The sequence below is a fragment of the Ranitomeya variabilis genome, chromosome 3 (genome assembly GCF_051348905.1).
Source record: "Ranitomeya variabilis isolate aRanVar5 chromosome 3, aRanVar5.hap1, whole genome shotgun sequence".
Classification (NCBI taxonomy): domain Eukaryota; kingdom Metazoa; phylum Chordata; class Amphibia; order Anura; family Dendrobatidae; genus Ranitomeya; species Ranitomeya variabilis.
Genome location: NC_135234.1, coordinates 782,983,972 through 783,272,329, shown reverse-complemented (window position 1 = coordinate 783,272,329; position 288,358 = coordinate 782,983,972). Strand labels below are relative to the sequence as shown.

General features: G+C 48.0%; 1 protein-coding gene across 1 annotated transcript; it reads right to left on the bottom strand.

The window, feature by feature from the left end:
* Positions 1 to 110,060: 110,060 nt before the first annotated feature.
* On the bottom strand, positions 110,061 to 269,368 carry DCHS1 (dachsous cadherin-related 1). The gene is made up of 21 exons (XM_077298984.1): positions 268,823 to 269,368; positions 250,283 to 252,034; positions 223,860 to 224,036; positions 218,208 to 218,439; positions 214,171 to 214,407; positions 213,076 to 214,056; positions 208,951 to 209,138; positions 208,718 to 208,814; positions 205,569 to 205,726; positions 204,647 to 205,487; positions 186,157 to 186,396; positions 185,941 to 186,066; positions 185,645 to 185,854; positions 164,387 to 165,256; positions 163,571 to 163,684; positions 163,166 to 163,377; positions 162,939 to 163,093; positions 153,410 to 153,540; positions 120,445 to 120,731; positions 120,041 to 120,182; positions 110,061 to 115,774 (listed from the first exon to the last, which is right to left on the bottom strand). The coding sequence occupies exons 2-21, from the start codon at positions 251,993 to 251,995 to the stop codon at positions 113,169 to 113,171; spliced, it is 9,717 nt and encodes a 3,238-aa protein (XP_077155099.1). The 5' UTR covers positions 251,996 to 252,034; positions 268,823 to 269,368; the 3' UTR covers positions 110,061 to 113,168.
* Positions 269,369 to 288,358: the final 18,990 nt, after the last annotated feature.

Genomic DNA, 288,358 nt, shown 5'->3' with positions numbered 1-288,358 from the left:
ATTCCAGGATGGCCTGCCAACACCGAAGAATGAACCTCGGAAATAACTCTGTTGGTCCATCTATCTGGGACAAACAGTCTCTCCGGTGGACAACGGTCAGGTCTATCCGCCTGAAACTCCTGCAGCACTCGTCGCAAATCTGGGGAGATGGCAGACAAAATCATCCCTTCTCTGAGGATACCAGCCGGCTCAGAATCTCCAGGAGAGTCAGGCACAAAACTCCTAGAAAGAGCATCAGCCTTCACATTCTTCGAACCAGGCAGGTACGAGACCACGAAATCAAAACGAGAGAAAAACAACGACCAACGAGCCTGTCTAGGATTCAGCCGCTTGGCCGACTCGAGATAAATCAGATTTTTGTGATCAGTCAAGACCACCACACGATGCTTAACTCCCTCGAGCCAATGTCGCCACTCCTCAAATGCCCACTTCATAGCCAACAACTCCCGATTACCGACATCATAATTCCGCTCGGCAGGCGAAAACTTTCTTGAAAAGAAAGCACATGGCTTCATCACAGAGCCATCAGAGCTTCTCTGCGACAAAACAGCCCCCGCTCCAATCTCAGAAGCATCAACCTCGACCTGGAAAGGAAGAGAGACATCTGGCTGACATAAGACCGGAGCCGAGGAAAACCAGCGCTTCAGCTCCCGAAAGGCCTCCACAGCCGCAGGAGACCAATTAGTAACATCAGAACCCTTCTTGGTCAAATCCGTCAAAGGCTTAACAACACCAGAAAAATTAGCGATGAAGCGACGGTAAAAATTAGCAAAACCCAAGAACTTCTGAAGACTCTTAACAGATGTAGGCTGAGTCCAGTCATGAATAGCCTGAACCTTGACTGGGTGCATCTCAATAGTAGAAGGGGAAAAAATGAAACCCAAAAAAGAAACCTTCTGGACTCCAAAAAGACATTTTGAGCCCTTCACAAATAAAGCATTGGCACGCAGGACCTGAAACACCATCCTGACCTGCTTAACATGGGACTCCCAATCATCAGAAAAAAACAGAATATCATCCAGATACACAATCATAAATTTATCCAGATACTCGCGGAAGATGTCGTGCATGAAGGACTGAAAGACAGAAGGAGCGTTAGAAAGTCCAAAAGGCATCACCAAGTACTCGAAATGGCCTTCGGGCGTATTAAATGCAGTTTTCCATTCATCACCCTGCTTAATACGCACAAGGTTATACGCACCACGAAGATCTATCTTGGTGAACCAACTAGACCCCCTAATGCGAGCAAACAGATCAGATAACAATGGCAAAGGATACTGAAATTTGACCGTGATTTTATTTAGAAGGCGATAATCAATACAAGGTCTCAGGGAACCATCCTTCTTAGCCACAAAAAAGAATCCTGCACCAAGAGGGGAGGAGGAGGGGCGAATAAGTCCTTTCTCCAAAGACTCCTTTATATAACTCCGCATAGCAGCATGCTCCGGCACTGACAAATTGAAAAGTCGTCCCTTAGGAAACTTACTACCAGGAATCAAATTTATAGCACAATCACAATCCCTATGAGGAGGTAGAGAACTGAGTTTGGGCTCATCAAATACATCCTGGTAGTCCGACAAAAACGCAGGGACTTCAGAAGGAGTGGATGAAGCAATTGACACCACAGGAGCGTCACCATGAATTCCCTGGCAACCCCAACTTGACACAGACATTGCTTTCCAATCCAGGACTGGATTATGAGTCTGCAACCATGGCAGACCCAACACGACAACATCATGCAAATTATGCAGAACAAGAAAGCGAATCACCTCCTGATGAACAGGAGTCATGCACATGGTCACTTGCGTCCAGTACTGAGGTTTATTCATAGCCAATGGTGTAGAATCAATACCCCTTAGTGGAATAGGGAATTTTAAAGGCTCCAAAACAAAACCACAGCGCTGGGCAACTGACAAATCCATCAGACTCAGGGCAGCACCTGAATCTACAAAAGCCATAACCGGGTAAGATGACAGGGAACAAATCAGGGTAACAGACAAAATGAACTTAGGCTGTAAAGTACCGATGGTGACAGATTTATCAATCTTTTTTGTGCGCTTAGAGCATGCTGAGATAACATGAGCTGAGTCACCACAATAAAAGCACAACCCATTTTGCCGTCTATAATTTTGCCGTTCACTTCTGGTCAGAATTCTATCACATTGCATAGACTCAGGTGTCTGTTCAGAAGACACCGCCAAATGGTGCGCAGGTTTGCGCTCCCGCAAACGCCGATCAATCTGAATGGCCAGAGTCATTGACTCATTCAGACCTGCAGGCGTAGGGAACCCCACCATGACATTCTTAATGGCTTCAGAAAGACCCTTTCTGAAATTTGCAGCCAGGGCACACTCATTCCATTGAGTAAGCACCGACCATTTCCGAAATTTCTGGCAATACACCTCTGCTTCATCTTGCCCCTGAGAGAGGGCCAACAAAGCTTTTTCAGCCTGGTTCTCAAGATTAGGTTCCTCATAGAGCAATCCAAGGGCCAGAAAAAACGCATCCACACTGAGCAATGCAGGATCCCCTGGCGCCAATGCGAAGGCCCAATCTTGAGGGTCGCCGCGCAAGAAAGAAATAATAATCTTAACTTGCTGAACGGAATCACCAGAGGAACGAGGTTTCAAAGAAAGAAACAATTTACAATTGTTCTTAAAATTCAGGAACCTAGATCTATCTCCAGAAAACAACTCCGGAATAGGTATTCTAGGCTCTGACATAGGACTGTGAACAACAAAATCCTGAATACTTTGTACCCTTGCAGCAAGATGATCTACACTGGAGGCCAAACTCTGGATATCCATGTCAGCAGCTGAACTCAGAGCCACACCAAGATTAAGAGGAGGAGAGAAGCTAGACACACAGCAGCTAGACACACGGCAGCAAAAAAAAAATTCCTCAAGGCTTCTCTTCTCCTGCTTCTGCCATGCAATTAACACTTTATGGGCCGGCTGTACTGTTATGATCCTAGTGGCAAGGATCGCAAGTTTGACTAGCTAAGTAACTAAACCGACGACCAGCTCTGGGGAAGTGGTGTCTGGATTGACCGCAACCTGATCCTATCCGCAAACAACTATAGGCAGCCGTGGAACGTTACCTGAAAATCCTAGACGTCTCTTCACGACCTGAGAAACTACCTATTCCTAGAGGCAAAGTAAAGTCCTTACTTGCCTCAGAGAAATGACCCCAAAGATATAGAAAAGCCCCCCACAAATATTAACGGTGAGTTAAGGGGAAAGCACAAACGCAGAGATGAAATAGATTTAGCAAATGAGGCCCGCTAACACTAGATAGCAGAAAATAGGAAGGGAGCTGTGCGGTCAATAGAAAACCCTAAGCAAAATATCCACGCAGAGATTGCTCGAGCCCCCGCACCAACTAACGGTGCGGGGGAAGCAACTCCGTACCCCAGAGCTTACCAGCAGCAAGAACTCACATATTAGCAAGCTGGACTAAACTCATCATACACTGAAATCAAATTGCAGACTGATGAGCAAAAAATAATCAAACAGAAACTTAGCTTCTCCAGAAGAGACTGAAAACGAAGATAATCAGGGGAGATCAGAATAGCACTGAATACATCGACAGCCGGCAACAAGTGGAGGTGAAGCAGAGCTAAATAGGAAACTCCCTAGTGAATAACGAGGCAGCTGATTCAGCCACAGATCCGCAGGATAAAAAACAAAGCCACCAGGGGGAGCCCAAAAACAAAACTCACAGAATACCACCTGTGACCACAAGAGGGAGCCCGAAAACAGAGTTCACAACATAGGACATGATGGAGGTGGGGTGGAGTGATGGTAGTGAGGGGACATGATGAAGGTGGGGTGGATTGATGGTGATAGTGAGGGGACATGATGGAGGTGGGGTGGAGTGATGGTGGTAGTGATAGGACATGATGGAGGTGGGGTGGAGTGATGGTGTTAGTGAGGGGACATGATGGAGGTAAGGAGGTGTGATGGTGGTAGTGAGGAGACATGATGGAGGTGGGGAGGAGTGATGGTGGTAGTGAGGGGACATGATGGAGGTGGGGTGGAGTGATGGTGATAGTGAGGGGACATGATGGAGGTGGGGTGGAGTAATGGTAGTGATAGGACATGATGGAGGTGGGGTGGAGTGATGGGGATAGTGAGGGGACATGATGGAGGTGGGGTGGTCATGGTAGTGATAGGACATGATGGTGGTGGGGTGGAGTGCTGGTGGTAGTGAGGGGACATGGAGGTGGGGAGGAGTGATGGTGGTAGTGAGGGGAAATGATGGAGGTGGGGTGGAGTGATGGTGATAGGGGACATGATGGAGGTGGGGTGGAGTGATGGTGGTAGTGAGGGAACATGATGAAGGTGGGGTAGATTGATGGTGATAGTGAGGGGACATGATGGAGGTGGGGTTGGGTGATGGTGGTAGTGATAGGACATGATGGAGGTGGGGTGGAGTGATGGTGTTAGTGAGGGGACATGATGGAGGTAAGGAGGAGTGATGGTGGTAGTGAGGGGACATGATGGAGGTGGGGAGGAGTGATGGTGGTAGTGAGGGGACATGATGGAGGTGGGGTGGAGTGATGGTGATAGTGAGGGGACATGATGGAGGTGGGGTGGAGTGATGGTGATAGTGAGGGGACATGATGGAGGTGGGGTGGAGTGATGGTGGTAGTGAGCGAACATGATGAAGGTGGGGTGGAGTGATGGTGGTAGTGATGGGACATGATGGAGGTGGGGTGGAGTGATGGTGGTAGTGAGGGGACAGGATGGAGGTGGGGTGGAGTGATGGTGATAGTGAGGGGACATGATGGAGGTGGGGTGAAGTGATGGTGGTAGTGATAGGACATAATGGAGGTGGGGAGGAGTGATGGTTCTAGTGAGGGGACATGATGGAGGTGGGGTGGAGTGATGGTGATAGTGAGGGGACATGATGGAGGTGGGGTGGAGTAATGGTAGTCATAGGACATGATGGTGGTGGGGTGGAGTGATGGTGATAGTGAGGGGACATGATGGAGGTGGGGTGGAGTGATGGTAGTGATAGGACATGATGGTGGTGGGGTGGAGTGCTGGTGGTAGTGAGGGGAAATGATGGAGGTGGGGTGGAGTGATGGTGATAGTGAGGGGACATGATGGAGGTGGGGTGGAGTGATGGTGGTAGTGAGGGGACATGATGGAGGTGGGGTGGAGTGATGGTGGTAGTGAGGGGACAGGATGGAGGTGGGGTGGAGTGATGGTGATAGTGAGGGGACATGATGGAGGTGGGGTGAAGTGATGGTGGTAGTGATAGGACATAATGGAAGTGGGGAGGAGTGATGGTTGTAGTGAGGGGACATGATGGAGGTGGGGTGGAGTGATGGTGATAGTGAGGGGACATGATGGAGGTGGGGTGGAGTGATGGTGGTAGTGATAGTACATGATGGCGGTGGGGTGGAGTGATGGTGGTAGTGAGGGGACATGATGGAGGTGGGGAGGAGTGATGGTGGTAGTGAGGGGACATGGAGGTGGGGAGGAGTGATGGTGGTAGTGAGGGGTAATGATGGAGGTGGGGTGGAGTGATGGTGATAGTGAGGGGACATGATGGAGGTGGGGTGGACTGATGGTGGTAGTGATGGGACAGAATGGAGGTGGGGTGGAGTGATGGTGGTAGTGAGGGGACATGGAGGTGGGGAGGAGTGATGGTGGTAGTGAGGGGAAATGATGGAGGTGGGGTGGAGTGATGGTGATAGTGAGGGGACATGATGGAGGTGGGGTGGACTGATGGTGGTAGTGATGGGATATGATGGAGTTGGGGTGGAGTGATGGTGATAGTGAGGGGACATGATGGAGGTGGGGTGGAGTGATGGTGGTAGTGATAGGACATGATGGAGGTGGGCTGGAGTGATGGTGGTAGTGAGGGGATATGATGGAGGTGGGGAGGAGTGATGGTGATAGTGAGGGGACATGATGGAGGTGGGGTGGAGTGATAGTGAGGGGACATGATGGAAGTGGGGTGGAGTGATGGTGATAGTGAGGGGACATGATGGAGGTGGGGTGGAGTGATGGTGGTAGTGATAGGACATGATGGAGGTGGGCTGGAGTGATGGTGGTAGTGAGGGGACATGATGGAGGTGGGGAGGAGTGATGGTGGTAGTGAGGGGACATGAGGGAGGTGGGGTGGAGTGATGGTTGTGAGGAAAATGTATGTCACGATAATGAAAAAACCATAGCTGATGGATTTTTGCACTTCTGACCATGGTCCCAAAAACACATGGCAGACACTGGGTAATTTGAAGCTAGTGTGTGAGCAGGGTGTGGCTTTAAACTGCAGGTGACCAATCCTGCAAAGCCACCTGTGGTCCCTCCTTCTCAGTCAGGAATGTCTTTGTCTCCAGAGTCTCAGAATGTAAAGATCTCTGACCTCAGTGCATATAATTAACCAGCCCTTAGTGATGCCCCGGGGCTAAAGTATATAAGTCTCTACTCTCAACCCAGCCCAAGAGTCAGCAGTTTTTTGCCTGAGGAGCTGTACTATTCACTGGGACATCTGGGGTCTGCCTGCCAGCATGGTTTTGCCTGAATAACTGAGAACATGTGAGTTTTACCTTTCTTATTTAATCCCTGTTATTTTTATAATTACCTTGTACATTTTCAATTGTCTCATATTGTAACATTTTTATATGCCTTTTTTGTAAACACTGCCTTAAACTTTCGGAAAAAAAATACAGGATAATCAGTCTATTTACCATCTCTTAACAACGATTGGGCATTGATTCTGGAATGCCATCATACATCAAAAGAAAAGGTGTTTGAGAGAAAATCTTCTAACAAAAAAAGAAGAAATATGAAATATGGCAAATACAAGAATGTGGACATTTTGGCAACTCTGAACCTTGACCCACTATATGTGGCGAAGTCTATCATGGACTAATCTAAAGGAAAATATGACAAGCAATTCTGTCTACAGGTCTATAAGACAGTTACTTACTTTTAGTCTAAATGACCCTTTAGAGGTCTCATATATGGACTATGGGAATTGTGCTAGGATGCTAAATTGGGGTGGTAAGGTGGGAATAATATAGAATGGTGCATAGGTCTCCATATAGGTGGGCCGTAAAGATTTTTGTAACATCAAGTAACATTGGTATAATATTTATGTTTACATTATTTATAATTTTTATCACATTTTTTAAATTTATATATTTGCACTAATTTATATTTTTGGGTTTTATATCATTATGTTACTGGTCAAGACGGACTAATATATGTGTAGTATTAGAACATCCTGCCAACTCAGGGTAATTTAACACCAACATTTGGTCTTACCTTAAATTTTACCATTATGAATCCCCCTTCTTCCTCCAATAGTGCCTAGTTCAATAACAATATATAGGTGTTATTTAGATCCTGACATTAATTATAATATATCAACACCTATATGACATTCACTCTAACGGAATTATATTTGGGGGTTTAAATTATTGAATTTGGGGCCTTTTTATCACCATAACATACACAGGGATTTTTATATGCGCACATTAGTAGTGCGTTTCACTTAGTTTTAAGCACTTTTATAGTCAATAAGTACTAAATTTAATGAATATTATTATTATAAATTTTATTAATATAACATCGCACTTTCCCAGCTATCCGTATTACCAACACCATTATGCACTTTAACACATGTAGGTATAGTGTTATATACACACACATAGGGAGATTCCCTTGTCATCCCTTTTCTTATTTTTTTCTCTTTTTAAGTATATCACTATTAAATAATTAGGAAGCTTTTATTGGGTCCACAAATAATATTAAATCTTTTTTTCCCCCTTTTTTCATGTTGTTCGTCAAGCAGTGCGCTTGCGGGGATTGCGAACCTGGGGAGATCGATGAACGGTCACCAGGGAGACGAGGTAGCAGAGTCGCACACTAGGACGACCTCCTGCTTCCAATCCCAGGACTGTGATTGGATCTCCCAATTGTGGCAGGCATCCCGCTAATCAGCGCAAGCGCCAGTATGCTTGTTTTCTAGTCCCTATATCAGAAGACATAGCCACTCTCACAACAGCATTTCCGGCTTCCGTACCGCGAATCAGCGCAAGCGCCAGTATTCTTGTTTCTTAGTCCGTACACCAGAAGACATAGCCACTCTCACAACAGCATTTCCGGTTTTCGTACACTCGAGTACCACATCACATTGCATTTCCGGCATTCGTACACCGCAGCGGTATAGGAGTTTCCTAAACGGGACTTCCGGTTTCCGTACACTGAGACGCGGCGACGTCAAAACTAGATACCGGCGCAGTGCATGACACATCAATCCACCGGATAGAAACAAATTAGTCATTGCCCAATCAATTGTTTGAATCTTGCTATTTAAACCGGCCAACTCCCTGCCCTGACACGCCTCCCGAAGAAGCAGTAATGTGAAACGCGCGTCGGGGCTATAGGACGCCGAGGTATTTCCCCCATTAGGCCATACCACAAGGTAATGTAGTAGCATTCCAGTATATGCATATAAGGTGATCTATTGTAGGAAAAACTCTGCAATTAGGGAAAAAGGGACTAGTATTTTACTAACCTTATAATTGAGAACATGATATAAAATTTGGAGTTCACAAAAAATACCTTGTATAGCCATTATGGTATAGCAACTGCTTAATATGTGGCCATTAATGTGGGATTTACCCCAAATACCTAGCGTCTCTTGTTGTGGTCTGGCACCTTTCATTCAATAGGCATATTGTGTGTATTCTTTTAAGGATTTTTCCAATAAAATGTTGTTTTAATCAGTACCATGGTCATGGTCATTTTATTGTTTTGATCTGACATTTGTGAGATTAATATTGGTTTGGTACAGAGTTCCCTGGAGGAGAGGGAAATTTATGATTTTGAATTGAGCATATATTGTGAATACTTAAACTTTCGGAGTAAAATATATAAATTACTAGTTCGTTCTTCCCATTCTAATACGTACCTTAAGCCTTCAGAAGGGAATTATGCTACTGTTTTGGGTTAGCTTCGGACCCGTTTAATCGAAGCTGGTGGCAGCATCCTGTGTGCGGGCCTTTGGGTGCCGTTGTAGCGACTGCGGCGTTGATAATTATTGTTCCTGCCTGAGTGGGAGTATTTATATCGCCTCGCTGCAGCGTGCCCAATAGCCAGTACATAGCAGGCTGCCTTTCTGGTGACTAATTACCCTAGGTGCAGTACCTAGTCTGACCTGAGAGTAAAAGGGGCGCCAGAGGGCTGCAAGTTTCAAGTGGAACTGTAAGCGGGACATACCTAAATCCCTGCAGTTCGTGGTATATTGAAGAGCAGTGGGATACCTAAAATAAGCCCCTGCTGTAAACTAAGAGGTCAATAACCTTGTGTGTGTTTTTTTCATCACATTGTAGCAGTGGAGGGATAACTAAGATAAGCCCCCTGCACATGTGATAGTCATCTGTTGGCCTAAAGACACCCCGATCCGTGACGTAGGGGTGACGGTCACGGTGTGAATCGTGACAAACTGGTGGCAGCGGTGTGGATTCGTGACAATGGTGATAGTGAGGGGAAATGATGGAGGTGGGGTGGAGTGATGGTGGTAGTGATGGGACATGATGGAGGTGGGGTGGAGTGATGGTGGTAGTGAGGGGACATGATGGAGGTGGGGTGAAGTGATGGTGATAGTGAGGGGACATGATGGAGGTGGGGAGGAGTGATGGTATTAAGGGGACATGATGGAGGTGGGGTGGAGTGATGGTGATAGTGAGGGGACATGATGAAGATGGGGTGGAGTGATGGTGGTAGTGATGGGACGTGATGGAGGTGGGGTGGAATGATGGTGGTAGGGAGGGGACATGATGGAGGTGGGGTGGAGTGATGGTGATAGTGAGGGGACATGATGGAGGTGGAGAGGAGTGATGGTATTGAGGGGACATGATGGAAGTGGGGAGGAGTGATGTGATAGTGAGGGGACATGATGGAGGTGGGGTGGAGTGATAGTGAGGGGACTGTTGTGAACTCTATTTCTGGGCTCCCTCTTGTGGTCACAAGTGGTACTGTGTGAGTGCTGTCTTTCTGCAGGTTTGTGACTGGCATCAGCTGTCTCGTTATCTGTGGGCTGGTTTTCTATTTAAGCTCTCGTGCCAGCGGTTTGCTTTTGCCTTTGCCTGTCCCGAAGAGGCCTTGGACGCACATTTCCATGGATTTTATTTCAGATCTTCCAGTATCTCAGAGAATGTCTGTCATCTGGGTGGTGTGTGATCGTTTTTCCAAAATGGTCCATTTGGTGCCCTTGCCTAAGTTGCCTTCCTCCTCCGATTTGGTTCCTTTATTTTTTCAGAATGTGGTTCGCTTGCACGGCATCCCTGAAAATATTGTGTCTGACAGAGGATCCCAGTTTGTGTCCAGATTTTGGCGGATTTTTTGTGCTAAGATGGGCACTGATTTGTCTTTTTCGTCGGCCTTCCATCCTCAGACGAATGGCCAAACTGAGCGAACTAATCAGACGTTGGAAACTTATTTAAGATGTTTTGTTTCTGCTGATCAGGATGATTGGGTGACTTTTTTGCCATTGGCCGAGTTTGCCCTTAATAATCGGGCTAGTTCTGCTACTTTGGTTTCGCCTTTTTTCTGCAATTCTGGTTTTCATCCTCGTTTTTCCTCGGGTCAGATTGAGCCTTCTGACTGTCCGGGGGTGGATTCTGTGGTGGATAGGTTGCAGCAGATTTGGAACCATGTGGTGGAAAATTTGAAGTTGTCACAGGAGAAGGCTCAACGCTTTGCCAACCGCCGTCGCGGTGTTGGTCCCCGACTTCGTGTTGGGGATTTGGTATGGCTGTCTTCTCGGTATGTTCCTATGAAGGTTTCCTCTCCTAAATTCAAGCCTCGCTTCATCGGTCCTTATAAGATTTTGGAAATCCTTAACCCGGTGTCTTTTCGTTTGGACCTCCCAGCATCGTTTGCCATTCATAATGTGTTCCATAGGTCTTTGTTGCGGAGGTATGTGGTGCCTGTGGTTCCTTCTGTTGAGCCTCCTGCTCCGGTGCTGGTTGAGGGCGAATTGGAGTACATGGTGGAGAAGATCTTGGATTCTCGTATTTCCAGATGGAGGCTTCAGTATTTAGTTAAGTGGAAGGGCTATGGTCAGGAGGATAATTCCTGGGTTGTCGCATCTGATGTCCATGCGGCCGATTTGGTTCGTGCCTTCCATGCGGCTCATCCTGATCGCCCTGGGGGTCTTGATGAGGGTTCGGTGACCCCTCCTCAAGGGGGGGTACTGTTGTGAACTCTATTTCTGGGCTCCCTCTTGTGGTCACAAGTGGTACTTTGTGAGTGCTGTCTTTCTGCAGGTTTGTGACTGGCATCAGCTGTCTCGTTATCTGTGGGCTGGTTTTCTATTTAAGCTCACTTGGACTCTCAGTCTATGCCTGCTGTCAATGTATTCAGTGCTATTCTGATTCCTTCTGACTACCTTGCTCCCAGTCTCTTCAAGAGAAGCTAAGTTTCCGTTTTGTTCATTTTTTGATCATCAGTGTTCTATATGTTTCTTGTCCAGCTTGCTAATATGTGATTTCCCAGCTTGCTGGTAGCTCTGGGGGGCTAAGTTTCTCCCCCCACACCGTTAGTTGGTGTGGGGGTTCTTGAATTCTCAGCGTGGATATTTTGGTAGGGTTTTTTACTGACCGCTCAGTTCGCTATCTGTCTTCTGCTATCTAGTATTAGCGGGCCTCATTTTGCTGAATCTGTTTTCATTCCTACGTGTGTCTTTTCTCCTTACCTCACCGTTATTATTTGTTGGGGGCTTCCTATATCTTTGGGGTTATTTCTCTTGAGGCAAGTGAGGTCTTGCTTTCTCTTTAGGGGTAGTCAGTTTCTCAGGCTGTGTCGAGACGTCCAGGATTTTAGGCACGTTCACCGGCTACCTTTAGTGTGTTTGGATAGGATCAGGTTTTGCGGTCAGTCCAGTTACCACCTCCCTAGAGCTCGTGACTATGTTTAAGTACTTAGCTAGTATTTCCTGTGATCCCCAGCCACTGGGATCATAACAGGGGACATGATGGAGGTGGAGTGGAGTGATGGTGATAGTGGGGGACTTGATGGAGGTGGGGTGGAGTGATGGTGGTAGTGAGGAGACATGATGGAGGTGTGGAGGAGTGATGGTGATAGTGATAGGAAATGATGGAGATGGAGTGATGGTGGTAGTGAGGGGACATGATGAAGGTGGGGAGGAGTTATGGTGGTAGTGAGGGGACATGATGGAGGTGGGGAGGAGTGATGGTGATAGTGAGGGGACATGATGGAGGTGGGGAGGAGTGATGGTGGTAGTGATAGGACATGATGGAGGTGGAGTGATGGTGATAGCGAGGGGACATGATGGAGGTGGGGAGGAGTGATGGTGATAGTGATGGGACATGATGGAGGTGGGGAGGAGTGATGGTGATAGTGAGGGGACATGATGGAGGTGGGGTTGAGTGATGGTGAGGGGTGATGATGGAGGTGGGGAGGAGTGATGGTGGTAGTGATGGGACATGATCGAGGTGGAGTGATGGTAGTGATAGGACATGATGGAGGTGGGGTGGAGTGATGGGACATGATGGAGGTGGGGTGGAGTGATGTGGTAGTGAGGGGACATGATGGAGGTGGGGTGGAGTGATGGTGGTAGTGCTGGGACATGATGGAGGTGGGGTTGAGTGTTGGTGAGGAAATGATGGAGGTGGGGAGGAGTGATGGTGGTAGTGATGGGACATGATGGAGGTGGGGTGGAGTGATAGTGAGGGGACATGATGGAGGTGGGGAGGAGTGATTGTAGTGAGGGGACATGATGGCAGGTGGGGTGGAGTGATGGTGGTAGTGAGGGGACATGATGGGGTGAGGTGGAGTGATGGTCGTAGTGATAGGACATGATGGAGGTGGGGTGGAGTGATGGTGATAGGGGACATGATGGAGGTGGGATGGAGTGATGGTGATAGTGAGAGGACATGATGGAGGTGGGGTGGAGTGATGGTGATAGTGATAGGACATGATGGAGGTGGTGTGGAGTGATGGTGATAGTGAGGGGACATGATGGAGGTGGGGAGGAGTGATGGTGATAGTGAGGGGACATGATGGAGGTGGGGTTGAGTGATGGTGACGGGAGATGATGGAGGTGGGGAGGAGTGATGGTGGTAGTGATGGGACATGATCGAGGTGGAGTGATGGTGGTAGTGATAGGACATGATGGAGGTGGGGTGGAGTGATGGTGGTAGTGATAGGACATGATGGAGGTGGGGTGGAGTGATGGTGGTAGTGATAGGACATGATGGAGGTGGGGTGGAGTGATGGGACATGATGAAGGTAGGGTGGAGTTATGGTGGTTGTTATGGGACATGATGGAGGTGGGGTGGAGTGATGGTGATAGTGAGGGGACATGATGGTGGTGGGGTGGAGTGATAGTGGTAGTGCTGGGACATGATGGAGGTGGGGTTGAGTGATGGTGAGTGGAAATGATGGAGGTGGGGAGGAGTGATGGTGGTAGTGATGGGACATGATGGAGGTGGGGTGGAGTGATAGTGAGCGGAGATGATGGAGGTGGGGAGGAGTGATTGTAGTGAGCGGACATGATGGAGGTGTGGTGGAGTGATGGTGGTAGTGAGGGGACATGATGGGGTGGAGTGATGGTGGTAGTGAGGGGACTTGATGGAGATGGGGTGAAGTGATGGTGGTAGTGAGGGCACATTATGGAGGTGGGGTGGAGTGATGGTGGTAGTGAGGGGACATGATGGAGGTGGGGTGGAGTGATGGTGATAGTGAGGGGACATGATGGAGGTGGGGTAGAGTGATAGTGATGGGACATGATGGAGGTGGGGTGGAGTGATAGTGGTAGTGAGAGGACATGATGGAGGTGAGGTGGAGAGGATGGTGGTAGTGATGGGGCACCTCAAGAAAGAACCTGGAAACCATCTGCAGTGACTTTGAAAACTTAAGGTACCTTCACATTAAGCGACGCTGCAGCGATAGCGACAACGATGCCGATCGCTGCAGCGTCGCTGTTTGATCGCTGGAGAGCTGTCACACAGACCGCTCTCCAGCGACCAACGATGCCGAGGCCCCCGGGTAACCAGGGTAAACATCGGGTTACTAAGCGCAGGGCCGTGCTTAATAACCCGATGTTTACCCTGGTTACCAGCGTAAAATGTAAAAAAACCAAACAGTACATACTTACATTCGTGTCCCCCGGCGTCCGCTTCCTGCACTGACTGAGCGCCGGCCCTAACAGCAGAGCGGTGACGTCACCGCTGTGCTGTACTTTCACTTTCACTTTACGGCGCTCAGTCAGTGTGGGAAGCGGACGCCGGGGGATGCGAAGGTGAGTATGTACTGTTTGTTTTTTTTACATTTTACACTGGTAACCAGGGTAAACATCGGGTTACTAAGCGCGGCCTGCGCTTAGTAACCCGATGTTTACCCTGATTACCAGTGTAAGACATCACTGGTATCGTTGCTTTTGGTGTCAAACACGACGATACACGCCGGTCTGACGACCAAATAAAGTTCTGAACTTAAATCAACGACCAGCGATATCACAGCAGGATCCTGATCGCTGCTGCGTGTCAAACTAAACGATATCGCTAGCCAGGACGCTGCAACGTCACGGATCGCTAGCGATATCGTTTAGTGTGAAGGTACCTTTAGGTAAGAAAGTGAAATAACTTGAGTACAGGTGGTCTTCTCTTCCATCCTGCCAGTGGATGTCCATGGAAAAAGTAGGTGGAATAAGATTCTGCAGGTGAACAACTGGCTACGTCTATGGTGCCGTCAGTAAGCATTTGGATTTCTGGATCACGGAGTGAATTAGCTATATGATGGTGTCACGATAATGTAAGAAATGTCATAATGTGAAATTAGTTCTAGAAAGTACCATGCCAGACACACACTGCAGCTTTGACCCCCCTTTTCTCCCCCCCACATTAGCTCATACCACAAACAAAGCCCTATGGCAGAGACACTGTGCAACTTGATACCAATGTGTAAGCAGGGTGTGGCTTTTAAACTGCAGGTGACTAATCCTGTAAAGCCACTCACCCTCCCTCTCCCCTGCTATATATAGTGTAATGGGAGACCAAGGTGCAGCAGCCCCTCCCTTCTCCCAGGAATGCCTTTGTCTGGGGACTTTACAAATGTAAATTCTGCGAAAAGAGTGCATACCATTACTCAGCCCACTTAGTGATGTCACGACGAGAGGGCATGCTGCTGAGTGGTGGTTTAGTCTTGGTCCAGGAAGCGAGCTAACAACAGCTTGACATAGCTGTGCTAATGCACCTGGATGTATCTCCTGAGCACACGGCCACCACGCTGATATGAAATGATCTGAACGACCTGTAAGTGTTCTCTATTTAATGTTAATCCTATTTTTTTGTAATCTGCAGTGTACACATGAATTTGTCTTTGTAATATCGTTTATACTTTGTACACATTGCCTAACTTTTTATGATGATACCATGAGATAAAGATCTGTACGTTTTCTCTTTTCAACGTTAATCCTATTTTATTTTGTAATCTGTAATGTACATACGAATTGTCTCCTTTATAATATCTTTTAAACACTGCCTTCCTTTTTATGGAGTAAAATACAAATTTACTAGCTGTCTCTTCCTGCTCTATGAACGAACTGTCGCTTCCTGTGAAGTGAATTACGCTACTGATTTGGATTGGCTCCGGACCCGTTAACCTTTGGTAGAATCAGAGCTGGTGGCAGCATACCTTGTTCTGAATCTTTGTAGCGACGGTTGCATTGATAATTATTGTTCCCGCCTATGTGGGAGTAGTTATATTGCCCTCGCTGCAGAGTGCCCAATAGCCAGTGCATAGCAGGCAGCCTTACTGGCGACTAATTACCCTAAGTGTAGTACCTAATATGACCTGAGGGTAAAGGGGGTGCCAGAGAGTTGCAGGATCCAAACCGGAACTCTGCTATTAGAAGTGGAAAGGAAGAACAAAGACACAAAAATCTAAATAATAAAATTATTGGAGGAAGAGAAACCAATACCAAACTAAAATGTTTCTATACAAATGTGTAACACCCCAGGTAACCGGTTAGTGGTATTGCCTTCCTCTCTGGGAGGGTGATGCCATACTTGGAAGTGAGGAAGGATCCCTTTAACAGATAACCAGCACATACAATACTTCTTACTCCAGGCCAGAAGTGGAAGCACTGAACCCAATTTTATGGGAGCTTCCCTAGATATATATTCTGACCTGGGGGATGAGTTCGGTCAGTCTGTCAGAGACAGGGAAGGAGTTCAGTCTGTGAGAGAAATCTGTCAGAGGGACAGAGGAGAGAGGAAGCAGACAGAGTCTGAGCAAAGCTGGGGCCTTGCAGACCCGTGGATCTGCAGCTCCTGGAAGCAGTGAGAACAGAGCACTCTGTAGGAGACTGAAAGGGGGAGAGAAGCACAGGAGAAGTAAAGAGCTGAAGGGAAGCAGCGACTGAGCTTCCTCCATGCTGAAGCGCAGAATTCCGGTAGCCGAAAGACTGAGGTTGTGGGGGTAACTCTATGCCCCACGGCAGAAACCTGCGGACAGGAGATTGCAGGTCACCTGTCCACCATTAACACGCAAAGGCACAGTAACAGATAGAGCCCGCAGTCATCTGAGAGACACCTGTAAAAAGGCTCGAGTTACCTGCCATGCGGGTAGTGTCCTACCAACAAGGGGGACAGAGAGAAAGTGAGGACCTTGTGTGAGGCCTAAGTCAGCAAGGGACTACAACACAGCGCAGAAGTGAAGGCTTCCAACCCCACCTGGCTAGGGGGATTCCTGAGTCACTTCCAAGCCGGCCGTACCATACCAGTACCTGTGATCCGGTACCCAGGACTTTAGCTGCCTTACACCAGTAAAAAGGTAAAGAGACTGCAACCTTGTGGCCTCTAGTTCTTTCTGGCACTACACCATCTTTACTACATACCGAGACCCCTGGGGATCCAGCTTCACCTGTGGGAAGCCATACCGTCCCTGCTGCCATAACATCACCCCAGTAGACCCCTTTAACCCCTTCATGACCTTGGGATTTTCCATTTTTCCGTGTTCGTTTTTCGCTCCCCTCCCTCCCAGAGCCATAACTTTTTTATTTTTCCGTCAATTTGGCCATGTGAGGGCTTATTTTTTGCGGGACGAGATGTACTTTTGAAAGACATCATTGGTATTACCATGTCATGTACTAGAAAACGGGAAAAAAAATTCCAAGTGAGGCGAAATTGCAAATAAAGTGCAATCTCACACTTGTTTTTTGTTTGGCTTTTTTGCTAGGTTCACTAAATGCTAAAACTGACCTGTCATTATGATTCTCCAGGTCAGTACGAGTTCACAGACACCTAACATGACTAGGTTATTTTTTATCTAAGTGGTGAAAAAAAAATCCAAACTTTGCTAAAAAAAAACAATTTGCGCCATTTTCCGATACTCGTAGCGTCTCCATTTTTCATGATCTGGGGTCGGTTGAGGGCTTATTTTTTGCGTGCCGAGCTGGCATTTTTAATGATACCATTTTGGTGCAGATACGTTCTTTTGATCGCCCATTATTGCATTTTAATGCAACGTCGCGTCGACCAAAAAAACGTAATTCTGGCGTTTTGAATTTTTATTCTCGCTACGTCATTTAGCGATCAGGTTAATGCTTTTTTTATTGATAGATCGGGCGATTCTGAACGCGGCGATACCAAATATGTGTAGGTTTGATTTTTTTATTGATTTATTTTGATTGGGGCCAAAGGGGGTGATTTAAACTTTTATATATTTTTTATTTTTTCACATTTTTTTTGTTACTTTTTTTTTTAACTTTTGCCATGCTTCAATAGCCTCCATGGGTGGCTAGAAGCAGGCACAGCACGATCGCCTCTGCTACATAGCAGCGATCTGCTGTTCGCTGCTATGCAGCAGAAAATCAGGTGTGCTGTGAGCGCCGACCACAGGGTGGCGCTCACAGCTGCCGGGGATCAGTAACCATAGAGGTCTCAAGGACCTCTATGGTTACAATGTACAAGCATTGCCGACCTCCGATAATGTGACGGGGGTCGGCGATGCGCTCATTTCCGGCCGCCCGGCCAGAAGAGCAGGTTAAATGCCGCTGTCTGCGTTTGACAGTGGCATTTAACTAGTTAATAGAATCGAATGAATAGATAGAATCGCGATCTGCCCGCGCCTATTACGGGCACATGTCAGCTATTCAAAACAGCTGACATGTCCCGGCTTTGATGCGGGCTCATCGCCGGACCCGCATCAAAGAGGGGCTTCTGACCTCGGACGTACTATCCCGTCCGAGGTCAGAAAGGGGTTAAACAGTGTCGATCATCCCTGACCAAATACCACAGGTGGCGTCATGAACATTCTTAATCCTACAAAAAGCTGTAAAGACCTTTCCTTCCACAATAAAAAAGAGCAAATAATCCGCACCACTGCAACAAGGGTTCACTACGCCTCACACTCACAAAGCCACGTGCCATAAACACCCCAAAAGGATTGTGTGCTCAATCGGAAAAAAGCATGCAGGAAAATTCCAATGAAAGAAGAAAACTGAGAGCACTCACCGTCCTAAAAATAGTCCTTTATTGCAACGGAAGAATCTTCAGCAGGGGAGAATGTGAATTGTGACAGACGATGGCCGTTTCGTGCTGCTGCTCTTCCACAGGTCCTACAGATGCCATCATCTGTCACAATTCACATTCTCCCCTGCTGAAGATTCTTCCGTTGCAATAAAGGACTATTTTTAGGACGGTGAGTGTCATGAATCCCCAATGGCTAGGGATAGCACAGGACAAGCAAAGTACAAATAAATAACGGACGAGCTCTAGGGTGATGGAACCTGGGCTGACCGCTGCCCTACGCCTGACAAACGCAACTAGAGATAGCCAGGGAGCGTGCCTACGTTGGTTCTAGACGCCACGCACCAGCCTAAGAGCTAACTAGTACTGCAGAGAAAATAAAGACCTCACTTGCCTCCAGAGGAATGAACCCCAAAAGATATAGTTGCCCCCTCACATGTATTGACGGTGAAATGAGAGGAAGGCACACACATAGAGATGATATATATAGATTTAGCAAATTGAGGCCCGCTGTAAACTAGAAAGCAGAACGATACAAAAGGGGACTGAGCGGTCAGCAAAAAACCCTAATCAAAAAACCATCCTGAGATTACAAGAACCCATGTGCCAACTCATGGCACATGGGGAGAACCTCAGTCCACTAGAGCTACCAGCTAGCATAGAGACATAATAAGCAAGCTGGACAAAAAACCAAACAACTGAAAATCAGCACTTAGCTTATCCTGAAAGATCTGGGAGCAGGTAGGCAGGAACCAAACAGAGCACATCTGAATACATTGATAGCCGGCAAGGGAATGACAGAAAGGCCAGGTAAAATAGGAAACACCCAGCCTCTGATGGACAGGTGGAAACCAAAGGCCGCAACCCACCAAAGTCACCCAGTACCAGCAGTAACCACCAGAGGGAGCCCACAAACAGAATCCACAACAGTACCCCCCCCTTGAGGAGGGGTCACCGAACCCTCACGAGAACCCCCAGGGCGATCAGGGTGAGCTCTATGGAAGGCGCGGACCAAATCAGTCGCATGAACATCGGAGGCGACCACCCAGGAATTATCCTCCTGACCATAACCCTTCCACTTAACCAAATACTGGAGTTTGCGTCTGGAAACACGAGAATCCAAGATCTTCTCAACAACATACTCCAATTCTCCCTCCACCAGCACCGGAGCAGGAGGCTCAACCGAAGGAACAACGGGCACCTCATACCTCCGCAACAACGACCGATGGAACACATTATGAATAGCAAACGATGCTGGGAGATCCAAACGAAAAGATACAGGGTTAAGAATCTCCGAGATCCTATAAGGACCGATGAACCGAGGCTTGAACTTAGGAGAAGAGACCTTCATAGGGACAAAACGAGAAGATAACCACACCAAATCCCCAACAAGAAGTCGGGGACCCACGCGGCGACGGCGATTAGCAAACTGCTGAGTCTTCTCCTGAGATAACTTCAAATTGTCCACCACCTGATTCCAAATCTGATGTAGCCTGTCCACCACCATGTCCACTCTAGGACAATCCGAAGACTCCACCTGACCAGAGGAAAAACGAGGATGAAACCCCGAATTACAAAAAAAAGGAGAGACCAACGTGGCAGAACTAGCCCGATTATTAAGAGCAAACTCGGCCAGTGGCAAAAAAGCAACCCAGTCATCCTGGTCAGCAGAAACAAAACACCTCAAATAAGTTTCCAAGGTCTGATTAGTTCGCTCCGTCTGGCCATTCGTCTGAGGATGGAATGCAGACGAGAAAGACAAATCAATGCCCATCTTGGCACAAAACGTCCGCCAAAATCTAGACACAAACTGGGATCCCCTGTCAGAAACGATATTCTCCGGAATCCCATGCAAACGAACCACGTTCTGAAAAAATAAAGGGACCAACTCAGAGGAGGAAGGCAACTTAGGCAAGGGCACCAAATGAACCATCTTAGAAAAGCGGTCACACACAACCCAGATAACGGACATTTTCTGTGAAACCGGGAGATCAGAAATAAAATCCATGGAAATGTGAGTCCAAGGCCTCTTTGGGATGGGCAAGGATAACAACAACCCACTGGCCCGAGAACAGCAAGGCTTAGCTCGAGCACACACTTCACAAGACTGCACAAAGGTACGCACATCCCTAGACAAGGAAGGCCACCAAAAAGACCTGGCCACCAAGTCTCTAGTACCAAATATTCCAGGATGACCAGCCAACACAGAAGAATGGACCTCGGAGATGACTCTACTGGTCCAATCATCCGGAACAAACAGTCTTTCTGGTGGACAACGATCCGGTTTATCCACCTGAAACTCCTGCAATGCACGTCGCAAGTCTGGGGATACGGCGGACAATATTACCCCATCCCTAAGGATACCAGTAGGCCCAGAGTCTCCAGGAGAGTCAGGCACAAAACTCCTGGAAAGAGCATCTGCCTTCACATTCTTTGAACCTGGCAGGTATGAAACCACGAAATTGAAACGAGAAAAAAAACAATGACCAACGAGCCTGTCTAGGATTCAAACGCCTGGCAGACTCAAGGTAAATGAGATTCTTGTGATCAGTCAAGACCACCACACGATGTTTAGCACCCTCAAGCCAATGACGCCACTCCTCAAATGCCCACTTCATGGCCAAAAGCTCCCGATTACCCACATCATAATTGCGCTCGGCGGGCGAGAATTTTCTAGAGAAGAATGCACATGGCTTCATCACCGAGCCATCAGAACTTCTCTGTGACAAAACCGCCCCCGCTCCAATCTCGGAAGCATCAACCTCAACCTGAAAAGGAAGTGAAACATCAGGTTGACACAACACAGGAGCAGAAGAAAACCGGCGCTTAAGTTCCTGAAAGGCCCCCACAGCCGCAGGAGACCAATTAGCAACATCAGCACCCTTTTTAGTTAAATCAGTCAAAGGTTTAACAATACTGGAAAAATTTGCAATGAACCGACGATAAAAATTAGCAAACCCCAAGAACTTCTGTAGGCTCTTAACAGATGTAGGTTGTGTCCAGTCACAAATTGCCTGAACCTTAACGGGATCCATCTCAATAGTAGAAGGAGAAAAAATGTACCCCAAAAAAGAAATCTTCTGGACTCCGAAGAGACACTTTGAGCCCTTCACAAACAGATAATTGGCCCGCAGAACCTGAAACACCTTCCTGACCTGTAGAACATGAGACTCCCAGTCATCAGAAAACACCAAAATATCATCCAAATACACAATCATAAACTTATCCAGATATTCACGGAAAATATTGTGCATAAAGGACTGAAAGACTGACGGAGCATTGGAGAGTCCAAAAGGCATTACCAAATACTCAAAATGGCCCTCAGGCGTATTAAATGCGGTTTTCCACTCATCACCTTGTTTTATCCGCACCAAATTATACGCACCGCGAAGATCTATCTTAGTGAACCACCTAGCCCCCTTAATGCGAGCAAACAAGTCAGTCAATAATGGCAATGGATACTGATATTTGACTGTAATCTTATTCAGAAGGCGATAATCTATACAAGGCCTCAGGGAACCATCTTTTTTTGCCACGAAAAAAAAACCTGCTCCCAGAGGGGATGAAGATGGACAAATATGTCCCTTTTCCAAGGACTCCTTAATATAATTCCGCATAGCAGTATGCTCTGGCAGTGACAGATTAAATAAACGACCTTTAGGAAACTTACTGCCAGGAATCAATTCTATAGCACAGTCACAATCTCTATGAGGAGGGAGCGAATTGAGCTTAGGCTCCTCAAAAACATCCCTATAGTCAGACAAAAACTCAGGGATCTCAGAAGGAGTAGATGAAGCGATAGAAATCGGAGGTGCATCATCATGAACCCCCTGACATCCCCAGCTTAACACAGACATTGTTTTCCAGTCCAGGACAGGATTATGAGTTTGTAACCATGGCAGACCAAGCACTAGTACATCATGTAAATTATACAGTACAAGGAAGCGAATCACCTCCTGATGAACGGGAGTCATGCGCATGGTCACTTGTGTCCAATACTGCGGTTTATTCATAGCCAATGGTGTAGAGTCAATTCCCTTCAGAGGAATAGGAACTTCCAGAGGCTCCAGACTAAAACCGCGGCGTTTGGCAAATGACCAATCCATAAGACTCAGGGCAGCGCCCGAATCCACATAGGCATCGACAGAAATGGATGACAGTGAAAAAATCAGAGTCACAGACAAAATGAACTTAGGCTGCAGAGTACCAATGGCAAAAGATTTATCAAGCTTTTTTGTGCGTTTAGAGCATGCTGATATAACATGAGCTGAATCACCACAATAAAAACACAATCCATTTTTCCGCCTATAACTTTGCCGTTCACTTCTGGACTGAATTCTATCACATTGCATAGTCTCAGGTGCCTGTTCAGAAGACACCGCCAACTGGTGCACGGGTTTGCGCTCCCGCAAACGCCGATCAATCTGAATGGCCATAGCCATAGACTCATTCAGACCTGCAGGCGTAGGGAACCCCACCATAATATCCTTAATGGCCTCAGAAAGACCATCTCTGAAGTTCGCAGCCAGGGCGCACTCATTCCACTGAGTAAGCACCGACCATTTCCGAAATTTTTGACAATATATTTCCGCTTCATCATGTCCCTGAGAGAGGGCTAATAAAGCCTTTTCAGCCTGAATCTCCAGGTTGGGTTCCTCATAGAGCAATCCCAATGCCAGAAAAAACGCATCCACACTGAGCAATGCAGGATCCCCTGGTGCCAATGCAAATGCCCAATTCTAAGGGTCGCCCCGCAGGAAAGATATTACAATCCTGACCTGTTGAGCAGGGTCTCCAGAGGAGCGAGATTTTAACCCCTTCACCCCCAAGGGTGGTTTGCACGTTAATGACCGGGCCAATTTTTACAATTCTGACCACTGTCCCTTTATGAGGCTATAACTCTGGAACGCTTTGACGGATCTTGGCGATTCTGACATTGTTTTCTCGTGACATATTGTACTTCATGTTAGTGGTAAAATTTATTCGATATAACTTGCATTTATTTGTGAAAAAAACGAATATTTGGCGAAAATTTTGAAAATTTCGCAATTTTCCAACTTTGAATTTTTATGCCCTTAAATCACAGACATATGTCACGCAAAATACTTAATAAGTAACATTTCCCACATGTCTACTTTACATCAGTACAATTTTGGAACCAAAATTTTTTTTTGTGACGGAGTTATAAGGGTTAAAAGTTGACCAGCAATTTCTCATTTTTACAACACCATTTTTTTTTAGGGACCACATCTCATTTGAAGTCATTTTGAGGGGTCTATATGATAGAAAATACTCAAGTGTGACACCATTCTAAAAACTGCACCCCTCAAGGTGCTCAAAACCACATTCAAGAAGTTTATTAACCCTTCAGGTGTTTCACAGGAATTTTTTGAATGTTTAAATAAAAATGAGCATTTAACTTTTTTTCACACACAATTTATTTCAGCTCCAATTTGTTTTATTTTACCAAGGGTAACAGGAGAAAATGGACCCCCAAAGTTGTTGTACAATTTGTCCTGAGTACGCTGATACCCCATATGTGAGGGTAAACCACTGTTTGGGCGTATGGCAGAGCTCGGAAGGAAAGGAGCGCCATTTGACTTTTCAATGCAAAATTGACTGGAATTGAGATGGGACGCCATGTTGCGTTTGGAGAGCCCCTGATGTGCCTAAACACTGAAACCCCCTACAAGTGACACCATTTTGGAAAGTAGACCCCCTAAGGAACTTATCTTGATGTGTGGTGAGCACTTTGACCCACCAAGTGCTTCACAGAAGTTTATAATGCAGAGCCGTAAAAATAAAAAATCATATTTTTTCACAAAAATGATCTTTTTGCCCCCAATTTTTTATTTTCCCAAGGGTAAGAGAAGAAATTGGACCCCAAAAAATGTTGTGCAATTTGTCCTGAGTACGATGATACCCCATATGTGGGTGTAAACCATTGTTTGGGCGCATGGCAGAGCTTGGAAGGGAAGGAGCGCCATTTGACTTTTCAATGCAAAATTGACTGGAATTGAGATGGGACGCCATGTTGCGTTTGGAGAGCCCCTGATGTGCCTAAACATTGAAACTCCCTACAAGTGACACCATTTTGGAAAGTAGACCCCCTAAGGAACTTATCTAGATGTGTGGTGAGCACTTTGACCCACCAAGTGCTTCACAGAAGTTTATAATGCAGAGCCGTAAAAATAAAAAATCATATTTTTTCACAAAAATGATCTTTTTGCCCCCAATTTTTTATTTTCCCAAGGGTAAGAGAAGAAATTGGACCCCAAAAAATGTTGTGCAATTTGTCCTGAGTACGCTGATACCCCATATGTGGGTGTAAACCATTGTTTGGGCGCATGGCAGAGCTTGGAAGGGAAGGAGCGCCATTTGACTTTTCAATGCAAAATTGACTGGAATTGAGATGGGACGCCATGTTGCGTTTGGAGAGCCCCTGATGTGCCTAAACACTGAAACCCCCTACAAGTGACACCATTTTGGAAAGTAGACCCCCTAAGGAACTTATCTTGATGTGTGGTGAGCACTTTGACCCACCAAGTGCTTCACAGAAGTTTATAATGCAGAGCCGTAAAAATAAAAAATCATATTTTTTCACAAAAATGATCTTTTCGCCCCCAATTTTTTATTTTCCCAAGGGTAAGAGAAGAAATTGGACCCCAAAAAATGTTGTGCAATTTGTCCTGAGTACGCTGATACCCCATATGTGGGTGTAAACCATTGTTTGGGCGCATGGCAGAGCTTGGAAGGGAAGGAGCGCCATTTGACTTTTCAATGCAAAATTGACTGGAATTGAGATGGGACGCCATGTTGCGTTTGGAGAGCCCCTGATGTGCCTAAACACTGAAACCCCCTACAAGTGACACCATTTTGGAAAGTAGACCCCCTAAGGAACTTATCTTGATGTGTGGTGAGCACTTTGACCCACCAAGTGCTTCACAGAAGTTTATAATGCAGAGCCGTAAAAATAAAAAATCATATTTTTTCACAAAAATGATCTTTTCGCCCCCAATTTTTTATTTTCCCAAGGGTAAGAGAAGAAATTGGACCCCAAAAAATGTTGTGCAATTTGTCCTGAGTACGCTGATACCCCATATGTGGGTGTAAACCATTGTTTGGGCGCATGGCAGAGCTTGGAAGGGAAGGAGCGCCATTTGACTTTTCAATGCAAAATTGACTGGAATTGAGATGGGACGCCATGTTGCGTTTGGAGAGCCCCTGATGTGCCTAAACACTGAAACCCCCTACAAGTGACACCATTTTGGAAAGTAGACCCCCTAAGGAACTTATCTTGATGTGTGGTGAGCACTTTGACCCACCAAGTGCTTCACAGAAGTTTATAATGCAGAGCCGTAAAAATAAAAAATCATATTTTTTCACAAAAATGATCTTTTCGCCCCCAATTTTTTATTTTCCCAAGGGTAAGAGAAGAAATTGGACCCCAAAAAATGTTGTGCAATTTTTCCTGAGTACGCTGATACCCCATATGTGGGTGTAAACCATTGTTTGGGCGCATGGCAGAGCTTGGAAGGGAAGGAGCGCCATTTGACTTTTCAATGCAAAATTGACTGGAATTGAGATGGGACGCCATGTTGCGTTTGGAGAGCCCCTGATGTGCCTAAACATTGAAACTCCCTACAAGTGACACCATTTTGGAAAGTAGACCCCCTAAGGAACTTATCTAGATGTGTTTTGAGAGCTTTGAACCCCCAAGTGTTTCACTACAGATTATAACGCAGAGCCGTGAAAATAATTTTTATTTTTTTTCTCAAAAATGATTTTTTAGCACCCAGCTTTGTATTTTTACAAGGGTAACAGAATAAATTGGACCCCAAAATTTGTTTTCCAATTTGTCCTGAGTACGCTGATACCCCATATGTGGGGGGGAACCACTGTTTGGGCGCATGACAGAGCTCGGAAGGGAAGGAGCGCCATTTGGAATGCAGACTTAAATGGATTGGTCAGCAGCCGTCACGTTGCATTTGCAGAGCCCCTGATGTACCCAAACAGTACAAACCCCCCACAAGTGACCCCATATTGGAAACTAGACCTCCCAAAGAACTTATCTAGATGTGTTTTGAGAACTTTGAACCCCCAAGTGTTTCACTAAAGTTTATAGCGCAAAGCCGTGAAAATAAAAATTCTTTTTTTTTTTCACAAAAATGATTTTTTAGCCCCCAGTTTTGTATTTTCACAAGGGTAACAGGATAAATTAGACCCCAAAAGTTGTTGTCCAATTTGTCCTGAGTACGCTGATACCCCATATGTGGGGGGGAACCACTGTTTGGGTGCATGACAGAGCTCGGAAGGGAAGGAGCGCCATTTGGAATGCAGCCTTAAATGGATTGGTCTGCAGGCGTCACGTTGCATTTGCAGAGCCCCTGATGTACCCAAACAGTACAAACCCCCCGCAAGTGACCCCATATTGGAAACTAGACCTCCCAAGGAACTTATCTAGATGTGTTGTGAGAACTTTGAACCCCCAAGTGTTTCACTACAGTTTATAACGCAGAGCCGTGAAAATAAAACATCTTTTTTTTCCCACAAAAATGATTTTTAGCCCCCCAAATTTTTATTTTCCTAAGGATAACAAGAGAACTTGGACCCCAGAAGTTGTTGTTCAATTTGTCCCGAGTACGCTGATAACACATATGTTGGGGTAAACCCCTTTTTGGGCGCACGGGAGAGCTCGGAAGGGAAGGAGCACTGTTTTACTTTTTCAACGCAGAATTGGCTGGAATTGAGATTGGACGCCATGTCGCGCTTGTAGAGCCCCTGATGTGCCTGGACAGTGGAAACTCCCCAATTCTACCTGAAACCCTAACCCAAACACACCCCTAACCCTAATCCCAACGGTAACCCTAACCACACCCCTAGCCCTGACACACCCATAATTCTAATCCCAACCCTAATCCAAACGTAAATGTAATCCAAACCCTAACCCTAACTTTAGCCCCAACCCTAACTTTACCTCCAACCCTAGCCCTAACCCTAACCCTAACCCTACCCCTAACCCTAACCCTAAACGTGACTGAAATACGTGGCACTGAAATACGTGGCACTGAAATACGTGGCACTGAAATACGTGGCACTGAAATACGTGGCACTGAAATACGTGGCACTGAAATACGTGGCACTGAAATACGTGGCACTGAAATACGTGGCACTGAAATACGTGGCACTGAAATACGTGGTACTGAAATATGTGGCACTGAAATACGTGATACGTGGCACTGAAATACGTGGCACTGAAACACGTGGCACTGAAATACGTGGCACTGAAATACGTGATACGTGGCACTTAAATACGTGGCACTGAAATACGTGATACGTGGCACTTAAATATGTGGCACTGAAACACGTGGCACTGAAATACGTGATACGTGGCACTGAAATACGTGGCACTGAAATACGTGGCACTGAAATACGTGGCACTGAAATACGTGGCACTGAAATACGTGGCACTGAAATACGTGGCACTGAAATATGTGATACGTGGCACTGAAATACGTGGCACTGAAATACGTGGCACTGAAATACGTGGCACTGAAATACGTGGCACTGAAATACGTGATACGTGGCACTGAAATACGTGGCACTGAAATACGTGGCACTGAAATACGTGGCACTGAAATACGTGGCACTGAAATACGTGGCACTGAAATACGTGGCACTGAAATACGTGGTACTGAAATATGTGGCACTGAAATACGTGATACGTGGCACTGAAATATGTGATACGTGGCACTGAAATACGTGGCACTGAAACACGTGGCACTGAAATACGTGGCACTGAAATACGTGGCACTGAAATACGTGGCACTATGACTGTCAGAAAATGTTCATTAAACGGTTAGGGGTGAGGTTAGGGGTAGAGTTAGGGTTAGGGTTTGGATCCCTTTATCACCTTGATGGTGGTGGGTGGCTTTTCAGTGTGTTTAAATGCATGCGTTTTTAACGCAAACAAACGCATGTGCTTAAAAACGCAAGAAAATACTGCAGGTTGTATTTCTGAAAATGAACGCATGCAGAAAAAAAACGCATGCGTTTGAAAACGCGACCAAATGCGTACAAAAAAACCGCATGCGTTTTCAATGTTAGGCTACGTTCACATTTGCGTTGTGCGCCGCAGCGTCGGCGCCGCAGCGCACAACGCAAACAAAAACGCAGCAAAACGCATGCACAACGCTGCGTTTTGCGCCGCATGCGTAGTTTTTTTCATTGAATTTGGACGCAGCAAAAATGCAACTTGCTGCGTCCTCTGCGCCCCGACGCGGGCGCCGCAGCGACGCATGCGGCGCAAAACGCAAGTGCGCCGCATGTCTATGCGCCCCCATGTTAAATATAGGGGCGCATGACGCATGCGGCGCCGCTGCGGCGCCCGACGCTGCGGCGCTGGCCGCAAATGTGAACGTAGCCTTAAATATAGGGAAAAAACGCATGCGTTTTTTTGTGCAAAAAACGCTGCAGACAAAAACGCAAGTGTGAAACCAGCAACGCTTTTTATAGCAAAAAAGTTTTTGCGTCTCCACATTTTGAGACCTATAATTTTTCCACATTTTGCTCCACAGAGTCATGTGAGGTCTTGTTTTTTGCGGGACGAGTTGACGTTTTTATTGGTAACATTTTCGGACACGTGACCGTTTTTGATCGCTTTTTATTCCGATTTTTGTGAGGCAGAATGACCAAAAACCAGCTATTCATGAATTTCTTTTGGGGGAGGCGTTTATACCGTTCCGCGTTTGGTAAAATTGATAAAGCAGTTTTATTCTTCGGGTCAGTACGATTACAGCGATATCTCATTTATATCATTTTTTTATGTTTTGGCGCTTTTATACGATAAAAACTAAAATATAGAAAAAATAATTATTTTCGTATCGCTTTATTCTCAGGACTATAACTTTTTTATTTTTTTGCTGATAATGTTGTATGGCGGCTTGTTTTTTGCGGGACAAGATGACGTTTTCAGCGGTACCATGGATATTTATATCAGTCTTTTTGATCGCGTGTTATTCCACTTTTTGTTCGGCGGTATGGTAATAAAGCGTTGTTTTTTGCCTCGTTTTTTTTTTTTTTTTCTTACGGTGTTTACTGAAGGGGTTAACTAGTGGGGCAGTTTTATAGGTTGGGTCGTTACGGACACGGCGATACTAAATATGTGTACTTTTATTGTTTTGTTTTTTTTATTTAGATAAAGAAATGTATTTATGGGAATAATATATTTTTTTTTTTTATTATTTATTTAGGATTTTTTTTTTTTTTTTTTACACATGTGGAAAATTTTTTTTTTAACTTTTTTACTTTGTCCCAGGGGGGGACATCACAGATCATTGATCTGGCAGTGTGCACAGCACTCTGCCAGATCGACGATCTGCTGTGCAGGGCTGCAGGCTTACCAAGTGTCTGCTCTGAGCAGACACTCGGTAAGCCACCTCCTTCCCTGCAGGACCCGGATGCCGCGGCCATCTTGGATCCGGGACCTGCAGCCAGGAAGGAGGTAGGAGACCCTCGCAGCAACGCGATCACATCGCGTTGCTCCGGGGGTCTCAGGGAAGCCCGCAGGGAGCCCCCTCCCTGCGCGATGCTTCCCTATACCGCCGGTACACTGCGATCATGTTTGATCGCGGTGTGCCGGGGGTTAATGTGCCGGGGGCGGTCCGTGACCGCTCCTGGCACATAGTGCCGGATGTCAGCTGCGATATGCAGCTGACACCCGGCCGCGATCGGCCGCGCTCCCCCCGTGAGCGCCGCTGATCGGTGATGACGTACTATCCCGTCGGCGGTCATACGGGCCCACCCCACCTCGACGGGATAGTACGTCAAATGTCGGGAAGGGGTTAAAGAAAGAAACAATTTACAATTGTTCCTGAAATTCAGGAAGGTAGATCTATCTCCAGAGAAGAACTCTGGAATAGGAATTCTAGGTTCAGACATGGGAGTGTGAACAACAAAATCCTGTATGTTTTGAACTTTTGCCGCGAGATTACTCAGGCTGGAAGCCAAACTCTGGACATCCATGTTAAACAGCTAAGATCAGAGCCATTCAAGGGTTAAGAGGAGGTAAGAAGCAGCTAGACAGCAATTAAGGGCTAGGCAGCAAAACTCTGAAGGGAAAAAAAAATTTTTTTTTCCCTTAAACACTTCTTTTTCTCCTGCTTCAGCCCAAACAATTAACAGTTTGTTAGCCGGCTATACTGTCATGAATCCCCAATGGCTAGGGATAGCACAGGACAAGCAAAGTACAAATAAATAACGGACGAGCTCTAGGGTGATGGAACCTGGGCTGACCGCTGCCCTACGCCTGACAAACGCAACTAGAGATAGCCAGGGAGCGTGCCTACGTTGGTTCTAGACGCCACGCACCAGCCTAAGAGCTAACTAGTACTGCAGAGAAAATAAAGACCTCACTTGCCTCCAGAGGAATGAACCCCAAAAGATATAGTTGCCCCCTCACATGTATTGACGGTGAAATGAGAGGAAGGCACACACATAGAGATGATATATATAGATTTAGCAAATTGAGGCCCGCTGTAAACTAGAAAGCAGAACGATACAAAAGGGGACTGAGCGGTCAGCAAAAAACCCTAATCAAAAAACCATCCTGAGATTACAAGAACCCATGTGCCAACTCATGGCACATGGGGAGAACCTCAGTCCACTAGAGCTACCAGCTAGCATAGAGACATGATAAGCAAGCTGGACAAAAAACCAAACAACTGAAAATCAGCACTTAGCTTATCCTGAAAGATCTGGGAGCAGGTAGGCAGGAACCAAACAGAGCACATCTGAATACATTGATAGCCGGCAAGGGAATGACAGAAAGGCCAGGTAAAATAGGAAACACCCAGCCTCTGATGGACAGGTGGAAACCAAAGGCCGCAACCCACCAAAGTCACCCAGTACCAGCAGTAACCACCAGAGGGAGCCCACAAACAGAATCCACAACAGGTGAGTGCTCTCAGTTTCTTTCATTGGAAAGACCTTTCCTTTTATTTGGATGCCCAGGGCCACAGACTGGGTCACTGCCACCGTGACCACCCCTTTAATGACAACCAGACCCGGTACCGAGTATCCCCTAGGCCCTGGCAGGCGCTTCAAAACTTGGCATCACGAACAGGATGGATCGACCCAGCAAACTGAGTCTCATTCGCCTCAGAGACTGTGCTTTATTGAGATACTATTGAACTGCTAATTGCCGCCCAAACTGCTGCCATTACAGCACCGTGTGGCGTGCAGGAGGAGAAGGGCGTGTTGTCGTGGGTGGAGCTTGGAGGAATGGCGTGAGACTATGGTCGCCCCTCACCAATACTACTATGTGACAGAAGTATGCCCATCAACGAGAGAAGTCTGCCTCCTCGTCTGGGATGGGGGGAAGAAGAAGAGGAACCGCCCATGAAGACAGGCGTGGTGGAGTGAAACTGCAGGAAACCAGACCGAGGAGGAAGTGCCAGAAAGCAGCATGGCGGAAGGAGGTGAGCGAGCAGCGGAGTGTGGGGTGGAGCAGGAGGACTCCCCCAGCCGAGGCTCACAGGAACTGTACCAGCCACCGACGTTAGATCCAGACCTCCTGCGGAAGGAAGTGGAGGGACTTACCTGGCAGCTCGTGCGGATGCAGCTGGAGGCTGTGGCAGGGTGGAAAGAGGCCTTCCTCGGAAATGTTACCGGGTGACTGCCAGCAACCTTGTCAAGCCCGGAGCGGGAAAGAAGATCTGGCACTCCGGAAGAAAACAAGGGGTGCGACCCTGACCCCAGCGGCGGAAGGCCCAACGGCTAAGCCCGAGTTACCCCCACCACTGTACACACCCGACCAGGGTTTTAGGCCCCTCGGCGAGATGTCACCGTACACTGAGGGTACCCCAGCCTCAAGTCCTTCTGCAACCCCTGCACCAGTTGACACCCTGGAGGGCCCCTTATCGACCCCGCTGACTCCAAGGCCCAGAGCAATAGGCCGTCAACTACACTGGGACCAGGGGGACAGCAGCCTAGACCAGATGACAGCTCCGCTAGTTCCAGCCAGTGGGACCCAGGTCAACTATACCGAACCTGTGGTGTTTGAAGAGGGACCCGCAGGGGAGGACATGTTAGAGCTCTAAGCAGAAATCCCAATTATAACCTGGCGGGAGCACTGTAGACGTCGGGAGGAGCAGGAGAGACAGCAATCTCTGGCCCAGCAGGAAGCATATGAGGAAAGAAACCTGCAGGCAAAGGCCAGAACATGCAAAATCCCTCGGGCAGAAAGGGGACCACTACGGCAGGGAGAAGTAGTAGTCTTCAACCAAAAGAGAGGCTGGGGCTTTATTAAAGCAGGGATGATAAATGAGATCTTAATTAACCAAAGAGACATTGAATCCCACTTAATGGAAGGACACCCTGACAGAGACCTTTTCCCCAGTGATGGAGTGACATATACCGGCCATATCAGCGACAAAGGGTGGTACGCTGTGTTAAAGTGCAGAAACAGTTAAAGCATGCAGACCAGGCTGCAGCATCAGTTCCCAGAGGAGCAGCAGCATGCCAGGCCAGTTACTAAATGCCACCAGTCCACCCAGACACCCGTAGTGGAACCAGCCAATGTGCCCTGGTATGCCATACCAGTTGAGAGATATGATCCTGAGCTTTCCCAGTCAGGGAGTAGCAGTCACCAGGAGCTACACTGGCAGAGGAAATAGCTTCTGAATGTTACGACAATTGCTGAAAGTTCAAAAAGACTGCTGTAGTTTAAAAGTTCATTTGTTTGAAAAAACACTGAGGCCATGGACAGTGAATGGTTCACAAACTTTCCATTGTAAATAGTTGGCACCTCTTAAGGTGCTTTCTACTGGTTTTGCATGAAACTAATGAAGAAACTTTATTGTTGTTTGCACTAAAAAGTTGTTTGTCTTAAAGGGACCAAGAAGAAAAACCGTTTGGCGTAGGCAAGAAGCAGTCCAGAGAGGAGACCACTTAAGCCTTGGGGCACGCCCAAGCCTACATTGGGGGTTTGGAACGGGATCCCCCGCTTCATTGCTGTTGTTGGTGAGAGAGATCTCACAATTTGCTAAATGAAACTTATTAATATAATGTGAAGTACTTGAATGTTTGCACTTTTAACCCCTTAATCCCATATGACGTACTATCCCGTCAAGGTGACCTGGGACTTAATACCCAGTGACGGGATAGTACGTCATATGCAATCGGCCGCGCTCACGGGGGGGAGCGCGGCCGATCGCGGCCGGGTATCAGCTGACTATCGCAGCTGACATCCGGCACTATGTGCCAGGAGCGGTCACGGACCGCCCCCGGCACATTAACCCCTGGCACACTGCGATCAAACAGGGAGGGGGCTGGATCCCTGCGTGCTTCCCTGAGACGATAGGTACAAGGTGATGTACTCACCTTGTACCGAGCGTCTCCTCCCTGCAGTCCCCGGATCCAAAATGGCCGAGTACTGCAGGGAGTACTTCCGGGTGCAGACTAGGCTCTGGTAAGCCTGCACGGCTGTATGTCAGATCGCCGATCTGACAGAGTGCTATGCAAACTGTCAGATCGGTGATCTGTGATGTCCCCCCCTGGGACAAAGTAAAAAAGTTAAAAAAAAACAATTCCACGTCTAAAAAGAAAAAAAAAAAAAAATTCTTAAAGAAAAAAAAAATATTATTCCCATAAATACATTTCTTTATCTAAAAAAAAAACAAAAAAACAATAAAAGTACACATATTTAGTATCGCCGCGTCCGTAACGACCCAACCTATAAAACTGTCCCACTAGTTAACCCCTTCAGTGAACACCGTAAGAAAAAAAAAAAAAACGAGCCAAAAAACAACGCTTTATTATCATACCGTCAAACAAAAAGTGGAATAACACGCGACCAAAAAGACGGATATAAATAACCATGGTACCGATGAAAACATCATCTTGTCCCGCAAAAAACGAGCTGCCATACAGCATCATAAACAAAAAAATAAAAAAGTTATAGTCCTCAGAATAAAGCGATGCCAAAATAATTATTTTTTCTATAAAATAGCTTTTATCGTATAAAAGCGCCAAAACATAAAAAAATCATATAAATGATGTATCGCTGTAATCGTACTGACCCGAAGAATAAAACTGCTTTATCAATTTTACCAAACGTGGAACGGTATAAACGCCTCCCCCAAAAGAAATTCATGAATAGCAGGTTTTTGGTAATTCTGCCTCACATAAATCGGAATAAAAAGTGATCAAAAATGTCACGTGTCCAAAAATGTTACCAATAAAAACGTCAACTCTTCCCGCAAAAAACAAGACCTCACATGAATCTGTGGACCAAAATATAGAAAAATTATAGGTCTCAAAATGTGGAGACGCAAAAACTTTTTTGCTATAAAAAGCGTCTTTTAGTGTGTGACAGCTGCCAATCATAAAAATCCGATATAAAAAATGTTATAAAAGTAAATCAAACCCCCCTTCATCACCCCCTTAGTTAGGGAAAAATAATAAAATTTAAAAAAATGTATTTATTTCCATTAGGGCTAGGGTTAGGGCTAGGGTTAGGGCTAGGGTTAGGGATAGGGTTAGGGTTAGGGCTAGGGTTAGGGTTAGGGTTGGAGCTAAAGTTAGGGTTAGGGTTGGGACTAAAGTTAGGGTTAGGGTTGGGGCTAAAGTTAGGGTTAGGGTTGCGGCTAAAGTTAGGGTTAGGGTTGGGGCTAAAGTTAGGGTTAGGGTTGGGGCTAAAGTTAGGGTTAGAGTTTGGATTACATTTACGGTTGGGATTAGGGTTGGGATTAGAATTAGGGGTGTGGTTAGGGTTACCATTGGGATTAGGGTTAGGGGTGTGTTTGGATTAGGGTTTCAGGTAGAATTGGGGAGTTTCCACTGTTCAGGCACATCAGGGGCTCTCCAAACGCGTCATGGCGTCCGATCTCAATTCCAGCCAATTCTGCATTGAAAAAGTAAAACAGTGCTCCTTCCCTTCCGAGCTCTCCCGTGCGCCCCAACAGGGGTTTACCCCAACATATGGGGTATCAGCCTACTCGGGACAAATTGGACAACAACTTTTGAGGTCCAAGTTCTCTTGTTATACTTGGTAAAATAAAAATTTGGGGGGCTAAAAACAATTTTTGTGGGGGAAAAAAAGATTTTTTATTTTCACGGCTCTGCGTTGTAAACTGTAGTGAAACACTTGGGGGTTCAAAGGTCTCACAACACATCTACATAAATTCCTTGGGAGGTCTAGTTACCAATATGGGGTCACTTGTGGGGGGGTTTCTACTGTTTGGGTACATCAGGGGCTCTGCAAATGCAATGTGACGCCAGCAGACCAATCCATCTAAGTCTGCTTTCCAAATGGCGCTCCTTGCCTTCCGAGCTCTGCCATGCGCCCAAACAGTGGCTCCCTCCCACATATGGGGTATCAGCGTACTCAGGACAAATTGGACAACAACTTTTGGGGTCGAATTTATCCTGTTACCCTTGTGAAAATACAAAACTGGGGGCTAAAAAATCATTTTTGTGAAAAAAAAATAATTTTTATTTTCACGGCTCTGCGTTATAAACTGTAGTGAAACACTTGGGGGTTCAAAGCTCTCAAAACACATCTAGATAAGTTCCTTAGGGGGTCTACTTTCCAAAATGGTGTCACTTGTGGGGGTTTTAATGTTTAGGCACATCAGGGGCTCTCCAAACGCAACATTGCGTCCCATCTTAATTCCAGTCAATTTTGCATTGAAAAGTAAAATGGCGCTCCTTCCCTTCCGAGCTCTGCCATGTGCCTAAACAGTCGTTTACCCCCACATATGGGGTATCGTCGTACTCAGGACAAATTGCACAACAACTTTTGGGGTCTAATTTCTTCTCTTACCCTTGGGAAAATAAAAAATTGGGGGCGAAAAGATCATTTATGTGAAAAAATATGATTTTTTATTTTTACGGCTCTGCATTATAAACTTCTGTGAAGCACTTGTTGGGTCAAAGTGCTCACCACACATCTAGATAAGTTCCTTAGGGGGTCTACTTTCCAAAATGGTGTCACTTGTGGGGGGTTTCAATGTTTAGGCACATCAGGGGCTCTCCAAACGCAACATGGTGTCCCATCTCAATTCCAGCCAATTCTGCATTGAAAAAGTAAAACAGTGCTCCTTCCCTTCCGAGCTCTCCCGTGCGCCCAAACAGTGGTTTACCCCCACATATGGGGTATCAGCGTACTCAGGACAAATTGCACAACAATTTTTAGAGTACTATTTCTTCTCTTACGCTTGGGAAAATAAAAAATTGGGGGCGAAAAGATAATTTTTGTGAAAAAATATGATTTTTTATTTTTACGGCTCTGCATCATAAACTCCTGTGAAGCACTTGGTGGGTCAAAGTGCTCACCACACATCTAGATAAGTTCCTTAGGGGGTCTACTTTCCAAAATGGTGTCACTTGTGGGGGGTTTCAATGTTTAGGCACATCAGGGGCTCTCCAAACGCAACATGGCGTCCCATCTCAATTCCAGTCAATTTTGCATTGAAAAGTCAAATGGCGCTCCTTTCTTTCCAAGCTCTGCCATGCGCCCAAACAGTGGTTTACCCCCACATATGGGGTATCAGCGTACTCAGGACAAATTGTACAACAACTTTTGTGGTCCATTTTCTCCTGTTACCCTTGGTAAAATAAAACAAATTGGAGCTGAAATAAATTTTGTGTGAAAAAAAGTTAAATGTTCATTTTTATTTAAACATTCCAAAAATTCCTATGAAACACCTGAAGGGTTAATAAACTTTTTGAATGTGGTTTTGAGCACCTTGAGGGGTGCAGTTTTTAGAATGGTGTCACACTTGGTTATTTTTTATCATATAGACCCCTCAAAATGACTTCAAATGAGATGTGGTCCCTAAAAAACAATGGTGTTGTAAAAATGAGAAATTTCTGGTCAATTTTAACCCTTATAACTCCCTAACAAAAAAAAATTTTGGTTCCAAAATTGTGCTGATGTAAAGTAGACATGTGGGAAATGTTACTTATTAAGTATTTTGCGTGACATATCTCTGTGATTTAAGGGCATAAAAATTCAAAGTTGGAAAATTGCGAAATTTTCAAAATTTTCGCCAAATTTCCATTTTTTTTCACAAATAAACGCAAGTTATATCGAATAAATTTTACAACTAACATGAAGTACAATATCTCACGAGAAAACAATGTCAGAATCACCGGGATTCGTTGAAGCATTCCAGAGTTATAACCTCATAAAGGGACAGTGGTCAGAATTGTAAAAATTGGCCCGGTCATTAACGTGCAAACCACCCTCGGGGCTTAAGGGGTTAAATGTTGTACTACCTCAGTATAGAAAATGTTGACTTGTTGCACTTTGTTTAAGAAAATGTTAGTCTTTAATATTGCTAGAGAAGTTAACCCGTAAGGGAATTGAATAGTAGTTTATATATCAGACAGTTAATATATGCACAGGTAATATTTTGTATTACAGAGAGTTCTATATTTTTAGTAAAGCTAATGTTTTGCACTTTATATATAGTTATTGTAACGTTCAAGAAAACAGCCTCCCATAAAGGCAAGAAAGTTTCTACCTGTATAACCTGTTACATGCATTTAAAAAATGTTTGCAAAATCTTTAACCTGTCATTGTTGTTTTCGTTTTCCCAGTCCAGGAGTACTGGATTTAACGGGGGGGAGTGTAACACCCCAGATAACCGGTTGTTACAGTGGTATTGCCTTCCTCTCGGGAAGGGTGATGCCGTGCTTGGAAGTGAGGAAGGATCCCCTTAACAGGTAACCAGCACATACAACACTGTTCTGACTCCAGGCCAGAAGGGGGAGCTCCAGAGGCGTAGCTAGGGTTTTGGTTCAGGGGTGGCGAAGCTTCTGAGTGGGCCCCTAACCAGGTAACCTTGATTACAACTCGGTGAAGCCCCCTAATAGTGAGGGAGAACCTCAGCAGATGACAACGATGTTACTGAAGATAATCTCTATATAAAGACCAATATTGGTATTACCTCCATATGGTCAGTGGTAGATACCAGTCCTACAGAACATATAAGAGATCACAGCACAGTTACAGATAATGTCTTACTGCTGAAGTTCTTTCTGATGGAATCGTTCATTTTTCCTGTCTTTTCCATCTGTGTTGTGAATTAGACTTTTTTGGCTCCCTCTTGTGGTCACTGGTGATGTGACTCTGGGATTGTCTTTCCTCAGTTTGGCACCCACCTGGGTCGTTGGTCCAGGGGTGTTGCTATATAAACTTCCTGGTTTCTCAGTCCAGTGCCTGGCATCGTTGTAATCAGTTCCTTTCTGTTTGCTCCTGTCTGCTGGTCTTGGATCTTGCAAAATTAAGCTAAGTCCTGCTTCCTTGTTTTTTGGTTATTTGCTTGCTCTTATTTTTTGCCCAGCTTGTACTAAATGTGATTCCTGATTTTGCTGGAAGCTCTAGGGGGCTGGTGTTCTCCCCCCGGGCCGTTAGACGGTTCGGGGGTTCTTGAATATCCAGCGTGGAAATTTTGATGGGTTTTTGCTGACCATATAAGTCATCTTACTATATTCTGCTATTAGTCAGTGGGCCTCTCTTTGCTAAATATGTAGTTCATTCTTACGTTTGTCTTTTCTCCTTACCTCACCGTTATTATTTGTTGGGGGCTTGTATCCAACTTTTGGGGTCTTTTCTCTGGAGGCAAGAAAGGTCTATCTTTTCCCTTCTAGGGTTAGTTAGTTCTCCGGCTGGCGCGAGACGTCTAGAACCAACGTAGGCACGTTCCCCGGCTGCTGCTATTTGTGGTGCTAGGATTAGATATATGGTCAGCCCAGTTACCACTGCCCTATGAGCTGTTTTTTTGTGTTTGCAGACTTGGTATGTACTTTTGAGACCCTCTGCCATTGGGGTCATAACACATCTGGCTCAGACCGACATGACAACTTCTTCCAGCCAGGACTCGTCTGCAGAGAATACAACAAAGACACATTTCACTTCTCACATTCCAGCCATCACCATCTATTCCCAACCTGAACAAACTCCTCATCCTGCTGATACCCCAATGCTGAGTCGCTGCTGCTATATGTGTCCCTACTACACCTATTGTGTGGTTCTCTGTGCCCTCTAAATTCTAAGGCAACCCTCTAGAACATAGTAATGCCGGGTGCCAGTGTCCTAGAAAATGTTGCCCACATTTTGCCCCCCAGAAAGTAATATTGCCCTGTGTGCCCCTTCGAAAGTCACAGTAACCTGAGTTCCCTATAATAAGTGCCCACTTTACATTTAATAATGTCCAGAGTCTCCCCCCATTCAGCTCCCCTATACACAATATGATGCTCTCTTATACACAGTATAATGCCCCCTCACTATATAGTACCACCCACACAGTATAATGACCCCTTAGTAGCCTCCAAACAGTTTGATGGCGCCAACAATGTATCATGACCCCCTCACTGTAATCGCCATACTGTATGATGTCCTAGATAGCCTCCATATAGTATAATGCAATCCCCATAGCCTACTCTATATTGTATAATGCACCCCCCATAGGCAGACTCTATAGCACAAGGTAGCACCCATAGGCAGGCTCTGTAGTATAAGAAAGCACCCACCCCTGTCACGACAATGTAAAAATGCCATATTGTGAATTTAGTTTAAGTAAGTTAAATGGCTTCCAGAACCATACTTGTCATGATCTCTGCAGGCAGAGATCATAGCAAGCCTATAGAGGGACAAGCTCTCGGAAGATGGAACTATACTGACCATGAACTAAGCCTGCCGCGCAACTAGAAATAGCCAGGTAGCATTTCCTATTTATCGCTAGATGCCCAGCTCTGGCCTAAGACCTAAATAGCTAGCAGAGGGAAATATAAGACCTGGCTCACCTCTAGAGAAATATTCCAAAGAAGACAGTAGCCCCCCACATATAATGACGGTGAGTTCAGATGAAACAACAAACGCAGCAGGAAAATAGTCTTAGCAAATTTGAGGTCCGCTTACTAGATAGCAGAAGACAGATAGTATACTTTCATGGTCAGCAGAAAAACACTAACAAAACACCATCCAGAGATTACCTTAAACTCTGGCATTAACTCATAACGCCAGAGTAGCAATCCCTGATCAACGAGAGCTTTCCAGACACAGTAACAAAACTTCAGCTGTGAACTGGAACAAATAGGCAAAACAAAACATGGACAAAAGTCCAACTTATCTAGTAGTAGTCTAGAAGCAGGAACAAGCACTGAGAGGCATCAGATAACATTGTTGACCGGCAAGAAACCACCAGAGAAATGAGCTTAAATAGCGACACCCACTACTGATGGAATCAGGTGAAACAGGAAAGAGGATGACAAGTCCCATTCCACAAGCGGCCACCGGGGGAGCCCAGAATCCAAATTCACAACAGTACCCCCCCCTCAAGGAGGGGGCACCGAACCCTCACCAGATCCACCAGGGCGACCAGGATGAGCCCTATGGAAGGCACGAACAAGATCAGAAGCATGAACATCAGATGCATTGACCCAAGAATTATCCTCCTGGCCGTAACCCTTCCAGTTGACCAGATACTGGAGTTTCCGTCTGGAAACACGAGAGTCCAAAATTTTCTCCACAACGTACTCCAACTCACCCTCAACCAACACCGGAGCAGGAGGCTCAACTGAAGGTACAACAGGTACCTCATACCTGCGCAATAACGACCGATGAAAAACGTTATGAATGGAAAAGGACGCAGGGAGGTCCAAACGGAAAGAAACAGGATTAAGAATCTCCAATATTCTATAAGGGCCGATGAACCGAGGTTTAAACTTAGGAGAAGAGACCCTCATAGGGACAAAACGAGAAGACAACCACACTAAATCATGTTATATCAGCATACTCAACTGTCATGATCTCTGCAGGCAGAGATCATAGCAAGCCTATAGAGGGACAAGCTCTCGGAAGATGGAACTATACTGACCATGAACTAAGCCTGCCGCGCAACTAGAAATAGCCAGGTAGCATTTCCTATTTATCGCTAGATGCCCAGCTCTGGCCTAAGACCTAAATAGCTAGCAGAGGGAAATATAAGACCTGGCTCACCTCTAGAGAAATATTCCAAAGAAGACAGTAGCCCCCCACATATAATGACGGTGAGTTCAGATGAAACAACAAACGCAGCAGGAAAATAGTCTTAGCAAATTTGAGGTCCGCTTACTAGATAGCAGAAGACAGATAGTATACTTTCATGGTCAGCAGAAAAACACTAACAAAACACCATCCAGAGATTACCTTAAACTCTGGCATTAACTCATAACGCCAGAGTAGCAATCCCTGATCAACGAGAGCTTTCCAGACACAGTAACAAAACTTCAGCTGTGAACTGGAACAAATAGGCAAAACAAAACATGGACAAAAGTCCAACTTATCTAGTAGTAGTCTAGAAGCAGGAACAAGCACTGAGAGGCATCAGATAACATTGTTGACCGGCAAGAAACCACCAGAGAAATGAGCTTAAATAGCGACACCCACTACTGATGGAATCAGGTGAAACAGGAAAGAGGATGACAAGTCCCATTCCACAAGCGGCCACCGGGGGAGCCCAGAATCCAAATTCACAACACATACTGCAGTTTTGACCCCCCTTTCTTCCCCTCTGCATTCGCTCATACAACAAAGCTTTATAGCAGATACTCTGTGCAACTTGATATCAATGTATGAGCAGTTTATGGCTTTTAACTGCAGAGGACCAATCCCCTAAACCTCTCGTTCCTCCTCCCCTTACGAACCCAAGGAATGTCTTAGTCTGGTGAAACCAAAGCGTAAATGTCACGATAATGTAAAAATGTCTTGCGTGAGATTAGTTCTAGAAAGTACCATGTCAGGCACACACTGCAGCTTTGACCCCCCTCTCTCTCCTCCCTCTTCACTAACTCATACCACAAACAAAGCCCTATGGCAGAGACACTGTGCAACTTGATACTAATGTGTGAGCAGGGTGTGGCTTTTAAACAGCAGGTGATCAATCCTGTAAAGCCACTCGTTCCCACTCCCCTTACTGACCCAGGAATGTCTTTGTCTGGGGCTCAAGAAACATAAATAGTTGGAAGAGCAGTGCATATGATTACTCAGCCCACTTATTGATGTCATGACCAGAGGGCATATCTTCACCCCTGCTGAATTGGGTATTAGTCTTGGCCCAGGAAGCGAGCTAACACCAGCTCGGCAAAGCTGTTTTATGCATCTGGATGTATTTAGCCTCCTAAGCCACAGACCAGCCAAGATGATACCATGACATAAAGACCTGTACGTGTTCTCTTTTCAATGTTAATCCTATTTTATTTTGCAATCTGTAATGTACATATGAATTTTCTCCTTTATAATATCTTTTTATATCTTGTAAACACTGCCTACCTTTTTATGGAGTAAAATATAAAATTACTAGCTTGTCTCTTCATGCTCTATAAATGAATTGTCGCTTCCTCTGAAGTGAGTTACGGTACTGATTTGGGTTGGCTCTGGACCCCCGGACCCATTAATCCTTGTGAAAATCGGAGCTGGTGGCAGCATACTTTGTTCTGTGCTTTTGGGAAGCTTTGTAGTGACAGCGGCTTTAATTATTGTTCCTGCCTGCGTGGGAGTAGTTATATTGCCCTCACTGTAGCGTGCCCAATCGCCAGTACATAGCAGGCAGCCTTTCTGGTGACTAATTACCCTAAGTGCAGTACCTAGTCTGACCTGAGGGTAAGGGGGCGCCAGAGAGCTGCAAGTTTTAAACCGGAACTGGGAAGTGGGATATAGATAAATCCTCTTTGAAAGGAACCAGGGACAACCAAACAACCCTGGTTCGTGACAAATTGGTGTGAGTGTTGGGGAGATGATAAATGTATCCTCCCTGGGATCCCTGACATATTGCTGGGATTCATGACATATTGTGGGCAGCACAGTGTGAACCATGACATATCGGTGGCAGAGTGGTGAGATAATAGAGCATTAGTGATCTGGTTTGAGCAATCATTCCTCTCACTAAAAACTTGCACAGTTCTTGCGAGGACTCTGCTCAAAAAAGTTTGGAGAACAAGGTCAGTGTTTACTAGTCGTGAAACGATACCATGTGTAGTTGCGATTACCCCCTCCCTTTCTCTTTGTTTTTCTATCCTATCTTTTATTTGGCAATGTTGGCCGCAAAAGAAGAAGTCTCGTATAAGTAGCATAACAAGGACACTCTTATTGCCCTTTGCGGGTTGATGCAGATTGACGCCACGGGCAAAACCAAGGCTGAAATGGTCACGGAACTGGTGCAATTTGAAGCAGACCAAGCCCAGTCTCAGAGCCCAGTGGCCGCCGAAGCCAGCACAAGCGAAAATGGTGCTGCAGCAGAGTTCCAACCACTGAATGCTGGCCCTACTAGCAACCAGGGCGGATTGGATCTCCAATCTGCAATCCAATCTGCAGGCTGCCTTGGAGCAACTCCCTGCCAATGACCGTGATAAACGTCTACAGCTGATCCAGCAATAACAGGAGAGAGCCGAGCGGCAAGCGGAGCGGGAGTACCAGCTGCAGTTAGCCCGACTCCAAGTGCAGGGTTCGTCCCAGTCCAGCGGCGAGCCCAACAGCGCTCAGACCCCTAAGCCCAGGCCAGAGCACTTTCCTGTGATGGAAAAGGACAGGAACTTGGATACTTTTCCGCGGGCCTTTGAGAAAGCCTGCAGACATGACAACGGGTATACGTGACTCCTGTGAGCTCTAAAATAAAACCCTTTACCTCACCTCATGTCACCCACGAGATAACCAGCCTCCTCCCCCTCCATCTGTAGTAAGAGAATAACCTCATTAAAACACACGACAAATAGGTTGGATTAATTGGCCACAGCAGCCGTTTATTAACATTTAAACATACAACAATAATGTAACAATAAACCCCGGAAGTGGATGACCCTCGAAGCCTGAAAACATATATTGAAAATGTTTTCCCGCCCAAAGTCCCACCTATTTTGGCCTTATATCCGCCTTACCCCCAGCCGCAATGCACCAGCTCGGAGGCAAACTCCACCCGCCAGGCCAAAACCCGCACACCTGTTTGTGGTTCCCCTAATAATCCCTTCCATGGGATTATCTGTACACCTTTGACCATTTTAAAATCACCCCGGGGAGTCCAGGACCTATTGAGATCCCCCCCCCCCCATCAATCCGCCATTTTCCACTTCCACCAACTTCGAGGATCACCACCCCCTGCCACGCTGCCGTGACAGATAAATTACTATACTTAGCCATAACGAAATACCTTCCTAAAACTAGGAACCTAGACCTAACCCATAATTAATAACCCCCAATTCAACTAACTTTAAACCATGGACAATAAAGGGAGGGTGGGTGGGAGCTTCCGTCTATGGCCGGTGAGTACCCAAAATGGTTGTCCCACTAACGTGGCCTCCCCCTTTTATAAAGTCTCCCCCCCTGCCCCTGACCCCTCCTTCTCCCTTAAAATTCAAAAAACTCCGTCACTCCCCTCACCTCTTATTAACCCTATACCCCCCAGCAGTCCTAATCCGCTCCCTATCGTCGCACGCCTCCCTGTCATGGCGGCCTCCCCTAATGGCCAGGGGCCCCAGTCCGGCCTTTCTGTACCGGCTTCCTGGGGACCAATGGGCAGATACCTGACCCCAGGGCTAAGAGGCAAAGCTCTGGAGGTGTTTGCTGCTCTCCCTCAAGAACATGATGGTGACTATGAGGCCATTAAGCAGGCCCTGATAACCAAGTACCAGCTTACACCTAAGGGTTACCGTAGAAAGTTCCAGAACCTCCAAATTGGCCCACACGACAGCTACGGCGATGTGCATGGAGTCAGGACTCACTTTAACCAGTGGATCCAAGGACTGTCAGTAACCACCTTTGAGCAGATGGGAGACCTGATGATCAAAGACCAATTTCTACATCTGTGCCCAGCTGTTGTGACAGTTCGTGATGGACAGAGAGCCCAAAGACGTGACTAAAGCAGCGCAGATTGCCGATGCCTATGAGGCATCTACGGTTGGTATATCGGAAGTGCGGAAGCCAGTCACCGCCAGCTGGAGAGGGGGTAAGCCTGCAACCAATGCCATTGCCCCTGCCAGCCAACTCATCAGAGGCTCTGTCCTTGTTGCTAACAGTATACAAAAAAGGTTGCACTCTATCGTGCCAAAGCATGTCTAATATGAAATATGAATAGCAAAATGGCTTTTGAACATTAAGAAAATATTTAAGAGACGCTTTGCACAGAATTTGATTTAATCAAATAGTGTGAGCCCATCAACCATCGTCAAGGTGGACTCATTAAACTGATGGGTCCCTGACCTCCCTGTCCAAATGTGAACACTTACCGAAGGCCAATGTCTGTATGCCTGGGTGAATGTGGACACCTCTGTTCAGCAAAGCCTACATATGGGTTGGCCGGAACCAAGTGTGATGAGATGTAATTAAAAACCAGATGGTGACCGGAGGAGTGCTCAGTCAGTAAGCTAACATAGAAATGACAGAAAAACGACTGGCACATCCAAACTAGTGTGAATAGGTGCATACCAGGAGCAGCTACCTCCATACACAAATATATAAAAAACTAGTTTGGATGTGCCAGGGGTATGCTGTTTGGGGGCATCCGCTGTCCCCTGCCCATGACCCGGGTGTATATAGACTGGGGTGCTGGGAGCGGTGTGAAGGAAGTGGGGCTGCCCGATAACATGCCCACTGATGTTTTATTGGGGACTGATTTGGGGAGGATGGTTGCATACTATGTCCTTGACTCCCCTCCCTGATCGAATGCTGATGATAGCAATGGGAAATTGCATGTGTTACCTGACAATGCTTTACCAGTTAATAATGTACTTGATAATGATTTTTCTAAAAATGCCGAGGGTAATACTGATGATGCGAATTGTGAAAATATGCATGTTTTACCTGATAACCATTTGTTTCCTAGGAATGATGTTTTCACAGGTGCAGGAGTGCTCATCCACGTCACTCTACAGGGTGGGAAGGTAACTGGCCCATAAGTAGCAATGCTCCTGGAATGTTGGGGGTGGATGGGGAGGTAGTACCCATATCAGCGCTGGCTGATGGGTCTGTGGAAATCCCCGGGGAGACAGCCTACATAGCTGCTGTCACCCACAGTCAGAGTCCCCAGAACGCAGATAACGTTCTGCCTTCTGGACCCTCCTCAGTCACCGGGGTGACTGAACCAGAGATGGACCCAGAGCAGGTCCCAGAGGGTTCCCATGGGGAAGGTTCCCTGACGTCGCTTCTGTCTGCCCCTAGCCAGGAGTTCCAGGCCGCTCTGCACTCAGATGCGAGCCTGGAGAATTTGAGACACCTCACCGAGACACCCACCTCTGTGACTGATAAGAAGAGGGCGTTCTGGGAACGAGGGAGGTTGTACCGGGAGACACTACCTGGAAAATCGCAAAAGAAGTGGTTGAGGGAAAGACAGCTGGTCGTCCTGCACCAATTTAGGGGTGAGTTGTTGCGGATTGCCCATGAGATCCCACTCGCTGGACACTTGGGGATCAGCAAAACTAAGGCCCGGCTGTCTCAACACTTCCATTGGCCCAAGATGGGGACAGATGTGACAAACTACTGCCACTCCTGTATCATCTGTCAGAGTGGAAAAGCCGGGGCGTGCTCTTAAGGCTCCCCTGATCCCTTTGCCAGTGATAGAGGAGCCTTTCCAGATGATCGCAGTGGACATTGTGGGCCCGCTGGCCGTCCCCAGCAGCTCTGGAAAGCAATACATCCTCACTGTGGTGGACTACGCTACCCGGTACCCATGGGCAGTGGCTCTGTCCTCAACTAGGGCAGATAAGGTGGCGGATGCACTGTTTTCACGGGTAGGGTTTCCCAGGGAGATGCTTACCGATCAACGGACCCAATTCATGTCTCGCCTAATGGAGGCTCTCTGTAAGAAAATGCAGGTGAAGGGTCTGGTATCGAGTGCGTATCACCCACAGACCAATGACTTGTGTGAGCGCTTCAAAGCTACCTTCAAACAGATGCTACGCATGCTGGTTGAGACCCAAGGACGCGACTGGAAGCAGTACCTCCCACACCTGCTATTCGCTTACCGAGTGTTGTGAGTTCCGCTCTTGGGCTCCCTCCAGTGGTTGTAAGTAGCACTTTTGTATATTCTGCTCTTGGGCTCCCTCCTGTGGTTTTGAGTGGTATAGCTGCTTCTTGGATTTAGCATCAGCAGCTGCTTCCACTGATTGTCTTTCTGGCTCGGCTAGTTTAGTCTGGCCTTATCTCTCAATCAATGCCAGTTGTCAATTGTTCCTGCTTGGAGCCACTGCTCTTTTGGATTTCCCTGACACTTGGTCCAGTTCAGCAAAGATAAGTCCTTGCTTGTCCTTTTGCAGTCCTCTTGTTGTGGACTTATTGTTCAGCACTTTCTATGTTTTGCTCATTTGTCCAGCTTATCAGTGTGGATCTATTCAGCTAAGCTGGAAGCTCTGGGCTGCAGATTTTGCCCTCCACGCCTTTAGTCAGGTGTGGAGATTTTTGCATATCTCTGCGGTGGACTTTTTCTAGTTTTTATTACTGACCGCACAGTGTTCTTTCCTGTACTGTCTATCTAGCTAGAAGTGGCCTCCTTTGCTAAATCTTGTTTCATACTACGTGTGTCATTTCCTTCTCCTCTCACAGTCAATATTTGTGGGGGGCTGTCCTATCCTTTGGGGATCTTCTCTGAGGCAAGATAGCTTTCCTATTTCTACCTTTGGGGGTAGCTAGTTCTCCGGCTGTGACGAGGTGTCCAGGGAGTGACAGGAACATCCCACGGCTACTGCTAGTGTTGTGTTAAGATCAGGAACTGCGGTCTGTATAGTTACCACCTGCTCAGAGCTAGTCGCATGTCGCTCCTAAATTACCAGTCCATAACAGTACAACTGGCCAAAAATGAGTTGAATGCATCTCAAAACAAGGAAAAGAAAAAGAGTTCTGAGCCATTTTTTTTTTCTTTAGTCTGTTTTGTCTTTTTCCTTCCTCTTAATCTCTGGGTAGATTTGGGCGCGGACATGGATGTTCAGGGGTTGTTTTCTCGTGTAGATCAGCTTGCTGCAAGAGTTCAGAGTATCCAAGATTATGTTGTTCAGACTCCAGCCTTAGAGCCTAGAATTCCTACTCCAGATTTGTTTTACGGGGATAGATCTAAGTTTTTGAACTTTAAAAATAACTGCAAATTGTTTTTTGCTCTGAAACCCCGTTCCTCTGGTGACCCCACTCAGCAAGTTAAAATAGTTATTTCTCTGCTGCGTGGTGACCCTCAGGACTGGGCATTCTCCCTTGAGTCAGGGGATCCGGCATTGCTTAATGTAGATGCATTTTTTCAATTGCTCGGATTATTGTATGACGAACCTAACTCTGTGGATCATGCGGAAAAAACCTTGTTGGCCCTGTGCCAGTGTCAGGAAGCGGCAGAATTATACTGCCAGAAATTTAGAAAATGGTCTGTGCTCACTAAATGGAATGAGGATGCTCTGGCAGCAATTTTCAGAAAGGGTCTTTCTGAAGCCCTGAAAGATGTTATGGTGGGGTTCCCCACGCCTGTTGGCCTGAGCGAATCTATGTTTCTAGCCATTCAGATTGATCGGCGCCTGCGCGAGCGCAAAGTGGTGCACCATATGGCAGCATCCTCTGAACAGAGTCCTGAGCCTATGCAATGTGATAGGATTCTGACCAGAGCGGAACAGAGGGGATACAGACGTCAGAATGGGCTTTGTTTTTACTGTGGTGATTCAGCTCATACTATCTCTGATTGCCCTAAGCGTATTAAGAGGGTCGCTAGATCTGTTACCATTAGTACTGTACAGCCTAAGTTTCTCCTGTCTGTGACTCTGATTTGCTCATTGTCATCTTTCTCTGTCATGGCATTTGTGGATTCAGGCGCTGCCCTGAACTTAATGGACTTAGAATTCGCCAGGCGCTGTGGTTTTTCTTTGCAGCCTTTGCAGAGCCCTATTCCTTTGAGGGGTATTGATGCTACACCGTTGGCCAAGAATAAACCTCAGTATTGGACTCAGCTGACTATGTGCATGGCTCCAGCACATCAGGAAGATTGTCGTTTTCTGGTGTTGCATAATTTGCATGATGTTGTTGTACTGGGTTTTCTATGGTTACAAGTACACAATCCAGTGTTGGATTGGAAATCGATGTCTGTGACTAGTTGGGGTTGTCAAGGGGTACATAGTGACGTTCCTTTAATGTCAATTTCCTCTTCCCCCTCTTCTGATGTTCCTGAATTTTTGTCAGATTTCCAGGATGTATTCAATGAGCCCAAGTCCAGTTCCCTTCCTCTACATAGGGACTATGATTGTGCTATTGACTTGATTCCAGGCTCTAAGTTCCCTAAGGGCCGACTTTTCAACCTGTCTGTGCCAGAACATACCGCTATGCGGAGCTATGTTAAAGGGCACCTGTCACCCCGTTTTTTCCGTATGAGATAAAAATACTGTTAAAAAGGGCCTGAGCTGTGCATTACAACAGTGTATTTTGTGGACCCCGATTCCTCGTGGAAGCCCCGAGGAAGCCCAACGCGAAACGCGCGTCGGGGCAGCAGGACTAACACTGGCACCAACGTAGATGGGTAAGACAGCTTTAAGTGTATCCGCTCCTTCATTTAGCCTATATAGGCGTAAGGAATTACTTGGTAGATTGTTATGATCCCAGTGGTAGAGGATCTCTGATATTCCGGCAAGATAGCAAAAACATAAATACTGCTCTAGGGAGGTGGAAACTGGGCTAACCGCATACCTGATCCTAACACACACAACTAGAAGCAGCCGGTGAACATGCCTACGTTGGTTCTAGACGTCTCGAGCCAGCCGGAGAACTGACTACCCCTAGAGGGAAAATAAGACCTCACTTGCCTCCAGAGAAATTGAACCCCAAAGATATAGAAAGCCCCCAACAAATAATAACGGTGAGGCAAGAGGAAAACACAAACGTAGAGATGAACTAGATTCAGCAAAGTGAGGCCCACTAGTCTAGATAGGCAGAAAATAGATAGTGGACTATGCGGTCAGCAGAAAACCCTACAAAAACATCCACGCTGAACATTCAAGAACCCCCACACCGACTGACGGTGCGGAGGGAGAATATCAGCCCCCTAGAGCTTCCAGCGAGCCAGAAAATCTAATATTAAGCAAGCTGGACTAAAACACTGAAAAATGCAAACGATCCAAATTATACAAAACAGACTTAGATTTTCTTGCATGAGACAGACTGAAAGGAATCCGGAGGAGACCATATAGGTCTGGATACAACGATGCCAGGCAAGAGACTGAGTCCAGAGGAGACTTAAATAGGGAACACCCGCTGCTTAACGACACAGCTGGAGCTCAGGCCTGCAACAAGACATGCCTAACACAATACCGTTAGTGACCACCAGAGGGAGCCCAGAAACACAGTTCACAACAGTACCCCCCCCTTCAGGAGGGGTCACCGAACCCTCACCAAGACCCCCAGGGCGATCAGGATGAGCAGCGTGAAAGGCATGAACCAAATCAGCCGCATGAACATCAGAGGCGACAACCCAGGAATTATCCTCCTGACCATAGCCTTTCCACTTAACTAAATACTGGAGTTTCCGTCTAGAGATACGAGAATCCAGAATCTTCTCCACCACGTACTCCAACTCGCCCTCAACCAAAACCGGGGCAGGAGGCTCAACAGCAGGAACCATAGGCACCACGTACCGCCGCAACAAGGACCTATGGAACACATTATGAATAGCAAATGACGCTGGAAGGTCCAAGCGAAAAGACACCGGGTTAAGGATTTCCAAAATCTTATAAGGACCGATAAAGCGAGGCTTGAACTTAGGAGAGGAGACTTTGAAAGGAACATGCCGAGAAGACAACCAAACCAAATCCCCAACACGAAGTCGGGGACCCACACCGCGGCGGCGGTTGGCAAAACGCTGGGCCTTGTCTTGTGACAATTTCAAATTGTCCACCACATGGTTCCAAATCCGCTGCAACCTATCCACCACAGAATCAACCCCAGGACAGTCAGAAGGTTCAACCTGGCCCGAGGAGAAACAAGCATGAAAACCAGAGTTGCAGAAAAAGGGTGAAACCAAAGTGGCAGAACTAGCCCGATTATTAAGGGCAAACTCGGCCAGTGGCAAAAAGGTAACCCAGTCGTCCTGATCAGCAGAAACAAAACATCTCAAATAAGTCTCCAACGTCTGATTAGTTCGCTCGGTCTGGCCATTAGTCTGAGGATGAAAAGCCGACGAAAAAGACAAATCAATACCCAACTTAGCACAAAAGGATCGCCAGAATCTGGACACAAACTGGGATCCTCTGTCAGACACAATATTCTCAGGGATGCCGTGCAAACGAACCACATTCTGAAAGAACAAAGGGACCAAATCAGAGGAGGAAGGCAACTTAGGCAAGGGCACCAAATGGACCATTTTAGAAAAACGATCGCACACCACCCAGATGACAGACATCTTCCGAGATACCGGAAGATCCGAAATGAAATCCATGGAAATGTGCGTCCAAGGCCTCTTCGGGATAGGCAAGGGCAAAAGCAACCCGCTGGCACGAGAACAGCAAGGCTTAGCCCGAGCACAAATCCCACAGGACTGCACAAAAGAACGCACATCCCGCGACAAGGAAGGCCACCAAAAGGACCTAGTCACCAAATCTCTGGTACCGAAAATCCCAGGATGTCCCGCCAACACTGAAGAATGAACTTCAGAAATAACTCTGCTGGTCCATCTGTCAGGGACAAACAGTCTCTCTGGTGGGCAACGATCAGGCCTATCAGCCTGAAATTTCTGCAGCACTCGTCGCAAATCTGGGGAAATGGCAGACAAAATCACTCCCTCTCTGAGAATACCAGCCGGCTCCGAGACTCCCGGAGAGTCAGGCACAAAACTCCTAGAAAGTGCATCAGCCTTCACGTTCTTCGAACCAGGCAGGTACGAGACCACAAAGTCAAAACGGGAGAAAAACAACGACTGTTATGGTTCTCAATGGCAAGAGAACATAGCCCAGCAAACATAAGAACTAGCTCTTGGAAGGATGGAAACTAAACTGACCATGAACTAAACCTGCCGCACAACTAACAGTAGCCGGGTAGCGTAGCCTGCGTTTTATCCCTAGACGCCCAGCGCCGGCCGGAGGACTAACTAATCCTGACAGAGGAAAATATAGTCCTGGCTCACCTCTAGAGAAATTTCCCCAAAAGGCAGACAGAGGTCCCCACAAATATTGGCGGTGATTTTAGATGAAATGACAAACGTAGTATGAAAATAGGTTTAGCACAATTGAGGTCCGCTTACTAGATAGCAGGAAGACAGAAAGGGCACTTTCATGGTCAGCTGAAAACCCTATCAAAATACCATCCTGAAATTACTTTAAGACTCTAGTATTAACTCATAACATCAGAGTGGCAATTTCAGATCACAAGAGCTTTCCAGACACAGAAACGAAACTACAGCTGTGAACTGGAACAAAATGCAAAAACAAACAAGGACTAAGTCCAACTTAGCTGGGAGTTGTCTAGCAGCAGGAACATGCACAGAAAGGCTTCTGATTACAATGTTGACCGGCATGGAAGTGACAGAGGAGCAAGGCTAAATAGCGACTCCCACATCCTGATGGAAACAGGTGAACAGAGAGGATGATGCACACCAGTTCAATTCCACCAGTGGCCACCGGGGGAGCCCAAAATCCAATTTCACAACAGTACCCCCCCCTCAAGGAGGGGGCACCGAACCCTCACCAGAACCACCAGGGCGATCAGGATGAGCCCTATGAAAGGCACGGACCAAATCGGAGGCATGAACATCAGAGGCAGTCACCCAAGAATTATCCTCCTGACCGTATCCCTTCCATTTGACCAGATACTGGAGTTTCCGTCTGGAAACACGGGAGTCCAAGATTTTTTCCACAACGTACTCCAACTCGCCCTCAACCAACACCGGAGCAGGAGGCTCAACGGAAGGCACAACCGGTACCTCATACCTGCGCAATAATGACCGATGAAAAACATTATGAATAGAAAAAGATGCAGGGAGGTCCAAACGGAAGGACACAGGGTTAAGAATCTCCAATATCTTGTACGGGCCGATGAACCGAGGCTTAAACTTGGGAGAAGAAACCCTCATAGGGACAAAACGAGAAGACAACCACACCAAGTCCCCAACACAAAGCCGAGGACCAACCCGACGCCGGCGGTTGGCAAAAAGCTGAGTCTTCTCCTGGGACAACTTCAAATTGTCCACTACCTGCCCCCAAATCTGATGCAACCTCTCCACCACAGCATCCACTCCAGGACAATCCGAAGATTCCACCTGACCAGAAGAAAATCGAGGATGAAACCCCGAATTACAGAAAAAGGGAGACACCAAGGTGGCAGAGCTGGCCCGATTATTGAGGGCAAACTCCGCTAAAGGCAAAAAAGCAACCCAATCATCCTGATCTGCAGACACAAAACACCTCAAATATGTCTCCAAGGTCTGATTCGTCCGCTCGGTCTGGCCATTAGTCTGAGGATGGAAAGCAGACGAGAAAGACAAATCTATGCCCATCCTAGCACAGAATGCTCGCCAAAATCTAGACACGAATTGGGTACCTCTGTCAGAAACGATATTCTCCGGAATACCATGCAAACGGACCACATTTTGAAAAAACAGAGGAACCAACTTGGAAGAAGAAGGCAACTTAGGCAGGGGAACCAAATGGACCATCTTAGAGAAACGATCACACACCACCCAGATGACAGACATCTTCTGAGAAACAGGAAGATCCGAAATAAAATCCATCGAGATGTGCGTCCAGGGCCTCTTCGGGATAGGCAAGGGCAACAACAATCCACTAGCCCGAGAACAACAAGGCTTGGCCCGAGCACAAACGTCACAAGACTGCACGAAGCCTCGCACATCTCGAGACAGGGAAGGCCACCAGAAGGACCTTGCCACCAAATCCCTGGTACCAAAGATTCCAGGATGACCTGCCAACGCAGAAGAATGAACCTCAGAAATGACTTTACTGGTCCAATCATCAGGAACAAACAGTCTACCAGGTGGGCAACGATCAGGTCTATCCGCCTGAAACTCCTGCAAGGCCCGCCGCAGGTCTGGAGAAACGGCAGACAATATCACTCCATCCTTAAGGATACCTGTAGGTTCAGAATTACCAGGGGAGTCAGGCTCAAAACTCCTAGAAAGGGCATCCGCCTTAACATTCTTAGAACCCGGCAGGTAGGACACCACAAAATTAAACCGAGAGAAAAACAACGACCAGCGCGCCTGTCTAGGATTCAGGCGTCTGGCGGACTCAAGATAAATTAGATTTTTGTGGTCAGTCAATACCACCACCTGATGTCTAGCCCCCTCAAGCCAATGACGCCACTCCTCAAAAGCCCACTTCATGGCCAAAAGCTCCCGATTCCCAACATCATAATTCCGCTCGGCGGGCGAAAATTTACGCGAGAAAAAAGCACAAGGTCTCATCACGGAGCAATCGGAACTTCTCTGCGACAAAACCGCCCCAGCTCCGATTTCAGAAGCGTCGACCTCAACCTGAAAAGGAAGAGCAACATCAGGCTGACGCAACACAGGGGCAGAAGAAAAGCGGCGCTTAAGCTCCCGAAAGGCCTCCACAGCAGCAGGGGACCAATCAGCAACATCAGCACCCTTCTTAGTCAAATCAGTCAATGGTTTAACAACATCAGAAAAACCAGCAATAAATCGACGATAAAAGTTAGCAAAGCCCAAAAATTTCTGAAGACTCTTAAGAGAAGAGGGTTGCGTCCAATCACAAATAGCCTGAACCTTGACAGGATCCATCTCGATGGAAGAGGGGGAAAAAATATATCCCAAAAAGGAAATCTTTTGAACCCCAAAAACGCACTTAGAACCCTTCACACACAAGGAATTAGACCGCAAAACCTGAAAAACCCTCCTGACCTGCTGGACATGAGAGTCCCAGTCATCCGAAAAAATCAAAATATCATCCAGATACACAATCATAAATTTATCCAAATAATCACGGAAAATGTCATGCATAAAGGACTGAAAGACTGAAGGGGCATTTGAAAGACCAAAAGGCATCACCAAATACTCAAAGTGGCCCTCGGGCGTATTAAATGCGGTTTTCCACTCATCCCCCTGCTTAATTCGCACCAAATTATACGCCCCACGAAGATCTATCTTAGAGAACCACTTGGCCCCCTTTATGCGAGCAAACAAATCAGTCAGCAGTGGCAACGGATATTGATATTTAACCGTGATTTTATTCAAAAGCCGATAATCAATGCACGGCCTCAAAGAGCCATCTTTCTTAGCCACAAAGAAAAAACCGGCTCCTAAGGGAGATGACGAAGGACGAATATGTCCCTCTTCCAAGGACTCCTTTATATATTCTCGCATAGCAGCATGTTCAGGCACAGACAGATTAAATAAACGACCCTTAGGGTATTTACTACCCGGAATCAAATCTATGGCACAATCGCACTCCCGGTGCGGAGGTAATGAACCAAGTTTAGGTTCTTCAAAAACGTCACGATATTCAGTCAAGAATTCAGGAATCTCAGAGGGAATAGATGATGAAATGGAAACCACAGGTACGTCCCCATGCGTCCCCTTACATCCCCAGCTTAACACAGACATAGCTTTCCAGTCAAGGACTGGGTTATGAGATTGCAGCCATGGCAATCCAAGCACCAACACATCATGTAGGTTATACAGCACAAGAAAGCGAATAATCTCCTGGTGATCCGGATTAATCTGCATAGTTACTTGTGTCCAGTATTGTGGTTTATTGCTAGCCAATGGGGTGGAGTCAATCCCCTTCAGGGGTATAGGAGTCTCAAGAGGCTCCAAATCATACCCACAGCGTTTGGCAAAGGACCAATCCATAAGACTCAAAGCGGCGCCAGAGTCGACATAGGCATCCGCGGTAATAGATGATAAAGAACAAATCAGGGTCACAGATAGAATAAACTTAGACTGTAAAGTGCCAATTGAAACAGACTTATCAAGCTTCTTAGTACGCTTAGAGCATGCTGATATAACATGAGTTGAATCACCGCAATAGAAGCACAACCCATTTTTTCGTCTAAAATTCTGCCGTTCACTTCTGGACAGAATTCTATCACATTGCATATTCTCTGGCGTCTTCTCAGTAGACACCGCCAAATGGTGCACAGGTTTGCGCTCCCGCAGACGCCTATCGATCTGGATAGCCATTGTCATGGACTCATTCAGACCCGCAGGCACAGGGAACCCCACCATAACATCCTTAATGGCATCAGAGAGACCCTCTCTGAAATTCGCCGCCAGGGCGCACTCATTCCACTGAGTAAGCACAGCCCATTTACGGAATTTCTGGCAGTATATTTCAGCTTCGTCTTGCCCCTGAGATAGGGACATCAAGGCCTTTTCCGCCTGAAGTTCTAACTGAGGTTCCTCATAAAGCAACCCCAAGGCCAGAAAAAACGCATCCACATTGAGCAACGCAGGATCCCCTGGAGCCAATGCAAAAGCCCAATCCTGAGGGTCGCCCCAGAGCAAAGAAATCACAATCCTGACCTGCTGAGCAGGATCTCCAGCAGAGCGAGATTTCAGGGACAAAAACAACTTGCAATTATTTTTGAAATTTTGAAAGCAAGATCTATTCCCCGAGAAAAATTCAGGCAAAGGAATTCTAGGTTCAGATATAGGAACATGAACAACAAAATCTTGTAAGTTTTGAACTTTCGTGGTGAGATTATTCAAACCTGCAGCTAAACTCTGAATATCCATTTTAAACAGGTGAACACAGAGCCATTCCAGGATTAGAAGGAGAGAGAGAGAGAAAGGCTGCAATATAGGCAGACTTGCAAGAGATTCAATTACAAGCACACTCAGAACTGAGAAAAAAAAAAAAAAAAAATCTTCAGCAGACTTCTCTTTTCTCTCCTTTCTCTGTCAATTAATTTAACCCTTTTAGGCCGGTCAAACTGTTATGGTTCTCAATGGCAAGAGAACATAGCCCAGCAAACATAAGAACTAGCTCTTGGAAGGATGGAAACTAAACTGACCATGAACTAAACCTGCCGCACAACTAACAGTAGCCGGGTAGCGTAGCCTGCGTTTTATCCCTAGACGCCCAGCGCCGGCCGGAGGACTAACTAATCCTGACAGAGGAAAATATAGTCCTGGCTCACCTCTAGAGAAATTTCCCCAAAAGGCAGACAGAGGCCCCCACAAATATTGGCGGTGATTTTAGATGAAATGACAAACGTAGTATGAAAATAGGTTTAGCACAATTGAGGTCCGCTTACTAGATAGCAGGAAGACAGAAAGGGCACTTTCATGGTCAGCTGAAAACCCTATCAAAATACCATCCTGAAATTACTTTAAGACTCTAGTATTAACTCATAACATCAGAGTGGCAATTTCAGATCACAAGAGCTTTCCAGACACAGAAACGAAACTACAGCTGTGAACTGGAACAAAATGCAAAAACAAACAAGGACTAAGTCCAACTTAGCTGGGAGTTGTCTAGCAGCAGGAACATGCACAGAAAGGCTTCTGATTACAATGTTGACCGGCATGGAAGTGACAGAGGAGCAAGGCTAAATAGCGACTCCCACATCCTGATGGAAACAGGTGAACAGAGAGGATGATGCACACCAGTTCAATTCCACCAGTGGCCACCGGGGGAGCCCAAAATCCAATTTCACAACAAACGACCAACGAGCCTGTCTAGGATTCAGGCGCTTGGCAGAGTCGAGTTAAATCAGATTTTTATGATCAGTCAAGACCACCACACGATGTCTAGCTCCCTCGAGCCAATGTCGCCACTCCTCAAATGCCCACTTCATAGCCAACAACTCCCGATTACCAACATCATAGTTCCGCTCAGCAGGCAAAAATTTTCTTGAAAAGAAGGCGCATGGCTTCATCACGGAGCCATCAGAACTTTTTTGCGACAAAACAGCCCCTGCACCAATCTCAGAAGCATCAACTTCAACCTGGAAGGGAAGAGAGACATCCGGCTGGCACAAGACTGGCACTGAAGTAAACCGACGCTTCAGCTCCCGAAAGGCCTCCACGGCCGCAGGAGACCAATTAGCAACATCAGAACCCTTCTTGGTCATATCCGTCAAAGGTTTAACCACGCTGGAAAAATTAGCGATAAAACGACGGTAAAAATTAGCAAAGCCCAAGAACTTCTGCAGGCTCTTAACAGACGTGGGCTGAGTCCAGTCATGAATGGCACGGACCTTGACTGGGTCCATCTCCACAGTAGAAGGGGAAAAAATAAAACCCAAAAAAGAAACCTTCTGTACCCCAAAGATACATTTTGAGCCCTTCACAAATAGAGCATTCTCCCGCAGAACCTGAAACACCATCCTGACCTGGTTCACATGGGACTCCCAATCATCCGAAAAAAACAAAATATCATCCAGATAAATAATCATAAATTTATCCAGATATTTCCGGAAGATGTCATGCATGAAGGACTGAAACACAGAAGGGGCATTCGATAATCCAAAAGGCATCACCAGGTACTCAAAATGACCCTCGGGCGTATTAAATGCCGTTTTCCATTCATCTCCCTGCTTTATGCACACAAGGTTATACGCACCACGAAGATCTATCTTGGTGAACCAACTGGATCCCTTTATCCGAGCAAATAAATCAGACAACAATGGCAAAGGATACTGAAATTTAACCGTGATCTTATTCAGAAGACGATAATCTATACAAGGTCTCAAAGACCCGTCTTTCTTGCCCACAAAAAAGAATCCTGCACCAAGAGGAGAAGAGGATGGGCGAATATGTCCCTTCTCCAAAGACTCCTTTATATAGCTCCGCATCGCGGCATGCTCTGGCACAGATAAATTAAAGAGTCGTCCCTTAGGAAACTTACTACCAGGAATCAAATCTATAGCACAATCACAGTCCCTATGAGGAGGAAGGGCACTGGACCTGGCCTCATTAAATACATCCTGAAAGTCTGACAAAAACTCAGGGATCTCAGAAGGAGTAGAAGAAGCAATAGACACCAATGGAGAATCGCAATGAATCCCCTGACACCCCCAACTAGACACAGTCATAGCTTTCCAATCTAAAACTGGATTATGGGCCTGTAACCATGGCAGACCCAAAACGACAACATCATGCATTTTATGCAGTACCAGAAAACTAATCACCTCCTGATGTACAGGAGTCATGCACATGGTCACTTGCGTCCAATACTGAGGTTTATTCTCTGCCAATGGCGTAGAATCAATTCCTCTAAGAGGAATAGGATTTTCCAAAGGCTCCAGGACAAAACCGCAGCACTTGGCAAACGACAAATCCATCAGACTTAAAGCAGCACCAGAATCCACAAAAGCCATAACTGAGTAAGAAGATAATGAACAAATTAAAGTCACAGACAAAATAAACTTAGGCTGAAAAGTACCCATGGCGACAGGATTAACAATTTTTTTTAAGCGTTTAGAGCATGCTGAGATAACATGTGTTGAATTACCACAGTAGAAACACAACCCATTTTGACGTCTATGATTTTGTCGCTCGACTCTGGTCAGAATTCTGTCACATTGCATAGAATCAGGTGACCGTTCAGACAGCACCGCCAAAGGATTAACAGATTTGCGCTCCCGCAAACGTCGATCAATTTGAATGGCCAGAGCCATTGAATCATTCAGACCTGTAGGGATAGGAAACCCCACCATCACATCTTTAATGGCTTCAGAAAGACCATTTCTGAAATTTGCGGCCAGTGCACACTCATTCCATTGAGTAAGCACGGACCATTTCCGAAATTTTTGACAATATACCTCAGCTTCGTCCTGACCCTGAGAGATAGCCAGCAACATCTTTTCAGCCTGATTTTCAAGATTAGGCTCCTCATAAAGCAAACCAAGTGCCAGGAAAAACGCATCAACATTCACCAATGCAGGATCTCCTGGCGCCAGAGAGAAGGCCCAATCTTGAGGGTCGCCGCGCAAGAAGGAAATAACAATCTTAACTTGCTGAGCGGAATCACCAGAGGAACGAGGTTTCAGAGACAGAAACAATTTGCAATTATTCCTAAAATTCAGGAACTTAGATCTATCTCCAAAAAACGGCTCAGGAATAGGTATTTTTGGTTCAGACATAGGGCTATGGATAACAAAATCCTGAATGCTTTGCACCCTAGCAGCAAGCTGATCCACACTAGAAGTCAGAGTCTGAACATTCATATCTGCAGCAGAGTTACAGCCACTCAGAGAAAAAAGGGGATGGAAGAAGCTAGGCAAACTGCAGCAACAAAAAAAAACAAAAAAAACCTCAGAACTTCTTTTTAATCCCGCTTCTGCGATGCAATAAACATTTTCTTTTGGCCTGGCATACTGTTATGATCCCAGTGGTAGAGGATCTCTGATATTTCGGCAAGATAGCAAAAACATAAATACTGCTCTAGGGAGGTGGAAACTGGGCTAACCGCATACCTGATCCTAACACACACAACTAGAAGCAGCCGGTGAACGTGCCTACGTTGGTTCTAGACGTCTCGAGCCAGCCGGAGAACTGACTACCCCTAGAGGGAAAATAAGACCTCACTTGCCTCCAGAGAAATTGAACCCCAAAGATATAGAAAGCCCCCAACAAATAATAACGGTGAGGCAAGAGGAAAACACAAACGTAGAGATGAACTAGATTCAGCAAAGTGAGGCCCACTAGTCTAGATAGGCAGAAAATAGATAGTGGACTATGCGGTCAGCAGAAAACCCTACAAAAACATCCACGCTGAACATTCAAGAACCCCCACACCGACTGACGGTGCGGAGGGAGAATATCAGCCCCCTAGAGCTTCCAGCGAGCCAGAAAATCTAATATTAAGCGCTGGACTAAAACACTGAAAAATGCAAACGATCCAAATTATACAAAACGGACTTAGCTTTTCTTGCATGAGACAGACTGAAAGGAATCCGGAGGAGACCATATAGGTCTGGATACAACGATGCCAGGCAAGAGACTGAGTCCAGAGGAGACTCAAATAGGAAACACCCGCTGCTTAACGACACAGCTGGAGCTCAGGCCTGCAACAAGACATACCTAACACAATACCGTTAGTGACCACCAGAGGGAGCCCAGAAACACAGTTCACAACAGTAGATGCATACACCTTAAGATGTGGTCATCTGAACCGGACTTAGTTTTATACTGAACGGTGTCCATGCCTGTTAGTATCCCCATGGTGTAACTTACAGCAGTCTTGGTCCTTTGTATGTGTATGCTATGAGCACCTTGTCTATGTACATTCTCTCAGTGTATGTTATATGTTTAATAAAAATTGTGTTTTAGTGAATCATGTGTTTGGGTTTAAATTTACTCCAGCTTCTTTGTAGGATTTAGATTTATGTGGAGTTGTACCCTGTGACTTATGTCCAGTAGAAGGGTGTTTCCCTGTGATATAGTATTCTGATATGTATCAGTGGTATCTGTATTTAGTCTATAGAAATGGATCCTGTTAAGGTCCAAGCCATTCATGACTGGATTCAACCCACATCTGTGAAGAGCCTTCAGAAATTTTTGGGCTTTGCTAATTTTTATCGCCGTTTCATTGCCAACTTCTCTAGTGTGGTTAAGCCCCTGACCGATTTGACGAAGAAAGGCGCTGATGTGACAAATTGGTCCTTTGAGGCTGTTGAGGCCTTTCAGGAGCTTAAGCGCTGATTTACTTCTGCCCCTGTCTTGCGTCAGCCGGATGTGTCTCTTCCTTTTCAGGTTGAGGTTGACACTTCTGCGATTGGGGCAGGGGCCGTTTTGTCACAGAGGAATTCTGATGGTTCCTTGATGAAACCATGTGCCTTCTTTTCCCGAAAGTTTTCGCCTGCGGAACGCAATTATGATGTCGGCAATCGGGAGTTGTTGGCTATGAAGTGGGCATTTGAGGAGTGGCGACATTGGCTTGAGGGAGCCAAGCACCGTGTTGTGGTCTTGACCGATCATAAGAATTTGATTTACCTCGAGTCGGCCAAGCGGCTGAACCCTAGACAGGCTCGATGGTCCCTGTTTTTCTCTCGTTTCGATTTTGTGGTTTCATATCTTCCGGGATCTAAGAATGTTAAAGCGGATGCCCTCTCTAGGAGTTTTTTGCCTGATTCTCCTGGAGTTCTTGAGCCGGTTGGCATTCTTAGGGAAGAGGTGGCTCTTTCTGCCATCGCCCCTGATTTACGGCGGGTGCTTCAGGAATTTCAGGCTGATAAACCTGACCGCTGTCCTGTGGGGAAGCTGTTTGTTCCTGATAGATGGACAAGTAAGGTAATTTCTGAGGTCCATTGTTCGGTGTTGGCCGTCATCCTGGGATTTTTGGTACCAGAGATTTGGTGGCTAGGTCCTTTTGGTGGCCTTCCTTGTCGCGGGATGTGCGTTCTTTTGTGCAGTCCTGTGGGACTTGTGCCCAGGCTAAGCCTTGCTGTTCCCACGCTAGTGGGTTGCTTTTGCCTTTGCCTGTCCCTGAGAGGCCCTTGACGCATATTTCCATGGATTTTATTTCGGATCTTCCTGTGTCCCAGAGGATGTCTGTTATCTGGGTGGTTTGTGACCGGTTCTCTAAAATGGTCCATTTGGTACCTTTGCCTAAATTGTCTTCCTCCTCTGATTTGGTTCCATTGTTTTTTCAGCATGTGGTTCGTTTGCATGGCATTCCGGAAAATATTGTGTCTGACAGAGGTTCCCAGTTTCCAGGTTTTGGCGGGCCTTTTGTGCTAGGATGGGCATTAATTTGTCTTTTTCTTCGGCGTTCCATCCTCAGACAAATGGCCAAACTGAGCGAACTAATCAAACCTTGGAAACCTATTTGAGATGCTTTGTGTCTGCTGATCAGGATGATTGGGTGGCTTTCTTGCCGTTGGCCGAGTTTGCCCTTAATAATCGGGCCAGTTCGGCTACTTTGGTTTCACCTTTTTTTTGTAATTTTGGTTTCCATCCTCGTTTTTCTTAGGGCAGGTTGAGCCTTCTGATTGCCCTGGTGTAGATTCTGTGATGGACAGGTTACAGCAGATTTGGACTCATGTGGTAGACAATTTGACGTTGTCTCAGGAAAGGGCTCAGCGTTTTGCTAACCGCTGTCGGTGTGTTGGTCCTCGGCTTCGTGTGGGGGATTTAGTCTGGTTATCTTCTCGTTATGTTCCTATGAAGGTTTCTTCCCCTAAGTTCAAGCCTCGGTTTATTGGTCCTTATAAGATTTCGGAGATTATCAATCCAGTATCTTTTCGTTTAGCCCTTCCAGCCTCTTTTGCCATCCACAATGTTTTCCATAGATCTTTGTTGCGGAGATATGTGGTACCCGTTGTTCCCTCTGTTGATCATCCTGCCCCGGTGTTGGTTGAGGGGGAGTTGGAATATGTGGTTGAGAAAATTTTGGATTCTCGTCTTTCGAGGCGGAGGCTTCAGTATCTTGTTAAGTGGAAGGGTTATGGCCAGGAGGATAATTCTTGGGTGGTTGCCTCCGATGTCCATGCTGCCGATTTGGTTTGTGCTTTTCACTTGGCTCATCCTGATCGGCCTGGGGGCTCTGGTGAGGGTTCGGTGACCCCTCCTCAAGGGGGGGGTACTGTTGTGAATTCCGCTCTTGGGCTCCCTCCGGTGGTTGTAAGTAGCACTTTTGTGAATTCTGCTCTTGGGCTCCCTCCTGTGGTTTTGAGTGGTATAGCTGCTTCTTGGATTTAGCATCAGCAGCTGCTTCCACTGATCGTCTTTCTGGCTCGGCTATTTTAGTCTGGCCTTATCTCTCAATGCCAGTTGTCAATTGTTCCTGCTTGGAGCCACTGCTCTTTTGGATTTCCCTGACACTTGGTCCAGTTCAGCAAAGATAAGTCCTTGCTTGTCCTTTTGCAGTCCACTTATTGTGGACTTATTTGTTCAGCACATTCTATGTTTTGCTCATTTGTCCAGCTTATCAGTGTGGATCTATTCAGCTAAGCTGGAAGCTCTGGGCTGCAGATTTTGCCCTCCACGCCTTTAGTCAGGTGTGGAGATTTTTGCATATCACTGTGGTGGACTTTTTCTAGTTTTTATTACTGACCGCACAGTGTTCTTTCCTGTACTGTCTATCTAACTAGAAGTGGCCTCCTTTGCTAAATCTTGTTTCATACTACGTGTGTCATTTCCTTCTCCTCTCACAGTCAATATTTGTGGGGGGCTGTCCTATCCTTTGGGGATCTTCTCTGAGGCAAGATAGCTTTCCTATTTCTACCTTTGGGGGTAGCTAGTTCTCCGGCTGTGACGAGGTGTCCAGGGAGTGACAGGAACATCGGCTACTGCTAGTGTTGTGTTAAGATCAGGAACTGCGGTCTGTATAGTTACCACCTGCTCAGAGCTAGTCGCATGTCGCTCCTAAATTACCAGTCCATAACACCGAGAGGTTCCGCAGGCCTCGACGGGGTTCTCCCCCTTCAAGCTCCTGTACGGCAGGTGAGTCCGGAAGCCCCTTGGGTTGGTAAGAGAATCCTGGGAAGAGGAGCCGAACCCTTCTGAAGTGTCCATAGTGGAGTATGTCATGCGCTTCCGTGACAAAATGCAGACCTTGACGCGGTTGGTACATGACAACATGCCGCAGGCTAAGGCTGATCAGAAGCACTGGTATGACCAGAACGCACGGGAGCGGACCTACCACGTGGGTAAAAAGGTGTGGGTGCTGGTCCCCATACCAAGGATAAGCTTCAGGCAGCCTGGGAAGGCCTGTACGTCACCCATCAACAGCTCAACCAGGTCACCTATGTGGTCACGCTTGACCACGCTCAGGGTAGGCGAAATGCCTTTCACGTCAACATGATGAAAGCTCATTGTCACGGTTCACACCGTGCTGCCAGTACTCTGTCACGGATCCCAGCAGTATGTCAGGGATCCTGGGGAGGATATCTTTATCGTCCCCACTACTCACACAAATTTGTCATGACCCGGGGTTCCTTCTGAAGGGGATTTATCTATATCCCACTTCCCAGTTCCGGTTTGGAATTTGCAGCTCTCTGGCGCCCCCTTACCCTCAGGTCAGATTAGGTACTGCACCTAGGGTAATTAGTCACCAGAAAGGCTGCCTGTTATGTACTGGCTATTGGGCTCACTGCATCGAGGGTGATTTAACTACTCCCACTCAGGCGGGAACAAGAATTATCAATGCTGCCTATCGCTGTACAGTTTCCCAATGGCCTAGAACAAAGTATAGAGACAAGCTAGCATTTTAATATTTAACTCCAGAAAAAGTTAGACAGTGTTTACAAAGTATAAAAAGATATTATAAAGGAGACAGAACATGCATACATTACAGATTACAAAATAAAATAGAATTAAGAATAAAACACACTTACAGGTCGTTCAGCTCATTTCAAATCAGCATGGCGGCCGTGTGCTCAGGAGATACATCCATGTGCATTAGCAGAGCTTTGCTGAGCTGATGTTAGCCCGCTTCCTGGACCAAGACTGAACCACTACCCAGCAGGCGTAAAAGATATGCTGTTGTGAAATTGGATTCTGGGCTCCCCCGGTGGCCACTTGTGGAATTGTACTTGTGTGCATCATCCCCTCTGTTCACCTGCTCCTATCAGGATGTGGGAGTCGCTATATAACCTTGCTCCTCTGTCAGTTTCATGCCGGTCAACAATGTAATCAGAAGCCTTTCTGTGCATGTTCCTGCTACTAGACAACTCCCAGCTAAGTTGGACTTTTGTCCTTGTGTTTTTGCATTTTGTTCCTGTTCACAGCTGCTGTTTCGTTACTGTGTCTGGAAAGCTCTGTGAGCGGAAATTGCCACTCTGGTGTTATGAGTTAATGCTAGAGTCTTAAAGTAATTTCTGGATGGTGTTTTGATAGGGTTTTCTGCTGACCATGAAAGTGCCCTTTCTGTCTTCTTGCTATCTAGTAAGCGGACCTCGATTTTTGCTAAACCTATTTTCATACTACGTTTGTCATTTCATCTAAAATCACCGCCAATATATGTGGGGGCCTCTGTCTGCCTTTTGGGAAAATTTCTCTAGAGGTGAGCCAGGACTGTCTTTTCCTCTGCTAGGATTAGGTAGTTCTCCGGCTGGCGCTGGGCATCTAGGGATAAAAAAACGTAGGCATGCTACCCGGCCACTTCTAGTTGTGCGGCAGGTTTAGTTCATGGTCAGTATAGTTTCCATCTTCCAAGAGCTAGTTCTCATATATGCTGGGCTATGTTCTCTCGCCATTGAGAATCATGACAGTTTGACCGGCCCAAAAAAAAGGGTTAAATTACTGGCTGAGAAAGGAGAGAAAAAAGAAGTCTGCTACAATTTTTTTTTTTTTTTTTTTCCCTCTAGTTCTGAGTGTGCTCTTAATTGAATCACTTGCTAGTCTGCCTATACTGCAGCCTTCCTCTCTTTCTCTCCTTCTTATCCTTGAATGGCTCTGTGTTCACCTGTTTCAAATGGATCTTCAGAGTGTAGCTACAGGTTTGAATAATCTCGCCACAAAGGTACAAAATTTGCAAGATTTTGTTGTTCATGCACCTATGTCTGAGCCTAGAATTCCTTTGCCTGAATTCTTCTCGGGGAATAGATCTCACTTTCAAAATTTTAAAAATAATTGCAAATTGTTTTTGTCCCTGAAGTCTCGCTCTGCCGGAGACCCTGCACAGCAGGTCAGGATTGTAATTTCCTTGCTCCGGGGCGACCCTCAAGACTGGGCTTTTGCATTGGCACCAGGGGATCCTGCGTTGCTCAATGTGGATGCGTTTTTTCTGGCCTTGGGGTTGCTTTATGAGGAACCTCATTTAGAGCTTCAGGCGGAAAAGGCCTTGATGTCCTTGTCTCAGGGGCAAGATGAAGCTGAAATATACTGCCAAAAATTCCGCAAATGGTCTGTGCTTACTCAGTGGAATGAGTGCGCCCTGGCGGCGATTTTCAGAGAAGGTCTCTCTGATGCCATTAAGGATGTTATGGTGGGGTTCCCTGTGCCTGCGAGTCTGAATGAGTCCATGACGATGGCTATTCAGATCGATAGGCGTCTGCGGGAGCGCAAACCTGTGCACCATTTGGCGGTGTCTACTGAGAAAACGCCAGAAAATATGCAATGTGATAGAATTCTGTCCAGAAGCGAGCGGCAGAATTTTAGACGAAAAAATGGGTTGTGCTTCTATTGTGGTGATTCAACTCATGTTATATCAGCATGCTTTAAGCGTACTAAGAAGCCTGACAAGTCTGTTTCAATTAGCACTTTACAGTCTAAGTTTATTCTATCTGTGACCCTGATTTGTTCTTTGTCATCTATTACCGCGGACGCCTATGTCGACTCTGGCGCTGCTTTGAGTCTTATGGATTGGTCCTTTGCCAAACGCTGTGGGTATGATTTGGAGCCATTGGAGGCTCCGATACCTCTGAAAGGGATTGACTCCACCCCATTGGCTAGTAATAAACCACAATACTGGACACAAGTGACTATGCGTGTTAATCCGGATCACCAGGAGGTTATTCGCTTTCTGGTGCTGTATAATCTACATGATGTTTTGGTGCTGGGATTGCCATGGCTGCAATCTCATAACCCAGTCCTCGACTGGAGAGCTATGTCTGTGTTAAGCTGGGGATGTAAAGGAACTCATGGGGACGTACCTTTGGTTTCCATTTCATCATCTATTCCCTCTGAGATTCCTGAATTCTTGTCTGACTTTCGTGACGTTTTTGAAGAACCCAAGGTTGGTTCACTACCTCCGCACCGGGAGTGCGATTGTGCCATAGACTTGATCCCGGGTAGTAAATACCCTAAGGGTCGTTTATTTAATCTGTCTGTGCCTGAACACGCGGCTATGCGAGAATATATAAAGGAGTCCTTGGAAAAGGGACATATTCGTCCTTCGTCATCTCCCTTAGGAGCCGGTTTTTTCTTTGTGTCTAAGAAAGACGGCTCTTTGAGGCCGTGTATTGATTATCGACTTTTGAATAAAATCACGGTTAAATATCAATATCCGTTACCACTGCTTACTGATTTGTTTGCTCGTATAAAGGGGGCCAAGTGGTTCTCTAAGATTGATCTCCGTGGGGCGTATAATTTGGTGCGAATCAAGCAGGGGGATGAGTGGAAAACCGCATTTAATACGCCCGAGGGCCATTTTGAGTATTTGGTGATGCCTTTTGGTCTTTCAAATGCCCCTTCAGTCTTCCAGTCCTTTATGCATGACATTTTCCGCGATTATTTGGACAAATTTATGATTGTGTATCTGGATGATATTCTGATTTTTTCGGATGACTGGGACTCTCATGTCCAGCAGGTCAGGAGGGTTTTTCAGGTTTTGCGGTCTAATTCCTTGTGTGTGAAGGGTTCTAAGTGTGTTTTTGGGGTTCAAAAGATTTCCTTCTTGGGATAAATTTTTTCCCCCTCTTCCATCGAGATGGATCCTGTCAAGGTTCAGGCTATTGGTGATTGGACGCAACCCTCTTCTCTTAAGAGTCTTCAGAAATTTTTGGGCTTTGCTAACTTTTATCGTCGATTTATTGCTGGTTTTTCTGATGTTGTAAAACCATTGACTGATTTGACTAAGAAGGGTGCTGATGTTGCTGATTGGTCCCCTGATGCTGTGGAGGCCTTTCGGGAGCTCAAGCGCCGCTTTTCTTCCGCCCCAGTGTTGCGTCAGCCTGATGTTGCTCTTCCTTTTCAGGTTGAGGTCGACGCTTCTGAAATCGGAGCTGGGGCGGTGTTGTCGCAGAGAAGTTCCGACTGCTCCGTGATGAGACCTTGTGCTTTTTTTTCCCGTAAATTTTCGCCCGCCGAGCGGAATTATGATATTGGGAATCGGGAGCTTTTGGCCATGAAGTGGGCTTTTGAGGAGTGGCGTCACTGGCTTGAGGGGGCCAGACATCAGGTGGTGGTATTTACTGACCACAAAAATTTAATTTACCTTGAGTCTGCCAGGCGCCTGAATCCTAGACAGGCGCGCTGGTCGTTGTTTTTCTCTCGGTTTAATTTTGTGGTGTCTTACCTACCGGGTTCTAAGAATGTTAAGGCGGATGCCCTTTCTAGGAGTTTTGAGCCTGACTCCCCTGGTAATTCTGAGCCCACAGGTATCCTTAAAGATGGAGTGATATTGTCTGCCGTTTCTCCAGACCTGCGGCGGGCCTTGCAGGAGTTTCAGGCGGATAGACCTGATCGTTGCCCACCTGGTAGACTGTTTGTTCCTGATGATTGGACCAGTAGAGTCATCTCTGAGGTTCATTCTTCTGCGTTGGCAGGTCATCCTGGAATCTTTGGTACCAGGGATTTGGTGGCAAGGTCCTTCTGGTGGCCTTCCCTGTCACGAGATGTGCGAGGCTTTGTGCAGTCTTGTGACGTTTGTGCTCGGGCCAAGCCTTGTTGTTCTCGGGCTAGTGGATTGTTGTTACCCTTGCCTATCCCGAAGAGGCCTTGGACGCACATCTCGATGGATTTTATTTCGGATCTGCCTGTTTCTCATAAGATGTCTGTCATCTGGGTGGTGTGTGACCGTTTCTCTAAGATGGTCCATCTGGTTCCCTTGCCTAAGTTGCCTTCTTCTTCCGAGTTGGTTCCTCTGTTTTTTCAAAATGTTGTTCGTTTGCATGGTATTCCGGAGAATATCGTTTCTGACAGAGGGACCCAATTCGTGTCTAGATTTTGGCGGGCATTCTGTGCTAGGATGGGCATAGATTTGTCTTTTTCGTCTGCTTTCCATCCTCAGACTAATGGCCAGACCGAGCGGACTAATCAGACCTTGGAGACATATTTGAGGTGTTTTGTGTCTGCGGATCAGGATGATTGGGTTGCTTTTTTGCCTTTGGCGGAGTTCGCCCTCAATAATCGGGCCAGCTCTGCCACCTTGGTGTCCCCGTTTTTCTGTAATTCGGGGTTTCATCCTCGATTTTCCTCCGGTCAAGTGGAATCTTCGGATTGTCCTGGAGTGGATGCTGTGGTGGAGAGGTTGCATCAGATTTGGGGGCAGGTGGTGGACAATTTGAAGTTGTCCCAGGAGAAGACTCAGCTTTTTGCCAACCGCCGTCGTCGTGTTGGTCCTCGGCTTTGTGTTGGGGACTTGGTGTGGTTGTCTTCTCGTTTTGTCCCTATGAGGGTTTCTTCTCCTAAGTTTAAGCCTCGGTTCATCGGCCCGTACAAGATATTGGAGATTCTTAACCCTGTGTCCTTCCGTTTGGACCTCCCTGCATCCTTTTCGATTCATAATGTTTTTCATCGGTCATTGTTGCGCAGGTATGAGGGACCGGCTGTGCCTTCCATTGAGCCTCCTGCTCCGGTGTTGGTTGAGGGTGAGTTGGAGTACGTTGTGGAAAAGATCTTGGACTCTCGTGTTTCCAGACGGAAACTCCAGTATCTGGTCAAATGGAAGGGATACGGTCAGGAGGATAATTCTTGGGTCACTGCCTCTGATGTTCATGCCTCCGATCTTGTCCGTGCCTTTCATAGGGCTCATCCTGATCGCCCTGGTGGTTCTGGTGAGGGTTCGGTGCCCCCTCCTTGAGGGGGGGGTACTGTTGTGAAATTGGATTCTGGGCTCCCCCGGTGGCCACTTGTGGAATTGTACTTGTGTGCATCATCCCCTCTGTTCACCTGCTCCTATCAGGATGTGGGAGTCGCTATATAACCTTGCTCCTCTGTCAGTTTCATGCCGGTCAACAATGTAATCAGAAGCCTTTCTGTGCATGTTCCTGCTACTAGACAACTCCCAGCTAAGTTGGACTTTTGTCCTTGTGTTTTTGCATTTTGTTCCTGTTCACAGCTGCTGTTTCGTTACTGTGTCTGGAAAGCTCTTGTGAGCGGAAATTGCCACTCTGGTGTTATGAGTTAATGCTAGAGTCTTAAAGTAATTTCTGGATGGTGTTTTGATAGGGTTTTCTGCTGACCATGAAAGTGCCCTTTCTGTCTTCTTGCTATCTAGTAAGCGGACCTCGATTTTTGCTAAACCTATTTTCATACTACGTTTGTCATTTCATCTAAAATCACCGCCAATATATGTGGGGGCCTCTGTCTGCCTTTTGGGAAAATTTCTCTAGAGGTGAGCCAGGACTGTCTTTTCCTCTGCTAGGATTAGGTAGTTCTCCGGCTGGCGCTGGGCATCTAGGGATAAAAAAACGTAGGCATGCTACCCGGCCACTTCTAGTTGTGCGGCAGGTTTAGTTCATGGTCAGTATAGTTTCCATCTTCCAAGAGCTAGTTCTCATATATGCTGGGCTATGTTCTCTCGCCATTGAGAATCATGACAATATGCCCACTGTTGTGACATCACTAAGTGGGCTGAGTAATGCTATGCACTGCTTTTCTAGTTATTTACGTTCTCTGAGCTTTCAGACAAAGGCATTCCAAGACCAAGGGGAGGAGGGAACAAATAGCTTTACAGGATTGGTCATCTGCAGTTTAAAAGCCACACCCTGCTCACACCTTAGTATCAAGTTGCCTGGTGTATAATCATAGGGCCTTGCGTCTATACCAGCGAATGCAGTGGGGAGAGAAAGAAGGGGGGGTCGACACTGCAGTGTATGTCTAGGACCATGGTCACATGTGCAAAAATCCCTCAGACAATGGTATTTTACATTATCGTAACGAACTCATCACGAACATGAAGCTTACGTACTAACGGTCTGCAGCCTGCCCGAAGACGGGGAGGAAGACCCCCTCCTGGACATGCTGGCCCAAGCCAAGGCCGGTGGGTCCATTGAGGACATGGAGGTAAGCGCCTTGTTAACCGAACCCCAGCGGTCACAGTTGCGATCCACAGTGGAACCCTTCTTGGCTGTGTTCTCCAACTGACCTGAAAGAACTGTGTTAGCAGTCCACGAGGTGGACACCGGGAATCATGCCCCACTACGGGGAACACCCTATTGGATCTCCAATGAGGTGCAGCATGCTATGTGCCAGGAGGTCGATGAGACGTTACAGATGGGCGTGATTCAGTGTTCAAAGAGTGCGTAGGCCTCACCTGTAGTTCTCAAGCCAAAGAAGGATTGGACCATCCGGTTCTGCATGGACTACAAGGGGCTCGACGCCATCACAGCCTATGACGCGCACCCAATGCCGCGCATCGAGGAACTGCTTGGGTGATTAGCTGGCGCAAAATATCTGACCATAACGGATCTGAGTTGAGGATACTGGCAGATTCTCCTGAGTCCCGAAGCACAGCAGAAGTCCACCTTTATCACACCCTTTGGACTGCACAAGTCCACGGTCATGCCCTTCGGCATGAACATTGCCCCTGCCACTTTCCAGCAGATGGTTAACCAACTGCTTTAGGGACTGGAGAAGTACGTGGTGGCGTACTTGGATGACATTACCATCTTAAGTTCCTCCTGGGACGAACACCTGCAGCATCATGAGGAGGTGCTCAGGTGAATTCACCAAGCCGTTCTAACCATCAAGCCGGGAAAGTGCCAGATGGGCATGAGAGAGGTCCACTACCTGGAGCACCGGGTACGTGGGAAGTCCATGAGGCCAGAGCCTGAGAAAGTGGATGCTATCACATCCTGGCCAACACAAAGACCAAGAAACAGGTGATGTCCTTCCTGGGCACTGCAGGTTGCTATAGGCGCTTCTTACCGAACTATAGTAGCCTGACAAAACCCTTGACGGACCTCACCAGGAAGAAGCTACCCAAAATTGTTGACTGGTCTGACGGCTGTGAGGGGGCCTTCCAGGCTTTGAAAATAGCCCTGTGCAACTCTCCCGTGTTACAAGCAAACAACAGCAGTTAACCGTCCCTGCTGCAGACTGACACCAGCAAGTTTGGCATCGGTGCTGTGCTCAGCCTGGTCAACTCGGGGAACCAGGACCTGAGTCGGAAGCTTCTGCCGAGGGAAGTGGCATATTCCACCATCGACAAGGAGTGCCTGGCCATAGTCTGGGCCATGCAACATTTGCAGCCCTACCTGTATGGTCGCACCTTCACTGTGGTGACAGACCACCACCCTCTGTGCTGGCTACAAGCCATGTGTGGAAGCAATGGAAAGTTGCTTCGCTGGAGCCTTGCCCTCTAGCAGTATGACTTTAAAATCACACAAAATGGGCAGGGAGCATGTCAATGTAGATTGGTTGTCCCATCAGGGCGAACCTGCTGAGGTGCGCATGGAGAAGTACCGTGAGGTTCTGCCTCTGTAGCGTGGTCCAAAATGTGGAGGTGTCACGATAATGAAAAAATGCCATATAGTGAGTTTAGTTCTAGAAAGTACCATGGCACATACACATGCTGACCCGCCTTTCTCCCCACTGCATTCGCTGATACAAAACAAAGCTCTATGGCAGACACACACTGTTGTTATGAACTGGTGGCCTAGGAGCAGCATGAGGAACACTCTGGAGAAGGTGGTACCTGTACTGACCGCAAACCCTGAACTTAACACCGCAACTAGAAGCAGCCGTGGGATGTTCCTAACACTCCCTAGACACCTCGTCACAGCCGGAGGTCTAAATACCCCTAGAGACAGAAAAGGGAAAACTATCTTGCCTCAGAGAAAATCCCCAAAGGATAGACAGCCCCCCACAAATATTGACTGTGAGAGGAGAGGGAAATAACACACGCAGACTGAAATCAGGATTTAGCAAAGGAGGCCACTTCTAGCTAAATAGAAAGGATAGGACAGAGTACTATGCGGTCAGTATTAAAAACACTAGAAAATATCCACCACAGAAAGTACAAAATCTCCACATCCAACTAAGGATATGGAGGGTATATCTGCATCTCCAGAGATACCAGCATGGCTGAACAAATCCTTGCACAGACCAAGCTGGACAAAACAAAACGTAGAAATGAACTGAACTATTAAGCCCACAGCATGTGGACTGCAAAAGCAAAGCCAAAACTTATCTTTGATGAAAGGAACAGCAAGCAGGAGAGACCAGGAAAGGATGTGAATCCTCCAGGAACAATGGACAACTGGCACTGACTAAAGGGTGAAGCAAGACTAAATAGCCCTGTCCAAATTGCAAAAAGTGAAAACACCTGATAAATACTGTGATTCAGAGACAGCAGCGCTACCACTTACAACCACCGGAGGGAGCCCAAGAGCAGAATTCACAACAGTACCCCCCCCTTGAGGAGGGGTCACCGAACACTCACCAGAGCCCCCAGGCCGATCCGGACGAGCCAAATGAAAGGCACGAACAACAACAACAAAGATCTATGAAAAACATTATGGATGGAAAAAGAGGCTGGAAGGGCCAAACGAAAAGACACTGGATTGATAATCTGAGAAATCCTATAAGGGCCAATAAACCGAGGCTTAAACTTAGGGACATGACGGGAAGACAACCAGACCAAATCCCCTACCCGAAGCCAGGAACCAACACACCGACGACGGTTAGCAAAACGCTGAGCCCCTGTCATGATCTCTGCAGGCAGAGATCATAGCAAGCCTATAGAGGGACAAGCTCTCGGAAGATGGAACTATACTGACCATGAACTAAGCCTGCCGCGCAACTAGAAATAGCCAGGTAGCATTTCCTATTTAACGCTAGATGCCCAGCTCTGGCCTAAGACCTAAATAGCTAGCAGAGGGAAATATAAGACCTGGCTCACCTCTAGAGAAATATTCCAAAGAAGACAGTAGCCCCCCACATATAATGACGGTGAGTTCAGATGAAACAACAAACGCAGCAGGAAAATAGTCTTAGCAAATTTGAGGTCCGCTTACTAGATAGCAGAAGACAGATAGTATACTTTCATGGTCAGCAGAAAAACACTAACAAAACAACATCCAGAGATTACCTTAAACTCTGGCATTAACTCATAACGCCAGAGTAGCAATCCCTGATCAACGAGAGCTTTCCAGACACAGTAACAAAACTTCAGCTGTGAACTGGAACAAATAGGCAAAACAAAACATGGACAAAAGTCCAACTTATCTAGTAGTAGTCTAGAAGCAGGAACAAGCACTGAGAGGCATCAGATAACATTGTTGACCGGCAAGAAACCACCAGAGAAATGAGCTTAAATAGCGACACCCACTACTGATGGAATCAGGTGAAACAGGAAAGAGGATGACAAGTCCAATTCCACAAGCGGCCACCGGGGGAGCCCAGAATCCAAATTCACAACAGTACCCCCCCCTCAAGGAGGGGGCACCGAACCCTCACCAGATCCACCAGGGCGACCAGGATGAGCCCTATGGAAGGCACGAACAAGATCAGAAGCATGAACATCAGATGCATTGACCCAAGAATTATCCTCCTGGCCGTAACCCTTCCAGTTGACCAGATACTGGAGTTTCCGTCTGGAAACACGAGAGTCCAAAATTTTCTCCACAACGTACTCCAACTCACCCTCAACCAACACCGGAGCAGGAGGCTCAACTGAAGGTACAACAGGTACCTCATACCTGCGCAATAACGACCGATGAAAAACGTTATGAATGGAAAAGGACGCAGGGAGGTCCAAACGGAAAGAAACAGGATTAAGAATCTCCAATATTCTATAAGGGCCGATGAACCGAGGTTTAAACTTAGGAGAAGAGACCCTCATAGGGACAAAACGAGAAGACAACCACACTAAATCTCCAACACAAAGCCGAGAACCAACACGACGATGACGGTTGGCAAAACGCTGAGTCTTCTCCTGGGACAACTTCAAATTGTCCATAACCTGCCCCCAAATGTGATGCAATCTCTCTACCACCGCATCCACTCCAGGACAATCCGAGGATTCCACCTGACCGGAGGAAAATCGAGGGTGAAACCCCGAATTACAGAAAAACGGGGACACCAAGGTGGAAGAACTGGCCCGATTATTGAGGGCGAACTCTGCCAATGGCAAAAAAGCAACCCAATCATCCTGGTCAGCAGAGACAAAACACCTCAGATATGTCTCAAGGGTCTGATTAGTCCGCTCGGTCTGGCCATTAGTCTGAGGGTGAAAAGCAGACGAAAAAGACAAATCTATGCCCATCCTAGCACAGAATGCCCGCCAAAATCTAGACACAAATTGGGTACCTCTGTCAGAAACAATATTCTCAGGAATACCGTGCAATCGGACAACATTCTGAAAAAACAGAGGAACCAACTCAGAAGAAGAAGGCAACTTGGGCAGAGGAACCAAATGGACCATTTTAGAGAAACGGTCACAGACCACCCAGATGACAGACATCTTCTGGGAAACAGGCAGATCTGAAATAAAATCCATCGAGATGTGTGTCCAAGGCCTCTTAGGAATAGGCAAGGGCAACAGCAGTCCGCTAGCCCGAGAACTACAAGACTTGGCCCGAGCACAAACGTCACATGACTGCACAAAGACTCGCACATCTCGTGACAGAGAAGGCCACCAGAAGGATCTTGCCACCAAATCCCTGGTACCAAAAATTCCGGGATGACCTGCCAATGCAGAAGAATGTACCTCAGAGATGACTCTGCTGGTCCAATCATCCGGAACAAACAGTCTATCAGGCGGACAACGATCCGGTCTATCCGCCTGAAACTCTTGCAAGGACCGCCGCAGATCAGGAGAAACGGCCGACAAAATTACTCCCTCCCTAAGGATACCTGTGGGTTCAGAATTACCAGGAGAGTCCGGGTCAAAACTCCTAGAAAGGGCATCTGCCTTAACATTCTTAGAACCCGGTAGGTATGACACCACAAAATTAAAGCGAGAAAAAAATAAAGACCAGCGCGCCTGTCTAGGATTCAGGCGTCTGGCAGTCTCAAGATAAATCAAATTTTTGTGGTCAGTCAATACCACCACCTGATGTCTAGCCCCCTCGAGCCAATGGCGCCACTCCTCAAACGCCCACTTCATGGCCAAAAGCTCCCGATTCCCAACATCATAATTCCGCTCTGCGGGCGAAAATTTGCGAGAAAAGAAGGCACAAGGCCTAATGACGGAGCAGTCGGAACCTTTCTGCGACAACACTGCCCCAGCTCCGATCTCCGAAGCGTCAACCTCAACCTGAAAAGGCAGATTCACATCAGGCTGACGCAACACAGGGGCAGAGGCAAAACGGCGCTTAAGCTCCTGAAAGGCCTCTACAGCATGAGGGGACCAATTAGCAACATCAGCGCCTTGTCTAGTCAAATCAGTCAGTGGTTTAACGACATCCGAAAAACCAGCAATAAATCGGCGGTAAAAGTTGGCAAAGCCCAAAAATCTCTGAAGACCCTTAAGAGAGGAGGGCTGAGTCCAGTCACAAATAGCTTGCACCTTGACGGGATCCATCTCAATGGAAGAGGGAGAAAAAATATACCCCAAAAAGGAAATTTTCTGGACCCCAAAAACGCACTTAGACCCCTTCACACATAAAGAATTAGACCGCAGAACCTGAAAAACTCTCCTGACCTGCTGGACATGAGAGTCCCAGTCATCAGAAAAAATCAGAATATCATCCAGATATATTATCATAAATTTATCCAGAAAATCGCGGAAAATATCATGCATAAAAGACTGGAAAACTGAAGGGGCATTAGAAAGACCAAAAGGCATGACCAAATACTCAAAGTGGCCCTCGGGCGTATTAAATGCGGTCTTCCACTCATCCCCCTGCCTGATCCGCACCAAATTATACGCCCCACGAAGATCAATTTTAGAGAACCACTTAGCACCCTCTATACGAGCAAACAAATCAGTAAGCAATGGCAATGGGTATTGATACTTAACAGTGATCTTATTCAGAAGCCGATAATCAATACATGGTCTCAAAGAGCCGTCTTTTTTTGAGACAAAGAAAAACCCAGCTCCCAAGGGAGAAGAAGATGGACGAATATGTCCCTTTTCCAAAGACTCCTTTATATATTCCCGCATAGCAGCATGTTCCGGCACAGACAAATTAAACAAACGACCCTTTGGATATTTACAACCCGGTATCAAATCTATGGCACAATCGCACTCACGGTGCGGAGGTAACGACCCAAGCTTGGGTTCGTCAAAGACGTCTTGATAATCAGAGAGGAACTCAGGGACTTCAGAGGGAATGGACGACGAAATAGAAACCAAAGGTACGTCCCCATGAATACCCTTACATCCCCAGCTCAACACAGACATTGCTCTCCAGTCCAAGACTGGGTTGTGAGACTGCAACCATGGCAATCCCAGTACCAAATCGTCATGTAAATTATACAGCACCAGGAAACGAATAATCTCCTGGTGATCCGGATTGATACGCATGGTTACTTGTGTCCAGTATTGTGGTTTATTATTAGCCAATGGGGTGGAGTCAATCCCCTTCAGAGGAATAAGAGTCTCCAAAGGCTCTAAATCAAAACCACAACGATTGGCAAAGGACCAATCCATAAGACTCAGAGCGGCGCCAGAGTCAACATAGGCGTCCGTGGCAATGGATGACAAAGAGCAAATCAGGGTTACAGACAAAATAAACTTAGACTGAATGGTGCTAATGGAAACAGACTTATCAAGCTTCTTTGTACGCCTAGAGCATGCTGATATAACATGAGTAGAATCCCCACAATAGAAACACAATCCATTCTTCCGTCTAAAATTCTGTCGCTCGCTCCTGGACAGAATTCTATCACACTGCATACTTTCTGGCGTCTTTTCCATAGACACCGCCAGATGGTGCACCGGTTTGCGCTCCCGCAGACGCCTATCAATCTGAATAGCCATTGTCATGGACTCATTCAGACCTGCAGGCAAAGGGAACCCCACCATAACATCCTTAACGGCATCAGAGAGACCTTCTCTGAAAGTTGCCGCCAAGGCGCACTCATTCCACTGAGTAAGCACAGACCATTTACGGAATTTTTGGCAGAAAACTTCAGCTTCGTCTTGCCCCTGAGATAGTGCCATCAAAGTTTTTTCTGCCTGAAGTTCCAAATGAGGTTCCTCATAAAGCAAGCCCAAGGCCAGAAAAAACGCATCCACATCGCGTAACGCAGGATCCCCTGCTGGCAATGAGAAGGCCCAATCTTGAGGGTCACCCCTGAGCAAGGAAATCACAATCCTAACCTGCTGAGCAGGGTCTCCAGCTGAACGAGACTTCAGGGACAAATAAAGCTTACAATTATTTCGGAAATTCTGGAAGCTAGCTCTATTCCCTGTGAAGAACTCCGGCAAAGGAATTCTCGGCTCAGATACCGGAGCATGTACCACAAAATCTTGTAAATTTTGTACTTTCGTGATGAGATTATTCAAACCCGCAGTTACACTCTGGAGATCCATTATTGTCAGGTGCACACAGAGCATACAGAGATTAGGAGGAGAGAGAGAGAAAAGACTGCAGCAAGGCAGACTGGAGGAAAAAAAAAAAAAAAATTTCAGCAGACTTCTTATAACTCTCCTTTCTCAACCTGGGTCTTTAACACTTTATGGTCCGGTCAAACTGTCATGATCTCTGCAGGCAGAGATCATAGCAAGCCTATAGAGGGACAAGCTCTCGGAAGATGGAACTATACTGACCATGAACTAAGCCTGCCGCGCAACTAGAAATAGCCAGGTAGCATTTCCTATTTAACGCTAGATGCCCAGCTCTGGCCTAAGACCTAAATAGCTAGCAGAGGGAAATATAAGACCTGGCTCACCTCTAGAGAAATATTCCAAAGAAGACAGTAGCCCCCCACATATAATGACGGTGAGTTCAGATGAAACAACAAACGCAGCAGGAAAATAGTCTTAGCAAATTTGAGGTCCGCTTACTAGATAGCAGAAGACAGATAGTATACTTTCATGGTCAGCAGAAAAACACTAACAAAACAACATCCAGAGATTACCTTAAACTCTGGCATTAACTCATAACGCCAGAGTAGCAATCCCTGATCAACGAGAGCTTTCCAGACACAGTAACAAAACTTCAGCTGTGAACTGGAACAAATAGGCAAAACAAAACATGGACAAAAGTCCAACTTATCTAGTAGTAGTCTAGAAGCAGGAACAAGCACTGAGAGGCATCAGATAACATTGTTGACCGGCAAGAAACCACCAGAGAAATGAGCTTAAATAGCGACACCCACTACTGATGGAATCAGGTGAAACAGGAAAGAGGATGACAAGTCCAATTCCACAAGCGGCCACCGGGGGAGCCCAGAATCCAAATTCACAACAAGCCCCCTCCTGAGACAACACCAAATTGTCAACAACATGAGCCCAAATTTGCTGCAACCTGTCAACCACAGATTCCACCCCAGGACAATCCGAAGGCTCAACCTGCCCTGAAGAAAAACGAGGATGAAAACCAGAGTTACAAAAGAAGGGTGAAACCAAGGTAGCAGAACTAGCCCGATTATTAAGGGCAAACTCGGCCAATGGCAAGAAAGCCACCCAATCATCCTGATCAGCAGACACAAAGCATCTCAAATAAGTTTCCAAAGTCTGATTAGTTCGCTCGGTTTGGCCATTTGTCTGAGGATGAAATGCGGAAGAAAAAGACAAATCAATGCCCAGCCTAGCACAAAAGGCCCGCCAAAACCTAGAAACAAACTGGGAACCTCTATCGGACACAATGTTCTCCGGAATGCCATGCAAACGAACCACATGCTGAAAAAACAACGGAACCAAATCAGAAGAGGAAGGCAACTTAGGCAAAGGTACCAAATGAACCATCTTAGAAAACCGGTCACAAACCCCCCAAATAACTGACATCCTCTGGGAAACCGGAAGATCCGAAATAAAATCCATAGAAATATGCGTCCAAGGCCTCTCAGGGACCGGCAAAGGCAAAAGCAACCCACTAGCGCAGGAACAGCAAGGCTTGGCCCGCGCACAAGTCCCACAGGACTGCACAAAAGAACGCACATCCCGTGACACAGAAGGCCACCAAAAGGACCTACCCACCAAATCTCTGGTACCAAAAATCCCAGGATGACCGGCCAACACAGAACAATGAACCTCCGAAATCACTTTACTAGTCCATCTGTCAGGAACAATTTCCCCACTGGACAGCGGTCAGGTTTATCAACCTGAAATTTCTGAAGAACCCGTCGTAAATCAGGGGAGATGGCAGAAAGAATCACCCCTTCCTTCAGAATACCGACCGGCTCAAGGACCCCAGGAGAATCAGGCAAAAAGCTCCTAGAGAGGGCATCAGCCTTAACATTCTTAGAACCCGGAAGATACGAGACCACAAAATCAAAACGGGAAAAAAACAGGGACCATCGGGCCTGTCTAGGATTCAGCCGTTTGGCAGACTCGAGATAAATCAAATTCTTATGATCGGTCAAGACCACAATACGGTGCTTGGCCCCCTCAAGCCAATGTCGCCACTCCTCAAATGCCCACTTCATAGCCAACAACTCACGATTGCCGACATCATAATTGCGTTCCGCAGGCGAAAACTTTCGAGAAAAGAAAGCACACGGTTTCATCAAGGAACCATCAGAATTCCTCTGAGACAAAACGGCCCCTGCCCCAATCGCAGAAGTGTCAACCTCAACCTGAAAAGGAAGAGAAACATCCGGCTGACGCAACACAGGGGCAGAAGTAAATCGGTGTTTAAGCTCCTGAAAGGCAGAAACAGCCGCAGAGGACCAATTCGTCACATCAGCACCTTTCTTCGTCAAATCGGTCAGAGGTTTAACCACACTAGAGAAGTTGGCAATGAAACGGCGATAAAAATTAGCAAAGCCCAAAAATTTCTGAAGGCTCTTCACGGATGTGGGCTGGATCCAATCATGAATGGCCTGAACCTTAACCGGATCCATTTCTATAGATGAGGGAGAAAAAATGAAGCCCAAAAAAGAAATCTTCTGTACTCCAAAGAGGCACTTAGACCCCTTCACAAACAAGGCATTATCACGAAGGATCTGAAATACCATCCTGACTTGTTTCACATGAGACTCCCAATCATCTGAAAAAATCAAAATATCATCCAAATATACAATCATGAATTTATCAAGATAATTCCGAAATATATCATGCATGAAGGACTGAAACACAGATGGAGCATTAGAGAGTCCGAATGGCATCACAAGGTATTCAAAATGGCCTTCGGGCGTATTAAACGCAGTTTTCCATTCATCACCCTGCTTAATACGAACAAGATTATATGCCCCTCGAAGGTCAATCTTAGTAAACCAACTAGCCCCCTTAATCCTAGCAAACAGATCAGAAAGCAAAGGCAAAGGGTATTGGAATTTGACCGTGATCTTATTCAAGAGGCGATAATCAATACAGGGTCTCAAGGAGCCATCTTTTTTGGCAACAAAGAAAAAACCTGCTCCCAATGGTGAAGAAGATGGCTGAATATGCCCCTTCTCCAAGGACTCCTTCACATAGCTCCGCATGGCGGTATGTTCTGGCACAGACAGGTTGAAAAGTCGGCCTTTAGGGAACTTACAGCCTGGAATCAAGTCAATAGCACAATCACAGTCCCTATGCGGTGGAAGGGAACTGGACTTGGGCTCATTGAATACATCCTGGAAATCTGACAAAAACTCAGGAATTTCAGAAGAGGGGGAGGAGGCAATTGACATCACAGGAACGTCACCATGAACCCCCTGACAACCCCAACTAGTCACAGACATAGATTTCCAATCTAATACCGGATTATGCACCTGTAACCATGGGAAACCCAGCACAATAGCATCATGCAAATTATGCAACACCAGAAAACGACAATCTTCCTGATGGGCTGGCGCCATGCACATGGTCAGCTGTGTCCAAAACTGAGGTTTATTTTTAGCCAACGGTGTAGCATCAATGCCCCTCAAAGGAATAGGACGCTGCAAGGGGAAACCACAATGTCTGACAAATTCTAAGTCCATTAAATTTAGAGCGGCGCCTGAATCCACAAATGCCATGACAGAAAATGACGATAATGAGCAGATCAGGGTCACAGATAACAGAAATTTAGGTTGTACAGTACTGATGGCAACAGAACCAGCGATTCTCCTGGTACGCTTAGGGCAATCAGAAATAACATGAGCAGAATCGCCGCAGTAAAAACACAACCTATTCTGACGTCTGAATCCTTGTCGTTCAGCTCTAGACACAATCCTATCACACTGCATAGGCTCAGGACTGTGCTCGGAAGACAATGCCATAGTGTGCACAACTCTGCGCTCGCGCAAGCGCCGATCAATCTGAATGGCCAGAGACATAGAATCACTCAGACCAACAGGCGTGGGGAACCCCACCATAACATCTTTAACGGATTCAGAAAGACCCTTTCTGAAGATTGCCGCCAAGGCATCCTCATTCCATTTAGTCAGTACAGACCATTTTCTAAACTTCTGGCAATATGATTCTGCCGCTTCTTGGCCCTGAGACAGGGCCAACAAGGTCTTCTCAGCATGATCCACTGAATTAGGTTCATCATACAATAACCCAAGCACCTGAAAAAAGGTGTCTACATTAAGCAACGCCGGATTCCCAGGTTCCAGGGCAAATGCCCAATCCTGGGGGTCACCACGCAGCAGAGATATAATAATTTTAACCTGCTGGATGGGATCACCAGAGGAACGGGGTTTCAGAGAAAAAAACAGTTTACAGTTATTTTTAAAGCTCAGAAATTTGGACCTATCCCCAAAAAACAAATCAGGAGTTGGAATTCTAGGCTCTAAAACTGGAGTCTGAACGATATAATCGGAAATACCCTGTACTCTAGCAGCAAGTTGATCCACACGAGAAGCCAAACCCTGAACATCCATACCAGCGCCGAACTCCTGAGCCACCCAGAGGTAAAGAGGGAAGAGAAAAAAAAAACACAACAGACTACAGAAAAAAAAATGGCTCAGCACTTCCCTTCCCTTCTTCTGAGATGCGGTTAACTCATTGTAGGCCAGTTGTACTGTTATGAACTGGTGGCCTAGGAGCAGCATGAGGAACACTCTGGAGAAGGTGGTACCTGTACTGACCGCAAACCCTGAACTTAACACCGCAACTAGAAGCAGCCGTGGGATGTTCCTAACACTCCCTAGACACCTCGTCACAGCCGGAGGTCTAAATACCCCTAGAGACAGAAAAGGGAAAACTATCTTGCCTCAGAGAAAATCCCCAAAGGATAGACAGCCCCCCACAAATATTGACTGTGAGAGGAGAGGGAAATAACACACGCAGACTGAAATCAGGATTTAGCAAAGGAGGCCACTTCTAGCTAAATAGAAAGGATAGGACAGAGTACTATGCGGTCAGTATTAAAAACACTAGAAAATATCCACCACAGAAAGTACAAAATCTCCACATCCAACTAAGGATATGGAGGGTATATCTGCATCTCCAGAGATACCAGCATGGCTGAACAAATCCTTGCACAGACCAAGCTGGACAAAACAAAATGTAGAAATGAACTGAACTATTAAGCCCACAGCATGTGGACTGCAAAAGCAAAGCCAGAACTTATCTTTGATGAAAGGAACAGCAAGCAGGAGAGACCAGGAAAGGATGTGAATCCTCCAGGAACAATGGACAACTGGCACTGACTAAAGGGTGACGCAAGACTAAATAGCCCTGTCCAAATTGCAAAAAGTGAAAACACCTGATAAATGCTGTGATTCGGAGACAGCAGCACTACCACTTACAACCGCCGGAGGGAGCCCAAGAGCAGAATTCACAACACTCTGTGCAGCTTGATACCAATGTGTAGCAGCCCCCCACTGAGCAGTTTATGGCTTTTAGCTGCAGCAGATAAATCTCCCTACCCTACTCATTCCCCCCTCCCACCTGGTACTGGTTGAAACTGGTATAGAAACCATGAGCTTCTATTGCTCTATTAACAAGATATATAGGGGCACTGATCCGGGCTAGAGATATAAGAATTATATATACCGGATGTCCATCGATAGATCTATAACTCACTGAAACCGCTAGCAGCTAAACGCAACAAGTGCAAAGAGAGACCTGGAAACAGGTAATGTAATTACTCCATGTTTACACTTAAAAGAATCCCCATGATGTGGGGCACATCCTGATCAAGTGTTTTTCAACTTTAATCCCATTTTATTTGTAATTGTATTGTACATACGCTACTTGTCTTCTTCATAATCTCTTTTTAGACTTTTTTGGAGTAAAATTTCTCTCCATGCTTTATAACGAACTGTAACGTCCTATGAAGTGAATTACGCTGCTGATTTGGGTTGGCTCTATACCCGTTAATAATTACAAAATCGGAGCTGGTGGCAGCAGATTTGTCCTGTGTGTTGGGAGGCTTTGTAGTGACGGCAGCATTGATAATTATTGTTTCTGCCTGAGTGGGAGTAGTTATATCGTCCTCGCTGCAGCATGCCCAATAGCCAGTACATAGCAGGTAGCCTTTCTGGTGACTAATTACCCTAGGTGCAGTACCCTGACTGACCTGAGGGTAAGGGGGGCACCAGAGAGCTGCAAGTTCCAAACCGGAACTGGGAAGTGGGATATAGATAAATGCCCTTCAGAAACAACCAGTGGCAACCAAACAACTCCGGTTCATGACAAATTGGTGTGAGTGGTGGGGATGATAAAGGTATCTCCCCCGTGAACTGTGACATATTGGTGGCAGCACGGTGGGATCCCTGACATATCCGGTGGGATTTGTGACTCACCTCTCTTCTTCCTGGTTCCTCCACTTCTCCGAGCTCCCACTCATCTCCTGACAGCGGGCGCCGGGTAGTGACGTCATAGTGCCCACTGTCAAAGTCAGTGACGGTGACATCAGACACTGACGGGGATGATGGGAGAGGAAGCGTAGTGCTCCTCCCATCAATGCGGTCAGCTGTATCGGCTAAATGCCGGTACAGCTGACCTTGGGATGACAGACGGGGGGCCCATTGCTGGCTCCGGGCCCTCCACCTGCTCAGGAGCCCCATAGCGGCCGGCGGCAGAGCAGGGAGATCGATTCTCCCTGCTTTGCCACAGAATTTAACTATCGGCGTGCTCCGGGTGGGCCCCCTCAGAGCACGGGGCCTTGGGCGACCGCCCCCCCGCTGCCCCCCAGGTAGCTACGCTACTGGGAAGCTCTGAACCCGGTTTCAGGGAAGCTTCCATAGATATATATTCTGACCTGGGGAGGAGTTAGGTCAGTCTGTCAGAGACAAGGAAGGAGTTCAGTCTGTGAGAGGAGTCTGTCAGAGGGACAGAGGAGAGAGGAAGCAGAGAGAGAGGAAAGCTGGGGCTGTGCAGACCCATGGATCTGCAGCTCCTGGAAGGAGAGAGAATAGAGCAGTCTGTAGGAGACTGAAAGGGGAAGAGAAGCACAGAAGAAGTAAAGAGCTGGAGGGAAGCTGCGTCTGAGCTTCCTCCACGCTGAAGCGCAGAATTCCGTTAGACGGAATACCGAGTTTGTGGGTGTAACTTTATGCCCCATGGCAGAAACCGGCAGACAGGAGATTGCAGGTCACCTGTCCACCATTAACACCCGAAGGCACAGTAACAGAGCCCAGAGTCATCTGAGAGACACCTGTAGAAAGACTCGAGTTACCTGCCATGCGGGTAGTGTCCTACCAACAAGGGGGACAGATAGAAAGTGAGGACCTTGTGTGAGGACTAAGGCAGCAAGGGACTACAACACAGCGCAGAAGGGAAGGCTTCCAACCCCACCTGGCTAGGGGGATTCCTGAGTCGCTTCCAAGCTGGCCGGATGTCACGGTTCACACCGTACTGCCAACACTATGTCACGGATCCCCCAATGTGTCAGGCATCTGGGGAGGATATCTTTATCATCCCCACTACTCGCACCAATTTGTCACGAAGCGGGGTTATTTGGTTGCCCCTGGTTCCTTCTGGAGGGGATTTATCTCTATCCCACTTCCTGTTTGGAACTTGCAGCTCTCTGGCGCCCCGTACCCTCAGGTCAGACTAAGTACTGCACCTACGGTAATTAGTCACCAGAAAAGATGCCTGCTATGTACTGGCTATTGGGCATGCTGCAGCAAGGGCAATATAACTACTCCCACACAGGCGGGAATAATAATTATCAATGCCGCCGTCACTGCAAAGATTCCCAATCGCACAGAACAAAGTATGCTGCCACCAGCTCCGATTAACGGGTCCGAAGCCAACCCAAATCAGTAGCGCAATTCACTTCAGAGGACTCAGTTCATTATTGAGCATAAGAGACAAGCTAGCAATTAAATATTTTACTCCGTGAAAAATTAGGCAGTGTTTACAAAGTATAAAAAATTATTAGAAAGAAGACAATTCGTATATACATTACAGATCACAAAATAAAATAGGATTAACGTTGAAAACAGAACACTTACAGGTTATGTCATGGTATCATCTTGGCTGGCCTGTGGCTTAGGAGGATAAATACATCCAGATGCATGGAACAGCTTTGCCAAGCTGGTGTTAGATCGCTTCCAGGGCCAAGACTGACTCGCTACTCAGCAGGCGTAAAAAATATGCCCTTTGTCGTGACATCACTAAGTGGGCTGAGCAATGATATGTACTGATCTGCTAGTTATTTACGTTTTCCAAAGTCTCAGACAAAGGAATTTCTGAGTGAGAGGGGATGGACAATGAGTGGCTTTACAGGATTGTTCCTCTGCAGTTTAAAGCCACACCCTGCTCACACACTAGTTTCAAGTTACCCAGTGTCCCTGCTCTAGGCTTTGCCTTTGGGTGGAGGAAAGCAGAGGGGGGAGAAATGTGGGTCGCAGCTGCAGTGTGTGTGTGTGTAGAAAGCCATGTCCTTCTGAAACTAAACTCACAATATAATATGGCATTTTTGGCATTATCGTGACACCGGACCATACCAGTACCTGTGATCCGGTACCCTGGACTGTGGCTGCCTTGCACCAGTAAAAAGGTAAAGAGATTGCAACCTTGTGTCCTCTAGTTCTTTCTGGCACTACAACATCTTTATTACACTGCAAGCCCTGGGGATCCAGGTTCACCTGTGGGAAGCCATACCATCCCTGCTGCCATAGCATCACCCCAGTGGACCCCTTTAAGTAGCATCGGTCATCCCTGACCGAATAACACAGGTGGCATCACGAACATTCTTATTCCTAAAAACCCCTTTAAAGACCTTTCCTTTTACTTGGACGCCCAGGGCTACGGACTGGGTCACTGCCACAATGACCACCCCTTTAACGACAACCGGACCCGGTACCAAGTATCCCCTAGGCCCTGGCGGACACTCCAAATGCACAAAAAATATGGGCAAAAAACAAGGAGAATTAGAACTACTAACACAGGAAAAGAAATATGATGTCACTGGAATCACTGAAACTTGGTGGGACGATACACATGATTGGAATACAAGGCTAGAAGGATGCAACTTATATGCAAGAAACAGATTTGATAAACGAGGAGGAGGTGTCGCATTGCATGTTACAAAAGCATATATCTGCACAGAGATCCAAGCTTCAGAGACTGGGAGTTCTGTGGTAAGCATACAAGAACAAAACTATGGAAAGGACACCATTGTAGGCATTTAGTACAGGCCGCCTGTGCAAGCTGAAGATATGGATAAACTCTTTATGCATCAAATTGCCAAGTTCTCCAAAAAATATGACATAGTTGTCATGGGAGATGTCAACTATCCAAACATTTGTTGGGAATCTCTCTCAGGCAAAACTAACAGGTCAAATTCTTATCCTCTCTTGCTGACAATTTTATCTTCCAAAAGGTAGGGGAGAAAACAAGGGGATCTGCTACCTTGGATCTAATCCTTATAAACAGGGAGGAAATGGTTGAGGAGGTAAGAGTGGCTGGGACCATAGGAGGTAGTGACCACGATAATTTAGAATTTTGGATAACTAGAGGAGGAAGACCTGTGAAGACTCAGTCGTTAGATAAGGTAACGTAAGGTTAGATTTCAGAAAGGCAGATTTTAAGGGACTCTGAAAGAGAATCGGTGGGATCCAATGGCTGGATATCCTTAAGGGCAAAAATGTCCAGGAAGGATGGGAAATCATGAAAATGAGATTCTCAAAGCACAATCGTTAACAATTTCAAAAAGAGGGAAGAATAGGAAGCATTTAAGGAAGCCAGGATGGATGAACACAGAACTTAAACACATGCTAAAAAGGAAGAAAGAAATTTTTAGCAAATGGAAAGAGGGAGGCATATCTAAAGAAGAATATAATGCTGTCTGCAGAAGCTGCAGGGCATGAATCAGATTACTAAAGTTGACAATGAATTAAGGCTTGCAAGAGATGTCAAAAGCAATAAAAAAGGATTTTGGGGATATGTCAAAAGTAAAAGAAAAGTCAAAGATGCTATAGGATTTTTACAGGATGAAAATGAGGAAATAGTAAGAAAGGATGTTGAGAAGGCCAAACTTTTAAATTCCTATTTTGCATCTGTTTTCTCTCAGAAAGGAAATGTAACATCAACTGATTTTCACTGTCCTATAAATGGAATAGGCAAATCCAGGATATCTATAGACAGAAAGTGAGGAAACACTTAGCTAACATAAATGAATTAAATTCTCCAGGTCCAGATGAATTACACCCCAGAGTACTGAAGGAGATAGCAGAAGAAATTTTTGAACCACTCTTCATAATCTTTGAAAATTCTTGGAGAACAGGAGAATTCTCAGAAGACTGGAGAAGAGCAAGTGTTGTTCCTATCTTCAAAAAGGGGAAGAAGGTGGACCCAGGGAACTATAGGACGGTGAGTCTGACGTCTATACCAGGTAAGATCTTTGAACAAATTATTAAACAACATGTATGTAAGTACCTGGATAAAAATGAAGTGATTAAACATAGCATGGGTTTGTAACTAATAAGTCATGTCAGACTAACCTAATTTCCTTCTATGACAGAATCACTGACTGTGTGGATCAGGGAAATGCTGTAGATATAGTATATTTTGACTTCAGCAAAGCATTTGACAAAGTATCTCACACAATCCTTATTGAAAAAATGACTAAGCATGGAATGGACAAGGAACTGTTAGGTGGATTTATAACTGGCTTAGTGATCGGACCCAAAGAGTGGTTGTAAATGGCTGCACATACAGTTGGAAGAATGTCACAAGTGGGGTACTATAGGGCTCTGTCCCGGGCCCTGTATTGTTCAACATCTTTATCAATGATTTAGATGAAGGAACTGAGGGTAAACTGATTAAATTTTCTGATGACACAAAGCTAAGAGGGATAGCTAATACTAGAGAAGAGAGAGAGGATTCAAAAAGATATAAATAAACTGGAGCAGTGGGCAGCAGCTAATAGAATGATTTTTAACAGGGAAAAATGCAAAGTACTACATCTGGGCAATAAAAATGAAAAAAAGCATACAGAATGGGAGGAATAGGGCTAAGCAACAGCACATGTGAAAAAGACAGGTATACTAATAGATCATAAACTGAACATGAGTCAACAGTGTGATGCAGCAGCAAAAAGGGCAAATACAATTTCTGGGATGCATTAACAAAAGCATACAGTCTAGAATCTAGATCATGTGAAGTCATTATTGCCCTCTACTCCTCTTTGGTCAGACCTCATCTGGAATACTGTGTCCAGTTTTGGGCACCACATTTTAAAAAAGACATAAAAAAATTGGAGCAAGTTCAAAGGGCGACAAGATGGTGACTAGTCTGCAAACCATGTGCTATGAGGAACGTTTACAGAATTTGGGAATGTTTAGCTTGCAAAAAAGAAGACTGAGAGGAGACTTAATAACTGTCTACATTATCTCAAGGGCTTTACACTCATTTGCACAAGGAAAGACTAGAAGCAATGGGATGAAACTGAATGGGAGACAGATTAGATATTAGAAAAAACATTTTGACAGGGTGATCAATGAGTGGAACAGGCTGCCACGAGAGGTGGTGAGTTCTCCTTCAAAGGAAGTCTTCAAACAGAGGCTGGACAGACATCTGTCTGGGATGATTTAGTGAATCCTGCTTTGAGCAGGGGATGTTGGACCAGATGACCCAGGGGATCCCTTCCAACTCTACCATTCTATGATTCTATCATGGGACATGATGGAGGTGGGGTGGAGTGATGGTGGTAGTGAAGGTACATGATGGAGGAGGGGTGGAGTGATGGTGGTAGTGAAGGTACATGATGGTGGTGGGGTGGAGTGATGGTGGTAGTTAAGGGACATAATGGAGGTGGGGTGGAGTGATGGTGGTAGTGAAGAGACAAGATGGAGGTTTGGTGGAGTGATGGTGATGGGACATGATGGAGGTGGGGTGGAGCAATGGTGGTAGTGAGGGAATGTCACGAATCACAGAGGGATAACTTTATCATACCCACCGCTGACACCAATATGTCATGAACCAAGGGTGTTTGGTTGGCCTGGTTCTTTTCTGAAGGGGTTTTATCTATATCCCACTTCCCAGTTCCGGTTTGGAACTTGCAGCTCTCTGGCGCCCCCTTACCCTCAGGTCAGACAGGGTACAGCACCTAGGATAATTAGTCACCAGAAAGGCTCCCTATGTACTGGCTAATGGGCACATTGCAGTGAGGGTGATATAACTACTCCCACTCAGGCGGGAACAATAATTATCAACGCCGTCCGTCACTGCCAGTTTCCCCAAAAGCGCAGGACAATTCCGCTGCCACCAGCTCCTATCTCTAAATCAATAATGGGTCAGGAGCCAACCCAATTAGTAGCGTAATTTTACTTCAGAGGATGTGACAGTATGTTACAGAGCAATGAGAAACAAAGCTAGTAATTCTATATATTTTACTCCAAAAGGTAGGTAGTGTTTACAAAAGGGTAAAAAGATACTATAAAAGAAGACAAGTATCGTAAGTAGACAATTACAAAAATAACAGGGATTAAAGGTGAAAATCAACTTACAGTTCTTCCATATCATTCAATGGTACGCCATGTGGTGGCGGGGGAGGGGATCTTCCCAAAATCATCAGGTCAGATTGCACATCCTGTCGTAGCTGAATCCCTAGGCAAAAGACCCCCCTTGTCTGGGCCTCTGAGTTTTATACCTTTGCCCAAAACTAAGGGTCTCCCCCCCCCCCAGATGACCTCATGAGGTGGGCAGAGCTAAGGAATGCACTCCCCTTTCTTAAGTATATGAAAAAACGTAATCCCACATATCTCGGTTTATGAACCTCGTAGAAAGATGACACCCGTGTCGTTATGCTCAGGGTGACATGGTGGTTCATTTAAGTTTAAACATGGGGTAGCTGGGTGACCCTGTTAAGTAGTAATCTATTTCCTAATTTTGCTGGTTCTGGAACCTAGAACACTCACTGGCTGCTGGTTCTACCGAGGCACATGCCAAAAATGTATTTCTCCCACTTCTATCATTAATCGGTGCTATGATATTTACGTTTGCAAGAGCAAAGAAACCTTGATTTTTCCATGTGCTTCTACTTGTACTTTCAGTTTAAGGCCATAAAACTCCTCAGTGAGGGCTGCTGGCATGCTGGTCTCACATTACAGCTGTATAGCAGGGGTAGAGAGGGGGAAGTGAAATAGCTCACAGGCACATGCAGGCAGAGGAAACTGCAGCTGAGAGCTCTGTATGTGTAATTGAAATAATTAGAAATTCTTCATATTTCCTGACACCTCCCCTTTTAGACTGTGCTATGGAGGCAGGACCTCTCACTACTCCTCCATGTGCCCCTCGGCAGCATCTCCCCGTCGGGCCAACCCGTCTGGATTACTATGCTCGCTGCCCTTTTTGTGTTTAACGATAAAGTCGTATTGCTGGAGGGCAAGGCTCCAGCGCAGCAACTTTCTGTTGGTACCAGACACAGATTGCAGCCAGCGTAGAGGGTTGTGGTCAGTCACCACAGTGAAGGTGCGACCGTACAAGTAGGGCTGCAAACATTGCAGGGCCCAGACCATGGGCAGGCACTCCTTCTTGATGGTGGAACAGGCCACTTACCTCTGTAGAAGCTTCTGGCTCAGGTACAACACAGGGTGCTCCTGGTTCCCCGAGTCAATCTGGCTCAGCACAGCACAGAGGCCAAAGTCGTTGGCGTCAGTCTGCACTAGGAACGGTTGACTGCTGTTGTCTGCCTTTAACATGGGAAAGTTGCACAGGGCTGTATTAAAAGCCCAGAAAGCCACCTCACAGCCGTCCATCCAGTCGACTGGGGTAGCTTCTTCCTGGTGAGCTCCGTCAAGGGTTTTGCCAGGCTACTATAGTTCTATACGAAGCGCCTATAGTACCCTGCAGTGCCCAGGAATGACATAACTGGCTTCTTATACTGGAGGTGGGCCTGGACACGATCACGTCCACTTTCCCAGGCTCTGGCCTCATGAAGCCCCTGCCAACCTGGTTCCCCAGGTAGTCGACCTCTCTCATGCCCATCCTGCACTTTACCGGCTTTATGGTCAGGCCTGCGTTGTGAATTCGCCTGAGCACCTCCTGTAGATGCTGCAGGTGTTCATCCCAGGAGGAACTGAAGACGGCAATGTCATCGAAGTACGCCACCGCTTACTTCTCCAGTCCCTGAAGCAAGTGGCTGACCATCCGCTGGAAAGTGGCAGGAGCATTTTTCAGGCCGAATGGCATGACTATAGACTCGTACAGTCCGAAGGGGGTGATAAAGGCAGACTACTCCTGCGTCTCGGGGCTCAGGGGAATCTGCCAGTATCCCCGACTCAAATCCACTATAGACAGATATTTTGAGCCAGCTAACCTCTCAAGCAGCTCCTTGATGCACGGCACTGTGTGCTCGCCAGAGGCTGTGATGACATTGAGCCCCCTGTAGTCGAAGCAGGAGGACTACAAGTGAGGCCACGCACTTTTGGACCATTGAATCACTCCCAGCTGTAACATCTCATCAATCTACTGGCACATAACCTGCTGCACCTTGTCGGAGATCCAATAGGGTGTTCGCTGTAGTGGGGCATGACTCCCGGTGTCCACCCCGTGGACGGTTAACTCAGTCCTTCTAGGTCGCTTGGAAAATACGGCCCGGAAGGTTTCCAGCCTGGTTCGCAGCTGCGACCGCTGGGGTTCGGTTAACAAGGCGCTTACCTCCACGTCCTCGATGGACCCACTGGCCTTGGCTATGGCCAGCATGTCCAGGAAGGGGTCTTCTTCCCTGTCTTCGGGCAGGTTGCAGACCTGTAGGATGTAGGTTTCATGTTCGTGATGAACCTTTATCATATTGATGAGCCTTCATCATATTGACGTAAAAGGACTTCCGCCTACCTCGAGCGTGGTCAAGCGTGACCATGTATCTTATTGGGTTGAGCTGTTGGTGGCAGACGTACGGGCCTTGCCAGGCTGCCTGAAGCTAATCCTTTGGTACGGGGACCAGTACCCACATCTTTTGACCCACGTGGTAGGTTCGCTCCCGGGCGTTCTGGTCGTACCAGTGCTTCTGGTCAGCCTGAGCCTGCGTCAGGTTGTCATGCACAAACTGCATCAAGGTCTGCATTTTGTCATGGAAGTGCATGACATACTCCACTATGGACACTTCAGAAGCGTTCGGCTCCTCTTCCCAGGATTCCCTTACCAACCCAAGGGGTCCCCGGACTCGCCTGCCATACAGGAGCTCAAAAATGGAGAACCCCGTCGAGGCCTGTGGAACCTCTCAGTAAGTGAACAGCAGGTGGGGGAGGTACCGCTCCCAGTCGCCTCCTTGGGTCTCAACCAGCATGCGTAGCATTTGTTTGAGGGTAACGTTGAAGCGCTCACACAAACCATTGGTCTGTGGGCGATACTCGATACCAGATGCTTCACCTGCATTTTATTACAAAGAGCCTCCATTAGGCGAGACTTGAATTGGGTCCCTTGATCGGAAAGCATCTCCTTGGGAAATCCTACCCGTGAAAAGATGGCCAACAGTGCATCTGCCACCTTATCTGCCCTAGTTGAGGACAGAGCCACTGCCTCTGGGTACCGGGTAGCGTAGTCTACCACAGTGAGGACGTATTGCTTCCCGGAACTGCTGGGGATGGCCAGCGGGCCTACAATGTCCACCGCGATCCTCTGGAAAGGCTCCTCTATCACTGGAAAAGGGATCAGGGGAGCCTTAAGAGCAGGCCCCACCTTTCCCACTCTTTGATAGGTGATACAGGTGCGGCAATAGTTAGTCACATCTTCCCCATCTTGGGCCAATAGAAGTGTTGAGACAGCAGGGCCTTGGTTTTGCTGATTCCCAAGTGTCCAGCGAGCGGGATCTCATGGGCAATCCGCAACTCACCCCTAAATTGGTGCGGGATGACCAGCTGTCTTTCCCTCAACCACTCCTTTTGGGATTTTCCGGGTACTGTCTCCTGGTACAACCTTCCTCGTTCCCATAACACCCTCTCCTTATCAGTCATGGAGATGGGCATCTCGGCTAGGTGTCTCAAATTCTCCATGCTCGCATCTGTGTGCAGAGCTGCCTGGAACTCCTGGCTAGGGGCAGCCAAAAGCAAGATCAGGGTCCCTTCCCCATGTGAACCCTCTGGGGCCTGCTCTGGGTTTATCTCTGGTTCAGTCATGCCTGTGACTGAGAAGGGTCCAGAAGGCAGAACGTTATCTGCGTTCCGGGCACTCTGACTGCGAGTGGCAGCAGCTACATAGGCTGTCTCCCTGGGGATTTCCACAGAGCCATCAGCTGGCGCTGCTATGGGTACTACCTCCCCATCCACCCCCAACATCCCAGGAGCAGTGCTACTTATGGGGAAGTTACCTTCCTCTGTGGCACTGGTCAGTTGCACGGCATCACCTTCCTCATGGTTTCCATGCATCTCCCCATTTCCCATAGCACCATCGCTTGCTCCTGTTAGGGGTTCCTCAGCCATCCCACCCCGCAGAGTGACGTGGCTGAGCACTCCTGCACCTGTGAACACATCATTCTCAGGACATACTGTAAATGGTTAGCAGGTAAAACATGCATATTTTCATCAGCAGCATCATCAGTAATACACTTGGCATTTTCAGAAAAATTATCGGGTACATCATTAACCGGTGAAGCATTGTCGGGTAACACATGCAATTTCCCATCGCTATCATCAGCATTTGATCGGGGAGGGGAGTCAGGGACATAGTATGCAACCATCCTCCCCAAATCAGTCCCCAATAAAACATCAGTGGGCAAGTTATCGGACAGCCCCTCTTCCTACACCCCGCTCCTGGCACCCCAATCTATATACACCCTGGTCATTGGCAGGGGACAGCTGATGTCCCCAATCTCGGTAACAGTCAGGGTTTTCCCCGGAATAATCTCTTCAAGGGCTGCCAGTTCGGGTCGGATGAGGGTTCTTTCAGCTCCGGTGTTTTTGAGGCCTGTAGCGACATGGCCCCCCACGGTGATGTGCTGCACGTTGTCATACACCCTCCTAACTGCCCCACCCACCAAAAGTACTGCAGCATTAGGCCCTAGGGCCTTGGCTGAGGGGTTTCTCTGCTTTTCCGAACAGTTGGCACTGATATGACCAGTCCGTTTGCAGGAAAAACACTGGCAAAGGTCGGTGGTAGGCCTAGAGTTGTTGGCAACGATGACAGGGCCTCTGGTGAGTTGGCTGGCAGGGGTACTGGCGTTGGTTGCAGGCTTACCCCCTCTCCAGCTGGCGGTGACTGGCTTCCGCACTTCTGATTTACGGTTGGCCTCATAGGCATCGGTAATCTATGCTGATTTAGTCACATCTTTGGGCTCTCTGTTCATCACGAACTGTCGCACCTTAGCTGGACAAAGATGTAAGAACTGGTCTTTGATCATCAGGTCTTCCAGCTGCTCAAAGGTGGTCACTGCCAGTCCTTGGATCCACTGGTTAAAGTGGGTCCTGAGTCCATGCGCCACATCGCCGTAGCTGTCGTGTGGGCTACATTAGAGGTTTCGGAACTTTCTATGGTAAAACTCAGGTGTAAGTTGGTACTTGGTTATCACGGCCTGCTTTATAGGCTCATAGTCATCATCTTGGTCTGGTGGGAGAGAAGCAAACGCCTCCAGAGCTTTGCCTTTTAGCCCTGGGGTCAGGTATCGAGCCCCTTGGTTCCCAGGCAGCTGGGACTGTCTGCAGGCTTTCTTAAATGCCTGCAGAAAAGTATCCAAATCCCCGTCCTTTTCCATCACAGGAAAGTGCTGTGGCTGAGGTTTAGGGGTCTGAGTGCTGTTGGTCTCGCTGCTGGACTGGGACGACCGCCATACCTCCCAACTTTTGAAGATGGGAAAGAGGGACAAAGTTTGCGGCGCGCGAAGCGCGCCGCGGCAAATTTTAGGCCACGCCTCTGACCACACCCATTCATAATTAGTCACACCCATATCCACGTCCCAAGCACACCCATTTAGCACTGCTGATCACACTGTTTCATATACAATAGTTATAAACAAAAAAATATGGCCACACAGTGCTCCATACTGTATAATGACCACACATGATGCCCCATACTGTATAATGGCCACACATGACGCTCCATACTGTATAATGGGCACACATGATGCTCCATACTGTATAATGGCCACACATGACGCTCCATACTGTATAATGAACACACATGACGCTCCATACTGTATAATGACCGCATGCATACTGTATAATGGCCGCACATGATGCTCCATACTGTATAATGACCGCACATGATGCTCCATACTGTATAATGACCGCACATGATGCTCCATACTGTATAATGGCCGCACATGATGCTCCATACTGTATAATGACCGCATGCATACTGTATAATGGCCGCACATGATGCTCCATACTGTATAATGAACGCACATGATGCTCCATACTGTATAATGACCGCACATGATGCTCCATACTGTATAATGACCGCACATGATGCCCCATATTGTATAATGACCGCACATGATGCTCCATACTGTATACTGGCTGCACATGATGCTCCATATTGTATAATGACCGCACATGATGCTCCATACTGTATAATGAACACACATGATGCTCCATACTGTATAATGGCCACACATGATGCTCCATATTGTATAATGACCGCACATGATGCTCCATACTGTATACTGGCTGCACATGATGCTCCATACTGTATAATGACCGCACATGATGCTCCATACTGTATAATGACTGCACATGATGCTCCATACTGTATAATGGCCGCACATGATGCTCCATACTGTATAATGACCGCACATGATGCTCCATACTGTATAATGACCACACATGATGCTCCATATTGTATAATGACCGCACATGATGCTCCATACTGTATACTGGCTGCACATGATGCTCCTTACTGTATAATGACTGCACATGATGCTCCATATTGTATAATGACCACACATGATGCTCCATACTGTATACTGGCTGCACATGATGCTCCATATTGTATAATGACCGCACATGATGCTCCATACTGTATAATGACTGCACATGATGCTCCATACTGTATAATGACTGCACATGATGCTCCATACTGTATAATGGCCGCACATGATGCTCCATACTGTATAATGACCGCACATGATGCTCCATACTGTATAATGACCACACATGATGCTCCATATTGTATAATGACCGCACATGATGCTCCATACTGTATACTGGCTGCACATGATGCTCCTTACTGTATAATGACTGCACATGATGCTCCATATTGTATAATGACCACACATGATGCTCCATACTGTATACTGGCTGCACATGATGCTCCATATTGTATAATGACCGCACATGATGCTCCATACTGTATAATGACCCCACATGATGCTCCATACTGTATTATGGCCACAGTTCTCCATACTGTATAATGACATACAGGCACGCAGCTCACACACATGCAGCATCACACACACACAGTATCACACATACACACGCAGCATCACAAACGCAGCTCACAAACACATGCAGCTTTGACACAAATGCATCACACATGCAGCCATCACACACACACACAGCCATCACACACACACGCAGTCATCACACACACACGCAGCCATCACACACACACACGCAGCCATCACACACACATGCAGTCATCACACACACACGCAGTCATCACACACACGCAGCCATCACACACACGCAGCCATCACACACACACACGCAGCCATCACACACACACGCAGCCATCACACACACACACACACGCAGCCATCACACACACACACACGCAGCCATCACACACATGCAGCCATCACACACACCCAGCCATCACACACACCCAGCCATCACACACACACACACCCAGCCATCACACACACACACACACCCAGCCATCACACACACACACACACCCAGCCATCACACACACACACTCAGCCATCACACACACACACCCAGCCATCACACACACACACCCAGCCATCACACACACACACCCAGCCATCACACACACCCAGCCATCACACACACCAGATACCTCATACACACATGACACACACACAAATGCAGCATCACACATCTCACACACACACACACATCACACACACACACAATCTCCTCTGTGGTGCAGGGGCGGCTGATCTGTCCATGTGCAGCTCTTCAGTTTCTCCGGCTGCTCACAGCTCTGCACTGTCCCGGCACCTCCCCCGTCTCTCCTTCTCTGCCGGGATAGCAGCTAAGAGCAGGAGACGCCAGAGCTCTGTGCACACACCTCAGGTAGTGAGTCGCTGACCTCTCATCTTGATCGCTGCTGGCTCTCTTCCTCAGCGTGGCAGCGCCGCACACACAGGGGGCGGGGGCGGGGGCGGGGGCGGGGGCGGGATCGGTCGGGAGGAGACCCAGCATGTATAAGAAAAAAAAAACAGCCACAAACCTAATCGGGCTCTCTCTACGTCCCGGAAGTGGGCGGGGCTTCACCGGCGGCCGCAAATTCGGGATTTTAAATGCCCGAAGCGGGACAGCGGGACCCCGGTGCCAAAGCGGGACTGTCACGCTGAAATCGGGACGGTTGGAAGGTATGCGACCGCGACCCCTGGAGTTGGGCTAACTCCAGCCGGTCCTCCCGCTCCGCTTGCCGCTCAGCTTGGGCCTCCTGCTGGTAATGCTGGATCAGCCTCAGACGTCCCTCACAGTTATCAGCGGGCAGTTGTTCCAAGGCGCCTGCAGGTGGGGATCTAATCCGCTCTGGTTGCTAATAGGGCCGGTATTCAGTGGTTGGAACTCGGCCACTGCACCATTTTCACTTGTGCTGGCTTCTGCGACCACTGGGCTCCAAGACCGGGCTTGGCCTGCTTCAAATTGCACCAGTTCCGTGAACAATTGAGCCTTGGTTTTGCCATGGGGATCCAGGCCGTGGTACGTGCATTCTCCAACAAGAGTGTCCCTCTTCTGCTGGGTGTACCAGGCTTCTTCTTTTGCGGCCATCATTGCCAAATAAAAGATAGGATAGAAAAACGAAGAGAAGCGTAGGGGGTAATTGCAAGTACACACTATTGTCTCAGGACTAGTAAACACTGAGCTCGTTCTCCAAAACTTTTTTGCGCTAAGTCCTCGCAAGAACTGTGCAAGTTTTTAGTGAGAGGAATGATTGCTCAAACCCGATCACTAATCCTCTGTTATCCCACCGCTCTGCCACCAATATGTCACGGTTCACAGGGAGGAGACCTTTATCATCCCCACCACTCACACCAATTTATCACGAACCAGGGTTGTTTGGTTGCCCCTAGTTCTTTCTGAAGGGAAGTTATCTATATCCCACTTCCCAGTTCCGGTTTGGAACTTGCAGCTCTCTGGTGCCCCCCTTACTCCTAGGTCAGACCGGGTACTGCACCTTGGATAATTAGTCGCCAGAAAGGCTGCCTTACTTTGTAGTGGCTAATGGGCACACTGCAGCGAGGGCAATATAACTACTCCCACTCAGGCGGGAACAATAATTATCAACGCTGCCAGTCCCTACAAAGCCTCCCAAATGCACAGGACAAATCCGCTGCCATAAGCTCAGATTTATTAATTATTAACTGGTCCAGAACCAACCCAGATTAGTAGCGTAATTACTTCAGAGGACGTGACTGTACATTATAGAGCAAGGAGAGACAAGCTAGTAATTTTATATTTTACCCCAAAAAGGTAGGCAGTGTTTACAGAAGTATAAAAAGATATTATAAAGAAGACAAGTATCGTATGTACCGTACAATTACAAATAAAATGGGATTAAAGTTGAAAAAACCTACATTTCATTATGTCATCTTATATCACGGCTGACCATGTGCTGTGGGGGAGGGTGAGCATATATCCAGATGCATCACCCCTCTGTATAGCATCTAGACTCCAGACAAAAGACACTGGAAGACTCATGTCCCACTCAGTTATCTCCCAGCCCAAACCCAAGGCACTCCTCCTGTGGTGACCTCACTCAGAGGTTGGATACTCCCCTTTCATTATGAAAACCCATCATCCCACATATCTTGGCGTAGGAACCTTGTAGAAAGACGACACCCTTGTCGTTATGCTCAGCGTGCCATAGGGATTTGTTTAAGTATAGGCATGGGGTAGCTGGGTGACCCAGTTCCATAGCAATCCGTTTCTCAATTGTGCTGGTTCTGGAACCTAGAAAACTCACTGGCTGATAATTCTACTGAAGCCTATGTCAAAAATGTGTTTGTCCCACTTCTATCATTAATGGCTGCTGTGATATTTACATTTACAAGGACAAAGAAACCTGGGTTTTTCCTGTGTGCTTAACAAGCATATGGCACGGTGGCTCAGTGGTTAGCACAGCAGCCTTGCAGCGCTGGAGTCCTGGGTTCAAACCCCACCAAGGACAACATCTGCAAAGAGTTTGTATGTTCTCTCCGTGTTTGCGTGGGTTTCCTCTGGGTTCTCCGGTTTCCTCCCACATTCCAAAGACATACTGATAGGGAATTTAGATTGTGAGCCTCAATGGGGACAGCGATGATGTGTGCAACCTGTAAAGCGCTGTGGAATATGTTAGCGCTATATAAAAATAAAGATTATTATTATTATTTGTACTTTCACTTTGAAGCCATAAAACATCCTCAGCAGAGTTGGCAGCTAGTCTCACATTACCACCATATAGCAGGGGGAAGGGAGAAAGAGTGGCTTAGAATTCCAGCCTTGTGTTGGCAGGCAGAGGAAACTGCAGCTGAGAGCTCTGTATGTGTAATGGAAGTAATATGGACTCCTTCCTATTTCCTGACACACCTTTCCAGTCTAGGATACCCACTCCTTAATAATGGGAAAAAAATGTTTTCTTAGGCCCTCCACTACGTCTCTTCAAAGGGGTATCGCAGTGCCTCCTTCAAATTTTTGGCATCCCTTCCACTTAGTGCATACACTTTACCAGTCTAGGAGTCCCACTCGTTAGTAATGGGAAAAATTATTTTCTGAGGCTTCACCTTCCAGGTGAGGGAACATTTTTGGAAATCAAGAGCTGTTGGGTACTATTAGTTTATGATCTAGCGCCTTGTTGTGGGCTGTCAGATGGTCGTCACATAGGGAGTTCTCACATTGCATACAGGATTTCACAGGAGACTTTGTTCAGTAAGTACAGAAGATCCTGGTTTCCTCCATAGCAGGCTGAGCAGATGCAAAACACTTCAGTATAATTCCCAGCAGGGTTGATGAAATAACAGTCCTTTACGCTGCTACGTGAAACTAATTGCTATTTTCAGGGCTAATTCAAATAGATTCTATTTTGTTATAATACTGCTCTTATCTGCAATTCATCTACGGTGAGGTGTGGCAGTAAGGATAGTGTATTGCAGGCATCTAGATAGTCAGGGATTATTGCCTTATAAATTCTAAGTCTTATTTCTGCTTTTTCCATGGAGTCATTGACTGATTCATGTTTTTTTATGTTACGCACTCAGAAATTCATCAAAGCAGGCAAAATTAACTGAGTTAATGCGTCCATTCACAGTTTCTCACTAGCATCTGTATGTAAGAAGTAGTGGTGGGAGATTTTACACTACTGGAGCTGGAATTACCACTTCTGAACTCTCCAGTGCTTTGTTTTCATCTATTTCTGGGTGCTTCTTTAAGTGGGCTTTGGGTCATTGTCCTGCTGGAAGACCTGTGACTTAGGTTGCAAATCAAGCTTTATGACCCTGGGCAGTACATTGCGACCCAAAATCCTTTGGGAATATTCTCATTTCATGATGCCTTGCACACAGTCAAAGCACCCAGGGTCAGAGGCAGTAAACAACCCCAAAGTATCTTTGAACGTCCACCATGTTTGACTGTAACTGCTGTGTTCTTTTATTTGTAGACCTCATTTCATTTACAGTAAACAGTAGAATGATGTGTTTTACCAGAATGCTCCATCTTGATCTCATCAGTCCACAAGACGTCTGCTGGATCTCTAAAAATAGTGGGGGCTGCCTGCTGGCCCTCTCTAAATTGTGAGGGCCAATTTTCAAGCTTTACAGTATTAACCCCTTAATGACCGGCGCTTTTTTTGGTTTTGCGTTTTCGTTTATCGCTTCCCTCCTTCCCAGAGCCATAACTTTTTTATTTTTCGGTCAATTTGGCCATATGAGGGCTTATTTTTTGCGGGACGAGTTGTACTTTTGAACAACACCATTGGTTTTACCATATCATGTACTAGAAAATGGGAAAAAAAATCCAAGTGCGGTGAAATTGCAAAAAAAAGTGCAATCCCATACTTGTTTCTTGTTTGGCTTTTTCGCTAGCTTCACTAAATGCTAAAACTGAGCTGCCATTATAATTCTCCAGGTCATTACGAGTTCATAGACACCAAATATGTCTAGGTTATTTTTTATCTAAGTGGTAAAAAAAATGCCAAACTTTTTTCTCTCTACGCCGTTTAGTGATCAGGTTAATGCTTTTTTTTATTGATAGATCGGGCGATTCTGAAAGCGGCGATACCAAATATGTGTAGGTTTGATTTTTTTTTATTGTTTTATTTAGGATGGGGCGAAAGGGGGGTGATTTAAACTTTTATATTTTTTAATTTTTTCATATTTTTTAAAACTGTTTTTTACTTTTGCTATGCTTCAATAGTTTCCATAGGAGGCTAGAAGCTGGCACAACTGGATCGGCTCTGCTACAGAGAAGCAATGCTCAGATCACTCCTATGTAGCCGATTTACTGCATTGCTATGAGCACCGACCAGAGGGTGGCGCTCCCAGCAATCTGGCATGCCGATGCAACGATCACCCCCGATCACGTGACGGGGGTCAGCGGTGTGCGTATTTCCGGCATCATGGCCGGAAACGCGTGTTAAATGCCGCTGTCAGCGTTTGACAGCGGCATTTAACTAGTTAATAGGCGTGGGCGGATCGCGGTTCCACCTGTGCCTATTGCGGGCACATGTCAGCTGTTGAAAACAGCTGACATGTCCCAGCTTTGATCCAAGCTCACCGCCGGAGCCCGCACCAAAGCGGGGGTTCTGCCATCGGACATACTATTCCGTCCGATGGCAGAAAGGGGTTAATACGAAAAAAAAAATTGCCTATCTCAGATGGATAAATTATATTGCAGTAGCAATGAATAGCCATCTGCTGGCCCTCCGAAAATGCTTAGTGAGGGCTGGCTGCTGGCCCTCTAAACCTGTTGAGTAAGGGACGGCTGCTGGCCCTCTAAAATTAGAGTGAGGGGATCCTGATGACCCTCTGACAATAGTGAGGACCTTCACATGCGGCGCGTCTTTTAAGAACGCAGCATGTCCTTACATTGCAGAAAAAACTCAAGGACAACGCAGGTGACCTGCCAGTGACCTCAAGTGCAGATTTGGTCAGGATTTTACCTGCATAAAATCCTGACCAAATCCTGAAGCAATCCTTGAACGTGGACACATACCCTTAGGGTATGGCTCCACGGTACGGAGGGGCGGCGGTATCGCCGCAGCGGCGAAGCCGCTCGGCGCTAAGCCCCGCCCCCTTTCTGGGACGCGATCATGCCGGATGTGTTAACTCTTCACATCCGGGACGATCGCTCTCTCCCATAGGGCCCTGTGATATGCCTTGCGGGGACGCTGCGTCCCCGCAAGGTGTACGGACATGCTGCGATCTGAAAAGACGCGCGTGCGGGTTTCCACGCAGAGTGGAGACGGGATTTCATCAAATCCCCTCCACTATGCAGGAACATCTGGACGCTGCGTGTTTGACGCTGCAGCGCTGCGCAGCGTCAAACAAGCAGCGTTTCCTGACCGTGGAAACATACCCTTAGGTCCCTCCTTCATAAATTAAACAGGATGTGTCTGATCATGTCTCACACACCACATGGACAGATAAGGTAGTAAAATGATAAAATTACACTTCCCATTGTTTTTTCATCCTTGAAAGCAAAGCAAATGTACAAAAGTGCAGCAAAAAACACTGCGTGTGAACATAGGCCAAGCTGTGGAGGAGCATTTTTTTTCCCTCTTCTTTTATTTTGCCTTATATAAAAGTCATTATACAGGAAAGAATGTTTCATAACATTTTTTCCAGTAAAATAAATTTTATCTTTGGTTTGGGCTCAGTGGTTAGCACTGTATGGTGGCTCAGTGGTTAGCACAGCAGCCTTGCAGCGCTGGAGTCCTGGGTTCAAATCCCACCAAGGACAACATCTGCAAGAAGTTTGTATGTTCTCTCTGTGTTTGCGTGGGTTTCCTCCGGTTTCCTCCTACATTCCAAAGACATACTGAGAGGGAATTTAGGTTGTGAGCCCCATCGGGGACAGTGATGATAATGTGGGCAAACTGTAAGGCCACGTTCACACTTTGCGGCCTGCTCTGCGGGTTTATCCCGCAGCGGAATTGATAAAATCTGCAGGGCAAAACCGCTGTGGTTATCCCTGCAGATTTATCGCGGTTTGTTCCGCGGTTTCCGCTGCGGGATTAGTCCTGTACTATTGATGCTGCATATGCCGCAATATGCAGCATCAATAGTAATGATAAAAATAATAAAAATTGGTTATACTCACCCTCCGATGTCCGGATCTCCTGGGCGCTGCACACGGCGGTCCGATTCCAAAGATGCTGTGCCAAGAAGGACCTTCGTGACGTCACGGTCATGTGACCGCGGCGTCACCACAGGTCCTGCTCGCACAGCAAGTGAGACCGGCCGGCCGCGTGCAGCGCTGAGAGGTGAGTATAACATGATTTTTTATTTTAATTCTTTTTTTTTTACACTATTCATGCTTCCCAGGGCCTGGAGGAGAGTCTCCTCTCCTCCACACCGGGTAGCAACCGTGCATTATCCGCTTACTTCCCGCAGCGTGGGCACAGCCCCATGCGGGAAGTTAGCGGATCAATGCATTTCTATGGGTGCAGATCGCTGCGATTCTGCACAAAGAAGTGACATGCTGCGGGTTTTAAACCGCTGTGTTTCTGCGCGGTTTTTCCCGCAGCATGTGCACAGCGGTTTGCGGTTTCCATAGGGTTTACATGTTAATGTAAACGCTATGGAAACTGTTGCGGACCCGCAGCATCAAAATCGCCACGGATCCGCGGGAAAAACCACAAAGTGTGAACATGGCCTAAAGCGCTGCGGAATGTTAGCGCTATATAAAGATTATTTATTTTATTATTTATAGTCAGTCCATAAAAGTGGCATAATACTCTGACATTGTTCCCCGCAGCGACCTAGTAGTCAGAGATACTTCCAGGGGTCTTCGCCATGCTGTTCCCATGCCATTTCAGCGCTGTTTCCATCAATTTCAGCCGCCGTATAAATGGTTGAATTTCCCATTGACTTCCATCATACACATTACTCGGGTCGAGCACCCGAGCATTACGATTTGCTCGACTTGAGTAACGAGTATCTGAGCATTTTAGTGCTTGCTCATCACTAGTAGCTAGGCATGATTGATGGTGGTCGAGTCCATTCAAGGTGTCAGTGGCTTTGTTGGTGGCGGTTTAGGAGTCAGGTGGAAGTTGCAGACAAGTTAAGGTGGACTCATTTTAACTATTAGAGGATGTAAAACCTCATGGTGGTGAGCAGGCTCGGCTTTGGGGGCCAGCCTCAAGTACGTTGTAATGGTAACATCAATCGGGGGCGGGCACAGTGGTTAAGCACAGGAGTGAGGATTATAGGGTCATTAGTGCCCTGAAAGTTTACTGGCTCTGCTTGAATGGCCCCCTGTGCGTGCCGCCCATTTATGGCTCTGTCCTGCAGCGGCGTATCCAGGGGGGGGGCAGCCGGGGCATGTGCCCCGGGCGCAGCCGACAGGGGGCGCCAGCGGGCCGCCTGATGATGCAGCGGCGGTCCAGGGAGGCTCCTCGTCGGCTGCATTCTGCCGCCCCCACACTGAGATAGTCCCGTTCTCTGAGCCGGCTGTCAAATTGACAGCCGGCTCAGAGAAAGTGCTGCGCGTCAAATCCCAGCGGCGTAATTACCCCTCAGCAGAGCCCCTCCACCGCAGAGAGCCGCACACCACAGCTGTTATTGCCGCTGCTCTGTGCGCACAGGACCCAGGATGAGGTCACAGGAGGGGAGGAGTCAGAGTCACATGATCGGGACGGGAGGACCTCTGTGTAGTGCAGGACTCTGCTGGTTCTCATGGTGCTGGACGAGGGTAAGGTTTTGTGTGGGGTCAGGAGTGGTTTGTGTGGATGAAGCAGAGCTGTGTGTGTATGAGGTGTACAGAGCGGAGCCGTGTGTGTACGAGGTGTACAGAGCAGAGCCGTGTGTGTATGAGGTGTATGGAGCGGAGCCGTGTGTGTGCAAGGTGTACGGAGCAGAGCCGGGTGTGTACGAGGTGTATGGAGCGGAGCCGTGTACGAGGTGTACGGAGCGGAGCCGTGTGTGTACGAGGTGTACGGAGCGGAGCCGTGTGTGTGCAAGGTGCATGGAGCGGAGCCGTGTGTGTATGAGGTCTACGGAGCGGAGCCGTGTGCGTATGAGGTGTACGGAGCAGAGCCGGGTGTGTACGAGGTGCATGGAGCGGAGCCGTGTGTGTACGAAGCGGAGCCGTGTGTGTACGAGGTGTACGCAGCGGAGCCGTGTGTGTACGGAGCGGAGCCGTGTGCGTACGAGGTGTACGGAGCGGAGTTGGGTGCGTACGAGGTGTACGGAGCGGAGCCGTGTGCGTATGAGGTCTACGGAGCGGAGCCGTGTGCGTATGAGGTGTACGGAGCGGAGTTGGGTGTGTACGGAGTGGAGCCGTGTGTGGAAGGTGTATGGAGCGGAGTCGTGTGTGTCTATGAGGTGTATGAAGCAGAGCCGCATATGTACGGAGCAGAGCCACATATGTACGGAGCAGAGCCGCATGTGTACGAGGTGTATGGAGCAGAGCCGCGTGTGCAAGGTGTACGGAGCTCAGCTGCGTGTGTAGGAGTAACTACGTGCGGCCATTATACTGTACGCAATATGTGTGTGTGTTTGTGCGTGCATGCGTAGCGCTGCGGGTGAATGTGCAGAGACGTAAATGGTTTTGTGTGTGTACGGGGAGGAGAGGCGAGGGCAATGATGGGGCTGACAGGGAGAGTGCAATAATTAGGATGGAGGGGGATGAGGAAATGATGGATGTGGTGGAATGGGCAATGATGGAGGTGGAATGGAGTGAGGAGACAGTATGGGGGAGAAAAGTGAGTGGGCACAGAATAGAAACAGTAGTGGGGGCGTAGCATGGGGGGACAGTGTAAGGGCACAGCCAGGAGGGGACAGTATACCAAGGAGGGGGAGTGTGAGTACAGTATAAATACTGGGCCCTATAGGGGGGACACAGTGTGAGAGGACAGTGTGAAGAGGGGGCCGGTATGGAAAGGAGAGGTCAGTGTGAAGAGCATGTACCCTAAGAGGGACAGTGTGGGGGTCATATTTTAGTGAGGAGCAATTTTTCATACAGGAGCATTATAATGACACTTGTATCTTTAAGGGCTTCATGTGGAGATTTTCTGCAAAAGAGCGGAGAAGATGGAAGTCTGCAGAGACGGCTGTGGATGAGAAAACTCATCATGGGATCTGGACAAGATGAAGAAAAGAAGAACGGCTCCAGAGACGACGTCATCTATAAGGTACCTGGATGTAAATGTTATGTGTGATACTGACTAACTCTCATATTGTTATTTATGTTAGGAGCATTAAAGGGAATGTCCAGGTTTGTGATGAGTCTGCAGTCATTCTTTGTGACTGCAGACTTCTGACTTCTCACAGTGCGCCCTGCACACTGTCAGGATTCTCTCGTGCTGGCGATTTACATACATGCGGTCACGTGCTGACTAGACATGTGTGGCCTCCGTCAATGAAAATGAACTAACCGAGGCCGGGCACGTCTAGTCGGAATGTGGTCAGAAGTATTTAAATCACATGCTTGTGCTGACATGACCGTCCACCGGCAAAGGAGAATCCTAAAAGTGTGCAGTGCATGAGTTGTGAGAATTCAGAAGCTGCGATGTCAGGATTCAGCTCTGCAGGTTCCAGTAGTCGTCACATGGACACGTCACTCATATGCGACTTTCACACTTATGGTCCTGTGACAACGAGCTTCTCTTCTGCTTCTCTCAATTTTTCACTGAATATTGAGAGCATTAGTGAGAGGAGCTCGTGGGCACATGACTGAGTGTGCAAATCACATATGTCCTGGTGGGGGGGCGCCAATATGTAATCTTGCCCTGGGTGCCAGAAACCCTAGATACCCCTCTGCTGTCCTGGTGCCTCCCCTTTATGGCTCCCTGTCCTGGTGCCACCGCTTTATGGCTGTCTGTCCTGGTGCCGCCCCTTTATGGCTGTCTGTCCTGGTGCTGCCCCTTTATGGCTGTTTGTCCTGGTGCCGCCCCCTTATGGCTCTGTCCTGGTGCCACCGCTTTATGGCTGTCTGTCCTTGTGCCACCGCTTTATGGCTGTCTGTCCTGGTGCTGCCCCTTTATGGCTGTTTGTCCTGGTGCCGCCCCCTTATGGCTCTCTGTCCTGGTGATTTAAATAAAGCTGTGGCCATTTTGACAATCAGAATAATGTGTTTTGTGTTTATTCCAGTGCCTGGGTTTCCTGCAGTTATGGTGGTCTTGTGATGGAGTGAGGTCCGTCTCATATCCAGACATCATATACTCATCCCCCCGCAGTTCAGCCTCTTATCAGCTTCTGCTCTGACGACATCTTGTATTCTGGATCGCACTCATTGCCGCCATGACGGATTCTGTACAAACCACCACAATGAGGCTCGGCCATTGTCAATTCTCATTTATTTATTACAAAGAGATTTCCACTTGTTAAAAAGGAGTTTTGTATAAAAGTTGGCACTTGTGAAGCGGTAACACAAGGGGAGGTGGGGTAAATAGCAGAATCCCCTGTGCCCAGTGTCCACCCTGTAATACAATAATCCCCCCATAGTCTTCTTACATACACACGAAGCGACCGCTGGTTTCTGGAGTATAATAAATACGTTTCTGAGATACACATAGACATGTCTGCTGACGGAAATGTGCAAGTAATGGAGCCCGGACTGGTGGGAGAAGAGCAGAGATCCCGTGGTAATACTGACAAGTGATGTCCTCAGGTGGCCGAAGCTGAGGCTCGGAAATCCCAGCGCTCCCATGTAAAGACTAGGACTGAGGGTATGGCTAGCCTCTAATTCAGGATACAACATGGAAGAACGAACCGCTCGCCACAGACCCTCGTCGTTGTCTTTCCCCCAGTTGTACACATAGTAGTACCTTCATCCGGGGCAGTGAGGGATAATCCTGACCTGGTGGACTAATAGTGACAGCGCTGCGAAGGGTCAGGCTTATAATGACCTGGTGCGGGGATATAAGTTACAGGTAGCTTATGAATCTCATCATCTACTAACAAGCAGCGTCTTCATAATGGCGTGCAGTCTGCAGCCATCCGGGCACAAGGACACAGGCGCATTATGGGGGATAGTCAGCCTTATGGTATTTCCATAGTGGCCATGCCACAGGATGGAGCAGTCATGAGGCAGGTCTGTGATATGAGAGAAGGTCCCTCAACGTCACATGGTGAGAGGAAGAAGAAAGAAAAGCTGACTGCAGATTGGAGCATGAGGAGGGTCACGGCTAATGACCGGGGTGAAGATGACGGACATACAAGACACACAGGACAATGGCAGCTCCACGTGTAACCTCAGCACCTCACACAGTGGCATTAGTACCGTACATGCAATGACAGGGACTGGCACAACCCCGACATCATAGCCATGAGCACATAGCGCTGGACGACTCATCCTTGGAGTTATTGCTTAGTCTGGGATGAGCCCTCTTCAGCCTGAAGAAGCAGGACTATTATATAGGACTATTGACAGCACCACAGGAACCTCCATGTCATTGCATAGTGAGAGAAAAGCACGAGCACTGGACCTTCCAGCTGCAGATCCTGGCTGCCATCCTGAAATATCACCAAGTCTATCTCTATCTCCATGTTGATGGAGGGTGCGAGACAAGCAACAGTGCAAGGTCAGAAGTCACTGGGAGCGGACATAAGGCTTTGTGTGTAGGCTCATCCCTCGGGTTCCCATATGTTAGGCCTATCGTCATCTATCCGTCCCCATATAACATATCAGGGCTTCTGAGTTCTGGAGGTCTCCATGAAAAGGTGTCCATCACTGTAGACCAGAGAGACAATGCAAAAGAAGGAAGAAGCAAGAGGTGGCTCAAACCTAAAAGAAGACTTCTACATCTGCGAAGAGTCTGAAACAGGATGTGTGCTGCTGGCATAGAGCAGGTGTAGTGCTCGTGTTATGCTGGGGGTTGTAGTGCTTTGAGTACAGATTATTACAGTCACGTCCAGTGGTGGGGTCATGTTGGGGATTGTAGTTCTGTGTATAATATAACTGTAGTACGGTCACGGGCTGCGTTACCAATTGATCTCACACAGATAAGTAGAGAATATTTGACACTTTCGGAGCCTTTTACGGTTTTGTTGTCCGGCTTTAAAACTTCCGTAAATATCAATAGAAAATTAAATGCACGCGTCGGTGCCAGGAGCAGATTAGTAGATGCATTTTATACTTGCCTCCTGAGATTTAAGCTTTGTCAGTCTGAAGTCAGATTTAGTCCACAGAGAAGAGCTGACGTAATGAGCATAAGATAACTGTATAGAATACCATCCCCATCATCGTAGACTACGACCCCGAATATCACACCTCCTGTATAGATAACCTATTCCCATTTAAAATCTGCAGTCTCCACCATATAAGCTTTTGAAGTGCTCATGTCACATTCATTAAACTTACAGTATACTTTATCTACCTTTTCATCAATCTCTTCACTACACTTTTCATGGAAGCAAACTTTCCTTATCTCATCTTTTGTTCTAGGTCTCATATCTGGTTCACAGTCTTGTCCTAGATTTTGTCTCTGTCCAGAGTCCTCTCCTAGGTCTCATATCTGGTGTAGAATTTTGCCCTAGGTCAAGGGTCCTGTCCTCGGTCTTATCTCAGTCCAGAGTCCGGTGCTATGTCATTTATGAGGTCTAGAGACCTGTCCTAGGTCCCATATCTGGTCCACAGTCTTGAACTAGGTCTTATCTCAGTTGAGTTCTGTCCTAGGTGTTATCTCCAGCCAGAGTCCTGTCCTAGGTCACATATGTGGTCCAGAGCCATGTCGTAGGTCTAATATCTGGTCAAGAGTCTTGTCCTAGGTCTTATCTCAGTCCAGAGATCTGTCCTAGGTCATGTATGAGGTCCAGAGACCTGTCCTAGGTTCCATAGCTGGTCCAAAGTCTTGTACTAGGTTTTATCTCTGTTGAGAGTTGAGTTCTGTCCTAGGTACTATTTCCAGTCAGAGTCCTGTCCTATGTCCCATATCTGGTCCAGAGTCATGGTTGAGCACATATGACCTTGATTATACATGAAATTCTGGTGATCTTGTTGTGAAGCCGGGATATGTCACAGATCTTGCAGATTGGATACAGCTGCTGGGTAGCAGGTCCCGCCTGATATGTAAAAAAAATGCTGAAAAACAATATTAGCTGCCATTCTAGGGCAGGACTGCATGATGGTCAGCATTATAGCTGATGAGCATGGACATTTAAAGTCTTTCTTATGAAGCGTATTGTCCCACGCTACAGAGACATGAAGCTGCCTACCCCTGGTCAACAGAGGGAACCTCAAAAGAATCTCATGGAGGGAATACCCATAAACTTGGCCTCAGAAATAACTAAGATGGGTCTGTCCGAATCCTTCTTTGCATTATTGGCTTCATACTCTGCCGTCATTATGGTTGTTAAACTTTTAGTCTCTTATCATAAGAAACTTTTTCACCAGTTCAGACTTTTTTTCTTCCCATGTATCAGTATCATCCAAGGTCACTGATCTTTTTAAATTCTTAGCTCCCCATCACTAGAAGGATCTAAAGTATGTTCTGTACTGAGGACTGAGGCAGATGGGCCCTGGGAGATCCCAAATGGGGAGACGACAGGTGAGCGTGCTGCGAGAGGAGACAAAGATGGGGAGAAGCTGGGGGGTATAATGGAAGAGGAAAGAGAAGCATCATGAGTTATAGGGGAGCGACGTAGGGATGAGAAGTTAGGGAAGGTTCTGGCCACCGCAGGCTTCGGAGGCACGGTTTTAGCACCAGGATGAGCTACAGACGTGATGAGAGGAGGTGGATCGATACGAGGTTGAGGAATTGCTTTTGGTTTAGGCTGGAAAGGTTTTCTTAATGCTGACTCATCCTTGAGCCGAGCAATCTCCATGAATACACTGGCCAGTGGCTGAAATTGGGGACACCAGTTCAGCAAATAATCCCAGTTGTAGCTGCCACGTAATTCCTCATCGCTAGCAACAATAGCTGTCAATGATCCTTCTACAGATGGTTTGCCATCTTCAGGGAAAGAATAGTCCTTTGGGTGTGACATATTTAGCCCACATCCCACCCCCATAAAAGCACCTCCTCCCCCGCTATCATCTCGATAGAGTGTCGCCTGGCCAGAACCCTTCTTGTTCTTGAACCATTGTCCACTGTCCATAGAGGGGTCACACGAGATATCAGACAGCTGATCAGCATCTTGTTGTATCCCAGAATCTGGACCACGAGCAGAGATGTGCTCCTGCATGGAAGATGTAATGCTTGCCACTCGTGGATATTCATTGATCATACGGATCTCATCGTCTTCTGCAGCTTCAGCGGAGCCTCGGCCACTGGAATGTGAGGGATCTAGAGAGCCTCCTCTAGTGTAAGGTCCATCCACTGCAGAAGAGTCCATAGAATAACCTGGAAGAGTTTGGTGATAAATTCGATCTCCACTACCAAGTCCAGATTTATCATGACCCATCCTTTGCAGAGTGCTGCTTTGCAAATTGTCCAGTTGGGCGTCAGCTTCTTCGCTTTTTTTCTGCATTCCCCGGGACCTGCAGACCACCAGAATAATTGCAACTGCAGCTAAAACCACAACGACTGCCAATGATGAAGCTACAGATACTATGAGTAATAAATTCAGGTCTGGGGCCAAACCAAAAGATGTGTGTGTAATGTCCACTGTCAGCTGAGCCATGGCCACCCTTGAGGATGGTAGAGGGCTGTGGGCATGGACCTCCAGAATCATTTCCCTTGTCTCTCTCTTTGAGCGTCCAGAGCGATGTCTTTGACCATCCACCTTCAAATACACCTGACCCGTTGTTTCATTAATGCCAAAGTAGGGTGATGGTTTAGAGAAGGAATAAAGGACCACACCATCAGCCCCTTCATCCTCATCTGTGGCCTGGACCAGCCCGATAATCTGTCCTTTGTTAGCTCCTTCTGGCACCTCAAAATTGAAGTATGGGGTGACAAATACAGGGTCGTACTCATCTTCCCCCATCACAAGAACTTGAACAGTAACTGTTGCAGAAAAATTTCCTGCATCTGTGGCTTTTATCACCATACTGAAAGTTTTGCTGCGCTCGTAATCAAAGCTCTGCCTGGACAGAAGTTCTCCAGAAGTCCTGTTTACAGAAAAGACATCTCTCCCAGTAATAAGTCCTGGCTCCATCGCAGGAAGCTCCTCTACTGTATAGAGCAACTGGCCAAACATTCCCGTGTCCAGGTCAATGGCGTGAATAATGGTAAGTAAGGTGTTTGCTGGTTTGTTTTCCCTGATACTTGTGGTCAGAATCTGTACTGGAAAATAAGGCTTGTTGTCATTGATGTCCCGAACTTCCACAGTCACAGGAGCGAGTGCAAAATTTACCAGGCCGCTGTTGCCATCAAAAGCTAGGACTACCAAGGTATGCACAGCCTGCCGCTCCCTGTCCAGCTGACGCACCAGCCTAATTCCGCCGGTTGCCTCATTAATCTGAAAGAGCCGACTCTCATCCCCAGACGTGATCCTGTAATGCACCATGCCATTGTGCCCAGAGTCGGAATCTTGCGCCAATACCCGCAGGACCTCGGAGCCGACCGGCGCAGCCTCGCTAAGAAGTACGTTGTAGTTTGGCCGTGGAAATACTGGAGGGTTATCATTGACATCCAGGACAGTGATGAGTACATGGACCGAGTGACTTCTTTGAGGAACGCCTCTATCTGATGCCCCCAGGGTAAGATTATAGGAGTGAGTGCTCTCAAAATCGAGAGGATCCGTTAAGATGATAGAACCAATCTGCTGAAATTGTCCATTCCAGAAGCGCAGTCCACTCTGTACCTGGAACACATTACCAACATTCCCGCTCAGAATGGTGTAATCCAGGACTGAATTCTCTGGGGTCAAGTCAGCATCTGTGGCCTCTAAAATCAAGACGGTGCTACCGAGTGACAGGTCCTCGGGTATGGCAGCCATGTACTGCGCCTGTGGGAACGTCGGCACGTGGTCATTAACATCCAGAACTAGGATCTGCACTGTGACAAGAGAAGCCAGACTTGGAGATCCTTTATCTCGAGCTTCGACAAGCACATCCACCACAGGCCACGATGTGTCCAGTTCCATCGGCTCAATTGTGAAGAGGGTCCCTGAAAAGAAAAATAAAGAAGAGTTACTGACCTGACCAAAAACCTAAACCAGAAGATGATGGGTAATCTTTGAGGTAAGCCTTGTGTAGCAGGAAAGTGAGCAGTCTTGTGCCCACCAAAATCCCTGCCTGGTGCAGTCATGTAAATAAGTACACCCCAGTGACAGCCCATGTAACCTATGAGTTCATAGTCAGATCTACTCCTGAGTCACACTGTACATGAAGGGATGGAAGTGACCAAGAACAAGTCTACTACACAGCAAGTTATTACGCATATCTGCCATGTATTTTCTTCTGAAAAAGTAAGTGCCCCCTAATCTTGGGTATTGTGCTCTTCAGCTGGAGAATGTTTCCAGCTGTGATGTTTGAGAGGCTACTTGTGTGTGCAGTGTGTTACTGATCCAACAGCACCTCCATGAAATGCTCATCTGAGCTGTGCGTCCAGGATACCTAATTTTCTTTCTTCAGCCACCTCTTGATGAGGAGAGTTATAGTCACGTCACCATGTGCTGAGTGTAAGCCTTCTGATAGATTATTTTTCCCCAGCCACTTTTGGCATAATGAAGAATTTATGAAGGATTCTATGATGGTGACCTCCCCAAACCAGAACAACTCCAACGCCATGCTTAAACTCAGCCAAAGACTTGCTGGACCCTCCACCTTGTGCCGCTGCTCCTGCAGACCCTTATTATTGTGTCGCTCTCTGGCCTCCGGAAACAATCTGCTTTTCCATCAAAAAATTCCACATTTTTACACAAAGGTGAGTTCTTCCCCTTGTTTCCATGCGGAAGGTCTGGGGCTTTTGGCCACAATTCTTCCTTGGTGACGACTTCTGGTCAGACATCTCCAGACAGTAGATGGTGAGCTGGTTCCACTGGTTGCTGCCATTTCTGGGCTGATGGCACTTCTGGACACCTTCTGTCACCTTGGTTAACTGCTGTGTGTATGGTCGTCATGCTCAAAAATCCAGGAGATACATATCCACAGAAGTATCTGTACAAGCCTCATACACCGAAGATCTGGGGTCAGTTCTCCAAGATATTTGGCACAACCTTCTGCCTAGATCCTCCATAACCAGTGTGCATGTATTGTGAAGATGGAGGCGACGAGCGATCACCGGATACTGGCAACGGTGGTAATGGGTGGCCACCAGATACTGATAATGGAGGCAATGGATGGTCATCAAATACTGATGATGGTGGTGACGGGCGGCCACCATATACTGGTGATGGAGGCGACGGGTGGTCACCAGATACTGATGATGGAGGCAATGGGTGGTCACCAGATACTGATGATGGAGGTGACAGGCGGTCACCAGATACTGATGACGGAGGCGACAGGTGGTTACCAAATACTGATGATGGAGGTGACCGGTCGTCACCAGATACTGATGATGGAGGCGACGGGTGGTCAGCAGATACTGATGATGGAGGTGACCGGTAGTCACCAGATACTGATGATGGACATGATAGGTGGTCACCAGATACTAATGATGGAGGTGATGAGTAGTTACCAGATACTGATGATGGAGGTGACCAGTGGTCACCAGATACTGATGATGGAGGCGACGGGAGGTCACCAGATACTAATGATGGAGGCGACAGGAGGTCACCAGGTACTGATGATGGAGGTGATGGGTGGTCACCAGATACTGATGATGGAGGTGATGGGGTCACCAGATACTGATGATGGAGGTGATGGGGTCACCAGATACTGATGATGGGGGTGACCAGTGGTCACCAGATACTGATGATGGAGGCGTCGGGAGGTCACCAGATACTGATGATGGAGGCGACGGGAGGTCACCAGATACTGATGATGGAGGTGACCAGTGGTCACCAGATACTGATGATGGAGGCGTCGGGAGGTCACCAGATACTGATGATGGAGGCGACGGGAGGTCACCAGGTACTGATGATGGAGGTGACGGGTGGTCACCAGATACTGATGATGGAGGTGACGGGTGGTCACCAGATACTGATGATAGAGGTGATGGGTAGTTACCAGATACTGATGATGGAAGTGACCAGTGTTCACCAGATACTGATGATGGCGGTGACCAGTAGTCACCAGATACTGATGATGGAGGCGTCGGGAGGTCACCAGATACTGATGATGGAGGCGACGGGAGGTCACCAGGTACTGATGATGGAGGTGATGGGTGGTCACCAGATACTGATGATAGAGGTGATGGGTAGTTACCAGATACTGATGATGGAAGTGACCAGTGGTCATCAGATACTGATGATGGAGGAGACGGGAGGTCACCAGATTCTGATGATGGAGGCAACGCGTGGGCACCAGATACTGATGATGAAGGCGACGGGAGGTCACCAGATACTGATGATGGAGGTGATGGGTGGTCACTAGTGATGAGCGAGTATAGTCGTTACTCGGGTTTCCCAGAGCATGCTTGGGTGGTCTCCGAGTAACAAACAGGCATTCCTCACATGTATTCAGCCTGTCTAGCAGCCGCAAATCATGCAGCTGAGGCAAGGAAAACTAAATCTCCGAGCACTACAAAATACTCGGAGACCACCCAAGCATGCTCTGGGAAACCCGAGTAACGAGTATACTCGCTCATCACTAGTGGTCACCAGATACTGATGATGGAGGCGACGGGAGGTCACCAGGTACTGATGATGGAGGTGATGGGTGGTCACCAGATACTGATGATAGAGGTGATGGGTAGTTACCAGATACTGATGATGGAAGTGACCAGTGGTCATCAGATACTGATGATGGAGGAGACGGGAGGTCACCAGATTCTGATGATGGAGGCAACGCGTGGGCACCAGATACTGATGATGAAGGCGACGGGAGGTCACCAGATACTGATGATGGAGGTGATGGGTGGTCACTAGTGATGAGCGAGTATAGTCGTTACTCGGGTTTCCCAGAGCATGCTTGGGTGGTCTCCGAGTAACAAACAGGCATTCCTCACATGTATTCAGCCTGTCTAGCAGCCGCAAATCATGCAGCTGAGGCAAGGAAAACTAAATCTCCGAGCACTACAAAATACTCGGAGACCACCCAAGCATGCTCTGGGAAACCCGAGTAACGAGTATACTCGCTCATCACTAGTGGTCACCAGATGCTGATGATGGAGGTGATGGGTGGTCACCAGATACTGATGATGGAGGTGATGGGTGGTCACCAGATACTGATGGGATTTCCAGTTCTCTTTTCTTCAATGCATTTTTGTCTACTGATAAAAAAATAATTATTAACCCTTCTATGTCTGAAGCTTCTTATTCTGCAGCACTTATCCCACACCTGCCTAAGACTTTTGTACAGTCCTGTGTTGTGAAAAAGTGTAATACCTAAAGAAATGTGAGAACCATTGCCAGCATAGTAACAGAAAACCTAAACCCTACAGTGAAAAAGTGTAGGATGAAGTTTTGGCTTCTTAGAGATATCATACTTTATTTTGTGTCCTCTGGCTATTCCTCCTGGACAGTAGTGGTCTACAGTCAACTACATGTGGAAGTAATGTGTCCCTCTCTCTTATAGTTGCCTCCTCAGTGGTGGTGAGAGCTCCTGTAGAATTAGTTCTGGTTTTTAAGAGAGATTATCACCATCTTCTGTCTTCCTGCTGTTCCTTCTGGACATTGGTGGTCTACTCCTGGCACCACCATGCAGATATCCTGTCTGTAGGATTCCTCATCAGACACATCGGCATCCTGGAACCTCGGTGTTCTGTGTCAGAGATCTCTGTGGATCCTGGTGCTTCTCTGTGTTGGTGACATGTGCCGTAATGCACAAAGAAGATGCTGCATTGAGATCTTCCCTGATCTGTTTCTCATCTCTGACCTGCTGACCCCACCCTCAAGGGAGTACTTACTTTTTCATTGTGAAATTCAAATTAAGTCAATTTCTTGCATTTTGGCCGCTTGCTTTGTCAGGAAGAAAGATGTTTCTATCATGTGCACATATAAACATTCATATTTTTCAGGGTCGAAAGAAGACACTAGTCCACCGCGTTCACCTATAACTGAAGTCTGACATGGGAGTACTTCCCTTGTCACGAGACAGCTTGCATATGACTGCGGTTAGGGATGAGGGAGTCAGTAATATTTAGCTTGAATTACACTGAACAATTATTGGGAAAGTGCTGCTGAGTCCATGTGCACAGAGAGATCAGCCAATGATCTGATTGTTCTGTGCTCAGCGCGTCAGCGTGGGTCATCAGGCTAGAATTGGCAAACACGGAACCGATGAGTGGTCACCTAACACCACAAGTCGGGTGGTGAATACCCAGACTTACCATTATTGGGATCGATGTGAAAGGAGCCAGTATCAGATGACAAGACCTTGTATATGACTCTGCCCATCTCCCCAGAGTCTCGATCGGTGGCAGAAATAGTGACCAGCGGGGTCCATGCCTTAGTGTGCTCCATGACAGTGACCTGATGGCAAGAAAATAATCCATTACTAAAGTCTTTACAAGCAAAGTGAAGATTCTCAACAAAACCGGAGTTTCCGCACTAAATTGCTAATTTTGGTGATGAATTTTCTAGTTTTTTGTGTATTTTTATGAAAAAGGAACAAAGCAAAAAACGAGAGAAAAAATCAACAAACAGCCGTCCTTCTTGTCATCCTGTAGGGTGTGAGAAGATACATGAGATGATATATACCAGCGTGGAGGGCCACACACTGGTGGAGGCTTACCTGGTACAAGCTCTGTCTGAACTCGGGAGCGTTATCGTTGACATCCTGTAGGTTGAGCCTCACATCTGCCCGGGTCTGGTGCTTCCCATCAGATGTCTGTATTGTTAGAGTGTATGACGCCCGCTCCTCATAGTCCAGGGGCTCTGTCAGCCATATGTGCCCACCATAACGGAAGATGCTGAATGTGCTTCCAGGGGAGCCATCAATGGTCAGCAGGTACCACAGGGGCGGGCCGGAATCCACATCATTGGCTGTCACCTGAGCGATTTCTGACCCAATCAGAGCATCTGTAATGAGAGGATCGGTAATTGTGACTTTCCTTTATCTGAGTAATAGTATATGATGATCAGTTCAGGAGAGACATGGTCATCACTGAGCGACACAGGATGGGTGTACTGTAGGGCTACAACAGCGCCATCTCCTATTCATTGGTTATTGGTAAATGTAGGCAAAGCACTTTGTGACTGTTACGACACAGCATTTAATCTTAATTATCCTGACGTAAAATCAGTAGGCCAGGAGACTTACATTATTATCTTTATGCTGACTTTTGAAACTAAGTGTCTTTCTATTGTTGGTCAAGAAACACAGACTACTGATAGTACAAGCCTGAATGTGACTCTGGAGTTGCTGTTTGCTGCAAGCTCATTGTCTGCTATCTTTGAGGGATAGAGACATAGGGTAATTGAACAATAGATGTTTGATAATATGTTGATTGACCATTGTGTGGGACCCTGTGGCTTGTTGACTTGCAAAACATAGGAGAAAAAACATGCAAATTGATTAAATACTCAATGTGAGTTAATCTCATCATATCTTCCTCTTGACCTCTGGGTGATGGATTGAAGGACAACAGTTGTGAACTATATAGGGTGGATATGGCTCTGTAACAAGACATTCACCCAGACCCAGAGACTCTTTACAAAACCACAGCCAGAAACACTCTACATTAGCAGCCAGGATATTAAGGCTCCATCACGAGGAACACAGTTTGGATATTCTACAGGATGCCAGCTTAGGGGACCATGTCTCCGGCTGAAAGAATATAGATCTGCTCCATTGTCCATGAATACATTTGGGGAAGTCAAGATTTGGAACCACCGATCACCTGAGCTCCATGGATACATTTGGGAAAGCCAGGATTGGGACCCACCGGTCACCTGGCTCTATTGAGATGTTTGGAGAAGCTAGGATGTGTGTCATGATTCTCAATGGCGAGAGAACATAGCCCAGCATATATGAGAACTAGCTCTTGGAAGATGGAAACTATACTGACCATGAACTAAACCTGCCGCACAACTAGAAGTGGCCGGGTAGCATGCCTACGTTTTTTAACCCTAGATGCCCAGCGCCAGCCGGAGAACTACCTAATCCTAGCAGAGGAAAAGACAGTCCTGGCTCACCTCTAGAGAAATTTTCCCAAAAGGCAGACAGAGGCCCCCACATATATTGGCGGTGATTTTAGATGAAATGACAAACGTAGTATGAAAATAGGTTTAGCAAAATCGAGGTCCGCTTTCTAGATAGCAGGAAGACAGAAAGGACACTTTCATGGTCAGCAGAAAACCCTATCAAAACACCATCCAGAAATTCCTTTAAGACTCTAGCATTAACTCATAACACCAGAGTGGCAATTTCCGATCACAAGAGCTTTCCAGACACAGTAACGAAACAGCAGCTGTGAACAGGAACAAAATGCAAAAACACACAAGGACAAAAGTCCGACTTAGCTGGGAGTAGTCTAGTAGCAGGAACAAGCACAGAAGGCTTCTGATTACATTGTTGACCGGCAAGAAACTGACAGAGGAGCAAGGTTATATAGCGACTCCCACATCCTGATAGGAGCAGGTGAACAGAGGGGATGATGCACACAAGTTCAATTCCACAAGTGGCCACCGGGGGAGCCCAGAATCCAATTTCACAACAGTACCCCCCCCTCAAGGAGGGGGCACCGAACCCTCACCAGAACCACCAGGGCGATCAGGATGAGCCCTATGAAAGGCACGGACAAGATCGGAGGCATGAACATCAGAGGCAGTGACCCAAGAATTATCCTCCTGACCGTATCCCTTCCATTTGACCAGATACTGGAGTCTCCGTCTGGAAACACGAGAGTCTAAGATCTTTTCCACAACGTACTCCAACTCACCCTCAACCAACACCGGAGCAGGAGGCTCAACGGAAGGCACAACCGGTACCTCATACCTGCGCAACAATGACCGATGAAAAACATTATGAATCGAAAAGGATGCAGGGAGGTCCAAACGGAAGGACACAGGGTTAAGAATCTCCAATATCTTGTACGGGCCGATGAACCGAGGCTTAAACTTAGGAGAAGAAACCCTCATAGGGACAAAACGAGAAGACAACCACACCAAGTCCCCAACACAAAGCCGAGGACCAACACGACGACGGCGGTTGGCAAAAAGCTGAGTCTTCTCCTGGGACAACTTCAAATTGTCCACCACCTGCCCCCAAATCTGATGCAACCTCTCCACCACAGCATCCACTCCAGGACAATCCGAAGATTCCACTTGACCGGAGGAAAATCGAGGATGAAACCCCAAATTACAGAAAAACGGGGACACCAAGGTGGCAGAGCTGGCCCGATTATTGAGGGCGAACTCCGCCAAAGGCAAAAAAGCAACCCAATCATCCTGATCCGCAGACACAAAACACCTCAAATATGTCTCCAAGGTCTGATTAGTCCGCTCGGTCTGGCCATTAGTCTGAGGATGGAAAGCAGACGAAAAAGACAAATCTATGCCCATCCTAGCACAGAATGCCCGCCAAAATCTAGACACGAATTGGGTCCCTCTGTCAGAAACGATATTCTCAGGAATACCATGCAAACGAACAACATTTTGAAAAAACAGAGGAACCAACTCGGAAGAAGAAGGCAACTTAGGCAAGGGAACCAGATGGACCATCTTAGAGAAACGGTAACACACCACCCAGATGACAGACATCTTCTGAGAAACAGGCAGATCCGAAATAAAATCCATCGAGATGTGCGTCCAAGGCCTCTTCGGGATAGGCAAGGGCAACAACAATCCACTAGCCCGAGAACAACAAGGCTTGGCCCGAGCACAAACGTCACAAGACTGCACAAAGCCTCGCACATCTCGTGACAGGGAAGGCCACCAGAAGGACCTTGCCACCAAATCCCTGGTACCAAAGATTCCAGGATGACCTGCCAACGCAGAAGAATGAACCTCAGAGATGACTCTACTGGTCCAATCATCAGGAACAAACAGTCTACCAGGTGGGCAACGATCAGGTCTATCCGCCTGAAACTCCTGCAAGGCCCGCCGCAGGTCTGGAGAAACGGCAGACAATATCACTCCATCTTTAAGGATACCTGTGGGCTCAGAATTACCAGGGGAGTCAGGCTCAAAACTCCTAGAAAGGGCATCCGCCTTAACATTCTTAGAACCCGGTAGGTACGACACCACAAAATTAAACCGAGAGAAAAACAACGACCAGCGCGCCTGTCTAGGATTCAGGCGCCTGGCAGATTCAAGGTAAATTAAATTTTTGTGGTCAGTCAATACCACCACCTGATGTCTGGCCCCCTCAAGCCAGTGACGCCACTCCTCAAAAGCCCACTTCATGGCCAAAAGCTCCCGATTCCCAATATCATAATTCCGCTCGGCGGGCGAAAATTTACGGGAAAAAAAAGCACAAGGTCTCATCACGGAGCAGTCGGAACTTCTCTGCGACAACACCGCCCCAGCTCCGATTTCAGAAGCGTCGACCTCAACCTGGAAAGGAAGAGCAACATCAGGCTGACGCAACACTGGGGCGGAAGAAAAGCGGCGCTTGAGCTCCCGAAAGGCCTCCACAGCATCAGGGGACCAATCAGCAACATCAGCACCCTTCTTAGTCAAATCAGTCAATGGTTTAACAACATCAGAAAAACCAGCAATAAATCGACGATAAAAGTTAGCAAAGCCCAAAAATTTCTGAAGACTCTTAAGAGAAGAGGGTTGCGTCCAATCACCAATAGCCTGAACCTTGACAGGATCCATCTCGATGGAAGAGGGGGAAAAAATGTATCCCAAGAAAGAAATCTTTTGAACCCCAAAAACACACTTAGAACCCTTCACACACAAGGAATTAGACCGCAAAACCTGAAAAACCCTCCTGACCTGCTGGACATGAGAGTCCCAGTCATCCGAAAAAATCAGAATATCATCCAGATACACAATCATAAATTTATCCAAATAATCGCGGAAAATGTCATGCATAAAGGACTGGAAGACTGAAGGGGCATTTGAAAGACCAAAAGGCATCACCAAATACTCAAAATGGCCCTCGGGCGTATTAAATGCGGTTTTCCACTCATCCCCCTGCTTGATTCGCACCAAATTATACGCCCCACGGAGATCAATCTTAGAGAACCACTTGGCCCCCTTTATACGAGCAAACAAATCAGTAAGCAGTGGTAATGGATATTGATATTTAACCGTGATTTTATTCAAAAGTCGATAATCAATACACGGCCTCAAAGAGCCGTCTTTCTTAGACACAAAGAAAAAACCGGCTCCTAAGGGAGATGACGAAGGACGAATATGTCCCTTTTCCAAGGACTCCTTTATATATTCTCGCATAGCAGCGTGTTCAGGCACAGACAGATTAAATAAACGACCCTTAGGGTATTTACTACCCGGAATCAAGTCTATGGCACAATCGCACTCCCGGTGCGGAGGTAGTGAACCAACCTTGGGTTCTCCAAAAACGTCACGAAAGTCAGACAAGAATTCAGGAATCTCAGAGGGAATAGATGATGAAATGGAAACCAAAGGTACGTCCCCATGAGTTCCTTTACATCCCCAACTTAACACAGACATAGCTCTCCAGTCGAGGACTGGGTTATGAGATTGCAGCCATGGCAATCCCAGCACCAAAACATCATGTAGATTATACAGCACCAGAAAGCGAATAACCTCCTGGTGATCCGGATTAACACGCATAGTCACTTGTGTCCAGTATTGTGGTTCATTACTAGCCAATGGGGTGGAGTCAATCCCTTTCAGAGGTATCGGAGCCTCCAGTGGCTCCAAATCATACCCACAGCGTTTGGCAAAGGACCAATCCATAAGACTCAAAGCAGCGCCAGAGTCGACATAGGCGTCCGCGGTAATAGATGACAAAGAACAAATCAGGGTCACAGATAGAATAAACTTAGACTGTAAAGTGCTAATTGAAACAGACTTGTCAGGCTTCTTAGTACGCTTAAAGCATGCTGATATAACATGAGTTGAATCACCACAATAGAAGCACAACCCATTTTTTCGTTTAAAATTCTGCCGCTCGCTTCTGGACAGAATTCTATCACATTGCATATTTTCTGGCGTTTTCTCAGTAGACACCGCCAAATGGTGCACAGGTTTGCGCTCCCGCAGACGCCTATCGATCTGAATAGCCATCGTCATGGACTCATTCAGACTCGCAGGCACAGGGAACCCCACCATAACATCCTTAATGGCATCAGAGAGACCTTCTCTGAAAATCGCCGCCAGGGCGCACTCATTCCACTGAGTAAGCACAGACCATTTGCGGAATTTTTGGCAGTATATTTCAGCTTCATCTTGCCCCTGAGACAAGGACATCAAGGCCTTTTCCGCCTGAAGCTCTAAATGAGGTTCCTCATAAAGCAACCCCAAGGCCAGAAAAAACGCATCCACATTGAGCAACGCAGGATCCCCTGGTGCCAATGCAAAAGCCCAGTCTTGAGGGTCGCCCCGGAGCAAGGAAATTACAATCCTGACCTGCTGTGCAGGGTCTCCGGCAGAGCGAGACTTCAGGGACAAAAACAATTTGCAATTATTTTTAAAATTTTGAAAGTGAGATCTATTCCCCGAGAAGAATTCAGGCAAAGGAATTCTAGGCTCAGACATAGGTGCATGAACAACAAAATCTTGCAAATTTTGTACCTTTGTGGCGAGATTATTCAAACCTGTAGCTACACTCTGAAGATCCATTTGAAACAGGTGAACACAGAGCCATTCAAGGATTAGAAGGAGAGTAAGAGAGGAAGGCTGCAGTATAGGCAGACTAGCAAGTGATTCAATTAAGAGCACACTCAGAACTAGAGGAAAAAAAAAAAAAAAAAAAAAATTGTAGCAGACTTCTTTTTTCTCTCCTTTCTCGGCCAGTAATTTAACCCTTTTTTAGGCCGGTCAAACTGTCATGATTCTCAATGGCGAGAGAACATAGCCCAGCATATATGAGAACTAGCTCTTGGAAGATGGAAACTATACTGACCATGAACTAAACCTGCCGCACAACTAGAAGTGGCCGGGTAGCATGCCTACGTTTTTTAACCCTAGATGCCCAGCGCCAGCCGGAGAACTACCTAATCCTAGCAGAGGAAAAGACAGTCCTGGCTCACCTCTAGAGAAATTTTCCCAAAAGGCAGACAGAGGCCCCCACATATATTGGCGGTGATTTTAGATGAAATGACAAACGTAGTATGAAAATAGGTTTAGCAAAATCGAGGTCCGCTTTCTAGATAGCAGGAAGACAGAAAGGACACTTTCATGGTCAGCAGAAAACCCTATCAAAACACCATCCAGAAATTCCTTTAAGACTCTAGCATTAACTCATAACACCAGAGTGGCAATTTCCGATCACAAGAGCTTTCCAGACACAGTAACGAAACAGCAGCTGTGAACAGGAACAAAATGCAAAAACACACAAGGACAAAAGTCCGACTTAGCTGGGAGTAGTCTAGTAGCAGGAACAAGCACAGAAGGCTTCTGATTACATTGTTGACCGGCAAGAAACTGACAGAGGAGCAAGGTTATATAGCGACTCCCACATCCTGATAGGAGCAGGTGAACAGAGGGGATGATGCACACAAGTTCAATTCCACAAGTGGCCACCGGGGGAGCCCAGAATCCAATTTCACAACAGATGTGACCCTCCCGTCACCTGGCCTTGTACTTCAATAGACAGTCAGCTTCCTAAACTTGTCGTTACCTCCCCTCTGTGTGTGCGCCACAAGTGGAGTAGTCGGAACTGGAAGCTCTGAAGTCAGATGCTCTTAGTCCGCGGAAGGGTAAGAATCTGTAATTTGCACCATCTTGGGTATTTTGCTGGGACTGTTCGATGTGTTATTGTCTGTTTTGTGGTTCAATAAAGCATTGCCACACTGTTTTACCCTCACCCTGCTTTGTCTGAGTAGTATTAGGCCTACAGTAAAAGGAGAGTGGGCGTTCAGTGGGATGAGCCCTGGTCCATGGGGCCTCAGGCCAGAGGATGAGAGAACCCACTAACTCCCAAGTCACCACGCAGCCTCTAGCCCATGACTACCGCCATGCACAACTTACACACTGGTCTCGAATTATGGCAAAATGGCCGTCACCGACCAATCAGATGTAGTGTCCAGCACAGGATTCCCCACTCATGTCAATCCTATCATGTAGTATGATCACAGGAAGAAGCCGGGCATGTGCTGGGCCGATTCACAGCGTTAAGGTGCGCACCTCCATATTGGCTTCAGAGCTGGAGGCTGCCTCACATAACTCAACCCAACTCAGCTACATTTCATCACATATCACCTTGATACTTTATCCATATTTATGGATGTGAGGATAATATATAAGTTTTAGTTTCTCTTGCCTGTTAGTGCCATGCTGTGGGCTAAAACCCCCCTTCTCTTTGTGTTCCTGAAATGTGTGTGTAGAAGAGGTTTTATTGCTTCTAGCTCTGGGAGCAAAGGAATTTTTACGATCGGTATAGCTGCATAGACAATGGTACCAGCTGAAACTGGTCTGATCTCTCTTTTAAAACATGAGGCTCTTAGTCCTAATATTGTAAGATTCTGGGCCACCGATTTGGGCTAGGAAAATAATAAGTACATATTGCTAAAGTCCATCGGCGGATCTATCAGCCACTGTAAGCGTGAGCCTCTAATTCCAACAGGTAAAAAGTACGGATTTCTCCGGAACTGTGTGTCCCAACTAGAACAAATTTGGTCTCATTAGAAAGCCAATTGTAAAATAAGTAGAATGCTGGGTGTGTTATGATTCTGACATGTTTGGGAACGAAAACACGAGACTTATAAGAATTAGAGTTAAATTTAGTAAGTTTGAAGAGAGAGGACGGACTGGGAAAACCAGCCCTTTTAGTGATGTCACCAGGCTGAGCTATAAGTTTCTGCAAGGCACCCCAGCCTTGAGTCTTACCAGAGGAGCCCTCACTGCCAGACCGGATGCATTGGGACATTTGATAGCTCCTCCCACTAGCCTGGTTCTGCCTGCAATGATCTGAACAAATGTAAGTGTTGATTTCTCATTTAACCCGTTATTTTATAATTACCTTTGTACATATTTCCAATTGTCTCTTATTGTAACATCCTTGTAATATTTTATAAACACTGCCTTATCTTTCGGAGTAAAATATTTAAAGTACTAGTTAGTTCTTCCTGCCCTAAAACGTACCCTAAGTCTTCTGAAGGGAATTACGCTACTGTTTTGGGTTAGCTTCGGACCCGTTTAATCGAAGCTGGTGGCAGCATACCTTGTTCTGTGCCTTTGGGAGTCGTTGTAGCGACGGCAGCGTTGATAATTATTGTTCCTGCCTGAGTGGGAGTAGTTATACCGCCTCGCCACAGCGTGCCCAATAGCCAGTACAAAGCAGGCAGCCTTTCTGGCGACTAATTACTCTAGGTGCAGTACCTAGTCTGACCTGAGGGTAAGGGGGCGCCAGAGAACTTCAAGTTCTGAAGTGAAACTGTAAAGCGGGATATACATAAATCCCTGCAGTTCGTGGTATATTGTAGAGCAGTGGGATAACTATAATAAGCCCCTGCTGCAAATCAAGAGGTCAATAACCTGGTGGGTGTTTTCATCAAAGTGTAGCAGTGGAGGGATAACGAAGATATACCCCCCTGCACATGTGATAGCCGTCTGTTGGCCTAAAGTGACCCCTATCCGTGACGTAGGGGTGACGGTCACGGTGTGGAATCGTGACAATGGATGTTCTGTATTTTTTGAAATCTCAATGCGATAAGGGGTGACTATTTTGAGCACGGGGCTCCTTGGGTTTTCCTAAGACTAGACGATGGTGAGCGGGGGCGTCAATATTCAATCTAGGATGTCAACCTCCATGGTCAGATAGGGTATCTTTTAGGGAAAGTATCATAGAATCATAGAAAGGTAGAGTTGGAAGGGACCTCCTGGTTTATCTGGTCCAACCGGCTGCTCAATGCAGAATTCACTAAAGCATCTCAGACAGATGTCTGTATAGCCTCTGTTTGAAGACTTCCATTGAAGGAGGCTCACCACCTCTCGTGGCTGCCTGTTCCACTCATTGATCACCCTCACTGTCACCCATCTAATATCTAATCTATATCTTCTCCCTTTCAGTTTCAAGCCATTGCTTCTCATGTTTCCATGTGCAGATGAGAATAATGATCCCTCTACAATGTGACAGACCCTCAGATAATTGTAGACAGCTACTAAGTCTCCTCTCAGTCTTTTCTTTTGCAAGCTAAACATTCCAAAATCCTCTAACTGCTTCTCATAGGACATATTTTGCAGACCAGTCACCATTCTGGTCAGTCTTCTTTGAACTTGTTCCAGTCTTTCAATGTCTATTTTAAAATGTTTTGCCCAGAACTAGACCAAGTATTCCAGATGAGGCCTGACCGAGGAGGAGTAGAGGGGGGTAATTACTTCATGTGATCTAGACTCAGTGCTTCTCTTAATAAATCCTAGAACTGCATTTGCCTTTTTGGCTGCTGCATCACACTGTTGACTCATGTGCAGTCTGTGATCTATTAGTATACCCAAGTCTTTTTCACATTTGCTGTTGCTTCTCCTTATTCCTCTCATTCTGTAGATGCTTTTTCATTTTTCTTGCCCAAATGAAGGACTTTACATTGCTCCCTGTTAAATACCATTCTGTTAGTTGCTGCCCACAGTTCGTTTGTTTAGACTTTTTTGAATCCTCTCTCTCTTCTTTAGTGTTAGCTAACCCCCCAGCTTTGTGTCATCAGCAAATGTAATGAGTTTACCCTCAATTCCTTCATTATTATTATTATTTATTTATATAGCACCATTGATTCCATGGTGCTGTACATGAGAGGGAGTTACATCAAAATACAAATATCACTGACAGTAAACAAACTAACAATGTCAGACTGGTACAGAGGAGAGCTGACCCTGCCCTTGTGGGCTTACATTCTACAGGATTATGGGGAAGGAGACAGTAGGTCGGGGGTTGCAGTAGCTCCAATGGTGTTGAGGTGGCCTGTTATGACCCCAATGGCAGAGGGTCTCTGCAATAAATACCAAGTCTGCAAACACAAAAAAACAGCTCATAGGGCAGTGGTAACTGGGCTGACCGTATATCTAATCCTAGCACCACAAATAGCAGCAGCCGGGGAACGTGCCTACGTTGGTTCTAGACGTCTCGCGCCAGCCGGAGAACTAACTAACCCTAGAAGGGAAAAGATAGACCTTTCTTGCCTCCAGAGAAAAGACCCCAAAAGTTGGATACAAGCCCCCAACAAATAATAACGGTGAGGTAAGAAGAAAAGACAAACGTAAGAATGAACTAGGTATTTAGCAAAGAGAGGCCCACTGACTAATAGCAGAATATAGTAAGATGACTTATACGGTCAGCAAAAACCCTATCAAAAATATCCACGCTGGATATTCAAGAACCCCCGAACCGTCTAACGGCCCGGGGGGAGAATACCAGCCCCCTAGAGCTTCCAGCAAAATCAGGAATCACATTTAGTACAAGCTGGACAAAAAATAAGAGCAATACAAATAACCAAAAAACAAGGAAGCAGGACTTAGCTTAATTTTGCATGAACCAGGACCAGCAGACAGGAGCAAACAGAAAGGACTGATTACAACGATGCCAGGCACCAGACTAAGAATTCAGGAAGTTCATATAGCAACACCCCTGGACTAACGACCCAGGTGGGTGCCAAACTAGGGAAAGACAATCTCAGAGTCATACCACTAGTGACCACAAGAGGGAGCTAAAAAAGTCTAATTCACAACAGTACCCCCCCTTTAAGGAGGGGTCACCGAACCCTCACCAAGACCACCAGGGCGATCAGGATGAGCAGCGTGAAAGGCACGAACTAAATCGGCCGCATGCACATCAGAGGCAACCACCCAGGAATTATCCTCCTGACCATAGCCCTTCCACGTGACCAGATACTGAAGCCTCCGTCTGGAGAGACGAGAATCCAAGATTTTCTCCACCACGTACTCCAACTCGCCCTCAACCAACACCGGAGCAGGAGGCTCAACAGAGGGAACCACAGGTACAACGTACCGCCGCAACAAAGACCTATGGAACACGTTGTGAATGGCAAACGACACCGGAAGATCCAAGCGAAAGGACACAGGATTAAGGATTTCCAATATCTTGTAAGGACCGATGAAGCGAGGCTTGAATTTAGGAGAGGAGACCTTCATAGGAACAAATCGAGAAGACAGCCATACCAAATCCCCAACACGAAGTCGGGGACCCACACCGCGGCGGCGGTTGGCAAAACGCTGAGCCTTCTCCTGTGACAACTTCAAGTTGTCCACCACATGATTCCAAATCTGCTGCAACCTATCCACCACAGAATCTACCCCAGGACAGTCAGAAGGCTCCACATGTCCCGAGGAAAAACGAGGATGGAAACCAGAGTTGCAGAAAAATGGCGAGACCAAAGTAGCGGAACTAGCCCGATTATTAAGGGCAAACTCAGCCAACGGCAAGAAGGTCACCCAATCATCCTGATCCGCAGAAACAAAACACCTCAAATAAGCCTCCAAAGTTTGATTAGTTCGCTCCGTTTGTCCATTAGTCTGAGGATGAAAGGCAGACGAAAACGACAAATCAATGCCCATCTTAGCACAAAAGGATCGCCAGAACCTGGAAACAAACTGGGATCCTCTGTCAGACACGATATTCTCAGGAATGCCGTGTAAACGAACCACATTCTGAAAGAACAAAGGAACCAGATCGGAAGAGGAAGGCAGCTTAGGCAAAGATACCAAATGGACCATCTTGGAAAAGCGATCACATACCACCCAGATGACAGACATGCCCTGAGACACCGGAAGATCTGAAATGAAATCCATGGAAATGTGTGTCCAAGGCCTCTTCGGGACAGGCAAGGGCAAGAGCAACCCGCTGGCACGAGAACAGCAAGGCTTAGCTCGAGCACAAGTCCCACAGGACTGCACAAATGACCGCACATCCCGCGACAAGGAAGGCCACCAAAAGGACCTAGCCACCAAATCTCTGGTGCCAAAAATTCCCGGATGCCCTGCCAACACCGAGGAATGAACCTCGGAAATGACTCTGCTGGTCCATTTAACAGGAACAAACAGTCTGTCAGGTGGACAAGAGTCAGGTCTACCAGCCTGAAATCTCTGCAACACACGTCGCAAATCCGGAGAAATGGCTGACAAGATTACTCCCTCTTTAAGAATACCAACTGGTTCTGCGACTCCAGGAGAGTCATTTTTTTGAGTTATCATTATTTTCTTGAATCTTACTCTATACTCCTATTTTTGGCACATGCTTATTGAGGTCTCTTTCTGTGCTACATGACCATGATCTGTATACGGTTGTAGTTTCTTTGCACATGAATTATGCACTTTATGTTGGTGGTTATGGTATTGCAACACTACCACCACATTATTGAGTGGTTATTAACACCTGCATTTTTGATTGTGTGGTTAGATTTTTGCCATTACTTCATTTAGGGAAGCATACTATCTGTGGGGTGTCATTTTTCTTATCATAGGATTTGACTATAACTTTAGCATAGGCATGTTGTTTTTGCATTTTTTGCAATTTTAAATGTTTTTAATGTTCTGTGGCATCGTTCTTTGCATGCATGTACATGCAGTTTTTGAGGTCAATTGTCAAAAAAAAGTATATATTTTGATATTATATATGTTTGGGGGTGTTCCTTGCATGTGGGCATGATCTTTTTCTTGGTCGTTCTTTCATGTTTTGCTACAAGCCCACAGTGAACCTCCCTTTTTGTGATATAGTTTGTGGTGCCCTCCACTTATTTTCTCTTGTCCAGGAGAGTCAGGCACAAAGCTCCTTGAAAGAGCATCAGCCTTCACATTCTTTGAACCTGGTAAATACGAGACCACAAAGTCAAAACGGGAGAAAAACAATGACCAACGGGCCTGTTTAGGATTCAGGCGTTTAGCAGACTCGAGATACATCAGATTTTTGTGATCAGTCAAGACCACCACACGATGCTTAGCACCCTCGAGCCAATGACGCCACTCCTCAAATGCCCACTTCATGGCCAGCAACTCTCGATTGCCAACATCATAATTCCGCTCAGCAGGCGAAAACTTCCTAGAGAAAAAAGCACATGGTCTCATTACAGAGCAACCAGGGCCTCTCTGCGACAAAACGGCCCCTGCCCCAATCTCAGAAGCATCCACTTCAACCTGAAAGGGAAGTGAGACATCAGGCTGGCACAAAACAGGTGCTGAAGTAAACCGGCGCTTCAACTCTTGGAAAGCCTCCACGGCTGCAGGAGCCCAGTTAGCAACATCAGAACCTTTCTTGGTCATATCCGTCAAAGGTTTAACTACGCTAGAAAAATTAGCGATAAAACGACGGTAGAAGTTAGCAAAGCCCAAGAACTTCTGAAGACTCTTAACTGACGTGGGTTGAGTCCAATCATGAATAGCTCGGACCTTGACTGGGTCCATCTCCACCGCAGAAGGGGAGAAAATAAAACCCAAAAAGGGAACCTTCTGTACTCCAAAGAGACACTTTGAGTCCTTAACAAACAAAGCATTCTCACGCAAAACCTGAAACACCATCCTGACCTGCTCTACATGCGAGTCCCAATCATCAGAAAAAAACAGAATATCATCCAGATAAACAATCATAAATTTATCCAGATACTTCCGGAAAATATCATGCATAAAGGACTGAAACACTGACGGAGCATTAGAGAGCCCAAAAGGCATCACCAAGTACTCAAAATGACCTTCGGGCGTATTAAATGCAGTTTTCCATTCATCTCCTTGCTTAATGCGCACAAGGTTGTACGCACCAGGAAGATCTATCTTGGTGAACCACTTGGCACCTTTAATCCGGGCAAACAAGTCCGACAACAGAGGCAAAGGATACTGAAATTTAACAGTGATTTTATTCAGAAGCCGATAGTCAATACAAGGTCTCAAAGATCCGTCCTTCTTGGCCACAAAAAAGAATCCCGCACCAAGAGGGGAAGAGGATGGACGGATATGCCCCTTCTCCAGAGATTCCTTGATATACGAACGCATTGCGGTATGCTCAGGTACAGACAGATTAAATAATCTTCCCTTAGGAAATTTACTACCCGGAATCAAATATATAGCGCAGTCACAGTCCCTATGAGGAGGAAGAGCACTGGACCTGGACTCGCTGAATACATCCTGATAATCAGACAAATACTCAGGAACTTCCGAAGGAGTAGAGGAAGCAATAGACACCGGTGGGGAATCACCATGAATTCCCTGACAGCCCCAACTTGACACAGACATTGCCTTCCAATCCAAGACTGGATTATGGGTCTGTAACCATGGCAGACCCAAAACGACCAAATCATGCATTTTATGCAGAACAAGAAAACAAATCACCTCCCGATGTTCAGGAGTCATGCACATGGTTACCTGTGTCCAAAACTGCGGTTTATTTTCCGCCAATGGCGTAGCATCAATACCTCTAAGAGGGATAGGATTTACCAATGGCTCAAGAACAAAACCACAGCGCTTGGCAAACGACAGATCCATAAGACTCAGGGCAGTGTTATGACCCCAGTGGACAGGGTCTCAGAGGAACGTGTAAGTCTGCAAGATACAAAAATCCAGCTCATAGGGCTGTGGTAACTGGGTTGACCAAATAGCTACTCCTAACGCCAACACTAGAAGTAGCCGGGGATCATGCCTACGGTGATCGCTAGATGACTCGCGCCAGCCGGAGAATCTAACTACCCCTAGGAGAAGAAAACAAAGACCTCTCTTGCCTCCAGAGAAAGGGACCCCAAAGCAAGATACAAGCCCCCCACAAATAATAACGGTGAGGTAAGAGGAAATGACAAACACAGAAATGAACCAGGTTCAGCAAAGAGAGGCCAGCTTACTAATAGCAGAATAAAGCAAGATAACTTATCTGGTCAACAAAAACCCTATAAAAATCCACGCTGGAGATTCAAGAACCCCCGAACCGTCTAACGGTCCGGGGGGAGAACACCAGCCCCCTAGAGCTTCCAGCAAAGGTCAGGATACAGATAGGAACAAGCTGGACAAAAATACCAAACAAAACAAAAGCAAAAAGCAAAGAAGCAGACTTAGCTTGAAAAACAGGAACCAGGATCAGAGGACAAGATCACAACAGATTAGCTCTGATTTCAACGATGCCAGGCATTGAACTGAAGGTCCAGGGAGCTTATATAGCAACGCCCCTGAACTAACGGCCCAGGTGAGGATATAGGAAAAGACAGACGCTCCAGAGTCAAATCACTAATGACCACTAGAGGGAGCAAAAAGCAAAATCACAACAGTACCCCCCCCTTAGTGAGGGGTCACCGAACCCTCACCACGACCACCAGGGCGATCAGGATGAGCGGCGTGAAAGGCACGAACTAAATCGGCCGCATGAACATCAGAGGCGACCACCCAGGAATTATCTTCCTGACCATAGCCCTTCCACTTGACCAGGTACTGAAGCCTCCGCCTGGAGAGACGAGAATCCAAGATCTTCTCCACCACGTACTCCAACTCGCCCTCAACCAACACCGGAGCAGGAGGCTCAGCAGAAGGAACCACAGGCACAACGTACCGCCGCAACAAGGACCTATGAAACACGTTGTGGATAGCAAACGACACAGGAAGATCCAGGCGAAAGGACACAGGATTAAGAATTTCCAATATCTTGTAAGGACCAATAAAACGAGGTTTAACCCCTTCCTGACATCAGACGTACTATCCCGTCGAGGTGGGGTGGGCCCCCATGACCGCCGACGGGATAGTACGTCATACGCGATCGGCCGCGCTCACGGGGGGAGCGCGGCCGATCGCGGCCGGGTGTCGGCTACATATCGCAGCTGACATCCGGCACTATGTGCCAGGAGCGGTCACGGACCGCCCCCGGCACATTAACCCCCGGCACACCGCGATCAAACATGATCGCGGTGTACCGGCGGTACAGGGAAGCATCGCGCAGGGAGGGGGCTCCCTGCGTGCTTCCCTGAGACGATCGGTACAAGGTGATGTACTCACCTCGTACCGAACGTCTTCTCCCTGCAGGCCCCGGATCCAAAATGGCCGAGGGGCTGCATCCGGGTCCTGCAGGGAGCACTTCCGGGTCGGAGCAGGCTGCAGATGAAAGCTGCAGCCTGCTCCGATGAAAGTATGATCGCGGATCTGATAGAGTGCTGTGCACACTATCAGATCTGCGATCTGTGATGTCCCCCCCTGGGACAAAGTAAAAAAGTAAAAAAAAAAAATTTCCACATGTGTAAAAAAAAATAAAAAAAAATTCCTAAATAAATAATAATAAAAAAAAAAATATTATTCCCATAAATACATTTCTTTATCTAAAAAAACAAACAAAAACAATAAAAGTACACATATTTAGTATCGCCGCGTCCGTAACGACCCAACCTATAAAACTGGCCCACTAGTTAACCCCTTCAGTAAACACCGTAAGGAAAAAAAAAAAAAAAACGAGGCAAAAAACAACGCTTTATTACCATACCGCCGAACAAAAAGTGGAATAACACGCGATCAAAAAGACGGATATAAATAACCATGGTACCGCTGAAAACGTCATCTTGTCCCGCAAAAAACGAGCCGCCATACAGCATCATCAGCAAAAAAATAAAAAAGTTATAGTCCTCAGAATAAAGCGATACCAAAATAATTATTTTTTCTATAAAATAGTTTTTATCGTATAAAAGCGTCAAAACATAAAAAAATGATATAAATGAGGTATCGCTGTAATCGTACTGACCCAAAGAATAAAACTGCTTTATCAATTTTACCAAACGCAGAACGGTATAAACGCCTCTCCCAAAAGAAATTCATGAATAGCTGGTTTTTGGTTATTCTGCCTCACAAAAATCGGAATAAAAAGTGATAAAAAATGGTCACGTGTCCGAAAATGTTACCAATAAAAACGTCAACTCGTCCCGCAAAAAACAAGACCTCACATGACTCTGTGGACCAAAATGTGGAAAAATTATAGGTCTCAAAATGTGGAGACGCAAAAACTTTTTTGCTATAAAAAGCGTCTTTTAGTCTGGTTTCACACTTGCGTTTTTATCTGCATGCGTTTTTTAAAAAAACCACATGTGTGAAAAAATGCATGTAAACGCTGTAAAACGCATGCGTTTTTATAGAAAAACACAAGAAAACAAGAAAAAAACAAAAAACCCTAACCCTACCCCTAACCCTACCCCTAACCTGAAATACGTGGCACTGAAATACGTGGCACTGAAATATACGTTTATATACGTATATACGTATATAAGTGCCACGATATTTCAGTGGCCACGTATTTAAGTGCCACGTATTTAAGTGCCACGTATTTCAGTGCCACGTATTTAAGTGCCACGTATTTAAGTGCCACGTATTTCAGTGCCACGTATTTACGTGCCACGTATTTTTCAGTGCCTGAAATACGTGGCACTGAAATACGTGGCACTGAAATATCGTGGCACTGAAATATCGTGGCACTGAAATATCGTGGCACTGAAGTATTTACGTGCCACGTATTTTTCAGTGCCTGAAATACGTGGCACTGAAATACGTGGCACTGAAATATCGTGGCACTGAAATACGTGGCACTTAAATACGTGGCACTTAAATACGTGGCTCTTAAATACGTGGCTCTTAAATACGTGGCACTTATATACGTGGCACTTATATACGTGGCACTTATATACGTGGCACTTATATACGTGGCACTTATGACTGTCAGAAAATGTTCAGTAAACGGTTAGGGGTGAGGTTAGGGGTAGGGTTTCAGGTAGAATTGGGGAGTTTCCACTGTTCAGGCACATCAGGGGCTCTCCAAACGCGACATGGCGTCCAATCTCAATTCCAGCCAATTCTGCGTTGAAAAAGTAAAACAGTGCTCCTTCCCTTCCGAGCTCTCCCGTGCATCCAAAAAGGGGTTTACCCCAACATATGGGGTATCAGCGTACTAGGGACAAATTGAACAACAACTTCTGGGGTCCAAGTTCTCTTGTTATCCTTGGGAAAATAAAAATTTGGGGGGCTAAAAATCATTTTTGTGGGAAAAAAAAAATGTTTTATTTTCACGGCTCTGCGTTGTAAACTGTAGTGAAACACTTGGGGGTTCAAAGTTCTCACAACACATCTAGATAAGTTCCTTGGGAGGTCTAGTTTCCAATATGGGGTCACTTGTGGGGGGTTTGTACTATTTGGGTACATCAGGGGCTCTGCAAATGCAACGTGACGCCTGCAGACCAATCCATTTAAGTCTGCATTCCAAATGGCGCTCCTTCCCTTCCGAGCTCTGTCATGCGCCCAAACAGTGGTTCCACCCCACATAGGGGGTATCAGCGTACTCAGGACAAATTGGACAACAACTTTTAGGGTCCAATTTATCCTGATACCCTTGTGAAAATACAAAACTGGGGGCTAAAAAATCATTTTTGTGAAAAAAAAAAATAATTTTTATTTTCACGGCTCTGCGTTATAAACTGTAGTGAAACACTTGGGGGTTCAAAGTTCTCACAACACATCTAGATAAGTTCCTTGGGGGGTCTAGTTTCCAATATGGGGTCACTTGTGGGGGGTTTGTACTGTTTGGGTACATCAGGGGCTCTGCAAATGCAACGTGACGCCTGCAGACCAATCCATTTAAGTCTGCATTCCAAATGGCGCTCCTTCCCTTCCGAGCTCTGTCATGCGCCCAAACAGTGGTTCCCCCCCACATAGGGGGTATCAGCGTACTCAGGACAAATTGGACAACAACTTTTAGGGTCCAATTTATCCTGATACTCTTGTGAAAATACAAAACTGGGGGCTAAAAAATCATTTTTGTGAAAAAAAAAAATAATTTTTATTTTCACGGCTCTGCGTTATAAACTGTAGTGAAACACTTGGGGGTTCAAAGCTCTCAAAACACATCTAGATAAGTTCCTTAGGGGGTCTACTTTCCAAAATGGTGTCACTTGTGGGGGGGTTTAATGTTTAGGCACATCAGGGGCTCTCCAAACGCAACATGGCATCCCATCTTAATTCCAGTCAATTTTGCATTGAAAAGTAAAATAGCGCTTCTTCCCTTCTGAGCTCTGCTATGCGCCCAAACAATGGTTTACACCCACATATGGGGTATCGTCGTACTCAGGACAAATTGCACAACAACTTTTGTGGTCTAATTTCTTCTCTTACCCTTGGGGAAATAAAAAAATGGGGGTGAAAAGATCATTTTTGTGAAAAAATATGATTTTTTATTTTTACGGCTCTGCATTATAAACTTCTGTGAAGCACTTGTTGGGTCAAAGTGCTCAACACACATCTAGATAAGTTCCTTAAGGGGTCTACTTTCCAAAATGGTGTCACTCGTGGGGGGTTTCAATGTTTAGGCACATTAGGGGCTCTCCAAACGCAACATGGCGTCCCATCTCAATTCCAGTCAATTTTGCATTGAAAAGTCAAATGGCGCTCCTTCCCTTCTGAGCTCTGCCCTGCGCCCAAACAATGGTTTACACCCACATATGGGATATCAGTGTACTCAGGACAAATTGCACAACAATTTTTGGGGTCCAATTTCTTCTCTTACCCTTGGGAAAATAAAAAATTGGGGGTGAAAAGATCATTTTTGTGAAAAAATATGATTTTTTATTTTTACGGCTCTGCATTATAAACTTCTGTAAAGCACTTGTTGGGTCAAAGTGCTCACCACACATCTAGATAAGTTCCTTAGGGGGTCTACTTTCCAAAATGGTGTCACTTGTTAGGGGTTTCAATGTTTAGGCACATCAGGGGCTCTCTAAATGCAACATGGCGTCCCATCTCAATTCCAGTCAATTTTGCATTGAAAAGTCAAATGGCGCTCCTTGCCTTCCGAGCTCTGCCCTGCGCCCAAAAAATGGTTTACACCCACATATGGGGTATCAGCGTACTCAGGACAAATTGCACAACAATTTTTGGGGTCCAATTTCTTCTCTTACCCTTGGGAAAATAAAAAATTGGGGGTGAAAAGATCATTTTTGTGAAAAAATATGATTTTTTATTTTTACGGCTCTGCATTATAAACTTCTGTAAAGCACTTGTTGGGTCAAAGTGCTCACCACACATCTAGATAAGTTCCTTAGGGGGTCTACTTTCCAAAATGGTGTCACTTGTTAGGGGTTTCAATGTTTAGGCACATCAGGGGCTCTCCAAATGCAACATGGCGTCCCATCTCAAATCCAGTCAATTTTGCATTGAAAAGTCAAATGGCGCTCCTTTGCTTCCAAGCTCTGCCATGCGCCCAAACTGTGGTTTACCCCCACATATGGGGTATCAGCGTACTCAGGACAAATTGTACAACAACTTTTGGGGTCTATTTTCTCCTGTTACCCTTGGTAAAATAAAACAAATTGGAGCTGAAATAAATTTTGTGTGAAAAAAAGTTAAATGTTCATTTTTATTTAAACATTCCAAAAATTCCTGTGAAACACCTGAAGGGTTAATAAACTTCTTGAAAGTGGTTTTGAGTACCTTGAGGGGTGCAGTTTTTAGAATGGTGTCACACTTGGGTATTTTCTATCATATAGACCCGTCAAAATGACTTCAAATGAGATGTGGTCCCTAAAAAAAAATGGTGTTGTAAAAATGAGAAATTGCTGGTCAACTTTTAACCCTTATAACTCCGTCACAAAAAAAATTTTGGTTCCAAAATTGTGCTGATGTAAAGTAGACATGTGGGAAATGTTATTTATTAAGTATTTTGTGTGACATATGTCTGTGATTTAAGGGCATAAAAATTCAAAGTTGGAAAATTGCGAAATTTTCAAAATTTTCGCCAAATATTCGTTTTTTTCACAAATAAACGCAAGTTATATCGAAGAAATTTTACCACTAACATGAAGTACAATATGTCACGAGAAAACAATGTCAGAATCGCCAAGATCCGTCAAAGCGTTCCAGAGTTATAACCTCATAAAGGGACAGTGGTCAGAATTGTAAAAATTGGCCCGGTCATTAACGTGCAAACCACCCTTGGGGGTGAAGGGGTTAAATTTGGGAGAGGAAACCTTCATAGGAACAAAGCGGGAAGAAAGCCACACCAAATCCCCAACACGTAGTCGGGGACCCACACCGCGGCGGCGGTTGGCAAAGCGCTGAGCCCTCTCCTGTGACAACTTCAAGTTGTCCACCACAAGATTCCAGATCCGCTGCAACCTATCCACCACAGAATCCACCCCAGGGCAGTCAGAAGGTTCCACATGACCCGAAGAAAAACGAGGGTGGAAACCAGAGTTGCAGAAAAACGGCGAAACCAAGGTGGCGGAACTAGCCCGATTATTAAGGGCAAACTCAGCTAACGGCAAGAAGGTCACCCAATCGTCCTGATCAGCAGAGACAAAACACCTCAAATAAGCCTCCAAAGTCTGATTAGTTCGCTCCGTCTGTCCATTAGTCTGAGGATGGAAAGCAGACGAAAACGACAAGTCAATGCCCATCCTACTACAAAAGGATCGCCAGAATCTGGAAACGAACTGGGATCCTCTGTCTGACACAATATTCTCAGGGATGCCGTGCAAACGAACCACGTTCTGGAAAAACACAGGAACCAGATCGGAAGAGGAAGGCAGTTTAGGCAAAGGAACCAAATGGACCATCTTGGAGAAGCGATCACATATCACCCAGATAACAGACATGCCCTGAGACACCGGAAGATCAGAAATGAAATCCATGGAGATATGTGTCCAAGGTCTCTTAGGGACAGGCAAGGGCAAGAGCAACCCGCTGGCACGAGAACAGCAAGGCTTAGCTCGAGCACAAGTCCCACAGGACTGTACAAATGACCGCACATCCCTAGACAAGGAAGGCCACAATATTTGGCCAAATTTTGTGCTAAAAATCTCATGTGTTTTTTCATAAATTTCACAAGCCATTATGCTGTTCACATTTCATGTATTGCACATTTCCTTGCTTTAGCACAATAAACTTGAGTGCAGCCATTATCTATTTGCTATGTAAGACTTTTTGGTTATGCACCAGTTCAGACTAGATGGCTGTTCAGTCAGTTTTTCTATATTTACTATGTATTGCTTTTTCTGACTTGAACGCCCCGCCCTTCACCATGCTGTGATTTTAACTACATCCAAACACAGTTGGTTCTACCCTCCTCTATAAATACAGGCTTTACCATTTTATTAGCCATAGGTAAGTGTTCACACTAGGCAGACAGGTTAGTTACCCATTCGATCTGAGATTACCTTGACGTTTGGTGAATGGGCTCACAATATTTGGCCAAATTTTGTGCTAAAAATCTCATGTGTTTTTTCATAAATTTCACAAGCCATTATGCTGTTCACATTTCATGTATTGCACATTTCCTTGCTTTAGCACAATAAACTTGAGTGCAGCCATTATCTATTTGCTATGTAAGACTTTTTGGTTATGCACCAGTTCAGACTAGATGGCTGTTCAGTCAGTTTTTCTATATTTACTATGTACAAATGACCGCACATCCCTAGACAAGGAAGGCCACCAAAAGGATCTGGCCACCAGATCTCTGGTGCCAAAAATTCCTGGGTGACCTGCCAACACCGAGGAATGAACCTCGGAAATGACTCTGCTGGTCCACTTATCAGGCACACAGTCTGTCAGGTGGACAAGAATCAGGCCTATCAGCCTGAAATCTCTGCAACACACGTCGCAGATCTGGAGAAATAGCTGACAAGATAATACCATCCTTAAGAATACCAACAGGTTCAGCGACTCCAGGAGCATCAGGCACAAAGCTCCTGGAAAGAGCATCGGCCTTCACATTCTTTGAACCTGGTAAATACGAGACAACAAAGTCAAAACGGGAGAAAAACAATGACCAGCGGGCCTGTCTAGGATTCAGGCGTTTAGCAGACTCGAGATACATCAGATTTTTGTGATCAGTCAAGACCACCACACGATGCTTAGCACCCTCGCGCCAATGACGCCACTCCTCAAATGCCCATTTCATGGCCAACAACTCCCGATTGCCCACATCATAATTTCGCTCCGCAGGCGAAAACTTCCTAGAGAAAAAGGCGCAAGGTCTCATAACAGAGCAACCAGGGCCTCTCTGCGACAAAACGGCCCCTGCTCCAATCTCTGAAGCATCCACCTCAACTTGAAAGGGAAGCGAGACATCAGGCTGGCACAAAACAGGCGCCGAAGTAAACCGACGTTTCAACTCCTGGAAAGCCTCCACGGCAGCAGGAGCCCAATTAACCACATCGGAGCCCTTCTTGGTCATATCCGTCAAAGGTTTCACAATGCTAGAAAAGTTAGCGATAAAACGACGGTAGAAGTTAGCGAAACCCAAGAACTTCTGAAGACTCTTAACTGACGAGGGCTGAGTCCAATCAAGAATAGCTCGGACCTTGACTGGGTCCATCTCCACAGCAGAAGGGGAAAAAATGAACCCCAAAAAGGGAACCTTCTGTACACCAAAAAGACACTTTGAGCCCTTGACAAACAAAGAATTTTCACGCAAAATTTTAAAGACCATCCTGACCTGCTCCACACTTGTAATCAAGGTCTGGACATTCATGTCTGCAGCAAGCTTAAGCCACTCTGAGGTAAAGGGGAAAAGAAAAAAAAAAAAAAAAAATGAGAGAGGGAAAAAAAAAACCTCAAAATTTTCTTTCTTATAATCCCACTTCTGCAATGCATTAAACATTTAATACTGTCCTGGCATACTGTTATGACCCCAGTGGACAGGGTCTCAGAGGAACGTGTAAGTCTGCAAGATACAAAAATCCAGCTCATAGGGCTGTGGTAACTGGGTTGACCAAATAGCTACTCCTAACGCCAACACTAGAAGTAGCCGGGGATCATGCCTACGGTGATCGCTAGATGACTCGCGCCAGCCGGAGAATCTAACTACCCCTAGGAGAAGAAAACAAAGACCTCTCTTGCCTCCAGAGAAAGGGACCCCAAAGCAAGATACAAGCCCCCCACAAATAATAACGGTGAGGTAAGAGGAAATGACAAACACAGAAATGAACCAGGTTCAGCAAAGAGAGGCCAGCTTACTAATAGCAGAATAAAGCAAGATAACTTATCTGGTCAACAAAAACCCTATAAAAATCCACGCTGGAGATTCAAGAACCCCCGAACCGTCTAACGGTCCAGGGGGAGAACACCAGCCCCCTAGAGCTTCCAGCAAAGGTCAGGATACAGATAGGAACAAGCTGGACAAAAATACCAAACAAAACAAAAGCAAAAAGCAAAGAAGCAGACTTAGCTTGAAAAACAGGAACCAGGATCAGAGGACAAGAGCACAACAGATTAGCTCTGATTTCAACGATGCCAGGCATTGAACTGAAGGTCCAGGGAGCTTATATAGCAACGCCCCTGAACTAACGGCCCAGGTGAGGATATAGGAAAAGACAGACGCTCCAGAGTCAAATCACTAATGACCACTAGAGGGAGCAAAAAGCAAAATCACAACAGGGCAGCACCTGAATCCACAAACGCCATAACAGGGTAGGAAGACAATGAGCAAATTAAAGTCACAGACAAAATAAATTTAGGTTGCAAATTACCAATGGCGACAGGGCTAACAACCCTTGTAAGGCGTTTAGAGCATGCTGATATAACATGTGTAGAATCACCACAGTAAAAACACAACCCATTCTGCCGTTTATGATTTTTCCATTCATTTCTAGTCAGAATTCTATCACATTGCATTAAATCAGGTGTTTGTTCAGACAACACCACCAGAGGATTAGCAGTTTTGCGCTCCCGCAAACGCCGGTCAATTTGAATAGCCAGCGCCATGGAATCATTCAGACTTGTAGGAATGGAGAAACCCACCATCACATTCTTAATGGCTTCAGAAAGGCCATTTCTGAAATTTGCGGCCAGAGCACACTCATTCCACTGAGTAAGCACGGACCATTTCCGAAATTTTTGGCAATACACTTCAGCTTCATCCTGGCCCTGAGAAATAGCCAGCAAGACTTTTTCTGCCTGAATTTCAAGATTGGGTTCCTCGTAAAGCAATCCGAGCGCCAGAAAAAACGCATCAATATTCGCCAATGCCGGATCTCCTGGTGCTAGCGAGAAAGCCCAATCCTGAGGGTCGCCCTGCAAGAAAGAGATAACAATTTTAACTTGCTGAGCTGAGTCTCCAGACGAACGGGGTCTCAGAGAAAAACAATTTACAATTATTCCTGAAATTCCTAAACTTAAATCGATCTCCAGAGAACAGTTCAGGAATAGGTATTTTAGGTTCAGACATAGGACTACAGAATCAGAGTCTGGACATTCATGTCTGCAGCAAGCTTAAGCCACTCAGAGGTAAAGGGGAGGAAGAAAGAGAGGAAAAAAAAACCTCAGAATTTCCTTTCTTATTATCCCACTTCTGCAATGCATTAAACATTCAACTTGGGCCTGGCATACTGTTATGACCCCAATGGCAGAGGGTCTCTGCAATAAATACCAAGTCTGCAAACAATATAGTAAGATGACTTATACGGTCAGCAAAAACCCTATCAAAAATATCCACGCTGGATATTCAAGAACCCCCGAACCGTCTAACGGCCCGGGGGGAGAATACCAGCCCCCTAGAGCTTCCAGCAAAATCAGGAATCACATTTAGTACAAGCTGGACAAAAAATAAGAGCAATACAAATAACCAAAAAACAAGGAAGCAGGACTTAGCTTAATTTTGCATGAACCAGGACCAGCAGACAGGAGCAAACAGAAAGGACTGATTACAACGATGCCAGGCACCAGACTAAGAATTCAGGAAGTTCATATAGCAACACCCCTGGACTAACGACCCAGGTGGGTGCCAAACTAGGGAAAGACAATCTCAGAGTCATACCACTAGTGACCACAAGAGGGAGCCAAAAAAGTCTAATTCACAACAGTGGCCGTGTGATCATTACAGGTTGTAAACTTTCTTGAAGAGATGGGTTTTCAGGTTTATTTTGAAGGATCCAAATGTGGTGGATAACCAGACCGGACTCCATCTAAATAATTGATAAAGATGTTGAACAACACTAGGGCTAGGACTGAGCCTTGTGTTACCTCACTTGAGACATTCTTCCAACTGGACGTGCAAGCGTTTATTAACACTGTTTGAGTACGATCACTGAGCCAGTTATGAATGCACCTAACCCGTAGCCTTGTCAATCCCATACTTGGTCATTTTGTCAATAAGGATAGTATGAGATACTTTATCAAATGCTTTGCTGAAGTCGAGATATACTATATCTACCACATTTTTCTGATCCACCCAGTCAGCGATTCCATGATAGAAGGAAATTAGATGAGTTTGTTGTCCATAATTTGTGCATTTGTATAGCCACATAGACACATCTTAGATTGTAATTGGGTTCTCTTCAATATTTGTATTATTCTGATTTTTTGTCTTTGTTCTTCATTTTCACTTCTAATAGCAGAGTTCTTGATATAATTTGTCTGCTGTATGGTTTCCCTGCCCCTTCTTCACTTCCTACATTGTTCTAGTTTAAAGCTTTCCTGATGAGTGTAGCAAAGTGACTTCCAAATTTGTGTTTTCCAGTCTTGGTGAGGTGCAGCCCATCTCTAGCAAGTACTCCATTGTATATGTAATTCACTAAGTGATCCAGAAATACAAATCCTTGCTGATGGCACAATCGACTTAGCCAGTTGGTTACCTGGAGAATCTTGTTCCACGGCCATCCACTGGGAGGATGGATAGGAAGACCACCTGCACTCTTAGTTCTTTCACTTTCTTGCCTAAGTATTCAAAGTCACTGCAGATGGTTTCCAGGTCCTTTCTTGCGGTGTCGTTTGTCCCCACATGTATTTGCAGAAATGGATAGTCATCTGTAGGTCTGAAGAGTCCTGATATCCTGTCAGGCACATTTTTACTTTTTGCACCTGGAAGACAGAACATCTCTCTTGAGGCTGCAGATAGCAGCCTCTGTTCTTCCACCACTCTCTGTTTTTTCTTCATAACATTTTTCTTTCTCCAAACAAGCGGACTCTGTACTTACAAGGTTGTTCTTTGTGGGCAAAGTCTTATCTTGATGCATTTGCTCATCGTTCTCCTGCATGAGAGCCTGGTACTGGTACCTAAGCAGTATGGTGCCGACTGCCTCCCGATCCTCCTTCTTCTCCAAGTCACATGCCTCCATTCCTCGGTTTCTTCAGGTGCACTAGAAATGTCTTCTGTATTAAAAGGTATCAACCACTGAGGACTCTCAATTCTAAATATTTTTCTGTATTCTGAACAGATACTTCTGCTCTGCCTAAGAACTCCTCACCTTCCTTAATAATTTTCAATGTCGCTATTCTCTCTTCTAGACTTTGCAACTTTTCCTCCATCAGGAACACAGTCTTGCATTTCTGGCATGTGAGGATTGGGTTTTGCACTGGTAACTCTGAACATGTAGCATGCATTGCAGCTCAGCACATGGCTACCGGCCTCCTCCATGTTCTTGATATGATGTCAAAGCAGTGAAGATCGTGCCAAAATTCAGTTTTCCAATGTCCTCCTTTCCACTGCAACGTCCAAAATCCGGCGTTTCTTCATTAATCCCAGTATGCACAGGTAATATGCAAATGATCGTTGCAGGACTCCTCCCCTGTTGAACAAAACAAATTTCTGTGGCGGCGTGGTAAAGATTTGCGCGCTGAACTTAAATTCCTGGTTTGGCGATTTCCTTCAAGCAGCTCTATCCAGATATACCCAAAGATCCTCAGACTCGTGACGACTCTTCACTCTTTCCAGAATGCACCCGAAATATGCAAATTATCTCCCTCAAGCTTCAGTTCCTGGTTTGATCAGGTCTCTTCATTGCCCTGTATCCTAATCTACTCAGGCCTGCAGTTTATTTGGCATAGTAGTGGATAACAAACCACTGAGGCCAACATTATTTGGATATTTCACGATCTTTTGTGATATTGTTCCTTTTAATTGTGATAAATAAACGTTATCTTTTAATGGGGGGAACTTTTTCATTAGCCAGACCTTGTAGCGCAGGCATCACTGCAGGCTTCCTCCCTCCCCAACAGGGACGCCGACTCACTCACAGCTACAACCCCCATCTTGCCGACCCTGAATGCACTTGCATTGTCAGTCTCTATACCAGTCGTACCTTCCTGCACCTGCTGTGTCAGTCTCTATACCAGCCGTACCTGCCTGCACCTGCCGTGTCAGTCTCTATACCAGCCGTACCTTCCTGCGCCTGCCGTGTCAGTCTGTATATCAGCCGTACCTTCCTGCACCTGCCGTGTCAGTCTCTATACCAGCCGTACCTTCCTGCATCAGCCCTGTCAGTCTATATACCAGCAGTACCTGCCTGCACCTGCCCTGTCAGTCTCTATACCAGCCGTACCTTCCTGCACCTGCCGTGTCAGTCTGTATATCAGCCGTACCTGCCTGTACCTGTCTTGTCTTCCAGCATTCCTGTCGTGCCTGTGGGTGGTTTTCTAATGGGTGGGATTGTAGGGAGTGGGTTTCTTTTGGGTGGTGTTTCACTTATTGGACTTCTATGGATGATCTTCTAGGGCAGGGGTGGGGAATCTTTTCTGCGAAGCGCCATTGGATATGTATACTATCCTTCGGGGGCCGTACAAACTCCGCCCACAAAATACATCCTGACTCTGCACTGGTTTCAGGACGTAATCTTTCATTGCATGCCCTTCAATGTTCAGTAGTGAACACTGCGTGCATGTGAGCTAACAGAGCAAGAAGAAATTAACCCCTTAATCCCATTGGAAGCACTATCCCGTCAAGGTGACCTGGGACTTAATTCCCAGTAACGGGATAGTACGTCATATGCGATCGGGTGTCAGCTGACTATCGCAGCTGACATCCGACACTATGTGCCAGGAGCGGTCACGGACCGCCCCTGGCACATTAACCCCCGGCACACTGCAATCAAACATGATCGCAGTGTTCCGGCGGTACAGGGAAGCATCGCGCAGGGAGGGGGCTCCCTGCGGGCTTCCCTGAGACCCTCGGTACAAGGCGGTGTGCTCACCTTGTACCAAGCGTCTCGTCCCTGCAGGCCCCAGATCCAAAATGGCCACGGGGCTGCATCCAGGTCCTGCAGGGAGGTGGCTTAACAGCGCCTGCTCAGAGCAAGCGCAAGACTAAAACTGCTTTATCAATTTTACCAAACGCGGAACGGTATAAACGCCCCACCAAAAGAAATTCATGAAGAGCTGGTTTTTGGTCATACGGACTCACAAAAATCGGAATAAAAAGCGATAAATGTGCCCGAAAATGTTACCAATAAAAACATCAACTCATCCCGCAAAAAACAAGACCTCACATGACTCTGTGGACCAAAATATGGAAAAATTATAGCTCTCAAAATGTGGTAACGCAAAAAAATATTTTTTGCAATAAAAAGCGTCTTTTAGTGTGTGACGGCTGCCAATCATAAAAATCCGCTAAAAAACCATTATAAAAGTAAATCAAACCCCCCTTCATCACCCTCTTAGTTAGGGACAAATAAAAAAATTTAAAAAATGTATTTATTTCCATTTTCCCATTAGGGTTAGGGCTAGGGTTAGGGTTGGGGCTAGGGTTAGGGTTGGGGTTAGGGTTGGGGCTAGGGTTTGGATTACATTTACGGTTGGGATTAGGGTTAGGGGTGTGTCAGGGTTAGGGGTGTGGTTAGGGTTATGGTTGGGATTAGGGTTAGGGGTGTGTTGGAGTTAGGGGTGTGGTTAGGATTGGGGTGTGGTTGGGATTAGGGGTGTGTTTGGGTTAGGGTTTCAGTTAGAACTGGGAGTTTCCACTGTTTAGGCACATCAGGGCTCTCCAAACGCGACATGGCGTCCGATCTCAATTCCAGCCAATTCTGCGTTGAAAAAGTAAAACAGTGTTCCTTCCATTCCGAGCTCTCCCGTGCGCCCAAACATGGGTTTACCCCAACATATGGGGTATCAGCATACTCAGGACAAACTGGACAACAACTTCTGGGGTCCAATTTCTCTTGTTACCCTTGGGAAAATAAAAATTTGGGGTGGCTAAAAAAACATTTTTGTGGGCCAAAAATGATTTTTTATTTTCACGGCTCTGCGCTATAAACTGTAGTGAAATACTTGGGGGTTCAAAATTCTCACAACACATCTAGATAAGTTCCTTGGGGGGTCTAGGTTCCAATATGGGGTCACTTGTGGGGGGTTTCTACTGTTTAGGTACATCAGGGGCTCTGCAAATGCAACGTGACGCCTGCAGACCAATCCATCTAAGTCTGTATTCCAAATGGTGCTCCTTCCCTTCCGAGCTCTGCCGTGCGCCCAAATGGTGGTTCCCCCCCACATATGGGGTATCAGCGTACTCAGGACAAATTGGACAACAACTTTTGGGGACCAATTTCTCCTGTTACCCTTGAGAAAATACAAAACTGGGTGTTAAAAATAATTTTTGTGGAAAAAAATGATTTTTTATTTTCACGGCTCTGCTTTATAAACTGTCGTGAAACACTTGGGGGTTCAAAGTTCTCACAACACATCTAGATGAGTTTCTTGGGGGGGTCTAGTTTCCAATATGGGGTCACTTGTGGGGGGTTTCAATGTTTAGGCACATCAGGGACTTTCCAAACGCAACATGGCGTCCCATCTCAATTCCAGCCAATTTTGCATTGAAAAGTCAAACGGCGCTCCTTCCCTTCCGAGCTCTGCCATGCACCCAAATAGTGGTTTACCTCCACATATGGGGTATCATCGTACTCAGGACAAATTGCACAACAACGTTTGGGGTCCAATTTCTTCTCTTACCCTTTGGAAAATATTGGGGGCGAAAAGTTCATTTTTGTGAAAAAATATTATTTTTTATTTTTACGGCTCTACATTATAAACTTCTGTGAAGCCCGTGGTGGGTCAAAGTGCTCACCACACATCTAGATAAGTTCCTTAGGGGGTCTACTTTCCAAAATGGTGTAACTTGTGGGGGGTTTCAATGTTTAAGCACATCAGGGGCTCCCCAACGCAACATGGCGTTCCATCTCAATTTCAGCCAATTTTGCTTTAAAAAGTCAAACGGCGCTCCTTCCCTTCCGAGCTCAGCCATGCACCCAAACAGTGGTTTACCCCCACATATGGGGTATCAGCGTACTCAGGACAAATTGTACAACAACTTTAGGGGTCCATTTTCTCCTGTTACACTTGGTAAAATAAAAAAAAAGTTGGAGCTGAAGTAAATTTTTTGTGAAAAAAAATTGAATGTTCATTTTTTTTTAAACATTCCAAAAATTACTGTGAATGTGGTTTTGAGCACCTTGAGGGGTGCAGTTTATGGAATGTTGTCACTTTTGGGTATTTTTAATCATATAGACCCCTCAAAATGACTTCAAATGTGACGTGGTCCCTAAAAAAAAAATGGTGTTGTAAAAATGAGAAATTGTTGGTCAACTTTTAACCCTTATAACTCCCTAACAAAAAAAATGTTGGTTCCAAAATTGTGCTGATGTAAAGTAGACATGTGGGAAATGTTATTTATTAAGTATTTTGTGTGACATAACTCTGTGATTTAAGGGCATACAAATTCAAAGTTCGAAAATTGTGAAATTTTCAAAATTTTCGCCAAATTTCCGTTTTTTTTCACAAATAAATGCAGGTAATATCAAAGAAATGTTACCACTAACATGAAGTACAATATGTCACAAGAAAACAATGTCAGAATCACTGGGATCCGTTGAAGCGTTCCAGAGTTATAACCTCATAAAAGGGACAGTGGTCAGAATTGTAAAAATTGGCCCGGTCATTAACGTGCAAACCACCCTCGGGGCTTAAGGGGTTAAAGGAAACCTGTCACCCCAAAATTGAAGATGAGCTAAGCCCACCGGCATCAGGGGCTTATCTCCAGCATTCTGTAATGCATTCTGTAATGCTGTAGATAAGCCCCCGATGTATCCTTAGCTTATACTCACCTGGGCAGGCCGTCCGATCCGATGGGTGTTGCGGTCCCGGCCCGGGGCCTCCTATCTTCTTACGATGATGTCCTCTTCTTGTCTCCAGGCTGCAGCTCCGGCGCAGGCATACTTTATCTCTTTGTTGAGGGCAGAGCAAAGTACTGCAGTGCACAGGTGCCGGGCCTCTCTGACCTTTCCCGGCGCCTGTCAACTGCAGTATTTTACTCTGCCCTCAACGTCATCGTAAGAAGATGGGAGGCCCCGGACCGTGACGCCCATTGGACCCGGACCGCAGCGGGACCGCCCCTGGGTGAGTATAATATAACCTATTTTTCTCATCTTTCAGGATACATCGGGGGCTTATCTACAGCATTACAGAATGCATTACAGAATGCTGGAGATAAGCCCCTGATGCTGGAGGGCTTAGCTCACCTTTGATTTTGGGGGTGACAGGTTCCCTTTAATGGGCTTGTGGCAATTAAAATACAGCTCCCTGCCAAAGAATGTGGATGTGGACCCTGAGAATCTGCTTGGGGGCCTGATAAAAGGTCATCGAGGGCCGTAAATGGCCCAGGGGCCTGAGGTTCCTAGAACAGGGGTGGGTTTATAAAGGATAGTCTTTCAGTAAGTCGTCTTCCAGAATGGTTGCCTAGTCATTCACCTTCTATGGGGTGGTCTTCGAGGCAATCGTTTTCCAGTTGGCATGTTGGTAAAGGGTACTTTTCAAATGGGGATATGATGAAGCTAAGGGGGTGGTCGTACAGAGTTAGCCTTCTGGAGAGGCTTCACTATATTTAGGGTGATAAGGACTATCATAGAGATGACTTTGTTGAGTAGAGGCCGCAGGTTACTGAAGTATATAGTACGTATACCTACCCTCCCGGATACTGAGCTCCAGCTGCAACGGGATGGTCGGACTGTTATCATTTACATCCATCACCACCAGGGTTAATGTCGCAGATCCAGTCAGAGGGGGTGAGCCACGATCAGTCGCTGTGACCAACAACCTGGACAGAAACAGAGACAATGTACTCTTATCAGACCCCCAAAGATTTAAGCACACATATACACAGGCTCGGACTGGCCCACAGAACAGGAAAATCCTCCGGTGGGCCCATGTGCAAGGGACGACCACACCCTCTTATAGGAGCAGCACTTGGCACAATATACTTGATTCACTATATTTAGATAAAGGCAGAATCTTATCAATGTAACAATCTTCCCAGTCCATTGTTATATACATTTCTGATTGATAATGTCACATTTGCATGAAGCTGAAAAATGGGGCCCTGGAATTGGTTACTGGTCGGCCCCTGGCACCCCAGTCCGACACTGCAATACACACAGTGTCATAGAAAATATTTAAAGGTCCCTCATATCCCCCCTCCCTTTTTTCTTTCTTCTGTATTGAGGAGACAATGGTCGGTGCCTTTATGTAAAATGTCAGTGACACAGATGTGAAGTAGATTAATTAAAATGCGAGGATTCCTCTTTATGTCCAGGTGACTGCAGAGGACGTCTGTTGTCCACACAGAGAGACAGGAAAGGTAATTAGGATCTAAGTGGATCAAAGAAGATCTGACACCCTTTACAACTAGCCATGGTCACGGCAGTACAATGAGAGAGCAGACAGTATGTCTCTGGGGGAAAATATGGAATATTGGGATTTCTATCCATCCGATATTAATGAGACGTATATTGTCGGCACTGGGATAACTAGGCCATAAATACCCATATTTTCTCCTAATTATAACCCCCACCAAAAAGCCCCAAATCCATAGGGGCCATATAACCACCAGTAGCTAGGCCATGTTTGGTTCCTAAGCGTAGATAAAATCCAGATAGAAAAGATGACATCTGTCTCTATGTTCTGTGATCGCTCTGAGGAGTTATTGCATAAATTGGGATTTCCTAAAATTATGAAGTGCTGAGTCCAGCCCACAACCGGGCCCTTGTCAGGTCATCACAGAGTGTTGTGCGGGTGGGACTCAGGGTCTGATAAAAGAGCAATCCCAATTATCATCAGTGTTAATACAGACAGTTACATGTCATGTATGTACGGACCTCGTTATTGACGGCCAAATCGAAGCGCTCTCCTTCGGCTAAACTGAATAATTTCTGCGATCAGTGTAGCAAGTTTCCTGTTAATCCTTTTTATTTTATGTACCGTATTTTTCGGACTATAAGACGCACGTTCTTCTTCCAAAAATGAGAAGGAAAATGGGGGGTGCTTCTTATAGTCCGGATGTCCCGGCTCTGGCTGTGGTGGGGAGGTGGGGGAGCGGGATAGGTGGAGCAGCTGGTCACAGGAGGCTGGAGCAGGGGGCTGCGGCTAACTCCTGTAGCCGCTGCTAAAAAGAAATGAATATTCACTCCATGCCACGCCCATGGGCGTGGAGGGCAATGAATATGCATTTCTCTTTAAGTGTCTTGGTATGATTGGCCCCCTGTTGTGATTCGGTTCGTGGGCTCCCCCGGTGGTCTCTTGTGGTACTGGTGTCCTGCAAGCTTTGCCTTCAGTTCACCTGTTCCTATCAGGATGTGGGAGTATCCTATTTAACCTTGCTCCTCAGTCATTCTAATGCTGGCCATCAGTGTATCCAGAGTGATTCTGTTGCATGTTCCTGCTCCCAGTTTTCTGCTCAGCTAAGTTGGACACTTTAGTCCTTAAGTCTATTTTTGTATGTTTTGTCCAGTTTGCACTTATGTGAATCTCTGCAGCTGGAAGCTCTTGTTGGGCTGAAATTACCACTCCAGTGGCATGAGTTGTCACATGAGTTAAGGTAATTTCAGGATGGTGTTTTGAAGGGTTTTGCAGCTGACCGCGAAGTCCTCTGTTGTATCTTTCTGCTATTTAGTTAGCGGGCCTCTCTGTGCTAAATCTGCTTTCATACTACGTGTGTCTTTTCATCTGCTCTCACCGTTATTATATGTGGGGGGCTGCTATCTCCTGTGGGGACATTCTCTGGAGGCAAGCCAGGACTGTGTTTTCTTCTACCAGGGGTAGTTAGTTCTCCGGCTGGCGCGCGGCATCTAGAGACAACGCAGGAATGCCCCCTGGCTACTTCTAGTGTGGTGTGTAGGTTTAGCATCGCGGTCAGCTCTAGTTTCCATCACCCGAGAGCTTGTCCGTTTATTCTATGCTTCTGATGTTTCCTTGCCATTGGAAACCATAACAGTATGGCCAGCCCAAATGTTTAATCTATAGGCTGAAGCAGGAGAGAAAAGGAACTGTGTGAAACCTTTTTTTTTTTTTTCCTTCCTCTGAAGTTGCACTCCAGCTCTAATTGCAGTCTCCTGTTTTCCTCTCCTCTTAACCCCTGAATGGCTCAGACTTTATCTGTTGAAATATGGATCCCCAGAGTCTGGCTACCAATTTGAATAATCTTGCCTCTAAAGTTCAGAATATACAAGATTTTTTGTTACATGCTCCTCGGTCTGAACCTAAAATTCCTATACCGGAGTTTTTTTCTGGAGATCGATCTTGTTTTCTAAATTTTAAATACAATTGCAAATTGTTTCTTACGCTGAGACCTCATTCTGCTGGAGATCCTGCCCAGCAAGTAAAAATTGTTATTTCTTTACTGCGGGGTGACCCCCAAAATTGGGCATTTTCATTGGCACCAGGGGATCCTGCGTTGCTCAATGTGGATGCGTTTTTTCTGGCTTTGGGGTTGCTTTATGAGGAACCAAATTTGGAGATTCAGGCTGAGAAAGCCCTAATAGCCCTCTCTCAGGGGCAAGATGAAGCCGAAATATATTGCCAAAAATTTCGAAAATGGTCTGTGCTTACTCAGTGGAATGAGTGCGCTCTGGCGGCAATTTTCAGAGAAGGTCTCTCTGATGCTGTAAAAGACGTCATGGTGGGGTTTCCTGCGCCTACTGGTCTGAATGAGTCCATGACAATGGCAATTCAGATTGATCGGCGTTTACGGGAACGCAAACCTGTGCACCAGTTGGCGGTGTCTTCTGAAGAGGCACCACAGAGTATGCAATGTGATAGCTTTCTGTCCAGAAGCGAACGACAGATTTACAGGCGCAAAAATCATTTGTGCTTCTATTGTGGAAATTCTACTCATGTTATATCAGCATGCTCTAAACGAACAAAGAAAGTTTATAAATCCTCTGCTATTGGCACTTTGCAGTCCAAGTTTATTTTGTCTGTAACTCTAATTTGTTCGTTATCTTCTATTGTTGCGGATGCGTATGTGGATTCTGGCGCCGCTTTGAGTCTTATGGATTGGTCCTTTGCCAGGCGCTGTGGGTTTGATCTAGAGCCTCTGGAAGTTCCTATACCTTTAAAGGGTATTGATTCTACACCATTGGCTAGTAATAAACCACAATACTGGACACAAGTGACTATGCGTATGACTCCAGACCATCAAGAGGTGATTCGCTTCCTTGTACTGTATAATCTACATGATGTGTTGGTGCTGGGATTGCCATGGTTGCAAACTCATAACCCGGTCCTTGACTGGAAAACAATGTCTGTACTAAGCTGGGGATGTCAGGGAAATCATGGGGACACACCTTTGGTCTCCATTGCTTCATCTATTCCCTCTGAAATTCCTGAGTTTTTGTCTGATTATCGTGAGGTTTTTGAGGAATCTACTCTTAATTCTCTTCCTCCTCACAGAGATTGCGATTGCGCCATAGATTTGATCCCTGGCAGTAAATTTCCTAAGGGTCGTCTATTCAATCTGTCTGTAACTGAACATGCTGCCATGCGAGAGTATATTAGGGAGTCCTTGGAAAAGGGACATATTCGTCCTTCTTCGTCTCCTCTTGGAGCGGGGTTCTTTTTCGTAGCTAAAAGTGATGGTTCTTTGAGACCTTGTATTGATTATAGACTCTTGAATAAGATCACAGTCAAGTATCAATATCCTTTGCCATTGCTGACAGATTTATTTGCTCGCATTGAGGGGGCGAAGTGGTTCTCTAAGATTGATCTTCGCGGTGCGTATAATTTGGTGCGAATTAAGCAGGGGGATGAGTGGAAAACCGCATTTAATACGCCCGAGGGCCATTTTGAGTATTTGGTGATGCCTTTTGGTCTGTCAAATGCCCCTTCGGTCTTTCAGTCTTTTATGCACAATATTTTCCGTGAATATCTGGATAAATTTATGATTGTGTATTTGGACGATATCTTGATTTTTTCGGATGACTGGGAATCTCATGTTCAACAAGTTAGGAGGGTTTTTCAGGTTTTGCGGACCAATTCTCTGTTTGTTAAAGGTTCAAAGTGTGTTTTTGGGGTTCAGAAGATTTCTTTTTTGGGGTACATTTTTTTCCCCTCTTCTATTGAGATGGATCCTGTGAAGGTTCGGGCTATTTGTGACTGGACGCAACCGACTTCTCTTAAGGGCCTTCAGAAATTTTTGGGCTTTGCTAACTTTTATCGTCGATTCATAACTGGTTTTTCTAGCGTTGTCAGGCCTTTGACTGATTTGACTAAAAAGGGTGCTGATGTTGCAGATTGGTCTCCTGCTGCTGTGGAGGCCTTTTGGGAGCTTAAGCGCCGTTTTTCTTCTGCTCCGGTGTTGTGCCAGCCTGATGTTTCTCTTCCTTTTCAGGTGGAAGTTGATGCTTCCGAGATCGGAGCGGGGGCGGTTTTGTCGCAGAAAAGTTCAGATTGTTCAGTGATGAGACCTTGTGCGTTCTTTTCTCGAAAATTTTAGCCCGCCGAGCGAAATTATGACGTCGGTAATCGGGAGCTTTTGGCGATGAAGTGGGCATTCGAGGAGTGGCGTCATTGGCTTGAGGGTGCTAAACATCAGGTGGTGGTCTTGACTGATCACAAAAATTTGATTTATCTTGAGTCGGCCAGACGTCTGAATCCTAGACAGGCGCGCTGGTCGTTGTTTTTCTCCCGGTTTAATTTTGTGGTTTCGTATCTGCCAGGTACTAAGAATGTGAAGGCGGATGCCCTTTCTAGGAGTTTTGAACCTGATTCCCCTGGTGATTCTAAACCTACGGGTATACTTAAGGATGGGGTGATATTGTCTGCTGTCTTCCCAGACCTGCGACGTGCTTTACAAGAGTTTCAGGCGGATCGGCCTGATCGTTGTCCGCCTGGTAGATTGTTTGTGCCGGATGAGTGGACCAATAGAGTCATCTCGGAGGTTCATTCTTCTGCGTTGGCAGGTCATCCGGGAATTTTTGGTACCAGAGATTTGGTGGCTAGGTCCTTCTGGTGGCCTTCCCTGTCTCGGGACGTGCGTACTTTTGTGCAGTCTTGCGATGTTTGTGCTCGGGCCAAGCCTTGTTGTTCTCGGGCTAGTGGGTTGTTGTGGCCCTTGCCTTTTCCTAAGAGGCCTTGGACACACATCTCTATGGATTTTATTTCTGATCTCCCTGTTTCTCAGAAGATGTCCGTCATTTGGGTGGTGTGTGACCGCTTTTCTAAGATGGTTCATTTGGTGCCCTTGCCCAAGCTGCCTTCCTCATCTGAGTTGGTGCCCCTGTTTTTTCAGAATGTGGTTCGGCTGCATGGTATTCCGGAGAATATCGTTTCCGACAGGGGATCCCAGTTTGTGTCCAGATTTTGGCGGGCATTTTGTGCCAGGATGGGCATTGATTTGTCTTTTTCGTCTGCATTTCATCCCCAGACAAATGGCCAGACGGAACGTACTAATCAGACCTTGGAGACTTATTTGAGGTGTTTCGTGTCTGCTGATCAGGATGACTGGGTCTCCTTTTTGCCGTTGGCTGAGTTTGCCCTTAATAATCGGGCCAGTTCTGCCACTTTGGTCTCCCCTTTCTTTTGCAATTCAGGGTTCCATCCTCGTTTTTCATCTGGTCAGGTGGAGTCTTCGGATTGTCCTGGAGTGGATACCATGGTGGATAGGTTGCATCGTATTTGGGGGCAGGTGGTGGACAATTTGGAGTTGTCCCAGGAGAAGACTCAACGTTTTGCTAATCGCCATCGTCGTGTTGGTCCTCGTCTTCGTGTTGGGGACTTGGTGTGGTTGTCCTCCCGTTTTGTCCCTATGAGGGTCTCTTCTCCTAAGTTTAAGCCTCGGTTCATCGGTCCTTATAAGATTTTGGAAATTCTTAACCCTGTGTCTTTTCGTTTGGACCTCCCAGCATCCTTTGCTATCCATAATGTCTTCCATCGGTCATTATTGCGGAGGTATGAGGTACCACTTGTGCCTTCTGTTGAGCCTCCTGCTCCTGTGCTGGTTGAGGGTGAATTGGAGTACGTGGTGGAGAAAATCTTGGACTCCCGTGTTTCCAGACGGAGACTTCAATATCTGGTGAAATGGAAGGGCTACGGTCAAGAGGATAATTCTTGGGTTACAGCTTCTGATGTTCATGCTTCTGATTTGGTCCGTGCCTTTCATAGGGCTCATCCAGATCGCCCTGGTGGTTCTTGTGAGGGTTCGGTGCCCCCTCCTTAAGGGGGGGGTACTGTTGTGATTCGGTTCGTGGGCTCCCCCGGTGGTCTCTTGTGGTACTGGTGTCCTGCAAGCTTTGCCTTCAGTTCACCTGTTCCTATCAGGATGTGGGAGTATCCTATTTAACCTTGCTCCTCAGTCATTCTAATGCTGGCCATCAATGTATCCAGAGTGATTCTGTTGCATGTTCCTGCTCCCAGTTTTCTGCTCAGCTAAGTTGGACACTTTAGTCCTTAAGTCTATTTTTGTATGTTTTGTCCAGTTTGCACTTATGTGAATCTCTGCAGCTGGAAGCTCTTGTTGGGCTGAAATTACCACTCCAGTGGCATGAGTTGTCACATGAGTTAAGGTAATTTCAGGATGGTGTTTTGAAGGGTTTTGCAGCTGACCGCGAAGTCCTCTGTTGTATCTTTCTGCTATTTAGTTAGCGGGCCTCTCTGTGCTAAATCTGCTTTCATACTACGTGTGTCTTTTCATCTGCTCTCACCGTTATTATATGTGGGGGGCTGCTATCACCTGTGGGGACATTCTCTGGAGGCAAGCCAGGACTGTGTTTTCTTCTACCAGGGGTAGTTAGTTCTCCGGCTGGCGCGCGGCATCTAGAGACAACGCAGGAATGCCCCCTGGCTACTTCTAGTGTGGTGTGTAGGTTTAGCATCGCGGTCAGCTCTAGTTTCCATCACCCGAGAGCTTGTCCGTTTATTCTATGCTTCTGATGTTTCCTTGCCATTGGAAACCATAACAGCCCCCATCCCGGTATGCATGGCCCATTCTTATAATTGGCCCCCACCCCCATCGTGGTATGCATGGCTCCATCAGAAAACATAAAAAAAAACATTACACTTACCTTCCTCGCAGCATCTTGTTCTGATGCCAGCATCTGCTTTATGCTTGTAAGCAGCGCTTGGCAGGGACGTCATGCGCTGCTCACACGCAGAGCACAGCTGCCAGAACACTCACTGCAGTGCGCGCAGAGAGCAGTGAATATTAATTTCTCTTAAGTAGCAGCACATGTGACCGCTGGCAGCAGCAGGAAGTCGGCGGCTGACACTGTGCGCGCTACTGAAGAGTAATGAATACTCTCTGCGCGCACAGTCCCGGCGTGCAGAGCAGTGAGTATTGTGTAGCCACCATGAGATTCTTTGTTCTTTTAAGGTTATATATAGGGGCACCGATCCGAGCTAGGGATATAAGAATTATATATTCCGGATGTCCATCGATAGATCTATCACTCACTGAAAGCGCTAGCAGCTAAGCGCAACAAGTGCAAAGCGTGGATTTCTCCGCAAGCGGTTCAGGTAATTTCTCCATGTGTACACTTAAAAGAATCCCCGGGATGTGGGGCACATTCTGTTCATCGAGTCTTTCTTATACAAGGTTCATACACAGCGAGATATGCGTAAAAATAGTTTTCATATTCTAAGTAAAGGGGAGGTTTCAGCCTCTAAGTGATGTCACCACAGGGGGAGGGCTTTGGTTTTAGGCTAGGGAATAACTTAGTGAGACAGCATTCTTGCAGTGTCTTTGTGTCCGGGGGGCTAGCTGCTATACAGATGTGTGGCATGCATCTAGATGTGGCCCCTCCTCCTCAGTCTACGGCCAGCCATGATGATATGAAATGATCTGAACGCTATGTAAATGTTTTTTCAACTTTAATCCTTCTTTTATTTGTAATTGTAATGTACACATGATTTGCCTTCTTTATAACATCTTCTTTATACTTTGTATACACTGCCTACCTTTTTTTTGGAGTAAAATATATACAATTTATTAGCTTGTCTCTCCTTGTTCTATTACAAACTGTAATGAGGTGAATTACGCTACTGATTTGGGTTGGCTCCGAACCCGTCAATACTTTGAAAATCGGAGCTGGTGGCAGCATACTTTGTCCTGTTCAATTGGGCGTCTTTATAGCGACCGGCGGCGTTGATAATTATCGTTCCTGCCTGTATGGGAGTACTTATATCGCCCTCGCTGCAGCATGCCCAATAGCCAGTACATAGCAGGCAGCCCTTCTGGCGACTAATTATCCTAGGTGCAGTACCCTGTCTGACCTGAGGGTAAGTCCAATATAGAATCACTGCACACAATTGAAGGATATGCTTAAAATGAATTGCTTTATTGACGGTGATGGGTGAAGCGACAATTTAGAAGACGTTTCGGCCGGACAACGGCCTTTATCATATAGTCGCCTTTTGGATAAGGAATCACTGGGTAAGTATTGTCACTGCTATGCAATATTTCATAAAGGCGCAATGTGTCCAGTCTGACAGGTGATCCAATATGAGATTCAGGTAGCCAGGAAAGCAATGTCCTGACAATTTTGCCTGGGGATCATTGGTGGCGCAGTGTCATATGCGGGCGCCAATATGCTGTATTGTTTTGTCCCTTGTCAAATCTTTTGTATATTTTTTTATAAACACTGCCTCCCTTTGGATTAAATATTGTATAAAATGTTTAGTTCTGATCCTTCTCTTCTATAAACTACGCCTCAAAGCCACAAGTTATCGTTAAAGGTGTCTAACTGACCGAAACAGATTAGTGGTGGCGGCGAGTAGTCTGGGGGTTGTCAGCATTAGCCGTGATCGCACTGGGGTGTGTACAGATACTCCATATGTTGGAATACGGAGGTGTATACGCCATATGCTCACCATTAATTTTCTGATAGCCGACCTAGTGGTGCGAACAGGCTGCGGCCTTCTCCGGTGATTGTCGGCCAATTGTGTAATTGCCCGTACGATAGGGGACAGCAGAGAGCTGCTCGCTCCACAGATCACAGCGGGTGGTACTCGTGACCTTCCCGGCCTGTGATATCAGCGATTTGTGGGATTAGGAAAGTCCTGACAAATATCGTATCCCTGACACACAGTATACTGCAGGTATACATATATACAGTACACATCCAAAGGGGCCTATTGAACGTCCCATTCTATGACATTGTCCCCCGTTACTAGGATCGCTGTGTATATACAGGGAGTACATAATAGAGTATATACTCCTGTACTCACCGCGCCTCGGACCAGATCTCACGGTCTAATATAACGGCAGTAGTAACAACGCCTGTGTGAGGATCGATACGAAACAGATCCCTCATGGGCTGGAACTGTTGGAACGTGTAGGTGATCTGCCCATTCAATCCCTGGTCAGGATCTTCAGCGAGAACCTGGAGAAAATGCAATGGTGAAATCTGCACCTGAGACAGGGGGTCCCAGGAGCCACTGTTACTGCCAGGTACCTGGATAATGCGACTCCCGTCAGCCTGACCCTCCCGGATATAGGCCGTATAGGAGGGAAGCTGGAAGCGCGGAGCATTGTCATTGGCATCCTGCAGCGAGATGGTGACTGTGGTGAAGGCAAAATGCTGCGCGGTTTCCGCCTGAATCACCAACTTATGGCGAGGAGCCACCTCAAAGTCAAGGAAGTCCGACCGCAACACTGTGACCTGCCCTAGAGGGAACCAGAAGACATGTGCGAAGGGTTAATACCGCAGAGAAAGAGCGGGCAGTCATCAGTGTGGAGGTCTCTACTATGGATATTACTATGTGGAGATTATATAGCATCAGTGTGGGGGTCTCCACTACAGATATTACTATGGGGGTTATTATACACATCAGAGGGGTGTTCCGGTCCCAATTTGTACCTGTGTTTGGGCTGATGGTGAATGCACCATTTTCATTTCCGCTCAGGATACTGTAGGTGATTTTCCCGCTGGAGCCTCCACTGTGCGCGGCCTTCACTGATCCGACCACCAAGCCTATAAAGGACAATCAGAAGATGAGAGAACAGCAGTGAGAAGAAACATCTGCGGGCCACCACGTGGAGAGAAGTGATAAGAGACAAGCCCTTGTGCCACCACAAACAATCAAAGTAAAAATCAGTAAAAGCAGCGGTCACTGGGGAGCGCCAGGAAAGCGGTGAAAGAGGTAAATTAAATTAATGAGCGGTCCAATGCAGCTCCAGCCGTAAACCTCCAATGGAGGATAGCATGTGGTACAATGTAGAAAACGGTCAAAGGAGCGCAAAGAACACAAGGACAAGGTAGTAATTTCTTAAGCCCAGGCTTACTACCTTGTTCTTGTGTTCTTTGCTCTCCTTTGACCATTTTCTACATTGCACCACATACAATTGGGCCACTACCTGCACGGCGACATACAGAGGGCCACATCCTGCACGGCTACATACAGAGGGCCACATCCTGCACGGCTACATACAGGGGGCCACTACTGCTACAGCCATGTAAAGGGGGCCAATATCTGCATCATCGTTAGTGCTAGCCATGTCCCCAGAGCGTGCTTTCTATCTGTAGAGACCCCATCTCTAGTGGTATACAACATAAAACATAGCGAAGGAGCCATTTATTATGATTAGGTGAGGAGCCCTTGTATCCCTGGCCCTGATGAATAAATGCAGTTGTGGTCATACTGGCAAAACAGGCGAGTTTCTTATATGTGCTCACCTTGCTGACTGTTTTCCGATAAGCTGAACTCGTTGCCATCCCTCGGGAACCTTGGTCCCTGCGCGACCTCCTCTCGAACATGAATGACAAGAACAGCTGTGGTGGACAACGGTGGTTCCCCCAGATCTGAGGCCTGTACAAACACAGTGCGGTCTCGTGGGCTCATGCCATCCAGTGATTCCAGCAGACGTACTTCACCAGTATAAGGATCTACAGAAAAACGTCCTGTTCCAGAGAGCGGTGCCAAACGATATAAGATGGAAGCATTGGCACCAGCATCCTTGTCTTCTGCTCTCATTGCTGCCAAGGTCCTCTTGATCGGGGTGTTACGAGATAGATTCAGGTGAAATGGACTACGTAGAAATGTAGGAGCATTATCATTGACGTCCTTGACTATAACTGTCACGCTAGCTTCTGCACTGCGTGGTCCAGACGGGTCAGAATCCATCACCCATGCCAAGAAGGTGTATGTAGCCCGCCGCTCACGATCCAGCTGAATTGCTGTAGTGATATCTCCAGTCAGAGTGTTGATGTGGAACACTCCTTGTGTCCCATTAGAGAGATGGAAAGTGGTTCTCCCATTGTGACCATAATCAGGATCGATGGCTGTCAACTTCAGAACCAAACTACCCACTGGGGCATCTTCAGGAACCTCAGCATTGAACGATGAAGCAGAAAAGATGGGGGCATTATCATTCAGGTCTACCACAGAGATGGAGATGGTGGTGGAGGCACTGAGTGATGGATCTCCAGAATCACGGACTATCACCGTAAGCTGGTACGCTGACACAGACTCTCGGTCCATTGCTCTGGTTGTTGACAGGGTTCCCGATGAAGGATCTAAGAGGAAGTCTTGTAATGGATCACCATCTGCAAAAAAAGGTTATATAGATTGCATGAAATTCAATGAAAAAAATGTCTTCAGAAACCTAAAATACTATTATGAAACTCAACAAGAAACGTGGCATCAAAATGTAGATTATCATAGATATCATATAGATATCATAGACGTCAAGTAGAAACATGGCATCAAGAACTTAAGATGCTATCATGGCTGTCAACATGAAACATGGTATTAGGAACCTAAGATTCTATCATGGCTGTCAATATGAGACAAGGCATCAGGAACATAAGATACTATTTGTCATGGCTTGGTTTGGGTATTCAATCCGCTAACCTGTTTCTTCATGTCTGCTGAGCTGTTTCCTTTTCTTCCCTGTCCAAATGCTAATGGTTCCAGTTTTTGTTCCCTCTTTTTGGTTTTCTCCTCTCCAGGTGTTTTCCATTTTCCCATTTTGGTCTGACCTATCACATTCCAAGGTTGGGTTTTATTGTTCACCCTTCACTGCATTTCCTTGCTGGATATGCCCACAGCTGGACTTGGGTTTAGGAGTTCCAGCCTATCAGCTGAGACAGTGTTCCTCAACTCCAGTCTTCAAGACCCACCAATAAGTCATGGTTTCAGGATTTCCTTAGTGTTGCATAGGTTATGGAATTAATGCTTGAGCAGGTGATGAAATTATATACTAAGGATATCCTGAAAATTTGATCTGTTGGTGGTTCTTGAGGACTGGAGTTGAGAAACGCTGAACTAAGGGGTTTTCCTTGCATGGTAAACACCAGTTTAATTCCTGCAATGAGTCTGTTTGTTTTCCTTCCTAGCTCCTCTTCCTTTCACCTCTTCAAAATTTTCAGAGGTTATTCTTGTTCAGTTTATTGTTGGTTGTCCTTAGCTTTCCCGCTCTACCCTTTATGAACATGTTTTAATTTTCTCACCATGGGTTTTGACTCTTCCTGCACACTCTGCTCTCCTCTTGATGGCAGTGTGTTTCGGTTTCCCTTCTGGTACCTCAGGAGGTACGAGAAACCCTCAATGGTCTTTTAAGGAGCCAAGTCCAAAGTGGTTTTTTTGAGTTGTGCAACTAGGGTATTTCTAGACTGTATTGGGACAAGTTGAGTGTGGGTGTGACGTCTCCCTTTAGTAGGTCTTGTCTTTTTGTCGTTACCCTAGAGTGAATGTGTGTTATGTTCAAAACATTATAGTCAGCCCACAGTGTATTCTGGGGCGTCTGCAGGGATCCAGCGAATGCCTTGGCTGCACAATTATAAACTTTATCCTTGGAGGCTGAGGATATCAAGTCTCAACAACAGCTTGCATGTTCTGCTGCTCCAAATGACTCAGGACAACAGACCATCGTGGTTGAACCCATGATAAAGTTGCTGCAATGTTTTGACGGGACAGAAGTAAATTCTCCATAATTTTTCCTGTGTAAATTATACTTTTGTCTATGTCCTGTCTCCTCTGGGTCCAACAGTCAACAAGTTGGCTTTGTTTTGTCTTTTCTTTGTGGAGATCAACAGGCTTGGGCACTATCTCTACCTGGATATTCCCCGTTATTGCCCTCTGTTGAGACACTTTTCTCAGTTCTTGGCCTGATTTATGATGATCCTGACAAGGTCACTTGTGGCTGAGTCCAAGATCCATGTGAAGAAAACCACACACGCGAGGTGTCGGGGGATACGGATATTCCCCCGCCATCACCAATCTGAAACAGAGCTTCACAGTCACAGCTCTCTGGTGCCCCCCTTACCCTCAGGTTAGTCAAGGAACTGCACCTAGGATAAGTAGTCAACAGAGAGGCTGCCCTGTCACGTACTGGTTATCGGGTACTCTGCAGTGAGGGCAGTATATATATCACCAGTCGCAGGCCGGTAATACATATATAAACCTCTGATCCGTCACTGCCAGGATCTCCCAATAACACCAGAATGGTATGCTGCCACCAGTTCCTCGTTAGATATAAGCCCGGTCCATTAACAAGCTTATACCGGGTCAGAAACCAACCCCAGGTAGTGTATAAGTACTAGCCGGACTCACGGAAGTTGGAAATTGGGTTTCGAGATAAAAGAGCAGCCCAAGATTAATTGATAATTTAATTTCCAAAAGGCGCACTAGAAACTACAAATATATACAGAGTAATATACAGATATTACAGCCAGAAGTGCAGATAAAAAGCAGGGTAGAGGTTGGGATAGCAGTTAGCTGTAGGTGTCACGTTATCGGTTCTTATCACTTGTGGATGAGGGAAGCTCTCGTTTCCACAGGTACCTTCTTAGTTCCTGGTCCGTCTCCACACGTGACGTGATGCGGCTTCCATGGCAGAACAAAGACAAAGCTAAATGTGTGTAGCCAGCTTTTAACCCCTAGCTCACCCCCTCCCATATTTGCTACTGCCCCGCTGGGTTGGGCTGAATTCTCCTCCCTTGACCTCATAGCTGAAAAGATTCAGAATATCTAGGATGGGTCATGACCTCCCAGGGGGAGGTCCAAATGGGGCGACTGATGTCTCAACAGGTTCGCTGGGGCTGGACCGATATGGAGAGTCCAAACTTGAGTAGGCAAAGAGTTTCTGGAGAGCCAGTCTGGAGAGCTCGGCATCCAGGGCAGTTAGAGAAATATGAGACACCAGGGTGCATGCGGAGGGCTCCCAGGGTTCCGGTGATATATTGGACATAACCCTGAGATGCACGATACTTTTATAATTCATCTCTAGATGTCAGTGACGCTCGGCTGGAGTTCTCCCTTGATGTAAGCAGACTTGCACAAAAGACAGCAGGGGGTCTCAGCTCTGCTCCTCCCTGCCTTCATTAACATGTGGCCTCTAATTCTCTGGCCAAATGATAAAGAGATTTTAGGAGTTGGGTACTATTTCCAAGGGTGGGGCCACAATTCAGGAGTGAAGTGAGATCTCTGGATAATCTTTGGGGCCTGAATTCATTAATCCAAAATGGAGTCTCCCTTGTCCCTCACAATCCATAAGTTGGTTCAGGGAGGCGGTAGAGCTGAGGACTACTGCACAGAGTTTAGACTCTGGGCAGTAGAGACCTCCTGGAACAATCCCGCTCTTTGGAGTCGGTTTTGCCAGGGTCTTTCAGACCAGATTAAAGGGCCACTGTCACCCCCTCCAGCCGTTATAAACTAAAAGAGCCACCTTGTGCAGCAGTAATGCTGCATTCTAACAAGGTGGCTCTTTTAGTTTTTGGTGCATGTATTCCCAAAATAAAGCCAGCTCCGCACTGTGCATAATGCATAACACACTGCGGGGCTGGGATTACCAAGGTGGGTGGCCGCACTGGCCGCACAGGCGCCGTCTGCAAGCCTGGCTGTGACGTCAGACGGCCAAAGCTCACTGCGCCTGCACCAGACAGTACTACACAGCACAGGCGCCGGATTTTATGCAGAAACAGCGCAGAGGGGGCGGTGCCCGGCACCCCTGAAGATTTAAGTGACGGCAGTGTGGCGTTTCAAGCAGGGGGGTGAGGACCTGCCTCCCTGGCGAAAGACAGGTATTTTGGAGAAGTTATAAAACGCTTTATTTTGGGAATACATGCACCAAAAACTAAAAGAGCCACCTTGTTAGAATGCAGCATTACTGCACAAGGTGGCTCTTTTAGTTTATAACGGCCGGAGGGGGTGACAGTGACCCTTTAAGGACATTCTAGTCTACATTCCTTGTGCTTTTTGCTCCCAGAAGTTCACTGAAGTGGAATTTATTTATGATACAGGGGACCGAGAACTTCTGGCGGTTAAAAAAGCCTTTGAGGAAAGGAGATATTGGTTGGAGAACATAGTAACATAGTTAGTAAGGCCGAAAAAAGACATTTGTCCATCCAGTTCAGCCTATATTCCATCATGATAAATCCCCAGATCTACGTCCTTCTACAGAACCTAATAATTGTATGATACAATATTGTTCTGCTCCAGGAAGACATCCAGGCCTCTCCTGAACCCCTCGACTGAGTTCGCCATCACCACCTCCTCAGGCAAGGAATTCCAGATTCTCACTGCCCTAACAGTAAAGAATCCTCTTCTATGTTGGTGGAAAAACCTTCTCTCCTCCAGACGCAAAGAATGCCCCCTTGTGCCCGTCACCTTCCTTGGTATAAACAGATCCTCAGCGAGATATTTGTATTGTCCCCTTATATACTTATACATGGTTATTAGATCGCCCCTCAGTCGTCTTTTTTCTAGATTAAATAATCATAATTTCGCTAATCTATCTGGGTATTGTAGTTCTCCCATCCCCTTTATTAATTTTGTTGCCCTCCTTTGTACTCTCTCTAGTTCCATTATATCCTTCCTGAGCACCGGTGCCCAAAACTGGACACAGTACTCCATGTGCGGTCTAACTAGGGATTTGTACAGAGGCAGTATAATGCTCTCATCATGTGTATCCAGACCTCTTTTAATGCACCCAAACAGAACCCAAGCATAAGAACCTGTTATACTGTATATTGATACTGCTAAGTGCTTAAACACCAGATAAGCTTGATGGGCACTTTTTTGCCCAGTTTGATATTGTCATTATTTATCTCCCGGGATCTAAGAATGTCAAGGCTGATGCTTTATCCCATAGCTTTATTCTAGAGTTGAGGGACAAAAATCTAGTCAAGATTCTTAGTGAGGCCAGTCTCACACATCCAGATAATTCCGGTACCGGAGTTATCCGTGTCCGTGTGCTCTCGTGGCACATCAGTGTGGCACACGTGCGGCAGCCGTGTGCCGCCCGTGTGCCGCCTCAGGACCACACAGACCGTGCAGGAGAGACAGCGCTACAGTAAGCGCTGTCCCCAGAGTGTGGTGCTGAAGCCGGCATTCATCCCTTCTGTCCTGCTCGGCTGAAAGCAGCGCTGGCAGGAGAGAAGGGATGAAAGATTAAGTTTTTTTTGTTTAAAATAAAGTTTGGGGTCACCTCCTGCGTCCCACCCCTCCCCACCCCCTGTGTGCGCCCGCTCGCTTGCAGAGAAATACTCACCCAGCTCCCACGATGCCTCCTCTCAGCACCGGCAGCTTGTCCTGTGTGAGCGGTCATGTGGTACCGCTCATTACAGTGATGAATATGCGGACCGTGCTGCCGGAGAAACATGGACATGTCTCCATGTTTTGCACACGGACACACGGTCCGTGAAAACACGCAGGCATGTGCCTGTGGCACGTGTCAGTGTCTCCGGTAAATGAAAAAACTGTCACTACACGTACTGGAGCCACTGACTTGTGAAACCGGCCTGAGGGGAAGGTGGTTAGTGCTGTGGGGATAGATCTCGGGCTCCACGTTCAGGATGCTCAGGACAGTGCAAAGGAAGGTCTTATATAGACAGGTGTGAGCCTTTCCAAATCAAGTCCTATCAGTTTAATTACACACAGCTGGCCTCCAATGAAGGAGTAGAACCATCTCATGGAGGATAACATGGAAATGGACAGCATGGGACTTACATATGAGTGTCTGAGCAAAGGGTCTGAAGTGTTGTGAACTCTATTTTTGGGCTCCCTCTAGTGGTCACAAGCGGTACTGTGTAGTGTTGTCTTTCTGCAGGTTGCAGCATCAGCTGGTTCGTTATCCTTGGTTGGTTTCCTATTTAGCCCACCTGGATACTCAGTTCCTTGCCTGCTATCAATGTATTCAGTGCTCTTCAGATTCCTTGTGTCTACCTTGCTCCCAGTCTCTCCAAGACAAGCTAAGTTTTTGTTTGATCATTTTTTGATTATCAGCGTTCATTATGTTTTTAGTCCAGCTCGCTAAAATGTGATTTCCTCGCTTGCTGGTTGCTCTAGGGGACTGAGTTTCTCCCCCCACACCGTTAGTTGGTGTGGGGGTTCTTGAAATCTCAGAGTGGATATTTTGTAAGGGTTTTTTACTGACCGCATAGATTCCCTTTTCTATTTTCTGCTATCTAGTATTAGTGGGCCTCATTTGCTGAAACTGCTTTCACCCCTGTGTATGTGCCTTCCTCTTACCTCACCGTTATTATTTGTTGGGGGCTTCTATATCTTTGGGGATTATTTCTCTGGAGGCAAGAGAGGTCTTTCTTTCTCTCTAGGGGTAGTTAGTTCCTCAGGCTGGCTCGAGACGTCTAGGATTTTTAGGCACGTTCACCGGCTACTTCTAGTGTGTTTGGATAGGTTCAGATTTGCGGTCAGTCCAGTTTGCCACCTCCCTAGAGCTTGTCCTATGTTTGTTACTTAGCTGGAGTAATTTGTGATCCTCAACCACTAAGGATCATAACACTGAAGACTTATGACCATGTGATATTTCAGTTTTTGCTTTTTTATTAAATTTGCAAAAATTTCTACATTTGTTTTTTTTTCAGTCAAGATGGGTTGCAAAGTGTACATTACTGAGAAAAAAATGAACTTTTTTGAATTTACAAAATGGCTGCAGTGAAACAAAGAGTAAAAAATTTAAAGGGGTCTGAATACTTTCCGTACCCACTGTATATATTCCATGATCTAGAATTGGAGCATACACTCAGTGTCACGGTTTCACCCCTGAGTGTGTCTGGGATGCAGTTACTGACAGCTTGGCAATTCTATCTGGTTCAGGGACGTGCTGAGCTGTCAGCGTGTTGATTGACAACAATATGAGACTAGGAAGTGACGGCTGTCTGCAAGTGTTCATTATCCCAGGTGATTGCCATGGTACTTATCTGAGCTGTTTCTCTCAGACCTCTGCGAGACGTACATTTAGGTAGTGAGGTTTGTGCTCCTTGTGCCTTGAGTTCTGTAAGCTTGATCTTTTGTTACCTGACCTTGGACTTCATTCTGACCATCCATCTGTTTAACCCATTCTGCTCTGATCCGTTATCCTCCTGGTACTCTGCCCTTGGAACGTTTTTGTTACCTGATCACGCTTTTTTCTCTTCCTTCTGTTTATGACATACCCTCCTGGCTTCTGACCTTGGATTACTTGAATATTCTGACTCACGGCTTGGCACTGAGAAGTGACTAGCATCGCAGATATTTCCCCAATAACCGGCCTGATAGTGGAAGCAGTTGCACTCTTGAGCATCACTCATCAGACAATCGCTGGTAACAGCAGGTGGTTTAGCTTGACTTCCCCTGGCTTTGTATACTTGACAGTCAACAATAATTATGGCATCAGAAATGTAAGATATCACCGAAGTCAACAAGAGACATGATATCAGGAACCTAAGATAATATCATGTAAGTCATTGAAAAACGTAGAGTCAGGAATTTAAGATGCCATCATACAAGTCAATGAGAAACATGGCTTCAAGAACCTGAGATAAGAGTCAACAAAAAACGCAGCATCAGGAACCTTAGATACCATGATGGACATTAAAGAGACATGTGGTGTCAGAAACCTAAGATAATATCATGGAATTCATTGAAAAATGTGGACCAAGAATTTAAGATGCTATCATGGAAGTTAATGAGAAACATGACATTGGGTACCTAAGATACTATCAAGGAAACAATCAAGATATGTGGAAATCTATGATGTCAAAATGGAGATAATAATAATAATAATAATAATAATAATAATAATAATAATAATGGACATCTACAAGAAAAGTGATTGTGACGACACAGCATTTAATTGTAACTATCCACATGTAAATTCAGTAGGCAAGGAGACATATTATTTTATATTGACTTTTAAATTTATGTGTCTTTCTTTGGTTGGTCAAGAACCACAGACTATTGTTCGTACTAGCCTGAATGTGACTCTGGAGTTACTGTTTGATGTAACTTAATGTGTTGTTATCCTGGATGACAAAGATGGAGGGTAATTGAACAATAGATGTTTGGTTGTACGTTGATTGACCATTGCGTGGGACCCTATAGCATGCTGACCAGTAGAGCAAAGGATGAAAAACTATTGATTAAATACTCAAATAATGAGAGTTAATTTCATCACACCTTCCTCTTCACCTCTCGATGATGTATTGAAGGACCACAGCGCTGAACTATATAAAAAGGATATGCCTCTGTAACAAGAGATTCAGAGAACCATATACTCTTTACAAAACTACAGCCAGGAACACTCTACAAGACAGCAGCCAGGACATCATGGCTCCATCATGAGGGACACAGATTTGACATTCTACGGGATACCAGCTTAGGAGACCATGGCCCGGCTGAAAGAATACAGATCTGCTCCTTTGACTGACGGCACAGCATTTAATCTTAATTATCCAGAAGTACATTTTACATCTTTATGTTGACTCTTCTTGAAGGTTGAATTGATATTTGTCAATTGATGAATGGTTTTTATTTATCTCTTATATCAGATCCTACAGTTTATTGTACTGTTATCTTTGCAAAACAGAGATGCAGGGTCACTGAACAATGATGTTTGCTGATATGTTAATTACAAACGAAACCAGGCCATGCAGTTTATTGACTTGAAAACAATGAAGGATAAACTATAAACAATCAAACAATGCAGGTTAACCTCATCACCCAGTCCCCTTGACATGTGGATGATGGCTTGAAGGACAATAGTTGTGAACTATAAAAAGGGGATATGCCTCTGTAACAAGACATCCAAGAGATCCAGAGATCCAAAGAACCAGAGAATCTTTACAAAACTACAGCCAGGAACATTTTACAGGATAGCTGTTGGATATGACATTCTACAGGATGCCAGCTCAGGGGACCATGGCACTGGCTGAAAGAATACAGATGTGCTCCATTAACCATCACTGAGCCCAAGGACATGTTTGGGATAGTCAGTATTTGGACCCACCGGTCACCTGAGCCCCATGGAGATGTTTGCAGAAGCCTGGTTGTGTCTCTCTGGTTACCTGGCCTTGCACCTCAATGAACTGTCAGCTTCTTAAGCTTGTCATTACCTCCTCTGTGCAAGCCACAGGTGGGAGTAGTAGGCCCTAGAAGCTCTGAAGTCACAACTGCTCTTAGCCCGGCGAGTCAGCAGAAGGGTGAGACTCTAATTTTGCACCATCTGGGGTATTTTGCTGGGGCTGTTCTATGTGTGATTTGTCTGTTCATGGTTCAATTAAGTATTGCCACACTATTTTACCCTCACCCTGTGTGTCGTCACACCCTGTGTTGTCTGAGTAGTATTATGCCCATGGTAAAAAGAGAGAGGGCGTTCAGTGGGATTAGCCCTGGACCATGCGGTTTCGGCTAGCAAACCAGAGGACCCGCTGACCCCCGTGTGTCCACATTGACTTTCACTGAACCTATGGATACGTTTGGGAAAGTTAGGATTTGGACCCACCGGTTGCCTGAGCCCCATGGATACATTTTGAAAAGCCAGAATTTTGACTCAACAGTCACCTTGCTCCATGGAGATGTTTGGAGAAACCAGGCTGTGACCCTCCGGTCACCTGGCCTTGTACCTCAATGTACTGTCAGTTTCCTAAGCTTGTCGTTACCTCCTCTTTGAGCATGCCACGGGTGGGGTAGTTGGCACTGGAAGCTCTGCAGTCACAGCTGCGCTTATCCCGGCGAGTCAGCAGAAGGGTGAGACTCTGTAATTTGCAACATCTTGGGTATTTTGCTGGGGATGTTCTAGGTGTTGTTTGCCTGTTTTGTGGTTCAACAAAGTATTGCCACACTGTTTTACGCTCACACTGTGTTGCCTGAGTAGTATTATGCCCCTGTAAAAGGAGAGAGGGAGTTCAGCGGAATGTGCCCTGGCGCATACTTTTCAGGTAGCAGGCTAGAGCACTCTCTGATTCCCTTGTCTCTATACAGGGTAATTGAACAATAAATGTTTGATAATATGTTGATTAGATTGACCATTATCTCTGACCCTGTGACTTGTTGACATGCAGAGCAGAGGATGAAAAACCATGCTAATTGATTAAGTACTCAAACAATGTGAGTTAATCTCATCACATCTTCCTCTTGACCTCTGGATGATGGCTTAAAGGACAACAGTTGTGAACTATATAAAGTGGATATGCCTCTGTAACAAGAGATCCAGAGATCCAAAAAAAACTCTTTACAAAACCACAACACTTTACAAGACAGCAATAATGGCTCCATCACAAGGGACACAGATTTAACATTCTACATGATGTCAGCTTATGGGCCATGGCCCCAGCTGACAGAATACAGATCTGCTCCATTGACCATCAATGAACCCATGGATACGTTTGGGGGAAGTCAGGATTTGGACTCACCGGTCACCTGGCTCCATGAAGATATTTTGAGAAGTCTGGTTGTGACCCTCCCGTCACCTGGTGTCGAACCTCAATGGACCGTCCGCTTCCTAAGCTTGACATAATATCCTCCCTCTGGGTGTTACAGGTGGAGTAGTCGGCCCTGGAAGCTCCTAAGTTGCAGCTGCTCTAATCCCGGTGAGTCAACGGAAGGGTGAGACTCTGTCATTTTGTACCATCTTAGGTATTTTGCTGGGACTAATCTATGTGTTACTGTCTGTTTGTGATTCAATAAAGTATTGCCACACTGTTTTACCTTCAACCTGTGTTGTTTGAGTAGCATTATACCCACGGTAAAAGGAGAGGTGTTCAGTGGGATGAGCCCTGGTCCATGCGGTCTCAAGCCAGCCGACTAGAGCACCCGTTGACACCCGGGTTTCCACAGTGTTGTCAAGAAATAAGTGACTATTATGGAAGTCAACGAAAAATCTAACATCAGAAATTTAAGACAATACTATGACAGTCGATTTTAAACGTAGTTTTAGAAACCAAATGTATTATCATGTAGGTCAACGAAATATATTTAATCAGAAACCTAAAATACCATCAAGAATAGCAAAAAAGAAATGTGTCATCAGAAATGTAAGATTTCAAATCAACAAGGAACATACAGTGGAGAAAAAAAGTATTTAGTCAGCTACTAATTGTGCAAGTTCTCCCACTTAAAAAGATGAGAGAGGCCTGTAATTGACATCATAGGTAGACCACAACTATGAGAGTCATAATGAGAAAATAAATCCAGAAAATCACCTTGTCTGATTTGGCAAGATTTATTTTGCAAATTATGGTGGAAAATAAGTATTTGGTCACCTAAAAACATGCAAGATTTCTGTCTCACAGACCAGTAACGTCTTCTTTAAGAGGCTCCTCTGTCCTCCACTCATTACCTGTAGTAATGGCACATGTTTGAACTTGTTATCAGTATAAAAGACACTTGCCCACAACCTCAAACAGTCACACTCCAAACTCCACTATGGTGAAGACCAAAGAGTTGTCGAAGGACACTAGAAACAAAATTGCAGCCCTGCACCAGGCTGGGAATACTGAATCTGCAATAGGCAAGCAGCTTTGTGTGAAATCAACTGTAGGAGCAATAATAAGAAAATGGAAGACATACAAGACCACTGATAATCTCCCTTGATCTGGGGCTCCACACAAGATCTCACCCCGAGTGGTCAAAATGATCACAAGAACGGTGAGCAAATATCTCAGAACCACACAGGGGGAACTTGTAAATGACATGTATTGAGCTGGGACCACCGTAACAAAGGCTACCATCAGTAACACACTACGCCGCCAGGGACTCAGATCCTGCAGTGCCAGACGTGTCCCCCTTCTTAAGCCAGTACAAGTCCAGGCCTGTTGTGAATTCCGCTCTTGGGCTCCCTCCGGTGGTTGTAAGTAGCACTTTTGTGAATTCTGCTCTTGGGCTCCCTCCTGTGGTTTTGAGTGGTATAGCTGCTTCTTGGATTTAGCATCAGCAGCTGCTTCCACTGATCGTCTTTCTGGCTCGGCTATTTTAGTCTGGCCTTATCCCTCAATCAATGCCAGTTGTCAATTGTTCCTGCTTGGAGCCACTGCTCTTTTGGATTTCCCTGACACTCTGTCCAGTTCAGCAAAGATAAGTCTTGCTTGTCCTTTTGCAGTCCACTTGTTGTGGACTTTAATGTCAGCACATTCTATGTTTTGTTCATTTGTCCAGCTTATCAGTATGGATCTATTCAGCTAAGCTGGAAGCTCTGGGCTGCAGATTTTGCCCTCCACACCTTTAGCCAGGTGTGGACATTTTTGCATATCTCTGCGGTGGACTTTTTCTAGTTTTTATTACTGACCGCACAGTGTTCTTTCCTGTACTATCTATCTAGCTAGAAGTGGCCTCCTTTGCTAAATCTTGTTTCATACTACGTATGTCATTTCCTTCTCCTCTCACAGTCAATATTTGTGGGGGGCTGTCCTATCCTTTGGGGATCTTCTCTGAGGCAAGATAGCTTTCCTGTTCCTACCTTTAGGGGTAGCTAGTTCTCCGGCTGTGACGAGGTGTCCAGGTAGTGACAGGAACATCCCACGGCTACTGCTAGTGTTGTGTTAAGATCAGGAACTGCGGTCTGTATAGTTACCACCTGCTCAGAGCTAGTCGCATGTCGCTCCTAAATTACCAGTCCATAACACAGGCCCGTCTGAAGTTTGCTAGAGAGCATTTGGATTATCCAGAAGAGTATTGGGAGAATGTCAAATGGTCTGATAAAACCAAAGTAGAACTGTTTGGTAAAAATCAAAACTCATCGTGTTTGGAGGAGACAGAATGCCGAGTTGCATCCAAAGAACACCATACCTACTGTGAACCATGGGGGTGGATATCAGGAAATATGAAGAATTTCTTATTATTTCAATTACACATACAGTGCTCTCAGCTGCAGTTTCCTCTGCCTGCTTGTAACTGTGTGCGATTTCACTTCCCCCTCCCTCTCCCCTGCTATACAGCTGTAATGTGAGACCAGCGTGCCAGCAGCCTCCCCTGAGTAGTTTATGACCCTAAACTGAAAGTACAAAGTAGAAGCACATGGAAAAACCATGGTTCCTTTGTCCTTGCAAACGTAAATATCTTACCAACGAGTAATGATAGGAGTGGGACAAATACATCTTTGGCATGTGCCTTGGTAGTACTAACAGCCAGTGAGTTTTCTAGGGTCCAGAACCAACATAATCACAGAAATGGATTTCTGCTTAACCGGGTCATACTTCCACACCATATTTAAACGTAATATAAAACGAATTTCAAAACCAGAATGATGATGGTCCCGCCGTCGCTGGACGAGACTTCCACCCCGAGTTATGGAATTATTAAGGTTTCAGTCCTTGTGAAAAGGGGAGTGCATTCCATCGTTCTGCCCACCCCATGAAGTCATCCGGGAGGGGGGAGACTGTTGTGAATTCTGCTCTTGGGCTCCCTCTGGTGGTTATAAGTGGTAGTGCTGCTGTCTTTGGATCGCAGCATTCATCAGGTGTGTCCACTTATTGCAATTCTGACTGGGCTATTTAGTCTTGCTTGACCCTTTAGTCAGTGCCAGTTGTCCATTGTTCCTGGAGGATTCCCATCCCTGCCTGGTCTCTCCTGCTTTGCTGTTCTTTTCAACAAAGATAAGTTCTGGCCTTGTTTTTTGCAGTCCACATGCTGTGGGCCTTATTGTTCAGTTCTTTTTCATGTTTTGTCTTGTCCAGCTTGGTCTGTATAAGGATTTGTTCAGCCAAGCTGGTATCTCTGGAGATGCAGATATACCCTCCATATCTTTAGTTAGATGTGGAGATTTTGTATTTTCTGTGGTGGATATTTTCTAGTGTTTTAATACTGACCGCATAGTACTCTGTCCTATCCTTTCTATTTAGCTAGAAGCGGCCTCCTTTGCTAAATCCTGATTTCAGTCTGCGTATTGTAAGATAATGTAAGACTATTCTTACTGAGTGTATTGGGGGACACTCGCTTGGCCGCGATATTCAGCACACGGGCACGGGTTTTTAAAACAAGTCAGTCTATCTGGTTTATTAGGGTATCATAAACCACATCGTGAACAGTCCATTTACACTCTGTACCAGGACATCACATCACGTTTCATATCCTCAGTCTGTAGCAACTAAACACGCTGGTCCTCACTGACCAGTTGCCACGGGTTACTACACAGTTCAGGTTACAAGCACCAACAGCTTATAGAGGTACCTTATGGGAGCTCCTGCTCCATCTGCTGACTCCTCGTCAGTCCTCACTCCTGGGGAAACTGCCTAACGGGGTTCACCAACCTTCCTGGCCGGCACACATCAGTCAGTCCAGAGCCACCGAAGGCCGGTAGCTTCCCCAACGCCGATCATCCAGGTCCACAGTCTCTCAGGTGCTCCAAGAAGACTCCACTCGCAGGAGCTTCTAACACAGACTGTCCAGGACCATGATCACACTGTAGTCTTCAGAACGTCCATCCCACCTGGGACCGTTCAACACCGAGGCATGTGGCCTGTCTGGGTGCTATTCAGGACTTAGTCCAACACCCAGGCCACCAGGTCCAAACCATGTGCATACACAGGAAGCCTCCTTCCAGGTCTTCCAACACGGGAGCACACAGCTCATGCACAGGCTTCCAGGACCTTGCACTTGGACCTCACAGATCCAAACACTGGCACCACACAGGATCCACACAGGATCCACACAGGGGACCATGTGACCCACACCCTGGTCAGGTTATGTACCTGTAACCACACCCACAGTAATGGATCACCTGAGCTGGTCACGTGATCCTGACATCACTGCAGGTCGATTCTCACGGGCTCAATACGACTCCATGCACATACCGGGGAGACCATGCAGCGCCCCCTACCTGTTACAGGGGTCACTATATCACATATCCCCCCCCTCTGTTCAAGCTTGTGGGGTTGAACACCTGTCATACACGTGGGGTCACGGGTTATGTCACGCACGTTGCTTTGCCCTACCTGTCGAGAGAACCGTCTCAGTCGGTTTTGAGCATCACACCCAACCATCCAGTTGTTGAGTTTACCCCGCCCCCAGCGGTCAACATGTAGGCCTTGAGCTTTGGCCTTTAAGTCACAGTCTGTCTGTGTCACCAAACCTTTAGTCAAGTTTGTTTCTTTACTCGACCTTTCTCTCCAGGGTCGCCACCCACGGTTGGTGCGGTCATTAGTCCCACATACAGTCGAAACTAGCAACTGATCAGAGTCTGACCCTCCATCACTACGACTACTACTGTACATGTCCCTTTTGTTTCCTTTTCCTTGGGAAGAAGGCGGCCGCCACCTTATGTTCTGCAGCTGTTTATTGACCTGCCGTCTGTTCAGTCTTAGCTGATCTATTTCTCTCAGGAAGGCCACGCGATACCTCAGGAGCATCCGGATATTCGCTAGACTCTCCTTGGACCCGACAACCAGGAATGACACCATTCCATCTTCACCCACCTGGGCCTCGTCTTCAGCAGGAATCCTTAGTCTCTTCACACCAGACACATCCACCATCTCCTGCATCACTTTCCCAAATCGGCCAATGAGCTTCGCTACCAGAGCTCTGGGCACTTGGACTGTGTCCTCTACCAAGCCCAGACGACTTTGAGCTTTCCTGGCTTGCTCCAAACAACGAGTGGCCTCACCATTCCCCAACAGGACCATCTGTTTCGTGCGGAGGCACCGTAGGTGCATGTCCCTCAGGACAGCCACCCTCTTCACTGTGACTTCCTTAGTAGACAGTATCACCAACTGTTTCGTCTCCAGTGCCCAGTGCACACTACACGCTTCCACTGCCTTTTTAAAGGCCTCATGCACACCCTCGCGGGTACATGCATCTTGCGCCTCTACGGGTACATCTATCACACACTTGAAGAGCGGAGTCTCACTTTCTTCAAGAACAGATGGCTCCTGCCTTGCCATGGACCTTTCCATCAAGACACCTGTCACAACCGGGTGACCATCTTGTTCTGCTTTTAGCGCCAACTCCTCTTCAGCTTTACCCTCATTACCACTCTGGTACTGGCACGAGAAGTCTGCGACCACCACCTCTTTTCCTTGTAGAGGGCCTTTTAGTGCTTCTCTAAGCACTACAATGTCTTCCTTTAGGGTCTGATACACACTTTGCCATCTGAACAGGTGACCTCTGAGCTCAGAGACTTCCTTCTCCAGCTCATCCACTCTGCGCTCAGCCGCTTGTCTCAGGACCCTTTCTCGTTCGACATGGTCGTTCACCGTCTCTATAACCAATTCTATTTCGCTTCTCCCATCCTCTGGATTGGTGGGACATCCACTACTTGAGGAGGTATTTACTTCAGACACCGCCTCCTTGGTGGCCTCCTCCACTTCTGCACCCTCAGACTCTGCACTGTCAGGGTCGACCCTCTCTTGGGTCTCAGCGGTGACATCATTAGGTTCATCCCTTTTCCCTGGGACTTCAGAGTACTTCATACACCCCAGGTCCTCAGCATCTTCCGTCAATTCCTCACACGGAACAACCGGTTCAGCCCCTTTGGCTCTTTTACGTCTCCGGCGCCGGGAGGAAAAATTGCCTGAGTCAACCTTATTACACTCTTTTCCACTGGCATCACCGTCCGAATGGGAGTCACCACCATCCGTCACCACAGGTCCTGGACCCCGTCCTCCACCCGTCACCACAGGTCCTGGACCCCGTCCTCCACCTGCCACCACAGGTCCTGGACCCCGTCCTCCACCTGTCACCACAGGTCCTGGACCCCGTCCTCCACCTGTCACCGCAGGTCCTGGACCCCGTCCTCCACCTGTAAACGCAGGTCCTGGACCCCGTCCTCCACCTGTCACCATGGCACATGCGCTTGTTACTGGCCATGACTTGTCACAGTCACCCCCAGAGTCTGTGTCACACCCCACAGTATGATGACCCCGCAAGTCACTCTCTGTCTGGGTGTCAGCTCCACTTGTTTTATCCACCAGACCACTACCAGTCGTATTGTAGCACACTTCAAGTGACGTCAGGTTAGTTAGTTGGGTCGTCGCACCTTTTCCCTTGGTCAGGCCTACCTTAGGACTGTCAACTCTAGGGGGCGCCTTCTCAACATTACTAACTGACATCCACATTATATCCACAAACACTTCAGCCTTTTCCCACAGTGCTTCCAAATCTTGTCCTATTACCATAGGATACGGCAAGATCGGGACTACAGCCACCTCATGGTATGTGGAAACCTCCGCTGCGACAATGTAGATAGTGGCTACCTGGAGATATTCAGGTGACACAGAATCTCCTGGACGGGTTCTCAGCACAGACGCTTCTCTCCCCGGGTCTATCAATCCCCACACACACTTTCCATCCAGCCAAAAAGGACACAGTCGTGACACCTCACCGATTGCCGCCCCTTTTTGGCTCCGCCCCCTTTTCGGACAAGTGCTCCGCTTTTTGACATCACCCCTGTTCGGGATTCAGCCCCCCTTCGGGATTCCACCCCCTTTTGGGCCATTACCCCTATTTGAGTTACCGCCCCTTTCTGGGACTCCGCCCCCTTTTGGGCAACCATCTCCATTTGGGGTCACCGCTCACTATTGGGGACACTCCCCACCCTGGGATACACCCCGTGGACTTCCCCACGGCACTCCGGCCCCAGTTCGCACAGTACACCCCTTTGTCTCTGGGCTTGTACTGGCCCTTTAAGAGTCAGCACAACTTGGCAGAAAAGGGAGAGAAAAAAAAAAATTAAACATTTTTTTTTTTTTTTTCTTTTATACGTCACTTCACCAGCTCCTGCTGGTACTGCCAACCACAAGCCACTGCAGCTCCGCCTGCTGTGGAACCTCTTGCCGCCACTGCAGCTACGCTCCACAAGGCTCTACCGCCGACTTCGTGGACCCGTCGATCCACAGGACGCCGCTTGTCCCCTTCGTAACCCCGCCGAGTTACAGCCAGACACTTGTCAGCTTCATGGCCCCGCCGAGCCACAGCAATTAACTCCACGTGTGCGTGCTGGATCGCTGCCCGCATTCGAGCACCAAATGTAAGATAATGTAAGACTATTCTTACTGAGTGTATTGGGGGACACTCGCTTGGCCGCGATATTCAGCACACGGGCACGGGTTTTTAAAACAAAACAGTCTATCTGGTTTATTAGGGTATCATAAACCACATCGTGAACAGTCCATTTACACACTGTACCAGGACATCACATCACGTTTCATATCCTCATTCTGTGGCAACTAAACACGCTGGTCCTCACTGACCAGTTGCCACGGGTTACTACACAGTTCAGGTTACAAGCACCAACAGCTTATGGAGGTACCTTATGGGAGCTCCTGCTCCATCTGCTGACTCCTCGTCAGTCCTCACTCCTGGGGAAACTGCCTAACGGGGTTCACCAACTTGCCTGGCCGGCACACCTCAGTCAGTCCAGAGCCACCGAAGGACGGTAGCTTCCCCAACGCCGATCATCCAGGTCCACAGTCTCTCAGGTGCTCCAAGAAGACTCCACTCACAGGAGCTTCTAACACAGACTGTCCAGGACCATGATCACACTGTGGTCTTCAGAACGTCCATCCAACCTGGGACCGTTCAACACAGAGGCCGTGGCCTGTCTGGGTGCTATTCAGGACTTAGTCCAACACCCAGGCCACCAGGTCCAAACCATGTGCATACACAGGAAGCCTCCTTTCAGGTCTTCCAACACGGGAGCACACAGCTCATGCACAGGCTTCCAGGACCTTGCACTTGGACCTCACAGATCCAAACACTGGCACCACACAGGGGACCATGTGACCCACACCCTGGTCAGGTTATGTACCTCTAACCACACCCACAGTAATGGATCACCTGAGCTGGTCACGTGATCCTGACATCACTGCAGGTCGATTCTCACGGCCTCAATACGACTCCGTGCACATACCGGAGAGACCATGCAGCGCCCCCTACCTGTTACAGGGGTCACTATATCACAGTATGTTATTTCCCTCTCCTCTCACAGTCAATATTTGTGGGGGGCTGTCTATCCTTTGGGGATTTTCTCTGAGGCAAGATAGTTTTCCCTTTTCTATCTCTAGGGGTAATTAGTCCTCCGGCTGTGTCGAGATGTCTAGGGAGTGTTAGGTACATTCCACGGCTACTTCTAGTTGCGGTGTTAAGTTCAGGGTCTGCGGTCAGTACAGGTACCACCTTCTCCAGAGTACGTCTCATGCTGCTCCTAGGCCACCAGATCATAACAGGAGACCCTTAGTTTTGGGCAAAGGTATAAAACTCAGAGGCCCAGACAAGGGAGGGTCTTTTGCTGGAGGATTCAGCTACGACAGGCTGTGCAATCTGACCTGATGATTTTGAGAAGATCCCTTCCCCCCGCCATTACATGGCGTACCATTGATTGATATGAAAGAACTGTAAGTTGATTTTCACCTTTAATCCCTGTTATTTTTGTAATTGTCTGTACATACGATACTTGTCTTCTTTTTACACTTTTGTAAACGCTGCCTACTTTTTGGAGTAAAATATATAAAATTACTAGCTTAGTTTCTCCTTGCTCTATAACGTACTGTCACGTCCTCTGAAGTAAATTACGCTACTAATTGGGTTGACTCCTGACCCATTACCAACTCAGGAATAGGAGCTGTTGGCAATGGCAGTGTCCTGCGCTGGTGGGTAACTCTGGCAGCGACGGTGGCGTTGATAATTATTGTTCCTGCCTGAGTGAGAGTAGTTATATCGCCCTCTCTGCAGTGTGTCCATTAGCCAGTACATAGCAGGCAGCTCTTCTGGCAACTAATTATCCTAGGTGCCGTACCCTGTCTGACCTGAGGGGGGCGCCAGAGAGCTGCGAGTTCCAAACCAGAACTGGGAAGTGGGCTATAGATAAATCCCCTTCAGAAAAGAATTGGGGCAACCAAACAGCCCCGGTTCATGACAAATTTGGTGTCAGCGTTGGGATGATTAAAATATACACCCTGTGATTTGTGACAGTGGCAACATCATGCTTTGGGGCTGTTTCTCTGCTAAGGGACCAGGACGACTGATCCGCGTACATGAAAGAATGAATGGGGCCATGTATTGTGAGATTTTGAGTGCAAACCTCCTTCCATCAGCAAGGGCATTGAAGATGAAACGTGGATGGGTCTTTCAGCATGATAATGATCCCAAGCACACCACCAGGGCAATGAAGGAGTGGCTTCGCAAGAAGCATATGAAGGTCCTGGAGTGGCCGAGCCGGTCTCCAGATCTCAACCACATAGAAAACCTTTGGAGGGAGTTGAAAGACCGTGTTGCTCAGCGACCTTTTGTTAATGACCAAATACTTATTTTCCACCATAATTAGCAAAATAAATCTTGCTAAAGCAGACAAGGTGAGTTTCTGGATTTGTTTTCTCATTGTGACTCTCATAGTTGTGGTCTACCTATGATGTCAATTACAGGCCTCTCTCATCTCTTTAAGTCGGAGAACTTGCACAATTGGTGGCTGACTACATACTTTTTTCCCCACTGTATATTCAGAAATCTAAGTTAATATCATGTAAGTTATTGTGAAACATGGGATCAGAAACCTAAGATATCATCATGGAAGTCAATGAGAAACATGATGCAGGGAACCTAAGATATGATCTTTGATGTCAATGAGAAATATGGCATCAGGAACCAAAGAAACTATTAGTTAACGAGAAACATGGTGCCATGAACCTAAATTACTATGACTTCATGTGCAGCCAGCATTAGTGGTAATATAATAGTGGTATTATCTTCCATGCATCTGCAGAAGTGAGGGACATGTGAAGGACACTCACCTATCAGACGATATTGTAGCTGCCCGTTACTTCCCACGTCCAAGTCCCAGGCTCGGAGGACACATAGTGTCATTGGCTCCTGATTCTCTGGAACTTCAAGGAAGATGCTGTCTGTCTGGAATACGGGAGCGTTGTCATTCTCATCTCCAACAGTAATGAGGATCCTGACCTCAGAAACCTTTGGTGGCGAGCCTCCATCCCGGGCGTATGCTACAACACATGATGGGCCATAACGTCAGTATACATGTACATGTAGCGATGTGCGTCTCACGGATGACGTGCTGTTTTATATTTACCTATCAGCTTGTAGATCTGTCTTTTCTCACGGTCAAGTGGCTTCTTTGTAGTGAGGACTCCACTTTGAGGATCGAGTGAGAATTCATCGCTCGTGATGCCTCCATACGTGACATGTCCTCCAGGGCCTGAATAATATATAAGATTGGGGGGATGACAGTTTTTCATTAAAACCCCAAATTTCCATTAATTTCATCCCTGCACAACCCCGTACTCACCAAGATCGCGGTCCACCGCCTGTAGTCTGAGGACAGTGGAGCCCGCCACTTGATTTTCCTTGACATTGCCCTCATACTGTGTTTTCTCAAAGGCAGGAATCTCATCATTCACATCAAGAACGGAGACGGAAAGTGTCTGTGTGCTGGACAGCCGTGGAGAGCCGTAATCCATGACTACCACCGTCAGGTTATACCCAGCTGTCTCTTCACGGTCTAAAGCCCGGACCACTGACAGAGCGCCTGCAAAGACCAGATCATGCGGTGGGCACAAATAATGTCTGGGAATATTACTGCAGCCCCATCATTGCTACTAACGTGCCAGAACATAAGGAAGACCAACACTACAATGACCGGCCACATTACATAATTCACAGGCAGTAGCGCTAGTAAGCCATCAGTCACAGACACTGGCAAGCCTTATATACATGGCTGACTACACTGCATTTCTGCTTCCATGGTGAGCAACATACACCTTCTGATAAGGAGAATGAATGGCCTTACGGAGGAACCTTAAGAGGTCATTGGTTCAGCTAAATAAGACTTTACTCCTGTTGTAGAAAAGGAAATAATAATCTACTTAAACCCAAAATTCCATCATAATACAAAGCAGCAGCCTTCCCTACATAAACACTGTCACCGTACAGAGCCGAAGCCTTCCCTACATAAACACTGTCACCGTACATAGCCGAAGCCTTCCCTACATAAACACTGTAACCGTACACAGCCGCAGCCTTCCCTACATAAACACTGTCACCGTACACAGCCGCAGCCTTCCCTACATAAACACTGTCACCGTACAGAGCCGAAGCCTTCCCTACATAAACACTGTCACCGTACATAGCCGAAGCCTTCCCTACATAAACACTGTCACCGTACACAGCCGCAGCCTTCCCTACATAAACACTGTCACCGTACACAGCCGCAGCCTTCCCTACATAAACACTGTCACCGTACACAGCCGAAGCCTTCCCTACATAAACACTGTCACCGTACATAGCCGAAGCCTTCCCTACATAAACACTGTCACCGTACACAGCCGAAGCCTTCCCCTACATAAACACTGTCACCGTACACAGCCGCAGCCTTCCCTACATAAACACTGTCACCGTACATAGCCGAAGCCTTCCCTACATAAACACTGTCACCGTACAGAGCCGAAGCCTTCCCTACATAAACACTGTCACCGTACATAGCCGAAGCCTTCCCTACATAAACACTGTCACCGTACACAGCCGCAGCCTTCCCTACATGAACACTGTCACTGTACACAGCCGAAGCCTTCCCTACATGAACACTGTCACCGTACACATCCGCAGCCTTCACTACATAAAAACTGTCACCGTACACAGTCGCAGCCTTCCCTACATGAACACTGTCACCATACATAGCCGAAGCCTTCCCTACATGAACATCACCATACACAGCCGCAGCCTTCCTTACATAAACACTGTCACCGTACAAAGCCGCAGCCTTCCCTACATAAACACTGTCACGGTACACAGTCACAGCCTTCCCTACATAAACACTGTCACGGTACACAGCCGCAGCCTTCCCTACATGAACACTGTCATCGTACACAGTCTTCCCTACATAAACACTGTCACCGTACACAGCCGCTGCCTTCCCTACATGAACATCACCATACACAGTCACAGCCTTCCCTACATAAACACAGTCACCGTACACAGCCACAGCCTTCCCTACATAAACACTGTCACGGTACACAGTCACAGCCTTCAATACATAAACTGTCACCATACACAGCCACAACCTTCCCTACATAAACACTGTCACCGTACACAGTCACAGCCTTCCCTACATGAACACTGTCACCGTACACAGCCGCAGCCTTCCCTACATGAAGACTGTCACCGTACACAGCCGCAGCCTTCCCTACATGAACACTGTCACCGTACACAGCCAAAGCCTTCCCTACATAAACACTGTCACCGTACACAGCCGCAGCCTTCCCTACATGAACACTGTCACCGTACACAGCCAAAGCCTTCCCTACATAAACACTGTCACCATACATAGCCGAAGCCTTCCCTACATGAACATCACCATACACAGCCGCAGCCTTCCCTACATAAACACTGTCACAGTACAAAGCCGCAGCCTTCCCTACATAAACACTGTCACGGTACACAGCCGCAGCCTTCCCTACATGAACACTGTCATCGTACACAGTCACAGCCTTCCCTACATAAACACTGTCACCGTACACAGCCGCTGCCTTCCCTACATGAACATCACCATACACAGTCACAGCCTTCCCTACATAAACAATGTCACCGTACACAGCCCCAGCCTTCCCTACATAAACACTGTCACCGTACACAGCCGCAGCCTTCCCTACATAAACACTGTCACGGTACACAGTCACAGCCTTCAATACATAAACTGTCACCATACACAGCCACAACCTTCCCTACATAAACACTGTCACCGTACACAGCCGCAGCCTTCCCTACATAAACACTGTCACGGTACACAGTCACAGCCTTCAATACATAAACTGTCACCATACACAGTCACAACCTTCCCTACATAAACACTGTCACCGTACACAGCCCCAGCCTTACCTACATGAACACTGTCACCGTACACAGCCGCAGCCTTCCCTACATGAACACTGTCACCGTACACAGCCGCAGCCTTCCCTACATAAACACTGTCACCGTACACAGCCACAGCCTTCCCTACATAAACACTGTCACCATACACAGTCCCAGCCTTCCCTACATGAACACTGTCACCGTACACAGCCGCAGCCTTCCCTACATAAACACTGTCACCGTACACAGCCACAGCCTTCCCTACATAAACACTGTCACCATACACAGTCCCAGCCTTCCCTACATAAACACTGTCACCGTACACAGTCACAGCCTTCCCTACATAAACACTGTCACCGTACACAGTCACAGCCTTCCCTACATAAACACTGTCACCATACACAGTCCTAGCCTTCCCTACATAAACACTGTCACCGTACAAAGCCACAGCCTTCCCTACATAAACAATGTCACCGTACACAGCCGAAGCCTTCCCAACTTGAACACTGTCACCGTACACAGCCGCAGCCTGCAGCCTTCCCTACATGAACACTGTCACCGTACACAGCCCCATCCTTCCCTACATGAACAGAGCCGCAGCCTTCCCTACATGAACACTGTCACCGTACACAGCCCCAGCCTTCCCTACATGAACGCTGTCACTGTACACAGCCGAAGCCTTCCCTACATGAATGCTGTCACCGTACAAAGCCGCAACCTTCCCTACATAAACACTGTCACCGTACACAGCCGAAGCCTTCCCTACATGAATACTGTCACAGTACACAGCCGCAGCCTTCCCTACATGAACACTGTCACCGTACACAGCCACAGCCTTCCCTACATGAACACTGTCACCGTACAGTCGCAGCCTTCCCTACATGAACACTGTCACCGTACACAGTCACAGCCTTCCCTACATAAACACTGTCACCGTACACAGCCGCAGCCTTCCCTACATAAACACTGTCACCGTACACAGCCGAAGCCTTCCCTACATGAACATCACCGTACACAGTCGCAGCCTTCCCTACATGAACACTGTCACCGTACACAGTCACAGCCTTCCCTACATAAACACTGTCACCGTACACAGCCGAAGCCTTCCCTACATAAACACTGTCACCGTACAGTCGCAGCCTTCCCTACATGAACACTGTCACCGTACACAGCCGCAGCCTTCCCTACATAAACACAGTCACCGTACACAGCCGCTGCCTTCCCTACATGAACATCACCATACACAGTCACAGCCTTCCCTACATAAACACTGTCACGGTACACAGCCGCAGCCTTCCCTACATAAACACTGTCACCGTACACAGCCACAACCTTCCCTACATAAACACTGTCACCGTACACAGCCGAAGCCTTCCCAACTTGAACACTGTCACCGTACACAGCCGCAGCCTGCAGCCTTCCCTACATGAACACTGTCACCATACACAGCCGCATCCTTCCCTTCCTGAACAGAGCCGCAGCCTTCCCTACATGAACGCTGTCACTGTACACAGCCGAAGCCTTCCCTACATGAATGCTGTCATCGTACAAAGCCGCAGCCTTTCCTACATAAACACTGTCACCGTACACAGCCGCTGCCTTCCCTACATGAACATCACCATACACAGTCACAGCCTTCCCTACATAAACACTGTCACGGTACACAGTCACAGCCTTCCCTACATGAACACTGTCACCGTACACAGTCACAGCCTTCCCTACATAAACACTGTCACCGTACACAGCCGCAGCCTTCCCTACATAAACACTGTCACGGTACACAGTCACAGCCTTCCCTACATAAATTGTCACCATACACAGCCACAACCTTCCCTACATAAACACTGTCACCGTACACAGTCACAGCCTACCCTACATAAACACTGTCACCATACACAGTCACAGCCTTCCCTATATGAACATTGTCACCGTACACAGTCGCAGCCTTCCCTACATGAACACTGTCACCGTACACAGCCGCAGCCTTCCCTACATAAAAGCTGGCGCCGTACACAGACCCAGCCTTCACTACATAATCACTGTTAGCGTACACAGCCGAAGCCTTCCCTACATAAACACTGTCACCGTACACAGCCGCAGCCTTCCCTACATAAACAGTGTCACCGTACACAGCCCCAGCCTTCCCTACATGAAAGCTGGCACCGTACACAGACGCAGTCTTCTCTACATAAACACTGTCACCGTACACAGCCACAACCTTCCCTACATGAACACTGTCACCGTACACAGCCGCAGCCTTCCCTACATGAACACTGTCACCGTACACAGCCGCAGCCTTCCCTACTTGAACACTGTCACCGTACACAGCCGCAGCCTTCCCTACATAAACACTGTCACCGTACACAGCCGAAGCATTCCCAACTTGAACACTGTCACCGTACACAGCCAAAGCCTTCCCTACATGAACATCACCGTACACAGCCGCAGCCTTCCCTACATAAACACTGTCACCGTACACAGTCGCAGCCTTCCCTACATGAACACTGTCACCATACACAGCCGAAGCCTTCCCTACATAAACACTGTCACCGTACACAGCCGAAACCTTCCCTACATGAACATCACCGTACACAGTCACAGCCTTCCCTACATAAACACTGTCACCGTACACAGCCGCAGCCTTTCCTACATAAACTGTCACCATACACAGCCACAACCTTCCCTACATAAACACTGTCACCGTACACAGTCACAGCCTACCCTACATAAACACTGTCACCATACAGTCGCAGCCTTCCCTACATGAACACTGTCACTGTACACAGTCACAGCCTTCCCTACATAAACACTGTCACCGTACACAGTCGCAGCCTTCCCTACATGAACACTGTCACCGTACACAGCCGCAGCCTTCACTACATAAACACTGTCACCGAACACAGCCGCAGCCTTCCCTACATGAACACTGTCACCGTACACAGCCGCAGCCTTCACTACATAAACACTGTCACCGTACACAGCCGCAGCCTTCACTACATAAACACTGTCACCGTACACAGCCGCAGCCTTCCCTACATAAAAGCTGGCACCGTACACAGACGCAGCCTTCCCTACATAATCACTGTTAGCGTACACAGCCGAAGCCTTCCCTACATAAACACTGTCACCGTACACAGCCACAGCCTTCCCTACATAAAGACTGTCACCATACACAGCCACACCCTTCCCTACATAAACAATGTCACCGTACACAGCCCCAGCCTTCCCTACATGAAAGCTGGCACCGTACACAGACGCAGTCTTCTCTACATAAACACTGTCACCGTACACAGCCACAACCTTCCCTACATGAACACTGTCACCGTACACAGCCGCAGCCTTCCCTACATGAACACTGTCACCGTACACAGCCGCAGCCTTCCCTACATAAACACTGTCACCGTACACAGCCACAGCCTTCCCTACATAAACACTGTCACCGTACACAGCCGCAGCCTTCCCTACATAAACACTGTCACCGTACACAGCCGCAGCCTTCCCTACATGAACACTGTCACCGTACACAGCCGCAGCCTTCCCTACATAAACACTGTCACCGTACACAGCCGCAGCCTTCCCTACATAAACACTGTCACCGTACACAGCCGCAGCCTTCCCTACATGAACACTGTCACCGTACACAGCCGCAGCCTTCCCTACATAAACACTGTCACCGTACACAGCCGCAGCCTTCCCTACATAAACACTGTCACAGTACACAGTCACAGCCTTCCCTACATAAACACTGTCACCATACACAGTCGCAGCCTTCCCTACATAAACACTGTCACCATACACAGTCGCAGCCTTCCCTACATGAACATCACCATACACAGCCGCAGCCTTCCCTACGTAAAAGCTGGCACCGTACACAGACGCAGCCTTCCCTACATAATCACTGTTAGCGTACACAGCCACAGCCTTCCCTACATAAACACTGTCACCGTACACAGCCGCAACCTCCCCTACATAAACACTGTCACAGTACACAGTCACAGCCTTCCCTACATAAACTCTGTCACAGTACACAGTCACAGCCTTCCCTACATAAACACTGTCACCATACACAGTCGCAGCTTTCCCTACATAAACACTGTCACCATACACAGTCGCAGCCTTCCCTACATAAACACTGTCACCATACAGTCGCAGCCTTCCCTACATGAACATCACCATACACAGCCGCAGCCTTCCCTACGTAAAAGCTGGCACCGTACACAGACGCAGCCTTCCCTACATAATCACTGTTAGCGTACACAGCCACAGCCTTCCCTACATAAACACTGTCACCGTACACAGCCGCAGCCTCCCCTACATAAACACTGTCACCGTACACAGCCGCAGCCTTTCCTACATAAACTGTCACCATACACAGCCACAACCTTCCCTACATAAACACTGTCACCGTACACAGCCGCAGCCTTCCCTACATAAACACTGTCACAGTACACAGTCACAGCCTTCCCTACATAAACACTGTCACCATACACAGTCGCAGCCTTCCCTACATAAACACTGTCACCATACACAGTCGCAGCCTTCCCTACATGAACATCACCATACACAGCCGCAGCCTTCCCTACGTAAAAGCTGGCACCGTACACAGACGCAGCCTTCCCTACATAATCACTGTTAGCGTACACAGCCACAGCCTTCCCTACATAAACACTGTCACCGTACACAGCCGCAGCCTCCCCTACATAAACACTGTCACAGTACACAGTCACAGCCTTCCCTACATAAACTGTCACCATACACAGCCACAACCTTCCCTACATAAACACTGTCACCGTACACAGTCACAGCCTACCCTACATAAACACTGTCACCATACACAGTCGCAGCCTTCCCTACATAAACACTGTCACCATACACAGTCGCAGCCTTCCCTACATGAACATCACCATACACAGCCGCAGCCTTCCCTACATAAAAGCTGGCACCGTACACAGACGCAGCCTTCCCTACATAATCACTGTTAGCGTACACAGCCTCAGCCTTCCCTACATAAACAATGTCACCGTACACAGCCCCAGCCTTCCCTACATGAAAGCTGGCACCGCACACAGACGCAGTCTTCTCTACATAAACACTGTCACCGTACACAGCCACAACCTTCCCTACATGAACACTGTCACCGTACACAGCCGCAGCCTTCCCTACATGAACACTGTCACCGTACAAAGCCGCAGCCTTCCCTACATAAACACTGTCACCGTACACAGCCGCAGCCTTCCCTACATGAACACTGTCACCGTACACAGCCGCAGCCTTCCCTACATAAACACTGTCACCGTACACAGCCGCAGCCTTCCCTACATAAACACTGTCACAGTACACAGTCACAGCCTTCCCTACATAAACTGTCACCATACACAGCCACAACCTTCCCTACATAAACACTGTCACCGTACACAGTCACAGCCTACCCTACATAAACACTGTCACCATACACAGTCGCAGCCTTCCCTACATAAACACTGTCACCATACACAGTCGCAGCCTTCCCTACATGAACATCACCATACACAGCCGCAGCCTTCCCTACATAAAAGCTGGCACCGTACACAGACGCAGCCTTCCCTACATAATCACTGTTAGCGTACACAGCCACAGCCTTCCCTACATAAACACTGTCACCGTACACAGCCGCAGCCTTCCCTACATAAACACTGTCACCGTACACAGCCGCAGCCTTCCCTACATGAACACTGTCACCGTACACAGCCGCAGCCTTCCCTACATAAACACTGTCACCGTACACAGCCGCAGCCTTCCCTACATAAACACTGTCACCGTACACAGCCGCAGCCTTCCCTACATGAACACTGTCACCGTACACAGCCGCAGCCTTCCCTACATAAACACTGTCACCGTACACAGCCGCAGCCTTCCCTACATAAACACTGTCACAGTACACAGTCACAGCCTTCCCTACATAAACACTGTCACCATACACAGTCGCAGCCTTCCCTACATAAACACTGTCACCATACACAGTCGCAGCCTTCCCTACATGAACATCACCATACACAGCCGCAGCCTTCCCTACGTAAAAGCTGGCACCGTACACAGACGCAGCCTTCCCTACATAATCACTGTTAGCGTACACAGCCACAGCCTTCCCTACATAAACACTGTCACCGTACACAGCCGCAACCTCCCCTACATAAACACTGTCACAGTACACAGTCACAGCCTTCCCTACATAAACTCTGTCACAGTACACAGTCACAGCCTTCCCTACATAAACACTGTCACCATACACAGTCGCAGCTTTCCCTACATAAACACTGTCACCATACACAGTCGCAGCCTTCCCTACATAAACACTGTCACCATACAGTCGCAGCCTTCCCTACATGAACATCACCATACACAGCCGCAGCCTTCCCTACGTAAAAGCTGGCACCGTACACAGACGCAGCCTTCCCTACATAATCACTGTTAGCGTACACAGCCACAGCCTTCCCTACATAAACACTGTCACCGTACACAGCCGCAGCCTCCCCTACATAAACACTGTCACCGTACACAGCCGCAGCCTTTCCTACATAAACTGTCACCATACACAGCCACAACCTTCCCTACATAAACACTGTCACCGTACACAGCCGCAGCCTTCCCTACATAAACACTGTCACAGTACACAGTCACAGCCTTCCCTACATAAACACTGTCACCATACACAGTCGCAGCCTTCCCTACATAAACACTGTCACCATACACAGTCGCAGCCTTCCCTACATGAACATCACCATACACAGCCGCAGCCTTCCCTACGTAAAAGCTGGCACCGTACACAGACGCAGCCTTCCCTACATAATCACTGTTAGCGTACACAGCCACAGCCTTCCCTACATAAACACTGTCACCGTACACAGCCGCAGCCTCCCCTACATAAACACTGTCACAGTACACAGTCACAGCCTTCCCTACATAAACTGTCACCATACACAGCCACAACCTTCCCTACATAAACACTGTCACCGTACACAGTCACAGCCTACCCTACATAAACACTGTCACCATACACAGTCGCAGCCTTCCCTACATAAACACTGTCACCATACACAGTCGCAGCCTTCCCTACATGAACATCACCATACACAGCCGCAGCCTTCCCTACATAAAAGCTGGCACCGTACACAGACGCAGCCTTCCCTACATAATCACTGTTAGCGTACACAGCCTCAGCCTTCCCTACATAAACAATGTCACCGTACACAGCCCCAGCCTTCCCTACATGAAAGCTGGCACCGCACACAGACGCAGTCTTCTCTACATAAACACTGTCACCGTACACAGCCACAACCTTCCCTACATGAACACTGTCACCGTACACAGCCGCAGCCTTCCCTACATGAACACTGTCACCGTACAAAGCCGCAGCCTTCCCTACATAAACACTGTCACCGTACACAGCCGCAGCCTTCCCTACATGAACACTGTCACCGTACACAGCCGCAGCCTTCCCTACATAAACACTGTCACCGTACACAGCCGCAGCCTTCCCTACATAAACACTGTCACAGTACACAGTCACAGCCTTCCCTACATAAACTGTCACCATACACAGCCACAACCTTCCCTACATAAACACTGTCACCGTACACAGTCACAGCCTACCCTACATAAACACTGTCACCATACACAGTCGCAGCCTTCCCTACATAAACACTGTCACCATACACAGTCGCAGCCTTCCCTACATGAACATCACCATACACAGCCGCAGCCTTCCCTACATAAAAGCTGGCACCGTACACAGACGCAGCCTTCCCTACATAATCACTGTTAGCGTACACAGCCACAGCCTTCCCTACATAAACACTGTCACCGTACACAGCCGCAGCCTTCCCTACATAAACACTGTCACCGTACACAGCCGCAGCCTTCCCTACATGAACACTGTCACCGTACACAGCCGCAGCCTTCCCTACATAAACACTGTCACCGTACACAGCCGCAGCCTTCCCTACATAAACACTGTCACAGTACACAGTCACAGCCTTCCCTACATAAACACTGTCACCATACACAGTCGCAGCCTTCCCTACATAAACACTGTCACCATACACAGTCGCAGCCTTCCCTACATGAACATCACCATACACAGCCGCAGCCTTCCCTACGTAAAAGCTGGCACCGTACACAGACGCAGCCTTCCCTACATAATCACTGTTAGCGTACACAGCCACAGCCTTCCCTACATAAACACTGTCACCGTACACAGCCGCAGCCTCCCCTACATAAACACTGTCACAGTACACAGTCACAGCCTTCCCTACATAAACTGTCACCATACACAGCCACAACCTTCCCTACATAAACACTGTCACCGTACACAGTCACAGCCTACCCTACATAAACACTGTCACCATACACAGTCGCAGCCTTCCCTACATAAACACTGTCACCATACACAGTCGCAGCCTTCCCTACATGAACATCACCATACACAGCCGCAGCCTTCCCTACATAAAAGCTGGCACCGTACACAGACGCAGCCTTCCCTACATAATCACTGTTAGCGTACACAGCCTCAGCCTTCCCTACATAAACAATGTCACCGTACACAGCCCCAGCCTTCCCTACATGAAAGCTGGCACCGCACACAGACGCAGTCTTCTCTACATAAACACTGTCACCGTACACAGCCACAACCTTCCCTACATGAACACTGTCACCGTACACAGCCGCAGCCTTCCCTACATGAACACTGTCACCGTACAAAGCCGCAGCCTTCCCTACATAAACACTGTCACCGTACACAGCCGCAGCCTTCCCTACATGAACACTGTCACCGTACACAGCCGCAGCCTTCCCTACATAAACACTGTCACCGTACACAGCCGCAGCCTTCCCTACATAAACACTGTCACAGTACACAGTCACAGCCTTCCCTACATAAACTGTCACCATACACAGCCACAACCTTCCCTACATAAACACTGTCACCGTACACAGTCACAGCCTACCCTACATAAACACTGTCACCATACACAGTCGCAGCCTTCCCTACATAAACACTGTCACCATACACAGTCGCAGCCTTCCCTACATGAACATCACCATACACAGCCGCAGCCTTCCCTACATAAAAGCTGGCACCGTACACAGACGCAGCCTTCCCTACATAATCACTGTTAGCGTACACAGCCACAGCCTTCCCTACATAAACACTGTCACCGTACACAGCCGCAGCCTCCCCTACATAAACACTGTCACAGTACACAGTCACAGCCTTCCCTACATAAACTGTCACCATACACAGCCACAACCTTCCCTACATAAACACTGTCACCGTACACAGTCACAGCCTACCCTACATAAACACTGTCACCATACACAGTCGCAGCCTTCCCTACATAAACACTGTCACCATACACAGTCGCAGCCTTCCCTACATGAACATCACCATACACAGCCGCAGCCTTCCCTACATAAAAGCTGGCACCGTACACAGACGCAGCCTTCCCTACATAATCACTGTTAGCGTACACAGCCTCAGCCTTCCCTACATAAACAATGTCACCGTACACAGCCCCAGCCTTCCCTACATGAAAGCTGGCACCGCACACAGACGCAGTCTTCTCTACATAAACACTGTCACCGTACACAGCCACAACCTTCCCTACATGAACACTGTCACCGTACACAGTCGCAGCCTTCCCTACATGAACACTGTCACCGTACACAGCCGCAGCCTTCCCTATATAAAAGCTGGCACCGTACACAGTCACAGCCTTCCCTACCTAATCACTGTTAGCGTACACAGCCGCAGCCTTCCCTACATAAACACTGTCACCGTACACAGCCGCAGCCTTCCCTACATGAACACGGTCACCGTACACAGCCGCAGCCTTCCCTACATAAACACTGTCACCGTACACAGCCGCAGCCTTCCCTACATGAACACTGTCACCGTACACAGCCGCAGCCTTCCCTACAGGAACACTGTCACCGTACACAGCCACAGACTACCCTACATAAACACTGTCACGGTACACAGTCACAGACTACCCTACATAAACACTGTCACTGTACACAGCCGCAGCCTTCCCTACATAAACACTGTCACCGTACACAGCCACAGCCTTCCCTACATGAACACTGTCACCGTACACAGTCACAGCCTTCCCTACTTAAACACTGTCACCGTACACAGCCGCAGCCTTCCCTACAAAATCACTGTTAGCGTACACAGCCGCAGCCTTCCCTACATAAACACTGTCACCATACACAGCCGCAGCCTTCCCTACATGAACATCACCGTACACAGCCCCAGCCTTCCCTACATGAAAGTTGGCACTGTACATAGCCGCAGCCTTCCCTACATAAACACTGTCACCATACACAGTCACAGCCTTCCGTACATGAGCACTGTCAACGTACACAGCCGCAGCCTTCCTTACATCGTGTACCCTGTCACTATCCACAGCCACAGCCTTTCCTACATCATGTCCCCTGTCCCCTTATACAGCCGCAGCCTTTCCTACATCATGTACCCTGTCCCCTTATACAGCCGCAGCCTTTCCTACATCATGTACCCTGTCATTATACACAGACGCAGCCTTCCCTACATCATGTACCCTGTCCCAGTACACAGACGCAGCCTTCCTTATGTCTTGTACCCTGTCCCAGTACACAGACGCAGCCTTCCCTATGTCTTGTACCCTGTCCCAGTACACAGACGCAGCCTTCCCTATGTCTTGTACCCTGTCCCAGTACACAGACGCAGCCTTCCCTATGTCTTGTACCCTGTCCCAGTACACAGACGCAGCCTTCCTTATGTCTTGTACCCTGTCCCAGTACACAGACGCAGCCTTCCCTATGTCTTGTACCCTGTCCCAGTACACAGACGCAGCCTTCCCTATGTCTTGTACCCTGTCCCAGTACACAGACGCAGCCTTCCCTATGTCTTGTACCGTCCCAGTACACAGCCGCAGCTTTCCTTATGTCTTGTACCCTGTCCCAGTACACAGCCGCAGCCTTCCCTATGTCTTGTACCCTGTCCACGTACAGACGCAGCCTTCCCTATGTCTTGTATCCTGTCCCAGTACACAGACAGAGCCTTCCCTATGTCTTGTACCCTGTCCCAGTACAGACGCAGCCTTCCCTATGTCTGTACCCTGTCCCCGTACACAGAAGCAGCCTTCCCTATGTCTTGTACCCTGTCCCAGTACACAGACGCAGCCTTCCCTATGTCTTGTACCCTGTCCCAGTACACAGACGCAGCCTTCCCTATGTCTGTACCCTGTCCCAGTACACAGACGCAGCCTTCCCTATGTCTGTACCCTGTCCCAGTACACAGACGCAGCCTTCCCTATGTCTTGTACCCTGTCCTAGTACACACACGCAGCCTTCCCTATGTCTTGTACCCTGACACTGTACATAGACGCAGCCTTCCCTACATCATGTACCCTGTCACTATACACAGCCGCAGCCTTTCCTACATCATGTACCCTGTCCCAGTACACAGACGCAGCCTTCCCTATGTCTTGTACCCTGTCCCAGTACACAGACGCAGCCTTCCCTATGTCTTGTACCCTGTCCCAGTACAGACGCAGCCTTCCCTGTCTTGTACCCTGTCCCAGTACACAGACGCAGCCTTCCCTATGTCTTGTACCCTGTCCCAGTACACAGACGCAGCCTTCCCTATGTCTTGTACCCTGACACTGTACACAGCCGCAGCCTTCCCTATGTCTTGTACCCTGACACTGTACACAGACGCAGCCTTCCCTATGTCTTGTACCCTGTCCCAGTACACAGACGCAGCCTTCCCTATGTCTTGTACCCTGTCCCAGTACACAGATGCAGCCTTCCCTATGTCTTGTATCCTGTCCCAGTACAGACGCAGCCTTCCCTATGTCTTGTACCCTGTCCCATTACACAGACGCAGCCTTCCCTATGTCTTGTACCCTGACACTGTACACAGACGCAGCCTTCCCTATGTCTGTACCCTGTCCCATTACACAGACGCAGCCTTCCCTATGTCTTGTACCCTGTCCCAGTACACAGACGCTGCCTTCCCTATGTCTTGTACCCTGTCCCAGTACACAGACGCAGCCTTCCCTATGTCTTGTACCCTGTCCCAGTACACAGACGCAGCCTTCCCTATGTCTTGTATCCTGTCCCAGTACACAGACGCTGCCTTCCCTATGTCTTGTACCCTGTCCCAGTACACAGACGCAGCCTTCCCTATGTCTTGTACCCTGTCCTAGTACACAGACGCAGCCTTCCCTATGTCTTGTACCCTGTCCCAGTACACAGACGCAGCCTTCCCTATGTCTTGTATCCTGTCCCAGTACACAGACGCAGCCTTCCCTATGTCTTGTACCCTGTCCTAGTACACAGACGCAGCCTTCCCTATGTCTTGTACCCTGTCCCAGTACACAGACACAGCCTTCCCTATGTCTTGTACCCTGTCCCAGTACACAGACACTGCCTTCCCTATGTCTTGTACCCTGTCCCAGTACACAGACGCAGCCTTCCCTATGTCTTGTACCCTGTCCTAGTACACAGACGCAGCCTTCCCTATGTCTTGTACCCTGTCCCAGTACACAGACGCAGCCTTCCCTATGTCTTGTACCCTGTCCCAGTACACAGACGCAGCCTTCCCTATGTCTTGTACCCTGTCCCAGTACACAGATGCAGCCTTCCCTATGTCTTGTACCCTGTCCTAGTACACAGACGCAGCCTTCCCTATGTCTTGTACCCTGTCCCAGTACATAGACTCAGCCTTCCCTGTCTTGTATCCTGTCCCAGTACACAGCCGCAGCCTTCCATATGTCTTGTACCGTGACACTGTACAGACTCAGCCTTCCCTGTCTTGTATCCTGTCCCCGTACACAGACGCAGCCTTCCCTGTCTTGTACCCTGTCACCGCACACAGCCGCAGCCTTCCCTACATAAACATCACCGTACACAGTCACAGCCTTCCGTACATGAACACTGTCACCGTACACAGCCACAGCCTTCCCTACATGAACACTGTCACCGTACACAGCCACAGCCTTCCCTACATGAACACTGTCACCGTACACAGCTGCAGCCTTCCCTACATGAACACTGTCACCGTACACAGCCGCAGCCTTCCTTACATCATGTACCCTGTCACTATCCACAGCCACAGCCTTTCCTACATCATATCCCCTGTCCCCTTATACAGCCGCAGCCTTTCCTACATCATGTACCCTGTCCCAGTACACAGACGCAGCCTTCCTTATGTCTTGTACCCTGTCCCAGTACACAGACGCAGCCTTCCTTATGTCTTGTACCCTGTCCCAGTACACAGACGCAGCCTTCCCTATGTCTTGTACCCTGTCCCAGTACAGACGCAGCCTTCCCTATGTCTTGTACCCTGTCCCAGTACACAGACGCAGCCTTCCCTATGTCTGTACCCTGTCCCAGTACAGACGCAGCCTTCCCTATGTCTTGTACCCTGTCCCAGTACACAGACGCAGCCTTCCCTGTCTTTTACCCTGTCCCAGTACACAGACACAGCCTTCCCTATGTCTTGTACCCTGTCCCAGTACACAGACGCAGCCTTCCTTATGTCTTGTACCCTGTCCCAGTACACAGACGCAGCCTTCCTTATGTCTTGTACCCTGTCCCAGTACACAGACGCAGCCTTCCCTATGTCTTGTACCCTGTCCCAGTACACAGCCGCAGCCTTCCCTATGTCTTGTACCCTGTCCCAGTACACAGACACAGCCTTCCCTATGTCTTGTACCCTGTCCCAGTACACAGACGCAGCCTTCCCTATGTCTTGTACCCTGTCTCAGTACACAGACGCAGCCTTCCCTATGTCTTGTACCCTGTCCCAGTACACAGACGCAGCCTTCCCTATGTCTTGTATCCTGTCCCAGTACACAGACGCTGCCTTCCCTATGTCTTGTACCCTGTCCCAGTACACAGACGCAGCCTTCCCTATGTCTTGTACCCTGTCCTAGTACACAGACGCAGCCTTCCCTATGTCTTGTACCCTGTCCCAGTACACAGACGCAGCCTTCCCTATGTCTTGTACCCTGTCCCAGTACACAGATGCAGCCTTCCCTATGTCTTGTACCCTGACACTGTACACAGCCGCAGCCTTCCCTATGTCTTGTATCCTGTCCCAGTACACAGACGCTGCCTTCCCTATGTCTTGTACCCTGTCCACGTACACAGACGCAGCCTTCCCTATGTCTTGTACCCTGTCCCAGTACACAGACGCAGCCTTCCCTATGTCTTGTACCCTGACACTGTACACAGACGCAGCCTTCCCTATGTCTTGTACCCTGTCCCAGTACACAGACGCAGCCTTTCCTATGTCTTGTACCCTGACACTGTACACAGCCGCAGCCTTCCCTATGTCTTGTATCCTGTCCCAGTACACAGACGCTGCCTTCCCTATGTCTTGTACCCTGTCTACGTACACAGACGCAGCCTTCCCTATGTCTTGTACCCTGTCCCAGTACACAGACGCAGCCTTCCCTATGTCTTGTACCCTGACACTGTACACAGACGCAGCCTTCCCTATGTCTTGTACCCTGTCCCAGTAAACAGACGCAGCCTTCCCTATGTCTTGTACCCTGTCCCAGTACACACACGCAGCCTTCCCTATGTCTTGTACCCTGACACTGTACATAGACGCAGCCTTCCCTACATCATGTACCCTGTCACTATACACAGCCGCAGCCTTTCCTACATCATGTACCCTGTCCCAGTACACAGACGCAGCCTTCCCTATGTCTTGTACCCTGTCCCAGTACACAGACGCAGCCTTCCCTATGTCTTGTACCCTGTCCCAGTACACAGACGCAGCCTTCCCTATGTCTTGTACCCTGACACTGTACACAGCCGCAGCCTTCCCTATGTCTTGTACCCTGACACTGTACACAGACGCAGCCTTCCCTATGTCTTGTACCCTGTCCCAGTACACAGACGCAGCCTTCCCTATGTCTTGTACCCTGTCCCAGTACACAGATGCAGCCTTCCCTATGTCTTGTATCCTGTCCCAGTACAGACGCAGCCTTCCCTATGTCTTGTACCCTGTCCCATTACACAGACGCAGCCTTCCCTATGTCTTGTACCCTGACACTGTACACAGACGCAGCCTTCCCTATGTCTGTACCCTGTCCCATTACACAGACGCAGCCTTCCCTATGTCTTGTACCCTGTCCCAGTACACAGACGCTGCCTTCCCTATGTCTTGTACCCTGTCCCAGTACACAGACGCAGCCTTCCCTATGTCTTGTACCCTGTCCCAGTACACAGACGCAGCCTTCCCTATGTCTTGTATCCTGTCCCAGTACACAGACGCTGCCTTCCCTATGTCTTGTACCCTGTCCCAGTACACAGACGCAGCCTTCCCTATGTCTTGTACCCTGTCCTAGTACACAGACGCAGCCTTCCCTATGTCTTGTACCCTGTCCCAGTACACAGACGCAGCCTTCCCTATGTCTTGTATCCTGTCCCAGTACACAGACGCAGCCTTCCCTATGTCTTGTACCCTGTCCTAGTACACAGACGCAGCCTTCCCTATGTCTTGTACCCTGTCCCAGTACACAGACACAGCCTTCCCTATGTCTTGTACCCTGTCCCAGTACACAGACGCTGCCTTCCCTATGTCTTGTACCCTGTCCCAGTACACAGACGCAGCCTTCCCTATGTCTTGTACCCTGTCCTAGTACACAGACGCAGCCTTCCCTATGTCTTGTACCCTGTCCCAGTACACAGACGCAGCCTTCCCTATGTCTTGTACCCTGTCCCAGTACACAGACGCAGCCTTCCCTATGTCTTGTACCCTGTCCCAGTACACAGATGCAGCCTTCCCTATGTCTTGTACCCTGACACTGTACAGAACTGCAGACTTCCCTATGTCTTGTACCCTGTCCCTGTACACAACCGCTGCCTTTTCATGATGTCAATGACCTGAGTCTTACCTGTGCTCGGATGTATCTGGAATCTGCCCTCTTCATTGCCCCCAGTGAGTTGATAACTGATCCGTCCATTTTCTCCCAGGTCCGGGTCTTGTGCCACCAGATAGAGGGCAGTAGATCCCACAGGAAGGTCCTCTGACAACCATATGGTTGAGGGTGTGATGAAACGAGGTGAGTTATCGTTGCGATCACTAAGGAAAACTCTGGCAGTCACAGAGGTGGAACGACGTTGGCTGGCATTTAGGGCACAGTCTCGTGCCTCCACCGTCAGCAGATATGAAGACACTTTTTCCCGATCCAGCGGGTGAGCTATACTCATTACACCAGTCTCTGCATTCAGGTGAAATATACGGTCTGCCAGCTCTGGCTCCTGACGTAGCAAGGAATATTGGACCTGACTGTTTGGTCCTGGTCCATCCCGGTCCATCGCCTCGAAAGTGAAGGCAGAAGAACCCACTTGAGCATCCTCAGCCACCACTAATGTCAGCGGGTCCTCAGGAAACACTGGAGAATGATCATTTCTGTCCTGGACTTCAATCTCAACTTGCACTACTTGAGGAGGTAAGTACACGCCAGTGACTTCTCTCGCCTCCTCTATACTCACCCTCAGGCTGTACCGGGGCTGAGACTCAAAGTCTAGGTCTTTCACCAGGAAGATGTTACCAGTCCTTCCATCCACCATAAAAGTCCCATTGGTGTCATCCTGGAGCGTAAAGATGGCTGAGCCATGAGAAGTCTTAGAAGAAACAGTACCCAGAAGTGACCCTGGGGGTAATCCCTCCATTGGTGTAAGGACCAGTGCACCGGGGTTCGGCTTGGCTGGGTATCTGGAGGACGGTAGCACCTGTGAAATACAATATATGCATATGATGCACACACTGGACCTTTAGCGTAATGGACAGACCTCTCTGTATACAGAAAGTACCTGTATGCGGAGGGAGGCCTCTGCACTCTTGGGAGAAGATCCAGAATCCCGGGCCAGGATGGTCACTGTGTAGAGGGATCGCTCAGCGTGATGTATAGGGGCCGCCGTACGCAGCTCTCCGGTGTGTGGGTGCAGGGTAAACCGCTCTGCCCATGAACCTGCCAAGATATGATACCAATTACACGCAGCAGACCCCGTGACACAGGGAAATGGCATTTATACCACTAAAGTCACCACCCTAAATACTGGGGAGAGCTGGGCATATTGGAGGTGGTCGTGCCTGAAGGGTGCATGTCCTGTAAGCCAAGAAAGTGGCAACAAAAGGTCGGGATATTAACAAGATGTCTGACTCTAGCCGTAGTTCTGCCATGGACATGGCACCATTAAGACTTCATATCATCCATGTCCTTATATAACTGCCTGCTACACGTCTACATAGATCCTGCACCATGGAGATGTGCACCCACGTCAGAATGGCTCTGATCACAATGCCAAGAATCATCCACAACATCATCAATCACTCATCAATCACACACAGCATGTCATCAGTCACCCAACACATGTATCAATATCATGTTATCAGTCATCTGCAACATCACCCATTCATAACACCCAACATCATCAATCACCTATCTATCACACCTACCATCATCAATCACCCATCCATCATCACACCCAACATCATCAACCACCCATCCATCACACCCAACATCATCACCCCAACATGAATCACCCATCCATCACACCCAACATCATCAATCACCCATCTATCACACCCAACATCATCAATCACCCATCACCCCAACATCAATCACCCATCCATCACACCCAACATCATCAATAAGCCATCCATCACACCCAACATCATCAATCACCCATCAATCACCCCAACATCACCCATCCATCACACCCAACATCATCAATCACCCATCCATCACACCCAACATCATCAATCACCCATCCATCACACCCAACATCATCAATAAGCCATCCATCACACCCAACATCATCAATCACCCATCCATCACACCCAACATCATTAATCACCCATTCAGTGCACCCATCATCATGGTATCAGTCACTTTCCAATCACACACCATCAGATCACTGTTGATCTATCGGTCAGCATGGAGCTAGTAGCTGACAGTCTTCCATACGATCCTCAGTCTTGCATCCTCTGTCATAGTCTTGTATCCTCGGTCATAGTCTTGCATCCTCGGTCATAGTCTTGCATCCTCGGTCATAGTCTTGCATCCTCGGTCATAGTCTTGTATCCTCGGTCATAGTCTTGCATCCTCGGTCATAGTCTTGCATCCTCTGTCATAGTCTTGTATCCTCGGTCATAGTCTTGCATCCTCGGTCATAGTCTTGCATCCTCGGTCATAGTCTTGCATCCTCGATCATAGTCTTGCATCCTCGGTCATAGTCTTGCATCCTCGGTCATAGTCTTGTATCCTAGGTCATAGTCTTGTATCCTAGGTCATAGTCTTGCATCCTCGGTCATAGTCTTGTATTCTCTGTCATAGTCTTGTATTCTCGGTCATAGTCTTGCATCCTCGGTCATAGTCTTGCATCCTCGGTCATAGTCTGGCATCCTCGGTCATAGTCTTGCATCCTCGGTCATAGTCTTGCATCCTCGGTCATAGTCTTGCATCCTCTGTCATAGTCTTACATCCTAGGTCATAGCCTTGCATCCTCGGTCATAGCCTTGCATCCTCGATCATAGTCTTGCATCCTCGATCATAGTCTTGTATTCTCGGTCATAGTCTTGCATCCTAGGTCATAGCCTTGCATCCTCGATCATAGTCTTGCACCCTCGGTCATAGTCTTGCATCCTCGGTCATAGTCTTGCATCCTCGGTCATAGTCTTGCATCCTCGGTCATAGTCTTGCATCCTCGGTCATAGTCTTGCATCCTCGGTCATAGTCTTGCATCCTCGGTCATAGTCTTGTATCCCCGGTCATAGTCTTGTATTCTCGGTCATAGTCTTGCATCCTCGGTCATAGTCTTGCATCCTCGGTCATAGTCTTGCATCCTCGGTCATAGTCTTGCATCCTCGATCATAGTCTTGCACCCTCGGTCATAGCCTTGCATCCTCGATCATAGTCTTGCACCCTCGGTCATAGTCTTGCATCCTCGGTCATAGTCTTGCATCCTCGGTCATAGTCTTGCATCCTCGGTCATAGTCTTGCATCCTCGGTCATAGTCTTGCATCCTCGGTCATAGTCTTGTATCCCCGGTCATAGTCTTGTATCCTCGGTCATAGTCTTGCATCCTCGGTCATAGTCTTGTATTCTCTGTCATAGTCTTGTATCCTCGGTCATAGTCCTGTATCCTAGGTCATAGTCTTGCATCCTCGGTCATAGTCTTGTATTCTCTGTCATAGTCTTGTATTCTCGGTCATAGTCTTGCATCCTCGGTCATAGTCTTGCATCCTCAGTCATAGTCTTGCATCCTCGGTCATAGTCTGGCATCCTCGGTCATAGTCTTGCATCCTCGGTCATAGTCTTGTATCCTCGGTCATAGTCTTGCATCCTCGGTCATAGTCTTGCATCCTCGGTCATAGTCTTGCATCCTCGGTCATAGTCTTGCATCCTCGGTCATAGTCTTGCATCCTCGGTCATAGTCTTGCATCCTCGGTCATAGTCTTGCATCCTCGGTCATAGCCTTGCATCCTCGGTCATAGTCTTGCATCCTCGGTCATAGTCTTGCATCCTCGGTCATAGTCTGGCATCCTCGGTCATAGTCTTGCATCCTCGGTCATAGTCTTGCATCCTCGGTCATAGTCTTGCATCCTCGGTCATAGTCTTGCATCCTCGGTCATAGTCTGGCATCCTCGGTCATAGTCTTGCATCCTCGGTCATAGTCTTGCACCCTCGGTTATAGTCTTGTATCCTCGGTCATAGTTTTGCATCCTCGGTTATAGTCTTGCATCCTCGGTCATAGTCTTGCATCCTCGGTCATAGTCTTGTATTCTCGGTCATAGTCTTGCATCCTCTGTCATAGTCATGCATCCTCCGTCATAGTCTTGCATCCTTCGTCATAGTGTTGCATCCTCCGTCATTTCCACGACACTCCCCCCATTCCCTGGTGCTCTCGGTGAGATCCTGTGCGGTCTTTGTGCTGACGTCTTCTGCACGCGGTTGTACCTGACAGACTGTAGACCACTGTCCCATTCTCGCCTTCATCTGCATCTTTGGCCGAGATGGACGTCACAAATGCCCCGGAGAGTTTTCCTTCCATGACCTGCAGGAGAAGAGACATAACAACATGAAGAATAGCTGTGGACTGGAAGAAGAGGAAAGAGCTGGAGAAGGTGGAGAGGACAGACAAGGTGAAGGAAAGGAGAAGGCGGTGGAGAAGGCAGACTCCTCTTCACTACCTGCACTGCTGTCTCCCTCTCAGGACCGGGGTGCAGGAACACTGGACGGTTGTCGTTCTCATCCAGCACAGAGACATGGATGGTGCCAGTAACACTGCGCGGAGGTGCCCCGCCATCCTGGGCTATGACCAGCAGCTGATATGTGGCCTGGAGCTCCCGGTCCAAACTCCGCCTTACCGATAACTCCCCTACAGAGGAAGACAAGAGAGGGGACCCCATGTACACACTCACATCACACACAGAGAGGTGGTGCTGGGGTCCCGTGTGTGGATGTATGGTGGTGCTGGTGTTCCGTGTGTGGATGTTTGGTGGTGCTGGGGTTCCGTGTGTGGATGTATGGTGGTGCTGGGCTCCCGTGTGTGGATGTATGGTGGTTCTGTGGTCCCGTGTGTGGATGTATGGTGGTGCTGGGGTCCCGTGTGTGGATGTATGGTGGTGCTGGTGTTCCGTGTGTGGATGTTTGGTGGTGCTGGGGTCCCGTGTGTGGATGTATGGTGGTGCTGGTGTTCCGTGTGTGGATGTATGGTGGTTCTGTGGTCCCGTGTGTGGATGTATGGTGGTGCTGGGGTCCCGTGTGTGGATATATGGTGGTGTTGGGGTTCAGTGTGCAGATGCATGGTGGTGCTGGGGTTGTGTGCGGATGCATGGTGGTGCTGGGGTTCCGTGTCTGGATGCATGGTGGTGCTGGGGTCTTACCTGTGTGTGGATGTACGGTGATGCCGGGGTCTTACCTGTGTGTGGATGTACGATGATGCCGGGGTCTTACCTGTGTGTAGATGTACGGTGATGCCGGGGTCTTACCTGTGTGTGGATGTACGATGATGCCGGGGTCCGGTGTTGTATATACGGTGATGTTGGGGTCCCGTGTTGGATGTACGGTGATGCCGGGGTCTTACCTGTTTGTGGGTGTATGGTGATGCTGGGGTCTTACCTGTGTGGATGTACGTGCTGCTGGGGTCTTACCTGTGTGTGGATGTACGGAGATGTTGGGGTCTTACCTGTGTGTGGATGTACGGTGATGCCGGGGTCTTACCTGTGTGTGGATGTATGGTGATGCTGGGGTCTTACCTGTGTGTGGATGTACGGTGATGCCGGGGTCTTACCTGTGTGTGGATGTACGGTGATGCTGGGGTCCGGTGTTGGATGTACGGTGATGCCAGGTGTTATGGTTCTCAATGGCAAGAGAACATAGCCCAGCAAACATAGAACTAGCTCTTGGAAGGATGGAAACTAAACTGACCATGAACTAAACCTGCCGCACAACTAACAGTAGCCGGGTAGCGTTGCCTACGTTTTTTATCCCTAGACGCCCAGCGCCGGCCGGAGGACTAACTAATCCTGGCAGAGGAAAATATAGTCCTGGCTCACCTCTAGAGAAATTTCCCCGATAGGCAGACAGAGGCCCCCACATATATTGGCGGTGATTTTAGATGAAATGACAAACGTAGTATGAAAATAGGTTTAGCAAAATTGAGGTCCGCTTACTAGATAGTAGGAAGACAGAAAGCGCACTTTCATGGTCAGCTGAAAACCCTATCAAAACGCCATCCTGAAATTACTTTAAGACTCTAGTATTAACTCATAACATCAGAGTGGCAATTTCAGATCACAAGAGCTTTCCAGATACAGAAACGAAACTACAGCTGTGAACTGGAACAAAATGCAAAAACAAACGAGGACTAAAGTCCAACTTAGCTGGGAGTTGTCTAGCAGCAGGAACATGCACAGAAAGGCTTCTGATTACAATGTTGACCGGCATGGAAGTGACAGAGGAGCAAGGCTAAATAGCGACTCCCACATCCTGATGGAAACAGGTGAACAGAGGGGATGATGCACACCAGTTCAATTCCACCAGTGGCCACCGGGGGAGCCCAAAATCCAATTTCACAACAGCCAGGGTCTTACCTGTGTGTGGATGTACAGTGATGCCGGGATCTTACCTGTGTGTGAATATACAGTGATGCCGGGGTCTTACCTGTGTGTGAATATACGGTGATGCCGGGGTCTTACATGTGTGGATGTATGGTGATGCTGGGGTCCGGTGTTGGATGTACGGTGATGCTGGGGTCCGGTGTTGGATGTACGGTGATGCTGGGGTCTTACCTGTGTGTGGATGTACGGAGATGCTGGGGTCTTACCTGTGTGTGGATGTACTGTGATGCTGGGGTCCGGTATTGGATGTACGGTGATGTTGGGGTCTTACATGTGTGGATGTACGGTGATGCTGGGGTCTTACCTGTGTGTGACTGTACGGTGATGCTGGGGTCCGGAATTGGATGTACGGTGATGCCGGGGTCTTACATGTGTGGATGTACGGTGATTCTGGGGTCTGGTGTTAGATGTACGGTGATGCCGGGGTCTTACATGTGTGGATGTACGGTGATGCTGGGATCCGGTGTTGGATGTACGGTGATGCCGGGGTCTTACCTGTGTGTGAATGTACGGTGATGCTGGGGTCTGGTGTTAGATGTACGGTGATGCCGGGGTCTTACATGTGTGGGTGTACGGTGATGCTGGGATCCGGTGTTGGATGTACGGTGATGCTGGGGTCCGGTGTTGGATGTACGGTGATGCCAGGGTCTTGCATGTGTGGATGTACGGTGATGCTGGGGTCCGGTGTTGGATGTACGGTGATGCCAGGGTCTTGCATGTGTGGATGTACGGTGATGCTGGGGTCTGGTGTTGGATGTACGGTGATGCCGGGGTCTTGCATGTGTGGATGTACGGTGATGCTGGGGTCTGGTGTTAGATGTACGGTGATGCCGGGGTCTTACATGTGTGGGTGTACGGTGATGCTGGGGTCTGGTGTTAGATGTACGGTGATGCCGGGGTCTTACATGTGTGGGTGTACGGTGATGCTGGGATCCGGTGCTGGATGTACGGTGATGCTGGGGTCCGGTGTTGGATGTACGGTGATGCCAGGGTCTTACCTGTGTGTGACTGTACGGTGATGCTGGGGTCCGGAATTGGATGTACGGTGATGCCGGGGTCTTGCATGTGTGGATGTACTGTGATGCTGGGGTCCGGTGTTAGATGTACGGTGATGCTGGGGTCTTACATGTGTTGGATGTACGGTGGTGCTGGGGTCTTACATGTGTGGATGTACGGTGATGCTGGGGTCCAGTGTTGGATGTACGGTGATGCCGGGGTCTTGCATGTGTGGATGTACGGTGATGCTGGGGTCTTACATGTGTTGGATGTACGGTGATGCCAGGGTCTTGCATGTGTGGATGTATGGTGATGCTGGGGTCTTACCTGTGTGTGGGTGTATGGTGATGCCGGGGTCTTATCTGTGTGTGGATGTATGGTGATGCCGGAGTCTTACCTGTGTGTGGATGTACTGTGATGCTGGGGTCCGGTGTTGGATGTACGGTGATGCCGGGTTCTTACATGTGTGGATGTACGGTGATGCTGGGGTCCGGTGTTGGATGTACGGTGATGCCGGGGTCTTACATGTGTGGATGTACGGTGATGCTGGGGTCCGGTGTTGGATGTACGGTGATGCCGGGGTCTTGCATGTGTGGATGTACGGTGATGCCGGGGTCTTACATGTGTGGATGTATGGTGATGCTGGGATCCGGTGTTGGATGTACGGTGATGCCGGGGTCTTACATGTGTGGATGTACGGTGATGCTGGGGTCCGGTGTTGGATGTACGGTGATGCCGGGGTCTTATCTGTGTGTGGATGTATGGTGATGCCGGAGTCTTACCTGTGTGTGGATGTACTGTGATGCTGGGGTCTTACCTGTGTGTGGATGTATTGTGATGCTGGGGTCCGGTGTTGGATGTACGGTGATGCCGGGTTCTTACATGTGTGGATGTACAGTGATGCTGGGGTCCGGTGTTGGATGTACGGTGATGCTGGGGTCCGGTGTTGGATGTACGGTGATGCCGGGGTCTTACATGTGTGGATGTACGGTGATGCTGGGGTCCGGTGTTGGATGTACGGTGATGCCGGGGTCTTGCATGTGTGGATGTACGGTGATGCCGGGGTCTTACATGTGTGGATGTATGGTGATGCTGGGATCCGGTGTTGGATGTACGGTGATGCCGGGGTCTTACATGTGTGGATGTACGGTGATGCTGGGGTCCGGTGTTGGATGTACGGTGATGCCGGGGTCTTACCTGTGTGTGGGTGTATGGTAAAGTCGTTTTCTTGTGTGGGCATTCTGTATGTAACACGTCCATTCTGCCCTGCATCTCGGTCGCTGGCGCTGACTCTTCCCACGACCTCTCCAGGTGGTCGGTTCTCGGAGATGCTCATGAAGTACCTTTCCTCGCTCAGCCGCGGAGCATTGTCATTCTCATCAGTGACTCGGACACGTACGGTGCATGTAGCAGTGCGGCTGCCTGAACCCCCCGATGCCAGAACTGCTAGGACATACAACTCTCGGCTTTCCCTATCCAGTGCCCCACGGACATACAACCATCCCGTATCCGGTTCCACATTAAATCCCACTGCATCTGCATCTGTTCTCAGCCGGTAACGTAAGGGGTTCTCTTTCCCACCAGGGAGTAACGCCTGAACCTGTAATAGCCTACTCATCGGGGGGCTTCCTTCCCGGACCTCCACACGATAATCAGATGCTCCACACGCTGGCTCCGAGTCCTGCTCCATGACAAGGACAGTGATCTCTAACTCTGAGGAAAGCTGTGGAAAGCCAGCATCAAGCGCCAGCACACGGAGCTCGTAACTCTCCTGGGTCAGGGCCCCGGTGACCTGGATCTGTCCCGAACCGTCAATGCTGAAGGGCCCCTGAGAAACCAGCTGGTAATGAACATGACCATTGGCTCCTATATCGGGGTCTAGTGCCTTAGCGGTGAATATGATGGAGTCAGTGGGTGTGGACCCCTGGAGTCTCAGGGTGTGTGAGGATGACAAGAACGTGGGGGCATTATCATTCACATCAGTGATTCGCAGGGTTACACGCGCCCGGGTGTAGGCCGGGGGAGACCCACTGCGGGCCTGAACCTCCAAAAGAAGCTCAGTGTCCTGCTCCCGATCCAACTGCCGGCGTATGGACAGTATTCCAGAATGAGGGTCCAGGGATAAAAGTTCATGGGGGTCTCCATATGCCAAAGAGTAGAGGATTACCCCAAGTGCACCTAGAAGAAAAGATCACAGTCACTATACACCCTCAACCGGGATCAGGAAACCATGACCGATATCGGACCAGACATTCAGTGACACAGAGTGGTCCGGTGCAGTGCAGAACATACCTGGGGGGTTGCTGGCCTTCACACTGCCCACCATAATCCCCGGTGGAGTATCTTCTGGCACCATAAAGTCGTATTGAGGCTGAAGGAATATCGGGGTGTGGGCTGAGCTCACTAAGATGCTGACATTTACCCTGGCGTTCACATCAGATCTGACCCCACCACCATCCTGCGCTCCCACCTCAAGATGCAGAACAGAGCCGGCCCGGGCAGACAGAGAACGGGCCACCAAGAGGGTTCCTACAAGAGCGAGAGAGAGTTACAGACCATAGGTGCCCTACCACCTCCATCAAATCCTCAAAATGTAAACCATCACCATCAGGTTACAAAGGGAGTGCATCACCTACACATTGTGGAGCCCCGTTCCTCCCAGTGTACAACCTCCGACCCTCACCTACGATGTATAACCTCAGCCCCTCACCCCTGATGTCTAACCTCCACCCCTCATCCACCGGTGTGTAACCTCCACCCCTAATACACCGATGCGTAGCCTCCGCCCCTCACCCCTGATGTATAACATCCACCCCTCACCCACCAATGTATAACCTCCGCCCTTCATCCCCTGATGTATAACCTCCGACCCTCACCCTGCGGTGTATAACTTCCGCCCCTAACACACCGATGTATAACCTCCACCCCTCACCCCCCGATGTATAACCTCAGCCCCTCACCACTGTATAACCTACACCCCAACCCACTGATATATAACCTCCACCCCTCACCTACTGGTGCGTAACCTCACCCCAACCCACTGATATATAACCTCCGACCCTCACCCACCAATGTATAACTTCCGCCCCTAACACACCGATGTATAACCTCCACCCCTCACCCCCCGATGTATAACCTCAGCCCCTCACCACTGATGTATAACCTACACCCCTCACCCCCAATGTATAACCTCCACCCCTCACCTACTGGTGCGTAACCTCACCCCAACCCACTGATATATAACCTCCGACCCTCACCCACCAATGTATAACTTCCGCCCCTAACACACCGATGTATAACCTCCACCCCTCACCCCCCGATGTATAACCTCAGCCCCTCACCACTGATGTATAACCTACACCCCTCACCCCCAATGTATAACCTCCACCCCCCACCTACTGGTGCGTAACCTCCGCCCCAACCCACTGATATATAACCTCTGCCCCTCACCCCCAATGTACAACTTCCACACCTAACCCACCGATGTATAAACACTGCCCCTCATCCCCCGATGTATAATCTCCATCCCTCATCCCCCGATGTACAACTTCTGCTCCTAACCCACCGTTGTATAACCTCCGCCCTTAACCCGATGTATAGCCTCCGCCCTTCACCCCCCGATGTATAACCTCCGGCCTTCATCCCCCGATCTACAACCGCCGCCCCTAACACACCGATCTATAACCTGCACCCCATACCCACCCATCTATAAACTCAGCCCCTCACCCCCGATAAATAACCTCCACCCCTCAGCCCCTGATGTATAACCTCCGACCCTCACCCTGCGGTGTGTAACCTCCACCCCTAACCCACCGATGTATAACCTCTGCTCCTAACTCACTGATGTATAACCTACGCCCCTCACCCTCTAATGAACAACCTCCATCCCTTATGCGCCGATATATAATCTCTGCCCCTCATGTATAACCTCTGCCCCTCATCCTCGATGAATAAACTCTGCCCCTCACCCCCCATGTATAACCTCCGCCTCTCAACACCCCAATATATAACTTCCGCCCCTCACCCCTGATGTATAACCTACACCCCTCACCCACAATGTATAACCTCTGCCCCACATCCCCTAATGAATAACCTCAACCCCTCACTCCTGATGTATAACCTCCGCCTCTCAACACTCCGATGTATAACCTCCATCCTCACCCCACAATGTATAACCTCCATCCTCACCCCACAATGTATAACCTCAGCCTCTCTCCCACCAATGTATAACCTCCACCCCCTCACCCACCGATGTATAACCTCCACCCCCACATGTATAACCTCTGTCCCTCACCCCCTAATGTATAACTTGCATCCCTCACCCCCTAATTTATAACCTCCATCCCTCACCCCCGATGTATAACCTCCACCCCTCACCCCTGATGTATAACCTCCATCCCTCACCCCCGATGTATAACCTCCGCCCCTCACCCCCGATATATAACCTCCGCCCGTCATCCCTCGATGTATAACCTCCGCCCCACATTCCCTGATGTATAACCTTCCCCCCTCACCCTCTGATATATAACCACCTGCACCCCTCACCCCACGATGTATAACCTCCACACCTCACCCACCAGTGTATGACCTCCGCCCCCCCGATGTATAACCTCAGCCTCTCAACACCCCGATATATAACCTCTACCCCTCACCCCTGATGTATAACCTCCGCCCCACATTCCCTGATGTATAACCTTCCCCCCTCACCCTCCGATGTATAAACTCCGGCCCTCACCCTCTGATGTATAACCTCCACCCCTCACCCCACGATGTATAACCTCCACCCCTCACCCCACGATGTATAACCTCCCCCTTCACCCAATGTTGTATAACCTCCGCCCCCACCCCCGATATATAACCTTTGCCCCTCAACTCCCGATGTATAACCTCTGCCCCTCACCCCTGATATATAACCTCCGCCCCTCATCCCATGATGTATAACCTCTGCGCCTCAGCTCTGATGTATAACCTCCACTACTCGCTACCTGATGTATAACCTCCACTACTCGCTACCTGATGTATAACCTCTGCCCCTCACCTCTGATGTATCACCCACACCCCTCACCTCTGATGTATAACCTCTGCGCCTCAGCCCCGATGTATCACCCACACCCCTCACCTCTGATGTATAACCTCCACTACTCGCTACCTGATGTATAACCTCTGCGCCTCAGCCCCGATGTATCACCCACACCCCTCACCTCTGATGTATAACCTCCGCTACTCGCTACCTGATGTATAACCTCTGCCCCTCACCCCTTGATGTATAACTTCCGCCCCTCACCCCCCTGATGTATAACCTCCGCCTCTCACCCCCGATGTATAACCTTCGCCTCTCACCCCCGATGTATAACCCCCGCCTCTCACCTTTGATGTATAACCTCCGCCCCCACCCGATGTATAACCTCCGCTCCTCGCTCCCTGATGTGTAACATCCACCCCTCGCCCTGCTATATAACCTCCGGCCCTAACCCCTGATGTGTAACCTCCACCTCTCACCTCCCGATGTATAACTTCCCCCCTCACCACATAATGTATAACCTCCTCCCCTAACCCCTCACATGTTTATAACCTATGGCCCCCGGAGTTGGATGTAGATGAGGACAGAGAAGCCCCCGGAGGAGGATGTGGGGGGCGCATACTTTTCTCCATATTAATGTCTATGGATGTAGATGAGGACAGAGAAGCCCCCGGAGGTGGATGTGGGGGGCACATACTTTTATCTAAGCCTGGCATGTGTGAGGTTGGACAGTGCATCAGAGATAGACAGTGGGACAGGTAGGTCCCCAGCGGCTTCTCCCGCCCTCTGCCAGTGACAGACAGGTCTCACCATGTGTGCGTGTATCGGCAGAGACCTGTCACTCCAGGACAGAGGGAGGGAGAAGCCGCCAGGGACCCTCCTGTCCAATTGTGTGCTGTCCTCTAGAGGGGCCCGAGATAGACCCCTCACGGGGCCAATAAATACTGATAAGAACTGAGACATTACCTTTTAAAGACAATGTACTACCACCACCATAGGCTCTAAGAAAACCGACTACTACCACCACCATAGGCTCTAAGGAAACAGACTACTACCACCACCATAGGCTCTAAGGAAACAGACTACTACCACCACAGGATGATTGACGGGCCCCCACCCTACTATACCATAAACACTGCTCCCCGATTAATGGCCGCCCTTTGCTTGTTCCTGGAGACGTTGTATTGTCTTTTCCGTCTTCCCTGCTGGTTCCTACAATGGTGGAGGGTCATTAAACAGTTCCCACACATGTGGGTGGGGCTGAAGGTGGCGGTCCCGTGCCCCTCATGTCACTGTCGGGTGGTCTTACCTGTGTCGGGCTGGATGCGAAGAAGCGGAGGGCTGTTTCCTGATAATATGTGGTAGGTCAGGGTGCCATGCAGCCCCTCGTCCTTATCTCGGGCGGTCACACTAATGATGGGTGTTCCTGGTGGGCTGAGGGCACTCACACTAGCGCCGTACTCCAGGGGGTAAAAGACCGGACGATTATCATTCACATCTTCTACCGAGACCCGAACGACGCATCCCGAGCTCAGGCCTCCCTGTGGGAACAGAGGAAGGGTGGACTGAGAGGTTTCCTGCTATTCTCCTCTCACACCACCAGCTCCGGATCTCACCATCCCTATATCCCGGCGCTGGCCACCGTAGATTCCACTCTTCATTCACTGATGGAAGATTTTCATATCTAGATCCTGAAATGGATTAGTAACAAAACCGATCTCTAGAGCTGACCCTCTAGATCAGTATTTCCCAAACTCCAGTCCTCACGGACCCCAACAGGTCATGTTTTCAGGATTTCCTTAGTATTGAACAGGTGATGGAAGTATCAGAAGTTCTCTCACTTGTGCAGCACTATGGAAATCCTGAAAACATGACCTGTTGGGGTCCGTGAGGACTGGAGTTTGGGAAATACTGATCTAGATCCTGTGACTGCTTATCTCACCCTCTAGATCCAGTGACCGGTAATCTAAACCTCTAGATACTGCGACTGCTGATCTAAACCTCTAGATCCTGTGACTGCTGATCTCACCCTCTAGATCCCGAGACTGATGATCTAAACCTCTAGATCCTGTGACTGCTGATCTCACCCTCTAGATCCTGAGACTGCTGATCTAAATTTCTAGATCCTGTGACTGCTGATCTCACCCTCTAGATCCTGAGACTGCTGATCTAAACTTCTAGATCCTGTGACTGCTGATCTCACCCTCTAGATACTGCGACTGCTGATCTAAACTTCTAGATCCTGTGACTGCTGCTCTCACCCTCTAGATCCCGAGACTGATGATCTAAACCTTTAGATCCTGTGACTGCTGATCTCACCCTCTAGATCCTGAGACTGCTGATCTAAATTTCTAGATCCTGTGACTGCTGATCTCACCCTCTAGATCCTGAGACTGCTGATCTAAACTTCTAGATCCTGTGACTGCTGATCTCACCCTCTAGATACTGCGACTGCTGATCTAAACTTCTAGATCCTGTGACTGCTGCTCTCACCCTCTAGATCCCGAGACTGATGATCTAAACCTTTAGATCCTGTGGCTGCTGATCTCACCCTCTAGATCCCGAGACTGATGATCTAAACCTTTAGATCCTGTGACTGCTGATCTCACCCTCTAGATCCTGAGACTGCTGATCTAAATTTCTAGATCCTGTGACTGCTGATCTCACCCTCTAGATCCTGAGACTGCTGATCTAAACTTCTAGATCCTGTGACTGCTGATCTCACCCTCTAGATACTGCGACTGCTGATCTAAACTTCTAGATCCTGTGACTGCTGCTCTCACCCTCTAGATACTGCGACTGCTAACCTCACCTTCTAGATCCAGCATCTGCTGATCTCACCCTCTAGATCCTGAGACTGCTGATCTCAACCTCTAGATCCAGTGACTGCTGATCTCACTCTCTAGATCCAGTGACTGCTAATCTACACCTCTAGATCCTGAGACTGCTGATCTCACCCTCTAGATCCTGAGACTGCTGATCTCACCCTCTAGATCCTGAGACTGCTGATCTAAACCTCTAGATCCTGAGACTGCTGATCTCACCCTCTAGATCCTGAGACTGCTGATCTAAACCTCTAGATCCTGTGACTGCTGATCTCACCCTCTAGATCCAGTGACTGCTAATCTAAACCTCTAGATCCTGTGACTGCTGATCTCACCCTCTAGATTCTGAGACTGCTGATCTCACCCTCTAGATCCTGAGACTGCTGATCTAAACCTCTAGATCCTGTGACTGCTGATCTCACCCTCTAGATCCTGTGACTGCTGATCTAAACCTCTAGATCCTGAGACTGCTGATTTCACCCTCTAGATCCTGAGACTGCTGATCTAAACCTCTAGATCCTGTGACTGCTGATCTCACCCTCTAGATCCTGAGACTGCTGATCTCACCCTCTAGATTCTATGACAGGGATGTCACCCTCTAGATCCTGAGACTGCTGATCTAAACCTCTAGATCCTGAGACTGCTGATTTCACCCTCTAGATCCTGAGACTGCTGATCTAAACCTCTAGATCTTGTGACTGCTGATCTCACCCTCTAGATCCTGTGACTGCTGATCTCCCCCTCTAGACCCTGAGACTGCTCATTTCACCCTCTAGATCCTGAGACTGCTGATCTAAACCTCTAGATCCTGTGACTGCTGATCTCACCCTCTAGATCCTGAGACTGCTGATCTCACCCTCTAGATCCTGAGACTGCTGATCTAAACTTCTAGATCCTGTGACTGCTGATCTCACCCTCTAGATCCTGAGACTGCTTATCTCACCCTCTAGATCCTGTAACTGCTCATGTCACCCTCTAGATCCAGCATCTGCTAATCTCAACCTCTAGATCCTGTGACTGCTGATCTCACCCTCTAGATCCTGAGACTACTGATCTAAACCTCTAGATCCTGTGACTGCTGATCTCACCCTCTAGATCCTGAGACTGCTGATATCACCCTCTGGATCCTGTGACTGCTGATCTCACCCTCTAGATCCTGAGACTGCTGATCTCACCCTCTAGGTCCTGAGACTGCTCATGTCACCCTCTAGGTCCTGAGACTGCTAATCTCAACCTCTAGAACCAGTGACTGCTGATCTCACCCTCTAGATCCAGTGACTGCTAATCTAAACCTCTAGATCCTGTGACTGCTGATCTCACCCTCTAGATCCTGAGACTGCTGATATCACCCTCTAGATCCTGTGACTGCTGATCTCACCCTCTAGGTCCTGAGACTGCTCATGTCACCCTCTAGATCCAGCATCTGCTAATCTCAACCTCTAGATCCTGTGACTGCTGATCTCACCCTCTAGATCCTGAGACTGCTGATATCACCCTCTAGATCCTGTGACTGCTGATCTCACCCTCTAGATCCTGAGACTGCTGATCTAAACCTCTAGATCCTGTGACTGCTGATCTCACCCTCTAGATCCTGAGACTGCTGATCTAAACTTCTAGATCCTGTGACTGCTGATCTCACCCTCTATATCCTGAGACTGCTGATTTCACCCTCTAGATCCTGAGACTGCTGATCTAAACCTCTAGATCCTGTGACTGCTGATCTCACCCTCTACATCCTGTGACTGCTGATCTCACCCTCTATATCCTGAGACTGCTGATCTCATCCTCTAGATCCTGTGGCTGCTGATCTCACCCTCTAGATCCTGAGACTGCTGATCTCACCCTCTAGATCCTGTGACTGCTGATCTCACCCTCTAGATCCTGAGACTGCTGATCTCACCCTCTAGATCCTGTGGCTGCTGATCTCACCCTCTAGATCCTGAGACTGCTGATCTCACCCTCTAGATCCTGTGACTGCTGATATCACCCTCTAGATCCTGAGACTGCTGATCTCACCCTCTAGATCCTGAGACTGCTGCTGTAAGCCTCTAGATCCTGTGACTGCTGATCTCACCCTCTAGATGCTCAGACTGCTGATCGCACCCTTTAGATCCTGCGACTAATAATCTCAGTCTCTAGATCGCAAGACTGATGATCTCATCCTCTAGATCCTGAGACTGGTGATCACCTCTAAAATTAGAAATCAAAATAAAACTGCAAACTTTGTCATCACTGTAATCAGAACTTAAAAAAGTACTCATCTTCATGCTTTCCCTCCTCCTCATCCTCGCGCTCTTCCTCCTTCCCCTCCTCCTCCACATCCTCAAGCTCGTCCTCCCCCTCTTCCCGCTCCTCCTCATCCTTCTCCTCCTCCTCCTCCCGCCCCCTCCTCATCCTTTCCCTACTCCTTATCCTCGTCCTTCCCCTCCTCCTCGTCCCCTCTCCTTCTCTTGCTTCTCCTCCCCTCGCTCCTCCTCGTCCCTCCTCCTCCTTGTCATCCCCCTCCTCCTCATCCTTTCCCTCCTCCTCATCCTCCCGCTCCTCATCCTTCCCCTCCTTCTCACCCTTCCCCTCCTCCTCCCACTCCTCCTCATCCTTCCCTCCTCCTCCCACTCCTCCTCATCCTTCCCTCCTTCTCCTCCCCCTGCTCCTCCTTGTCATCCCCCTCCTCCTCTTCCTCCCCCTCATGCCATTACAGTTTTTATCCTCTTCATATACCCATCATATTATATAGCGCTGTGCATTTACAAGTGCTGATTTTAGTTTTCTACCCAGATAATTCTTCTCTTTTCCATTAGGTCTATGACACGTGATTAAAAACTGATGAGCTGAATCCTTCTAAGCTCTATATAGAAACAGGAGGCCAATTTTCCTTGTATGACTCGCGAGTCACAGCAAAAGTCCCTGGCAGGGGGAGGAGGGAGCAGCTGGGTCAGGAGGTGAAGAGGGGGATGATAAATGCAGGGACAAGAGACTTCCTGTTTGTACATAGAGCAGAGAAAAGACAAGAAATAGCTGGATAGAAAGGCAAAATGAGCAACTGGAAGTGCACATTGCGGTATAATAAGAGGATAAACACTTTGATTGAGGTGCTTTGTTAACCGGACTATGTAAAAACAAACTCCAAAAATCAATGGCAGAATTGTTTTTATTTTGTCATTTCATCCCACTTAGATTATTGTTCCTGTTTTTCAGAACATTATATGGTAAAGTACAACTCAAATTTCTTTTTGAAGGCCCTCCTGTCAGTTGTCATGTAATATAGAATTCAGCTAGTGTTCCCGCATTTAATTATCTTTTTCTATCTGGCAATAAAGACTTCTCATAAGTTACGCCATGTGATCTGGAGGTGACATCTGGGAATTACATGGCTTTATGTTCTGTGCAGCGGGTCAGTCGCCAGAACAGATTATTTGATGAAATTGCATGGACTGTACCTCTGAAGCTCTCCGAAGGGTGGAGATATGAACTTCTATCACAGTGACTGATGATGATTACACAGCTAGTGTGACACGGTTATGAAGTAGATGACAGTGCAGCCTCGCGACTGTAGATTCATCATACATGAGCTCATTTTGAGGATTATGTTGGGATAACCATAGCACCCTGCCAGCCGGCCACAATCCTGACTCTAGCCACCCATGTGATGCTGTGCTGATACTTCAAGGGACTGAAGGCAGAACACATAGGATAAAAAAGCAGAATGATAGCTGGGAATGAAGATGAAGGCTGAAGAGGAGAAGCAGGGGGCTGAACTGCAGGGCAATGAGTACAATGAAGACAGAAAAGGTTTGTATGCCAGCTCACCGTTGATGAACGCAGGTGCACGGAACTCCGCCGCAGGAAATCGAGTGTAATCCAAGGAAAAAAGGAAGTTGAGTTCCAGCTCCGTAAAAAATGCCAAAAGTTTATTTCAGTCCAACATTAAAATATGACACATGACTGTTCTCCCTCCGGTATATATGCTCCTCACACAGGGACATATATACCGGAGGGAGAACAGTCATGTGTCATATTTTAATGTTGGACTACAATGAAGACACCATCTAGGGGGGCAGGGATGGATATTTTTGTTGGAGTGCATCTTTAATAATCAGAAACATGTTAAAAGACATTTCTGAAATGTGAGGTCTCACCCCATCTGTAGCTGTCACATGAAGAAGGAAGAAGCGCTCTCCATCATCGCTGTCCAGGGTGTCTGAGAGGCAGATCTCGCCACTCTGTGAGTGGATCTGGAACTGTGGAGGGGACGAGGGCCTGAGCGAGTACAACACATGTCCCAGACTCCCGCTATCTGCATCTGATGCCGAGACCTGGAAAACAGCAATGGAGAATCGTGAGCCATGGCGCCCTCAGCACCTGTAACATTTCCCAGTCCAATAACCTTCTATCACTGGTCAGAAATGAGCAATGTGCTGCTATAAGAGCCAATATGGGTCACTAAGCAGAAATGTGTGTAGCCCTGTGACTCCCCTGTCCCAGCTCCAGCGCCGGGCTTTGCTTCTGCCTTCCACTATGGCAGGCTCTCTCTGTGCTAGACTGCACTTGGGGACTACAACATGAACCTCTGGCATCATCATCCATGGCCTGTTATGGCCGTCCAAGGCGGCTGTGTGCACCCTGATTATTCTGGTAGTAGTGTGCGCTGCTGTCCTGGAGCACATGTCCTGTCTGGGGCCCAGAGTCTTCTCCATACGGCTGTTCCTGAATATCCCGCAGCATGGAGCCTCATCACTAAGCTCTACTGTTCCTGTGTGCCTCCTCCCCAGGTGACCCCATAACAAGCCCCAGGGTCACAGGTGCCCGGGATACCATGCCAGATAATGCATATAATCAGGGTAATATCTGCCTTACATACATATGTGGCCCCATGCTCGATGTCCCCGTGAAGAGGGCAAGGATTACACCACTGGCCATGTGCTGCATACCATGGAGGGACATCACAAGGTGACCGTGCAGATAATGCTCCGCTGATGGAGGAATCTATGCATCATCTTATTCCTTATACTGTGACAGGGAAGCAGCATTGTGGCATTTTGTACCTCAGGGGCAATAAACGTGGCCCCACAGTGCCACTGACCCCCGGCCAAAAATACAGGAACCGTCAGAAGGAACGTCACACCATGACGCTTCCTTCTAAGACACTGCTGGCTATTAGTCACAGCCTTGACCACACGTCAGCATGGTTGGAAACGCGTCACTGGAGTCTAACTCCAACATGAGAGCTAAGTAATGGAATAAATCCTCACCGGTTTACATTCCTTTGGTGCTGGAATTTACAAATCCTCTTTCAGTTCACTTCCTTCTGCCACCACACCCTATATCCCTGTCTGACGGCCTGCCAGTGCATGAGGTGGCACCGGATCCCAAAAACCTTAATGCAAACTATGAGGCAGCTGAAAAAAGCATGTGGAAGAGGGAAGATGGGAGATCATGTTATCCTGACACTGCATGTGGCCCCGATGTGAAACCTAGAACCCTGTGATCACCAGACACCGATACTAATCATTACAAAAGTGGAGAACTTTACCCACAGATTGAGAAACCTAGAACTCTAGAAGAAGCTGACACCAGGGCCAGTGTCAACACCCAGCAAAGTGATAGACCCACTGACCCAGGGTCCAGCGTCACAACAAAGCAAAGTGAGGGACCCACTCACCCAGGGCCAGCGTCAACACTCAGCAAAGTGAGAGACACACTCACCCAGGGTCCAGCGTCAGCACCCAGCAAAGTGAGGGACCCGCTGACCCAGGGCCAGCGTCAACACTCAGCAAAGCGATGGACTACTCACCCAGGGTCCAGCGTCAGCACCCAGCAAAGTGAGGGACCCGCTGACCCAGGGCCAGCGTCAACACTCAGCAAAGCGATGGACTACTCACCCAGGGCCAGCGTTACCACATAGCAAAATGAGGGACCCACTGAGCTAGAGGCTAGCGTTAGCACCCAGCAAAGTGATAGACCCACTGACCCAGCGCCAGTGTCAACACCCAGCAAAGTGAGAGACCGACTCACCCAGGGTCCAGCGTTAGCACCCAGCAAAGTGATTGACCCACTGGCCCAGGGCCAGCGTCAACACCCAGCAAAGGGAGAGATCCACTGACCCAGGGTCCAGCGTCAGCACCCAGCAAAGTGAGAGACCCACTCACACAGGGCCAGCGTCAGCACCCAGCAAAGTGAGGAACCCACTGACCCAGGGTCCAGCGTCAGCACCCAGCAAAGTGAGAGACCCTCTCACACAGGGCCAGCGTCAACACCCAGCAAATTGAGGGACCCACTGACCCAGGGCCAGCGTTAGCACACAGCAAAGTGAGGGACCCACTGAGTCAGGGCCAGCGTCAGCACCCAGCAAAGTGAGGGACCCACTGACCCAGGGCCAGCGTCAGCACACAGCAAAGTGAGGGACCTAATGACCCAGGGCCAGTGTCAGCACACAGCAAAGTGATAGACCCACTGACCCAGGGCCAGGGTCAACACCCAGCTAAGGGAGGGACCCACTGACCCAGAGCCATAGTCAGCACACAGCAAAGTGAAGGACCCACTGAGCCAGGGCCAGCGTCAGCACCCAGCAAAGTGAGGGACCCACTGAGCCAGGGTCAGTGTCAACACTGAGCAAAGTGAGGGACCTACTGAGCCAGGGCCAGCGTCAACACCCAGCAAAGTGAGGGACCCACTGAGCCAGGGCCACTCAGCTCAGATTTCCATTTACAACACTACATGTATGGAGCAGGGAGAGGACCTGAGTATGCGCCATACAGAGCAGATGCCGGCTGTGATGTACAGCTGGTGTATGAGTTTAATTACTGCAGTCAAAGCTAGCCCAATCACAGCAGCTTTACCCCTTTAGTTGATGCTCAATTTTGGCAGAGGGATTTAAGAGGCTGATGGCAAAATCATGGCCAGGGTCATACTGAAGGCTGCCATATTGGTGCACCTATGACGCCAGCCTGTAGGAGAACGATAATCGAAACTAAAAAAAAATCAGCTCATTCCACAGCCCATACAGTGAGGAGTAAAAGGGTAACATGTCTGACGTCCAAGCTGCAGATCTCACCATCCACGTCTGCTTCTCACCTGAGACCACCTTCATAGTACAGACAATCATCCTTTCTATGTGACACATAAATGTGACTTGCAGCTATGTAGCATATGGTTAGTGATGCAGATTCTCGTCACCTCACTGCATTGTGGCTATTTTGCTCCTAAACATCTAAATCTTCATTTTTATTACTTTGTCAGTATTTGTAAATCCCCCTTTGGCTTTCACCTCAGCCTGAATCCTTCTGCTCTCCATCAGATTGTAGCAGGTCTCCACCGGTATCTGACCCCAGGTCTCTTCTTCACGTTCCCCATGTTGGTGCACACCGGTCGCCTCACTGGGGTCTGTATATGGCTGTTTCTTCACCTCTTCCCACAAGCGTGGGTTTGGGTTGAGGTCTGTGGACCGTGGGGATAATCCAGTACCTCTACTTCATTGTCATTTAACCATTTCTTCCCCAATCTCGGAGTATGCTTTGGGTCGTTGTCTTGCTGGCACACTATGTCGTCCTTTTCATACCCATAGTACGAGTGTATGGAGTAACTCATCTAGTAGGACACTCACATATAGCTCAGCACCGAACCATCGATCCTGGTAAAGTATAAAATGTCTTTCGCTGTGAAACAATCCCATATTATCCGGTTCCTCCACCGGACTTGACATTTCCTTCAAATTCTCGATCCGGTAGCCCGTTTTTCCTTTGCTTCACCCAGACCCATTTGCAGCCATCAGAGTCGTCTATTAACTTTTGTCTCATCGCTCCAGATCACCCATTTCCAATCTTCTTCTACTCGCTTTTCATATGACGATATTGAAGTTGAGGCTTCTTCACCTTTTCCAGCCACCATTCCAGACTTGTGTAACGTACGTCGCAGGATGGTGACATGGACGTCTGTGATCTCACTATTATAAAGCATACGAGCCTCCTCCACTGCCGTGTTTGTCGCTCCAGAACTGATAGACCTTGTGATGAGCCGACTTGTTGACTCTGATATTTTGCCTGGACGCCCACCTCTTGGCTTCTGAAAGGATGGACGGACTTCATTTTGTATTTTTACAAATGTCATGGCACTCACATGATGCGGTTTGGCAATTTTCTTGACCGAGAGACTGCTATCGATGAGCTGGATGATGCGGTTTCCCTTTTCATGAGAAATCTTCATGGCGGCTCCTCGATTCCAACCAGTGACCTGGTTCAAATCGAGGAGCAGCCATTGGTATCACAGCACGAGTAACTGTCCAAATGAATGAAATATCACTATATTTATCCGGTGTTGTTAATGCCAAAACAAGAAAAACATTGAACTGGGAGAATCGTTGTTTTTATTGACTTGCCTTCCTCAAGAATGGAATAAAAAAGGCCAAAAAGTAAAATGAACCCCAAAATGGTATTTATAAAAACTATAGCTTGTGCCACACAAACAAAACCCTCATATAACTCTATCAGCCAAAAAGTAAAAATCTCAGAGCTCATGAAAGACAAGGATGAAAAATCACAAGAGAAGAGAGAACCACAGAAGCTCTGCCACCCGAGGACCCGAACAGACCTGGAGTGGTCTGGACAAACACTGATCATTGCACCGGTGGAGTCTCAGATGGAAAAACCCAGAATGTTCCGAACACCAGACACTGATACTAATCGTTACACCGATGGAGGACTCTGTCCCAGATAGAGATGCATAAATGTAGAACGCTACAAACCCGAGTCACTGATACTAATTGTTCCACTGACGGAGAGGTCAGACAGTCACAGATGGAAAAACCCAGAATGTTCCGAACACCAGACACTGATACTAATCGTTACACCGATGGAGGACTCTGTCCAGATAGAGATGCATAAATGTAGAACGCTACAAACCCGAGTCACTGATACTAATTGTTCCACTGACGGAGAGGTCAGACAGTCACAGATGGAAAAACCCAGAATGTTCCGAACACCAGACACTGATACTAATCGTTACACCGATGGAGGACTCTGTCCAGATAGAGATGCATAAATGTAGAACGCTACAAACCCGAGTCACTGATACTAATTGTTCCACTGACGGAGAGGTCAGACAGTCACAGATGGAAAAACCGAGCCTGCTGCAGAGCGCTCCGCCGGGCTGCAATCACCGGGAACCGATGTAATCAGCCGGAAGAGTGATTATATGGACGAGACATAGCTGGATTATCATGGTGGGTGCAGAGCATATCCGAGTGTGGACAGCGATTATTAGAATCAGAGAATACATTATTGTGATGGGACGGGATGTAATCACTTACAGGTTGCAAAGGTGGAACGATATAATCTCAGATATAGAGATTATAACAGTACTGACAAGGACTATGGTGATTTGTACATTATAACGTGGCTTAGCCATTATTTAGGGACTATTATAGAAAAATTAGGGTTTTAGAAACACGATAGTGTAGAGTCTTGTACAGGACGAGGATATGTACAGGGATTACCATACTGGCACATAATAATCTCAGGTATGGAGATAGGCCCTTTATATTGGCAAGTAACTCTTGTAGGAGGTTTGTAATAGTACGTAAAAGAGGGCTACAATGGCCAGCACATTATCATCTCTGGTCACATCTAGGAATTACAAAATTGGGTCCATTATAATCTTGGGTACAGTGTTGTATGGGATTATTATGTATTGCGACTATGAGGATAACTACATCTGTACATAAGAACTACCAGAGATTAGAGAATATGTACAGGGACCACGATGCTGCATGATAACCTCAGGTAATTCTTGTCTAGGGATTATTAGCGCCTGCCCTGGGGCTTCTGCTCCTTTCAGATCTCAGGTAGGGCAGGTATCATTGTAATAATCCCTCTGCCCCATATAATCCATGCATTGATATACGCGTGTCTGGCACAGTGCACTGAGCTTTCCCCTGGTGTTCACCTAAGCGAGTCACACATGGCCCCTCCTGCTACACTCATCATCTTGGAATCACACTCCCAACTTCTTCCTGCCTTGGGCCAGGGCCAGGAAGACGCTCCCCCTCCCCCTCAGATAACACAGCTATGGACAAATGAGAACCAGGTTTTTACTGAACCAGAGGGAGATGTATGGACAAACATCCACAGGACACTGCGGCCAGGACGTAGGAAAACCCCAGGAACCAATGAGACCTGTGAAATGAGTCCAGCATCTCTCCTGACTCTATGAAACCAATGGATGAACTTTGTCCTCCTCCCACTGGAGTCTAGCCCCTCTCCTGACTCTCCGGAGGCCACCCATGACCAATGATCTATGTAATTGAAGTCCAAGTCTTCTCCAGACTCTGCGAAGGCCATGTGTGATGACACAGTTTTTAATCTTAATTATTCAGACATTTTCAGTTGGTCAAGAAACATAGAAAACAAGGACTGTTGTCACGTATGAGACATAGGCTTTTGTCTGAATGTTGACTATTGAAATTGATGCTTGTGGATTTTTCAATGGCTGCTGTTTGCCTCTTATATCAGCTCCTACAGATAATTGTCTGCTATCCTTGCAAGACAGGGAGATAGGGTAATTTAACAATAGATGTTTGCTAATATGTTGATTACCCATTGAATAAGTTCAGCTAGTTTGTTGGCCTGCAAAACAGAGAAGGATGAACTATGCAGATTGATTAAATACTCAAACAATAAAGGTACCGTTACACTAAACGACTTACCAACGATCATGACCAGCGATACAACCTGGCCGTGATCGTTGGTAAGTCGTTGTGTGGTCGCTGGGGAGCTGTCACACAGACAACTCTCCAGCGACCAATGATCAGGGGAACGACTTCGGCATCGTTGAAACTGTCTTCAACGATGCCGAAGTCCTCCTGCAGCACCCAGGTAACCAGGGTAAACATCGGGTTACTAAGTGCAGGGCCGCGCTTAGTAACCCGATATTTACCCTGGTTACCATTGTAAAAGTAAAAAAAAAAAAACACTACATACTCACATTCTGATGTCTGTGACGTCCCCCGGCGTCCACAGGGTTACGCGCTGCTGCTCAGAGCTTCCTGCACTGAATGTGTCAGCGCCGGCAGTAAAGCAGAGCACAGCGGTGATGTCAGCGCGTAACCCTGTGGACGCCGGGGGACGTGACAGACATCAGAATGTGAGTATGTACTGTTTTTTTTTTTTTACTTTTACAATGGTAACCAGGGTAAATATCGGGTTACTAAGCGCGGCCCTGCGCTTAGTAACCCGATATTTACCCTGGTTACAAGTGAACACATCGCTGGATCGGCGTCACACACGCCAATCCAGCGATGACAGCGGGTAATCAGCGACATAATAAAGTTCTGGACTTCTACCTCCGACCAACGATATCACAGCGGGACCCAGATCGCTGCTGTGTGTCAAACACAACGAGATCGCTATCCAGGACTCTGCAACGTCACGGATCGTTGTCGTTCTCGCTGCAAAGTCGCTTAGTGTGAAGGTACCTTAAGAGTTAACTCATCCCTCCTCCTCCCCTCTGACCTGTGGGTGATGACCTGAACCATAGATGTAGGTATAAAAAGGGAAGTAGCTCCTTCTGAAAAAAAGAGTCCCTACAGAACTACAGTCAAGACAGCATGGCACCATTAAAGGGAACACAGATTTGACATTCTACAGGATGCTTGCTTAAGGGACCTCGGCCCTGGCTGGAGGAATACAGATCTACTCCATTGACCATCACTGAACCCATAGAGACGTTTGGGGAAGATAGGACTGGGACCCTCTGGTCACTTGACCCCCATGGATATGCTTGGAGAAACCAGGTTGTGACCCTCCGTTCACCTGGCTTCATGGAGACCTTCAGAGAATCCAGGTTGAGACTGTGAGGATCGGATGTTGTGGGTTGTAATAAAAAGATGCGGGCCCCTCTCTCCTGTTATCCACTGTCTTCTGTGCTGGGGCGGGTAGGGCTACTGCTACATACACACCTAGATATTTGCTTAACACTGCCACCTGCTCTATCTCCGTGGCCCGCTCTCCTAGTGTGTCCAGCATCTGCCTCAACTCAATTGGTCGATCCTTCTCCATCTGGAGGACAACCCTGGCCTGTGTACCTTATCATCTGAACTGACCTCCTCATGTGGTTGCTCACGGTCCCAGTCGTTCAAGTGTTGTATTAGGGTCACCCGGTTGTCCTCCGTAAACCACTCCAGCTCTCTCTCAGAGCAAAGAGCTCTCAGCTCTTCCTTCTTGAGCCTCTAGTAGATGGAGTCTACCATCTCTTCTGCCAAGTCACCACTCAGTATCTTTCCCTGGAATACTGTCCAGAAATAATGATCCCACCCACTGCCATCACTTCTCAGAATCTGAGGTTGTAGGTTGTAATAATCAGGCAGGTTAACAAGGCAATTATTTTGTATTCCTTACGAGCATGGTTTTAAGCAAATCCAGGTAGATGGCCCAAATACATTGCCCCCAGTACACAAGATCCCCTCCTCGGGGTCGGTAGTCCCACTGTACCCATACCAGGCGATACTCACTGTCTGTCACTTTGGTTGGCCCATGGATTTTGTATCTCCCACCAGTTTAGTCTGTAATCACAGTCCATGCTCTTCTAGATGACAGGTAACACAACCGGCCCTATGTATCTAGGAGCAATAGTCCTTAAGAGAAAGTTCATGAAATCCAGATGACAGTTCCCTCAACCATAGCAGGGGAATCCAGCCCAGCCGGCATCTGATCTCCAAAACTCAATAAGCCATCCATTCATGGCTCCAGGACCTCAGCCTCCATTCTCTCCACTCAATGTCACTATCCCAATTCTCTGACTCTGGCTTCTTTTCCTCCCTGCCCCTTCAACAGTTCCTTTTATCTCAAAGAATAAAGAATATTCCAGAAGCCAATCACCTGGGACTGCATGTGAGAACCCCTCTAGTGACGGCTCCATTGGGTCTACAATCCCCATCAATATAATGGGACTAGTGGCTGGGGGAACAATGGAATGATTGAGTTCCTTGATTACTAATCTTGGGTCTGGCTTTATGTAAGATAATATAAGTTGTAATATTATATTAAAATGTATATTAAGATGCAATATTATGTAATATAATGTAATATTATATAAGATCTAGCCTGCTCGTATTCCTCTGATTACTGTCACTGAATGGAAACATTGATTCCTGAGGCTGAACTGACAAAGCAAGAAAATCTCTAATAAAACACAAAAATATTGACGGAACTGATGCTCCATGCGGGAAAAAGTTTGCATCCCTTAGAGCCGTGGACTCTGCTCTATAGGGAGATATATGCTTTGGTCCAACAGTCTTTAGTAAGTGGCCAGCTCCTCACAGAGACCATCTGGCCACCTGGCCAAATACCTTAGTGGTCTGTCAACTTCCTAAGCTTGTTGTTTCCTCCTCTCTGTGGGTGCCCACCAAAAGCGGGGTGCCACTGGGTTTTTTTTTCAAAACGACAGGCCGCCAAAACCCGACGCATCCAGTGGACGACGCATGCAATGTATGGCCATACGTCACAATGCGTCGGTAATGCAAGTCTATGGTGCAAAAACGCATCCTGCGGGCAACTTTGCAGGATGCGTTTTTTCTCCAAAACGACGCATTGTGACAGTTCCAAAACAACGGAAATGTGACAGAAGCCTATTTTGCACCATCTTGGGTATTTTGTTGGGACCGTTCTATATGTTATTGTTGGTTTGGTTGTTCAATAAAGTATTGTCGTGCTGTTTTACCCTGCGTTGTCTGAATAGTATTATGCCCACAGGAAAAGGAGAGCGGGAATTCTGTGGGATGAGCCCTAGTCCATGCGGTCGCAAGCCAGAGGACAAGAGAACCTCTGACCTCCCATGCAAAGGACACCGCGGCCATGATGTAGGAGCACCCCAGGAACCAATGAGACCTGTGAAATGAGTTCAGTATTTCTTCTGACTTTAAGGAAACCATGGATGACCTATGTTCTCCTCTGAATGGAGTCTAGCTCATCTCCTGACTCTGCAGAGGTCATGGATGACCAACGATCTCTGTATTTGGAGCCAGCTCTTCTCTTGTCTCTGTGCAGGCCATGAATGACCAATAAGCACTTTTGACTAAAGTCCAGCTCCTCTCCTAATTCTGCAGAGGCCATAGATGACTAATGACTCCTATTCTGGTGTCCAGTTCATATCCTGACTCTGTGGAGACCATAAATGACAAATAACCCTAACTAGAGTTCAGCTCCTCTCCTGATCCTTTGGAGGGCATGGCTGAACTATGACCTCTGTGACTGGTGTCCTGCTCTTCTACTGACTCTGCAGAAGTAATGGATGACCAATAAGCTTTTCAGACTAGAGTCCATCTGGAGTTAGCCTCTCCAGTCACACTGAGCTATGACTGAACTAGCCTCTCAATGAGCCAATATGCATCGAACTTGGACACCTCATTCATTTTTGACTCCTCGATGACACCGAGACTCAACATTCTCCATACCCTGATGAAGAAGGACTGAGCGCCTTCGAAACGCGTCGGTAACCTTCTTGTACCTAGCGCGGCCCCGTAGCCTCTGTGACGTCACACGCTAGGCGTTCTCGTCGGCCATCTTTTTTTGCTGCATCCAGGGACGCCACCGGCCGGGGCGTTCCTGGTTTCCATGCTGACCGATCGTCATCCCGCCTGGCTGCGGCTGCCTCCTGCCCACCCTTGTGCCCAGCACTCACTCATTGGGACCGCAGTCTTACTATCCTGATGGGCGACCCACGCATCCGATATCCCTGTGCACCGACCACTCCACGGCAAATTGGTGAGTTTAATCTGAGCCACTAGTTGTTGGTGAGAGACATTGTGCTCACATACGTGGTACATCTGCTCATTGCACAGATTTACCAGGGCACTTGTATTTATTAATTTATTTATTTTGGGCGTTCAGCAGAAGCACCGGTAGGAGATTTTATTTGGTAGTTATATATCCTAAGCTCGGCATCAGTTTCTTTACAGCATTCTCCATACCTCCTTGGAGATCACCTCGCGAAGGGCTTCAGTTATCCGATACAGCTTTTGGTTCACCCTCATATGCTGTTCAGTCAGCATTTTGTACTCCACAATCTGTGTACATGCTGGTAACTACGTAAACAGGTCCCAGTTACCCTGAAGCAGCTCACGGCACTGTTGTTTCTGTAACATGTTCGACCCTGGCTTCAGGAGTCGCCTCCAGGCATGTAGCTTCCACCAGTTTCATGTCTCGCCATGGTTTCAGCAAGTTAATATTGTACACTTTTGTACTGCTTTCTTCTCCCTGGTTGGTGGACCTTGTAGTTAACGTCTCTCAATTTTTCGACCACCTCATGTGGTGTTTGCAACTTGACAGGGAACTTACTTTCCACAGCGGGGATCAATACCAACACCCGATCTCAGGGGCTAAACTGTCTCAGTCTTGCCGACTGATTGTAGACCCTTGCTTGGGCCCCTTGTGCTTGAAGGAGGCTCTCTCTCACAATTGGCAAAACCCTCACGATCCTGTCCTGCATCTGGGCCTCATGTTCGATGATGCTGTGGTGGGGTGTTATCTCCGCTTTCCAGGTCTCCTTTGCAATGTTCAGAAGTCCCAGAGGGTGCCATCCATACAGCAGCTCGAAAGGTGAGAACTCTGTAAAGGCCTGTGGGACTTCTCTAATGGAGAACAGTAGGTACAGTAATAAGCAGTCCAAGTCCTGGCCATCATTTTCCACGACCTTCTTAAGCATAAACTTCAACGTCTTGTTGAACCTTTCCAAGAGGCCATCCGTCTGTGGATAGTACACAGATGTCCTGAGTAGGGTAATCTGGAGGCCCTTACATAACTCTCTCTTTACCTTGGACAGGAATCGTGTTCCTTGGTCCATCATGATCTCATTTGGCAGGCCTGTCCGGGAAAGAATATGAATTAGCTCTCGCGCTATACTCCTGGAGGAGGAGTTTCTCAGAGGTGCCGCCTCTTGGTACCTTGTTGCATAGTCCATTACCACCAGGATGTATTGATGACCCCTAGCGGACTTAACTAAGTGCCCGACAAGGTCCATTGCAATCTGGTCAAACGGGACTTATATTATGTGCAATGGCGCTAGGGGACTGTGGAACTTGCATATGGGAGCAATTAGCTGACAGGTAGGGCAGAAACTAACAATGTTTTGGTGACACCCAGGCAAGTAGAACCTCTGAAGGACACGATCTACAGTTTTGTCTACTCCCAGTTGCCCACCCAAGACACGAGAATGGGCCAGATATAATACCCTACGCTTATAGGGTCCTGGTACCAACAGCTGCTCTATCACTTCCCCTCTAGGTTTAGTAACCCGATAAAGCAGCTCTTCATTCAACGTGAAATATGGAAACCTGGTGTTGGCTACTGGGTCTTGAGCAACCCCATTTATTAAAGACACATTGTCAAATACATTTCTTAAGTAAGATCCTGCATTTGGGCAGTCCCGAAATTCCCCCCATAAACCCCCAACTCCGGAATCTCGGCCTTAGTGGTCACCGTCTTGTCCTCATCACCAGCAAGGACACACAAAGGGAAGTCATCCACCTCTGACTGAGATGTGGATTCATCAGGGTTGACCTGGCTCCTGTCTGAGTTACTTAGTATCGCCGCCTTCTGACAGAAGACCCAGAACAGGCTAAAGTTCCACCCAATTATCACAGGTCCTTAACCACCTCGACCTCATGCGACTCAGACCCACAGTTAGTTTTTATAATCACTCTGGCTACCGGGTAGTCCTTGGCATCCCTGTGAATGTAACAGACGCCCTCGGTTTTTCCTGGGATCAACTTGTGAGGGAGTGTGGCCCTTATTAGGGTCATCAAACTCCGAGTCCAAGAGTTCTGACACCACTATGCCATTTATTGTTGCAGGACATGACTTCGGTACCCTACTGGGCTGATAGCCCACACTGCAGGCGGAATAGGCATAGTATGAACAGCGCTTCCCTAGCCTGCAGTCTATCAGCTCGGAGGACATGGGACAACAGGCGTTTATGTGTCCAGGACCGTAGCATCTCCAGCAGACCAGGTCCTTCTCTGGAGTTAAGGTACCGTCACATTAAGCGACGCTGCAGCGATAGCGACAGCGATGCCGATCGCTGCAGCGTCGCTGTTTGGTCGCTGGAGAGCTGTCACACAGACCGCTCTCCAGCGACCAACGATGCCGAGGTCCCCGGGTAACCAGGGTAAGCATCGGGTTGCTAAGCGCTGGGCCGCGCTTAGTAACCCGATGTTTACCCTGGTTACCAGCGTAAAAGTTAAAAAAACAAACAGTACATACTCACCTGCGCGTCCCCCAGCCTCTGCTTCCTGACACTGACTGAGCTCCGGCCCTAACAGCAGAGCGGTGACGTCACCGCTGTGCTTTCACTTTCAGTTTAGGGCCGGCGCTCAGTCAGTGTCAGGAAGCAGAGGCTGGGGGACGCGCAGGTGAGCATGTACTGTTTGTTTTTTTAACTTTTACGCTTGTAACCAGGGTAAACATCGGGTTACTAAGCGCGGCCCTGCGCTTAGTAACCCGATGTTTACCCTGGTTACCAGTGTAAAATATCGCTGGTATCCTTGCTTTTGCTGTCAAACACGGCGATACACGGCGACCTAGCGACCAAATAAAGTGCAGACCTTCTAGCAGCGACCAGCAATTTCACAGCGGGATCCAGATCGCTGCTGCGTGTCAAATACAGCGATATCGCTATCCAGGTCGCTGCAACGTCACGGATTGCTGGCGATATCGCCTAGTGTGACGGTACCTTTAGTGTGTCCAGTTACACTAAACTATGACTGCCTCTGGAGGCCGACTATTTAAGCCCCAGACCACACCCTGGGGTGGAGATAAGGTGGACAACCTCCTACCTGCACTATAGTTGCCCACAAAATCCCAGACTTTCAACAAAATGGCTACTTATCCTCTCGCAGTACTTGATGTGCTGGGAGAAAAACTTCTGGTTTTTACATCCATTAGCCTCAGTGAAACATATGTCCCCTCCAGCACCTTACCAGCGACTTTGTCACAGTATCCTGTACTCAGGGGATTAGTATGGAGTAAGAAAATGCCAAATACTAAGGGCACATCCTGCTAATTAAGAGGTGTCATGGTGAGATCGCAATGTGGATCTGAAGGAGGAATGGAGGACTTCCAGGAGACCAACAGTCTGATTAGCCTGCAGTAAAAGTCAGTGAGTGGCTGACACAGACAAACAAGTAGACTGATTCTTTGCCTAGCCATCATTCATCACCAAATGTGGTAGGCAAAAATCCTCTCCACGGTACGTCACAGCATCTGCAGAGGGCAGTATGTCTGTGCAATAGGCACACAATACCTTACAGTATCTCTCAGCATTTATAGGGAGAAGTAACTCAGTGTTATAGGCATGCAGTATGTCCCATCACCTGTAGGGGGCAGTATATCTGTGTTATTGGCACACCGTGCCTCTCATCATCTGTAGGGGGCAGTATGTGTGTGTTATTGGTGCACAGTACCTCCCATCACCTGTAGGGGGCAGTATATCTGTGTTATTGGCACACAGTGCCTCTCATCACCTGTAGGGGGCAGTATGTGTGTGTTATTGGCACACAGTGCCTCTCATCATCTGTAGGGGGCAGTATATCTGTGTTATTGGTGCACAGTACCTCCCATCACCTGTAGGGGGCAGTATATCTGTGTTATTGGCACACAGTGCCTCCCATCACCTGTAGGGGGCAGTATATCTGTGTTATTGGCACACAGTGCCTCCCATCACCTGTAGGGGGCAGTATATCTGTGTTATTGGCACACAGTGCCTCTCATCATCTGTAGGGGGCAGTATGTATGTGTTATGGTGCACAGTACCTCCCATCACCTGTAGGGGGCAGTATGTATGTGTTATTGGCACACAGTGCCTCCCATCACCTGTAGGGGGCAGTATATCTGTGTTATTGGCACACAGTGCCTCTCATCATCTGTAGGGGGCAGTATGTGTGTGTTATTGGTGCACAGTACCTCCCATCACCTGTAGGGGGCAGTATATCTGTGTTATTGGCACACAGTGCCTCCCATCACCTGTAGGGGGCAGTATGTATGTGTTATTGGCACACAGTGCCTCCCATCACCTGTAGGGGGCAGTATATCTGTGTTATTGGCACACAGTGCCTCTCATCACCTGTAGGGGGTAATATGTGTGTGTTATTGGTGCACAGTACCTCCCATCACCTGTAGGGGGCAGTATATCTGTGTTATTGGCACACCGTGCCTCTCATCATCTGTAGGGGGCAGTATGTGTGTGTTATTGGTGCACAGTACCTCCCATCACCTGTAGGGGGCAGTATATCTGTGTTATTGGCACACAGTGCCTCCCATCATCTGTAGGGGGCAGTATATCTGTGTTATTGGCACACCGTGCCTCTCATCACCTGTAGGGGGTAATATGTGTGTGTTATGGTGCACAGTACCTCCCATCACCTGTAGGGGGCAGTATATCTGTGTTATTGGCACACCGTGCCTCTCATCATCTGTAGGGGGTAATATGTGTGTGTTATTGGTGCACAGTACCTCCCATCACCTGTAGGGGGCAGTATATCTGTGTTATTGGCACACAGTGCCTCTCATCATCTGTAGGGGGCAGTATGTGTGTGTTATTGGTGCACAGTACCTCCCATCACCTGTAGGGGGCAGTATATCTGTGTTATTGGCACACCGTGCCTCTCATCACCTGTAGGGGGTAATATGTGTGTGTTATTGGTGCACAGTACCTCCCATCACCTGTAGGGGGCAGTATATCTGTGTTATTGGCACACAGTGCCTCTCATCACCTGTAGGGGGTAATATGTGTGTGTTATTGGTGCACAGTACCTCCCATCACCTGTAGGGGGCAGTATATCTGTGTTATTGGCACACAGTGCCTCTCATCACCTGTAGGGGGTAATATGTGTGTGTTATGGTGCACAGTACCTCCCATCACCTGTAGGGGGCAGTATATCTGTGTTATTGGCACACAGTGCCTCTCATCATCTGTAGGGGGTAATATGTGTGTGTTATGGTGCACAGTGCCTCTCATCATCTGTAGGGGGCAGTATATCTGTGTTATTGGCACACAGTACCTCCCATCACCTGTAGGGGGTAATATGTGTGTGTTATGGTGCACAGTACCTCCCATCACCTGTAGGGGGCAGTATATCTGTGTTATTGGCACACAGTGCCTCTCATCACCTGTAGGGGGTAATATGTGTGTGTTATGGTGCACAGTACCTCCCATCACCTGTAGGGGGCAGTATATCTGTGTTATTGGCACACAGTGCCTCTCATCATCTGTAGGGGGTAATATGTGTGTGTTATGGTGCACAGTGCCTCTCATCATCTGTAGGGGGCAGTATATCTGTGTTATTGGTGCACAGTACCTCCCATCACCTGTAGGGGGCAGTATATCTGTGTTATTGGCACACCGTGCCTCTCATCACCTGTAGGGGGTAATATGTGTGTGTTATTGGTGCACAGTACCTCCCATCACCTGTAGGGGGCAGTATATCTGTGTTATTGGCACACCGTGCCTCTCATCATCTGTAGGGGGTAATATGTGTGTGTTATTGGTGCACAGTACCTCCCATCATCTGTAGGGGGCAGTATGTGTGTGTTATGGTGCACAGTGCCTCTCATCATCTGTAGGGGGCAGTATGTGTGTGTTATTGGCACACAGTGCCTCTCATCATCTGTAGGGGGTAATATGTGTGTGTTATGGTGCACAGTGCCTCCCATCACCTGTAGGGGGCAGTATATCTGTGTTATTGGCACACCGTGCCTCTCATCACCTGTAGGGGGTAATATGTGTGTGTTATGGTGCACAGTACCTCCCATCACCTGTAGGGGGCAGTATATCTGTGTTATTGGCACACCGTGCCTCTCATCATCTGTAGGGGGTAATATGTGTGTGTTATGGTGCACAGTGCCTCCCATCACCTGTAGGGGGCAGTATATCTGTGTTATTGGCACACCGTGCCTCTCATCACCTGTAGGGGGCAGTATGTGTGTGTTATGGTGCACAGTACCTCCCATCACCTGTAGGGGGCAGTATGTGTGTGTTATTGGCACACAGTACCTCCCATCACCTGTAGGGGGCAGTATATCTGTGTTATTGGCACACAGTGCCTCTCATCATCTGTAGGGGGTAGTATATCTGTGTTATTGGCACACAGTGCCTCTCATCATCTGTAGGGGGCAGTATATCTGTGTTATTGGCACACCGTGCCTCCCATCACCTGTAGGGGGTAATATGTGTGTGTTATTGGTGCACAGTACCTCCCATCACCTGTAGGGGGCAGTATATCTGTGTTATTGGCACACAGTGCCTCTCATCACCTGTAGGGGGTAATATGTGTGTGTTATTGGTGCACAGTACCTCCCATCACCTGTAGGGGGCAGTATATCTGTGTTATTGGCACACAGTGCCTCTCATCACCTGTAGGGGGTAATATGTGTGTGTTATGGTGCACAGTACCTCCCATCACCTGTAGGGGGCAGTATATCTGTGTTATTGGCACACCGTGCCTCTCATCATCTGTAGGGGGTAATATGTGTGTGTTATGGTGCACAGTGCCTCTCATCATCTGTAGGGGGCAGTATATCTGTGTTATTGGCACACAGTACCTCCCATCACCTGTAGGGGGTAATATGTGTGTGTTATGGTGCACAGTACCTCCCATCACCTGTAGGGGGCAGTATATCTGTGTTATTGGCACACAGTGCCTCTCATCACCTGTAGGGGGTAATATGTGTGTGTTATGGTGCACAGTACCTCCCATCACCTGTAGGGGGCAGTATATCTGTGTTATTGGCACACAGTGCCTCTCATCATCTGTAGGGGGTAATATGTGTGTGTTATGGTGCACAGTGCCTCTCATCATCTGTAGGGGGCAGTATATCTGTGTTATTGGTGCACAGTACCTCCCATCACCTGTAGGGGGCAGTATATCTGTGTTATTGGCACACCGTGCCTCTCATCACCTGTAGGGGGTAATATGTGTGTGTTATTGGTGCACAGTACCTCCCATCACCTGTAGGGGGCAGTATATCTGTGTTATTGGCACACCGTGCCTCTCATCATCTGTAGGGGGTAATATGTGTGTGTTATGGTGCACAGTGCCTCTCATCATCTGTAGGGGGCAGTATGTGTGTGTTATTGGCACACAGTGCCTCTCATCATCTGTAGGGGGTAATATGTGTGTGTTATTGGCACACAGTGCCTCCCATCACCTGTAGGGGGCAGTATATCTGTGTTATTGGCACACCGTGCCTCTCATCACCTGTAGGGGGTAATATGTGTGTGTTATGGTGCACAGTACCTCCCATCACCTGTAGGGGGCAGTATATCTGTGTTATTGGCACACCGTGCCTCTCATCATCTGTAGGGGGTAATATGTGTGTGTTATGGTGCACAGTGCCTCCCATCACCTGTAGGGGGCAGTATATCTGTGTTATTGGCACACCGTGCCTCTCATCACCTGTAGGGGGTAATATGTGTGTGTTATTGGTGCACAGTACCTCCCATCACCTGTAGGGGGCAGTATATCTGTGTTATTGGCACACCGTGCCTCTCATCATCTGTAGGGGGTAATATGTGTGTGTTATTGGTGCACAGTACCTCCCATCACCTGTAGGGGGCAGTATATCTGTGTTATTGGCGCACCGTGCCTCTCATCATCTGTAGGGGGCAGTATGTGTGTGTTATTGGTGCACAGTACCTCCCATCACCTGTAGGGGGCAGTATATCTGTGTTATTGCCACACAGTGCCTCTCATCATCTGTAGGGGGCAGTATGTGTGTGTTATGGTGCACAGTACCTCCCATCACCTGTAGGGGGCAGTATATCTGTGTTATTGGCACACAGTGCCTCTCATCATCTGTAGGGGGTAATATGTGTGTGTTATTGGCACACAGTGCCTCTCATCATCTGTAGGGGGCAGTATGTGTGTGTTATGGTGCACAGTGCCTCCCATCACCTGTAGGGGGCAGTATATCTGTGTTATTGGCACACCGTGCCTCTCATCACCTGTAGGGGGCAGTATATCTGTGTTATGGTGCACAGTACCTCCCATCACCTGTAGGGGGCAGTATATCTGTGTTATTGGCACACCGTGCCTCTCATCACCTGTAGGGGGTAATATGTGTGTGTTATGGTGCACAGTACCTCCCATCACCTGTAGGGGGCAGTATATCTGTGTTATTGGCACACCGTGCCTCTCATCATCTGTAGGGGGTAATATGTGTGTGTTATGGTGCACAGTACCTCCCATCACCTGTAGGGGGCAGTATATCTGTGTTATTGGCACACAGTGCCTCTCATCATCTGTAGGGGGCAGTATATCTGTGTTATTGGCACACAGTACCTCCCATCACCTGTAGGGGGCAGTATATCTGTGTTATTGGCACACAGTGCCTCCCATCACCTGTAGGGGGCAGTATATCTGTGTTATTGGCACACAGTGCCTCTCATCATCTGTAGGGGGCAGTATATCTGTGTTATTGGCACACAGTGCCTCTCATCATCTGTAGGGGGAGTATGTGTGTGTTATGGTGCACAGTACCTCCCATCACCTGTAGGGGGCAGTATATCTGTGTTATTGGCACACAGTGCCTCTCATCACCTGAACGGGGCAATATATGTGTATGTTATAGGTGCAAAGTACCTTCCGTCACCTGAACGGGGCAGTATATGTGTATGTTATAGGTGCAAAGTACCTTCCGTCACCTGTAGGGGACAGTATCTGGATGATATTAGCACACAGTATCTTCCATCACCTGAAGGGGGCAGTATGTATGTGTTATGGTGCTCAGTACCTCTCATCACCTGTAGGGGGCAGTATGTGTATGTTATTGGCATAGAGCACTTCTCATCACCTGTAGGGGGCAGTATGTGTATGTTATTGACATGGAGTACTTCTCATCACCTGTAGGGGGCAGTATGTATGTGTTATGGTGCACAGTACCTCTCATCACCTGTAGGGGGCAGTATGTGTATGTTATTGGCATAGAGCACTTCTCATCACCTGTAGGGGGCAGTATGTATGTGTTATGGTGCACAGTACCTCTCATAACCTGTAGGGGGCAGTATGTGTATGTTATTGACATAGAGCACTTCTCATCACCTGTAGGGGGCAGTATGTATGTGTTATGGTGCACAGTACCTCTCATCACCTGTAGGGGGCAGTATGTATGTGTTATGGTGCACAGTACCTCTCATCACCTGTAGGGGGCAGTATGTGTATGTTATTGACATGGAGTACTTCTCATCACCTGTAGGGGGCAGTATATCTGTGTTATTGGCACACAGTGCCTCTCATCATCTGTAGGGGGCAGTATGTGTGTGTTATGGTGCACAGTGCCTCCCATCACCTGTAGGGGGCAGTATATCTGTGTTATTGGCACACCGTGCCTCTCATCACCTGTAGGGGGCAGTATATCTGTGTTATGGTGCACAGTACCTCCCATCACCTGTAGGGGGCAGTATATCTGTGTTATTGGCACACCGTGCCTCTCATCACCTGTAGGGGGTAATATGTGTGTGTTATGGTGCACAGTACCTCCCATCACCTGTAGGGGGCAGTATATCTGTGTTATTGGCACACCGTGCCTCTCATCATCTGTAGGGGGTAATATGTGTGTGTTATGGTGCACAGTACCTCCCATCACCTGTAGGGGGCAGTATATCTGTGTTATTGGCACACAGTGCCTCTCATCATCTGTAGGGGGCAGTATATCTGTGTTATTGGCACACAGTACCTCCCATCACCTGTAGGGGGCAGTATATCTGTGTTATTGGCACACAGTGCCTCCCATCACCTGTAGGGGGCAGTATATCTGTGTTATTGGCACACAGTGCCTCTCATCATCTGTAGGGGGCAGTATATCTGTGTTATTGGCACACAGTGCCTCTCATCATCTGTAGGGGGAGTATGTGTGTGTTATGGTGCACAGTACCTCCCATCACCTGTAGGGGGCAGTATATCTGTGTTATTGGCACACAGTGCCTCTCATCACCTGAACGGGGCAATATATGTGTATGTTATAGGTGCAAAGTACCTTCCGTCACCTGAACGGGGCAGTATATGTGTATGTTATAGGTGCAAAGTACCTTCCGTCACCTGTAGGGGACAGTATCTGGATGATATTAGCACACAGTATCTTCCATCACCTGAAGGGGGCAGTATGTATGTGTTATGGTGCTCAGTACCTCTCATCACCTGTAGGGGGCAGTATGTGTATGTTATTGGCATAGAGCACTTCTCATCACCTGTAGGGGGCAGTATGTGTATGTTATTGACATGGAGTACTTCTCATCACCTGTAGGGGGCAGTATGTATGTGTTATGGTGCACAGTACCTCTCATCACCTGTAGGGGGCAGTATGTGTATGTTATTGGCATAGAGCACTTCTCATCACCTGTAGGGGGCAGTATGTATGTGTTATGGTGCACAGTACCTCTCATAACCTGTAGGGGGCAGTATGTGTATGTTATTGACATAGAGCACTTCTCATCACCTGTAGGGGGCAGTATGTATGTGTTATGGTGCACAGTACCTCTCATCACCTGTAGGGGGCAGTATGTATGTGTTATGGTGCACAGTACCTCTCATCACCTGTAGGGGGCAGTATGTGTATGTTATTGACATGGAGTACTTCTCATCACCTGTAGGGGGCAGTATGTATGTGTTATGGTGCACAGTACCTCTCATCACCTGTAGGGGGCAGTATGTGTATGTTATGGACATGGAGTACTTCTCATCACCTGTAGCGGGCAGTATGTATGTGTTATGGTGCACAGTACCTCTCATCACCTGTAGGGGGCAGTATGTGTATGTTATTGACATGGAGTACTTCTCATCACCTGTAGGGGGCAGTATGTGTATGTTATTGACATGGAGTACTTCTCATCACCTGTAGGGGGCAGTATGTGTATGTTATTGACATGGAGTACTTCTCATCACCTGTAGGGGGCAGTATGTGTATGTTATTGACATGGAGTACTTCTCATCACCTGTAGGGGGCAGTATGTATGTGTTATGGTGCACAGTACCTCTCATCACCTGTAGGGGGCAGTATGTGTATGTTATTGACATGGAGTACTTCTCATCACCTGTAGGGGGCAGTATGTATGTGTTATGGTGCACAGTACCTCTCATCACCTGTAGGGGGCAGTATGTGTATGTTATGGACATGGAGTACTTCTCATCACCTGTAGCGGGCAGTATGTATGTGTTATGGTGCACAGTACCTCTCATCACCTGTAGGGGGCAGTATGTGTATGTTATTGACATGGAGTACTTCTCATCACCTGTAGGGGGCAGTATGTGTATGTTATTGACATGGAGTACTTCTCATCACCTGTAGGGGGCAGTATGTATGTGTTATGGTGCACAGTACCTCTCATCACCTGTAGGGGGCAGTATGTGTATGTTATTGACATGGAGTACTTCTCATCACCTGTAGGGGGCAGTATGTGTATGTTATTGACATGGAGTACTTCTCATCACCTGTAGGGGGCAGTATGTATGTGTTATGGTGCTCAGTACCTCTCATCACCTGTAGGGGGCAGTATGTGTATGTTATTGACATGGAGTACTTCTCATCACCTGTAGGGGGCAGTATGTGCATGTTATTGGCACAAAGTACCTCTCATCACCTGTAGGGGGTAATATGTGTGTGTTATGGTGCACAGTACCTTCCATCACCTGAACGGGGCAATATACTGTATGTGTGTGTCATAGGTACAAAGTACCTCCCATCACCTGTAGGGGGCAGTATGTGTGTGTTATTGGCCCGCAGTGCCTCCCACCACCTGCAGGGGGCAGTATGGGTGTCTAATTGGCATTATACCTCCCACCATCTGGAGCAGTAAGTCTTTGTTGTAAACTTATATACTTTCCTTTGCCTATAGTGTTTAGTGTGGCATGTTCATGCATATGGTGGTTTTTTTGGTATGTCCATGTGTGTGGTAATCCTTAGGTCTGCCCATGTGTGGTAATCCTTAGGTCTGCCCATGTGTGGTAATCCTTAGGTCTGCCCATGTGTGGTAATCCTTAGGTCTGCCCATGTGTGGTAATCCTTAGGTCTGCCCATGTGTGGTAATCCTTAGGTCTGCCTAGTATGTGGTAGTCCTTCGGTATGCCCATGTGTGGTAGTCCTTCGGTATGCCCATGTGTGGTAGTCCTTCGGTATGCCCATGTGTGGTAATCCTTAGGTCTGCCCATGTGTGGTAATCCTTAGGTCTGCCTAGTATGTGGTAGTCCTTCGGTATGCCCATGTGTGGTAGTCCTTCGGTATGCCCATGTGTGGTAATCCTTAGGTCTGCCCATGTGTGGTAATCCTTAGGTCTGCCCATGTGTGGTAATCCTTAGGTCTGCCCATGTGTGGTAATCCTTAGGTCTGCCTAGTATGTGGTAGTCCTTCGGTATGCCCATGTGTGGTAGTCCTTCGGTATGCCCATGTGTGGTAATCCTTAGGTCTGCCCATGTGTGGTAATCCTTAGGTCTGCCTAGTATGTGGTAGTCCTTCGGTATGCCCATGTGTGGTAGTCCTTCGGTATGCCCATGTGTGGTAATCCTTAGGTCTGCCCATGTGTGGTAATCCTTAGGTCTGCCTAGTATGTGGTAGTCCTTCGGTATGCCCATGTGTGGTAGTCCTTCGGTATGCCCATGTGTGGTAATCCTTAGGTCTGCCCATGTGTGGTAATCCTTAGGTCTGCCCATGTGTGGTAATCCTTAGGTCTGCCCATGTGTGGTAATCCTTAGGTCTGCCTAGTATGTGGTAGTCGTTCGGTATGCCCATGTGTGGTAATCCTTCGGTATGCCCATGTGTGGTAATCCTTAGGTCTGCCCATGTGTGGTAATCCTTAGGTCTGCCTACTATGTGGTAGTCCTTCGGTATGCCCATGTGTGGTAGTCCTTCGGTATGCCCATGTGTGGTAATCCTTAGGTCTGCCCATGTGTGGTAATCCTTAGGTCTGCCTAGTATGTGGTAGTCCTTCGGTATGCCCATGTGTGGTAGTCCTTCGGTATGCCCATGTGTGGTAATCCTTAGGTCTGCCCATGTGTGGTAGTCCTTTGGTTTGCCTAGTATGTGGTAGTCCTTCGGTATGCCTAGTATGTGGTAGTCCTTCGGTAGGCCCATGTGCGGTAGTCCTTCGGTAGGCCCATGTGTGTGGAGTGCTTCGGTATGCGGTAATCCTTCGGTATGTCTAGTGTGTGATAGGTTTTCAGCTTGCCTATGTGTGTGATAGTCCATCAGTATGAAGAGGGAAAAATTTACCTTCCAATCCAAGTATATATAAAATGAATTCCTTTCTTGCAAAAATGTACAAATATTTGACAAGAAGATGAGCAATTGCACACAACAATCTAAGGTGTGAGGTGGGAACTTGGGGGTCTCATCATCAGACGCGATTTGAGTGCTAACTGCCCATGTGTATGGTGGTTCTTCTGTATAGAAAGGTGTATGGTGGTTCTTTGATATGCCCATGTGTGTGGTAGTCCTTCGGTATGCCCAGTGTATGGAGGTCATTCGGTATGCCCAATGTATGGTGGTCCTTCTGTATAGAAAGGTGTATGGGGGTTCTTTGAAATGCCCATGTATGTGGTAGTCATTCGCTATGCCCAGTGTGTGGTAGTCCTTTGGTATGCCCAATGTATGGTGGTCCTTCGGTATGCTCAGGTGTATGTTGGTCCTTCAGTATACACAGGTGAATAGTGATTCTTCGGTATGCCCAGTGTATGGAGGTCATTCGGTATGCCCAGTGTATGGAGGTCATTCGGTATGCCCACTGTATGGAGGTCATTCGGTATGCCCAGTGTATGGAGGTCATTCGGTATGCCCAGTGTATGGAGGTCATTCGGTATGCCCAGTGTATGGAGGTCATTCGGTATGCCCAGTGTATGGAGGTCATTCGGTATGCCCAGTGTATGGAGGTCATTCGGTATGCCCAGTGTATGGAGGTCATTCGGTATGCCCAATGTATGGTGGTTCTTCTGTATAGAAAAGTGTATGGTGGTTCTTTGATATGCCCATGTGTGTGGTAGTCCTTCGGTATGCCCAGTGTATGGAGGTCATTCGGTATGCCCAGTGTATGGAGGTCATTCGGTATGCCCAGTGTATGGAGGTCATTCGGTATGCCCAGTGTATGGAGGTCATTCGGTATGCCCAGTGTATGGAGGTCATTCGGTATGCCCACTGTATGGAGGTCATTCGGTATGCCCACTGTATGGAGGTCATTCGGTATGCCCAGTGTATGGAGGTCATTCGGTATGCCCAGTGTATGGAGGTCATTCGGTATGCCCAGTGTATGGAGGTCATTCGGTATGCCCAGTGTATGGAGGTCATTCGGTATGCCCAGTGTATGGAGGTCATTCGGTATGCCCACTGTATGGAGGTCATTCGGTATGCCCAGTGTATGGAGGTCATTCGGTATGCCCAGTGTATGGAGGTCATTCGGTATGCCCAGTGTATGGAGGTCATTCGGTATGCCCAGTGTATGGAGGTCATTCGGTATGCCCAGTGTATGGAGGTCATTCGGTATGCCCACTGTATGGAGGTCATTCGGTATGCCCAGTGTATGGAGGTCATTCGGTATGCCCAGTGTATGGAGGTCATTCGGTATGCCCAGTGTATGGAGGTCATTCGGTATGCCCAGTGTATGGAGGTCATTCGGTATGCCCAGTGTATGGAGGTCATTCGGTATGCCCACTGTATGGAGGTCATTCGGTATGCCCAGTGTATGGAGGTCATTCGGTATGCCCAGTGTATGGAGGTCATTCGGTATGCCCAGTGTATGGAGGTCATTCGGTATGCCCAGTGTATGGAGGTCATTCGGTATGCCCAGTGTATGGAGGTCATTCGGTATGCCCAGTGTATGGAGGTCATTCGGTATGCCCAGTGTATGGAGGTCATTCGGTATGCCCAGTGTATGGAGGTCATTCGGTATGCCCAGTGTATGGAGGTCATTCGGTATGCCCAGTGTATGGAGGTCATTCGGTATGCCCAGTGTATGGAGGTCATTCGGTATGCCCAGTGTATGGTGGTTCTTCTGTATAGAAAGGTGTATGGTGATTCTTTGATATATCCATGTATGTGGTAGTCCTTCACTATGCCCAATGTATGGTGGTCCTTCGGTATGCTCAGGTGTATGTTGATCCTTCTGTATACAAAGGTGTATGGGGGTTCTTTGATATGCCCATGTGTGTGGTAGTCCTTCGGTATGCCCATGTGTGTGGTAGTCCTTCGGTATGCCCAGTGTATGGTGGTTCTTCTGTATAGAAAGGTGTATGGTGATTCTTTGATATATCCATGTATGTGGTAGTCCTTCACTATGCCCAATGTATGGTGGTCCTTCGGTATGCTCAGGTGTATGGTGGTTCTTCTGTATACAAAGGTGTATGCTGATTCTTTGAAATGCCCATGTGTGTGGTAGTCCCTCGGTAAGCCCAGTTGTATGGTAGTCCTTCGGTCTGCTTATGTGTGGTGATCCTGCAGCAAACCCATGTATCCTGGTGCCCATGGAATGCATACACAAGATTGGTGGAGAGATCAACCTTTATGTTTCACAGTATATTGAAGCTTCAGAAAATGTTTCTCACCTTTAGGAAGCAGGTGCCCCGTGGAGAGCCCTCACTCAGCGTGGCATTATAAATTGCACTGGCAAAGACAGGATCATTATCATTAACATCCAGCAGTTGGACCCTGACAATAGCGGTGGAGGTCAGTGGTGGCATGCCACGGTCTGAAGCCACTACTGTCATTTGTGGCTGTGGGTCTTTTTCATAATCCAGTGGGGCAGCTGTGGTGATGACCCCGGTGTCTGGATGGATATTGAACCATGGTGTATCCAGAAGACTGTATCTAATCTCTCCATTCACTCCTTGATCTTTATCCCGAGCTGTGACCTGGAGAAGGAAGCTGCCGGGATGGACGGCCTCTGGTACACTGTGGCTGTATTGTTGACGGTCAAAGACTGGAGGGTTATCATTTATATCTGTCACTTCAAGAACAAATGAGGACTCTGCCCTTAATGGAGGAGTTCCCGAATCTGTAGCCAGAACCCTCAGTCGATAAGAATCTCGCTCCTCACGGTCTAGTAATTTGTCCACACAAATGAGGTAGATGATGCTATCTTTTGTGGTCAAAGCAAACTTTCCCTCCCCACCCTCCAGAGTCACATCCACGTCAGGGTGCTCGCCATAGTCAGGATCGGACACAGAGATTCGAGCCACATATTGGCCTGGTGTGGCCCCCTCTGACACTCTGGGGGCTCCATCCTCACTCAGGAAAATAATGGTCATGCTGGGCTGGTTGTCGTTAGAGTCTCGGACCTGTATGGACACAAATGCTGTGCCAACCTCTGGCTGACTAGCTCCATCCTTTGCTTGCACAACCAATTCATGAGCTTTCCGAGTCTCGTAATCCAATGGCTTACTAAGCTGGATAAGTCCGGAATGTGGATTGATAGTAAAGAAACCCTCTGGATCACTTTGCCTGCGGTTGATCTCATAAGTGATGTCCCCATTATGACCGAGATCGGCATCTGTGGCGTAGACCTGAAGGACACTAGATCCTGGTAAAAGACTTTCTGAAATAAGTGCCTGATAGCGGCTTTGATTAAAAGCTGGAGCATGGTCATTGATGTCCAGGATAGATATGTCCAATTTCATCTGAGAGCTACGACTCGGAGAGCCGCCATCATACGCCTCCAGAGTTAAAGAGTACGAAGAGGAATTCTCCCGGTCTAGATCGGCGTTGACTACCAGTTCTACAGACAGCGTACCAGTAGACGTATGGCGGGTTTCTAATCGGAATGCTTGCATGGGATCTCCCCTTTTGATAAGATAACCCTGAGTGCCCAATGCTCCGCTGTCCAAATCCACAGCTGGTTCTAGAGGGTAACTTGTACCCCGGGGCGTGTGCTCTGGAATGCCAATTTGTACACGACCTTTAGCAAATGTAGGAGTGTGGTCATTAATATCATCCACATGAATATCCACTTCCACAGTAACACCTTCTGGGGTGACTGCTATGAAGCTATAATGGTTCCTCTGCTCCCTGTCAAGGACTCGAGCAGTTTTAATTATCCCGGTGTGCTCATCTATCTCTAAATCGCTGGTTACACCACTCCCTTCTTGTGCCGAAATAAAAAACATGTGCCCAGTGGAGTCTGGTGGAAGACCTGCACTGATGTCCCCAATTATGGTTCCGGCTGGTTGCTCTTCATCAATGTGGAGCTCCAGTGTCCCCAGAGAGGAATAGGATGGGGAACAAGCAATCGTAAGCAACAGGTAGATCACGAGCGGCAGCATTCTTCCTTCCTCCAAGGCTGATGCTTACAGGTTTTCATTCTGTGGAGAAAAGATATAACGAGGTAAAAAAATGACACAAATGCAACAAACAAGCTTTCGTGATGACATCCTCCTCTCATGCTCACATCACAGTTGATGGACCTTCTCAATATTTCATGGCTGTATTGTTTGTCCCGCACTCTGGATGAGGTAGACCCTGTACATCCTAGATTCTGTGCCCCCCGCTTTGGGTGAGGCTGACCCTATGGTTCCTTTGGAGGTTGTACTCTTTGGGAGCCGCATTCCTCTGGAGGGCTGAATGGTCTTAGCTATCTTGGGTTTGCAGCTGCTTTTTCTAGATGTGTAAAGAAAAAACTTTTCTATTTTTTGTCCTTGTCCCGATAGAATTACTTCCCTAATCTAGTAACCCATACTCTCCGCATTTCACATCTGCCATTATTAACCACTTCACACCAACAGGGAACCCAAAAGAAGAAACTGCATCAGTCCAACAACAGGCAGATCCAGTAGCTCGGGATCCATGTGGCCCTCTGGTGTCTTAGTTACTGGTGGTTTATGACTATCCTGTCATTGCTGTAATTAAACCTCCTATGTACTTAGGCTACGTTCACATTAGCGTTTTTGGGCGCAGCGTCGGCGACGCAACGCAAAACGCATGCACAACGCAGTGTTTTGTGACGCATGTGTCCAACGTTTACAAAATTGACACTTCACTTTTTTTTTTAATCAAAAGACGCAAGCGTCGAACAACACAGGACGACGCAGGCACTTGCGCCCTATGCGTTTTCTATAGACACTAATGGGTTTTATTGGCGCATTTACGACGCAAGTGCGATGCATGCGTTTTTTAAAAAAAATAGGACACAGGAAAGCTGCAACATGTAGCGTCCCCTGCGCCCTGTCTTGTGCGTCTATATGACGCATGCATCGTAAAACACAAGGAAACGCATACCGACGCATGTCCATGCGCCCCAAATGTTAAAGACAGGGACGCATGACGCATGCGTCGGCATGCGTCGCCGACGCTGCGCCCAACAACGCAAATGTGAACGTAGCCTTAGAACTTAGTGAGCAGTTGGTCGGACCTGAGCTTCTACACAACAGTCTACTCCAGAAGAGCAGAGATGCAATATAAAGTATTAAGGAGAACAGAACAGCAACCTCAGTGTGGAGAGATGAAAGGTGGACTTCAGATGCCAGACTTCACAGGTCAGACTGCAAAGCTGCAAAATAGCCAACTCTGAAAACTAAAGAGCAGGCAGACACCATGCAAAGGTCACTGCTTCAGCAGAAGTTTTAGGACTGCAGCTACAGTAGCATGTAAAAGTTTGGACACCCCTGGTCAAAATTACTGTTATTGAGAACAGTTAAGCAAGTTGAAGATTAAATGATCTCTAAAAAGCCTAAAGTTAAAGACTAGAGCTGTGCAGACACCTGGATGTTCGGGTGTAGAGTTCGTCAGGTTGGTATACCCGAGTTGTGTAGAGTTCGTCAGGTTGGTTTACGCGAGTTGTGTAGTGTTCGTCAGGTTGGTATACTAGAGTTGTGTAGTGTTCGTCAGGTTGGTATACGTGAGTAGTGTAGAGTTCATCAGGTTGGTATACGTGAGTAGTGTAGGGTTCATCAGATTAGCATACGTGAGTTGTATAGTGTTTGTCAGGCTGGTATACGCGAGTTGTGTAGTGTTCATCAGGATGGTATACAGTAGTTGTGTAGTGTTCGTCAGGTTGGTATACGTGAGTATTGTAGAGTTCGTAATTTTGGTATACGTAAGTTGTGTAGAGTTCGTCAGGTCGGCATTCATGAGTTGTGTACTGTGTCAGTTTGGCATTCGTGAGAAGTGTAGTGTTCATCAGGTTAGTATACGTGACTAGTGTAGAGTTCGTCATTTTGGTATTTGTGAGTTGTGTAGAGTTCGTCAGGTTGGTATACGTGAGTATTGTAGAGTTCGTCATTTTGGTATACGTAAGTTGTGTAGAGTTCGTCAGGTCGGCATTCTTGAGTTGTGTAGTGTTTGTCAGTTTGGCATTCGTGAGAAGTGTAGTGTTCGTCAGGTCGGCATACATGAGTTGTGTAGTGTTCGTCAGGTTGGAATACATGAATTGTGCTTTGAGGGACCTCCCTGGGGGAATGTTGGCCTGGTACAATATGAGCACTTTCAGTTCCGGAAGTACTGGGGCCCACTTGTTCCTGAACTCCAAAGATTAGGGCCTTAATCGCTACCTGCTGGAACTGAAGGTATGACGTACCGGTCTGGCCTGCACATCATGATAGCACATGTACATTGCCATCTGTACGATGTGCAATGCAGCTTCTTGAACCACACGTTGGCCTTTCTCATGGGACCATAGAGCTGGAGGACTTGATCAACGAGATCAACTCCCCCCTATGTTCTTGTTGTACCCCAGCACACAGTCTGGCTTGCAGACCTGTGTAGCGGTACCTCATACAGGGGGTGCTGCCGTCACCGCGTATTGTGGTAAAAAAAAGGACATCCCTCTTGTCCTTACACTTGACCACCAGCATGTTATTGCTATATTGGGCTCTGCTTTCACCTTTTTTTGAGCAGTTGCCCAATTATCTTCATAGGGCGGACACTCTGATTTTTACGGACAGTACCGAAGGCTGTGGTAGCTCGTGCAGAAAGGGACTTGAACAGTGGGATGCTGGTATAAAAGTTATCTACATAGAGGTGATAACCTTGATACAGTAGTGGGTGCACCATTTCCCACACAATTTTCTCACTCACTCCCAGGACAAGTTCCTAAACTTGTGGGTGTACCTTGAGATACAATCACACAGTTTGTACAGCTTAATTCTGTACCTGGCCCTCTTACTGGGCAGTTATTGATGGAATTTGAGCCTCCATTTGAAATGTATTAGGGGCTCTAATTCAGAGGGCCCAGCAAGCCATGTGTTATCTACTGGGAGCTCTGATTTAGAAGGTACCAGAAGCCACGTGTTATCTACTGGGAGCTCTGATCTAGAAGGTACCAAAAGCCATGTGTTATCTACTGGAAGCTGTGATCTAGAGGGCACCGCAATCCATGTATTATCTACTGAGAGCTCTGTTACAGAGGGTACCACAAGCCAAGAATTATCTACTGGGAGCTCTGTTACAGAGGGTACCACAAGCCAAGAATTATCTACTGGGAGCTCTGATCTAGAAGGTACCACAAGTCATAATGTATTATCTACTAGGATCTTTTATCTATCCTCCAGGGCTTCCAGGTTACAGTGTAGGCACAGTCTGTTTTCTCTGGGCTTGTAGCTCTGTCCGTGTCGACCAACCTCGATGGCCAGATTGTGGGCACTGAGTCTATACCGGCTCAGGATCTGGCAGTCTCTGGGGTCCGAGAGATTCTCCAGATATGGAGCCAGTCTGTAGTCTCTCTGTAGACTATATACTGTATACTATTATGGAGCTGTATTATACTACTATGGGGGTGAATTATACTACTATGGGGGTGCATTATACAACTATGGGGTGCATTATACTACTATGGGCTGCATTTTACTAATATGGGGGTGCATTACACTACTATGGAGGTGCATTATACTATTATGGGGGTGCGCATTATACTATTATGGAGCTGTATTGCTGTCAGGAGAGGATTACTAGGATCCATGGTTTATCTACCGAGAGCTGTCAGGAGCAGATTGCTAGGGTCCATGGTCCATTTACTGCGAGCTGTCAGGAGCAGATTACTAAGATCCATGTTTATCTTCTGAGAGCTGTCAGGAGAGGATTACTAGGATCCATGGTCCATCTACTGAGAGCTGTCAGGAGCAGATTACTAGGATCCATGGTTTATCTACTGAGAGCTGTCAGGAGAGGATTATTAGGATCCATGGCTTATCTACTGAGAGCTGTTAGGAGCAGATTACTAGGATCCATGGTCCATTTACTGACAGCTGTCAGGAGCAGATTTCTAGGATCCATGGTTTATCTACTGAGAGCTGTCAGGAGCAGATTGCTAGGATCCATACTCCATCTGACAGCTGTCATGAGCAGATTACCGGGATCCATGGTCCATCTACTGACAGCTCTCATGAGCAGATTACCAGGATCCATGGTCCATCTACTGACTGCTCTCATGAACAGATTACCAGGATCCATGGTGCATCTACTGACAGCTGTCAGAAGTAGATTCTGAAGATTCTATGACTTTGTATGTGAAATGGATTGATTACCCATCTACTGGAATCTGTCAGGTGAAATTATCAATATGTATGGAACATTTGACAGGTGCAGATTTCCTAAATCTAATGGGATCTGACAGCAGCAAATTACAGGGATCATTGGATGATCTACTGGTAGCTGACTGAATCATTTCATGAACAACCTACTGGGACCTGTCAGTTGTAAATTACTGGATACGGTGACCATGTATTGGATGTTGTCAGGAGTGGTTCACAGGGATCCATGGACCAACTACTGGGAACAGCAAAGTACAGATAACTAGAAAGAGGGAGAAGCAGATTACCAGGAACCATGAACCAGATTACCAAGAGCTGATGACCAACAACTGGGATCTTTTATGTAGGAGATTCCCGGGATCTACACCATTGAAGCATCTATTCCAATGAGAAACGACCGTCGTCCCGTAGATAACCTGCTCCCTGACTCCATGTTTTAATCGTGTGCTCAAGGAATATAGTTCCCCAAAGAAATCCAAGTGAATCGAAGTGCCACCTCCTTTTCTTCTAGCATCTGATTCCCAGGATCCATTGATCATCTACTAGAACCAGTCAGAAGCAGATTCCCAGGATCCATTGACAATCTTCTGGAACCTGTCAGAAGCAGATTCCCAGGATCCATGGACCATCTACTGGAACTGGTTAGAAGCCGATTCCCAGGGTCTGATGAGCATCTACAAGGACTTGTCAGGAACCACCGATCTTCTGTGCTCAGCAGAATGTCAAGTAATCGGCTTTTGTAATATACAGTTATCATAGAAGACAACATGTGATATGACCATCTATGGTATTTATAATCCGTGATTTGCTTCTCTATACCAAGGGCGGTTCAAAATATCCAGGTGGGCTCCGGAGGGCGCAGCTCTGGAGGGCACAGCTCCAGAGGGCACAGCTCCGAAGGGCACAGCTCCGGAGGGCACAGGTCTGGAGGGCACAGCTCCGGAGGGCACAGCTCCAGAGGGCACAGCTCCGAAGGGCACAGCTCCGGAGGGCACAGGTCTGGAGGGCACAGCTCCGGAGGGCGCAGCTCCAGAGGGCACAGCTCCGGAGGGCACAGCTCCGGAGGGCACAGCTCTGGAGGGCGCAGCTCCGGAGGGCACAGCTCTGAAGGGCACAGCTCCGGAGGGCACAGCTCAGGACGGGCGCAGCTCTGGAGGGCGCAGCTCTGGAGGGCACAGCTCCAGGGGGCACAGCTCTGGAGGGCGCAGCTCCAGAGGGCACAGCTCCGGAGGGCACAGCTCTGGAGGGCACAGCTCTGGAGGGCGCAGCTCTGGAGGGCACAGCTCCGGAGGGCGCAGCTCCGGAGGGCACAGCTCCGGAGTGCGCAGCTCTGGAGGGCACAGCTCCAAAGGGCACAGCTCCGGAGGGCACAGGTCTGGAGGGCGCAGCTCAGGAGGGCAGAGCTCTGGAGGGCGCAGCTCTGGAGGGCACAGCTCTAGAGGGCGCAGCTCCGGAGGGCACAGCTCTGGAGGGCACAGCTCCGGAGGGCACAGCTCCAGAGGGCACAACTCCAGAGGGCACAGGTCTGGAGGAAACAGGTATAGAGGGCACAACTCTGGAGGGCACAGGTCTGGAGGAAACAGGTATAGAGGGCACAACTCTGGAGGGCACAGCTCCAGAGGGCACAGCTGTGGGGGACACAGCTCTGGAGGGCGCAGCTTTGGAGGGCGCAGCTCCAGAGGGCACAGCTCTGGACAACACAGCTCTGGAGGGCACAGCTCTGGGGGGCGCAGCTCTGGAGGGCACAGCTGTGAGGGGCGCAGGCTGTAGTAATAGGGGGCACCTGAATCTTGTGATGAGCTTCAGCTGGCACCAGGTCAGTCAGGCACAAGGTCTCATGCCCGTCATGTCTGGATCTTCCCCTTAGGAAGTGTTTGGTTATGGGATGTTTATCCGGAAGATTCCCTGGTGGCCGGATCTAGTTAAGGGTCAGTTACTGGCAGCTAGAAAGTCTGGAGAGGCGTGAGATAAGTGTGGCTGGGGACCCTCATATCCCCAAGCACTGTCCCCCACCCCCATATCCTTCCTGCAGGACATCTGACTGTCAGCTCAACTGTCCAGAGGTGTTTACTGACAGGTTCCAGCCCTCATGGTGTCTGGGATGCGGATACTGACAGCTCTGCCGTCCTATCTGGTACAGGGGCGTACTGGGCTGTCGGTGTGTGGACTGACAGCTCGACTATCCAGTCTGTGACTGGGAGGCATCGGCTGTCTCATGTGTTCATTATTCCACTTAATGGCCATAGCTACTGAGCAGCTTCTCCCAGAACACGGCCAGATGTACGTCCATCTTGTGAGGTTTGTGCTCGCTGTGCCTGAGGTCTATATGTCTGATCTGTTGCCTGACCTTGGACTTTGTTCTGACCATCCGCCTGTTTAACCCCTTCGGCTCTGATGCGTTATCCTCCTGGTACTCTGACCTCGGAACGTTACCTGACTACGCTCATGTCTCTTCCTTGTTTATGAGGTATTCTCCTCGCTTCTCACCTCAACTCCCCGACCACTGTGACCCAAGGCTTGGCTGTGAGCAGTGACAAGCGTCACATTTACAAACCGCACATCTCAGGTGTCGTGAAATGGTTAACGGCAGGAAAAGAGCGTCAGCTCTGTGGTACGGAGGAATCTGAGGGGAACAAGATGGGTAATGGCGGTATTAGAGCGTCAGCTCTGTGGTACGGAGGGATCTGAGGGGAATGAGATGGGTAATGGTGGTATTAGAGCGTCAGCTCTGTGGTACGGAGGGATGTGAGGGGAATGAGATGGGTAATGGAGGTATTAGAGCGTCAGCTCTGTGGTATGGAGGAATCTGAGGGGAATGAGATGGGTAATGGCCGTATTAGAGCGTCAGCTCTGTGGTATGGAGGGATCTGAGGGGAATGAGATGGGTAATGGAGGTATTAGAGCGTCAGCTCTGTGGTATGGAGAGATCTGAGGGGAATGAGATGGGTAACGGCGGTATTAGAGCGTCAGCTCTGTGGTACGGAGAGATCTGAGGGGAATGAGATGGGTAATGGCGGTATTAGAGCGTCAGCTCTGTGGTATGGAGAGATCTGAGGGGAATGAGATGGGTAATGGTGGTATTAGAGCGTCAGCTCTGTGGTACGGAGGGATCTGAGGGGAATGAGATGGGTAATGGTGGTATTAGAGCGTCAGCTCTGTGGTATGGAGAGATCTGAGGGGAATGAGATGGGTAATGGTGGTATTAGAGCGTCAGCTCTGTGGTATGGAGGGATCTGAGGGGAATGAGATGAGTAATGGTGGTAATAGAGCGTCAGCTCTGTGGTACGGAGAGATCTGAGGGGAATGAGATGGGTAATGGCGGTATTAGAGCGTCAGCTCTGTGGTACGGAGGAATCTGAGGGGAACAAGATGGGTAATGGCGGTATTAGAGCGTCAGCTCTGTGGTATGGAGAGATCTGAGGGGAATGAGATGGGTAATGGTGGTATTAGAGCGTCAGCTCTGTGGTATGGAGAGATCTGAGGGGAATGAGATGGGTAATGGTGGTATTAGAGCGTCAGCTCTGTGGTACGGAGGGATGAGGGGAATGAGATGGGTAATGGTGGTATTAGAGCGTCAGCTCTGTGGTATGGAGAGATCTGAGGGGAATGAGATGGGTAATGGCGGTATTAGAGCGTCAGCTCTGTGGTATGGAGAGATCTGAGGGGAATGAGATGGGTAATGGAGGTATTAGAGCGTCAGCTCTGTGGTATGGAGGAATCTGAGGGGAATGAGATGGGTAATGGCCGTATTAGAGCGTCAGCTCTGTGGTATGGAGAGATCTGAGGGGAATGAGATGGGTAATGGCGGTATTAGAGCGTCAGCTCTGTGGTATGGAGGAATCTGAGGGGAATGAGATGGGTAATGGCGGTATTAGAGCGTCAGCTCTGTGGTATGGAGAGATCTGAGGGGAATGAGATGGGTAATGGTGGTATTAGAGCGTCAGCTCTGTGGTATGGAGAGATCTGAGGGGAATGAGATGGGTAATGGTGGTATTAGAGCGTCAGCTCTGTGGTACGGAGGGATGAGGGGAATGAGATGGGTAATGGTGGTATTAGAGCGTCAGCTCTGTGGTATGGAGAGATCTGAGGGGAATGAGATGGGTAATGGCGGTATTAGAGCGTCAGCTCTGTGGTATGGAGAGATCTGAGGGGAATGAGATGGGTAATGGAGGTATTAGAGCGTCAGCTCTGTGGTATGGAGGAATCTGAGGGGAATGAGATGGGTAATGGCCGTATTAGAGCGTCAGCTCTGTGGTATGGAGAGATCTGAGGGGAATGAGATGGGTAATGGCGGTATTAGAGCGTCACCTCTGTGGTACGGAGAGATCTGAGGGGAATGAGATGGGTAATGGTGGTATTAGAGCGTCAGCTCTGTGGTACGGAGGGATCTGAGGGGAATGAGATCGGTAATGGCGGTATTAGAGCGTCAGCTCTGTGGTACGGAGGAATCTGAGGGGAACAAGATGGGTAATGGTGGTATTAGAGCGTCACCTCTGTGGTATGGAGAGATCTGAGGGGAATGAGATGGGTAATGGCGGTATTAGAGCGTCAGCTCTGTGGTATGGAGGGATCTGAGGGGAATGAGATGGGTAATGGCGGTATTAGAGCGTCAGCTCTGTGGTACGGAGGGATCTGAGGGGAATGAGATGGGTAATGGCGGTATTAGAGCGTCAGCTCTGTGGTATGGAGGGATCTGAGGGGAATGAGATGGGTAATGGTGGTATTAGAGCGTCAGCTCTGTGGTATGGAGGAATCTGAGGGGAATGAGATGGGTAATGGAGGTATTAGAGCGTCAGCTCTGTGGTATGGAGGGATCTGAGGGGAATGAGATGGGTAATGGCGGTATTAGAGCGTCAGCTCTGTGGTACGGAGGGATCTGAGGGGAATGAGATGGGTAATGGTGGTATTAGAGCGTCAGCTCTGTGGTATGGAGGGATGTGAGGAGGATGAGATGGGTAATGGCGGTATTAGAGCGTCAGCTCTGTGGTACGGAGGGATGTGAGGGGAATGAGATGGGTAATGGTGGTATTAGAGCGTCAGCTCTGTGGTACGGAGGGATCTGAGGGGAATGAGATGGGTAATGGCGGTATTAGAGCGTCAGCTCTGTGGTATGGAGAGATCTGAGGGGAATGAGATGGGTAATGGCGGTATTAGAGCGTCACCTCTGTGGCATGGAGGGATCTGAGGGGAATGAGATGGGTAATGGCGGTATTAGAGGGTCAGCTCTGTGGTACGGAGGGATCTGAGGGGAATGAGATGGGTAATGGCGGTATTAGAGCGTCAGTTCTGTGGTACGGAGAGATCTGAGGGGAATGAGATGGGTAATGGTGGTATTAGAGCGTCACCTCTGTGGTATGGAGAGATCTGAGGGGAATGAGATGGGTAATGGCGGTATTAGAGCGTCACCTCTGTGGTATGGAGGGATCTGAGGGGAATCAGATGGGTAATGGCGGTATTAGAGCGTCAGCTCTGTGGTACGGAGAGATCTGAGGGGAATGAGATGGGTAATGGCGGTATTAGAGCGTCAGCTCTGTGGTATGGAGAGATCTGAGGGGAATGAGATGGGTAATGGTGGTATTAGAGCGTCAGCTCTGTGGTATGGAGGAATCTGAGGGGAATGAGATGGGTAATGGCGGTATTAGAGCGTCAGCTCTGTGGTATGGAGGGATGTGAGGGGAATGAGATGGGTAATGGCGGTATTAGAGCGTCAGCTCTGTGGTATGGAGGGATCTGAGGGGAATCAGATGGGTAATGGCGGTATTAGAGCGTCACCTCTGTGGTATGGAGAGATCTGAGGGGAACAAGATGGGTAATGGCGGTATTAGAGCGTCAGCTCTGTGGTATGGAGAGATCTGAGGGGAATGAGATGGGTAATGGTGGTATTAGAGCGTCAGCTCTGTGGTATGGAGAGATCTGAGGGGAATGAGATGGGTAATGGCGGTATTAGAGCGTCAGCTCTGTGGTACGGAGAGATCTGAGGGGAATGAGATGGGTAATGGCGGTATTAGAGCGTCAGCTCTGTGGTATGGAGGTATCTGAGGGGAATGAGATGGGTAATGGCGGTATTAGAGCGTCAGCTCTGTGGTATGGAGGGATCTGAGGGGAACGAGATGGGTAATGGCGGTATTAGAGCGTCAGCTCTGTGGTATGGAGGGATCTGAGGGGAATGAGATGGGTAATGGTGGTATTAGAGCGTCAGCTCTGTGGTACGGAGAGATCTGAGGGGAATGAGATGGGTAATGGCGGTATTAGAGCGTCAGCTCTGTGGTATGGAGGGATCTGAGGGGAATGAGATGGGTAATGGCGGTATTAGAGCGTCAGCTCTGTGGTATGGAGAGATCTGAGGGGAATGAGATGGGTAATGGCGGTATTAGAGCGTCAGCTCTGTGGTACGGAGGGATCTGAGGGGAATGAGATGGGTAATGGCGGTATTAGAGCGTCAGTTCTGTGGTATGGAGGAATCTGAGGGGAATGAGATGGGTAATGGTGGTATTAGAGCGTCAGCTCTGTGGTATGGAGAGATCTGAGGGGAATGAGATGGGTAATGGCGGTATTAGAGCGTCAGCTCTGTGGTATGGAGGGATCTGAGGGGAATGAGATGGGTAATGGCGGTATTAGAGCGTCAGTTCTGTGGTATGGAGAGATCTGAGGGGAATGAGATGGGTAATGGCGGTATTAGAGCGTCAGCTCTGTGGTATGGAGGGATCTGAGGGGAATGAGATGGGTAATGGTGGTATTAGAGCGTCACCTCTGGTACGGAGAGATCTGAGGGGAATGAGATGGGTAATGGTGGTATTAGAGCGTCAGCTCTGTGGTATGGAGAGATCTGAGGGGAATGAGATGGGTAATGGCGGTATTAGAGCGTCAGCTCTGTGGTATGGAGAGATCTGAGGGGAATGAGATGGGTAATGGCGGTATTAGAGCGTCAGCTCTGTGGTACGGAGAGATCTGAGGGGAATGAGATGGGTAATGGTGGTATTAGAGCATCAGCTCTGTGGTATGGAGGGATCTGAGGGGAATGAGATGGGTAATGGTGGTATTAGAGCGTCAGCTCTGTGGTATGGAGAGATCTGAGGGGAATGAGATGGGTAATGGCGGTATTAGAGCGTCAGCTCTGTGGTACGGAGGGATCTGAGGGGAATGAGATGGGTAATGGCGGTATTAGAGCGTCAGCTCTGTGGTATGGAGGGATCTGAGGGGAATGAGATGGGTAATGGCGGTATTAGAGCGTCAGCTCTGTGGTACGGAGGGATGTGAGGGGAATGAGATGGGTAATGGTGGTATTAGAGCGTCAGCTCTGTGGTATGGAGGGATCTGAGGGGAATGAGATGGGTAATGGCGGTATTAGAGCGTCAGCTCTGTGGTACGGAGGGATGTGAGGGGAATGAGATGGGTAATGGCGGTATTAGAGCGTCAGCTCTGTGGTACGGAGGGATCTGAGGGGAATGAGATGGGTAACGGCGGTATTAGAGCATCAGCTCTGTGGTATGGAGGGATCTGAGGGGAATGAGATGGGTAATGGCGGTATTAGAGCGTCAGCTCTGTGGTACGGAGAGATCTGAGGGGAATGAGATGGGTAATGGCGGTATTAGAGCGTCAGCTCTGTGGTATGGAGAGATCTGAGGGGAATGAGATGGGTAATGGCGGTATTAGAGCGTCAGCTCTGTGGTACGGAGAGATCTGAGGGGAATGAGATGGGTAATGGTGGTATTAGAGCGTCAGCTCTGTGGTATGGAGGGATCTGAGGGGAATGAGATGGGTAATGGTGGTATTAGAGCGTCAGCTCTGTGGTATGGAGGAATCTGAGGGGAATGAGATGGGTAATGGCGGTATTAGAGCGTCAGCTCTGTGGTATGGAGAGATCTGAGGGGAACAAGATGGGTAATGGCGGTATTAGAGCGTCAGCTCTGTGGTATGGAGGGATCTGAGGGGAATGAGATGGGTAATGGCGGTATTAGAGCGTCAGCTCTGTGGTATGGAGAGATCTGAGGGGAATGAGATGGGTAATGGGGGTATTAGAGCGTCAGCTCTGTGGTATGGAGGGATCTGAGGGGAATGAGATGGGTAATGGTGGTATTAGAGCGTCAGCTCTGTGGTATGGAGGGATCTGAGGGGAATGAGATGGGTAATGGCGGTATTAGAGCGTCAGCTCTGTGGTATGGAGGGATCTGAGGGGAATGAGATGGGTAATGGCGGTATTAGAGCGTCAGCTCTGTGGTACGGAGGGATCTGAGGGGAATGAGATGGGTAATGGTGGTATTAGAGCGTCAGCTCTGTGGTATGGAGGGATCTGAGGGGAATGAGATGGGTAATGGTGGTATTAGAGCGTCAGCTCTGTGGTATGGAGGAATCTGAGGGGAATGAGATGGGTAATGGCGGTATTAGAGCGTCAGCTCTGTGGTATGGAGGAATCTGAGGGGAATGAGATGGGTAATGGCGGTATTAGAGCGTCAGCTCTGTGGTACGGAGGGATGTGAGGGGAATGAGATGGGTAATGGCGGTATTAGAGCGTCAGCTCTGTGGTACGGAGGGATCTGAGGGGAATGAGATGGGTAACGGCGGTATTAGAGCGTCAGTTCTGTGGTATGGAGAGATCTGAGGGGAATGAGATGGGTAATGGCGGTATTAGAGCGTCAGCTCTGTGGTACGGAGGGATGTGAGGGGAATGAGATGGGTAATGGCGGTATTAGAGCGTCAGCTCTGTGGTACGGAGGGATCTGAGGGGAATGAGATGGGTAACGGCGGTATTAGAGCGTCAGCTCTGTGGTACGGAGGGATGTGAGGGGAATGAGATGGGTAATGGCGGTATTAGAGCGTCAGCTCTGTGGTACGGAGGGATCTGAGGGGAATGAGATGGGTAACGGCGGTATTAGAGCGTCAGCTCTGTGGTACGGAGGGATCTGAGGGGAATGAGATGGGTAACGGCGGTATAAGAGCGTCAGCTCTGTGGTATGGAGAGATCTGAGGGGAATGAGATGGGTAATGGCGGTATTAGAGCGTCAGCTCTGTGGTATGGAGGTATCTGAGGGGAATGAGATGGGTAATGGCGGTATTAGAGCGTCAGCTCTGTGGTACGGAGGGATCTGAGGGGAATGAGATGGGTAATGGTGGTATTAGAGCGTCAGCTCTGTGGTACGGAGGGATGTGAGGGGAATGAGATGGGTAATGGCGGTATTAGAGCGTCAGCTCTGTGGTATGGAGGGATCTGAGGGGAATGAGATGGGTAACGGCGGTATTAGAGCGTCAGCTCTGTGGTACGGAGAGATCTGAGGGGAATGAGATGGGTAATGGAGGTATTAGAGCGTCAGCTCTGTGGTATGGAGGGATCTGAGGGGAATGAGATGGGTAATGGAGGTATTAGAGCGTCAGCTCTGTGGTATGGAGAGATATGAGGGGAATGAGATGGGTAATGGCGGTATTAGAGCGTCAGCTCTGTGGTACGGAGGGATCTGAGGGGAATGAGATGGGTAATGGCGGTATTAGAGCGTCAGCTCTGTGGTATGGAGAGATCTGAGGGGAATGAGATGGGTAATGGCGGTATTAGAGCGTCAGCTCTGTGGTATGGCGAGATCTGAGGGGAATGAGATGGGTAATGGCGGTATTAGAGCGTCAGCTCTGTGGTATGGCGAGATCTGAGGGGAATGAGATGGGTAATGGCGGTATTAGAGCGTCAGCTCTGTGGTATGGAGAGATCTGAGGGGAATGAGATGGGTAATGGCGGTATTAGAGCGTCAGCTCTGTGGTACGGAGGGATGTGAGGGGAATAAGATGGGTAATGGCGGTATTAGAGCGTCAGCTCTGTGGTATGGAGGGATCTGAGGGGAATGAGATGGGTAATGGCGGTATTAGAGCGTCAGCTCTGTGGTACGGAGGGATCTGAGGGGAATGAGATGGGTAACGGTGGTATTAGAGCGTCAGCTCTGTGGTATGGAGGGATCTGAGGGGAATGAGATGGGTAATGGTGGTATTAGAGCGTCAGCTCTGTGGTATGGAGGGATCTGAGGGGAATGAGATGGGTAACGGTGGTATTAGAGCGTCAGCTCTGTGGTATGGAGGGATCTGAGGGGAATGAGATGGGTAATGGTGGTATTAGAGCGTCAGCTCTGTGGTATGGAGAGATCTGAGGGGAATGAGATGGGTAATGGCGGTATTAGAGCGTCAGCTCTGTGGTACGGAGGGATCTGAGGGGAATGAGATGGGTAATGGTGGTATTAGAGCGTCAGCTCTGTGGTACGGAGAGATCTGAGGGGAATGAGATGGGTAATGGCGGTATTAGAGCGTCAGCTCTGTGGTATGGAGAGATCTGAGGGGAATGAGATGGGTAATGGTGGTATTAGAGCGTCAGCTCTGTGGTATGGAGGGATCTGAGGGGAATGAGATGGGTAATGGCGGTATTAGAGCGTCAGCTCTGTGGTATGGAGAGATCTGAGGGGAACAAGATGGGTAATGGCGGTATTAGAGCGTCAGCTCTGTGGTATGGAGGAATCTGAGGGGAATGAGATGGGTAATGGCGGTATTAGAGCGTCAGCTCTGTGATATGGAAAGGATCTGAGGGGAATGAGATGGGTAATGGCGGTATTAGAGCGTCAGCTCTGTGGTATGGAGAGATCTGAGGGGAATGAGATGGGTAATGGCGGTATTAGAGCGTCAGCTCTGTGGTATGGAGAGATCTGAGGGGAATGAGATGGGTAATGGCGGTATTAGAGCGTCAGCTCTGTGGCATGGAGGGATCTGAGGGGAATGAGATGGGTAATGGCGGTATTAGAGCGTCAGCTCTGTGGTATGGAGGGATCTGAGGGGAATGAGATGGGTAATGGCGGTATTAGAGCGTCAGCTCTGTGGTATGGAGGGATCTGAGGGGAATGAGATGGGTAATGGCGGTATTAGAGCGTCAGCTCTGTGGTACGGAGGGATCTGAGGGGAATGAGATGGGTAATGGCCGTATTAGAGCGTCAGCTCTGTGGTACGGAGGGATCTGAGGGGAATGAGATGGGTAATGGCGGTATTAGAGCGTCAGCTCTGTGGTACGGAGGGATCTGAGGGGAATGAGATGGGTAATGGCCGTATTAGAGCGTCAGCTCTGTGGTGGTCTGTCGTGGTCGTCTTGCAGTGATGTAATGCAATGGTTGCTGGCGGTCTCGCAGTGATGGCTGGTGGCGGACTCGCAGTGATGTAGTGCAATGGTTGATGGCGGTCTCGCAGTGATATAACGCAATGGTTGCTGGCGGCCTCGCAGTGATGGTTGCTGGATGTCTCGCAGTGATGTAGTGCAATGGTTGCTGGCGGTCTCGCAGTGTTAGTGCAATGGTTGTTGGCAGTCTCGCAGTGATGTAGTGCATTGGTTGCTGGCGGTCTTGCAGTGATGTAGTGCAATGGTTGCTGGCGGTCTCGCAGTAATGGTTGCTGGCGGTCTCGCAGTGATGTAGTGTGATGTTGCTGGCGGTCTCGCAGTGATGTAGTGCAATGGTTGCTGGCGGTCTCGCAGTGATGTACTGCAATGGTTGCTGGCGGTCTCGCAGTGATGTACTGCAATGGTTGCTGGATGTCTCGCAGTGATGTAATGGAATGGTTGCTGGCCGTCTCGCAGTGATGTAGTGCAATGGTTGCTGGCGGTCTCGCAGTGATGTAGTGCAATGGTTGCTGGCGGTCTCGCAATGATATAACACAATGGTTGCTGGATGTCTCGCAGTGATGTAGTGTGATGGTCGCTGGCGGTCTCGCAGTGATATAATGCAATGGTTGCTGGCGGTTTCGCAGTGATGGTTGCTGGATGTCTCACAGTGATGTAGTGCATTGGTTGCTGGCGGTCTCGCAGTGATATAACGCAATGGTTGCTGGCGGCCTCGCAGTGATGGTTGCTGGCCTCGCAGTGATGGTTGCTGGATGTCTCGCAGTGATGTAGTGCAATGGTTGCTGGCGGTCTCGCAGTGATATAACGCAATGGTTGCTGGCGGCCTCGCAGTGATGGTTGCTGGATGTCTCGCAGTGATGTAGTGCAATGGTTGCTGGCGGTCTCGCAGTGTTAGTGCAATGGTTGTTGGCGGTCTCGCAGTGATGTAGTGAAATGGTTGCTGTCGGTCTCGCAGTGATGGTTGCTGTCGGTCTCGCAGTGATGGTTGCTATCGGTCTCGCAGTGATGGTTGCTATCGGTCTCGCAGTGATGGTTGCTATCGGTCTCGCAGTGATGGTTGCTGTCGGTCTCGCAGTGATGGTTGCTATCGGTCTCGCAGTGATGGTTGCTGTCGGTCTCGCAGTGATGGTTGCTGTCGGTCTCGCAGTGATGGTTGCTGTCGGTCTCGCAGTGATGGTTGCTGTCGGTCTCGCAGTGATGGTTGCTGTCGGTCTCGCAGTGATGGTTGCTGTCGGTCTCGCAGTGATGGTTGCTGTCGGTCTCGCAGTGATGGTTGCTGTCGGTCTCGCAGTGATGGTTGCTGTCGGTCTCGCAGTGATGGTTGCTGTCGGTCTCGCAGTGATGGTTGCTGTCGGTCTCGCAGTGATGGTTGCTGTCGGTCTCGCAGTGATGGTTGCTGTCGGTCTCGCAGTGATGGTTGCTGTCGGTCTCGCAGTGTTGGTTGCTGTCGGTCTCGCAGTGATGGCTGCTGTCTCGCAGACACGTATTACACTCACCATTCGGCTGTCGGCTCAGGTGACCGCTGTCTCGGGCAGTTGTCGGTCACACTTGCTGTTAATCCTGTCTCCATCTCCGTCCTTCTCTTAGGCCGATGGCCGGCGGTCTCTCCTTTCTGTACCTGGTGACGTCTCGTCCACACACAGTGGTGAGGGTGTCTCTTCCCTCTGGCCGGCAGTCTCACGGCTTTGTTCTCTTCCCTGGCTGTCTCTTTCATCCCCTTTGTGCAGCTGTTCAGGGCGGTCCCTCTGTGCGGGGCTGCTATTGTTCTGTGTCAGATGGAGGTCTCTTTTCCTGAGGGCCGTCTATGGGTGGGCTCTCTGCAGGATGCTGCCTGAGCTCTTGGGGCTCTCCCTGCAGTCTCTCTCTCTCTCTCGGTCTGTCTCTCTGGCCGGGACAATGGCTGTAGACAGCTGTGGATGCGAGAGAGCGGCGGCCCCGGGCTCGGAGGGACGGAGAGGCTGACTGAAACCTGACTCTGCCCGACCTCCTCCTCCAGCATCAGCCCCTCACCTCCTCCAGCAGGAGAACCCCCTCCTCCACCAGTGCAGCCCCTCACCTCCTCCAGCAGGAGAACCCCCTCCTCCTCCAGTGCAGCCCCCCCCTCATCCACCAGTGCAGCCCCCCCTCATCCACCAGTGCAGCCCCCCTCCTCCACCAGTGCAGCCCCCCTCCTCCACCAGTGCAGCCCCCCTCCTCCAGTGCAGCCCCCTCCACCGGGAGACCCCCTCCTCCTGCAGCATCAGCCCCTCACCTCCTCCATCGGGAGACCCCCCCCCACACACACACCAGTGCAGCCCCCCTTCCACTTTCCTCATCTGGAAATTTATGCTGAATTCCAGAATCAGCCCCGACTCCTAGCAAGTAAACTGGAGGAGACCCCGATATAACGCGCCATGTACCAGAGCGACTCGCCCTCCTTATACTAGAGCAACACTGTCAGGAAATAGGGAAGTGCTGATGACTTCATGTACACATACAGAGCTCTCCGCTGCAGTTTCCTCTGCCTGCCCACACAGGGCTGAAGGCTACTTTCACACATCAGGTTTTCGTCGTCAGGCTAAATCCGGCTAATTTCCAAAAACCGGATGAGGCGAATGTTGGCGTCGGATGAGGCGAATGTTGGCGTCGGATGAGGCGAATGTTGGCGTCGGATGAGGCGAATGTTGGCGTCGGATGAGGCGAATGTTGGCGTCGGGTGAGGCGAATGTTGGCGTCGGATGAGGCGAATGTTGGCGTCGGATGAGGGGAATGTTGGCGTCGGATGAGGCGAATGTTGGCGTCGGATGAGGCGAATGTTGGCGTCGGATGAGGCGAATGTTGGCGTCGGATGAGGCGAATGTTGGCGTCGGATGAGGCGAATGTTGGCGTCGGATGAGGCGAATGTTGGCGTCGGATGAGGCGAATGTTGGCGTCGGATGAGGCGAATGTTGGCGTCGGATGAGGCGAATGTTGGCGTCGGGTGAGGCGAATGTTGGCGTCGGGTGAGGGGAATGTTGGCGTCGGGTGAGGCGAATGTTGGCGTCGGGTGAGGGGAATGTTGGCGTCGGATGAGGGGAATGTTGGCGTCGGGTGAGGCGAATGTTGGCGTCGGGTGAGGCGAATGTTGGCGTCGGGTGAGGCGAATGTTGGCGTCGGATGAGGCGAATGTTGGCGTCGGATGAGGCGAATGTTGGCGTCGGGTGAGGCGAATGTTGGCGTCGGGTGAGGCGAATGTTGGCGTCGGATGAGGCGAATGTTGGCGTCGGATGAGGCGAATGTTGGCGTCGGATGAGGCGAATGTTGGCGTCGGATGAGGCGAATGTTGGCGTCGGATGAGGCGAATGTTGGCGTCGGATGAGGCGAATGTTGGCGTCGGATGAGGCGAATGTTGGCGTCGGATCCGTTTTTTTCCCCATAGACTTGTATTAGTGCCGGATTGCACCGGATGACATTGCGTTTCGTCCGGTTTTCGCCGGCAAATCTGCCGCTTCCGGTTTCTTGAAAAAACGTCCATTGCAACGTTTTTTGTCTCCGGCGAAAAAGCCTGAAGCGCCGCCGGATCCAGCTGTTTGCTACAATGAAAGCCTATGGGAGCCGGAAGGTGCCGGAAAAAGGCGGATCCGGCGGCCTGATCCGGTTTTTTAAACTGAGCATGCTCCAAATTGTTTTTTTTATCCAATACTCTAGATAGGCTAGCCGGATCCATCAAAAAAACGGATCTGTTGCATCAGTTTTTCAAAATCTGCACCGGATCCAGTTTTTCCAACGCCGGATTTAGCCTGACACTGAAAACCTGATGTGTGAAAGTAGCCTAAGCCACTCTTTCTCCCACTGCCTGTGTGTGTTACCCTAAACCCTTCATTTCCCCCTCCCTCAAGAATTTATACTGCTCAGTGCTGCGGCAGGCAGGTCTCCCTACACTACTTACTCCCCCTCCTACCTGGTACTGGTGAAAACTGGTAGAGACAGCCTGAGCTGCTTCTATTGTTCTCTCAAGGTTATATATATATATATATATATATATATATATATATATATATATATATATATATATATATATATATATATATATATATACACAGTTAGGTCCATATATATTTGGACAGAGACAACATTTTTCTAATTTTGGTTATAGACATTACCACAATGAATTTTAAACAAAACAATTTAGATGCAGTTGAAGTTCAGACTTTCAGCTTTCATTTGAGGGTATCCACATTAAAATTGGATGAAGGGTTTAGGAGTTTCAGCTCCTTAACATGTGCCACCCTGTTTTTGAAGGGACCAAAAGTAATTGGACAATTGACTCCAAGGCTATTTCATGGACAGGTGTGGGTAATCCCTTTGTTATGTCATTCTCAATTAAGCAGATAAAAGGCCTGGAGTTGATTTGAGGTGTGGTGCTTGCATTTGGAAGGTTTTGTTGTGAAGTAAACATGCGGTAAAGGAGCTCTCCATGCAGGTGAAACAAGCCATCCCTGAGCTGCGAAAACAGAAAAAGCCCATCCGAGAAATTGCTACAATATTAGAGGCAAAATCTACAGTTTGGTACATCCCGAGAGAGAAAAAAAGCACTGGTGAACTCATCAATGCAAAAAGACCTGGGCGCCCAAGGAAGACAACAGTGGTGGATGATCGCAGAATAATCTCCATGGTGAAGAGAAACCCCTTCACAACAGCCAACCAAGTGACCAACACTCTCCAGGAGGTCGGCGTATCACTATCCAAATCTACCATAAAGAGAAGACTGCATGAGAGTAAATACAGAGGGTTCACTGCACGGTGCAAGACACTCATAAGCATCAAGAATAAAAAGGCTAAAAAACATCTAAAAAAGCCGGCACAGTTCTGGAAGAACATTCTGTGGACAGATGAAACCATGATCAACCTCTACCAGAATGATGGAAAGAGAAAAGTATGGCGAAGGCGTGGTGCAGCTCATGATCCAAAGCATACCACATCATCTGTAAAAGACAGCGGAGGCAGTGTGATGGCTTGGGCATGCATGGCTGCCAGTGGCACTGGGTCACTAGTGTTTATTGATGATGTGACACAGGAATGAATTCTGGGGTATTCAGAGACATACTGTGTGCTCAGATCCAGCCAAATGCAGCCAAACTGATTGGTCGTCATTTCATACTACAGATGGACAATGACCCAAAACATAAAGCCAAAGCAACCCAGGAGTCTATTAAAGCAAAGAAGTGGAATATTCCTGAATGGCGAAGTCAGTCACCTGATCTCAACCCAACTGAGCAGCATTTCACTTGTTAAAGACTAAACTTCAGACAGAAAGGCCACAAACAAACAACAACTGAAAACCACCGCAGTGAAGGCCTGGAGAGCATCAAAAAGGAGGAAACACAGCGTCTGGTGATGGCCATGAGTTCAAGACTTCAGGCCGTCATTGCCAACAAAGGGTTTTCAACCAAGTACTAGAAATTAACATTTTATTTAAAATTATTTAATCTGTCCAATTACTTTTGGTCTCTTTTAAAAACAGGGTGGCACATGTTAAGGAGCTGAAACTCCTAAACCTTTCATCCAATTTTAATGTGGATCCCCTCAAATGAAAGCTGAAAGTCTGAACTTCAACTGCATCTGAATTGTTTTGTTTAAAATTCATTGTGGTAATGTCTATAACCAAAATTAGAAAAACGTTGTCCCTGTCCAAATATATATGGACCTAACTGTATGTGTATATATATATATATATATATATATATATATATATATATATATATATATATATATATATATATCTCTATATATACATATATATATATATATATATATATATATATATATATATATATATATATATATCTCAAAGAGGCATCGTGATTACTCGCTAATCCCGCCCCCTGCACAGTAGCTCCGCCTCCACCACATTACCACACACAATCCCGCCCCCCACCACATCACCACACATAATCCCACCACATCACCACTCATAATCCCGCCCCCCACCACATCACCACACATAATCCCGCCCCCCACCACATTACCACTCCCCCACCACATTACCACACATAATCCCAACCCCCCACCACATTACCACACACAATCCCGCCCCCCACCACATCACCACACATTCCACCACATCACCACTCATAATCCCGCCCCCCACCACATCACCACACATAATCCTGTCCCCCCACCACATTACCACACATAATCCCGCCCCCCACCACATTACCACACATAATCCCGTCCCCCCACCACATTACCACACATAATCCCGTCCCCCACCACATTACCACACATAATCCCGCCCCCCACCACATTACCACACATAATCCCGTCCCCCCACCACATTACCACACATAATCCCGTCCCCCACCACATTACCACACATAATCCCGCCCCCCACCACATTACCACACATAATCCCGTCCCCCACCACATTACCACACATAATCCCGCCCCCCACCACATTACCACACATAATCCCGCCCCCCCACCACATTACCACACATAATCCCGCCCCCCCACCACATTACCACACATAATCCCGCCCCCCACCACATCACCACACATAATCCCGCCCCCCACCACATTACCACACATAATCCCGCCCCCCACCACATTACCACACATAATCCCGCCCCCCACCACATCACCACACATAATCCCGCCCCCCCCCACCACATCACCACTAGTGATGGGCAGTCCGGCTCTTTTTGGTGATCCGGCTCTCATGGCTCCGCTCACCAAAAAGAGCCGGCTCTTTCGGCTCGTGAACCGGCTCTTTTTGGATCCTAAATGGATCCCTAGTCAATATCTATTTAGGCGTCCGAAACCCCGCCCACCTACCGCAGAAACCCCGCCCACTTCTTAGAGCCAATTAATTTGAAGAGTGGGTGGAGTTTTACTCAGGTGGGCAGAGTTACGCATGCCGAAGTCCGGATTTTACGCCCAGTGAGAGCCATTCAGGGATTTTAGTGGCTCTCACTGGTGTGCCGGCTCCCATCGTTCACAGCAGGGAGCCGGCTCTTTGTGTCGGCTCGTTCGTGAACGACACATCACTAATCACCACACATAATCCCGCACCCCCACCACATCACCACACATAATCCCACCCCCACCACATTACCACACATAATCCCGTCCCCCCACCCCATTACCACACATAATCCCGTTTCCCATAGCACCATCGCTTGCTCTTGTTAGGGGTTCCTTAGCCATCTCACCCCGCAGAGTGACGTGGCTAGCACTCCTGCACCAGTAAATACATCACCCTTAGGGTACTGTCACACAGTGCCATTTTGATCGCTACGACGGTACGATTCGTGACGTTCTAGCGATATCGTTACGATATCGCAGTGTCTGACACGCAGCAGCGATCAGGGATCCTGCTGAGAATCGTACGTCGTAGCAGATCGTTTGGAACTTTCTTTCGTCTCTTGATCACCCGCTGACATCGCTGGATCGTTGTGTGTGACAGCGATCCAGCGATGTGTTCGCTTGTAACCGTAAAAAAAACAAACACTACATACTTACATTCCGGTGTCTGTCCTCCGGCGTCTCAGCTTCTCTGCACTGTGAGCGCCGGCCAGCCAGAAAGCGAGCACAGCGGTGACGTCTGACGTCACCGCTCTGCTTTCCGGCCGCTGTGCTTACACAGTGCAGAGAAGCTGAGACGCCGGGGGACAGACACCGGAATGTAAGTATGTACTGTTTGTTTTTTTTACGTTTACGCTGGTAACCAGGGTAAACATCAGGTTACTAAGCGCGGCCCTGCGCTTAGTAACCCGATGTTTACCCTGGTTACCCGGGGACTTCGGCATCGCTCCAGCGCCGTGATTGCAACGTGTGACCGCAGTCTACGACGCTGGAGCGATACTCATACGACGCTGCGACGTCACGGATCGTGCCGTCGTAGCGATCAAAATGGCACTGTGTGACAGTACCCTTAGGAAATAAATGGTTAGCATACAACTCTGCCCTTCACCTCTCCAAACAATCCTATTTCAACACTCTCATCACCTCACTGTCCAATAACCCTAAACGTCTCTTTGACACTTTTCATTCCCTACTCAACCCAAGAGTGCAGGCCCCAACCACAGATCTCCGCGCTGACCATCTGACCAATTATTTCAAAGAAAAAATTGACCATATCCGACAATCTCCTCATATCATGCACTGCCCTCCCTCCCCCACTGCATCTAGCTCACTCTGACTTTGAACGAGTCACATAAGAAGTAATCAGGCTCCTTGCATCTTCTCGTCCGACCACTTGCACCAGTGACCCCATTCCATCACACCTACTCCAGTCCCTTTCCCTTGCTGTCACCTCTCACCTTACAAAAATATTCAATCTCTCTTCCGGCATCTTTCCCTCCTCATTTAAGCATGCCATCATACATCCATTACTTAAAAAAAAAAGCATCCCAACATCGACCAAAACTGTGCCGCTAATTATAGACCTGTCTCTAATCTTCCCTTCATCTCTAAACTCCTGGAACGCCTGGTCCACTCCCGTCTTATCCGCTATCTCTCAGATAACTCTCTTCTTGACCCTCTTCAATCTGGTTTCCTCTCTTTACACTCTACTGAAACTGCCCTCACTAAAGTCTCTAATGACCTACTAACAGCTAAATCTAATGGTCACTACTCCATGCTAATTCTCTTGGATCTCTCCGCAGCATTCGACACTGTGGATCATCAGCTCCTCCTCACTATGCTCCGCTCCATCGGCCTCAAGGACACCGTTCTCTCCTGGTTCTCCTCCTATCTCTCTGACCGATCCTTCACTGTATGTTTTGCTGGTTCCTCCTCCTCTCACCTTCCCCTTACTGTTGGGGTTCCTCAAGGATCAGTCCTAGGCCCCCTCCTCTTCTCTTTGTTTGTCCAATAGGGGCAGTATACAATCAGTAGATTTGGTTTCCAGTACCATCTCTATGCTCATGACACCCAATTATATACCTCTTCTCCTGCTTTCACTCCGACCTTCTTAGAAAACACCAGTGATTGTCTTACCGCTGTCTCTAACATCATGTCCTCCCTCTATCTGAGACTAAATCTGTCAAAAACTGAACTCCTCGTGTTCTCTCCCTCTACTAACCTACCTTTGCCCGACATTGCCATCTCCGTGTGCGGTTCCACCATTACTCCCAAGCAACATGCCCGCTGCCTTGGGGGTCATCCTTGATTCCAAGCTTTCATTCACCCCCCACATCCGATCACTGGCTCGCTCTTCTTATCTGCACCTCCAAAAAACATTTCTAGAATTTAATCTTTTCTTACTTTCGACTCTGCAAAAACTCTTAATGTTTCACTCATTCATTCTCGTCTGGACTATTGTAACTCTCTACGAATCGGCCTCCCTCTTACCAAACTCTCCCCGCTCCAATCTGTCCTGAATGCTGCTGCCAGGATCATATTCCTCACCAACCGTTACACCGATGCCTCTACCTTGTGCCAGTCATTACACTGGCTACCCATCCACTCCAGAATCCAGTACAAAACTACTACCCTCATCCACAAAGCACTCCATGGCTCAGTACCACCCTACATCTCCTCTCTGGTCTCAGTCTACCACCCTACCCGTGCCCTCCGCTCCGCTAATGACCTCAGGTTAGCATCCTCAATAATCAGAACCTCCCACTCCCGTCTCCAAGACTTTTCACGTGCTTCGCCAATTCTTTGAAATGCACTACCCAGGTTAATACGATCAATCCTCACAGTTTTCAGCGTGCCTTAAAAAACGCATTTGTTCAGACTGGCCTACCGTCTCCACGCATTAACCTAACCATCCCTGTGTGGCCCATTCAAAAAATGTAAACCATAATCCGGTTCCTCGCATCATGTGCTCATACACTTTATGCAGTTAATAGCCCTCTGTGTCTGTACTGCTACATACTTAGGCTGATAACTGGTTCATGCAGCTTTACATGAACACCCGATCCTTACACTATGGCTGGTCCAAATAATTAAAGCAATTGTTACCATCCACCTCTCGTGTCTCCCCTTTTTCCTCATAGATTGTAGCTTGCGAGCAGCAGGGCCCTCATTCCTCCTGGTATCTGTTTTGATTTGTTTTTATTGTTATGCTGTAATGTTTATTGTCTGTACACGTCCCCTCTACAATGTAAAGCGCTGCGGAATATGTTGGTGCTATATAAATATAAATTATTATTAACAGGTAAAACATGCACATTTACATAATCAGTATTACCCTTGGCATTTTCAGAAAAATGTTTATCAGGTACATCATTACCCAGCAAAGCATTTTCAGGTAACACATACAATTTCTCATCATCGGCAGCATTAGATTGGGGAGGGGAGTTGTAGCGCCCCCACTGCCGCAGGGCCGAGGGGTACTCGGTACCGGGCCTCTGAGTCTCTGTTCTGGGGTTGTCACGGTGGCTAGACCCGGTCCGTGACCCTGCTGAGGGGCGTACAATGAAGGGTGTGGATGGAATGATGATGATGTTGTGGTGGTGTGGTGCAGGTCGCAGTAAATAACGAGGACACCAGGTTGATTCTGCCTGTCTCTGATGCTCGTTCTCTCCGTCCCCCAGGTGATATGGTAGGACGCACCCGTATGACGGGGTAGGCCTGGAGTTCTTCCGGGACCCTAGAGTCGCCCCTCTCCCACAGCTGCCTCCGTTGTCTGCTTAGGTGATTTGGGTGAGACAGCCAACCTATAATTGGCTGTCCGGCCGTGGTTTGCAGTGTACTTAGAGTCTCTTACTTGCTCGGCGTTCCGGCCACCGACTGTTTGCGCCTCAGAAGGATGTTGCCTTGGTCTTACAGCACAACTCCTTCTGGTCCTATTGCCTCTTTGCTGTATTCCTGCTTTTCTCACTCAGCACAATAAACCTCGCTTCTTGTCCTTTCTTAGGAATCTGTCAGGATCCCATCCCTGACAGGTCCTCTCTCTAGCTCTTCCCTGTTACTTCTCCCTGTCTTCCTGTCCAACCCCCAGTTTTACCAGAGTGTGAGGAGTGGCCTAATAGATAGAACCGCTCCCCCTGGTGGCCGGAGTGTGAAGTGTAGTGTGTGTGTTACCTGGTCAGAGAAACTCCTTTAGTGCAATCAGACGCAACATCGCCCCCCTTAGCGGCAGAGCGACATTACTGCAACGACCAGGACTCTGGGGCGCTGTACTCCCGGACTGGGAAAAGAAGAACAACAATACATGTTAACAGAAAACACACAACATTTTGAAATATTGTAAACAACTAAACATAACAGTGCTTCTCTCTATGGGAGGTGAGGACTTCTTGAGCGTTGCGAAAGTTAGGTCATGCACAGTTTGACTCTCAGTTCAGTGGTTGAAACCGTGGGGACCCCGGGTAAACAAAGGGGTCCCCTTTTAGAAGTTTTTGGAGTAATTCACTGTCCATTACTCCTTTGTCCATTTTAAAATCTGCAACAAAAGATATGCACACAAACAGTTGTTGACTAAATAGCAGCCCTCACTAATACCTCCAAGTTTTGTAGCGGAGGGGAGTTTGATTCTGAGTGCTGCGCGTAGACCTTTGCAGCGCAGGGGTTGCTACTAGCCTAACAGGGCCCGCTATGCTTGCTACCGCTGGTGTAGTGCACTGTCTTCTGGCTACACTTCTAGTGAGTCTGGGTAGCACTGGCAGGCTAGAGCTCTCAGGGCTGCTGCTAGCAACAGTGGGTACGGCAGGCTCGCCGATAGCAGAGGGAGGATTTGCCAGTTCAACGGTCGGCACGGCATCTTCAGGTAGGGCTTGTTGAGGCTGCGGGGCCGGATGATCTGGCATCACCATTGGTTCTGGTGGGTTCGGCTGGTGGAACGTTAGAACAGGTACCACGATGGCCTGATTTATCTGAGTCCAGGACTGGGGAAAGTCACCAAGGACAGTGTGGATCATCTTCTCCTTTTCTACAGGTGGGGAGGTTCCTGGATCCATTTCCCTCGCTCTCAGCTTATCAGGGCAGGCTTTAAGGTGGTCCCTGGATATCACCGTCGAGGTCTCCCCTCCATCCTTGCTGATGAGGCAAACCTTCGTGTTGTCAAAATCGGATGGCAGGACGGTATACGGTTCCGCTTCCCATTGGTCGTCGAGTTTGTGTAGCCTCCTCTTTCGTTTGAGTACGTGCTCACCAGGTGGCAAAGGAATTGCAGGGGCATGCTGGTTGTAGTCCCTTTCCTGTTTTTGCCTGGCCTGAGCAAGCCTTCTTTCCACGCACTCTTGTACCTTGCGGTACCTTTGCCGCCTCTCGGTATCCCAATCGACATCCGACGATGTATCTTCGGGGGTTAGGACCCCCATGTCCAGATCAACGGGTAACTTGCTAGACCTTCCTCGCATCAGGTACGCTGGAGTGCAGTTGGTGGAATTTACTGGGATGTGATTATATATGTCCACCAAGTCAGGCAACTTCGTTGGCCACAGGCTCCGTTCCTCTACGGGCAAGGTCTTTAGTAAGTCGATCACCACCTGGTTCATCTTTTCGCACATCCCATTGGTTTGGGGATGGTACGGTGTGGTTCTGATCTTCTTACACCCGTACAGTTGGCAGAACTCTTGGAACACTTCAGCTTCGAATGCGGGTCGCTGATCGGTCAGTACCTTCTCCGGGTAGCCATGGGGCCTACAAAAGTACTGCTGGAAAGCCTTGGCTGCCGTCCTGGCCGTTAGATCCTTGACAGGCACAACCACCAAAAATCTGGAGTAGTGATCCACGATGGTAAGAGCGTAGACATAGCCTAGGTGTCAGCTTCACATGGTCCAGCGCAACCAGTTCGAGCGGCCGCCTGGTGATAGGCTGCAAGGGAGCCCGTTGGCTGCCACGGTCCCTCCTGCGTAGGCTACATGGACCGCACTCTCGACACCACTTCTCAATGGCTCTCTTCATGCCAATCCAATAGAACCTCCCTCAGAGTAGCCTCTCTAGCTTCTTCCATCCGAAGTGTCCGGCTCCATCGTGGTAGGCTCCCAGAACCATGGGCGCATCTCGCCTTGGCACTACTATCTGCCATACCAATTCGTGAGTACGTGGGTCGATGCTTCTCCGGCACAGCTTGCCATCATGGATAAACAGTTTGCTTCTCCCCTTCCACAGCTGTTGGGTCTCCTGTGGATCATCTGGGCCGGGATGCAACCCGGCCTGCGTCAAGAGCTCTTTCACCCGACGGACCGCGGGGTCACCATCCTGGGTTTCCGCCCCATCCGTGATGGGGCAGGGGATTCAGCGTGGCATCCGGTTGGTTCTTGTGCCTGTTCTTCACATGATGGGAGTTCTGAGTGGCTTTGGGGCGATGGAATGCAGGCAGCTCTACCTCTTCAAGTGCCTCCGGGTCTTCCCCCGTTTCCGGCAAATTGGGCATTCGAGACAAGGCATCGGCATTTGCATTCTTGCGTCCTGCCCGGTACTTGATGGTGAAGTCGTAGTTGGACAGCCGGGCCATCCACCGCTGTTCCAAGGCCCCGAGTTTGGCGGTATCCAGATGCGTTAGCGGATTGTTGTCTGTGAAGACGGTGAATTTCGCTGAGGCCAGGTAGTGTTTGAACCTCTCTGTCACTGCCCAGACGATGGCGAGGAATTCCAGCTTAAAGGAACTGTAGTTGTCAGGGTTCCTTTCCGTGGGACGAAGTTTCCTGCTGGCGTAAGCGATTACCCTCTCCTTGCCTTTCTGGACCTGGGACAGCACTGCTCCCAATCCTACATTGCTGGCATCCGTGTACAGCACAAACGGTTGGTCGTATTCGGGGTAGGCCAGTACCTCTTCTCCCGTCAGTGCCGAATTTAAGCAAGTGAAGGATCCCTCCAGCCCCTCGTTCCAATCAAATGGAGTGTTCCTCCCCTTGGTCTTCTTTGATTGGCCCACCAACAGGTTTTGCAAGGGCGCGGCCTTCTTGGTGAAGTCCTTAATGAACCTCCGGTAATAGCCTACCAGCCCGAGGAACTGTCAGACTTCGTGGAGGTTGCTGGGCTTTGGCCAGTCCTGGATCACTGTGACCTTGTCGGGGTCTGGGGCCACTCCTTCGGCGCTCACCACATGGCCCAGGTACTGCACTTTTGGTTTCAGCAGATGACATTTGGACGGTTTCACCTTTAAGCCAAAGTTGGACAGGGCTTCAAACACCTCAGCCAGGTGCTTCAGATGGTCTTCGTAGGTCTTAGGGTACTGTCACACAGTCACACTTTGGACGCTACGACGGCACGATCCGTGACGTCGCAGCGTCATATGAGTATTGCTCCAGCGTCGTAGACTGTGGTCACACTTTGCAATCACGGCGCTGGAGCGATGCCGAAGTCCCCGGGTAACCAGGGTAAACATCGGGTTACTAAGTGCAGGGCCTCGCTTAGTAACCCGATGTTTACCCTGGTTACCAGCGTAAACGTAAAAAAAACAAACCGTACATACTCACATTCCGGTGTCTGTCCCCCGGCGTTCTGCTTCTCTCCACTGTGTAAGCAGCAGAGCCGGAAAGCACAGCGGTGACGTCACCGCTGTGCTCGCTTTCTGGCTGGCAGGCGCTCACAGTGCAGAGAAGCTGAGACGCCGGGGGACAGACACCGGAATGTGAGTATGTACGGTTTGTTTTTTTTAAGTTTACGCTGGTAACCAGGGTAAACATCGGGTTACTAAGCGCGGCCCTGCGCTTAGTTACCCGATGTTTACCCTGGTTACAAGCGAACACATCGCTGGATCGCTGTCACACACAACGATCCAGCGATGTCAGCGGGTGATCAAGCGACGAAAGAAAGTTCCAAACGATCTGCTACGAGGTACGATTCTCAGCAGGGTTGCTGATCGCTGCTGCGTGTCAGACACTGCGATATCGTATGGATATCGCTGGAACGTCACGGATCGTACCGTCGTAGCGATCAAAGTGTGTCTGTGTGACAGAACCCTTAGAGAAGACAATGACATCATCCAAATACAGCAATACGGTTTCAAAGTTCTTGTGCCTCAGGCAGCACTCCATCATCCTCTGGAACGTCCCCGGGGCATTGCACAATCCGAAGGGCATGTAGTTGAACTCGCAGAGACCCATCGGTGTCGTGAAGGCCGTCTTCTCTTTGTCCGCCTCCGCCACGGGAACCTGCCAGTACCCACTGGTGAGATCTAAGGTAGAGAAGTAGTTAGCAGATTTTAAGGCAGCCAGAGACTCCTCTATCCTGGGCAGTGGGTATGCGTCCTTATGTGTAATGCGATTCAACTGCCTGTAATCAACACACATCCTCATTGTACCATCCTTCTTTTTAACAAGGACTAACGGAGCTGCCCAGGGGCTACAACTGTCTCTCACCACCCCAGCCTCCTTCATTTCTCGCAACATGTCCTTGGCACACTGGTAATGAGCTGGGGGTACAGGGCGATATCTCTCTTTTATGGGTCGGTGATCTCCCGTGGGGATGTGATGTTGGATCCCTTTCACCTGTCCAAAATCTAAGGGGTGTTTGCTAAATACCTGCTCGTACTCGTGAACCACCCTGTAGGCCCCCTGTTTCTGATGGGATGGGGTAGAGTCAGTGCCCACATGCAATTCCCGACACCAATCTTTCGAGTGCCCTGCAGAACCGTTGTCCTCCGCCACGTTTGACGGGACCAAGGGTTCAGGTGTCTGTATCACACTATTATTGACAGCGAACAGTTTGGCGAGCGTGGCATACTTGGTGAGGTGAACCTCTTCCTCCCCACAATTGAGGACACGTACGGGCACCCTCCCCTGGCGAACGTCGACCACCCCCCGGGCTGTCAGGATAGTAGGCCTATTGTCTGAATATACGGGTTCTACCAAGGCCTGGTAGTCCTTACCCCTGAGGCCTATGGCTGCCCGACACCATATTAACATCTCAACATCTCACTCCTGGGGGGTATCGCGATGGGGTTTGAATCACTCACAGTGACACGACCAATCTCACCCCCAGTCAGCTCTACCTGCTGTCTCTGCATCAGAGCTCTGATTTCTTTTTGCAGGGCGCGTTGTTCACTGTGGCCAGCGGTTTCTGCTACCTGTTGCAACAAAACAATAACTTCTGCAAGACAATTTTCTATAACATTAGTACCGATAGTCATCATGGGATTACATTCTCGGCGATCAATATCAACAATCACAATCCCTTGGGCTTTTAATTCCACCCGCCCCACCTTGATGGTGACCTCTTTATACCCCACTTGTGGCAACGGCTGACCATTACTGGCTATTATGGTGAAATCGTCATCGGGGCCACGAGTAATATCAGTGTCCTCGCAATACCGTTTATAAAGCACGTAAGGCATAGTCGTCACCTGAGAACCGGTGTCCAGCAAAGCGTTCATGGGGATACCGTCAACCACTACAGGAAGAACTGGTCGCCCTCCAATGTATTTGGCTCTCCAATGCTGCAGGCCTGATCGTCCTACTCCTGGGGGTTGGCCCTTTGCCCCAGGGGTTGCTCGTTTAAAGGACAGTACCTTGCAAGGTGGCCCACCTGGTGACAGCGGCGGCAGATGGGTCATCCGTCTCGATGGAAACGATCGTCGTCCCGGCCTCTGGTCGGCGGAGTCCTCCTCTGTCGCATCCAGGGGACATCTTCTGGTCTGGAAGCCAGCTGGATCTTCTCCTTGGGGGCCTCCTGTAGGGACTGCAACGCTCTTGGTCAGCTACTGCATCTGGAGGCGGAGTCCTGCAGGGGAGTCGTCCTCTAGGCTCTGGGCGTCGGCCTCGGCGGCGACTGGGGCATCCGACGCCACCTCCTGGTGGTATGTGAGAGTGGGACGCCTGGGTGGTATTGTGCGGCTGGGTTGTCGCTCCTGCAGTGCCTGGATAGCTCTATCCTTGAATTGCGCAAAAGTCAAGTCTGGATTCTGTATGGCCAGGAAGTGTAGTTGGCCCCTTTGGTGACTGCACAGGAGCCCCTCAATGAACCGCTCTTTTAGGAGTTTATCCTCATCTTGCATGCTGCCGGGGTCACTCTGCTTAATGGCCCGCAGCGCCTCCTGGAGATTAAGGGCATAGTCCCGTAAACTATCCTGCGGTCTCTGTTTGCATCCATAGAAAGTCAATTTAATTTCTGTAGCAGTACAGGTATCGAAGGTGGCTTTAAGCTTTGCAAAAACCTGCTGTGCCGTTCCCTTATCCGCGGCGGGCCAGGACTTCACTTCTCTCAGAGCCGCCCCAAAGAGTTGGCCGATTATCATATGAACCTTCTGAGGCTCTGTCAGGGGATAGAACTCGAGCAGGCTGCAGATCCCTTCTTTAAAGTCAGTGAATGTATGCGACTCCCCGGAGTATCGTGGGAGCCAGGCCGCTCCGGGCAGGTATGGCATAGAGAAGGGCATTATGGCCTTTGTGGTAGCGGCAGCGTCCGACTGGCTGAGGGGGGCAGCGGGTTCTGCGGCAACCGGTGGTGATATTAGGGCCGCGGCTTCGTCCGCTGAGGGGACCGGAGCTGCCCCTGCGTCCACGGCTGCGACCGCCGCCTCCGCTCCTCCCGACTTGGACATGGCTGTCCCTTCCTCCCACTAACCTGCTGGAGGTTGGCACTTTACCGCGCTTTCTCGTCCGATTCCGCCCACGAAGCTGAGGCTCCTCCCTCCGTGCACGGCAATGGCGAATTGTGGCGGGAGCTCTTGGCGGCAATCAGCAATTCACAGTCTTTGCAATAAGTCACAGTCCAAGTACAATAAATCACAGTTCCAAGGCACACATGACCTGATTCTTCAGGCTTAAGTAGATCCTGTTCGTGACGCCAAGTTGTAGCGCCCCCACTGCCGCAGGGCCGAGGGGTACCCGGTACCGGGCCTCTGAGTCTCTGTTCTGGGGTTGTCACGGTGGCTAGACCCGGTCCGTGACCCTGCTGAGGGGCGTACAATGAAGGGTGTGGATGGAATGATGATGATGATGTTGTGGTGGTGCGGTGCTGGTCGCAGTAAATAAGAGGACACCAGGTTGCAGTCTCTTTGCCTCTTTACTGAAGGTCTCAAGGTACTCAATCCAGAGCACTGTTAACCGGGCTGTCTGAGACCGGCCGGTCCGAAGGCACATCAGGAGTCCCCTTAACAGGTGGGAATCAGCGTCTACCTTCTAGCGCCTGTGTGTTGTAGTCCTTCCCTGCTGAGCACCCCGGGATAGTCCTCACAACTGATTCTGCCTGTCTCTGATGTTCGTTCTCTCTCCGTCCCCCAGATGATATGGATAGGACGCACCCGTATGACGGGGTAGGCCTGGAGTTCTTCCGGGACCCTAGAGTCGCCCCTCTCCCACAGCTGCCTCCGTTGTCTTAGGTGATTTGGGTGAGACAGCCAACCTATAATTGGCTGTCCGGCCGTGGTTTGCAGTAGTACTTAGTCTCTTACTTGCTCAGCGTTCCGGCCACCGACTGTTTGCGCCTCAGAAGGATGTTGCCTCGATCTTACAGCACGACTCCTTCTGGTCCTATCGCCTCTTTGCTGTATTCCCGTTTTCTCACTGTTTGTCCTTTCTTAGGAATCTGTCAGGATCCCATCCCTGACAGGTCCTCTCTCTAGCTCTTCCCTGTTATTTCTCTCTGTCTTCCTGTCCAACCCCCAGTTTTACCAGAGTGTGAGGAGTGGCCTACTAGATAGAACCACTCCCCCTGGTGACCGGAGTGTGAAGTGTAGTGTGGGTGTTACCTGGTCAGGTGAACTCCTTTAGTGCAATCAGACGCAACATCGCCCCCCTTAGCGGCAGAGCGACGTTACTGCAACGACCAGGACTCTGGGGCGCTGCAGAGTCAGGGACATAATATGCAACCATCCGCCCCAAATCAGTCCCCAATAAAACATCAGTGGGCACGTTATCAGACAGCCCCACTTCCTTCATCCCTCTCCCGGCACCCCAATCTATATACACCCGGCCATTGGCAGGAGACAGCGGATGCCCCCAATCCCAGTGACAGTCAGGGTTTTCCCTGGAATAATCTCTTCAGGGGCCGCTAGTTCGAGTCAGATGAGGGTTCGTTCAGTCCCGGTGTCCTTGAGGCCTCGAGCGACCTGGCCACCCACAGTGATGTGCTGCACGTTGTCTTAACACCCTCCCAACTGCTCCATCCACCAAAAGAACTGCTGCATTAAGGTACCGTCACATTTAGCGACGCTGCAGCGATATAGACAACGATCCGATCGCTGCAGCTGTTTAGGTCGCTGGGGAGCTGTCACACAGACAGCTCTCTCCAGCGACCAACGATCAGGGGAATGACTTCGGCATCGTTGAAACTGTCTTCAACGATGCCGAAGTCCCCCTGCAGCACCCGGGTAACCAGGGTAAACATCGGGTTACTAAGCGCAGGGCCGCGCTTAGTAACCTGATATTTACCCTGGTTACCATTGTAAAAGTAAAAAAAAAAAACTACATACTCACCTTCTGATGTCTGTCACGTCCCCCGCCGGCGGCTTCCCTGCACTGAATGTGTCAGCGCCGGCCGGCCGTAAAGCACAGCACAGCGGTGACGTCACCGCTGCTGCCGGCGCTGACACATTCAGTGCAGGAAGCTCTGAGCAGCAGCGCGTAACCCGGTGGACGCCGGGGGACGTGACAGACATCAGAAGGTGAGTATGTAGTGTTTTTTTTTTTTACTTTTACAATGGTAACCAGGGTAAATATCGGGTTACTAAGCGCGGCCTTAGTAACCCGATGTTTACCCTGGTTACAAGTGAACACATCGCTGAATCGGTGTCACACACGCCGATCCAGCGATGACAGCGGGTGATCAGCAACAAAATAAAGTTCTGGACTTGTAGCTCCGACCAACGATTTCACAGCGGGATCCAGATCGCTGCTGCGTGTCAAACACAACGAGATCACTATCCAGGACGCTGCAACGTCACGGATCGTCGTCATTCTTGCTGCAAAGTCGCTTAGTGTGAAGGCACCTTTAGGCCCTGGGGCCTTGTCTGCGGGGTTCTTCTGCTTCTCGGGACAGTGGGCGCTGATATGACCAGTCCGTTTGCAGAAAAAACACTGGGGAAGGTCGGTGGTAGGTCTGGTGCTCCGGTGAGTCGGCTGGCAGAGGTACTGGGGTTGGTTGATGGCTTACCCCCTTCTCCAGCTGGCGGTGACTGGCTTCCGCACTTCCGATTTACGGGTGGCCTCATAGGCATCGGCAATCTGCGCTGCTTTCGTCACATCTTTGGGTTCTCTGTCCATCACGAACTGTCGCACATCAGCTGGGCAAAGATGTAAGAACTGGTCTTTGATCATCAGGTCCTGCAGCTGTACAAAGGTGGTCACTGACAGTCCTTGGGTCCACTGGTCAAAGTGGGTCCCGAGTCCATGTACCACGTTGCTGTAGCTGTCGTGTGGTCCACGTTGGAGGTTCCGGAACTTTCTACGGTAAACCTCAGGAGTCAGTTGGTACTTCTTTATCAGGGCCTGCTTGATAGCCTCATAATCACCATCTTGGTCTTGAGGTAGAGCAGTAAACACCTCCAGAGCTTTGCCTCTAGCCCTGGGGTCAGGTATCGGGCCCATTCGGCATCCGGCAGCTGATACTGTCTGCAGGCCTTCTCAAAAGCCCTCGAAAAAAGTGTCTAAGGCCCCGTCCTTTTCCATCACAGGAAAGTGCTCTGGCCGGGGTTTCAGGAACTGAGTGTTGCTGGACTCACTGCTCCGTGTTGTACATGGTATGGCTCTGAGTTGGGCCATCTGCAGTTCATGGTCCCTCTGAGCTTGGGCCTCCCACTCGGCCTGCTTTCTCGTGGTATTGCTAGATCAGCTGCAGACGTCCATCACGGTCATCGGCAGGAAGTTGTTCCAAGGTCGCCTGCAGGTCGGGGTCCAATCTGCCCCGGTTGAAAGTAGGGCCAGCATTCAGTGGTTGGACCTCTGCTGCAGAACCATTTTCTCTAGTGCTGGCTTCTGTGTCCACCGGGCTCTGAGAGCGGTCTGGAGCGGCTTTCCTGTCATGGTTCACACCGTGCTGCCAACACTATGTCACAGATCCCAACAATATGTCAGGGATCCCGGGGAGGATAGATACCTTTATCGTCCCCACTATTGTCACCAATTTGTCACAAACCGGGGTTCTTTGATTGCCACTGGCTCCTTCTCAAGGGGATTTATATATCCCACTTCCGGTTTGGAACTTGCAGCTCTCTGGCGCCACGCTTACCCTCA

Excerpts from the sequence above, each read along its gene's own strand:
- DCHS1 (XM_077298984.1), bottom strand. The coding sequence starts at position 251,995 with ATGCTGCCGCTCGTGATCTACCTGTTGCTTACGATTGCTTGTTCCCCA. Across the intron at positions 209,139-213,075 it reads TACCATACACCCACACACAG|GGGAGTTATCGGTAAGGCGG; the intron begins GTAAGACCCCGG and ends CTTCCTCTGTAG. Across the intron at positions 163,094-163,165 it reads ACGGGAGTCGCATTATCCAG|GTTCTCGCTGAAGATCCTGA; the intron begins GTACCTGGCAGT and ends CATTTTCTCCAG.